The sequence below is a fragment of the Raphanus sativus genome, chromosome 4 (assembly GCF_000801105.2).
Source record: "Raphanus sativus cultivar WK10039 chromosome 4, ASM80110v3, whole genome shotgun sequence".
In the NCBI taxonomy this organism is placed as follows: Eukaryota; Viridiplantae; Streptophyta; class Magnoliopsida; order Brassicales; family Brassicaceae; genus Raphanus; species Raphanus sativus.
In genome coordinates this window covers 9,321,396-9,588,645 of record NC_079514.1, presented here as the reverse complement: position 1 = coordinate 9,588,645, position 267,250 = coordinate 9,321,396, and the positions used below count along the sequence as shown (strand labels likewise).

At 37.3% G+C, this 267,250-nt stretch overlaps 54 protein-coding genes and 5 long non-coding RNA genes across 95 annotated transcripts; 32 read left to right on the top strand and 27 right to left on the bottom strand.

Moving 5' to 3' along the window:
- Nucleotides 1-8,256: 8,256 nt before the first annotated feature.
- On the bottom strand, nt 8,257-11,311 carry LOC108850218 (uncharacterized). The gene is made up of 4 exons (XM_018623785.1): nt 10,304-11,311; nt 9,994-10,221; nt 9,784-9,888; nt 8,257-9,573 (listed from the first exon to the last, which is right to left on the bottom strand). The coding sequence occupies exons 1-4, from the start codon at nt 11,309-11,311 to the stop codon at nt 8,257-8,259; spliced, it is 2,658 nt and encodes an 885-aa protein (XP_018479287.1).
- A 5,680-nt stretch (nt 11,312-16,991) lies between these two features.
- Nucleotides 16,992-18,480, top strand: LOC108853104 (bidirectional sugar transporter SWEET12-like). The gene is made up of 4 exons (XM_018626562.2): nt 16,992-17,180; nt 17,265-17,426; nt 17,499-17,618; nt 17,988-18,480. The coding sequence occupies exons 1-4, from the start codon at nt 17,052-17,054 to the stop codon at nt 18,267-18,269; spliced, it is 693 nt and encodes a 230-aa protein (XP_018482064.2). The 5' UTR covers nt 16,992-17,051; the 3' UTR covers nt 18,270-18,480.
- A 1,126-nt stretch (nt 18,481-19,606) lies between these two features.
- Nucleotides 19,607-20,768, top strand: LOC108850212 (transcription factor SRM1-like). Its single transcript, XM_018623780.1, has 2 exons — nt 19,607-19,977; nt 20,156-20,768. The coding sequence occupies exons 1-2, from the start codon at nt 19,607-19,609 to the stop codon at nt 20,766-20,768; spliced, it is 984 nt and encodes a 327-aa protein (XP_018479282.1).
- Nucleotides 20,769-23,640: 2,872 nt separating this feature from the next.
- LOC130494394 (protein AMEIOTIC 1 homolog) lies at nt 23,641-26,925 on the top strand. Of its 2 annotated transcripts, XM_057009360.1 has the most exons (9): nt 23,641-23,808; nt 24,062-24,476; nt 24,547-24,948; nt 25,040-25,201; nt 25,289-25,346; nt 25,462-25,545; nt 25,641-25,987; nt 26,063-26,180; nt 26,422-26,925. In XM_057009360.1, exons 2-9 carry the CDS (start codon nt 24,100-24,102, stop codon nt 26,509-26,511), a joined length of 1,638 nt encoding a protein of 545 aa, XP_056865340.1. In that variant the 5' UTR covers nt 23,641-23,808; nt 24,062-24,099; the 3' UTR covers nt 26,512-26,925. The 2 variants fall into 2 exon arrangements, with proteins under 2 accessions (XP_056865340.1, XP_018482693.1); XM_018627191.2 differs by having other exon boundaries at nt 23,641-24,476.
- Nucleotides 26,926-27,103: 178 nt separating this feature from the next.
- LOC108853758 (uncharacterized) lies at nt 27,104-29,048 on the top strand. Its single transcript, XM_018627194.2, has 4 exons — nt 27,104-27,258; nt 27,662-28,392; nt 28,489-28,671; nt 28,762-29,048. The coding sequence occupies exons 2-4, from the start codon at nt 27,697-27,699 to the stop codon at nt 28,780-28,782; spliced, it is 900 nt and encodes a 299-aa protein (XP_018482696.1). The 5' UTR covers nt 27,104-27,258; nt 27,662-27,696; the 3' UTR covers nt 28,783-29,048.
- Nucleotides 29,049-31,509: 2,461 nt separating this feature from the next.
- LOC130511776 (calcium-dependent protein kinase 12-like) lies at nt 31,510-33,670 on the top strand. Its single transcript, XM_057009361.1, has 6 exons — nt 31,510-32,164; nt 32,281-32,424; nt 32,502-32,654; nt 32,767-33,050; nt 33,137-33,364; nt 33,455-33,670. Exons 1-6 carry the CDS (start codon nt 31,633-31,635, stop codon nt 33,587-33,589), a joined length of 1,476 nt encoding a protein of 491 aa, XP_056865341.1. The 5' UTR covers nt 31,510-31,632; the 3' UTR covers nt 33,590-33,670.
- On the bottom strand, nt 33,646-37,107 carry LOC108853756 (uncharacterized). Its single transcript, XM_018627192.2, has 12 exons — nt 36,745-37,107; nt 36,486-36,632; nt 36,275-36,389; nt 36,075-36,169; nt 35,875-35,978; nt 35,526-35,563; nt 35,161-35,396; nt 34,948-35,041; nt 34,676-34,866; nt 34,333-34,552; nt 34,075-34,242; nt 33,646-33,931 (listed from the first exon to the last, which is right to left on the bottom strand). The coding sequence occupies exons 1-12, from the start codon at nt 36,970-36,972 to the stop codon at nt 33,780-33,782; spliced, it is 1,788 nt and encodes a 595-aa protein (XP_018482694.1). The 5' UTR covers nt 36,973-37,107; the 3' UTR covers nt 33,646-33,779.
- Nucleotides 37,108-37,334: 227 nt separating this feature from the next.
- LOC108837442 (uncharacterized) lies at nt 37,335-39,790 on the top strand. Of its 4 annotated transcripts, none has more exons than XR_001947331.2 (7): nt 37,335-37,657; nt 37,769-37,840; nt 38,011-38,108; nt 38,329-38,491; nt 38,613-38,688; nt 38,775-39,012; nt 39,421-39,790. It is a non-coding gene; the product is annotated as an uncharacterized LOC108837442 (long non-coding RNA). The 4 variants fall into 4 exon arrangements; XR_008945288.1 differs by having other exon boundaries at nt 38,563-38,688; XR_008945289.1 differs by having other exon boundaries at nt 38,329-38,516.
- A 4,813-nt stretch (nt 39,791-44,603) lies between these two features.
- LOC130511722 (protein SUPPRESSOR OF GENE SILENCING 3-like) lies at nt 44,604-47,591 on the bottom strand. The gene is made up of 6 exons (XM_057009181.1): nt 47,436-47,591; nt 46,113-47,093; nt 45,723-46,014; nt 45,388-45,632; nt 45,164-45,291; nt 44,604-45,070 (listed from the first exon to the last, which is right to left on the bottom strand). Exons 2-6 carry the CDS (start codon nt 47,079-47,081, stop codon nt 44,848-44,850), a joined length of 1,857 nt encoding a protein of 618 aa, XP_056865161.1. The 5' UTR covers nt 47,082-47,093; nt 47,436-47,591; the 3' UTR covers nt 44,604-44,847.
- A 477-nt stretch (nt 47,592-48,068) lies between these two features.
- On the top strand, nt 48,069-49,339 carry LOC130510661 (uncharacterized). The gene is made up of 3 exons (XR_008944373.1): nt 48,069-48,135; nt 48,244-48,718; nt 48,869-49,339. It is a non-coding gene; the product is annotated as an uncharacterized LOC130510661 (long non-coding RNA).
- Nucleotides 49,340-49,852: 513 nt separating this feature from the next.
- LOC108850217 (uncharacterized) lies at nt 49,853-51,739 on the top strand. Its single transcript, XM_057009754.1, has 6 exons — nt 49,853-50,162; nt 50,538-50,591; nt 50,727-50,800; nt 50,937-51,054; nt 51,192-51,250; nt 51,430-51,739. The coding sequence occupies exons 1-6, from the start codon at nt 50,019-50,021 to the stop codon at nt 51,506-51,508; spliced, it is 528 nt and encodes a 175-aa protein (XP_056865734.1). The 5' UTR covers nt 49,853-50,018; the 3' UTR covers nt 51,509-51,739.
- Nucleotides 51,740-51,916: 177 nt separating this feature from the next.
- On the bottom strand, nt 51,917-53,797 carry LOC108848489 (26S proteasome non-ATPase regulatory subunit 14 homolog). The gene is made up of 6 exons (XM_018621873.2): nt 53,603-53,797; nt 53,250-53,427; nt 53,040-53,121; nt 52,666-52,842; nt 52,408-52,575; nt 51,917-52,312 (listed from the first exon to the last, which is right to left on the bottom strand). Exons 1-6 carry the CDS (start codon nt 53,730-53,732, stop codon nt 52,121-52,123), a joined length of 927 nt encoding a protein of 308 aa, XP_018477375.1. The 5' UTR covers nt 53,733-53,797; the 3' UTR covers nt 51,917-52,120.
- A 263-nt stretch (nt 53,798-54,060) lies between these two features.
- LOC130510556 (uncharacterized) lies at nt 54,061-55,827 on the bottom strand. Its single transcript, XM_057006977.1, has 6 exons — nt 55,670-55,827; nt 55,295-55,395; nt 55,118-55,213; nt 54,787-54,890; nt 54,565-54,701; nt 54,061-54,348 (listed from the first exon to the last, which is right to left on the bottom strand). The coding sequence occupies exons 2-6, from the start codon at nt 55,352-55,354 to the stop codon at nt 54,266-54,268; spliced, it is 480 nt and encodes a 159-aa protein (XP_056862957.1). The 5' UTR covers nt 55,355-55,395; nt 55,670-55,827; the 3' UTR covers nt 54,061-54,265.
- A 1,922-nt stretch (nt 55,828-57,749) lies between these two features.
- On the top strand, nt 57,750-58,870 carry LOC108816217 (probable carboxylesterase 18). The gene has a single exon (XM_018588786.2). It carries the CDS (start codon nt 57,777-57,779, stop codon nt 58,776-58,778), a length of 1,002 nt encoding a protein of 333 aa, XP_018444288.2. The 5' UTR covers nt 57,750-57,776; the 3' UTR covers nt 58,779-58,870.
- A 2,370-nt stretch (nt 58,871-61,240) lies between these two features.
- LOC130511830 (uncharacterized) lies at nt 61,241-63,784 on the top strand. Of its 4 annotated transcripts, none has more exons than XM_057009547.1 (5): nt 61,241-61,445; nt 61,830-62,686; nt 62,868-63,267; nt 63,351-63,420; nt 63,503-63,784. In XM_057009547.1, exons 2-4 carry the CDS (start codon nt 61,935-61,937, stop codon nt 63,390-63,392), a joined length of 1,194 nt encoding a protein of 397 aa, XP_056865527.1. In that variant the 5' UTR covers nt 61,241-61,445; nt 61,830-61,934; the 3' UTR covers nt 63,393-63,420; nt 63,503-63,784. The 4 variants fall into 4 exon arrangements, with proteins under 4 accessions (XP_056865527.1, XP_056865526.1, XP_056865524.1 ...); XM_057009546.1 differs by having other exon boundaries at nt 63,497-63,784; XM_057009544.1 differs by having other exon boundaries at nt 61,243-61,445; nt 62,868-63,277.
- On the bottom strand, nt 63,732-70,211 carry LOC130511829 (uncharacterized). 2 transcript variants are annotated; one of them, XM_057009541.1, is made up of 21 exons: nt 69,755-70,211; nt 69,415-69,477; nt 69,016-69,287; nt 68,841-68,940; nt 68,682-68,759; nt 68,146-68,205; nt 67,928-68,032; nt 67,679-67,789; nt 67,143-67,184; nt 66,923-67,003; nt 66,706-66,845; nt 65,680-65,933; nt 65,473-65,597; nt 65,335-65,377; nt 65,131-65,222; nt 64,938-64,986; nt 64,746-64,816; nt 64,543-64,659; nt 64,306-64,409; nt 64,030-64,075; nt 63,732-63,948 (listed from the first exon to the last, which is right to left on the bottom strand). In XM_057009541.1, exons 1-21 carry the CDS (start codon nt 69,890-69,892, stop codon nt 63,898-63,900), a joined length of 2,142 nt encoding a protein of 713 aa, XP_056865521.1. In that variant the 5' UTR covers nt 69,893-70,211; the 3' UTR covers nt 63,732-63,897. The 2 variants fall into 2 exon arrangements, with proteins under 2 accessions (XP_056865521.1, XP_056865522.1); XM_057009542.1 differs by having other exon boundaries at nt 69,016-69,280.
- A 6,031-nt stretch (nt 70,212-76,242) lies between these two features.
- Nucleotides 76,243-77,984, bottom strand: LOC108854224 (uncharacterized). Of its 2 annotated transcripts, none has more exons than XR_001949869.2 (4): nt 77,517-77,984; nt 77,274-77,438; nt 77,123-77,179; nt 76,243-76,978 (listed from the first exon to the last, which is right to left on the bottom strand). It is a non-coding gene; the product is annotated as an uncharacterized LOC108854224 (long non-coding RNA). The 2 variants fall into 2 exon arrangements; XR_001949868.2 differs by having other exon boundaries at nt 77,309-77,438.
- Nucleotides 77,985-81,961: 3,977 nt separating this feature from the next.
- On the top strand, nt 81,962-87,824 carry LOC108855049 (katanin p80 WD40 repeat-containing subunit B1 homolog KTN80.4). Of its 3 annotated transcripts, none has more exons than XM_018628748.2 (19): nt 81,962-82,332; nt 82,500-82,624; nt 82,890-83,020; nt 83,159-83,276; nt 83,383-83,609; nt 83,821-83,923; nt 84,093-84,163; nt 84,254-84,328; nt 84,481-84,624; nt 84,714-85,059; nt 85,153-85,677; nt 85,771-85,830; nt 85,909-86,030; nt 86,236-86,370; nt 86,453-86,527; nt 86,615-86,727; nt 86,907-87,023; nt 87,123-87,191; nt 87,290-87,824. In XM_018628748.2, exons 2-19 carry the CDS (start codon nt 82,594-82,596, stop codon nt 87,354-87,356), a joined length of 2,529 nt encoding a protein of 842 aa, XP_018484250.1. In that variant the 5' UTR covers nt 81,962-82,332; nt 82,500-82,593; the 3' UTR covers nt 87,357-87,824. The 3 variants fall into 3 exon arrangements, with proteins under 3 accessions (XP_018484250.1, XP_018484248.1, XP_018484249.1); XM_018628746.2 differs by having other exon boundaries at nt 81,962-82,402; XM_018628747.2 differs by having other exon boundaries at nt 81,962-82,402; nt 82,492-82,624.
- Nucleotides 87,825-91,221: 3,397 nt separating this feature from the next.
- LOC108853097 (high mobility group B protein 7) lies at nt 91,222-92,657 on the top strand. The gene is made up of 8 exons (XM_018626556.2): nt 91,222-91,465; nt 91,570-91,655; nt 91,754-91,790; nt 91,886-91,918; nt 92,011-92,065; nt 92,145-92,189; nt 92,292-92,375; nt 92,476-92,657. The coding sequence occupies exons 1-8, from the start codon at nt 91,407-91,409 to the stop codon at nt 92,485-92,487; spliced, it is 411 nt and encodes a 136-aa protein (XP_018482058.1). The 5' UTR covers nt 91,222-91,406; the 3' UTR covers nt 92,488-92,657.
- A 1,066-nt stretch (nt 92,658-93,723) lies between these two features.
- Nucleotides 93,724-95,501, top strand: LOC130511848 (high mobility group B protein 7-like). Its single transcript, XM_057009587.1, has 7 exons — nt 93,724-94,027; nt 94,133-94,203; nt 94,308-94,344; nt 94,442-94,480; nt 94,589-94,643; nt 94,748-94,792; nt 94,912-95,501. The coding sequence occupies exons 1-7, from the start codon at nt 93,930-93,932 to the stop codon at nt 95,086-95,088; spliced, it is 522 nt and encodes a 173-aa protein (XP_056865567.1). The 5' UTR covers nt 93,724-93,929; the 3' UTR covers nt 95,089-95,501.
- Nucleotides 95,502-95,520: 19 nt separating this feature from the next.
- On the bottom strand, nt 95,521-97,754 carry LOC108855691 (probable leucine-rich repeat receptor-like protein kinase At1g35710). The gene has a single exon (XM_018629566.2). It carries the CDS (start codon nt 97,473-97,475, stop codon nt 95,712-95,714), a length of 1,764 nt encoding a protein of 587 aa, XP_018485068.1. The 5' UTR covers nt 97,476-97,754; the 3' UTR covers nt 95,521-95,711.
- A 2,867-nt stretch (nt 97,755-100,621) lies between these two features.
- LOC108854882 (mitochondrial intermembrane space import and assembly protein 40 homolog) lies at nt 100,622-101,832 on the top strand. The gene is made up of 4 exons (XM_018628557.2): nt 100,622-100,808; nt 101,120-101,157; nt 101,238-101,363; nt 101,478-101,832. Exons 1-4 carry the CDS (start codon nt 100,688-100,690, stop codon nt 101,679-101,681), a joined length of 489 nt encoding a protein of 162 aa, XP_018484059.1. The 5' UTR covers nt 100,622-100,687; the 3' UTR covers nt 101,682-101,832.
- A 146-nt stretch (nt 101,833-101,978) lies between these two features.
- Nucleotides 101,979-105,747, top strand: LOC108854881 (uncharacterized). The gene is made up of 10 exons (XM_018628556.2): nt 101,979-102,344; nt 102,431-102,665; nt 102,757-102,843; nt 102,924-103,093; nt 103,524-103,663; nt 103,817-103,988; nt 104,100-104,691; nt 104,772-104,884; nt 105,021-105,264; nt 105,357-105,747. The coding sequence occupies exons 1-10, from the start codon at nt 102,136-102,138 to the stop codon at nt 105,582-105,584; spliced, it is 2,190 nt and encodes a 729-aa protein (XP_018484058.1). The 5' UTR covers nt 101,979-102,135; the 3' UTR covers nt 105,585-105,747.
- Nucleotides 105,748-107,084: 1,337 nt separating this feature from the next.
- Nucleotides 107,085-107,721, top strand: LOC108853148 (uncharacterized). Its single transcript, XR_001949687.2, has 2 exons — nt 107,085-107,254; nt 107,454-107,721. It is a non-coding gene; the product is annotated as an uncharacterized LOC108853148 (long non-coding RNA).
- Nucleotides 107,722-108,947: 1,226 nt separating this feature from the next.
- LOC108852214 (putative GEM-like protein 8) lies at nt 108,948-109,996 on the top strand. The gene has a single exon (XM_018625719.2). The coding sequence runs from the start codon at nt 109,200-109,202 to the stop codon at nt 109,845-109,847; it is 648 nt and encodes a 215-aa protein (XP_018481221.1). The 5' UTR covers nt 108,948-109,199; the 3' UTR covers nt 109,848-109,996.
- A 4,244-nt stretch (nt 109,997-114,240) lies between these two features.
- Nucleotides 114,241-115,198, top strand: LOC108851714 (GEM-like protein 7). Its single transcript, XM_018625173.2, has one exon. The coding sequence runs from the start codon at nt 114,371-114,373 to the stop codon at nt 115,013-115,015; it is 645 nt and encodes a 214-aa protein (XP_018480675.1). The 5' UTR covers nt 114,241-114,370; the 3' UTR covers nt 115,016-115,198.
- A 2,932-nt stretch (nt 115,199-118,130) lies between these two features.
- Nucleotides 118,131-118,898, top strand: LOC108855396 (GEM-like protein 6). Its single transcript, XM_018629205.2, has one exon. The coding sequence runs from the start codon at nt 118,171-118,173 to the stop codon at nt 118,813-118,815; it is 645 nt and encodes a 214-aa protein (XP_018484707.1). The 5' UTR covers nt 118,131-118,170; the 3' UTR covers nt 118,816-118,898.
- A 76-nt stretch (nt 118,899-118,974) lies between these two features.
- LOC108855421 (uncharacterized) lies at nt 118,975-121,279 on the bottom strand. Its single transcript, XM_018629237.2, has 2 exons — nt 120,689-121,279; nt 118,975-120,150 (listed from the first exon to the last, which is right to left on the bottom strand). The coding sequence occupies exons 1-2, from the start codon at nt 121,017-121,019 to the stop codon at nt 119,261-119,263; spliced, it is 1,221 nt and encodes a 406-aa protein (XP_018484739.1). The 5' UTR covers nt 121,020-121,279; the 3' UTR covers nt 118,975-119,260.
- A 799-nt stretch (nt 121,280-122,078) lies between these two features.
- Nucleotides 122,079-123,998, bottom strand: LOC108854949 (superoxide dismutase [Fe] 3, chloroplastic). Of its 2 annotated transcripts, none has more exons than XM_057009516.1 (8): nt 123,837-123,998; nt 123,637-123,736; nt 123,224-123,415; nt 122,959-123,130; nt 122,784-122,857; nt 122,677-122,703; nt 122,554-122,577; nt 122,079-122,447 (listed from the first exon to the last, which is right to left on the bottom strand). In XM_057009516.1, exons 1-8 carry the CDS (start codon nt 123,923-123,925, stop codon nt 122,322-122,324), a joined length of 804 nt encoding a protein of 267 aa, XP_056865496.1. In that variant the 5' UTR covers nt 123,926-123,998; the 3' UTR covers nt 122,079-122,321. The 2 variants fall into 2 exon arrangements, with proteins under 2 accessions (XP_056865496.1, XP_018484127.1); XM_018628625.2 differs by having other exon boundaries at nt 123,637-123,726; nt 123,833-123,997.
- A 188-nt stretch (nt 123,999-124,186) lies between these two features.
- LOC108854947 (dihydroorotate dehydrogenase (quinone), mitochondrial) lies at nt 124,187-126,929 on the top strand. Its single transcript, XM_018628624.2, has 10 exons — nt 124,187-124,489; nt 124,671-124,753; nt 124,860-125,183; nt 125,269-125,524; nt 125,615-125,803; nt 125,899-125,928; nt 126,041-126,178; nt 126,285-126,322; nt 126,406-126,505; nt 126,688-126,929. Exons 1-10 carry the CDS (start codon nt 124,331-124,333, stop codon nt 126,760-126,762), a joined length of 1,392 nt encoding a protein of 463 aa, XP_018484126.1. The 5' UTR covers nt 124,187-124,330; the 3' UTR covers nt 126,763-126,929.
- On the bottom strand, nt 126,909-128,183 carry LOC108854950 (prefoldin subunit 5-like). The gene is made up of 3 exons (XM_018628626.2): nt 127,811-128,183; nt 127,652-127,729; nt 126,909-127,170 (listed from the first exon to the last, which is right to left on the bottom strand). Exons 1-3 carry the CDS (start codon nt 128,099-128,101, stop codon nt 127,081-127,083), a joined length of 459 nt encoding a protein of 152 aa, XP_018484128.1. The 5' UTR covers nt 128,102-128,183; the 3' UTR covers nt 126,909-127,080.
- A 1,744-nt stretch (nt 128,184-129,927) lies between these two features.
- On the bottom strand, nt 129,928-131,776 carry LOC108855848 (transcription factor TCP7). Of its 2 annotated transcripts, none has more exons than XM_018629763.2 (2): nt 130,821-131,776; nt 129,928-130,186 (listed from the first exon to the last, which is right to left on the bottom strand). In XM_018629763.2, the coding sequence occupies exon 1, from the start codon at nt 131,629-131,631 to the stop codon at nt 130,825-130,827; it is 807 nt and encodes a 268-aa protein (XP_018485265.1). In that variant the 5' UTR covers nt 131,632-131,776; the 3' UTR covers nt 129,928-130,186; nt 130,821-130,824. The 2 variants fall into 2 exon arrangements, with proteins under 2 accessions (XP_018485265.1, XP_018485264.1); XM_018629762.2 differs by having other exon boundaries at nt 130,800-131,775.
- Nucleotides 131,777-133,138: 1,362 nt separating this feature from the next.
- LOC108852463 (sugar transport protein 11) lies at nt 133,139-135,315 on the bottom strand. The gene is made up of 3 exons (XM_018625966.2): nt 134,883-135,315; nt 133,845-134,800; nt 133,139-133,724 (listed from the first exon to the last, which is right to left on the bottom strand). Exons 1-3 carry the CDS (start codon nt 135,022-135,024, stop codon nt 133,239-133,241), a joined length of 1,584 nt encoding a protein of 527 aa, XP_018481468.1. The 5' UTR covers nt 135,025-135,315; the 3' UTR covers nt 133,139-133,238.
- A 271-nt stretch (nt 135,316-135,586) lies between these two features.
- On the bottom strand, nt 135,587-138,080 carry LOC108852980 (protein TRANSPARENT TESTA 16). Of its 3 annotated transcripts, none has more exons than XM_018626447.2 (7): nt 137,987-138,080; nt 137,464-137,690; nt 136,647-136,716; nt 136,371-136,535; nt 136,210-136,251; nt 136,066-136,107; nt 135,587-135,979 (listed from the first exon to the last, which is right to left on the bottom strand). In XM_018626447.2, exons 2-7 carry the CDS (start codon nt 137,649-137,651, stop codon nt 135,761-135,763), a joined length of 726 nt encoding a protein of 241 aa, XP_018481949.1. In that variant the 5' UTR covers nt 137,652-137,690; nt 137,987-138,080; the 3' UTR covers nt 135,587-135,760. The 3 variants fall into 3 exon arrangements, with proteins under 3 accessions (XP_018481949.1, XP_056863094.1, XP_056863095.1); XM_057007114.1 differs by lacking the exon at nt 137,987-138,080 and adding an exon at nt 137,823-137,926; XM_057007115.1 differs by lacking the exon at nt 137,987-138,080 and adding an exon at nt 137,823-137,926 and having other exon boundaries at nt 136,210-136,236.
- A 2,003-nt stretch (nt 138,081-140,083) lies between these two features.
- On the bottom strand, nt 140,084-142,470 carry LOC108848932 (succinate--CoA ligase [ADP-forming] subunit alpha-2, mitochondrial). Its single transcript, XM_018622399.2, has 7 exons — nt 142,116-142,470; nt 141,586-141,795; nt 141,337-141,507; nt 141,094-141,217; nt 140,703-140,764; nt 140,510-140,591; nt 140,084-140,402 (listed from the first exon to the last, which is right to left on the bottom strand). The coding sequence occupies exons 1-7, from the start codon at nt 142,353-142,355 to the stop codon at nt 140,263-140,265; spliced, it is 1,029 nt and encodes a 342-aa protein (XP_018477901.1). The 5' UTR covers nt 142,356-142,470; the 3' UTR covers nt 140,084-140,262.
- Nucleotides 142,471-143,630: 1,160 nt separating this feature from the next.
- On the top strand, nt 143,631-145,731 carry LOC108855913 (chaperone protein dnaJ C76, chloroplastic). The gene is made up of 4 exons (XM_018629841.2): nt 143,631-144,085; nt 144,389-144,645; nt 144,723-144,906; nt 144,991-145,731. Exons 1-4 carry the CDS (start codon nt 143,753-143,755, stop codon nt 145,627-145,629), a joined length of 1,413 nt encoding a protein of 470 aa, XP_018485343.1. The 5' UTR covers nt 143,631-143,752; the 3' UTR covers nt 145,630-145,731.
- LOC108855914 (uncharacterized) lies at nt 145,707-147,727 on the bottom strand. Its single transcript, XM_018629842.2, has 4 exons — nt 147,573-147,727; nt 147,094-147,188; nt 146,736-147,010; nt 145,707-146,656 (listed from the first exon to the last, which is right to left on the bottom strand). The coding sequence occupies exons 1-4, from the start codon at nt 147,600-147,602 to the stop codon at nt 145,851-145,853; spliced, it is 1,206 nt and encodes a 401-aa protein (XP_018485344.1). The 5' UTR covers nt 147,603-147,727; the 3' UTR covers nt 145,707-145,850.
- A 1,294-nt stretch (nt 147,728-149,021) lies between these two features.
- On the top strand, nt 149,022-152,333 carry LOC108851462 (cytochrome P450 86B1). The gene is made up of 2 exons (XM_018624897.2): nt 149,022-150,602; nt 151,641-152,333. The coding sequence occupies exons 1-2, from the start codon at nt 149,343-149,345 to the stop codon at nt 152,061-152,063; spliced, it is 1,683 nt and encodes a 560-aa protein (XP_018480399.1). The 5' UTR covers nt 149,022-149,342; the 3' UTR covers nt 152,064-152,333.
- Nucleotides 152,334-153,049: 716 nt separating this feature from the next.
- Nucleotides 153,050-154,529, top strand: LOC108853887 (serine/threonine-protein kinase-like protein At5g23170). Its single transcript, XM_018627356.2, has one exon. The coding sequence runs from the start codon at nt 153,223-153,225 to the stop codon at nt 154,249-154,251; it is 1,029 nt and encodes a 342-aa protein (XP_018482858.1). The 5' UTR covers nt 153,050-153,222; the 3' UTR covers nt 154,252-154,529.
- Nucleotides 154,530-154,545: 16 nt separating this feature from the next.
- Nucleotides 154,546-162,638, bottom strand: LOC108854901 (ENHANCER OF AG-4 protein 2). 18 transcript variants are annotated; one of them, XR_008945039.1, is made up of 15 exons: nt 162,232-162,638; nt 161,875-161,951; nt 160,027-161,658; nt 159,441-159,954; nt 159,101-159,209; nt 158,828-158,940; nt 158,558-158,745; nt 157,781-158,477; nt 157,320-157,692; nt 157,058-157,153; nt 156,589-156,960; nt 156,255-156,409; nt 156,087-156,186; nt 155,006-155,121; nt 154,546-154,814 (listed from the first exon to the last, which is right to left on the bottom strand). XR_008945039.1 is itself a non-coding variant. In XM_057008672.1 (12 exons), exons 1-11 carry the CDS (start codon nt 162,340-162,342, stop codon nt 156,890-156,892), a joined length of 3,981 nt encoding a protein of 1,326 aa, XP_056864652.1. In that variant the 5' UTR covers nt 162,343-162,638; the 3' UTR covers nt 156,474-156,757; nt 156,883-156,889. The 18 variants fall into 18 exon arrangements, 3 of the variants coding, with proteins under 3 accessions (XP_056864652.1, XP_056864653.1, XP_056864651.1); XR_008945040.1 differs by having other exon boundaries at nt 156,255-156,400; XR_008945042.1 differs by having other exon boundaries at nt 156,285-156,400.
- Nucleotides 162,639-163,136: 498 nt separating this feature from the next.
- Nucleotides 163,137-165,960, bottom strand: LOC108808141 (uncharacterized). Its single transcript, XM_057008674.1, has one exon. It carries the CDS (start codon nt 165,332-165,334, stop codon nt 163,235-163,237), a length of 2,100 nt encoding a protein of 699 aa, XP_056864654.1. The 5' UTR covers nt 165,335-165,960; the 3' UTR covers nt 163,137-163,234.
- A 16-nt stretch (nt 165,961-165,976) lies between these two features.
- On the bottom strand, nt 165,977-167,870 carry LOC130511543 (ATP-dependent Clp protease proteolytic subunit 2, mitochondrial-like). Of its 3 annotated transcripts, none has more exons than XM_057008676.1 (3): nt 167,490-167,870; nt 166,673-167,116; nt 165,977-166,366 (listed from the first exon to the last, which is right to left on the bottom strand). In XM_057008676.1, the coding sequence occupies exons 1-2, from the start codon at nt 167,782-167,784 to the stop codon at nt 166,692-166,694; spliced, it is 720 nt and encodes a 239-aa protein (XP_056864656.1). In that variant the 5' UTR covers nt 167,785-167,870; the 3' UTR covers nt 165,977-166,366; nt 166,673-166,691. The 3 variants fall into 3 exon arrangements, with proteins under 3 accessions (XP_056864656.1, XP_056864657.1, XP_056864655.1); XM_057008677.1 differs by having other exon boundaries at nt 165,977-166,360; XM_057008675.1 differs by lacking the exon at nt 165,977-166,366 and having other exon boundaries at nt 166,456-167,116.
- Nucleotides 167,871-168,724: 854 nt separating this feature from the next.
- Nucleotides 168,725-170,966, bottom strand: LOC108854661 (uncharacterized). Its single transcript, XM_018628274.2, has 3 exons — nt 170,194-170,966; nt 169,892-170,022; nt 168,725-169,710 (listed from the first exon to the last, which is right to left on the bottom strand). Exons 1-3 carry the CDS (start codon nt 170,503-170,505, stop codon nt 168,957-168,959), a joined length of 1,197 nt encoding a protein of 398 aa, XP_018483776.1. The 5' UTR covers nt 170,506-170,966; the 3' UTR covers nt 168,725-168,956.
- A 147-nt stretch (nt 170,967-171,113) lies between these two features.
- Nucleotides 171,114-173,760, bottom strand: LOC108854660 (photosystem II stability/assembly factor HCF136, chloroplastic). Its single transcript, XM_018628273.2, has 8 exons — nt 173,388-173,760; nt 173,070-173,305; nt 172,842-172,972; nt 172,566-172,698; nt 172,052-172,174; nt 171,726-171,800; nt 171,503-171,618; nt 171,114-171,348 (listed from the first exon to the last, which is right to left on the bottom strand). The coding sequence occupies exons 1-8, from the start codon at nt 173,707-173,709 to the stop codon at nt 171,282-171,284; spliced, it is 1,203 nt and encodes a 400-aa protein (XP_018483775.1). The 5' UTR covers nt 173,710-173,760; the 3' UTR covers nt 171,114-171,281.
- A 290-nt stretch (nt 173,761-174,050) lies between these two features.
- Nucleotides 174,051-191,240, bottom strand: LOC108851487 (uncharacterized). The gene is made up of 13 exons (XM_057009141.1): nt 190,775-191,240; nt 189,858-190,584; nt 183,606-189,571; nt 181,969-183,443; nt 181,491-181,754; nt 181,110-181,330; nt 180,329-180,600; nt 177,001-179,932; nt 176,782-176,914; nt 175,865-176,388; nt 174,874-175,770; nt 174,499-174,675; nt 174,051-174,400 (listed from the first exon to the last, which is right to left on the bottom strand). The coding sequence occupies exons 1-13, from the start codon at nt 191,101-191,103 to the stop codon at nt 174,203-174,205; spliced, it is 14,115 nt and encodes a 4,704-aa protein (XP_056865121.1). The 5' UTR covers nt 191,104-191,240; the 3' UTR covers nt 174,051-174,202.
- Nucleotides 191,241-192,768: 1,528 nt separating this feature from the next.
- LOC108855543 (uncharacterized) lies at nt 192,769-194,233 on the top strand. The gene is made up of 4 exons (XR_001950085.2): nt 192,769-193,178; nt 193,339-193,448; nt 193,527-193,701; nt 193,960-194,233. It is a non-coding gene; the product is annotated as an uncharacterized LOC108855543 (long non-coding RNA).
- A 1,824-nt stretch (nt 194,234-196,057) lies between these two features.
- Nucleotides 196,058-197,460, bottom strand: LOC108855542 (protein MIZU-KUSSEI 1). Its single transcript, XM_018629390.2, has one exon. It carries the CDS (start codon nt 197,237-197,239, stop codon nt 196,397-196,399), a length of 843 nt encoding a protein of 280 aa, XP_018484892.1. The 5' UTR covers nt 197,240-197,460; the 3' UTR covers nt 196,058-196,396.
- A 2,555-nt stretch (nt 197,461-200,015) lies between these two features.
- On the top strand, nt 200,016-205,756 carry LOC108855011 (G patch domain-containing protein TGH). The gene is made up of 16 exons (XM_018628699.2): nt 200,016-200,187; nt 200,486-200,576; nt 200,656-200,750; nt 200,934-201,037; nt 201,365-201,426; nt 201,549-201,617; nt 201,821-201,972; nt 202,207-202,282; nt 202,362-202,448; nt 202,587-202,661; nt 202,756-202,903; nt 203,054-203,540; nt 203,668-203,949; nt 204,037-204,165; nt 204,552-204,728; nt 204,820-205,756. Exons 1-16 carry the CDS (start codon nt 200,053-200,055, stop codon nt 205,474-205,476), a joined length of 2,826 nt encoding a protein of 941 aa, XP_018484201.1. The 5' UTR covers nt 200,016-200,052; the 3' UTR covers nt 205,477-205,756.
- A 30-nt stretch (nt 205,757-205,786) lies between these two features.
- LOC108855012 (thymidine kinase b) lies at nt 205,787-206,973 on the bottom strand. The gene has a single exon (XM_018628700.2). It carries the CDS (start codon nt 206,825-206,827, stop codon nt 205,946-205,948), a length of 882 nt encoding a protein of 293 aa, XP_018484202.1. The 5' UTR covers nt 206,828-206,973; the 3' UTR covers nt 205,787-205,945.
- Nucleotides 206,974-210,350: 3,377 nt separating this feature from the next.
- Nucleotides 210,351-212,340, top strand: LOC108849664 (calcium sensing receptor, chloroplastic). The gene is given in 7 exon segments (XM_057006946.1): nt 210,351-210,693; nt 210,785-211,030; nt 211,135-211,327; nt 211,537-211,629; nt 211,632-211,677; nt 211,780-211,911; nt 211,996-212,340. Coding segments are annotated over 7 exon segments (1,164 nt in total). The 5' UTR covers nt 210,351-210,471; the 3' UTR covers nt 212,228-212,340.
- Nucleotides 212,341-221,355: 9,015 nt separating this feature from the next.
- LOC130511100 (uncharacterized) lies at nt 221,356-224,646 on the top strand. The gene has a single exon (XM_057007941.1). It carries the CDS (start codon nt 221,356-221,358, stop codon nt 224,644-224,646), a length of 3,291 nt encoding a protein of 1,096 aa, XP_056863921.1.
- Nucleotides 224,647-231,318: 6,672 nt separating this feature from the next.
- Nucleotides 231,319-235,545, top strand: LOC108855698 (probable acyl-activating enzyme 17, peroxisomal). The gene is made up of 14 exons (XM_057009962.1): nt 231,319-231,693; nt 231,779-231,908; nt 232,119-232,378; nt 232,476-232,680; nt 232,996-233,036; nt 233,118-233,243; nt 233,421-233,494; nt 233,575-233,795; nt 233,916-234,010; nt 234,199-234,415; nt 234,515-234,640; nt 234,716-234,814; nt 234,909-235,121; nt 235,230-235,545. The coding sequence occupies exons 1-14, from the start codon at nt 231,437-231,439 to the stop codon at nt 235,338-235,340; spliced, it is 2,175 nt and encodes a 724-aa protein (XP_056865942.1). The 5' UTR covers nt 231,319-231,436; the 3' UTR covers nt 235,341-235,545.
- Nucleotides 235,454-237,898, bottom strand: LOC108850213 (uncharacterized). Its single transcript, XM_057009963.1, has 6 exons — nt 237,396-237,898; nt 236,937-237,298; nt 236,493-236,793; nt 236,152-236,385; nt 235,886-236,064; nt 235,454-235,812 (listed from the first exon to the last, which is right to left on the bottom strand). Exons 1-6 carry the CDS (start codon nt 237,640-237,642, stop codon nt 235,735-235,737), a joined length of 1,401 nt encoding a protein of 466 aa, XP_056865943.1. The 5' UTR covers nt 237,643-237,898; the 3' UTR covers nt 235,454-235,734.
- A 221-nt stretch (nt 237,899-238,119) lies between these two features.
- On the top strand, nt 238,120-240,579 carry LOC108855699 (probable acyl-activating enzyme 17, peroxisomal). The gene is made up of 9 exons (XM_057007940.1): nt 238,120-238,169; nt 238,360-238,433; nt 238,524-238,744; nt 238,877-238,971; nt 239,205-239,421; nt 239,535-239,660; nt 239,741-239,839; nt 239,922-240,134; nt 240,242-240,579. The coding sequence occupies exons 1-9, from the start codon at nt 238,120-238,122 to the stop codon at nt 240,350-240,352; spliced, it is 1,206 nt and encodes a 401-aa protein (XP_056863920.1). The 3' UTR covers nt 240,353-240,579.
- Nucleotides 240,580-240,691: 112 nt separating this feature from the next.
- LOC108855697 (protein CHAPERONE-LIKE PROTEIN OF POR1, chloroplastic) lies at nt 240,692-242,481 on the top strand. Its single transcript, XM_018629574.2, has 5 exons — nt 240,692-240,850; nt 240,993-241,096; nt 241,355-241,737; nt 242,040-242,116; nt 242,210-242,481. The coding sequence occupies exons 1-5, from the start codon at nt 240,774-240,776 to the stop codon at nt 242,358-242,360; spliced, it is 792 nt and encodes a 263-aa protein (XP_018485076.1). The 5' UTR covers nt 240,692-240,773; the 3' UTR covers nt 242,361-242,481.
- A 2,050-nt stretch (nt 242,482-244,531) lies between these two features.
- LOC108848454 (methylthioalkylmalate synthase 2, chloroplastic) lies at nt 244,532-247,782 on the bottom strand. Its single transcript, XM_018621821.2, has 10 exons — nt 247,228-247,782; nt 246,505-246,764; nt 246,027-246,240; nt 245,858-245,938; nt 245,620-245,712; nt 245,414-245,500; nt 245,221-245,321; nt 245,103-245,136; nt 244,907-244,981; nt 244,532-244,756 (listed from the first exon to the last, which is right to left on the bottom strand). Exons 1-10 carry the CDS (start codon nt 247,669-247,671, stop codon nt 244,634-244,636), a joined length of 1,512 nt encoding a protein of 503 aa, XP_018477323.1. The 5' UTR covers nt 247,672-247,782; the 3' UTR covers nt 244,532-244,633.
- Nucleotides 247,783-249,610: 1,828 nt separating this feature from the next.
- LOC108849625 (uncharacterized) lies at nt 249,611-251,075 on the top strand. The gene has a single exon (XM_018623207.2). It carries the CDS (start codon nt 249,675-249,677, stop codon nt 250,929-250,931), a length of 1,257 nt encoding a protein of 418 aa, XP_018478709.1. The 5' UTR covers nt 249,611-249,674; the 3' UTR covers nt 250,932-251,075.
- A 1,152-nt stretch (nt 251,076-252,227) lies between these two features.
- Nucleotides 252,228-253,051, top strand: LOC130512014 (basic leucine zipper 43-like). Its single transcript, XM_057010065.1, has one exon. It carries the CDS (start codon nt 252,372-252,374, stop codon nt 252,930-252,932), a length of 561 nt encoding a protein of 186 aa, XP_056866045.1. The 5' UTR covers nt 252,228-252,371; the 3' UTR covers nt 252,933-253,051.
- Nucleotides 253,009-254,819, bottom strand: LOC130512015 (uncharacterized). 3 transcript variants are annotated; one of them, XM_057010067.1, is made up of 5 exons: nt 253,804-254,819; nt 253,672-253,733; nt 253,492-253,574; nt 253,364-253,418; nt 253,009-253,264 (listed from the first exon to the last, which is right to left on the bottom strand). In XM_057010067.1, exons 1-5 carry the CDS (start codon nt 253,903-253,905, stop codon nt 253,138-253,140), a joined length of 429 nt encoding a protein of 142 aa, XP_056866047.1. In that variant the 5' UTR covers nt 253,906-254,819; the 3' UTR covers nt 253,009-253,137. The 3 variants fall into 3 exon arrangements, with proteins under 3 accessions (XP_056866047.1, XP_056866048.1, XP_056866046.1); XM_057010068.1 differs by having other exon boundaries at nt 253,492-253,571; XM_057010066.1 differs by having other exon boundaries at nt 253,492-253,586; nt 253,804-254,112.
- Nucleotides 254,820-267,250: the final 12,431 nt, after the last annotated feature.

Below are 267,250 nucleotides of genomic sequence, written 5' to 3'. Positions count from 1 at the left end.
TTTTATAAAACTGTACATTAATTGACAAACTATGATTAGTTGGTAATTCACCCAAGAAAAATTCATGATAAAATATTAAACTAGGAAACATTCCCATATAAAACAAAATTGTGGTAGTTAAAAGATAATCGATGAACTAAAAGAATGTTTACATTTTTATATTTCTAAAAAAAAGGGTTTACGATGAGGGGGATACCGAGAGAGAGAGAGAGAGAGAGAGAGAGAGAGAGATAATAATTTAAACCTCAAAGTATATTGAATTAAGTAATGTCTAAAATGTTTATAGTTTTGAACCACAAAGACCGAATGGAGAACAAATTTAGTTTTAGTAGTACATAAAACATATGAATCGTATTTGAATAATACATATTTATATTAATAACACATAAAACATCTGAAGAACAAATTTAGTTTTAATAATACATCAAACATTTGATTAGACATTAATAATATTTATACATAAAACATAAGAATCGTATTAATGCCCGTGTGGGGGCATTAATACGATTCATATGTTTAAAATAAAAATATGTTAAAATCTTAATCTTATTTTTTAAATACTCATCAATACTGATAAAATCTGAAAGAGAGAGAGAGAGAGAGAGAGAGAGAGAGAGAGAAAGAGAGAGAGAGAGAGCCATAGAGAGAGAGAGAGCCATAGAGAGAGCCATAGAGAGAGAGAGAGAGAGAGAGAGAGAGAGAGAGAGAGCCATAGAGAGAGAGAGCCATAGAGAGATAAACAAAATGAGTTCGAAAGTAAGATGCAAAGAAAGAAATATAGAACACGTTTGATTACACAAAAATTTACATACATAATAATTTGATTATATATTAATAATATTTATACATAAAACCTATGCAAAGAGTGTGATTACACAAATATTTACGTACATATAATTTGATTAGATATTAATAATATTTATCTTACTCGAATTAGATATTATACACAAAATCAGTTCTTCTTACATGGTTCAAAGAATACAGCCAAGTTGTGTGGAATCCTTACATGTTTGAAGTCAATGACCTACGAGGAAGGTATGTTATTATACAAAAATCATGCATATGAAAATCAAATTGTATAATAATAATTATATCTTTATATGCAAGTTCTTGCAAATGAATCAGAGTAAGATAAATCACACCGGTAATATGTATAAACTATTGAGACTATGGAAAAAGAGGTTTATGGACAAGCTTTTCAAACCTCAACAGTTAAGGATTTGTATAGACATCTAGCCATTCTCACTCCCACAAATGATGAAGTGGATAAAATAAATGATTACATGCTTTCGCAGTTGCCAGGTAACATGTTTTGTGTTTACTCTTATGTTCCAGTAAATTTTTACATGTCACTCAAGTAAAGGATTTATATATATTTCTATCTCAGTGACGTCTATACCGTAAAATCAGCACCACTGAGATTAAACACAAAAAAACACACAAAATCCAAATTCCAAACTATATATATATATACTTTATAATATTTTCGAAAAATTGCTGATCTAACCATCTCATCCCGCGCAAGGCGCGGGTTACTACCTAGTAATGAAGTAAAAGTGTGAAAATTTGTATTGTTATAGTTGACACCTCAATGAACATAATAAATCTAAGGTTCTAAGTACATTTTTATTATAATTTTGATTTTTTGAAATATTGATTTGTTTCTATTATAAACTATCGCAAAAGAAAAAAAAAATCGAAGCTGATATATTTTACCATCTATAAGATGAAGTTGATACAATGTATTATGCACCACATATGATTAGGAATAGAAACAGGGATCAAACAAAAAAAAGGAAAACAAAATATAACAAATACTGAAGTTTTTAATATAAAAGCTATAGCTTATCATGAAAATTGATTTGTTTTTATATATCTGTTAATGTTTATCTCTAGAATAAACAAACTTTCGCTTTTATTAATTATAGTTTGTGTGGTTATAAAAACATAATCTACGACTTCAAGTTAATAGTATATCATTCTAGTTTTTGTCTAGCTTTTATATAATTGTAACAGATTTGCTTAGAAGATGAGTATAAGAGAGAAAACTAGTGGTAGTTAATCGTGGAGCAGGGATGATGATATTGTTTTTGAGAGAGCTCTATCAATTCATACCGAAGTGTAACTAGTGGTAGTTCATCGTGGAGCAGGGATGATGATATTGTCTTTGAGAGAGCTCTATCATCAATTTATATCGGAGCAGGAATGATGATATTATTTTTGTTCTATAACTTGCTCTAATGTTTTTCCGTTGAGCTGGAGAGATGTTCCCGGAAAAACATTAGAGCAAGTTATAGAACACTACGAGAGTTTACTTAAAGATGTAATGATAATTTAATCTGGCTGTCTTTCTCTTCCTGATTACGATTCTTCAGAACGAAAACATGCCAAAGGGTTTTTACTTAAATAGTACACAGAACTTGCAAAGAGAGTTTTGCACAATGGAACAGACGGATGCTATGAGTATATCTGTAAACTTAGGAGCTTATGTTCTGAATACACTTTCTTATTGAACAAGTTAACCTTTACAATGTATATATACAAACTCAAGAGGAGATATTCCCGAAACAAGAATGGAAAATGTCTTTATCGTAAAGGAAGTTATCCTTATCTATGACACTGAGAATATACGATCCTTGGCACACAAGGATCCCTAATACTCCCCCTCAAGTTGGAGAGTGAAGATTCTGAACTCCCAACTTGGACAACAAAGACTCAAACTGAGGTCGACCAAGGGCTTTAGTGAGAATGTCCGCCAGTTGATATTTCGTACGAACATGACGCATTGTGATGAGGCCTGCTTTGGCTGCATCACGAACACTATGACAGTCCCGTTCAATATGTTTAGTTCTCTCGTGAAACACCGGATTAGAAGCAATGTGTATTGCAGCCTGACTGTCACAATAAAATGGCACCGGCGTAGATGGTGAGATGCCGAGGTCTTTAACTAGAGGAACAATCCACTTCATCTCGCGAACTGCTGCTGCCATTGCACGATATTCAGCTTCGGCTGAGGAGTGAGAGACGGTATCCTGTTTCTTAGTCTTCCAGTCAATAGGAGAGCCACCAAGAAGAACCACAAAGGAACTGAGAAAGCGACGCGTTAAAGGACAAGACTGCCAATCTGCATCGCAGTAAATAGATAGATCAAGATTACTATCAGATCGTAAGAGAATCCCTTGACCAGGAGACCCTTTAAGAAAACGCATAACGCGCAAGGCTGCATCCCAATGAGCTTGACGAGGAGTTTGCATGAACTGAGACAGTAAGTGAATCGAGTATGACAGCTCAGGACGAGAGATCGCAAGATATACTAGTCTGCCTATCAATCTACGGTATTGACCCGGGTCAGGAAACAAAGGACCATCATCAGCCGCGAGTTGGTGATTTTGCTCCATAGGCGTACCAGCTGGCTTGGATCCGAGCAAGCCTGTTTCAGCGACTATATCAAGGACATACTTCCGTTGAGAGAGGAAGATGCCTTCGTCAGATCGAGCTACTTCAATCCCTAAAAAATATTTTAATCTTCCCAAATCTTTCATATGAAAGCAAGTACTCAAGTAGGCCTTGAACTTTTCCAGTCGAACCAAGTTGTTGCTCGCGATCACCAAGTCATCAACATACACGAGAACACGAATCTCGTCGCTACCTTTGATGAAAGTAAATAATGAGTAATCTTCGTAGGATTGCTGGAAACCAAATTTAATAAGCGCTTGCGAGAGCTTGGCAAACCAACAACGAGGTGCTTGCCGTAAACCATATAAAGATTTCCGGAGCCGACAAACTTTAGTAGGATCCGAATGAGAGAACCCTGGAGGAAATTTCATGTATACCTCTTCTTCAAGATATCCATGAAGAAAGGCATTATGGACATCCATCTGATGAATCTCCCACTTCTTAGCTGCAGCAATACGAAGAAGAGCACGAACAGTGGTCATTTTAACCACGGGTGCAAACGTCTCGTTGAAATCCTCACCTTCTATTTGATTGTTTCCCCGAACTACAAGTCTCGCTTTGTATCTCCTGATTGTCCCATCGGAATCTAAACTATTAAAGGGGAAGTACAAATAGTATCAATACTATTAAAGTTGAAGTATGCCCTATTGATATATGTTGTGTCCAACTTAAAATATAACTGCATAAAGTAAACTATAACTGCATCTAAAATACTCTTTTTAGCGATCAACATCTTCGACTCTCCGCAACCTTCGCGAATTATGATGTTTTGGTTCACTTAATTTTCGGTTTGGGTTACAGGCTTTCTTTTACTTTTGCTTAATTAAGTACTGGCCAATGGGCCCTAAACTTCCTTTGGTGGGTCTGTGTTACTTTCATATGTCTAACTAAACAATTTGTTTCCTCTTTCACTTAATACTTTAATAGTAAACCATATTTGAAAAAAAAGTCTGCATCTAGAACATAACTGCTTCACATTCGATAACTACTAAAAATTCTATTTTAAAGGGATACGAATATGACAAAAAATATAGATTAATATATTCCATCCACTGAACTAAAATGTTATACGTATGTTGACAAAACCAAACACATATGTACATATACGTATATACATAACATTGGTGTATTTGATTTTGCTAAACTGTTAATAAAGAATTAAAAGTTCATAAATATTTATATGGATAATGTGAATAATAAAAATAAAACTTCAAATCCAAAATAAACCAAAAGTAAAACATATGTTCTATTAATTTAATTAGCAGTATGATCAACTGATAATAGTTGAATTCAATTTAAAAAATACATGGAACCTATAAATATAATTGCAACAACCTATATATAACAGTTTATATGCCGAGATATAACTACAACAACAAAGAAGTTCTATAATGATAACTTCCTATTTTTTAGGAATGTCATATTTTTTGTCTATCGAATTTTTTATCATGGAACTTAAATTCATATTTTAAAGACCTATCTATACCGAACTTCTTATCATACTAATCTCAATTTCGAATTTTGTATATTTTTTGCAACTATATTTATAGGTTCAAAGATGTGAGAGAAAAATTAAATATATCCTGAAGAAAAAAAAATATTCAGGGATATAATTGATTACAGCCTGAATTTTATAAAAATTATATTCTTAAAAAATATAAAATAAAAATATATTCGTCTTTTTAAGGGTGAATAATAAATTTGGTTCAATTGTTTGAAAAAATCGATTTGCGGATGTAGGTTATTTTTTCGGGGTGGATGCGGGTTGGTAGATTTTGGATTGCGGGTACCCGCCTACCCGAAAAATATTTAAAAAATTAAAATAAAAAGAAAAGTAAACACTTTTTAAAAAACATGGTAATTAAAAACAATTTTTAAAATTTTAAAATATATTTTTAATTATAGATATATATATTTTATATGTTTTATAATAATTAATTGAAATAATTATTTTTAAATTTTTTATAACCCGTGGATAACAGCAAAATTAAATGGGATAGGTGCCGGTACAAATTATTTGTTTGCGGATTGTGCGGATCATATTTTTTGACCAAAACAAAATTGAAATCCGCGGATTGGCGGGTTCGACCAGCAACCCAGCCATAACCGAACGTATACCGGATCAATTTTTAAATAGCTATTATTTAATAAAGTATATTTTGATTAAGATTTATACACAAATATGATTATAAAGAAAAATACAAATATAATCACAAATTAAACAAAGAATATGAGAACTAAATTAAAACAGAAAAATATACCCGCCCTTTAAAGGGCGGGTTAGAATCTAGTTTACCCCTTAAAATTGCACAAATATTACAATGGAATGCCACTACCATTAAAACACTATCGTTTTATACATTTACTAAACCATTACGCCTTTTTTATACCTACCATATCTTCGAACCATGAATCACGCTTTTTTTTACCTACCATATCTTCAAATTCAATAAAAGAGAAATTTATGTAAACAATTCTTAAATGATATATGTGAAAGATCTTAAAAATATTCGAATATCCTGCTCTGCGACGATTAAGATGCAAAACTATCTCAAGTCTAACAGCGATGAAGATTCGAGGGGTTACTGGATTTTTTTTATGGGTTTTCAGTCATATTAGTCTGTATTAAATGGAGGAAAGAGCCGCATGTTACAGCAACGAAGACCGGAGGGGTTTTGTGGATCTCAAAGAATATGCAATTCTTAGCTCGAAGGTTTCAGGTCTTACTTATCTTCGATGAGATGAGGTAAAGGTTTTGGTAGAATTTTCATTGTATAGATTAGATTGTATGTCGTTTCAAATGAAATAAAGTTTGTATACGGTTGTATACTCTGTTCTGATTTTTCTTTAGAAGAGGCAGTTTCTGCTCCTTTGTTTTTCACTTTTATAATTCAGTGGAACATGCTTTCAATGGGTTGGTCAGGTGATAATCTGGGAAGCAAATTTTAGGCTTTTTTTTCATTGATCTGAAGATAGATATTGGCAGAGAAAAATTGTGAATCTTCAGAGAGAAGATGAAAGAAGTCATATATTTTGACTTTGTGTACAACAGAAAAAAAACAAAAAAAAAACAAATAATTAGTTATGTTGAAAACAGTACGTGTACATTCATATTTCCCAGATTCTTTTGTGGTCTTTCTCCATTAATATCATAATAAAGCATATTTTTTTGTAATGTATTATGGCCAATATTAATAACCAAACTACAGTATAACCTCTTTAAATTAATAATCAATAGATTAATATCTCTATAAATTAATATAATTTTATAGTCCCAAATTGAGTTTTTGGTTCAATTAATATCTCGATAAATTAATAATCTCTATAAATTAATAAAAAAATATAGTTTTGGGGTAGTCCCAACATTATTAATAAAAAAATATAGTTTTGGGGTAGTCCCAACATTATTAATTTATAGAGGTTTGACTGTATGTCATTTCAAAAAAAAAAACCAAACTATGTTTCGAGGTTATGTAATCCCAAAATGTAGATTAGCCTTGGACACTTTATTAGAACTAAAAAATGGAATCGAACAAAAAAAAAGATTCGGTTAGGGTTTAGATCTTATCAATTATATTAGTGAATCTTATATCCCTAGAATCATAAAATGGAATCAAATCGAATAATAAAATGGAATCGAATCGGAGTAGAACCAAAAACTAAATGAATATTAGAATATCTATAATATAATTTATATTTTATGAATATTAAGTATATTTAGTTTTAAAATCATAAAGTAAGTTTAGAATTATATTTACAAGTAAATACCCAAAAAAACAAATTACTAAATAAGTTTATCCAAAATACTTAAAATTATTTAAATTATCCAAACTTTTATCAGAAAACTTCAAAAAAAACCTGATATTTAATCTATTTCTTTTTACTTTTTAACCCAAATTAACCAAAAACCGGAACCAAACCGGAACTGAATGGAATCCGTTATTACTTTGGATAAAGTTGGTTCCTAACTTTGTTACACGAACGGAACCAAAAACCAAAATAACTAAAATGAAACTGAACCAAAAATTTTAAATATCTTAGCAGATCCTAAACTTATGGAAACGAAAAACCAAAATATAAAAAAGCTGAACCGAAACCGAACCGAGAATTAAAGGCCCAATATTAATGTAAATGTTGATTATTAATTTTTGAATATATTTGTACGTGATTTACGTTTTGAGATGAAACTTATTAATATATTGATGCTACAATTTTATCCTACAATAAAACATGTGAGTTAATTTTTTTAAACTCATATAACTAACAGTATATTTAAACATAGATCGAAAATATTTTTTTCTATGGATACATAACCAACACAACATACATCCAATACAAAAATAATAATTAGACCAACAACAGAATATACAGTATCAGAAATTTAATTAAAGAAGTGTGTAGCTAAAAAAAAATTAACTAAAGAAGTGCAAGTGCAAACATTAAATTGTTGTATTTGACATAATATATTTATACGCCTCAGAAACCTAAAATTTTAATTTTATAAAATCCTAATGCTAATAGTTTAATTTCATAAAACCACAAGTATACTTAAAACTCTAATATTTTATACTTTAATGTTTACTATACTAATTAGAATGAATAAAAACATAATAAATGTAAGATACAATCTCGAAGTTTATAAATGAATTTTAAACCGTTGAATAAGACACAAATATGTCAAAACTCAATAAAATTTGAATCTATAACAAAAACATACACAATTATGTTTATGTAAATCATTAAAAGTAAAAAATGTATATTACGAAGAATAAACATCCGCGCGGGTGCGCGGGTCAAAAGCTAGTTATATTTAATCGTGAAGATCCAATGGGAACCAAGTGCGACTTTGCCTGGCGGGAGATCAGTAACATCCCATGTTCCTTGATCCTCAAGTGCCCCAACTTCATCTTTAACGGCAACACGCCAGACTTTTTGTTTTACAGCTTCTTTATAGCTTTTCGGAATCACACCTGCATTCACTGCTGCAAGAAACGCTCGATGCGAAGGTGAGAATGGCAAATCAGAGAGATATTCAACCAAGGGATACGGTGTCTTACCAGAGACCGAATTAGACGACACTGATGGATCTGTAGGAGTAGGAGCGAGATGGGTATGTATGCAGGCTGTGTTGTAAGCCACATAATCTCGAAACTTAACAGGAGGGGCACGAACCCGTTGACCCCGTCCTAACACTTCTTCCGGAGGCTGCTGAGTAGTAGTCGAGACAGCAGGGAATACTGGTAGTGGTGGAAGAGATCCTGTCGTATGCTCTGTTTCGGTAAGATCACGCGAAGACAGAGCATCGTCTGTAACTGGTTCCGGCGCATGAGAGAGATCAATATTAATACTCCCCCTTTCGTCTAACATCTGCTCCGACTCTGCTTGTAACAGCCAATCATCATCAGAGTACGCAGTCGGAGAAGAGAGAGATGGCTGAGGTGAAACAAGAGCCGAAGCCATCGGGAACTCAGTTTCATAAAAAACAACATCTAGACTTATGATAAACTCCTTCTTCTCCAAGTCATATACTTTCCAGCCTTTCTGTCCAAATGGATACCCAACAAAGATGCATCTCCGGCTTCTTGGTCCAAATTTATCTCTATCACGAGAACGATGATGCGTATAGCACAAGCTCCCAAAAACTCGAAGATGCTCATACTGCGGCTTAGTACCATACAATATCTCATACGGAGATCGCCCTTGGAGAACCTTAGTAGGCGTTCTATTGATCACATGAGCTGCTGTCATGACCGCTTCGCCCCAAAATTTAACCGGTAACTTACTTTGGAACAACAATGCTCGAGAAACATTCAAGATGTGTCTATGTTTTCTTTCAACACGCCCATTCTGCTGAGGCGTTGCAACACATGATGTTTGATGTACTACACCATGTTGCCGAAAATAACTACCAAGACAAGTAAACTCAGTGCCATTGTCCGATCGCACAATCTTGACCGGTTTTCCGAACTGTTGGTGCGTCATTGTGCAGAAGTTTTGAAGTACAGTTTTGACTTCAGATTTTTCGAGAAGCAGATATGTCCACACAGCTCTAGAGTAATCATCTACAATAGTCAAGAAATAAACTGCACCACTTGAGGAACGAGTTCGATATGGTCCCTATACGTCACAATGAATCATATCAAAACACTCTTTAGTTTTATTAGAACTATTAAAGAAAACTTCTCGAGTCTGCTTTGCCCTAAAACAAGTGTCACATGGACCAGGGTCAGCAGTTTTATTTGTAGAAAACATAGGTAAAGACGACATAATAGAAAACAACGGATGTCCTAGCCGTTGGTGCCACATAAACTGATCGGCTGAACTGACAACTGAACCAGTCATACGATGAACCCTTGCAGCCATGACATCTTGAAAGTAATATACCCCATCTCGCTCTCTACCGGCTCCAATCAGGGTCCTCGTAAAACGGTCCTGCAAAACACACACTGTATCAGTAAGAAGAGCAAAGCAGTTTGTCTGTTTCAAAAATTTTGAAACCGAGATCAAAGAGCAATTCAAATTAGGCACAAATAAGACTTTCTCCAGTGTGACACGATCTGTCAACGGGAGATTCCCGATATGAGTAGCAAACGTTTTGTTGCCATCTGCGAACCCTACTGGACAAGGTGGTATCGCAGATGTATTTACTAACAAAGCAAAGTCTCCAGTCATATGGTGAGACGCTCCAGTATCTAGTATAAGATCACCATGTCTAGTCTTACCGGAGAGCTTGTCAGAAGATGGGCGTGCTCTTTCATTAATCATCTGAGAGAGAGCTGCCCATTGTTCATCAGTAAAACCAGGGAAGGAAGAAGAATTTAGAAGTAGTCGCATGTGCATTATTCACCCGAGTTCCAGTGTTGCGCGAGCGATCAAAACCAGGAGACCCACGACCACGACCTCCTCTACTACCACCTCTACTTGCTCCACCGCTTCCTCTATTCGACGGAGCTCGTTCTTCCCACCAGTCGGGGTACCCGATGAGTTGCCAACAGGTAGTCTTGTCATGACCAGTTCTCCCGCAGTGAGCACACGGAGATCGTCTTCCCGAACTAACACCAGAGCTAACAGAACCTGGACGTGATGTGGCTTGCTCTGTTTCAGCCTTGGTAGCAAACCCAACCGTGTTTTGCTGCGTCTCTCTATCCTTGGCCGAGTTAAGACGCTGTTCTTCTCGGACAACTTTTGCATATATCTCTCCAATGTCCATCTCAGAATCTGACGAGATGATAGATTGACATATTCCTCCGAACCGCGTCTCATCAAGACCCATTACAAACTGATGCATCTTCTCTGCCTCTCTCGCTTTCTCTATCTCCAAAGCCGCTGAACAAGTACAGCTTGGAAGTGGCGAGTACATATCCAGCTCTTCCCATAACTTGGACAAACGCCCAAAGAACTCAATGACAGGTTGTCCATCCTGTCGACATGATGCGAGCTGCTCTTTGAGATGATGAACTCGCACCTTGTTACCAACTGAGAACCGTTTGCGCAGATTCTCCCAAAGCTTATGAGAGTCTTGTACAAGCGTAACAGTAGACCGTACTCGAGGTTCAATAGATGTACGAATCCATCCCACAATCATCGAATTAACCGAGAGCCAAAGCTCCAAGTTAGTGTCGTCTGCGAGAGGCTTCGGTATCGAGCCATCAACGAACCCTAGTTTCCGTTTTGCACGGAGAGCATTGGTCATCTCACTTGACCATTCACTGTAATTTTCTCCCGTCAACGTCACCAACGTGATCATGGCTCCAGGATTATCGGAGGCATGCAAGGAGTACGGCGTCGCATTGGCAACGCTTCTGCTGTCCGTTGTGCCACTTTTGGTCACGGACGATTGATCCCCTTCACCCATACTTGCTGAATCTCACAGAGAAACAACGACAAGATCTTCGAACTTCGAAGCTCTTAACACCTTAACACAAAACTCTTCTAGGTCTCAGAATTTTTCCGCTCTGATACCATGTAAACTTAGGAGCTTATGTTCTGAATACACTTTCTTATTGAACAAGTTAACCTTTACAATGTATATATACAAACTCAAGAAGAGATATTCCCGAAACAAGAATGGAAAATGTCTTTATCGTAAAGGAAGTTATCCTTATCTATGACACTGAGAATATACAATCCTTGGCACACAAGGATTTCTAATAGTATCCTCACTTATGGCGTTTTAGTTGGGTGCTTTTACTCAAGACGGACATATGCTAATGAATCGTGAAAAAAAGAAAGTCAACCAGTTCCAATCACGCTTCCCCCCTCTATCAGTAGAGGGAACAAATCATATAGAGAAACATGTCCGTATTTCCCCTTCACGTACACCTTGTGTATATGTATGAAATCTCTCATTTGTGTTGATCGAGGTTGACTTTTTTTTTGGGATTGACTTATTGGCCGCAGAACGTGTAAAAATAGTCTTTGCAATTTGCTTTAATTACTCGGTGAAAGTTTGTTTGTTACCATGAAACGCGAAATATATACCTTAATTGTGTCTAAATTAGTCTTTGTATGTTGCATTAGCGATAACAAATTTTTTGTTATTAAACGTGAAATTCATGTCTTACGTAAAACTGTAGTGTTTGTTTTAACTTTGAAGCCACCACTGAGTAGTTGTCAGTTGACTAGAACCGGGAAACATAAAAAACAATAAAAATGTGGAATAAATTGTTGGATTTTTGAACAAATACAAACACATGCATCGATCTCTCTATTCCTATTAATCCAGATGGAAAGGTAAGAAAACATTTGCATCCATATTGTGGATTTCAAAAGTTAACAGATTTTGAAAAAAATGAAAAATTTTCATAGACTTTAACAAACATGTGCATCCATATTTGTAGATTCCTACAACTTATATACAATGTTTTCAGAGAATCATATCTATATTATTAAAACTGAAATATACATTAAGGTTGTTTGGTAATTTGAATAGTAGTCTTAATGAAATTTATTTGAAAATATGAATCCCCTAGACTATATTTGAGAAGTAATTTTACCACATGTCTTCTCTACCATCATTCTCACAAAAATAATATGACATGGCTACTAAAATTGATGACATGTCTTATAGAGTAATATGACATGGACAATTATATTTAATATTAATTTATATTTTGGTAAACTTTTAAAAATGTGGTAATAACTCATATATTACATTTATTGTCGATTTTTATTTTTGGACTGTTTAAAAATATGGTAATAACTCATAAATAATCATTAAAATAAATATATTCAATTATGGCTTTTTAAATTTCGAAATATCATTTAATTAAAAATATTTTTAAAATATATACATATTTTTAGAAAATTACAAAAATTAAATCATAAAAACAAATTCAATAGTAAAATCATTAGTTTATTATATATATCTACATATTTTATAAATATTGTTTAATTTTAATTTTTGACACTTATGCAATTTTACATATTTATTTAATATATTTAATTAAAATAAATAGATAGAAAATCTACCTAAGATTATAATTTTAAATATATACATGCACATTCTTAAATATAATCAAAATAAACAAAATTGTTTTTATCTTAATTTTAATGTTTAGTTAAATCAAATTTATATTAAAATATTGACAAGAAAAAAGAAAATTCATAATATTAATAAAAAAATAAATATAATTTATATTTATCTGTTAAAAATATTTTAAAATTTTTTTACTGCACATGGTGCAGGAAAACACCTAGTAACATTTTAAAAAAAGAAGTTAGTTTGGAAACATAAATAGTAATATAAAAAAATATAATATTATTTGAAAACAAGGATAAAAGTTAAAAAAAAAGTAATGGACTTACCTTAATAAAAATTGGAAGTCCATTATATTATAAAAAACTATCTATTTGGGTCAACTTTAAAATATACGAAAATTGACTAATTTAATTACTTAAAAACATTTTTAACTAAAATAATCATAAAACAAAATTTAAACTTTATATAAATATTTCAAATCAAAATAGTAATTTAAAGTTGATTTATATCGAAAATTGATTTAAAATATATACATATATTCAAAAGAATTTTTTACCATAATATTTTCCAATAACCATTATTTAAATAATATTTTCAATATATATAAGAAAAAACAATAAAAAGCCCAATTTCATATACCAACTTAAATTATGATTTTTATATTTCACATTAATTTTAAAATATTATATATTATTATTTATATGATGATACATATAAAATACTATTAATTATGTGATTACTTATATGATGGTACGTATAAAATACGATTAATTATACGATGACATATATATGATATATAATAGTTACTGGGTGTGGGCTTTTGGGTATCCATTCGGGTTCGATTTAGATTTGTTTGGGTTTCGGGTTTTCAGGATCAAAAATTTCAACCCCATTTAGATATTTTTAAATTTCGATTCGAAATTCTATTTGGATATTTGCGGGTTAGAGTCGGGTTCGGATAATCTATCTAAATTATTTAAAAAAAAATTTAATTTATTATATACTTTAAATTTCTCAAACTCTATAAATAAAATAATATATTACATATAAATTCAAATAAATATGTTAGAATACCTAAACTTAACATATAATTGATTTGGTTTAAATATTTGGATTGAAAATCAATAATTATTATAAGTATTTTTGGTGTTTTGAGTATATTATAACTATTCTAGATATTTATTTTTGATTATTTGTATATAATTTCAAGTATTTAAACCAGCTTAAAAGTATCATATGTATTTGGGATCGATTCGGTTCTTCAGATTTAGATTTTTTTCCCGCTCTAATATTGACATGAAAAACAAATAGTAACATATTTTTGAAAAATATACCCGCGCGGAAACCTAAAAATAACCAAATAAACAAAAGTAACTATATTATCCTCTTTGATTCGGGTTCGATTCTGATGTATTGAAACCTAAAATATTCAAATATTTATACAATTAATTATATTATAACACATATAAAATATAATACTAATCATGAAAAATAAAATATCAATTTATAAAAAAATAAAATTTAAAACCCGCACAGATGTACATGTCAATCTCTAATTAATTTTATTATTGTTCACGTAAAGTAAAAATATTCTTCTAGAAAGTTTTCATATAACTAGTATGTGAAAGAAGTGTTGGAGCGTATATGCGAACGTAACAATGAGATATGTCAACAAAACAATTTCAGTCGTGTTAGCTTTTGAAAGACATGTTATATGTATAGGACAGAATCTGGATTTGTCATTTTAATGGTCAAAGTGTGCTATAACATCATTGTTCGATCTCTTTCTGTATATAGCTATATTATGTTAAAAAAAAAAGCTATACTATGTTACATTCGAACCGGTTGACTTTGGCTTCTTTTCAAACCAACAACAGTGTAATATATTTCTGAAAGAAATTGAAAAATAAACGTAAGACATGTCTATTTGACAAAGATTTTTAATACAATTTTGTTGTCCAAACTTTGAAAATACACAGTGTAGCTCTAGTATTTTTAAAATAATGACTTAAGAGTTTAAGGTGGATTAGTGGGAACTAAATTTACGATGAATATAACTTGTTAAAATATTAAAAGTCTGTAGTTATTTGATTAATAAAATCTAACATTCTTACAAAATCAAGTGTTATTGATTTGATGATTATTTAATGATATATAAAATCTATTGTTATTCAAAAAATTTGGATTTTAAAAAATTTTAATTCTATTAAAATCATGTATTAATGGAACTTGAATTCTTAATATTTTAACTCATAGAACAAGACTTTCAAAATATTTATCGTTGTAGTATAATAGTTTTATAGATTTGTAAATATTAAACAATAAATATAATTTTTCATAAATTTAACAAATCTTTTGATTCTTAAAATCAATCAAATATACATAAATTCATCTCCCACAATCACCCCCCCCCCCTCCCAAAATGTACAAAATCATTGTTTCAATAACATAAAAATTAATAGAACTGAAAAATCTAAAAATACTTAATATTTTGAATAACAAAAATTCTAAAGTGATTTACAAAACCATTGCACCAATAACTAAGAAATTAAGAAGAAATATAAAATCATCACCTGAATAATAAAAGATTTGATTAAGAAAATCATCAAACCAATAACAATATAATTTATAAATTCTTCTAATCCTTAAAAATCACTCTGCCACTAACCCCCCCCCCCCAATTTTAAGTATGTATATATATATATATATATATATTTTTGGACAACCAATGTATGTATATATATATATATAGATGTTTAATATATATATATCTATATATATATATATATATATATATATATATATATATATATATGCGTGTGTGTGTATGTATTATGAATTCACACAACAATATTATTCCATGTTCGTTCTTAAGACTTCTCCCACTATATATACTTGAACTCCCCAAATGCTTAGGTCGTGCCAATTGCTTTTGATTCAAGAGAAACAATAACCTAGAAGAGTTCATCTCCTCCTTCCTATACAAAGAAAGACCTAACTTATTCTTATTACAAAAAAAAAACACAACAAAAGATCATATACATGGCTATCTTCAACACTCATAACACATGGGCTTTTGCCTTAGGCTTGCTCGGTATGAATTTATCTCCTTTTATTTCAAATTTGATATCATCATATTGCGAAGCCGTATGTCTACTAATATTACACTTCCATCATAATCGTGTATATTTTCAGGAAACCTCATTTCCTTTGCTGTTTTCCTCTCTCCCGTGTAAGTAGTCACATCGTTACCTCCAGAGCGGTGACAAGAGTTTTGTATGCCATACGCCAAAGATATAAATAATTTTAACTTTTACTAAATTGTTTTGCAATGACTAATACAAAAAAAATATTTTGTAGAATAAAATTTTCATACTCAAAATACTTCTTACAATTTATGTTAACTTGTAAAACATATAATACATCAAGATATTATCTTTATTAGAAGTTATATTTATCAAAAATTTCAATCACAAAAATTATTTTACAATTTTAAAATAAATAATAATATATATATAACTATCTAAAGATATTAATAGTAGTTTCAATTAAAAAAGAATATGTTTTAATCAAATGTTTCATAACATATAAAAATAACATATTCAGAAAAAATAAAATAAATATCTTTGTAAATGTTGACATAATCGCACTTAATCAGTTTTTAGAATCAAATTGTGATTGTAGAAATATCTTAAAAATATTAGTTGTAATTTTGATTGAAGTTGAAAAAAACTTAACAAACAATTTGCAAGAGACCATACAAAATAAAAGTTCTAAAATATGCCCTACATATATATATATGTAAATTTTGCATAAAATGATGCCCTAAGCCAATGCTTTAAATTTCTTTAACAAGCACGGCTCTTTACCTCACTAAAACATGAGTATCTAAATATCTCAGTACATACGTTATATATAACCATCTAGCTAGCTAGAGCTAAGATAACTATGATCATATAGTAAAATTAAACCAAACCATTTAAAAATCAAAATTTAATAGTCAAGTTGATTCGATATATAATATGGATGCAGGCCAACGTTCTATAGGATATGGAAGAAGAAAACCACAGAAGATTTCCAGTCTCTTCCCTACGTGGTGGCGCTCTTTAGCTCGATGCTTTGGCTCTACTACGCTACTCAGAAGAAAGATGTCTTCCTTCTCGTCACCATCAACTCCTTTGGTTGCTTCATCGAAACCATCTACATCGCCATATTCGTTGCCTTCGCTACCAAGAAAGCGCGAGTACGTTCATTGATTAGTCATTGCCAATAGTGTTAGATTTTATTATATGTAATGATGTGATATTTAATGATAACTTTGGCGCAGATGCTAACGGTGAAGCTCTTGTTACTAATGAACTTTGGAGGGTTCTGTTTGATTCTCCTCCTCTGCCAATTCCTAGCAAAAGGTTCCACACGTGCGAAGATCATCGGAGGAATATGTGTCGGATTCTCTGTCTGCGTTTTCGCTGCGCCGCTTAGCATTATCGTAAGTATTGTCTTGCTAGCTAATGGTACGTGAAAGCATGATTGGATTTAATTCATGATGTATTAAAAACAGAGAACGGTGATAAAGACAAAAAGTGTGGAGTACATGCCGTTTAGCTTATCCTTGACACTTACTATCAGTGCCGTGGTCTGGCTTCTTTATGGTCTTGCTCTTAAGGATATCTACATTGCTGTAAGTCATCATATATAATCATATCATAATCATCATTATATTGCGTGAAAGTGTTTGCTTTTGTTCTGTATACCTGAGCCTGAACACAAAAGCTATTATCATAGATCATGGATTCACAAAGAAAAAACAACCCTTTTGTTAATTATTGTCGTGTTACATTTAATATATCCCACACCAACGCTAACGGTACTCCTTTTGTCTTTAAAGAAACATCTTTTACAAAAGAGTTCTATCTATAACTCTGTTATAAAGTAATATAGAAAAACAATTGCACGTAATCATACTACAAATTGTTATGGATATATAAAGCAAAAAGTTCATATATTAAAATAAAAAGTAGTTAATCCTTTTCATCTGTCGATATTGCAGTTCCCGAACGTGATTGGGTTTGTTCTTGGTGCACTTCAAATGATACTTTACGTGGTTTTCAAATACTGCAAAAAGCGGTCGGATTCGTTGGAGAAAGAACTCGAAGCAGCTAACTTGCCAGAGGTGAGTATTGATATGCTGAATGTAGGCGCACTGGCATCTCCTGAACCAGCTGAGGTCACAGTCGTTCCAACGGCTAGCAAGTGTACATGTAGTGCTCTGAAGGCTGAAACTGAAAATGGACATGGAGTTAAAAACGGCACGCACTGCACTGCAGCCTAATAAAAACGGAAAAATATGTTTGACTATATTTTGCATTGTTTACTTTGTATTCTATCTTGATATCATCATCGCCATCTGCGCGTGCCAAGTCGAGGATTAATTATCTCGGGAATTACATTATCCTAGATGATATTTTTCTTCTTCCTTTAATTATTACCGTAATCATGTTATATGTTGGATATGAATATTGCAAGAATATTTTATATTTTATATGGCCTATATATCTATTGGTTTAATATAAATTTTAAATCCATACTAATGTTTTCAGATTCTAATATAATAATTAAAAATAATATTATGATGGATCGTTAATAAGTTGGATTCAAAGTGTATTGATAACTTTTCCGTTTTACCTTGATTTATATATATCTTTGCACATGTACAATTTTCTCGTCTCTTGAAATTAAATTATTTTCAAGAAAAAAAAACTGATATGATTGTAAAGGTTGTGTACAGTTGTACTTTCGTAAATAAAATACCAATAAAATATACTTACAACAATTAGAACAAAATCTAATAAGTATCCATAGAATAATTATATTTTGGAGCTAATATGAGTAGTGATATCAATGAGGGGTTGGTCTAGTGGTCTTGTAGAAGTTTGGCTCCCTAAACTCAATTTCCGTTAGAACAGGGATTAAACAACTGGTTTTTGTCTTTGGTTTTAGGATTAGTCGGTCTTTACAGTCTGAATGACTCGGTTTAAGAAAAAAAGAGTGGTCACTGATTTTTATAAGATATTGTGCTTATATATATTCTTTATCAGTTAAGAAAATCATGATGTCATCTATCTTATATAGTTAAAATGCGTTAGTAAATTTGAGTAAATTAAATTAATTTTACCTCATAATGAAATAAAAGTGTCAAAATTTGTATATTGTTATAGTTGACACCTCAATGAACATAATAAATCTAAGGTTCTAAGTACATTTTTATTTATTACGAAATATGACTTTTTAAAAAGTATAGATTTATTTCCATTATACAATATTGCAAAAGGAAAAACTAAGTCAAAGTCCATACAGTTTACCATCTGTGACATGATAATTGATACAATGTATTGTGCACTATATATGATTAGGAATAGAAACAAGGACCAAACAGAAAAGGGAAACTAAAAACAACAAACAAAATTTTCAGTATAAAATGCTATTGCTTATCATGAAAATTTATTTGTTTTTAAATCTGCTAAGGATTATCTCTAGAATAAACAAACTTTCGTTTTTATCAATGTTAGTCTGTGGTTAAAAAACATAATCTACGACTTCAAGTTAATAGTATATCATTCTAGTTTTGGTCTAACTTTTTTATATATATGTAACAGAATTGCTTAGAAGATGAGCATAGGAGAGAAAACCAATGGTTCTTCATCGTGGAGCAGGGATGATGATATTGCTTTTGAGAAAGCTCTATCAATTTATACCGACGAAACTGAGAATCGTTGGGAAAAGATTGCTGGAGTTCTTCCTGGAAAAACATTAGAGCAAGTTATTAAACATTACGAGATTTTACTTCGAGATGTTATGATGATTGAATCTGGATGTGTCTCTCTTCCTGAGTATGATTCTTCAGAAGGAACACATGCCAAAGATACAAACATTTCGAAGTCTTGCATCATCAATCGCAAATGTGAGTATACGCAAGACTGTATACCAATACTAAAGCAAAAACGACGTAAGGGGATTGCCTGGACACCGGATGAACACAGGTTATTACTACTACATACTATTCACTTATTTGTTAAAATGATAATTTGTTATGATATAAAAAGCATTGATGTTTTCTTGTATATGGTATGTTTTTTGGGTAATACTTGTATGGTATGTTTTTACAGTGTTAATATATTTATAAGATGTTGGATCTTGTGATGTTTTTTTCGTGAACAGCAAGTTTCTTATTGGTCTAGAAAAGTACGGGAAAGGTGATTGGCGTAGCATTTCTCGTAACTTGGTATTGACAAGAACACCAACTCAAGTTGCAAGTCATGCTCAGAAATACTTTGCACGTCTTAACTCTAAGAATAAAAACAAAATGAGACAAAGAATTCTTGACGTTGACGCTGGAGAAAGCAATAACACCTCAACGATGCAAAGACCAAACACATCGCAAAACGCTCGAGCCATTCAAGCCACTTCACAAGATCATCATCCTACATATAACACACCAACCATATGGAATACACAAACTACTTTACAACAACCACTAGAGCGTCCTATGTATGGTACACCCACCACATGGAACATACAAGCCGCTTCGCAACCATCGGTGGATATACCTATCTATGACACCCACATCGTAGACCAATCATTAGTTGGTCATATGCTATCACCTTTCGGAAGTAACATGAACCGCTTGGCTCCATCTCACGTGGCTTACGGAGTTCAACATCACTCTGCACCTTACTCCTCGTTTTCTAGCGCACCTTACTCCTCGGTTCTTAGTGCGCCATTTAACATGGCAGCTTCATACAACATGACATATGCACCTACATCTCATTAGATAGGTCTGAGACCTCTGTTTTCTATGCTTGTTTAAAGGTGTAAAATGGTATATGGTATAAAGAAACTTAATATATAGTTTAACTTGTAAATCAACATCAGATTGTGTTTACGCGTTTTAAATATTGTATGAAAATATATATTATTCATAGAATGTCGTAAAGTTTCTATAAATTTAATGTAAAAACAATTGATGGATACTAAGTAGTGACAAATATTTGTCAAACACATATTATGCATCTTCTTCGATTTCTTCTTATTTTTCTTGTATCATTTTGTTCTTTTTATTAAATTTTTACGAAAGAATTCCTCATTTTTTACATATTTTTGCCAAATGTTTATTTCTCCCTCTAAATAGTAAGACAAACCATGCAACCAACTAGCCAAAAATCCATCTTAGAATTTTTCCAATCATAACACTACCTAATTCACTATACTATTTGACATAATGCAAATATTTTTAAATCTAAGTTCTCACATGTTCCGTTAAATATAATTCATCTAATCTTCAAAGCCTATGAGATTATAAGATATTTTTAATTATTATAGATATAAATGTATTTTATATGAATATGAAATCATTATATCGATTTCTATAAATTATTTTCTATTAGTTATTTTATATAGTATATAAATATAAAAAAGAGCTGATCAAATTTTATTACACTCTATAATTTTAAAATTATCAACAATAAATTATTATGTATAATATAATTTAGGTTATTTGGCAAGTGATAATAATTAGTTTTAGATTTATCTTTTATTTTGGATCTAGCCAAAATAATTAAAAATTATAAAAAGTTTTGTGCATTATATTAGGTATTTTATAAATCTAAAAATAATTGATCAAACATTATTATTATTATTCATATAATATCAACAATTATTTACAATAAATCAATATTTTAATATAATTTAGAATTTTTGTAAAATTATATTAGTTGTTTCTAAATTTATTTTTATTTTAAATCTAAACTAAATAAAATAAAATTAAAAACTATCGACCAAGCAAATTATAATAATTTTATTAAGACTTCACAAATGATCAACATGTAAGTAAAAGTCAATTAAGTGACTTCTAGTTTAATATATAAAAGGATTTATATTTTTAAATGTTTTATACACTTATAAATAGATTAAAATTATGATAAAATAATTTTGTAAGCAGTGATAGATAATTTTATAAATATTTAATTTTTATTAATGACTTATAATATATATATGGACACTATAAGACACTAATAGTTATTCTAATACTTTATATATGAAAATATTTTTTTTAAGTTAGTTTGGTTCGGTTTGTGTTTGGTTCGGTTTACATTCGGTTTGGTTTGTATTCAATTCAGTTTATTTCTTGAATCTGTTTAATTTGGTTTTTCTTCGTTTAAAAGCATGAAAGTATATAACTATTTTTATATTTCACAAAAATTATCACCTTTATATAGGAAATCTTCTACGTACGTAGTGATATAGCTAGTCTATTTTTAGAACTTGGTATTAAAAATTTTACCAAAAATTGTTTAGATTGACACCACGAAAAAACGGAATGCAAGAAAAATATGTAGGAGATGTAAAAAAAAATGTTATTTCTATATAAAATCGTATAACTAATGAGGAATATTTTTTATAACAGCAAGACTTGGAAACTAAAACACACAAAACAACAATTATATTACCTATTACTAAATCACATAATTAGTTTCCCGATCATTCATTCCTCTTGACTTGCGGATCAATTTTAAAATTTTGAAAATTGAATGTATAAAATCTATTCATAATTGACACCTTTCATACGAAAATTTTGATCATAAATATTTACTATCAAACTGTTTCCTATATTCTAATCAATATTACCTACCTTAAACACAAACTTAAGTCTATTTATAATTTTTTATCTGTTGCATCAAGTTTATATTTCCATTTTATTTTCTTACAGATTTAAATCTTAATTTTGTATGTTCCAAATTTGATAGAATTTTAACAATCATTTTATTTTCTTACAAATGGTATGACTAATGTGCCATTTAAAAATAGCATACTAACTCATAATTATCTATTTCATATTTTTCATTTTAAAAATTATTCACTATATATCTTAGACATGGATCTAATTATATATTATGTTGGAATTGTTTATATACGTTAGACAGGCAAAATAAAAATTACTCAATGTTATACAACTACATTTACAAATATAATATTATGTATAAACAAAAATAAAATGTAAAATTAAATATCCATCTGGTCGCACGGGTCAAAATCTAGTGTATCTTAATATTTGCTAAATCTGAAAATCAAAATAATATACAACATTTAAAACTGAAGAAAAATGAATAAATTTAACAACAAAAATTGGTTCAGTTTGATATTTAGATGGATAACCGATAGATGTTTCATATGTTCTGAGTATTTTATGGTTATTTTAAAAATATTTTTTTATATTTTTAGTTATCTTATATGGTTCTGATATTGTTATGTGTTTTGAATATTTTTCGGATATCAAATATAAAAATACTTTTATACATATAATGATGATTCAAATATTTTTGAGTATCCAAAATATTTTGATTCATATCAGATTTGACTGTTTAGATACAAAAGTTTTAGACCAATTGCAATATTTTATAATCTATTAGCTTCGCTTCGGATTTGGTACCATTTTTCCGATCATGGTTAGGTTTCTTCGATCCAGATAATCTCATACACACTCACTGTCAAAAAGAATCTTAAGAGGTTTAAATCAGTGCCACGCGTCTCTGTGTGATTGGTTGATATAATACACGACGACGAGCGAGACGAATCTCTTTAATTCCTTACAGAAATGAAATAAAAACTAAAAAAAAAAGAATTAAATAAACAAAGGGGGAAGAATAGAATTTTAGGGATTTTTTTTTTGGCGGTGGTTTTTTTTAGGGCTCGAACCTCGACGCGACGCGACGCGACTCACTCTCTCACACCTTTTGACGGCGTTTTATCATTTTCATCACCTCTCCTCCTCTTCCTCTGGTCTTCCGTCTCTCACTCTGCATCGAGATCTTACGGTGCCTCCCCTGATCTCGATTATAGCTTTATGTATCTTCAATTTCGCAAATCGCGATTTAAAATCCACGCCGTTGATTTCAATGCTGAGACATACTCCGCCGTCTCCCGCTGTTGAAAATCGCCAGTCCCGGAGAGGAATAACAAAACCCTAGCTTCTCACATCATTATCTATCTCTCTCTCTCTCTCTTTCGCATCATTTCGTACCCTCATCTCTCTCTCTCTCTCTCTATCTCTGCCTCGAAATTTTATAGGAATCGCGAGGGAGGTGGGGGCTCTCTATCCACATGTGATGTCTGGAAATGAGATTCGTCCGATCAAGCTGAAGGCTAGCTTGGCGATGAAGAAGCATCATGAAGAAGAGGACAACAACAGCAAAGCTTTGGTGAAAGTCAAGTTAGAGAAGGACAAGCACGTCTCCTCTTCAGATGACGGCTCCTCCGGGAAAGCCATGGTTACTGTGAAGTTAGAGAAGGAAGAAGAATCTTCCGGTGGGGTTCTTGTAGCGAGTAGTGGTGGGGCACTCAAGAGGAAACGAATCTCTCGATTAGTTGAAAAATCTCGAAGATTCTCAGCCAAGAGCAGCGAGAGCAGCAGCAGCTTGTTGGATAAACAGAAACAGAAGACATGTCTTCGCAGAGGGATGACTACTCGTTGGAACACCGATAGGTATCCAGAAATCAATCCTTTTAAAAAAAAAAAATCATTCTTTTATTCTGATCTTTGTGTTGTGTGACAGGATTGATAATGCGGAGCTAGCGTTATTCGAGATACTCAAGGAGAAAGGCGCTTCCTTTGAGAGGCCTGTTCCGCGGGCAGAGCTGCGAGTTTCGGCTCGTAGGAGGATCGGGGATACTGGGCTGTTGGACCATTTGTTGAAGCACATTGACGGGAATGTGACCCCCGGTGGTGCGGAGAGGTTTAGGAGGTGTCATAACACCGAAGGGACGATGCAGTATTGGCTAGAGAGTGCTGATTTGATCAAGATCAAGCTTGAGTCTGGGGTATGTGATTCTAATTGGGCTCCCCCTTCTTGGTGGAAGCTTCAGGGTGCGAACAGCATTATTAAACTTGAACCTGGGGTTCTTGAACCATCTGAGTCCCCTGCTAAACTTAAGGAAGAGATGGATAAGATGAGGAGGTAAAAAGATTCTGAGTTTTCAGTATTTGGTTAGTCTGAAGTTGAGAGATATGCTTGAAAAAAGTTCTTGTTGTTTGTGGTAACTATGCAGTGAGATCAAAGAACTTGTATCTGATTTGGCACTAATTAAACGTGAATCTGGAATTCGTGATCTGGACTCGATTCCTCTAGCTCAGTGGAAGATTCAGAGTTCATCAAAAGAATCACCTGCTGTCTCCTCAAAGCTTAGGGAAGAAATTGATAAAATGAAGAGGTAATAATAATATGCTTGCAATATTCTGAGCTTTCAACATTTTTTTAGGTACACTTGTAATCTTGTTTTTTTCTTTGCGGTATGCAGTGATTTAAAAAAACATATATCCAAGCCAGAATTACCAAATAATGCTGATGCAAATGAGGTGACCTTTTTGAGATCATTGTTTGTTTGTTTGTTTGTTTGTTCAAGGAATGTGTGAAGATGAGAGCATTAGTTTGAGAGTTTCAAAACTTTTCTCTGTTTGCATTTCTTTCCAGAAATTAATCAAGGATTTTATGAGTTGGAGAGTAAAGACTGATAAGCAAATTGCGGAGATCTCAAATTCTTTGGCATCAACACAGGTCTACAGACCAAATTTGTTCGAAACGTGTTGCATAGGAATGATTATAACCTGATAAAGCTTTGTGTCTCTCGCCCCTTGTTGTTGTTACTGCAGTGCATGGTTAAGGAATTAGTTTCGTGGAAAGATAAAGTAGAACAGCAGCTGGTGGGAATTTCAAACTCGCACAACAGTCGGCAGGCAAATGGGAGCAATTCCTTCAGTCCAGATCCTCAGAACTGGGAACATTTATTGCATAGTACCAACTTGGATGATTTCACTGGGGACGGTTTTGAACCATGGGATGTTGATACTGACCTTATCGATGCTCTACCAGAGGCAGAGGCTGTCAGGCCCGATACCTACTTGCTTCCACCAAATGCTCGCAAAAGCTCTTTCCAGGACCATATGTGGTTTGAGGAGCAGTCAGTGCTCAACTCCGAAATGCAGAGGACGACAGAGAGGTTAGAGCGTCTTCTAGGTTCCAAGTGTAGGCTTTATGGTTTGTCTAATATTTTTTTTTGCTTTTCCCTATTTAGCTGCATGACCAGAGGAGATTCCAGAAGCTCAAATCAGGATAAAGCTGAGTTGACTCCAGGTTCTTCGATTACTGCAGGTCCAATATCAGATATTGAGGACCCAAATATTAATTCTCAGGTAACGTCTTCAAACATGTTAGAAGCATTGGTCAGGTTGAATTGGATGATCATCTTTTGTAAAACATTGTAGCCTCAAAAAACCCTTAAGCGTTCTCTTTAAGTAGATGTCACTTTACAACCCTCCCATCATCTCATCATAGCTTTTGTTTCATTCACTGCCACACATTGCATCTCTTAATAGTTTCTACATGCAATTTTGCTAGTGCTTCATGATTTTAAGGCGTCCATTTTTAATTCAGGAAACGTTGAAAGAGTTGGTGAGTTGGAAAGCCAAAGCAGAGCAGCAGCTAATGGAAATATCAGACGCTGTGCGAGCTCTTCAGGGATGATAAGAATCAAACCGTAACAGGCTTTTACCATACACAACAAGGCACCGTTTGTTTCATCAAAAATGATCTCGTATCACCTTACATAGAAGAATCCCTTTGGAGACTTGTACAGGGTTTCTGGTTAAAAGATTTGAACAAAAAAAGAGAGGGAAAACAAAGGAGGCAGTAGGCATCTGGAAAGTTTATTTAGGAAGAGGATCATCATCTACATGAAAATGATACCCCAAAGGTAGAGAGAGAGAGAGAGAGAGAGACGCTTTTAATAGTAGTGGTTTGCTGTATATTTTCTCTGACCACTCTCTTATTTAACAATCAACTTCTTTGAGTAATCTTTTCTTTCTCCTTTTCTCTATCTGATAAATTTAAGTTGGGATTATTATACTTTGTTAAATAAAATAAAATCAAAGTAAATCATATTCCTTTGTATCAGCTGATGCCACCATATATATGAAATAATAAGCAGCTTAAATCCTCGAGCCGTCAATAAGAAACGTACCGGTTGGTTTGGTCTGGTTTAAATGACAATGGGACCCAAAGCCCCCTCTAAACGGTGCACGAATCCAATATTTTCTTCTTCGGTCCCTCATGTTTCGGAGATTTGTTAAATTATCCTTTTATTTGTTTGAACTACAGATTTTCTTTTAAAAAACTGGGCTTGGCAAAATCTTCAATCCTCGACGAATCACGCGATCGACTGATTCATCTTCCTCCTCCTCCTCCTCCTCCTTGGCATCAATTCGCTCAAAGGTAACTCGATTTATGAAGCGTTAACTTTATCTTTTCGTCCGATAGTACTTGCTTCAATAGTTCTTAAGAGAAGGAAACTTCAAGTTCTAGGGTTACCGATTTGATTCGTATGGATTTCACTTTAATTCGAGATTAACTGTGATGTGTTTCATGCTGATAGAATATGAGGGTGTGTGTGTATGTTAGTCTCTAAATCTCTTTGTTGAGGTTTGTGATTTTGAGTGTATAATTGATTCGGTAGTAAACCCTAAATTGCGTTTTATTTAAGTTATACAAGTTTATAACTTTGATTGATGGGTAGTGTAAGAAAGACCCTGAATTGCGTCTTTTTATTGGTTTATATTGCTTGTACATTCTATCATGTTCTAAAGCCTAAAACTATATTTGCATGTCACTTGGCCAGGGTGTTCTGTCATATTAGACGAAAGGAGGAAGAAAATGGAGGAGTTTGTGGACCATTACTTAGTTCTAGGGCTACCCTCTGGAGAAGAAGCTCAGAATCTTAGCGAGAAGGATATTTCAAAAGCATACAGGGTGAAAGCTCTGGACTTGCATCCGGACAAACGCCCAGACGATCCCGATGCTCACGAGAAATTCCAGAGGCTCAAGACATCTTACGAGGTTCTCAAAGACGACAAAGCTAAGAAGCTGTTTGACGATCTTCTTAGGATCCAGCGCGAGAAACAGCACAAGAAATCGCAGGTGGATTCCAAGAGGCGCAAGATGATGTCTGATCTGGAGGAAAGGGAGCGTTCCGGTTTTGCGCCTAGTCGTGCGTCGTCTAGACCTTATGACGAAGAGGAGAGAATCGCAAGGAAGCTTAAGGAGGAGGTGGATAGGATACGTGCGCAACATGCAAAGAAGAGAGGCGGTTTTGAAACTCCTCCTGAGAGTGGTGGTGGTGGTGGAGATGGAAAGAGAAGAGAAAAAGATAGAAGTGGAGGTGGAGCTAGCGTTCAGCTAGATAAAGAGAGAGTGTTGAAGGTTTCTTGGGAAACGATTGGTGAAGGGTATGGTGCGGGAAGGCTCAGAGAAGTGTTTTCAGAGTTTGGTGAGGTTGAAGATGTTGTTATCAGGAGTACCAAGAAGAAAGGCTCCTCCGCTCTCATTGTAATGGCTACTAAAGATGGAGCTGTGAGTGTTATTATGGTTAACTTAGTCTCTCTCTCTCTCATTTCATTTATATAACAACAATGAAGCTAATCATGGATTTGTTTTCTTTTCTTATAGGTAGCAGCGACGAGAACATTGTGTGGGGATCTTTCTAACCCATTGCTAGTTGTACCTCTTCAAAAAGCAGCACAAACCGATTTTCCGACCGCTAAGAAATCTGCAGAAGCAGAACCGCAGAGTAACATAGTTGGTGCTGGTTACCAAGCTTATGAAGACCAGGTCATGGAAAGACTGAAAAAGGTTACTATTTTCTACTTCAAACATTATATCTTGAAACAATGCCACAACTTTCTCATATTTTTTTTTCTAATTTTTTTTCATCTTGAATAGGCGGCTATGAACCAGAAATGATAGGAGTATAATGAAGCCTAGGCGTAATGAAGCCACATGATGTCAAGAACTAAGCTTACTTCAAGACCAAAGTGGACGTCTCCATTTTAATATCACAGACTCGTGGTCCTTGCATGTTCTTTTTTTCTTGTAATGATATATAGAGTTCTTCAACAAGTATTTGTGGACATCCATTGTCATATGACTCATATCAATGATTGTTAGAGAAACTATGATTCTACAAACTCTATCCTGAATAAAAGTCTTGCAAATATTTTCTTTGTGGATATTAATGTCTGAGACTGAGAGTTCACGTGTTTGTTTTGGAAAAAAAGTTGTCTTTTTGTCATCTTTTTCTCAAAACAAAAGATGATTCCCTTGATATTTCTACAGAAAATTCAAAACGTGTTGAAAAAAATATATTCATAGATAGATAAAAACGAGGCAGGTTTGGGTAAAACAGGGAATGGTATTCAGTATTCACTGACCTAATAAGCAATAAGCACGTTGATAAGATACCTATCCTGACAAAAAAAGTTGAAAACTTTGCATAGAAATATATAGAAAAATTTACTTTGAGAGACACGTTATGAGTTTACAATTACACTTGGACACACATTCCACTTGCCACACACATTTTGTGTGTCTAAAGACTCCAATACCTTCAGACTAGATCAAACTTTACTTTTTCATTCTTCCTCTTTTCTTACTCGTTAAAGTACATTATCTCTCCTTACCTAATTATATTTTTTCCAGATGCTCAAATTCTGAGAGTTCCCAACAAAATCAACATAGATGGGTGTGATGAGACCAAAACTTGTAATGAAATCGATCGTGATGAGCTTGGGATCCGTCACGGATAATCTTAAGGAAGCTACGGTGGAGTTTCAGATAGTGGATGAACTCGGGATTCGCCGTGGGTGAGCTCGAGGTAGCTGCAATGGAGTCATGGATGCAGCCATGGAGTCGGCCAAATCTCGTTCGTCGAATCAAATTGTGAGTTTCCAAAGTCACTGAACTCATCTCCGTCAAAATATCTGAGCTCCGCCGCGGGAATTGAAGCCAAACCCAGTGAGTTTTTAGCTGACTCAATGGACCCCATTTGTTAATCGATGATAGCTCTGATACAAAATCTCCAGATTCTTATTCTTCTTCTTCTTCAGACATAAAACCCAAAACAAAATGGGTTTGTGGTTTTGTTTTGTGATTCTGTTACAGACTTAAAAAAAAACCCAGATACTTTTTCTTTTTTTTTTTCACACAATGAGTTTGTGATTCAGTTTATGATGTAAGCTCTAATTATGCTGGAGTTGTATCCACATATTAAAGATATTGTTTTTTGATCAAAAAAAAAAATATTGTGTTTGCTTTGTTCTAATTATGTATATTACAGATTAGTTTCTGTCTCAAATTATCTTAGCAACTTTAACACAAAGCTCTAATTATGCTCGAGTTGTATCCACATATTAAAGAAATTGTTTTGCTTTGTGTTCCTTCTGATACAGATACTAAGGCTGTTAACGGTATATTAGCCACTCCTTTGTGTTCAAGTTGCTTGAGTTGCTTGAGACAGAAGATCCTAGAGAAAGGGAACTTGAAAACTATTCTTCATAGAATTTATGGGAAGTGTATGGTCCATAGGCCCTTTATTAGGAAAGGCTTAACAATATATTACATAGGTTTTGTTTACGAGACAAGAGATATAGCGGGATTGAGAAGCTTTTGGTTATTTGTGGAGTATCGCCAATGGATTTGCTTTGCGATGTAGGAGGACTAGAATCTCTTTTTGATCAGGACATTGATACCTCTGCATAAGCCTAAACCTCTTGCTATGTATCATCAACAATGATCTTATTGTATTGTTTAGTTTGTGGAGAAAGATTATAGGCTTGTGGATACGAGTAGGAGAAGAAGATCAACTGTCCACAGTCCTTGTGTCCACATTTATCTTATCCACATGTTCTATGTCCAAGCTTCTCCAATTTCCATGATTTTTTCTGATAGAAAAGTCATGAGTGTTCTAACGTTCAATGATGGAGATTACGAGTTAACAAGAATGAAGTTCGAATCGTTTCTTAATTTGAGCCTGAAACTATGAGTCTTTCCACTTTATCTTTCTCGCTTTAGGTTATAGTATTGGTTTCGAACTGTGAAGGAAGATTTTTCAGAGTGTTATGTTTGTTGGTAATGTGGTTGTTGGATCTGATCATAATTGGAAACTTCTCAAGATCGTTACTTTTTAGTGGATGTGTTCGTTAAACATCAATACAAGACATTTTTTTTATGTCCACAACTAATTGTCTACAATTCATACCCATCCACCAATTAAATATCTCTCTATTTTGCCGTACACACAAGTCCATCCACGAACAATTAGAAAACAATATTTCATAAACCTATAACTAATAAATTCACGAACTGAACTATCTAAAAACAAGTTACCATCTAATTATTGCTTTAACAAAAGAAACGAAAGCCATTTACGTCAGTCAGTCACGCAGGGGTATAAACGTCCAAAACAGTTTTCAAACACAACAATTATGTCTCTCATGCAGAAAGTGTCTTAAAGAGTAAAAGAAAAGTAAAAAGTGTCTTATAATATATCTCACTCAAATATATAAACTCTATATTTAAATTAATGTTTTCATTTCCATTTACTTTCCTAAATTTTCCTTTGATTTTAGCAAAAAAGACAAAACTCTAAAAGGAAAGCTAATTAATGGTAATAAATTAATCATCCAAGTGGTCAAGAAATGGTTCATCTCTTCACTTCCCTCTCTTCTCAGTTTCTCTGTTCAATTCTTCTTCCTCTTCCTCTTCTGCTTTAAACTAAACCACAAGAAGAAGAGAAAAGGATCAGACTCTGAAACTATGGCTAACAAGTCAAGAACCACCAGATGGGTTCTTCCTTACAAGACCAAGAACGTGGAAGACGATTACTCCCTCGGCAAAATACTCGGACAAGGACAATTCGGAACCACTTACCTCTGCACACACAACCAAACAGGCCAAAACCTCGCCTGCAAAACCATACCCAAAAGGAAGCTCCTCTGCCAAGAAGACTACGACGACGTTTTGAGGGAGATACAGATAATGCATCACCTCTCTGAATACCCCAGCGTCGTCCGGATACAAGACACCTACGAGGATTCCAGCAGCGTGCACCTCGTGATGGAGCTCTGCGAAGGAGGCGAGCTGTTCGATAGGATCGTTAAGAAAGGTCATTACAGCGAGAGAGAAGCTGCTAAGCTCATGAAGACCGTTGTTGGAGTCGTGGAGACTTGCCACTCTCTCGGGGTGTTGCATAGAGATCTCAAGCCTGAGAACTTCTTGTTCGCGTCTTGTGATGAAGATGCTTCTCTTAAATCTACCGACTTTGGCCTCTCTGTTTTCTGCAAACCAGGTCTTCTTGACTTCAATGTGATTATTGTATTGTGTGATGTTGCCTCTCTGTTGTGTTAGTTCTTATGTATTCTTGAATATGTTGTTTTGTTGGTTTTTTTTATTTTATTTTCTCAGGTGAAACGTTTGCAGAACTAGTTGGGAGTGCATACTATGTGGCACCTGAGGTTTTACATAAGCATTACAGCCGTGAATGTGATGTATGGAGCGCTGGGGTTATACTCTACATTCTTTTATGTGGTTTCCCTCCTTTCTGGGCTGGTTAGACCTTTCTTTCTTTCTCTTTTATAAGGGCAGAGCGTTACACTCTCTCTCATGTGTACTGTTTTTGTATACAGAAAGTGAGATTGGCATCTTCAGAAAGATTTTACAGGGAAAGCTCAACTTTGAAACCAATCCTTGGCCTAGTGTTTCAGAGAGTGCCAAGGATCTTATCAAGAAAATGCTTGAGAGCGATCCTAAGAAACGCCTCACTGCTCATCAAGTCTTGTGTAACCTCTCTCTCTCTCTCTCTCTCTCTCTCTCTCTATCTCTCTCTCTGTGGCATGTTGAGCTTAGCCTTTTTTAAATGGTGATTTCGATTTTTTTCTTTCTTTTGCACAGGTCATCCGTGGATTGTGGATGACACAGTTGCTCCAGATAAACCACTGGACTGTGCGGTAGTGTCACGCCTGAAGAAGTTCTCTGCAATGAACAAACTCAAGAAGATGGCATTACGTGTAATAGCGGAGAGGCTATCTGAGGAAGAGATCGGTGGGCTCAAGGAACTGTTCAAGATGATAGACACGGATAACAGTGGGACCATCACATTTGAAGAGTTGAAAGACAGTGTGAAACGTGTTGGGTCAGAGCTTATGGAATCAGAGATACAAGAACTCTTGCACGCAGTAACTAACTAACTAACAACTGTCTTTAGTTTTCACTATTCTTATCATCTATCTCATTGTGTGTGCTTGTGTGTTGTGTGCATCAGGCTGATGTTGATGAAAGTGGAACAATTGACTATGGAGAGTTCTTAGCTGCAACAATCCACTTGAACAAGCTGGAGAGAGAAGAGAATCTAGTGGCTGCCTTCTCCTTCTTTGACAAAGATTCAAGTGGTTACATCACTTTAGACGAGCTTCAACAGGCTTGGAAAGAGTTTGGTATAAACGATTCACAACATCTTGATGAAATGATCAAAGACATTGATCAAGACGATGTGAGTAGTAGTAGTAGCTTTGTAAAGATCTTCTTTAACTGTTTCTTCTTGATGAAAAGAATATTTATGGTTATTTTGTTTTCTTTATAGGATGGACAAATAGACTATGGAGAGTTTGTGGCAATGATGAGGAAAGGAAATGGTAATGGAGGTATTGGCAGGAGGACTATGAGGAACACTCTCAACTTTGAGTGTCCTCTTCCTGATGAGTCAACCAATCGCTAAACTTACTTGTTTTACTGAAATTTATTAGTTTGACATTAATAACTTTAAGAAAACAATCATAAAGATGAGTTTTTCTTTTAATGTTTTTCTGAAAGTTAACATTAACGTAAACAAAGCGAAAGCAAAAACAAAACAAAAAATTTAAGAAACTGTAACACTATCACATAAATAAAAGGAAGAAGAAAGAAGCTTAGTTTGTTTTCTTGTTCTCTTCTTCTTCTTTCTCAGTGATCAACTTCTTCTCTGCAGTTTCATCCTCACCTCCAAAACCAAACTCGTTAACACGTGTCTTGTCCACAGGGTAGACCCACCTTTGGTATAAGTATATCAAGAATATCACATCTGAAACACACACACAGACAAACAGGGCATTATATAAATAAGCCACTTTCTGGATACTTAAATCAACTAGAGAGAGTATTCTGCAAGCCACTTTCTGGATACTTAAATCAACTAGAGAGAGTATTCTGCAAGATTTTACTTACCATCTCGGAATACAGAAAGCCGATGCAAAAGCGGCATTTTGATGACGAAGGCAAAGAGATCATCGATAATGGTGTTGAGGAACTTGTAAGTCATCTGTCTCCATGGTAAATGTGCCACTGATTTTAGCTTATAGTTGATGAATAGCTGAGGACACATCATGATGAAACCTGCAAATCACACAAATCCATCCCAAGATCAGAACGGTTTTCACACTGAGAGAATCTCAACAGTTTTTTGAGGATGGTGAAGGTGTTTACCGAACATGTAGACACAGCTTGTTAGTGAAGACAAGATCCACGAATACCAGCTCTTGTGGCGTTCGTAAGCGAGAGAATATATGGATAACCCCACGACAAGGAGGAGGAGCACATAGGATAAGAATTTGATGGCAATGTCATCATACTCCTTGGTTTTATTGCTTGCATAGGACTCACGATCGTGGAACCTCAACCTTGGAATCATTCCACTTCGATCAACCTGTTAAGGTTTAAATGTTTGACAAGGTTTTTATATGTGTAGTAACCACATCAGAGATGATCGTAGTAAATTCTTGCTGAATCTGAAATATGTCTGAAGCAATTATGTGAATGGTATGCGTACCTCTATGCGCATGGCTTTCCCTATTTTCCAGAATTCAATGCAGACACCAACACCTGAACTGGCCAGTATCATCCATGAAGTGTCGTTGTCAAGCAGGTAGAGGAAGATGACAAACTGACAGATAAAGTTCAGTACAACAGACTTTGCAGACAGTCCTTCCATAGATTTGTTTTTGTTCCAGAACTGGATATCTACAGGGTAAGCAACAAGATAAGTCAAGATCAACAAACGTTATAAAATAGGCTGTCATTTTGTTGGGACTTTAAATTTACCATTTTTGAATGCCAAGAAGTCGAACACAGAATGAAGCATCGAAACAAACATCGTTATGCCCAACAGATAGGGATTTCCTTCCAAAAACACCCTCTGGAAACACACAAAAACGTATTTACAATCATATCCAGGAAGAAAAACAGCATCTATTAAAAAATATAACACCACATCATAGTCATAGGTTCATGTGAAACATAAAGGACCAGAATTACCTTTAGTTCGTCAGATTCACCATCAAGCATGCTTCCATAGCTACGCTGCATCTGGAAAGACTGATCAACTTGCTGAAAGAGTTGCCACTTCATCATGCTAATGGGGCTTATTTCAAGTTCAAGTGGTACTTCTGAGACTGTCTCATTCATTGGAATCATCTTGTCCCTTAGCAGCCAAAACTCATTGAAGTAAATTGTAGGATAGTAATTCCCCGTGCTAGGTTCTACCAGCAAGTCTGTAAATCTAAAGTTAAGTAGAGCATATTATAACATATTGAGCGAGTAAACATATGCCAAGAGAGTTGGGTAAAACCAAAATAATTATTAAGTATATCATCCAGCTTCTAAAAATAACTGAAGGATACGGGGAGCAATGTTTGGTGGTACACCATTCTGTGAATAGCTGTCACAAAATTGAAAGCAGATATTAGTCAACCATATGGAATCCTAAATATTGACACATAGACAGAAAAAGAAAACCAAGCATGCCATCAACTGTCAAATATATTTCTTATGTAGGACTAGAGTCATTCCCCTTAGATTGCTTAAGGTTATATCCATAGTTGATAAGTTTAACTACGCTGTAAAATAAGCAGAACTATATGTACATATCAAGATGGATAGTGAATTCATCATTACTATTTCATTTCAGTCTGCAATGGGAGTCGCAGCTTTTTTATAGTACTAGAAAAAATACAAGAACCAACAACTTACTGAGTAAAATCATCGACCAGGTTAATGGTGACATTGGGTTTCCAGAGGGATACCCACTCCACAGGGACTTCTTCCTTGACTTCCGAGTTCTTATCAACAACTTTCTGCGAAGTAAGCTTCAAGTTAGTTCATTATTACACATCCTATTAAATTCATCAGACTACAAAAGACAATAACATATAAATTCCACACATACATACCTCAACCTCTGGCTGGGATTCATCAGAGTCTTTAGCATTACCTAAGAGGCTCTTCTTCTTATTTGCTTTTCGCTTTGGAAAGTAAGTCGCAACAGCTGAAATATATATATATCAGACAAGTCACATTCAGCTAATACAGAAACCTAAGTTTTTTTTGGTAAAAAAAGAAAAAGAAAGAGCTTTTGAGAGAGAGGTCATACGGTGAGTCCTGCTAAAGCTATTAAGAGGTTGGTATTCAGGATCAGTGGGGTCTATAGGGAATCCAGATCGAGCAAAGAAGACATGAGCATACAGACTTCCGTTATTCTGTAGCGTCTGGAACAACACAGCATCAGCAAAGTTAGTAAACTCAATCCAGCTTCGTAATAAAGTCCAAGCATGTGAATTTTTGTTTTTTTTTCTTTATATTACCTCAGAAGGATAATACTTGAGTGATTTTGTCCTGATACTCTCTGGTGTCCATACAGCATAAGGTATATTAGTCTCATGCCAATAGAGCGCACCTTCATTGCTGAAGTCACTGAACTTGTCTTGCTCTGATAGATAAAACCACATATCCTACCAAAGAGACCATTCAACGAAGGTTGCTCATTCATGAATAAAAAAAAAATCAAAACTTTAAAAAACCACTAATTCTAGAAGAGAGGGGCAGTTAAATTAATTAAATTACCAAAGATTCACCCTTGTGGAAGAGATTGGTCATGAGGTGATGAGTCTGAGAAGGATCCATCGGTTTCTGCTTAGGCGAAAAGAACTTCGAAGCAAAGTACCAGAACACTGCGATCCTTATGATTCCGGATACCGTTGAACCAAACCCTCTCTGCTGCTGCTGCGGCTGAGCATCGCCGCCGCCAGCAGCTTCTGCTACCGCCGCCGTTTGTCCTACCGGCGGGGCCATATTATCGGATCGAGAGGTTTGGAGGTTGGACGCTTTCCGTTACGTATACGGCGGATTCAGCTGAGATCGTGAACTCGTCGAGGAGATTGTTGGATTCAGTGGAGAGAGAGATATTTAACGGAGATTTTAAAATGTTTTATATTTTTATTTATTTTTTGATGTAATAAATCAGAATCTTTATATATAAAAGACAGTTTCCTTCTCTCCTGGGGTGTCCACGTCGCCATCCACGTCACTAATTCAGTCCCTGAGCAGCTGCCATGTGTCCCGTTTCTAAAACTCACCGTTTCAATTATTTTGTTAAGTGATGTATATGGGCTTTAGTTGTAGTTAGGCTGTGTTTTAGCTTCTTAGAGTTTTCTTTTAGGGTTAGACATGTCTTTCGTCTCATCACTTACACGCCATTCCTGTTCTTCTTTGATGTCCGATACATGAAAAATTGTATTCTGCTTTCTCTCACACCGTCAATGGCTTCTCGAGAGATTGGACGACTGAAATCGAGATGAAATTTTGTATGTCTCCACTTGAGTCGTTTAGGCTTCTACTCTGCTCAACAGAAACCGTCCGAGTTACAGATCCAGCGCCATTATTGCCTTCTTAACTACATATACCGATTTGAACCACGATCTGACATTGATTGTGAGTTATCCCTCTACAAGGCGGTTTATTCTACATCTATAAAAAGGTTAGCTTTATTCACTTGAACATCATCTTCTCGATCTGTGAAAATACTAACTTTTATACATTCTATGTGCAACGGCTAACTCAGCAATCCTGCTTTCTGATTTGATGTCAGATTCTGAGAAACCAGGAATGTCAAGCGTGGTGAGGAACTGATGTCTCTTGTATGCTCTTTCTGGATTCAAAGGTAAATATGTTCATAAATTCATGTTCAGAGTGCTTTTATGTTCATAAACTCATCTTCAAAGTGTTTCAGAAACCATGTCAAATTTGTTCTTAAGCTTATGTTCATAGTCTTCTTATGTTATTAAACTCATGTTCATATTGTTTCTTAATGTTGCCTATCCATCTCTTTAGGTGACAAGAAGCCAACGAAGTGAGCATGACGTAGCAAAGCGTCTGCAAATGATCCAAACTAAACAAAAAGGCCAAACAAGTGCCTTCTTATTTTTCATGTAATCATTGCCTATTGGTTACTGATTCTTCAGTTTAATATGTTCAGTAGTCTACAAGGATTAAATATTTTTTCTGTCCATAACTTTTTCATATGCCTACTGTAAATTTACTGAAGGTTAAAAGAGTAGATTTTTTCCAGTAATTGTTTTTTTCATTAAAGTTTATACCTTAACTCTTTTGTGTTATTAACGCTGTCTGTATTTTTTTTGTGATCCCAAGGTAATGTTCCGTGAGACTTTCAAGATGGAGCATCCAAAGGAACAAATATACTGCTGTTTTGCATGCTGGCTGTGAGTGGCTCCTTCTCACCGTGAAGGTTCTTTTGTAACTTAGCCTCTTGATCTTAAAGGCACACTGACGTTGGATTTGATTCCAAAACCAGGTTAGAATGTTTACTGGAGACAATGGTATACTTCCTCTCAACACATACTCATAATTGTGTTATTATCTCAGTTGACATGTTCCTAAACTAAGTGTAATACTTGCATTTCACAATAATTCAGAAGGCACCTTATGTTGCTAAAAATGAAAAGTGCAAGGTTGACTACGAGAAGAACATGAAAAACTACAACAATTAGGGTAAAACAAGTGCCAATCGAGTATCGTTTTATATATTGACTGTTATTTGAGTCGCTGACCAGTCATTGATTGTTGCATTTTTTAAGGAGGAAGGTCGGAATGAAATTAAGTTGTGGTGAAGTCTGACAGGACTGATGAGCTTCTCATGAGGCAGTTGCTCAGATTCAATGGCATCGAGGCAGAGAGAGAAGCTAGAGTACATCGAAAGGCATGTGGTTCTGAATTTTAGCAATGGTGGTGGATCAGTCGACGCCATTAACAACAAACCCAGATTGAATTATCTGAAGAAAGTGAGGAAAGAGGAGAAGAAGCTAGGGTTAAGAGGTCAGTGGTTGAATTTTTTTTTAGTTACTACGCATCATGGCATATTAGAAATATTTTCAGATATGTTCAGTTTTGTATAATCAAAGGCATGGAAAAGCCGAAGACTAAGAATTTGAAGTTTGTAGCATGAGTATAGATAGCTGCAAAATCACTCTGTTTTTTTTTAAAAAAGTTTTCTCAAAATGTTTATGAAACTGATTAGAATGTCTTTCTTTATCTTTTTTCCTGCTTCGGTACTTCCACAATACGTATTTTGAAACTGTAAGTTTGTTAGTTCTCTCATCAAATCTCTTCCGTGTTATGTCTATTTGGTAACTGAAATTTTCCATTGTTTTTATGAGTTTCTTCAAGAGTTTTGATCAATAATTATTTGGCAACTGAAATTTTCATTGTTTTTATCTGAAGTAGATCTCAAAAGACCCAAGCATTTCAGACTATTAGAGACAAGTTCATGGAGCTTTGTTGTGTTACCGGAGAATCAAGAAGTCAACAAGATGATGCTCTTTATTGGTGTAATGTAGGATGCGTTCTTCCTAGCTAAGTCAAACCCCAAGATGCTGTGAAAGAAATTCTCAAGTTCATGGAAACTATTTGATTGAGCCTGTTGAAAACCCTAAGATGCTGTTGAATAGATAACTATTTAGTATGTATCAGAGGGAGAAGAAGCCAAGGATGGAACTTTCAGACATGAAAAAACATTGATTACTATGTACCCACAAAAGCTGCTAAAAAGTGTGTTGCAAATTGGGAAGTGCAAAGTAAACTGGAAAACAAATCAAAGTTATAATTGGTGTTCACATACAAGAGTTGAGTAAAGAACAAGAGAAAGGGTAGCTAAAGGTATCTGGCACGGGAAATAAACTTTCAAGTGCTTGCATCTATGTTCATCATAATAGCTATAGAAAACTTAGATGGACGATGGCCTTAATGAGAAAACACCTTCGCTACAAGAACAGAAACACTTAAAATTCCAAATGACAGAGTATCAAACCATATGACAGAGTAGCAGACCATAAGATAGTGACAAGAATTTTAGCATAAGAAAAGTAGATAAATACAAAGGTTTTCAAATTTCAAAACAGTGCAAAGTCTTTTTTAGGACCAGATGAGCAAGACTGAAAATCCATTAATCCAAAAATGACTTAAAGGCAGTCTCTAGCATTCACCTGAATGTCATGGAATTGGCTTATGGAAAATAGAAGATAGCGCACTTAACAACAAAGGAGAAAAAAGAAAAGCCAGGGAAGAAACGAGTTAATTAAGAAATAAAACTAGATTTTGGACCCGCGCGCCCGCGCGGATGTATGTTTGGAATGATTAAATGTTAAACATAAATTTGATGGCTTTCATATTTGTTGATTTTTGATATTGGTGTATTTCGTTCGGTTTGTTGAGTATCTGATTATAAAATTTTAAAATATATAAATATCAATTTTATTAGTATCAATATATTATTTTGGGTTTTTTAACTCAATTTTATTATAAGTTAGTTATGTAAGTTTAAATATTTTAAATTTTTAATTACAGGATTTTAAAAAATTAAAAATTAATGGAAATGTACAAAAAAAAGTTGTTATGAAAATTGTTTTACGAAACTCCATCCATACAAATAGGCCCGATTTGTTAAAGTTTGAAAGGAAAAGTATATGCGAAGCCAGTAGAAAAAATTTGTCCGCGAAAGAAACAGAAAAAAATTGTTAATTGTCTAAATTTTCTTAACGTATATATTTTACCACTTACCAGTATTTAATATGAATTTATAGTTTATAAGCTTCAACTGCATTATTTGTTTTAAATTTTCATTTGTTTTAGTTGTTCATTTGTGTATATATATATATATATATATATATATATATATATATAAATTAAGGTGAATTATCGTTAACTTAAAAATGGGTAATACAACAATATAAATAGAAATATAATAATATTTTACCATTTTTAAAGTATTATTTAATTTTATTTTGGAATATATAGGTTTAACTCGTAAATCATCATTATAACAATAAATAATATAATATAATAGTAGAAATAAAACTATAATAATATTTTAAATTTTATAAAATGTTATTTTATTTTATTTATAATTATATAATTTTTAGTTATACGACAATGTTTCAAAATTTTATGTAGTTTTCAATTTAATGATTTTAAAAATTTTATGTAATTTTTCAAAATTAAAATGTTATCATGCAAATATATTGAAGGAAAAAAGTTTAATTAGGTACAATTTTATATGCAAAATCTAAAATAATACGATATTTAAGGAGCATATTATACGCATACAAAAATATAACAAATTGACAAACAATAATAAATATTTGATATTGCGAACCAAAATCTAAACCATAAAAATATCAAACTGTACATTTATAAAATTATTATACAAAATGTTGGTCAACATAGTCATAAAGAATATTATACTCTGTTTATATCATGCATATGTAATACAAAACGTGTATAATGGTGTAGAAACTTTTTGATACGAAGAATATTTTGTAATTGTATTTGAATGGATTGGTTTGCAAAGGGGTCAGTAGATTTTGAAACAACACGTTTTGATTTTCTGTGTTGGGTTTGGTAAAATTCAAAATTTAACATTAATAATCTGGGCCATTAACAATTCGTAAGCCCAATTTAGAGCAACAAAAGTTTAAAAGAAATAAATAAAACTACGTCGTTTTGATGATAGTGGTATGATTATGTAATTTTTGTGCAACTCTAAGGGGTAAATACTATTTATACTTCGACATTAATAGTTTAGATTAGTTGTTTTCCTCTACCATGACAAAAAAGGTGTTTTTCTAAACAAAATTTTAAATTTTAAAATATTTTAAATATAAAACTAAGATAAAATAAAAATTATTTATTTTAAATTATACTTAAAAATAGATATGTATATATTTAAAACATAATGTTAAATATTTTTATCTATTTATTTTGGTTAAAATATATTAAATTAGTTTGTATAAAATTAATAAAATTTGATATAAAACTGTATAATTATCAAAAAGTACAAATGAACATTATTTTTAAAATATTTATATATATAAAAGAAGTATCATTTATAAAATATTTATATATATTTAAATTAATCATTCAAAAATTAATCTTCTACTTTCACATTAGAAGATTTTTAATCATTTATAAAAGAAATATAAATGATTTTGTTTTATTGATACATATAAATATCGTGAAATGAAGTGAACATAGATGAGGTTGTGGCTTATGATTAAAAATCTTCTTTGTACTGATTACTCAATGGATTGGTGCATTGCAGAAAAGTCATGTAATTATATACGTTGTGTCAATTTTGGAATGATGAAAGTTTTATAAATATGAAATGAGTTGGTGTGGCAGGTGGAGATTTATGAATGCAATGACAACTTATTGAGTGATGAAAGTAGTCACAATATGACCAGAATTGGTGTAGCAGTCAAAATATGAACTGAGTTGGTGGGAAATGCAGAACGTGGAAACTGGCAAGAGAAGCAAATTATATAGTTGATTTAGTATAAGGTATGTAACTTGATTGTGATATTTTAAATGATTGGATGATAGGTTTATCAGAGTTTAGAGAATGTCCAAAAAGTGGAAATAATACAAATGATCGTAATATTGAAAGTGTTTGGATGATAGGATTATTAGATTCTAGAGTAAAGAATCTCATCTAAACATAATACAAAAATCGAGTATAATATAGTAGATGTAATACAAATAATCGAAATATTTTAGGTGTTTGGTTGTTAGGATTATCTAATTCTAAAAAGGTCCAAAAGTGTCTAACAACCTTAATCGGTAGATAAAAAAACAGACCCTAAATTAATATAGTAGATGAGTATAGATAATGAAAGACCGTGCCATTCTAATGAGCAGCATTGGTGGTAGGAAATAGCAAAACCCAAAAATGGAATGGGTAAGAAGAAAAGAGAGCAGAGAAAAGTAAGAGGTGTTCTTATGGCTCGAAAATGAGAGTTGTTCTTTTATACCATTTCTATTAGGATCTTATTATTGTCAATATTTAAATATGTGTGTTCTTAAATATCATCAAATATGTACTCTTTTACTATGTCTTTCTTTAAGACTTTTTAACACTTTTTAACAGCCATTACTTTTTAGGTTGCTTACAAAACCTATTTTCTCATATGTGTAACATATCAGCAATCTTTCTATATTTTCCTGAATTATTTTTTTGCTAATTTTGTATTCTTTGAAAAATAGAAAATAACGAAGGTTACTGTCAATTTAGTTCAAAACAATATGTTTATTAAAAATAATAAAATAATATGATCTCATAATTCTGTTTATAATATTTTTTCAATCTAAAATATTTTTTAGAAATGCTTCATAAAATTAATATAAATTCAGATAAAATAGTTTTTAGTATAACTTCCCGCCCGTAGGGCGGGTCGATCCTAGTAAATTAATACTCCCTCCGTTCCTGAAAGTAAGATTTTCTAGAGTTTTCACGTTTATTAAGACTACAATAAATATTTGCCAACTTTAGTTTACTATTTATGTTTTATACAATTTCCAATAACTATCAACCAATAAAATTTAATCAATTCAAATATTCATAATTAATGATCCTCAAAAGTATACAAAAGTACCTTAAAAATATAGAAAATCTTTCTTTGTGGAACAAAAATAAAATCCAGAAAATCCTATTTTTAGGAACGGAGGGAGTACAAGAGATTGAAGTCGTGTGACGATGCTCTTCCAATGTAATGCAAGTAAACACTATGACACACCATTGTCTTTGTCACCCATCAATACTATAATTGCACCCAAGGCCCCTATATTTTAGATAACTTTATTATTGTCACCCCTCAACATGTTAATTGCACGAAAGGCGCCTATAATTTGGATAACTTTACTATTATCCCCATTGCTATTATAACACCCCAACTTGTAATTTATAAAACCCCTAAACTTTTATACTTATCAAGCATTGAAACTTAAAGGGATGTATTCAATCTAATATTTGAGGTGATTTGATTTCTGATGGAGTTTCATATGATTTCAATAAGTTGCAGAGATTCAGATGATTTTTGTTAAACCACTCTAAAATATTACCTAAAATCATGGGATTTGAGTTTTTATTTTTTTAACTAAGAAACACCACCCAAACACCCTAGAATCACTTGAAAACTTTAAGGAGGGTGTATTGAATATGAAATTTGAAGTGATTTGATTTTTAATGAGTTTTTAGATGATTGCAAGAGAATTAGAGGGTTTGGTGTGATTTTTGTTAAAACACTCTGAAATCTCATCTAAAACAGTGAGATTTGTATTTTTATTTTTATAATTAAAGAACTCCTCTCAAACACTCTAGAAACACTTAAAGCACTCTAAAATCACTAACTTAAATTTTGTTCAATAACAGTGGATTTCAGAGTGTTTTATAAAATGTCAAGTTCTATAACACTGGATTTTAAAGTGTTTTTTAAAATTCATATTTGGATAACAGTGAATTTGTCATTTTAATACAAATCACTTCAAACTCTTAGTTGAATACACCCCCTTAAAACTCCACAACTTAAAATATTTTCAATAACAGTAGATTTCAGAGTACTTTATGAAATGTCAAGTTCAATAACAGTGGATTTTAAATAAAATTTTAAAATCTATGTTTCAATAACAGTGGATTTGTCATTTTAATACAAATCACCTAAAACTCTCAGTTGAATACAGCCCCCTTAGTTTTGGTCACAAAATACTTCTTCCTTAGCCGACTTACTGAAAATGGAGAATAATAATAGTGTCTTAAAATCTCCTTAGATTATTATTATCCCTACTGAGAATGAGAATAGTCTTTGCTCCAATCTCGCCAAGCTAGTAGTCTTCTGTGTCATCTGCATCGTGGAGGCCGTGCTTGCTCATGAGCTGCTCCAACGCCTTGTCAAACTCCCTCTCTAGATCAAGCATCCCCTCGAAGTACTTCTTCTTCCAGTCTGCCATCTTCTTCTCCTGCTCTTCTATCAGCTTCTCCCTCTCCTCCACAAACTCTTTCATCTCCTTCTCTTGACATTCTATGAAGCTGGACACTTCTTCAGCTCTGCATAAGAAGAATGAATGTGTGTTTCGTTTACTCTAGTGTTTCACCAGAAAGGCAGATAGATGATTTCTGTAAAAGTTTGTATACATATACCTCTTTCGCAAATCAACCACTTTAGCACGCTCCTGCTGCTGCAGCATCTCGAAGTTCTCTTCCTTTGCATCTCTTTTCTCATGTATCTGCTTGATGGACTCTTTGAAAAACTTGTCTTGTGAATCCATCTTCAACCCACCGGATCAAGTTAACCAAAAAGTGTATCAGTAGGTACTAATTCAAACATCAAGTTTGTGTGTGTTTCCCGGGATTAAAAAACGTACCTCTTCTCTGTTCTGCTCATGCTGCATCTTTGTTCTCTGTCTCACGATACGGTTATCTTCTGCAGTCTTACGCAGCTTCTCGCTCAATATTCCCAGAGACTCCTCAAGCACCTTGGCGTGCTTGTTCTGTTTTGTCAGCTTGTTCTTGAACCAGTTTAGCTGCTGATTGTCTTCAGCGATCTGCCTCAGCTCTTTCACAACATACTCCTGGTACGATTTCATCTCGTACTTCAGCCTTGTTTTACCTACAAAAAAAAAATACACGAACTTTAAACAAGGAAGAACAAAACTCTTAATCAAGACTTCAATATATTTGTAAGGGAGAGAGAGAGAACCTTGGCAGTGTTGATTGAATGCATCCAAATCCTGCTTGGTCGCAAGGAAGCCATACAGTTGGCGAACACCTCCAGAAAACCAACTCCGGCGACGGTCCCAGGCGTCTCTATCTAACCCTTTCTGAGCTAAGTCCCTGTGTAGACGGTCAGCCTCAAAGTAGCCAGTGGCTGTACTCTCAAAGATCAGAACACTCATCCCACGATGGCCCTGTGGACCATAGGAATGGCGTGCTCTAATTGCAGGATACTCGTTGAAGTACTCCAGCAGCTCCGGGTTGCCCATGCCAAGCCACTGAGATGTACAACATAGTTAGTTTTCACACCTATGACCAGCAGAAAGCAAGAGAAATTGAGTTATAAACAGGTAAAAAGACAGGAGAAGAAGTTAACCTTATCATTCTCGTCCTTGTCGAGTCTAGTATTCATGATGACAACCATTGGCGGCCAGACAATCTCATGATCCTTCTCCTCCTCACCCAAACCCTTCCACTGCCCGTAAATCTCACCGCAGGGAATGACAGATGCTCCCCTCATCTGCAGATCCTTGTCTAGAACCTCAGCAAGTTCCCTGTGGAGCTTAACACGTCTAGCACCTTTTGTCCTCGCATGAGCTAGAAGAGGCTGAAGGTTGTACCAGTCAATAGCACCAGGCCCGTTCTGGCAAGCTGGACAATGCCACTGCCTCTGCGGCTCGTTGATCTGCTCAATAGACAAGCTGTCCAAGCTGTCGAAAAACTTCTTGAACCACTTATTCTGCTTCCTCGTCCCATGGCTTTGTTGACTCACATCGGAGTCATAGTCATCACTCGCAAGGTCTTCGTCAGAATCATCCAAACCATCACAATCATCCTCCTCCCCTTCAGAAACATCATCCGCCTCTGGAACCTCCTCCTCAGCAACAGCCTGCTGAGCAGCACCCGGTCTAGACTGCCAGTTCCATCCTCCTTCCAGAGGAGGTCGAGTCACAGGCGTCGGGTTGTTACCACCATACCCTCTGTTCACCGCTTGTCCACGACCAGCTCCCCGCCCAGCAGAGACTTGCGTTCCCCAAGTCTTGGCATTTCCTCTTCCGTAGCCATTGTTACCACCCCTCCCTTGCTGCTGCTGCTGTTGCTGACCACCCCACGCTCTAGGAGGGTTCTGGTTAGGAGTCGCAGCCCATGATTTCCCACCACCGTTCCCAGGCTTGTTCTTGTTCCGTTTGGAGATGACCTCCCACTCTCCACCACCGTCTTGTGAAGGACCACCACCCAGCTTCGTCTCTGAAAAGCCTTTCACCAGCTGTTCAACCTCCGCGTTAGAGCCGTCACCACCACCCGAAGAAGAGACGCTCTTTCCCTTATCACCCCTTGAACCCATAACGAACCAAACCTGAAGGCATCAACGAAAGCAAACAGTCACCACTCATAGATCAAGCCAAAAAACATGCGGTTGAAACTCAAAAAGTAGAGATTTTTTTTAAAGTAATGAACTTTTTTCTTCGCTGTGAAAGACTCCGATCAACAACTAAGCAGCACTTAAACACAAGAAACCTAGTAATAACAGAAAAGTATGAAGCCGGACCTTGTTACGGACACGAAACGAAAAAAAAAAAAACCTTTAAAGTAGGGAACTTTAGGGCAACGTTCCAACGAAGAGAGAGAACAAAAAAAAACAAATCGAGCATGTAATGTGTACGGAGGGAGCGATGAACGACTCCGGTGAAGGACTTACAGAGTAAAACGACGGAGAATCGGAAGAAGAAGCGCCGGAGACTGTTGAGTACTAGTGAGAGCAAAGGAGAGGAGACTGAAGGAAACGGACAAAATGAGAATGGTGAGTGGGATCGGTCTTTAAAACTGCAGACTCCTCCGGACTCCAAATTTTTATTCAATTGGACTTTTTTTATTTTATTTTTCTGCCCGGGCTTTAATTTGGCCCATTATTGCATACGAACATGCGTTTGTTTCTTTGTGCCTACTCACACTGCAAAAGGTATATTTTCTACTTGCTTTTAGATATTTTTCCTAGACTTTTAAATTATTCAATGGATAATAGGTACCAGCTACACTAATCATATATATAATGCCACTCTTTTCTCTCTTCTCAAGGTGTCCACGTCAGCATCTTTTAAATGTTTGTGGACCCCACGAGACTGGTTTGATTTTACTTCTTGATTTAGCTTGAATTATGGTCTGGTTAATTATTTTGCAGCGTCCAAGCATTTTTGAAAGCCCGATAAGCATTTAGCAAATGGCCCAGTTAAAATATGGTTTGGCGTTTATGTGAAACTGGAAAACATGCTTGACGTTTTATGTAATCTGGAGAACATGCTCTATTGTTTTACTTTTCATTTGTTAGCCAATCAAACTCCGTTTTAGATAAGGGCAACATTGTTCTTCTTCTCGAAGATTCATCCTCTCTGGATCTTCACGTAACTTCCTCGACTCTTTACCTCCCAAATCTTTCATGATTCATATATTAATTTTTTGTTTGTTTTAATTCCTCATAAATTTGCCAATAAATGTTTTTTCCATTAAAGCCTTAAAGAATTTTCGAGCTTTCCGTCTCCCTTCCCGTGTAAAGTAAACTGGCAATTCACCTCCAACCCTATAAATTAGAGAGCGATAAGAGGAGGAAGGATCTTCTCACAGGCAATCTTCAATCTAAAAAACCCTTCGTAAGTGTCTGTGTCCTGCTGTCGTTTCCCAAATAACCAGTCCGCGATTCCACTGTTGAAAAGTAGATCTTTCTAATTCATTGTTGCTCGGCTCCTCCACTTTTGGGATTCTGGAAACATCAACAAGAATGGTAAATCCATTGGAATCACTCTACATTCTTTGATGAGAAGGTAGTGTCCTCGAGAACTTCAATTGCAGATCCGAGTCTCCGATGAATGGTCTGAGGAAGACGAAGCTCAAATCAGTTAATTGTACGACATAGCCCAATAACAGAAACAAACCGGGTAATCATATCGCTGATATGTCAAATTGAACTTCTTCTACGTCTGTTAAAAGGTTTGACCCTAAGGCCCAATCTACTTTATAAAATTGTAAATTTTGACCACCTTTTAATACGAAATAGATTACATTTTCACAAACTGAAAGTTTCAAGAAATTTGTTTTTATTTTTTCTGTGGTTATCGACAAATTGGTTTCATTTTTCAGGAGAGTTTGAGGAATTGTTTGGTGCAGTGCAACGACCAGAAGCCTGGCCCTCTTTCCTATTCCATGAAACAAAGCTGAAAAGAGAATTGATGGGAGTGCAGGAGTTTATGTTGAAAGCAGTGACCAAAAAGCACATGGGCATTTTTCATTGCTCAAAGAGTGAATTTGTTCGTCGCCCTCCTGCTTATTTGAGTTCTTTGTTAATGAAATTTTGTAACCTGCAATTTTTGGGTTGATGGGTGATAGGGTCTTGGCTTCAAGGCTAGCTGGGGGTGTTTTGTGGTTGTCTCTGTTTCTGAACTTGCAGCAGAGTCTCTGTATTGATGTAATTGCTTGGTGGCAATTTATGAAATTGAAAGAATCTTTGACAAAAAAAGGCCTTATCAAGTCAAGCAAGGAACTGGACTCTATAATGAAATGCATTATATGTGTAATATTCTGAGAAAGAACATGATGTACCAAGTACAGAGAAAAAAACAAGGATTGTAATAAATAAGACAAGTACAAACAAACCTCTTATTCTCAAACAACTCCTTACATTTTTCCAACCTTTACATCTCTATTCTAACTCTACACACCACCACCATCGACCATTTGAAATCCCACAAACTACAGTTTTGCTAACATCCCCGCGCTTGCGCGGGGCTCCGCCTCTAGTTAAGATATATCAGTCAGTGTATAGTTAACATATTATTTCTTAACATGTATACAAATAATTCAGTGAAAACATATTGACTATTTTATACTGAAGAAAACAAGAACAAAACCTTATACACTCATAAGACCATAAATGTCTTTTACAGTAGGTAACAAAATCCATTTTTATAGGAATTAAATTGAAAAATATATAATGGAGAAAGCTAATAAATGCAGCCTTTAATGAATCCAAAAGTTTAGCCCACTCAAATTTTGAGGTGAAAAGCCCAATGGGTCTTTCTCCATCTCCCCCAACGAGTCACGGACTAAAGCAAAGGAAAAGCGTCCGTCCCCTTCGTTTTCTACTATTCTCTATACATGGCGTAATTGTGCAGAGAGATCCAATCAAACTTAACAGTTCTGCTGTCACAACTCGAGAGACCAAGAAGCAATAGATCTAACACAGCAACTAGTAATTTAGAGCTAAGAATTCAGGGAGAGAGAGAGAGAGAGGATGGATAAGATGAATCAGGCTTTTGAGAAGATGAAGATGTTGGTGGGTATGGAGGTTGAAGACGAGGAACGAGCTGCCGAAGAAGAAAGCTCTCTCTCTTTCATGGAAGATCTTAATCGCAATTGCGCTTTGACTACCAAACAGGTTTACTAACTAACTAATTGTGTTTTTACTTGGTTGGATCAAGTCATCTGCATTTGGCTGTTTCTTGTATTATTATATCTCATAATGAAGTTGAGTACGTTTATTCCTTTAGAGATAATGTGCTCGAATTTCGATTTAAGTCCCACAATGTATAGTTTGATATACTAGGGAGTAGAAGGATGATCGTATTTTCTGGAATAACAAATGAAGTGGCTAGATAAAAAGTTTAATTAGTTGGAAAGATATATATACTTTGGTTAGTTTTCTAAAGTACGATCTCGTTTACATGAATCTGTTCTTTGAGTGTCTTGAATTGGGTTTTTATCTTAAGCTAATATGCTCTATGTTCTTCTCCGTCTGTTTCCACGAGAGCAGAGATTCTATGGATTTGCGATTTGCTTGTCAGCTGGCTTGGCATGTACTCTTTTGGTTAGTACAATTACAACTCTCATCCATGAACTATCCTACTTTGAAAGGAATCATTTACTTATAAATCATGTATGAACTTTATAACTCTCGTCTCCTAACTCTTTTATCTTTTTTTTACATGTTTGACAATTCAAGTCAATGCTTGTTTTCTTCAATCCGATCAAGTTTGGCTTCACATTCACTCTTGGAAATTTGATGGCACTTGGGAGGTCCGTATTGGATTTTTTTTTTTTTAAATTTAGCTTGTAACATTACAAGTCTCTGTGAACAAGTATTTTATCCATTTCAACTGTTTTACTCTCTCTACCCATAGATTTTAAGTTCCATGTCGTTTTTGTATGGCAGCACAGCATTCCTTATAGGCCCACAGAGGCAGGTGACGATGATGCTTGACCCAGCTCGCATCTACGCTACTGCTTTGTATCTTGCCAGCATTATCATTGCCTTGTTTTGCGCTCTCTATGTAAGTTGTGTATCTTAGTTTAATCTACTGCATAGAAAATAAAAATGAACATTGCAAAAGGTTTACTATGATAAAAAGTCAAAACTAGGGAGTGAAAATGCCTTGTTATACATATCTGCCATTTTCTTTCTGTACAGGTTCGTAACAAGCTGCTGACGCTACTTGCTATCATTCTTGAGTTCTCTGGTCTAATATGGTATGCCAACTTCTACGAGTTTCCCGTTATTTATGCATGCAGTCATAATGCAGATACATGATTTACTCATCGAAACATATGTTAGATCCAACTAGGAATGCATTGATGAACGGAATGCTACTTATATGGTTTTTGAGTTTGTGACACTGACAAAAGCCGGCATTCATCTTGTACTGCAGGTATAGCTTGAGCTACATCCCTTTTGCAAGGACCATGGTCTCAAAGGTGTTCATGACTTGTTTCGACACCGAGTTTTGAGCACAGCCCCTATACTCATCAAGGATTTGTCGTCCCAAAACCAGTGTGTTCTGTTTTAATGATTGGTCTGGTGTTCAAAGCTGGACTTGTTTGATCCACGAAGAATGCTGAAAGCTCTAATAGTCTTTGGTTTTTACTTTGCTTCTTAACATGAACTTCATGTCTTCACAACTCGTAGCACAGTTTGTTGTATATTTTGCTGTGGAATATAACGTAGATTTTGTGCGGGTCCTTTCCTTTTTCACTCACTTTACACGTTTTGATACCTCACATTTTGAAACTTTGAGCACCACAGTTTAGTTCTTAAACCAACCAATTTTAACCCATTTACGAGTTTATCTAAGTGCAAACACTCAAGAGTTGCAGTTTAAACTCTAAAAATGAGAAAAAAAATTGAATAACTGCAAGAACAGAAATCAATCCATAGCCTTAATGAAAAGAACGATCAACGAAGTCACATAGTACAATAAAATCTTATCAGATGCTTGCTAGGAGATAAGTCATAAAGAGTTGATTCAACAGAAACAAAAGAAATGCAGAAGAACGAAGCTCAACTTTCCAGCCAAAATGACTGAAGCAGAGTACTCCTGGCTGGTAAAGTGAACAAGTTCTCTAGAAGACAACAGTGTCGAGCATGGTGCCTAGTGTCTGAACAATGTTGGATGACATCAAGTTGGAAACATGTTCTTCCAGATGCTTCTTTGCGTCTTGTCTTCCCACATTCACAATCGCCAGTTTTTCCGGTGACAACTCGTCCTCCTCTTGTACCGCCTTGTTATATTTAGCAGCCAAGCTCAACATTTCCTGTTAAACACAAGAGAGATACAATGTCAATGAACATGTGATGTTACATGTTTGAACAAATGAAAATAATTCAAAATAACCCGTTTTTTTATTACCTGAACAGTCTGTTCGTTTGTCTTAGAGTGGGTGTCAAAGCGTCTTAGCGTAAGACCATCTGTCCATTTCTTCTTGTGGAGGTTTAGTAACATCTTCTCCTCCAGCTCGTTCTTCCTATAGTTGATGGCTATAGAATAGTAGTGTCTGTTCAATCCATGAATCAAGGCCTGCACAATAGTATCCAACAGTACGAATCAGAGTCAACCTTTTGCTTTGTTCCATCTTAAAAAACACGTTTCACTATTGTGATCCCTTACCTGGATCGATGGTTTGTTCAGATGCCCAAGATTCGACGTCGTTTGACGAGGTTCCTGCCCAAGCATAATGGTCTGCGGGTTTATCGAGCGGAACGCATCAATGACCACTTTCCCCTTCACACTTTGAATCGGATCAACCACCACTGCCACGGCTCGCTGGTTCAAAGCTTCAAAACTCTAAAAAAAGCACACAAGATGTTCAACGATGAGCATACACCAAACGAATCTAAACTCTATAGACACCTAACTCTCCGATGGAAACCCTAAACCACAACAAGGTACAGGACACAAAGGGAAACACATTCTACAGCGTAGGAGCAGTGCATTTGCATTGGACCAAGTATGAACTGAGCAAAAAAAAAACAATACATTACCTGCTGAGTATTAATATCAACACCAGAAAGCCAGCATCCAAATCCAGGATGTGAATGATACCAACCCACCACCATCTCAGGTCTGAAAAGCACAAAAATGATAATTAAATATCAAAAAACAAATTTTCGATGTAGAAAGACTCATTAAAAGTGTACAATAGATTCTGTAAAAGTACAAAACTGTGTAGAGAAGAAGCATGAGAGCTTTACCTTCCAGTCTGTTTAAGCATGTCGAGCATATTAGTCTGGAAGACATGATCAACAGCTTCGACGCTAACACCAGTACCACTCTGAGGCATAGCGAAAACATCAACAACCCTAACAGTGTACTCATCCACGAACTCTCCAAGCATCAGTCCCATCACTTCCATAGGAACTCCAGCTCTTCCTGTAGCCCCACCCAACCATCACAACAATCAATAATCTTCTTCAAATTAACTTAATTTGGAGAGAGATAACAAACAGATCGATAATCTTATAAACCCTAGCTAGATCTCACTCGATTGGAAACCCTAAGAACAAGGAAAGTAAAAATTGGAGATGAGGATGGATGATTTTGTTACCGTGCTTGAGCATCTTGAGGAGGGCGAGAGAAGAGATGTAAACTTGCTCCGACGTGTCGAGTGTCGGAGAATCAGGCGATGCGTGACCCAGACCGCCACCGGCGCCGAAGATTCGCTGTAATCTCTCCATAATCTCAGGTAAAATCAGTCAGTCGGCTTCTTCTTCTGAGCTGCTTTTGGATCTTATAAAACCTCGAGAGAGAGAGAGAGTCTTTTCTTTATTAACTAGACAAGACGGATCTATTTATTTACAAATCAGTCCTCTATTTTTTCCTTTTCATTTATTGGAGACCCAGAGAAAATCAAATTGTCTTTTCCTTTCCAATTGGGCTAAATTTATTCAATTTCATCGCCTACACAGGTTTGTAGTGATTATGGTTAGAATTAAGCGACTTATAGAGTTTTATATTTCGTTAATGTTGTTGAACAACACGATTTGTAGACTTATTATAGCTTTTGTTTTTGTGTTTTAAGACTTTTGTGTACTGCAAATCTTTATCCCCATATGGTTTTTATTTGACACCTTGAAAACATTCATAGGAGTAACGAAAAAGAAAGAATCAAAAGCTTTGTTCAACAGCATCTCATTTCTCAGATCTTTGAACCAAATCAAACTGTAAAGGATCTTCTGGGAGCATCAACATTCTAGGAAGAAGGTTTTACTCAAAGATCAGGCATGCCCTTTCCAGTTTTAGCATCATATGTCTGCTTCCAAACAAACTCCATTGGGGTGTCCTTAGGGCCAGCTGCAAACAAAAACAAGAAATGAAAGATCCTCTGTAAGAAAAGCAAACTATTACCAAATCCTATAGAGAGCTGGAATGCGCATAGTGAGATGTTATTTGAACATGTAACACATAGGTTTCAAATATATATAGCAAACGAACACTGTTGACTCCAGCCATGGCATTCTACAGGTGAGAAAAATGCAATGTGTAGAGAAGTGGAGAGATTCTACGTACCGGTAGTGGGTCTTGGTGTTGTCCTTATCTTCAGGATCTCAGGGCGAGGAATAATGGAACCAGATGTGCCTGTGCCTCTGGCCACTCTTACTTTTGTACCATCCTCTAGGTACTTCACACCAACCTTACAAGGCCTCCTGAGGTAGAAAAGATAAATCATAATTAGAAATATAAGAAATCTCTCGCGTAATTGGTGAGAGAGTGATGTCATGTCATACATACCCGGTGACTGGATCAACAACTTGGACATTTGAGGCGTGAAGGGGAGCCTCTACCGTGAAAATCCCACCTTCGTGATCAGGACCTCCCTTTATATGCTTCTTGATCTGAGAATACAGAAGAAAGTCATCAGAGAAAAAACATACACAAGCTGTAGAAAACACAGTCTCACGGTGAGTTTAGCTAGAGGACTCAAAACTAAAACTTTAACAATTCAAAACATCAAGGCAGCTAAATCCACAGGATTAGACCCGCTTTGTGGCGTTTTTGTAACCAACCAATCGATGGTTCAAGTTAAAGAGAAGAATCAAATGAAGATTGATAAGTAACTCACCAGATTCTTGCCTTCAACAATGACACGATTCTGGGATCTGATGACACGCTTAATTGTTCCCGTCTCGCCCTTATCTTTCCCGCGGATAATCATTACCTTAAACAAAAAAAAGAAAACATCAAACAAACCAACGTAAGCAAAGCAACAGAAGCGAAACAGAGAGTGAGTCACTCTCACATTATCACCGCGAAGTATCTTCCAGTGTCTGATGAGTTTCTCAGCAGCTTTCCAACCCATTGCTCCTAGCTAGTCTCTCTCTCTCTCTCAGATGAGAATCCCTAACATCACACACACACACACACACAAAACAAGATTGTTGCTTTCACATTTCTATTACGGAACTCATCACGAAATGGAAAATCATCACGAACCCAAATCACAAAATATTGAAAGACTTAGGGGGGGTTTTCACAATCACAGAGATGCAACAAAAGATCATCTATTTCAGGATCGATCAAAAAAATTCGAAAAACTGATGCTTATTATTAACGAAATCGCTGGAGAGATGCGAAAGCGAGTTTGGAACTAAGAGGAAGTTCGAAAGGAGCTTGCCTGTGGGGAAGAGCAAACCAACGGCGTTTGAAGGTTAATGTGATGCCGACGGTACAGGCGGCGTTAGCGACGGAGCTGAATATGTCGGGACTGTTTTGATTGTGAATTAGAGTATGAAGCTTAAAGCCCTAGACTTCTTCACTGATGAGTGACGTCATTAATTGTGAAGATGACCGCGCCTTTTGATATCTTTTTTATTTTATTTTTTGTGGAATTATCAGAACTCTAAGGTACAAATTCAATTATATTTAATCCTAATCTTTGTGTTAAATTGCATAGGACAAAAAATTGGCTTGTTTTATCAACACACTTTCCTTCACCAACCAATAGAAAATTGTTATTTTAAATCTAATATTTTTTAATTAAGGAAACAAAAATAACTTGCCAAATTATATTATGCTTTTAAAATAAATAAAAAGATTAAATAAATAAAAATAACAATAGTTCTCAATAAAGATTATTTTAAAAAAATATTTATTTATAAGATTTAGAGTTTAATGTTTAAGATTTATAGTTTAGAATTTATGCAAATGTTTAGTGTTTTTCCAAGGGTTAGGGTTTACCCAAAAGTTTAGAGTTTACCCAAAGGTTTAGGGTTTATGATTAGAGTTTAGGGTTTAGTGTTTTGTTGACAACATGTTTAGTGTTTTTTCCAAAGGTTTATGGTTTACCCAAGGGTTTAGGGTTTATGATTAGAGTTTAGGGTTTAGTATTAGAGTTTAGGGTTTAGTGTTTTGTTGAAAACATTAATTTTTTAATTCATTTTTATATACTATTTTTGTTTATTTTTAAATTTTATTTTGAAAAAATAATATAATTTGACAAATTATTTGTTTCCTTAATTAAAAGATATTGAATCTAAAATGACAAGTTTCTATTGGTTGGTGAACCTAAAGACTAAAACTAATGACATTATGGTAACTAATGACACTATGGTAACTAATGACACTATGTTTTGTATGTATTCCAACCAAAGCCCAGGCCCAAAATACTCAGAAGACAATCATCCAAAAAATAACAAGAGAAAAACTGTAGAGCTTCAAATTTCACATGGAAGACCGCTTTTTCATTCCGATATGCCACTTCATGCATGAAACTGCTTTAGGGCAACAAAAAAAAAAACTGCTTTAGGGCACGATGCTCGGAGAAAGAGTCGCCTCGTTCGGACTCTAATTTTCACATTTTTAGTTTTTTTCATGCCTGCAAAATCAGTAAATTTTATATGTTTGACATGCATGTACGTATCAAACACATCTTTCTTTGCATCCAGACCTTGAACATGTAACAATGCATGTTTTAAAACGTATAGCAGACGGACTATGTTGATTTCACCGAAAAAAAAGTCACAGGTAGAATGCCATGCTTTTGCAATTGTTTCCCCGAGATAAGTGCTCTCATATTCCAACTTCCCAAAGCATGTGTTAGCGCAGCTGGAGTGACAGAACATCTCTAGTTTCCGGATACTTATCATCACTTTAAAGAACAACAAACGGATCATGAGGGGAAGTGCAGGATTGGATAGTTTTTGCTGCATGAATTCTAAAGAGTTGGTTTGTTCTTTCTATGTATTTAGTATTTACATTAATAGATGGTAGCTCATTGAGTTGAAACTTCAATTCGTTGTGCCATTATTATGGGTATCAAAGTATAAATTCGTCCTTGTTTTCCTTCACCGTGACACCATTATTGCTATTGACATATAAATCAACGAAATTGAATTAGTTGATTCACCCTCTGACATAAAATTGCGTGTCTCCTGCAAGATGTACATTGACTAATATATCAGAATTCAATGCTCTCTGAGACTCCATAACGCTGGCCATATGTTGATGTAGATATGAGTCAGATGACTGCAACAACACTCTACAAGAAAACAGTGTTTACTTGAGCCATTTACCATAATGTAGTTTTTAAAATATTTTCTACTATCTTTTTGATGATATCTTTCACACGTTACCATAATTTCCATGGGGGGTTGTAACTTGTAACCATTTCCTTTATACGTCGATAAAAAAACGTAAATTCACAGCTGGCAATATCTATTTGGTAGCATATATACAAGTAGTCCAAGTACAAGTTCGAATCACACTTAACCTCATTGAAAAAAATGACGACAGAGGATAAGCAAAAGAAGCTAAGGATACCATTCAAAACGAGAATCGCTATCGCCTTTCTCAACACCTTCACCGATAACGCTCAACGCTCCGACGGTTCCATCAACCGCCGTCTCCTCCGCCTCTTCGATTTCCGCGCACCTCCCAACCCCAAGCCTATAAACTCCGTCTCCACCTCCGACTTCGTCGTGGACCCTTCTCGCGACCTCTGGTTCCGTCTCTTCACTCCACACGTCGTCTCCGGAGACCGCGTCCCCGTCGTGGTGTTCTTCCACGGCGGAGGCTTCGCTTTCCTCAGCCCCAACGCTCACCCTTACGACGGCGTGTGCCGGCGTTTCGCCAGGAAACTACCGGCCTACGTCGTCTCCGTCAACTACCGTCTCGCTCCGGAGCACCGTTACCCCGCTCAGTACGACGACGGTTACGACGTCGTGAGGTTCCTCGAGGAGAATCGCGGCGAGGTTCTCCCGGCGAATGCCGATCTGTCGAGGTGCTTATTCGCCGGAGACAGCGCCGGCGGGAACATCGCGCACAACGTGGCGATCCGAGTCTGCCGCGAGCGCTGTTTCGCCGCCGTGAGGCTCGTCGGAATGATCTCGATCCAGCCGTTCTTCGGCGGAGAAGAGAGGACGGAGGCGGAGAAGAGCCTCGTCGGAATGCCTCTGGTTTCGCCGGAGAGGACTGACTGGTGCTGGAGGGCGATGCTGCCGGAGGGAGCGAACCGGGACCACGAGGCGGCGAAACCGAGCGCTGTGGACATATCGGGTCTGGATTATCCGGATACGATGGTGGTGGTGGCCGGGTTCGACCCGTTGAAGGATTGGCAGAGAAGTTACTTCGAGTGGTTAAAGTTATCCGGGAAGAGAGCAACACTAGTCGAGTATCCAAACATGTTCCATGCGTTTTATATCTTTCCTGAGTTGCCGGAGGCTGGTCAGTTAATCCAGCAGATTAAGGATTTTGTTGAGGAGCGCGTGGCTTCAATCTCCTCTTAGTATTTTTATCTTTTGTTTACATCAAAAGATCATTCTGTCTTCTTTTAGTACTTCATGTTGTCCTAAATCCTTAATGAAATTGTTATTAGTAAGTTAAATCGATTAATAATGTATTTCCAAGGTATGCTTTTAAATCTACGTTGGTGTTAGAAAATGATTTGTGAGATTTGTCTATTTTCACTATAATCCAGTGTTCCCAACAACTTCGTGTTTGTGTTAAGAGCTTAAAACGTGGAAAGATAAGTTGTGTCACTAAGTTTAAGTGCCAAATACAAAATAGTTATTTCATACTACTAAATTTATGTTTGCTATTTCCTAGGAAAGATAAGTTGTTGAGTAAGTTCGGTGGAAAGTGAAGCACGCATTAGTTCATTTCTACAGAAGACATTAATGCCGATACGAAAGCCTATTTACTCTATCCAACTACCACCCTTGTTCAGCTTTGTAATCTACTTATGTTGTTTCCATCGATTTACATTTTTCCTAGCGTTGAGTAAAGATGCATTTACAATTTTACATAGTGACATGTCCAATATGTCTAGTTTGTATATCTCACCATTCTATTTTCTCGATTTACATGTAAAGTGAAAACCACATCACAGTTGCGACCACCATAAATGTAAAACATAAATGCAAAAAACTGGTGTGTTGATATAATCGAGAGCTTAATACTAGTGCTTTCTTTTGTTCATATTAGGACAATGATTGAACATTATATCTTATAAAATTGTAGTAAAATAATCATGATTTAAATGTTAATCAACATTATTGACCGCTGAAAACAAACTAGCTCATGTAATTCTGTCACCATCTTTGTTGATTTGTTGTTTATAAATACTATTAAAATGAACTCTCTTAGGTCAGAAGAAATGGTTAAGTGATTCATTGGATTGTCGGTCAATTTTTCGACCATGCCCCATCCGTAAGTTTTGGAAGAGAAATGGGTGCGAGATGACTTTTATGCCAAACCCATACCATTTGATTGATTTAGGTGAACTGTCTATCTGCTTAGAGATTCTGTCAATTACTTCCAAAAGTCGAAAATAAATAGAGAATAAATCATACTCACGTGTTTATTATATTATATCACCATTTATCCATTGTGACAAACAGACAAAGAAGGGAGGTTATAGAAGATATGGGTTTATTTTATATATTTTTATAAATTCTTGATATGGACTCTTTTAGTTTTAGATATCAGTACTAATATCTTATTTAGGCACCGTGAGGACTTTAAACTGTATGAAAAAGCCTTGTTCTTCTCGTTAACGCCCAACTAGTGGCAACGACAAAGAAAATACACTGTGACGGAAACAAATTCCAAAGAATGATTAAAATAGTCAGCTAGTGAATTGTCCGAAGTACAAAATATGAGTAATAATTGGAATATTCAGCGTTTTTTTTACTCCTCTCAGTCAACCGCATCGTTAAGAATACAGGCTGGTGTTGTTTGATCAGTGTTGAATTTTGCTGTGTGTTTGCCATGGTTTTCGGCCGTTGCCGCTGGTCGCGGCGTTCACATAAAGAACATGGTTAATGTTGTCGGAGTTGTTAGGATATAATATCAGTTGTATAACCCATAAAGAACATGATTAATGTTGTTGGAGTTGTTAGGATATAATGATACATCAGTTGTATATCTTTTAACATTGCAAATCGCTGTTTCCCTAATTCTAGAAATCATGAGACGTATACAGAGCAATGGTTTCTATAGTATATACTAAGCTCTTTGGTTTGTTTTCTTCTGGTGATTCTAATTTATACTCTACGATGTTACAAAACATTTTATTCAACCACCAAAGACGTGGTAAACAAGTTGGTTTAATCGTAAGCATTGGTAGTGTTGTGCTCATGAGTCATGATTCAAAACCTGGTCGAACGAGTGTTTTATGCTATATATAAATGATATCAGTAAAAGTTGGCTCCCCCGGCTATAAGAGAGAGTATGCTCAAATGCCCAATCTCCTTCTATATTTTTTTAGACAAAAAAAAACATTTTATTCGTCTGCTAAAATTTATATAGTCGCAGTTGGATGTGAAACTGTTATTAGTCCAGATACATGGTACACTTCCAACTACACATAGCAATAAAATAAATTCACATACATAAAACATAAAATTGTCCACATGAAAATCAGTCAAAAACTACTAAAAAAACATAACAAATATAAAAAAAAAAATCAATCGTTGAGCACTAGTAATATCCTAAGCAACGAAGAGTAAAGGTGATCAACTTGCCACTTTGAGGGTGTTTTGCAATTATAAAAAGCTCCGGAAGGTGTGCATGCATGCATGCATGCATTATCAGTAGAATCGACCCAAGTAGGTTTTCGAGTTCGGACTGATATGGGCCGTAGAGGCTCAACCATAGCCCATTTATGTAGTCTTTCCGATGAGTGAACCCATATTGGCCAATGGAAACAAGTCTAATAATTAGGGGGTAGGTGACCAATCATCGAGGCGAAAATAACTAATAAAAAAATCCCCAACGACGAAGGTCAGTTTCGTAATTAAATGCACAACTTGCAGCCTTTCTTTCTCTCTCCTCGCCGACAAAAAAGTTCTCTATTGCTTTCCTTCCTTCCTCCGTCAATCTTATTACCGGCCGTCTTTTATCCCTCCGATCACATTCAAACCGTGGACTACTCTCGATTTCATTGGCCATAGGTTAGTCCACCTTCTCCGTCCGCTTTTAGGTTTTCGTTATTAATTTTTCTCCGTTGACGTGTTAGCTTTTAGTTTGTGTTTTACTCGTGTCGTGATTGCAGTTAATAATATTTTGCCTTTTCCATCATCACGTGTGTTTTTGTTGTTTTTCTCTCACTTTTTTTTTATGTTTTGTCTAAATCTATTTCTACAGAACAATACTAAAAGGATTTGACTTTTTTTGCCTTACCCATAAAGGCACTACTTTTTTTAATGGATGCAGAAAATGAGTGGGGTTTAAGTTGAATGTTAGATTCAAACTTTCTAGGAAACTGTCTGGTGTGTTAGATTAGGTTTTCATCTTGTATGGTTTTGAGTTTTTTTTGGTTTTTTTTTTTTTTGCAGTTTATTTGACCTCAGGGAAAGGCTTTTGAAGTATCAATGTAATGGAAAGTGAGAGAGATTGATCAGCTGCTGTGGGAGATAATAATAATAATACAAACACAAAACATGTCATGGATGAAAGGTAAATCATCTGGTTGGACTGCCTTTGATCTCAAGCAGAGACAAAGACAAGGTCACCAAAGCGAGATTAAGGATGATCCATTCCCGCCTGTTTCAACTAGTGTTAATAATCCACCGCCCTTAGATGTAATAAGAGGAAACATGGTCAGAAGAAATCACGAACCTTCTGAAAAGTCTTTCTCTTCCGTGCTCTTACCTCCTCCGAAGTTTCCAGCACTGACAGAGAATAAGGATTGCAGAAGCAAACCTAGCCCTTCGTTGGCTCCAACGAGTCATCATGATTCGGCCTTCATGAAGCTGAAGGAGATGAACATGTGGGCTGATGATAGCTTGATAAAGGATATATTGTTATCCACAGAAGATAACTTTGAGATGGCCTTAGCTTTTATGCAAGGAATGGCTTCTACTGATCACTCAGCAGTCAAAAGTAACAACGAGGAAGCTGAGGTTCCAACTAATAGACAATCCGAACATAGAATATCTGGGAGGACTGTCACAAGTTCGGTGAATATGGCTGCAAGCTCTACTACATGTGAGAATGCTGGCAAGTATGATCTGCAAGAGAATGGTGGAAGTTCGTTTCTGGTGAATGCATATGAGAGTGAAAAGCTACCTGATGATGATGTTTCTGACCTAGGTAGTATCATTCAGCGGCTTCAGTCCATTCCTACAGCACCTGAATGGGAAGAAGACGACCTCTACTTGACTCATCGAAAGGATGCTTTGAAAATGATGAGGTACTTACTACACAGAGGCCTTTCTATCCTCTTTATGCTGAGGGTATATCATTTACGTTTGATAGTTAATCCAAAGGTCATGTTTTGAATTTAGTTTCCAAACTTAACTGCTTTTATCGAAGATGAGGCTGTATCATCATCATCACCTATTTTGAGAAGCTCTCCTTTTCTTTTTAAACAGATCCGCCTCAAACCATTCTAGAGCTGCCCAAAATGCTTTTATGAGAAATGACCATGTGTCTGCGAAGCAGCATTCAGAGAAAGCAAGAGAGGATTGGTCAACAGCTGAGAAACTGAATGCTGAGGCAGCCAATAAGATCTTAGGCATAACAAACAGGAATAACGACATATGGAAGTTGGACCTGCATGGTCTCCACGCAGCAGAAGCTGTTCTAGTGTTACAAGAACGTTTGCAAAGGATCGAACGTCAGTTCACAGTGAACCGTTCGGTATCACCAAATAGAGGTAGGTCAAAGAACGCAGCTCTGCGATCTCCGTCACAAGAGCCTTGTGGTAGATTAGATGTGGAAGGCCTGGACCGTCAAAGAGCTTCTTCTAGAGAGCTAAGGAACTCATTGCAGGTTGTAACAGGTATGCCGATTTTATGCTGATGAAGTGATCAGGGGAACTGATATTTGACAGCGAAGTTCTGTGTCCTTTGTAGGTATTGGTAAACACAGTCGCGGTCATGCTTCACTTCCTCTAGCTGTGAAGACTTTCTTTGAAGATAACAGGTGAAAAACAAAATCTCTTTTGACTTTCTTTAGTAGTATAAACAACTAGCTGAGTGATGGAATGTTGCTTTATCAGGTACAGGTTTGATGAGACAAGACCAGGTGTTATCACTGTGCGGCCTAAATTCAGACACAGCTGAATATATGTTTACTTATATGTAACTTCATTGTTGTTGTATCATATCACCTTAAAACTTTACTATTCATCTTCGTAACAAAGCCGCTGTGGCTAATTGTTTAGTGTGATCAAACAGGTGGACAAAATAGAATGTAATGTGCCTGCAGAGCAGTGATATTTGGAGGTGATCAAATGTAATATTAGTTGGATTTTCATTATATAAACAAGGGACAAATATTGTTTTCTCTCATGAACAAATTGATTGACAAGGCTACAAAACAAAGGGGTGCAATCTTTTTGCTCAATATATAAAGCTGTTAAAAGCCAGAGCTCAAAATAATAATTATATACAAAAAATCTCATTTGTTAAATAAAAATCCTCTCCTCTTTCCCTTCTTTCTCTGTAGAGCCTGCAAAATTAGCAAACTCAGAATATAAGTGACCTTTGCATTGTTGAGAACATAGTGAAAGGGAGAGAGTGAATTTATTACCCTCATGCTAAATAATCTCAGGGTGAGTACTATTGTATCTCTTGAGCTGCCAAAGAAAACAGAACATCAATAGCTTCTAATGGGATATGAAACAAACATATGCTGATTAATCCAGATCAAGATTACATATAAGCTCACTACCCAATGGACCAACCAAACTGAGATGCATGTGCTGATTGTACGAATAAGCTTTTGAACTACTTACTATTTTGAACCTAACTAAGCATTTTCAGGCTCAGAGTTTTCTCTTTGTAAGAAGGTTAAGTTCCTACTTACCAGCTAAGGTCTGCTGATCCGTTATCTGCTCGCAAGGAACATTCACTACTACCATCAGAAGCAACTATAACAAATTCTTCAGGCTGCCCAAACGGAATTGTTACCTAGAGAGGTATCAGAAGAGGATTTTAATATTTCTTTATGTAAAACCGACCAAAGAAAACGTCATTAACATTAACTGCACTTATTTTAATGAGAAGAAAGGACAAAAAAACAGATAACCGCATAAAGTCTTACAGCAGTAGAAGAAGATGAGAACTTCTCAGTAACTATGATATCGTTATTACACTTGATAGTGTAACCTTCTCTCTTTATAGACAGCGTAGCGTCTTCCCATATATCTAGGAAACCAGTCTGTTCAAAGCCACATGCATGTGATGTACTAATCCAAAAAGATACATTAGCCCAAACATAAAAGTTCAAAAAGGAAAATGTTATACCGAAACAGAAACTTTGTATGAAGCATGACCACTATGAAGATTCTTCTCTATATGCCTCTGCATCTCTGGATCTGTGAACATAAAAAGAAGATTACTGTTAACCTATATTATCATTCAATTCTCCAAGGAATATTATCATTATTCTCCAAGGAATACTTCAGATTTAAGGGAACCACAGATAGATAAACTTACGGCAAGTTATCTTCCGATTTTCATTGGCAAAGACCTTGACAAGCTCCCCCTGAAATCAGAAAGTAAAGCAAATGACTACTGGAAAACCACATTAAAGAACTACAGTCTGGACCAAGATTCTAGAAGTATCACAATGCTTTCACAGAACACAGTTACTCCAAAAATAATCCTATTCATATACAAAGATATTAACCTTGCGGTTCCTGTCATCCAAAGGCTGAACTTCAATAGCAAGATATAAATCAACATCATCAGCTGTGACAAGATAATTTGGCTGCTTTGCTCCTGCATTTGAAAAAGTTTGTATTTCCATATCAAGTTAAAAGAAACAAAAAGGGAGAGAGAGGGAAACTTCAAGAATAGAAAAATATCGTCAGCAGGGGAGGTAGATGTATACCTTCAATGTAATTCACAGATCCATCTTCAAGATGACACACCCACTGTTTGATGTAGAGAGAGAAAGGTATATATTAGGTGCAACTCAACAAAAAAAAAGTAAGAAAAGCGCTTCCGTCTTCTTCTCTTCAGTACGTACCTCAAAGTTACAACTTGTTGTTCCATTAACGGAGTAACCACAAGCCTGAAGCTCATGTCCAGGATAAGGTTCTCCTGAAATTTGAAGATCCTCTATACCTGGTAACGGGTCATCATCATCTTCACCTGTTCAAAATAAAGAAACAAGTCAAAGGCCGTAACGTAATGGCATTAATAATAATACGCCATTATGATTTTAAATCATTACTCTCCGAAGATGACGATGGTTCTTCACGGACGGGGGGCAAAATAGGAGAATTTGAGGTGCTAGGATCATCAAACGCAGGGACATATGGTGGATTTTTGGTATCTGACTGTCCTTCTGCTTCGTCCATAACTATCTTGCTGGGAGGCTCACGAAATTTAACATGCTTTGTTGGAGCTTCGTCTACTTGCTTCCAACCACTAGATTCATCTCCACTAGTAACCGTTTGCCGAGGCGTCTCAAAGGCAGCCGACTGACTGGTACACATGAAACACAATTTATCATCTAACTATTCAACATCATCCCAAATGATTACAGTGCATACAACCAAGAGAGCACTAAAAAAGGTTGATCATACTCATATAGCCCTATTCAAAAAGGATACAGTCAATTGATCTATAAAATGTCACCTCGGATCAAGTCAAAAACGATACAGAGAAAAGAACAACACCTGATCTGCCTAATGAGTAATCTGATTCTTTTGAGAATTGAGATTATCATATCGCCCAGAGAAAACAGAAAACTAGAAAAACTAAGCCTACAAAAGAAAATCTTATTTCAACGTGTAGGAAGAGAGATAGCAAGAATAGGCTTATAACAAAGGAATTTTCAAGGCCAACAGGAAAGACTCAAGCGTCAACAGTCAAGTCAAAATCAGCGTGTTTTATGCGTCAAGACCCAACAAAGAGGACTTGTAAGACAACTTTAAGAGTCAAGGATCAATGACAAACAAAAGAGGCAAGATGTCACAGACTTGTTCCTTCCTAACGATACATGTGGCAGTAACTCCTTTTTCTCCCCTGGCGGGTAGCTAAGTCATCCCTCCGGATTAGGCCCGGCCCTAAGAAAGAGGAAAGAAGCTAAATGTTTTGCTTGTAGTTATTTGGATGATTTACAAGTGAAGGAACCCAACCTATTATAGCAATTAGGTAATCCATATATTCAATACTCTACCAACTACATGTAAAGGCTTCATGTTCGCAGTTTGCATACAGTTTGGAACAAGAATCTTTGCAGTGACAAACTCACCCGTTCACCGGAGATGAAAACCTATTAGGATCATCAAGATGGTAACTCCCCAAAGTTGAGCTACTTGGCTCATCTTGATTCCAGCGCTTTGAACCCCCGTCTGTGGCTGCTTGATCATTGGAATATAGGGAATCCTTCGCCTGGTGGAAACACAAGAAGTAATTTAAGACTCAGTTCATTCAAGCTTGTGATCTAACACTGTGAAATATGAACATACTGAGTGGGTTAACGCTACACCAGCTGCGCGAGATGGGGCCTGCCAAGGTGCTAATTGATATTCTGACTCTTTTAACTTTGTCTAGAGCATTAATAAAAAATCAGAAAGAATCATCTATCAAATGTCAGTAGGAAATACAGTATATTCTACACTAGGAATAAACTGTAACTGCAAATGAGGCAGAAACAGAGATTTAAATGCCCATGCCTGCATAACATACCTCAGTAAGAAGGAGCTTCTCTTGTAGATGCTTAAATAAAACCTGAAGACAAATAACCATAGCTATAAATGTCATTCACTAATCACTACTTTTATACAAAATGCAAGAAAAACTTCACTATAAACTTTTTTGAAAAAAGGAATATTATCAGTCATTTGACTTCCTATCCAAATTTTCTATGTTCTCTGCCTCTCCAAAACTCCTCATATGGACAGCAAGTGGTTATGCTTCTTTATCCTCTAAGCTCGAAACTTTGTTAACCGCTCTGTTAATCAATGATAGGATACCCCATAAATGAACTCAAATGGCCATTTGCATTACTAAAAACGATGCATTGTTTCTAAATAAGCCACTGAGAGGAAACAGAAGGCCATCAATAGTGTACTCATGAGGCTGTTTAATACTAAAGATTGTCTGCATTTTATTTTGGTTCTATGACTATCAACGGGTGTGAACTGGTTCTAGATTCCGACAAAAGTACTGATAAAACCATAAAAGATAACAAGAAACAGCACTTTAGAGAGACTGGAACTGACCTTCACATTGCTAACAATAGACTGTGCATCAGAAACCTGTGGTTGTAGAGAATACTCCGATAGAAGAGGCAACAAGTATGATACAAATGTAGATCGCTCTTGCTGTGTAGCCTGGAGAAACAGAAAGGCTTAGTTTTGCAAATTCAATAATTTTGAAATCTGGTAAAAACTGTATGGAAATTGAAGATATTTCATGGTGCGTGCCCACCCAAAAAGGGTTACAATAGATACAATACAAGAGGAAAGTACCTGTAAGGCATATGTTAGGCGTATATTTTCCTCAATTATCTCTTGTCTGTAAGAGAGAGCTTTTGATGCAGCGTCAACAAGATCTTCTTGCTGTTGATCAAATGCCTGGTTTACAACAACAAAAATATTTGAGCGCCTAAACACCTTCCAAATTTTTAAAAGATTTAGTATGAGATGAAATAAACAGATAAGTAAATAAAAAAGAAGGAAAGGCCAACCAGACGCATGTAGGCAATTCGCTTTTCCAGAACATATTTTTCATTGCGGATTTGAGCTTCCTAACAAAATATCTAAAATGTTAGTCAGCTGATTTAGCATAAAACCAACAAATAAGATGCAAAGGATGAACCAAAGGCAAACATAAAAGGCTATAGATTTGATTACGTCATTTACTCTTTGAGTTTGTTTTGCCCTCTATCGAAGCATACATAAAAAAAAAATTGTTTGCATGAAATCGGAGTTTGCCATTTCTCCAGTGAAACAGAGTAAGATATTTTCATGTCTCTAAGTAGCAGGAAGCCAATCTTTCCCCTACTCTGTTTATTGCAAACTCATATTGGTCCGTTTTTTTCATTTACTGTTATGTTCACTTACAGAGAGACAAAAACTAGACAGGAACCCATAATCATCTATATACTTCCAACTTATCTACCGATAAATCCCCAGGAACTACAAAAGTAAGTAACATAAAGAGCCATAAGGAACCATAATCTAAGCGACATTCGATCTCTCTCTCGTGTCTATCAGGACTCACCTTAACAGAACAGTCAGTAAGATATCTCCGCAACTGCAAAATTTCTTGTTCGTTTTCCTGAATCTTGTGAATGAGGTCCTGAATAGGAACATAGTCAGGCAAATAAATTTTCTCATTCGCACAAAGAAAAATCAAGATGTAGTAAAGTGTGATGGAGACCTGCTTCCCAGCACTGCCAGAATCATTTACTTCACCAACTGTCATTAATCGATGAGTAGATGAATTGATATGTGTGTCATTTTCTCCTTCCAACTGCGTTCTATCAGGAATTAAACTTCGGTTGAGCAATCAGATTAACAGACATGGCAGAGTGGAAGTTTTTGAATTTCAGTACCTCATAGGAGATGATAATACTGTAGCCGGTGAATAAAACTGAGAAGGACCAGCACCACCTGTAGCTCCTCTATCAATGCCATTAACCATATTCTCCACAGAGCGCCTTTCAAAACGATTGCTCATAGTAGCTTCTTGGCCGTTAGCATTCGCGTGGGAGTGAACAACCATCATGCCTGATGAATCACCATCTGAAGCTTTGATCACACTTTGCTTACAGTCAACTGAATGATCTCCGAGATTAGATGTTTGGGGCAAGGATTCATCTGATTTCTAGGCAAGATAGCAAAACTAGCATGTCAATCACAAATAACTTAAAAGAAAAATATCCTCAAGATATCGCCAAATACTCAGTCCATTAACCAGAAAAGAAAAGAAAATTAATAAGCAATATACTTACATATTTAGCGAGTTCCAGAATACTTCTCTCAAGTTCAGCCTTTAAGCGGCTATTCTCCTCCACCTGCTTAGAGAAAGAACACTATCTTAGATGACAAACAACAACAAAAGAAAAACCATCAGTACAGGTTGTCTCATCTTCTAGTGGCAAATGATTCCTTAATAAATTAACCAATCACACTGGAATCGAACCATCAACGTACAAATAGTAAGAGACAAGATGATACAATTCAGTTCAAATTTTCTCTCCCAAAGCTAATAAATCAGACAAGCCATTCCATGAATTACACAGAGTTCCAGTACTAACTGAATCAAATTCCAAATAGAGAGAGACATCAGACCTGCTGCTTGATGGTGGTTTCAGCTGCTTCAACAGCTTTGATGACCTGCAACAAGTTATCGTTTTTGAACTCATTCTCCGAAGAATCTTCAATACCCACTTGGGAAAATGTGTCCTCATGGCCGTTCTCCATCCTCATATCCCTCCTTTTACTCGGAACCTGACTAAATCCCAAAATCAAACTTGACCAAAGGACTCTACTTTCCTCTCTCTCTCATGCTCCTCTTCACTCACAGAGCCAAATCTCACACGAATGAATCTCAAAGCGTGTAGATTTGGAAGAAATGGTATGAATGCGACGAGCAAATGATAAGGACGAATCTCTCTCGCAATCACGCGATAAAGAAATGGATTGGAACGAAAAAAAAAAAAACGAAACTTTCCTCCCTCCTGTCGTGGTCTTCTTCTTCAAGCAACCAATCTCTCTCTCTCTCTCTCTCTCTCTCTCTCTCTGTGTCGCTGTCAGTTTTTTTTTAATGCGAGAACTGGTGAGTGTGCTGACCTTGTCTTTTAAATTAATTGTATATATTAACAATCATTGTTATTATTCCCACGTATTATCTGTAATAGCGAATTGAGATTTTAATTTTTTGAATAAACAAAAAAAAAGTTGGAATCTTTATCAGCTACAACTGCTTCTCAACAGCTTTTCAAGTTACTTTCAGTTAAGTTTTGATATATAAGATAGAAGTTTGGTTAGTGACACTGCAGATTCTGAGCTCTCTCCTCTTATCCACACTTTGAAGTCTGGGATCTCGGCGAAGTACTCATCGTCGCTCCACCTTTTGAGATCTGTGATGGAGAATGGTCCATGTGTTTGTCTTTTAGAGAGTTCATAGAACCACAACACCTTCGTTGGATTGAAATGCTGATCATCCTGGTTGTTGTTCTTGTCCTCATTAGCATAAGATAGAAGTTTGGTTAGTGACACTGCAGACTCTGCGCTCTCTCCTCTCATCCACACTTTGAAGTCTGGGATCTCAGCGAAGTATTCATTGTCGTTCCACCTTTTGAGATCTGTGATGGAGAATGGTCCATGTGTTTGCCCTTTAGGGAGTTCATAGAACCACAACACCTTCGTTGGATCGCAGTGCTGATCGTCTCGGTTGTTCTTCTTGTCCTCGTTAGCATCATCATCACCATCATCATCATCATCGTCGATCAGATGGATGATCTCTATAGGGTTTGGTTGAGCTTGAGGTTTGTTATCGAGAACAATCATCTCTACTTCTTCACTGATGGAGTCCTTGTTATGTGTGATGCCATTTGCTGGCGACTCGAAGGCTTCTCCATAGAGATCTCTGTCACCTGCAGTTCACACAAACGGATAACATGATTCATTGATTCCTATGAACTAGATACAAAGGATGGGAACACACCTGCAGAACCAGTCAATGTTGGCTGGTTTTCTCCATCTTCTTGGATGGTAGAAACTGGTGAATCACTTGGTTGTTGTTCTTTGTCACTTTGATGAGCCTCAGAGGAAGCCTCAGAGTTAGGTTCGATGAAGCCACTTTCTAGTTTCGCATCATCATTTACACACTCAGGATCAAGTTCTTCACCAACAACTTCATGCAATAGCCTAGACTGTTGTTATCATGGTATCATGCGATACCAATAAAAAATTCACATTATGATGCAGCTTCGTACACAATAACAAACAACCAGGAATTTGATTGATCATCTTAAAGATGGTAGTCACTTCCAAATGTGAGATAAAAAAAAGAGATGCAAATGAATTTGAGGTATTGTATTTGATATCATGTCAAACAGAGAGCAAGCTAGCAGCAACATACATGTTTTGTCACATCTCCATACAAACTTGGAACCTTTTCTTCCATATCCACCTGTCAACGGATATTTAGAGGAAACTAAAATAAATCAGAAGCACTAGAATAAACACAGCACCAGTGTAAGTAAAGTTGCAGGACTCACCTGTTTAGCCATCTCATCTGATTCTTCTTGATTCTCACCGTAATGCTTGGCTACCAGATCAGGGAGCTTGACTAAGTTTATCTCCTGTCTCTCGAACAGCAAACGCAGCCTCTCGTCGCAACCTACCACCGTCTTTATCTTCCTCTTCTTCTCCGCCGTTGAATGATTCTCGCGGATATAGTTCGTTATAATCGTTGCCACGTCATTCTCAGAGATCATGCTTGTGATATCTCTACCGAGTGAGTCGAGAAACTCGATGAGGTTTCTCGAACACCACCACGACCTCTTTCTGCTCGAAGCTTTCACATTTTGATTGTAATCATCCATCTAAGTTCGGAACTTTTCAATCCCCAAATCGACGAATGTGGCAATGAGAATCTTCTACATTTCGCTCTTAAACCGTTTCCGGTTATGTAATTTGGGGTTGTTCTGGTTCAGTGGGGAAGCTTGACCGAATTGAGATTGTCAAGCCCAGTATTAAGGCCTGGACAAAGAGTAAGGCCCAACTAGTTTTGATTTAAAGTTTATTCTATTCTGTACAAGATGAAATTCAAATGATCGTACGGTCCATATTTAGTTAAGATTTTGGAATATAGATCTTTTTTTTTCAAAACAACACGATCTAAACATGTTCAGGAATCAAACACCCTTTTACTATTTAATCAAAAGTATTGGCTACATTCTCAAATCGCAACTAACCAAATATATAGTTCATGATTGCTTAGTAATCAATCCTTAACAAAACAATACTAATTTTTCAGGTCTGAAGAAATTTTCAGGTCTGAAGCAATCGGGCCAAAGAGGACATCAGGGCATGAGTCCCAAACAAAACTGATTTTTATGTCAACAGACATTTTTTGCTGGAATGTACGCGGTCTAAATAAATATTCCCACCGCAGTGGATTACGTAAATGGTTTAGGAAGTTTTCTCCTCTTTTTGGCGGCATTCTTGAGACTCATGTGAAGCATCTCAAGATGAATAAATTTGTGTCACAACTCTTCCTGGATTGGTCTGTTGAAGATAACTACGGCTTCTCTCCTCTTGAGAAAATTTGGCTTGTCTGGCACCCTTCTCTACTAGTTACTACTATTTCCAAGTCTCTTCAACTGATCACGGTTGAGGTCACTTGGCCTTCTTTATCTCAATCATCTGCTACACAGGCTACTACGGTCATTATCTCCGCTGTTTACGCTTCAAATGATCCTGCTGAACGCAAGCTGATCTGGTCCGAGATCTCATCACTGGCCACTGCAACTGGGATGTCTTCCAAACCATGGTTGATCTTGGGAGACATTAATCAAATATGAGCCCCCTCCGAGCATTCTTTGGTCCCTACTCTGAACAGCGACAAGAGGATAAGAGATTTCAATCAATGTCTCTTAGATGCTAACATTGATGATTTAAATTTCAGGGGAATCACTTTCACATAGTGGAACAAGCGTAAAAGTGCTCCCTTGGCAAAAAAGCTCGACAGGAGTCTCGTAAATGACGAGTGGTACTCAGCCTTTCCTTCATCTGTTGTGTTTGTTGGCGGACCAGACTTCTCGGATCATGCCGTCATTACTGTTACACTTGACCCCGACAGAGCCAGACTCAAAAAGCCCTTTCGTTTCTATAATTTTCTCTTTAAAAATATTGAATCTGTGTCAACTGGTTTTCTTTCAATATTACTGGCTCTGCTATGTTTAGGTTGTCTCGGAAGCTCAATCTGTTGAAGAAAGTGATCAGGGACTTTAACAAGAATAATTATTCAGGAATAGAAAAGAAGATTGCCCTGGCGCATGAGAAGCTTCTTCAGGCGCCAGTCAACAATGCTATCCCTTCCATCAACGTCTAATGCTTCGATAGAGTTGCAGGCTCTTCACGACTGGGAAGAGCTATCAGCCGCTGAAACTTTTTTTTCTATCAGAGATCGCACATCAACTGGCTTTCTTGTGGTGATGGAAACTCGAGTCTCTTTCATAGATATGCTGCTACGCGTCAAGCCATGAACCACATTCATTTTCTGATTTCTGGGACCGGGGATAGGATCATCTCTCAGGCTGGTATACAGGAGCTATGCGTCAACTACTTCTCTGATCTTCTTGGCAGTTATGTGACTCCTCCCTTGTTTATCCAGAGCGACCTCAACCTGTTGTTTGATTTTAAATGCTCAGTTGATCAGGCTGCAAGTTTTGAGAAAGAGTTTACACCTGTTGACATCAATAAAGATTTCTTCTCTCTGCCTAAAAATAAAACAGGTGGTCCGGACAGGTACTCCGCAGAATTTTTCACGGCTATGTGGCCTATTATAGGACCAGAAGTTGTTAATGCTGTCTTGGAATTTTTCCGCTCCGGTAAATTATTAAAGCAGTGAAACTCCGCAAATCTTGTCCTAATTCCAAAAAGCTGAATGCTTCTTTGACAACAGACTTCAGACCGATCTCATACCTCAACACGTTGTATAAGGTTATCTCAAAGCATACTTGGAGCCGCACGTTCGTTTTTTTTTGTCGTCAGATTTGATTGCCACGTCTGACTTCAGATCATCTCAAATAGCATCCAATTAAAGGCATGTATTAGCAGCTTCACACTATAACATAACAAACCTCGAACTAGTATCCGAAACTATAAGATTGTATTCAATAAAATAGCGAAAACGATTTAGGTGTTCTATAATTATGTACCAAAAACATCAATAGACCTTTTGATTTTGTAATTTTTTTTTTTAAGGTTTCAGCATGTAAGAGCAGCTCCATTGGTTTGAAACCATGAGAGTTTCTAAAAGAAGAAAAAAATATCAGTATATATTAATTATTTGATTATGTTTTAATTTTTCTAAACTAATAAAAATGCTACTATTGATTCTTCCATTGCCTTAATCTGGTTACTGAGTTCGTAAAGTTAGTTACATACTCACGTACATACATTTATAGAGTCTTTTAGATTGGAGGAAAACGAAAAGGTTTGGATCTTGACACAGATGCTTGGCTGGAGTTGGCTGTGTTTGTGTCAAAAATATTCCATGTCAAGATCAATTTTCCAGCTCTGAGAGTTTATTAGTTTTGGCGTTTGCAATTGAGACTAACTAGCGTCATTGAAATATTGAAAAAGGTTGGATCTTGATCACCTGATGGTAAGTGGGATTCATGATTTGGAGAGGATTACAATGATTGTTATATATTTGAGTTAGGACTTGAACTAACATTGTTGAGAAAAGTAGCATGTTCTGAAAAGGTCTCATCCAGTGGGTATAGTATGTAGTGGAAACATTTTATTAGGTACTAGGATCGGCCCGCCCTTCGGGCGGGATGCTACTTAAGAAATAATTAAAGTAATTAAAAATATTTAATATAATTTATTATTATTTAAATATATATATATGTATATATATTAGTTAAATTTTGTTCATGTTATTGTATTTGAATACTAAATAAAACATGTTATATGAAATATTATTATGATTTTTTTTTTTGAAAAAATATTATTATGATTTTTTAAAATAAAATACTTGTTAGTTTTAAACATAAATTTTTTTTTAAGAGTGTTCGGGTGAGAAGGGATTATATCTGATAAGATTTATTTTTATTTGATTACCATGTTTGTTTCTATATTAAAATGTTTGGCATGTAACATAGAAGATGTTGTTTGAGGTTTACATGGTATTTAGTTTGTTTGAATAAAAAAAGAAAATTTGAACCCATAATTCCTGACTTGTTTGTGTGTGTGTTATATTTTGGCCTCAGAAAGATGGGTTTGGTGAGTTTTACGGTCAACGTTTCTATGAATAGCATGGCCTATAGAGGTTTGCTGCAGTTTATGACTTGCTGAACATGATACTAAAGAGAGGAGAAGAATGATAGTTCTAACGTAAGTTAATTTTGTGGTATTGAAGTTAATGAAGAGTTTCCTATATGATATGAAACCTTACCAAGTTTTTTGTGTTAGAACTAAAGTGTAAGAATAATGTTAAGTATGAATTAAAATATTATTTGTTAAATTCAGAAAATTCTCTACCCATAATAAGTAGATTATTGTCCAAGTTGAAGAAAACGACCAACATTAACGTTTAGTCTGTCACTGTCCGAGTAGTGTATATAGGATTATTGCGTTAGTTTTTTGGTTATATTTTTTACTATACCGTTCAAGTTTATATGTTTATAGAATCATAGTTTTATAGTTAATTAATAAAAAGTAAGGAAATATCAAACAATATATAGATATGGGCAGTTTTTTACAAACAAATCTACTTATTTTAATAAATAATGCTAAAAAACTTTATATTTTAGGAAATCATCATCAATTTTACACTTTCTACTTTACAATTATTGGCAATCTATATTTCTAATTGTTAGGAAAAAAGATTGAAATATCGTGCAGAAACTAATGTATTTTCACTATATTATTATTTGTTAACAATAAACATTACTAAAATTGTTGTTTGGATTGAAGTTGGAATTGGAATGCTGTAGTAAGCAATCTCGGTTTATATTATACAGACAAAAAAAAATATTAGTTTGACTTATAATATTAAATTTTATTTTTTCATACCAAACTGAACCATTTTTACTGAATTAAATAGAAAGTAAATTTAATCAAAATTGACCAAAAGGACAAAGTGGTGTTGTCCACCAAACCAACTTATGGGAAATCATTTACACATGGAGAACAAACTAAATGACAAACTTTTTAAACAAACTACCACAGAAAGTTTTACAACTAAAACAAATAAAATCAGGCCATGGCTGCAAAATTTAAACACGGCCTCGTGACGAAGACTGAACTGTTTTCTTCATTTCTAAGCTTTTTTGTCGGAAAAGAATGTTCCTCATTGCTTTTTAGACTACTCTTCTGATGAAAACTGAAAACATAGCAGGTATTAAATTAAACACATTCGTGAATTTCTTATCTCTTCCTCTTATCACTCTTGGCTTCTCTTCATCTGCCATTTCCATCTATTTTCTCACATCTAACCTTTTTTATCAGTATTCAATCGACCTTGTTACGTTTTAAATATAAATATACACACATACATATACATATATATGTGGCATGAGTCCAATATGTATGTAGATATCATATTAGATAAATAGTTGAGTGTCAAGATACAAAAACAGCAAGTACGCGATAAGAGAAAAAGATCTTATCCAATTGACTGTGAAAAGGTTAGCATAAGTGAGAGATCAGAGAAATGATATAACTACAGTCTAGAAAGCTACAATAACTAATTGGTATGAAAGATTAACTACTAAAAGATAAACCTGTTGGTTAGAATGTGCTTCGAACTTGGTAGTTTTGATCTCGATTTCTCTGCTTGGTCATCAAGGTTGTATTGCGAAGCAAGAGATTCAGAAGTGTTCATGCATTCACAAAATGACACATTGAATATATAACCAGAAAAAAAAAGCTAAACAGAGAGTTTTGAGGTTTTATAACATTTTTCACAAAACGAACCTGACCAAACCGCATCATAACAAAGTGTTGCAGAATGGTGCAAGGATAGCTTGAATACTGCACGTAGAAGTAAAAGCGATCGGTTAATTACACGTTGAGTCAATATAATAGACTGAAAACAAATCGTCAGTGAGAATATAAGTAAGATCACCAGTCATCTCATATCTCAAAGAATAGTAAACATACAAACTTAAAGCGATCACATCACGGGATCTCTTGTTTAAGCTGTTGAGGCGAGTAATGCTGAAGTTCCTAGCTTTCCTATTCTGAGCAACCTCACCTCCACGTTGGAAGAAACAATGGCCGGATTTCTAATCTGAAAATAAAACAGAGGAGTTAGCCATGATATTGAGAAAATTGTGAGGATGTAGATTCTCAAGGGATGAGGCCTTACCTTTTATAGGTTGAGATCCCCCAATCGGAAGAGGGATATGAATCATTGAATGAATGATCGTGGTTGCGGATGGTGGGAAGAGTTAATATCTCGTTAATGACGTTGAATCAATGCAAGTTGTAACTCATGTGAGGAGAAGAATAGATAACGAAACGACGCGAAACGACATAGACGCAACGATTACTGACGAAGGCGATGAACCTCCATTAATGGCTCATGACCTCCATTGATGGAAAACTTAATTGGGTTTTGCAGTAGGCGATGAATCCTAGACATGAGTTTCAGCTTCACAACTACTAAGAGGAGACACTTTACGGGCCAATAACTCAACAGAAGCCCATCTTCTTTTTGTTTAATGAAACTATGAGTTTTAATATAGCGGACAGGTGTCGGCTTCTGGAGACTCGAGTTTGTGACATGGAATCTGATGTGGCATCACCAGGAGAGAGTAGGGGTCTTCTTTATATATAAAGATTCAGGTGTCTGTTTGATTTAGGTGTCTTTAGCATATGAATGTTTTGTTTGAAATTCTCATTCCTCGGTTCATTTTAACTTTTTTTCTTCTTCTAATGTTTTGTTTGTAAAGATATATTTGTAGTTTGTAACTGTGGGCTGTAATGATCTTTATCATGTGCTGTGTATTGTGGAGGTTGCATTTGTTCTTCAAGTGAAATCTGAGGTGAATGCAATCTTGATTCATGGTTCTCGAGTAAATCCCAATCATAACCAGTAACATGTGTATCGAAGTATAGGAGGAGAAACTATTTCACAAAACATATAGTGTCAGTATCATGTGTGATCGGAACGTAGGAGTAGAGTACTGCACCTACACTAACGCTAACATCCCGACTGTTTTTTGGTTCGTGAGTCCCACTCTTGGTTAGCTTTTCCTAGAAACTTGAAACACCTGTCCGAAAACAATATACTTAATTTAGGTAGAGAGGCATCGATCGCTCACATGTCGTTAGGTAGACAAAGTTCATCATCGAATTTTCTAATAATTATATCATGACTTTGTCGTTAATTATTATCCAATGGAGAAAAAAGAACTTTGTATCTAATGCATTACGTTGAATTTGCCAGAAATGCTATTGTTGCTATCGACTCTAACGTACTACCACATCCATGTAACACGTCTTCCAACCTCCTAACACATTCAACGTTTATTTAAAATTTCAGAGTGGATGGGAGATTCGAGCTTCAAAACATTATAACCATATTAAAATATGAAAAGAATTATTGGATTGCAAAACTCAGATTTAGTGACAGCACATCTAGGCCATGCCAGGGTATACCATGGTGGCAATGATTGATTTTACCTTTTTAATGATCAAGGGTGCACTTTGAAAAGCAGGCATAATTATATAAGCAGGGACATGTAATTTAAAGTCAAAACGCTTATATCCGTAATTGTAGGATTATGTTTCAAATTTTGGGTAATCATTCTATATTTTCAGTGGTTGTGTGATATTGAATCGATCGAAAGTGATTTGAACTGCTGGTGGTATAATTACGTGAAGTTGCTATAGAAACGACATATAATGAGAAGTTATATTATACTAAAAAGGGTTATATTATACTACAATGAATATATATAGCTTAATAGTTTGTGAAGCTAGTGCTCTGTGCTCAATATTCGTTTTCACCTGAGTTCATTACTTGCGTGACATATTGTGAGAACAGAGTTATATCACTTGGGAATAACACTTGTTAGATCTATCAATATTCATTTTTTTTATCAACATGGAAGTTCCAGTCTTTGTACTTATAGTCTTTCACAAATCATAAGTTAGCTTTTATATATATTGACTTTAAGAAAACTTTCGGATAATTTTCATTTTTATTTTCTGCATAAAAAGTTGAGACTATTTTTTTATTTGTGCATACCATTCTTGAGCAGGAACCATGCTAATCCAAATTTAAAACGGGGACACAAAAACCAATCTTCTTATATTACCACTAAGTTACCAATATTTAAATATATCAATTCATTTTTTTTTAAGGTTTTCAAAAATATATCAATTCATTTATCAGTCAATATTCCTTTTTTTGAATATAGTTTTAGCAAATATCTGAAGAATTGTTTGCAAAATTGCATTGTTTATCTTAACATGTTTTAAAAAGAAATTTAGCTTGGTTAATGTTATTTGGAAGGCTGAGCTTAGAAAACGTGTTACATTCATCTTTTTTTTCTTTCTTTTTTTGCTTGAAGTGAGTGCTACAATCATTTTCCACATCAAAAACAGTTCTTATACAAAATGTTAGTATTATCTCTAACATGTATGCAGAAATATATTTCCTTTATCTTAACATAGTTGGTTTTTATTTTACCAACTTGTGATTTTCTTCTTAAATTTTCTATTCAAAATTGATACAGTATGATTAACAATGTTATAAAAACAAATATATTATTTTGTGTACCCAAAAGAGATGTTATGAGATCTAGAGTCGGTGTACTTTGTGTGTCATGTGTGTGATGATGGGAATTGTCATGGGCCCCATGAAATTAGTTCGTCCGTTATTATCAAAAGCCAAAACCTTCTTACCATTATTATTGTCGATTCAATCCAACGTTGGTGTATATCTAATGTCACTGTTACTTCTATTTTCCTATTGGATCTCTTATTTATCCTCACACTTTATTATCAGTATCTCTTTTAGACACTTAGTAAACACAAAACCCCTGTTCTAAACTACGCTAGGCGCTAGTCGGGCGGCGAGTCCGGACCTAGCGAGTTACCGAAAAATCGGGGAGTACTCGGAGATTACGCGGGGCCTAGTTTTAAATACAATTTAATATATTTATAATATGTTTAGTTAATTTTAAATATGATGACACAAGTTCTTATACATAATTATAACTTTTTTAGATAATTTTTTGAAACGATCTCCTTTCAATTTATCGAACATTTAGATTTGGGCGTGTTTGATACGAGAAAATCCCTAATGTAGTATATATGTGTTTGTTTTGGGTTAGATAACTAATTGTAACTATTTAGTAATCAATAATTATACAAATCTGTTAATAATGAATAAAAATAATCAATCGTATTTCAGCTTTAAAAAAAAAAAAAAAAAAAAAAACTTAGGCGGTCAACGCGGGAATTAGGCGGTCAAACGCGGGTCAACGCTTGGATTCACCGATTTGGCCCAACTCGCCGCGGCCACCCACCGAATAGCGCCCAGGCGGCTGCCTAGGCGGCCGCGTTTTTGAACAGGGCACAAAACTAGCCCTGCGTTTTTAAACCGAACCAATCAAGCCGAACCAAAATTTTATTTTCGGTTTTTGATTCAAAACAGTTTTGAAAATTAATTCGATTTCTGGTTTGGTTTAGTTTATTTTTAAATATGAAAAACCCAAAATAACCGAAAATAACCAAAAAATCGAACCAAATTACCCGAAATAACTAAAATATCCGGATTTAACCAAAAAATCTGAATTTAACCAAAAAATATACCAAAATCAACCCAAAACAAGTTAATTCGAAAATTAAATTTAAAACCAAAATAACAAAACCAAACCGAAAATACTCAAATCGAACAATCCGAACTCGCAAGGCTGCACAAAACAGTAGATTTATGATCACGTAGACCGAATAGTGGTAATTTTATTTTTGATTTTGAAGAATTTCACTAATTGTTTATTCATGAGGTGAACAAAAAAAATACTACATATTAGTATATCACCGAAACATCATCTTAGCATTTGGACAAAATAAGTACAATCCGAACTCGCAAAACTGCACAAAACAGTAGATTTATGATCACGTAGACCGAATAGTGGTAATTTTATTTTTGATTTTGAAGAATTTCACTAATTGTTTATTCATGAGGTGAACAAAAGAAATACTACATATTAGTATATCACCGAAACATTATCTTAGCATTTGGACAAAATAAGAAAGAAACATTGTATTTTTCCATTATACGCATAAAAACTTATTGACAGGGGTCCATGATAAATAAGATGGATATTTATCATCTAAGCAATAATCACATATTAATGATTACATGTCCATTACCATTATAGCACCGACGGTAGTTTCATAATTCAAAAACAAAGACAATTCCTTAAGAATCTAATTCGCAAACCGGGAAATCAAAATGTGCAACGTAACCCCTTCCCTTTTTTAAAATTTGAAAAGCTATTATTTGATATGAAACAAGATAAAAATTTGTTTCACAGGATCTCAGAATCTAGAGTTGTCTTCAGTGAACATAACTCCACTGATGATAATAATATTTGAATACCAAATGAAATATTCATTGATAGTAAGTTAGTAACATAGAAGAAATAGAATATCCAAGAGAATTAATACATTTGTATTCTTTCTAGTAAGTGTAAATGGTGAATGCAAGTAAAATGAGTATATAGGCCCCAAAAGAAAAATTAAATGAGAACATGTTTAATTGGAATTTGAAATAGAGAGAGGGAGAAATGAAATAAAAAGAAGAGATTGACCAGAAAAATAAGAATAAGAAGAGACTCTCTCTTTCTCTTTGCTGCGCCTCCTTTTTGCTTCTTTCTCTCTTCTTCCTCGTCCTCCTCCCTTGGTGCTGTGCTCTCTGTCACTCTCTCTCTGTCTCTCTCTCCATTGTAGTCTAGAAAGAGAAACCACTTTAAAAGAAAAAAGAAGACTCTTTTCTCTGATTCAACAAGTAGAATACAAACTGACGTTTTTCGATTTACAATATTTTAAACTGTTCCTTTGTTTTTAAAAAGACATCTCCTTTCAGTTTCCAAACTCATTTTCACCACTCACCAACCAACCAACCAATTGGATTCACTCGAGGAGGAGCAGAGGAAGAAAGCAACGTGAGTTAGATTTGGCGTTTTCTCTGGGTTTCATTGGAAGAAGAACTAACAAAGTTTGGCCCTTTTGCTTGTACGGCGTCGTTTTCTCGTGTCTTCCCTCCCCTCACCAGATGATTTCTGGGTTCATTTTTTCTGATCTGTTTTTTTGATTGTTTTGAGATTTTCAGAAAGGAGGTAGAGAGAGAGATCTTGGAGAAAGTTTTGTGCTTTCTTTGGGATTTGAATGTCCTACTACCACATTGCTAGGGTTTCCTTTCCGCCATGACTTCTACCAAGCGAGCCTACAAGCTACGTATCCTTTTCTTTTTCTTCTTATGCCTTCTAGGGTTTCGTTCTGAGAGAGTCCTCCTTGATTAGCTTTAATCTGCTGCTTTCACTCTAAGCTGCACCTCACGAGATCTGTTTTCATATTTTGTCCGTGAAGTCATTTAAGACCCTCCTCTCGAGACTTATGTGTTTGAATTTAAGTCTCTGTCAACTCAAGTTGAGCTTTTGACTATAGTCTCACCTGTGGTAGCATTTGCTTAGCCTTGACTTTTGTGTGTGTGGTTCAAAAGAGGAATTTGTGGCACATTCTGCTGCTGTCAACTGTCTCAAGATCGGAAGGAAGTCATCTAGGGTTCTCGTTACAGGCGGCGAAGATCACAAGGTCAATCTCTGGGCTATTGGCAAACCCAACGCCATTCTGGTTAAGTTCTCCCCCTCCTCTCTGCTTCTATCCTTGTTTGCATTATGTGTTTGGTTTTAAGGAGAAGAGTTTTATAGATGTAGTGGAGTGGTCTCTTCTCTTTCTTAATGTTTATCATATCTATTTTCGGTGCTTCAGAGCTTGTATGGGCACTCGAGTGGAATTGATTCAGTGACGTTTGATGCTTCCGAGGTCTTAGTTGCAGCAGGAGCTGCTAGTGGTACCATCAAACTTTGGGATTTGGAGGAGGCCAAGCGTAAGTTTTCAGCACTTTTATTATACAAACACCTTCTTGTTTTGCTCAGTTTTAACTTCCTATGATTGATTACTTCTGCGTTCTTTCACTTGCTTTGGTTGTCTAGTTGTCAGGACACTCACTGGTCACAGGTCGAATTGCATATCTGTGGATTTTCACCCTTTTGGCGAGTTCTTTGCGTCTGGCTCACTAGACACGAACCTTAAGATATGGGATCTGCGTAAAAAAGGTCCCATCCATACTTACAAGGGTCACACTCGAGGAGTCAATGTACTTAGATTCACCCCAGATGGTCGATGGGTTGTATCTGGAGGAGAGGACAACATTGTGAAGGTTTGTAGCCGCTTTTAAATGTTGGTGGTTGTTTTTCATTTCTAGATATGAGATGTTTTATCTTGTCTACTGCTGAGGGAAACACACAGCTGCTTAGTCAACATCATCTGGAGCAATGAATCTGCATTTTTGGACCACATGATCAATTATTTCGCATGCTTGATCATTTCTTGGTTTCACCTAGAACCTCTGTCTTTTTTATCTTTACCAGGTGTGGGATTTAACAGCTGGAAAACTGTTGACCGAGTTTAAGTGTCATGAAGGACAGATTCAGAGCCTAGATTTTCATCCTCATGAATTTCTGCTGGCAACAGGTTTGTATTTGTCTTGAGATTCTCTAACACCGACGCTCTCTGCTTTTAGGATGATACCAATACATATAGAACTTATAGACTAAAAGTGAATGATCACAAATTGTAACATTGTGGTAACCAGCCCAGCCAAAGCTGCTTATTCATATACCTGATTTGTCTGTGGTAACAGGTTCAGCTGATAGGACTGTAAAATTCTGGGATCTTGAAACATTCGAGCTAATTGGTTCTGGTGGACCTGAGGTACACCTCTTCTTTTATGTTAGACTCAAAATTGGTGGCATTTTATTTATCAGTGTATCTAACCTTTTAATATTCTCATTTTTTCGCCAGACTTCTGGGGTCCGTTGCCTGAGCTTTAATCCAGATGGAAAGACGGTGCTTTGTGGATTGCAAGAAAGCCTCAAGGTAATAAACTCTTTCATACTTTTATACACAGAGCATGTAGCTTACTAATTTTGCGTAAATATTAAATTCAAAATCATCTCTTGAGGAATTCATTCATTAGTCTTTCTCTCCTTACGTTACTTTTAGTGGTCTAATCAACTGCAAAATTGTAGATTTTCTCGTGGGAGCCAATAAGATGTCATGATGGAGTGGATGTTGGATGGTCAAGATTGTCAGATATGAATGTTCACGAAGGAAAGCTGCTTGGTTGCTCATACAATCAAAATTGTGTAGGCGTGTGGGTCGTAGACCTCTCGGTATTTGCTCTCTCCCTACACTATTTTAAAATTCTTTTGTTTAAATTCAGCTTGTTGGTTCCCCACTCATTTTCGGATAACATCGCCAGCGCACTGAGCCAGGCAATACTGGAGATACTGCTCAGTCAAATGGACAAGCAGAGAAAAGGTCTGGATCAGGAAGAGATTCAGTAGTTCTCAATGATAATAACTCAAAGACTATTCCTGGCAAGCTGTCTGTTTCCCTGAACGTAGATCCTCTACTGAAGGAAACAAAGTCTCTCGGACGATTATCTGTCACTCAGAACTCTGATCCTTCGACAAAAGAAACAAAGACCGTTGGAAGGTCATCAACATCCCAAAGTTCGGAGTCTTTGATGAAGGAATCATCAAAGCCTCTTGGAAGGTTGTCAGTTTCTCAAAATTCAGACGTTGCTAAAGAGTCAAGGACATCATGTATGCATGCTTGCTTCTGTTAATATTTTTGGTTACTTTTATATCAGCGCTGGTTAAATGTTATGCCATTTCTTCTTTTTGTCTGTTTTGAAGCCACGGGAAGTGTACCTAGCACTCCTCATAGGGTCAGTTTAACCAGTGTTTCAAAGGCCACTACTGGTGTCTCTAATGCTGCAACGTCAAGGAGGAATTTTACAAAAGCTAACCCAAAGGCGAATCCTGTCAATAAGGCTGCAGATTTTATTCAGGTGTTTGTCCCCAGAGAAGACCCTAGAATAGTCCCCAGAGAAGACCCTAGAATAGAGCAGGCGACTGAATCCAGAGCAGAGCTTGACATTATTGCAAGAACCATGCCTTATTCGTTGCAAGCGGCTGATTCCCGAAGGTCGCCTAACAGCAAAAGTAGCCAAGATCTGCCAAACGCTCCGGTTCTTGAAATGTCAGAGTCTCAGCCAGTTGAACCAAGTAATATACCGGATAAAAATACATTTCACGGTGGCAAGGGTGGCATGCGGGGTGCAGCTGAGCGAAGCATCAACGATTTTAGATACAAGAGATATGGCAGGAGTAATTCAAGGTCACGGGTGGGATCACCTCCAAGAAACCACGATGAAAACTGTAAGTTGATGTGCCTTCGTATCTTTTGCTGTATTGAGTTTGATAGATGATGTTCTCAGTTCTCTGTTCTAAGCTTTTTAGTCTTTGTTTCAGATGACTTGGTAAGCCACAGATCAAGTAGAGAACCAAGTCCCACTGAAAGTCGAAAAGGAGGTAATATTTTCAGATCCAGTTTTCACTTTCTTATTGAAAATGAGTTGGTACTTATGTCAAGTGTCTTTACCATATCAGGAAGATTCCAGTCACTCGTTATAAATAGGGAGAGAAGAGGAAGATTTTCCAACTTCGAGGGTCCTGTTTCTAATTTTCCGGCTGGAAGTGTGGCGGCTCCTAACATCCACCCTTCAAATATGGTAATAAGCCTCAAAACTCTTTCTGGTTTCAGGTTGAGATCTTGATGCTTAATAACACATTGACTGTAAAGTGTAACAAAATAGGGAGACATGAATAAGACTAATGAACAAAGTCGTAACTACTTCTACTACTGATTTATCCAGTCTCATATGTTACTGCCTTCAGAGCAGTAATAATACATATTTGTATTCCCTTCCATTGTAGTTCAAGCAGAGAGGAAACCATATGCCAGTTGAACAAGGGATCGAGTCTCCTTCTGAAGATAATATTGTTGAAGACATAATTGGGAAACACGATCAATTTGTCAGCTCTATGCAGTCTCGTTTGGCTAAGTTACAGGTAACATGAAAGCAGTTAAGTTGTGATATTGGGAAAGACCTATAGTTTGTTTTTTTGCTAAATCCTTTTGACCAATTTGCAGGTAGTTCGTAGATATTGGGAAAGAAATGATGTAAAGAACACGATAGGTTCGATGGAGAAGATGGCTGATAATGCTGTAAGTATCCTCTGTTTTCTACTAATCGAATTATATCTGAGAAAAAGATTAGCAGCCCAAGCAAGTTTTTCTATTCATTTGTTACAGGTTACGGCGGATGTACTGGGTATAATAACGGAGAGAAATGAGATTATGACATTGGATACTTGTACCTCCCTTCTTCCCATTCTAACAGCTCTTCTAGGAAGTGACATGGATCAGTAAGCATTCACTAATTTTCTTAAGAATACAATGGGCAGACTCTTTCGTGCTAAGTTAATCACAAAGGAATATAATACGCTGAACAGACTTGAATCTTTACACAACCATAGATAGATACAATACATTTGCGGTTTGCGTTCCTAATTTTTCTAACACTAAATCTTTTTTTTCTATTTAGGCATTTGAGCGTTTCCCTGGATATGCTGCTTAAGCTGGTTAGAATGTACGGATCACCAATTTACTCATCGCTGTCAGCTCCAGCATCTGTTGGTGTAGATATCGAAGCCGAGCAAAGGTTGGCTTTGGTTTTCAACCTTATCTCTCACGTATCTTAATATTTCGATAGCATACTCTCATTGAACTGAACAACCACATGTTTAACTGCTGTGTGTAGAATCGAGCGCTACAGTCGTTGCTTTGTGGAGCTAGAGAAAGTTAAAGCCTGCCTTCCCTCGCTGTCAAGGTAAAAAAGTGAACAAGATGTTAATAGTTTTCTCATTAATGATTTGTACGAATCTATATATATGGGCTCACATTTATATGTGTTGGGGCTCTGTGTAGAAGAGGAGGTTTGGTGGCCAAGTCTGTGATTGAACTCAACTTAGCATTTCAGGAAGTTTCATCATAATCAATTCCGAATCCTAGAAAAGCACAGAGCAAAGCCCGTCTTCTTAGTGGCATCTTCCCAATCCTGTGCTTGTTTTTTTTTTTTTTTTAAAGTGGATTTGGTTCCAAAGGGAGTCTAACAAAAAGAAGAAAAAAAACTAAAGCTGATGATGATACGCTTACTAAGTTAACCAAAAGAGTTTGGAAGGCTATAATCACTCCCGAGTTAGCTGCATCTGTGACCACTCCATGACTTTTTTATCATCCAGCTACTAATCTTTGTCTTTGCTTTGGGGGGAAGTGTATTGCTCTAACTGCGTTGTGTGTAGAAACAGAGTGAGAGAGAGAGAAAGCCATATGGGCTGTGTATTGCTCTCCTAGCTAATATTACATGAATACTAAGAATTTCAGTGTTCTTTTCTCAACTCTGCTAGAGAGTATTTTCATGTTTTCTTGGATTTGATCTCAATATCATCAATCTTATGTTCTACTCTTTTTTTGTCAAAGCATCAAATCTTATGTTCTATTTTCTTAACTTATGAGCCTACAAGCAGTCTGTGACCAATCAAAGGGATTCAATTCAAATCCTAAATGAATTGACTAAAAACTTTTTTCAATCTTGAAGAGAGTTTTCTTAAACCATAACTACACTATTAACGCAATCTGTTACATTTGATGGTGACACAGTACATTGTAGAAACATAATTTACTGCAATAATTTAAAACTATAAGGTAGGTGATAGAGGCCAAAGGAAATGTACAACATCTATTAGATAAGATGAAGAAGAAAATAATAACTTATGGAAACTTAAAGACATAATAAAACAAAACATGATGAAAAAAGGACAAATCTCTAGAAACTGCAATAAACCAAACAGACTAGAGATAACTTGAGGAAACTAAATTGCCAAAACGATGCAACGGAAATGTCACCAACTACCTAATAAAAACAAAAAAACCTATTCATTTCAACATTTTTTCTGATATAAAGTGGAGAACACGAAAATGACTGTGAAGAGTAGTAGCAAATCCAATGCCTCTGCTCTGTGCTACGTTGGGAGACAACGACCATACAGTCTTTCTTTTTGCTGTACAACTTACTCTTCTTCGCCTTCTAAAGATCTTCCCCTTATTTTCTGAGACCAAAACTGGTCACTTTCTTTTGTCTCTTTTGTAGATTTAGATTCTCTTCTTGGATCTTTATGCTTATACATCGACCAGAATCTAGGCTTGGTTAATTATCTCGTATGTACTTCTTTTGATTGATACATACGATCGATGTGACCAAACTACATCCACTTAGTTAGTCTTTCTTTGGTAATGGATATGGATGTAGTAGATGTGTAATAATAACTCAAGTTTTACATTATGCTGAACAGTATTATATGTCAATAATAAACTCCCCCACCTTTGCTACAGTGTCTGATGAAGGTGTATAGTCTAAGCAATAAAGCATGCATGTGAACAGATTAATCACATGATATGTCGCCGTGAAGTGAATATTGAAGAAAAAAAATTACAACAAAATATCACAAACTAATAACAAACACCATAGAAAGTAATATAACAAAAAATCAAAATTTAAATGCAAAGCAGCATTTTGTATTTTCAGGTTAATGTGAGAGAGAGTTGGTTAAGTAGTATTTTTTTTTTTTTTGGTCAAGAGTTGGTTAAGTAGTATAACTATGTTTTTTAGATATCAAGACTCAAGAGAGTATGTAGTCTAAGATAGTTGTTCAGCTAAATAAAGTTGGCCTGGCCGCATGGAACTATTTAACTACAAGCAAATTTTACCCACTCTTCTATATGATTGCCTACTTCTTATCGCCGATTTTTACTGTTTGGTGGATCACTGTTGGACGGTTAAAAAAATAAATACAAACATCAGAAAAATTATTTTATTTTATAGATAAAAGGTGTACACGTGTAAATGTATAATCATAAAATATATATAAATAAAAAATCGAGAGGTCAACATCCTTGGTACAGCTCTACAAACAAAGACAGAGATACTGCTTTTTATAAGTAGTCTTCCTTCTCCACAATTGACTTTATTCACTTCACACTCTTTTAACTTTGCAGCTCTCTCTCTTTCTATTCTAACTTTCGACCAAAAAAGAGGAAAGCAGAAGAAAAATGGGATGCATAATGGTAATGGAGCTAGGGAAGAAGAAGGAAAAGCTAATGAAAAGCATTATATGGAGAATCAGAAGAGAGATTAAGAAGATGAAGAAGAAAATGAGATCACCAAGAGACCATAACAAGAAGCAGACAAGTTTCAACTACGATCCTCTTAGCTATTCTCTTAACTTTGACTCTCTTTAAACCTAAAATATGTCTTGTTGCTGTTTGTTTATTTTCTATATCAGTTTTTATGGTGAATGTATGTTTCTAATGTCAGGTCGGTTGTTTATGCTATATGTATAAGCCTATTAGGTTAATATTAACAGCTTTTTCAGTTGATTATCTTCCCCAGAGCTAATCTCTAGCGTGAGATATCACTAATATCTATCGTTTTGTTTCTTTAACTGAAAAGAAGATTATAGTTTAGTTTGAGTTGATCAAAAAAAAGTATTGTAGTTTGAATTTAGTTATAGTCTGCGATAATAAAATGTCTTTTTCAGATAGATGCAAAAACTAAAAAGTTAGTCTATAATCTCCCAATGATATCATACACTGTAGAAAACACAGAGAGAGAGAGAGAGAGAGAGAGGAGAGAGAGAGAGAGAGAGAGAGAGAGAGAGAGAGAGAGAGAGAGAGAGAGAGAGAGAGAGAGAGAGAGAGAGAGAGAGAGAGAGAGAGAGAGAGAGAGAGAGAGAGAGAGAGAGAGAGAGAGAGAGAGAGAGAGAGAGAGAGAGAGAGAGAGAGAGAGAGAGAGAGAGAGAGAGAGAGAGAGAGAGAGAGAGAGAGAGAGAGAGAGAGAGAGAGAGAGAGAGAGAGAGAGAGAGAGAGAGAGAGAGAGAGAGAGAGAGAGAGAGAGAGAGAGAGAGAGAGAGAGAGAGAGAGAGCTTCTACAACTAATCACCTATCTAATCATTTTGACGCAAGATTCTTTTAATCAGTAGAGAAAAAATATACTGCGAAAATGAAGAGAGAGTTGTGACGATTAAACCTTTAGATATTCCGCAAACCCCATCATAACTTTATACTATAAAGTTTTACTATAATCGGCTTCCTAGTCTTTAGTATTTAAATGTGTATATATACTGTTTTACTATAAGTCTTAAAACTATACACAAAAAGAAAAGAGAGATTTGATAGTAGAGAGAGAAGGATGAAAGATTCTCTGAGGGAGGGGCACAGTAAGCAAGAAGTGAGTGAGGGTAAATTCACCTTCCCATCATCCTAAAAACCCTAAAAGTCTTATCAGCCCTGCAACACTCCCCACATGCCTATCTATCTCTTCCCTAGCCTTTTCAGATCTCTTCCATTTCTTCAAAAACTTTTACCGTTATGCACCCACTGTCCCCTAATTTTTACTATTATCTTAATCACTCACCAATTTATAACTATTATTATATACATTATACTTCCTTATATAAAAAAAGACTTCTCTGTAGTGTATTTATGGTCTTTCACTTCCTGTATACATGAACATAAAATGAAAATTTATGCTCCTCTCCTCCCTTAATGCTTTATTGTTTGTTAACTTATATACACTCTTTTAAGCAAAAAGGAAAAAAAAAAACTTACACACTCTAAATGTATTGGGCCGTTGTCAGAAAATTAATTTATTGGGCCGGACCATTGATTTGCTTCTTGCTAATTAGTCAAGAGCATTTGAATATCTAGCTAGCCCATACAGCCCAAAATATAGTTCAATCCGTAAAACCCTAGCTAAGAAAAACAAAGAAAAAAGAGACCCACGAAGAAAAACGAACGGTGGATTAGATCGACAGCTAATAGATAGATCCGTGTAAAGAAAAAAAAAAGCAGCGAAAAAAAAAAATATCGCGGGAGTATATAAACCGCCACAACTTAAGCTAGAAAACAAGCTTCTCGTTTCCCTCTCACACAACTTTCCAATCGATTCGAGATTTCATATCTTCCTTCCAATCGAGAAACGAAAGAGATGGCCGGTCGTGGTCATGGTGGTGGTGGATCGCCCAAATCAAACGAATTCGTTATTTGGTACTCAAAATTTTTCTCAAGCTTTTGATCTGATTTTACGTTTACTGAAAACTTCCGATTTTTAGGGGTTCTCACAATTTAGTTTTAATTGAAAACGATTGCAGCGAGGGATGCAACAAGAACGTAGCTGTTGCTTTTATAAGTATGCACAGTTGCAGCCGCCTCGACGCCAAAATTCGATTCAAACTCGGTAAAATCTATCTGTTTCGTTTTTTTTTCCTCAATCTTTGCGTTCTCTCTTAATTCGCTTTTGCCTCTACTGTTGTTTTTTTTTTTTATAATGATCAGAATCCAAAGTTGCTGAGACGCAAACTGAGTCTAAGAAGTAAGACCTCGTTAATTAATTAGCATTATTCTCTTGACTTAAATTATATAATATGTGATCTTGACTTCCTCTTCTTCTTGTTTGGGTTCCGTTAGGAAAAAGCCTCCTACAGCTTTTTATATTTTCATGTAATATATTTCATCCTCCACTTTTTTTTCTTCTCTTTTTTTACTGATAGTGATGATGATGATGATGATGATATTTCTTTTCACTTTTGCAGGAGTGATTTTCGCAAAACTTACCAAAAAGAGAATCCATATGTTAACCTTAAGGATGTAAGACTGTGTAACTGAGCTTGTTTACTTCACTTGGCTAGTGTTTATATATGTTTTTACAACAAGACTATGCTTGTAGGTTCCAAAGCTTGGTGGTGAAAAGTGGAAGTCTTTCACTTCGGACGTGAGTTTGCTCTGTCTCTATTCTTTTTGTTCATTCGCTGAGTTTCTTGATTATCTGCTTACTGTGTGTTCTCCTCTTGTTTTGCCCCTTGATCCTTTTTAGGAGAAGCAAGTTTATTGGGATAGTGCTGCTCAGCTTATGAGAGGATATAACATGTCGCTTGAGAGCAGCGAATCTGATGAGGAAGTATGTTTTTCGTTAGTAGTGGTTCTGTCTTTCCTTTTTTTTTTCTTCTCAATGTTACAATTGCATCTCGAATCCTAAGATGATATGGTGATATTTTTAGGACGAGTATTAGACGAGGATGTGTATGATTGCTGAGGTGAATTACAAAAGAAGATGAAGGTTAATAAGACCAGGAGGAAGAGATTCATGTAGAAGTGGAAGTTATTGTTTGGTTTTACTTATTTACATGTTCTGCTGGTTTGAACCAAAGTGATTAATAATTTATTTTAGATTATAACAGAATCACAGAGGTGTAGAAGTACAGATTAAAACAATAGAGTAGGAAGTGGATAAGTAAAAAAGACAAATAGAAGATACCATCTATGTTTTGAAGAAATGCGATTAAGATCAAGTCAGCGTTGGACTGGCCACTTCAAAATGTGTGTCTGTTCACTTGATAGTCTTCTTGCAAGGTGGTAACGGCTTGCCACACAAGCAAAGGTTATGCAGATAAGCAGCTGCAGGAAAGATGTTGAACGGTCTTCCTTGTGGAATCAGTACGCACAGTCTCTTGGCCCTGAAACTCGCATGTTTCACTGCCTTAAATGTTCAAAACTTTAATCTCAAAACCATCGTTAAAGTAACACAAATCTCCACTACTATAACATTTTCGGTCGAAGCTGCAAAGTTTATTTTTAATTTTTTTGACCGTTATGCACCCACTGCCCCCTAAGTTTTACTGTTTTCTTAATCACAGTTACATTCATAACTCTTTAGATTTGCCTTGCATTGGTTCAGAAAAAAAAAGAGTCCTTGCAGAAAAAAAAACTCCTCTATCTGAAGTGTATTTGGGGTCTTTCACTTGAACAGGTAAGTTCATGCTTATTGCAGGGTTCTTAGACCATGATTATTGGTATGCCTTAAGGCATCCCTTAAGGGGGAAGCACTAGGACCAAGAGAGAAAAAATGAGAAAAACCCCTTAATTAAGGGATGTTTCTTATGGTTTCATGACCAAAAAAAAAAAAAAAAAAAAAAAAAGAAAGATTAGGGACTTTTCATCATTCTACCGATAATGATGCCCTTATGACAAATTCTTAGCGTAATATAAGAACCGTCAACTGAAAAAAATTAATAACGGTCTCTTAGCATACTCTAAGCTATCAAATGAAAATTGTACTGCTCTACATATATAGTTGTTGGTTAAAAGATACTAAAATATTGGAGCCATACTCGAATATCTAGCTGTAAATGGGCCATACGGCCCAAATACTTTAACTGAAAAGTCCTAATTAATAAACGAAATCGAGGCCGCGAAGATATATATCACATCAAATAGCAGCCGAAAGTGAATCTGGACCGTTTATTAGATCGACAGCTAATTCAGATCCGTGTCGAAGGAAAAAGAAAAAAAAGAAGCCGCGGGCGGGAGTATATAAGCACCACAACTTGAGAGCGAAAACAAGCTTCGTTTCCCTCTCATTGCTTCTCTGAAACTTTCTCATCGATTCCATTCGATTCGTAGGATAACAGAAAATTTATTACTGGGATCTCCTTTCGATCGAGAAAAGAAACAGATGGACGGTGGTGGTGGTGGTGGTGGATCTGAAACCACCAACAACAGCAACAGCAACACCTTACTTCGCCCCAAATTCGTCAGCGTTTTCGCTCTATGGTACTCAATTATTCTCAGTCTCTGATCTATTATGATTCAGCTTTTACTGTTTCGATTTAGGGTTACGGTTTCTCACAATTTAGGTTACATTTTTAACGATTTCAGTGAAAGATGCAACGCGAAATTTTGTGTGAAGTATAATAGTCAGCACATTTGCAGCCTCAACGCCAAAACTGGTAAATCTATCTATCTATCTCTCTCTGTTTCGTTTTCCTCCTCTCGCCTTTGCGTTTTCTCTTAATCGCTTGTTGTTTTTTTTTTCTTTTTAAATAATGATCAGAAACTGAGGCTAATAAGAAGAAGAAACCTGGAGAGAAGTAAGACCTTATCTCTGAATTTTATGTACGATTTGTTCTATATGGTGTGATGTTGATTTCTTTCTTTCACTCTTCTTGTTTGGATTGGATTCGTCAGGAAGAAGCTTCCTCCTCCTACTGCCTTTTATATTTTCATGTAATATTCATCATTCTTCTCTCGTGTTTAGTTACTACTAACAGGGATGACCGATGAATGATTGATGCTGATAATTTCTTTTCTCTTTTTTTCTTTTTTCTTTTGCAGGAATTATTTCCGCGAAACTTTTGAATTTGAGAATCCATCTATCAACGTTAAGAATGTAAAGACTGTGTGACCGAGCTTGTTTTACTTTCACATGACTATAGCTAGTGTTTAGTTATATGGTTTTCTACAAAGAGACACTGCTATTTTATATGGTTGTAGGTTGCAAAGCTTGGTGGTGAAATGTGGAAGTCTTTCACTGAGGACGTGAGTTTGTTGTCTCTGTTCTTTTTGTTTCCTTTCCCGAGTTTTCATGTTGCATTAATTTGCTTATTTATCTTCTTACTCTCTCTCTCTCTCTCGGTTTTGTTCCTTGATCCTTCTAGGAGAAGAAAGTTTATAGGGATAAAGCTGCTCAACTTATGGAAGAATATAACTGCGTAACTGAGGATGCTGAGGAGAAACAAGCTGAAAACAAAGAAGATGCACCAAATGGTGGTCAAATAGGTAGAGGTAGAGGTAGAGGAATACTTGGTCGGCGAAAGCAAAGTCCACTTGGCTAAGCACACATTGTTGATCAGGTCTTACCAAATACTGCTTCATCCTCTTTCGGTACTTTTAAATTCGGACTGTTCCTATGTTTTTAATCAGGCTGATTCAATATTCTCGTTTTGTCTCGATGTATGACCATACATGCCACTAAGTAACAGACTTGCATAAATGATAATTTCTAAATATTTTTTTAAAAAAATGGAGGTAAAGAACAAGAATGGGAGATTTTTGATGACTACTAGATGAACTAGATTTAACTGTTTATCCTGATGCTGCATTGTAAATAGTTTTCTTAAGTTGGTTGTGACTTGTGAGTAAGGGAAGTCTTTTTTTGTAGCTCATGGATTGATAATTCCTTTGGTTTATGCTTTTACCAACCATGTAGAACTGGAAGTTATTGTTTGGTTTTACTTAGTTACATGTTCTCCTGGTTTGAATCAAAGTGATTAAAATAATTTATTTAGATTAAAACAGAATCACAGAGGTGTAGAAATACAGAATTAAAACAATAGAATAGGAAGTGAATAAGTAAAAGACAAATAGAAGATATCATCTATCTTTTGAAGAAATGCGTAAAGTGATTGGATTAAGATCAAGTCAGCGTTCGACTGGCCACTTCAAAACGTGTGTTTGTTCATTTCATAGTCTTCCTGCAGGGTGGTAACGGCTTGCCACACAAGCAAAGGTTATGCAGATAAGCAGCTGCGGGAAAGATGTTGAATGGTCTTCCTTGTGGAATCAGTCCGCACAGTCTGTTGGCCCTGAAACTCGCATGTTTCACTGCCTTGATGTTCAACAAGCTATCTGGGATTCTTCCCGTAAGGGCGTTGATCGAGAGGTCGAGCCAGTTCAGCTGGGCGAGCTGTCCTATTGCTTGAGGTATGACTCCCGTAATGTGATTCCTTGAGATGTCTAGTCTCACGAGTTCAACAAGGTTTGATATTGAACTTGGGATTTGTCCGCCGATGTTGTTGCTCCCTATGTTGAGTACTTTCAGGTTCAAGCTCTCTGCGAAGTCAGGGATCCTCCCTGAGATTTGGTTGTTGGTGAGATGGATCTCTTCCAAGAAGCGGCTTGTCTTGTTGTTTAACAGGCTTGAAAGAGACCCTGTCACTAGATTTGAACTCAGATCAACGGAAGACACCCCTTCCGGCAACTTGAGCTTGGAGAGATCGAACCTGAGCTGGTTCTCTGAGAGCTTCAGTTTCTGAAGACTGGTCATGTTGGCGAGAAGAGCTGAAACATCACCTGCGAGAAAGTTGTCAGACAAGTCTAGCGAGAGCAAGTCGTCTGGTCTTGCTAGCTTCGGAAAGGCTCCTCTCAGTTTGCAACCAGCTAAGTTGATCTGTGTGAGTGGCTTGTCTCTGATCCAGCTTGGAACTGATCCAAGATTAAGGTTGTTGTAGGAAAGATCGATGGACAGTAAAGAAGGAAATCCTCTGCCTACAACAACAGGCAGAGGATCAGAGAAATGGTTTCTGGAGAGATTGAGAGACCAGAGATTCTGCAGTCTCTTAATGGATGCTGGTATGTGACCAATGAACTTGTTGCTGCTCAAGTCAAGGGTAGCGAGCGACTTCAAATTGCTGATTCGGTCTGAGAGTTGTCCAGTCAGATCATTTCCCTCCAACGACATGTCTTGAAGCTTCCCCAAGTTATAAACAGAAACTGGTATCTCCCCGGATAGTCTGTTGCTAGAGAGATGAAGAGTGTTTAGATCCCGAAACTGGCCTATGAAACCTGGGATTGGTCCAGATAACAGATTGAAGCTGAGATCAAGAATCTGAAGCTTGAGAAGGTTCTTGAAAGCCACGGGGACTGGACCTGAGAGAGAGTTTCGAGCCAAACTCATCGTGGAAAGGCTTCTTAAGTTCCCCAAACTCGCCGGGACAGTACCTGAGAAGCGGTTTCCAGCCAATGAAATAGATTCCAGCACCGGAAGGTGGCCTAAACCAGAAGGAACGTTGCCGTGGAGAGAATTATCTTCGAGGGCGAGCTGGGTAAGACTGGTTAAGTTAGAGAAGCTGTTTGGAATCGAACCAGCGATGAATTTGTTTCCACTAATGACCAAAACCTGGAGAGATCCGAGACTCCCCAGTGAAGGTGATAATGTGCCTTTCATGTAAAGAGTAGGTTCGGTCAAGGAGCTTTGCAGCACCAGGCTTGTGACTTTTCCGGTGGCTGGGTTGCATAGAACACCTTCCCAGTCTCCACTGCAGCAATCTTTGCCGACCCATGAAGACAGAACTCCAGTTGTGTCTTCGACGATGCTTGATTTGAAAGCCAGAAGTGCTGCTCTGTCTTGGCTTGAGCAGGTGACTTGTGATGAGGAGTGAACAAGATTACGGAGAAGAGAAGAGACAAACAAGAGATTCAAAACCCATCTCAGGTTTTGCATTTTTTAGGAAAATGGGTTTCTGATCAGCTTGACGCAAAAGTGGTTAAAAATAAAGATTTTTGTTCAGACAAAAGAAACTGACAGGAGTTAACTTTGGATAAACAAAAAAAAAGAATTTGGATAAACAAAAAAAAGTCTATGTTTTATTATTGTTCCTTCACTTACACAATAAGGTATAATGATCCAACCATAAAAAATAAAATAAGAAAGAAAAAGAATTAGCTGCAAAAGGGTATTTTCTTTTCACTTTAATCAAACAATTGAAGGATTTAAGTCTGGTTGGATCTTGAACAATGATCCACCTTTACTTATAGCCTTGGTGAAAAAGAATATAATATTTGTTTTTTGAAATTTTACACAAGAAGTCTTTGAAGAGATTCACATGGAGAATTATGACCGTTGGATGATTCACGAGGATCCCAGTTCCATTTTCGAACGTTGGAGCGCAGATCAGTTTAAAAATTGTTTACACTCTGTTTTTTACATTAGAAGTATTCTTCTTCTTTATGTCCAAGCTCTCAAGAGGACATCATTAAATAAATTCATGTGAATTCGTGATATAGGCCACTGTTCTGTCTCATGATAAAGTTAAAATAAATCAACTATAGAGTACAATTTTTCAAATAATGCTGTTAAATCAGGATCAAATACCATGGGTTGAACGTAAAGTTTATGATCTGTATGTTTTGTTCATAACCATGTCTTAATGATATTGATAAAACCCAACACATAAAGATTCTTTTTGTCTGAAAGAGGAAATTAATAGACGATAATCACATGACTATAGTTTAAGTATTTTGTTATATACTTATGTTGGTTGTAACAATCGATTCCTATTCTTATTATAAATTTCGATTGTTAAAAAAAAGAGACTTGATTACCCATTGAACACCAAGCTTTTTAGCACTTGAGGATATAACTCGTTGATCGTTGAATATTCACAGCGATGTTACTTCTGCCAACCTGTTGATTTGTGATAAATGTACTTCATCACATCATAAGACCATTTAAGATGGAAATTAGATATGGGTCGCTGAACTTTCAAGTCAAAATCATTTTGAATAGTTATAGGCTTATAGCAATCTAGTTTTGGCAGCTTGTTGAATTGATATACATCTACTTTTATAAGACAAATTAAGATGGAAATTAAAACATCAGATATGGGTCGTGGAAACTTTAATATCAAAACAATCATTTTTTTTTTCTTTCAAAACCATCATTAAAGCAACACAAATCTCCACTACTATAACATTTTCGGTCGAAGCTACAAAGTTTATTTTTGTAATGACGATAACACAACTCCCAATCCCAACCATTATGTGGTCACCAGAGGCAGCTTTTCTTTCACCAATAGAAATGCTAGAAAGTAATAATTCAACCTAAACAAATTGCTAAATTATTAATAATTTTATGTATTATCATCCGATACATCATTTGATTGCTTTTTGTTGTTTAAAAGTTATTTTATTCTTGCTCAAAAAAAGTTATTTTATTCATTGTTAAGAATTTTAAACTTAACATGTACTAATATCTCTTGATTTCATTTGCTCTTCCATATCATATCATACTTATATATGTTTGGTACAAGATAAATATTTAATTTAAAACATGAAAAGTTACTCTATTCAAATCATGTTAACCATATGATATGAGTATTATCCGTGATCAGACTACTAGGTTAACTTTAACCAAACATATTAATTCTTAATATCATTTGGTGTATATATACTGTTTATATATTATTAAAGAATATTATACAAGCATCATCAATTTCGTCAGTGCGAGAGAAAAATATGATACTGTCATAGCGAATCTAGAGAGCACAAGCAAAATGGAAATATATGAATTTAATATTTTGTGAGAGTTCGATTTTGAACTTTATTTGCTGTTCTTCGCTGAAAGGCTTTCGAGTTCATATTGTTTTTAATTATCTTTCTCTCAAGTGTATTTCAAAAGCGTCAATTGCGGCTTGATGTTAGAACGCGGTTCGTGTAGGACAGGAACCAAGCATTATATAAATATATATACACACAGATTAAAATAATTTGTTGTGATTAATTTGAAAAGGAAACGAATCATAACCTGCCATAGACATCGTTATCAACACCACATGTATATGTATAATGTATGACAGTAGTCTCAAATGTGGTGGACGTCCACTGTTTTACATACTGCATGGACGTAACGAGCAACGGTTCGCTCTGTTTACGAGTTGATAAACCGGTTTAGGAATCCGGTTCCAAGTTCTCTGAATCATTCAATCCCGCATAATGAAATGGTTTAGAGTGGTTTGGCACAAAAAAATAGTTTTGTTGTGCCTCTAATTCAATTTTTGTTAGAAGGAATGGTTTACCTTATATCATAAATTATTAGCAACAATTGGTTTTCGATACAGAAAAAGGTTAAGACATAGGTTTCAAGTGTTTGAAAACCACATCCAACCGTCTTAACAGTAACAAAAATATTAACATATTTATGTTTTGTTACTATTAGAACCGGACCGCATTGTTCAATTGTGATTAATAATTTGAATTTTTCTTAATTAATAAAAATGGTTAAAATTATATTATTCGAATTAAAAAGTATCTCGTCTTACGAGATCCCGAGAGAATGAATAAAACATATCGTACTAACCCTAAATAATTAACGCAGAGAGAAAGGTGTTTAACATTTTGAAATTCAGAGTAATAAAGTGTATGGACTTTGACAGCTAGAATCGACCATAGTGGGAGTCGTTACTGCGTTAATAAGCCGAAAGAGTTGACAACAAAAAAGGAAAAAGAAAAAAGAAAATCAAATTGGTGTGTTTCTGGGTTTTATATTAAAAAGTGATTTTTGACCCTACTTCATGTTCGTTTGACAGCCTAATAAGCAAAGATTAGAATCATGAATCATTGTACTACTTGTTCGCAGTTGTTTCTTGTTTGATGAAATTGAACTTCTCTCTCTTTTTGGGGGGGGGGGGAGGGGCCCTTTAGAAAAGTAAGAAGTGAAGTTGAATCTTTCTTCTGCCCATCAAAGAACCAAAAGTTATATCACACAAGCAAAAAGAGCAGAGCTTTCGAACTCAAGCCCAATAGACAATAAAGCCCATATCGATAACTTGGGCCATGTATCGATTCCTTTTCATTTCTGTGGGATCTGATTCACGTCGTCGGCTAACGAAAAATTATTTGGGAGGTTTTTGGGTCCGACGGAGGAGAAAGGAAGAGATGGGTCAAGCTCAGAGTAACGAGAACTCTGCGTCGACTAGTAATACCCCTCCTCCTTCCACGAATTCGCCGCGGGATTCTGACGATACTTCGTCGTCTCCGATGGGGTCTCTCCTTGCAGGTTCGGCTTTCTAATATCTTCATCGAAAGGATTACTCTATTTTAGCTGAAAAAGTCAATTTCTTTTTTTCTGTGAATTAAGTTTTTCGTTTTAGTCTATATGCTTGACTGTTGAGTATGATTTTGATTACCATTGAAACTGTCTTTGTCTTTGTAGTTTCTGTTCTTGTTTTAGCACTCTTTGAGTACCATTTATAAGCTCCATCTTCTCTGCTCCGGTTTATAGTTAGTTATAAGGTCTTTGTAGTTTATATGTCCTTATCTGAGTGATACTTTTGACATCCTTTTGTACTCTCTCTTTTAATACCACAGAAGCTGCAGCATTTGGTGAGGGTGACAATGAGAATGAGGTTATTCCTTCTACTTTCTCTTACTCTCTGTTTATTCCTAAGCTTCTTGAGTTATCTGACAAATCACCAATTCCCATCAGTCGCTTGAAGCCAAGGCACAGAAGGCCCTGGATTGTCCTTGCATAGCAGATCTGCGTAATGGATCTTGTGGGTCTCAGTTCACAGAGGCTTTCCGTTGCTTTCTCATGAGCTCTGCTGAAGAAAAGGTAACCAACCAACCAACCACCTCTAATTGAAACACACTCTAGATTGTTTAGGATGGTGTACAAAACCTCAAAACGTCACACAGGATATTTATTGCATGTGTATTGTTGTTGCAGGGATCAGACTGTGTTCATCCATTTGTGGCATTGCAAAGCTGTATCAAAGCCAACCCAAACGCATTCTCCAAAGAGGTTCTAGAGGACAAAGAAGAGACCGATAAAAAGGAGGAAGAGCAGCAGCCGCCTGTGCAACAAGACCATAGAATCATCCCACCTCTCTGGGCAAAGGACCCTCCTCGCAGTGGCAAATCCAAGCTTTAGAACCCTCTTATCTACAACAATGGAAAGCTTATTCTTTTCTCTCTTCTTCTCTTACGAACAACAAACTGAAGAAAAAAAAAAGTAAAAGAAGCCATTGTGTAAACACGTTTGGTTCTTATTAGCTTACATTCTCTCGTGTTTTGATCCAAAACGAATCGCTTATTCGAAAGCTTAAACCGTTTGGTTTTAATTCACAGAGCAAAGTTTACCTGGTCCAATAATATAGCCGACCGGTTTAATTCGGTTGGATTCGAGACTTTAATTAGAAGTTTAATTAAATGCTTTTTGTTAAAACTGCAAAAAGCGTGGATAAGGATCTCTCAATCAGTACTCAACAGAGATAGATAGTTGCGTGACTAACGAATCCCCGAAAGCTTGCACTCGAAGGAAGAATAGGAGTAATCTGAGAGGAGGCATTCTAGGGTTACGATTCTGATCCGATTGATTGCGCGCGATGGAAGAAGACGGCGGCGGCGGCGATGCGAAAGTCGGAATGCTGGAGAGCTTCATGAGAAACCAGCAGAACTCTTTGAAATCCCTATTCCACCGCAAGAAATCGTCCTCCGGCCGTGACGGAGATGGTTCTCCGTCTCCCATCGCTTCCCCGAAACCAATCCCTCAGCTCTCACTCCTCGCCAATTCCGTCGTCTCCCGCTGTTCAACGTAACTTTCTCCAACACAATTCATATGGCTTTGTCTCCGGCTAATTGATTAGGGATTCGTTTTTCGTGTGTGTGAGATTGTTTCAGTATCCTCAAGATTCCAACGCAAGATTTGCAGCACCGATTCGATGTAGAGTTGCCTGAGAGTGTTAAGCAGCTCTTGACGTACGCAAGGAACTTTCTTGAGTTCTGCTCGTTTCAGGCTCTCCATCAAGTGATGAAGCAGCCCAATTACCTTAGTGATCAGGAGTTTCGTCAGCTCATGTTTGATATGATGCTTGCTTGGGAGACTCCCAGTGTCACTAGTGAGAATGAGAGCAAAGTGAGAAAGAAACCTCTTATCTTGTTTATTTTTTTTTTAAATTAAAAACAGAGATATTTGGGACGATGATATTATTTTTTCTAATTTTTAGGATGCAGTGTCTCCCTCCACGCAGGACTCTGAGGATGAGGACGGGTGGTCTTTATTCTATTCAAGTCCCACAACTATGGCAATGCAGGTTATTTCCTTCTTAGACTTCTTTTTTCTCTTGCGTTGTAGTCTAATTTGGAAGGACCTAACAGGCCTCTTTTTTAACAGGTTGATGAAAAAAAGTCCGTTGGACAGGAGGCTTTTGCAAGAATTGCTCCGGTTTGTCCTGCCATTGCAGATGCAATCACCGTACATAATCTTTTTGATGCACTGACTAGCTCTTCAGGCCACAGGCTTCATTTTCTCGTATATGATAAATACATCCGCACACTTGACAAGTATGAACTAGCCACTGTCTTTTTTTTTTTGGTCTCTCGATTTGCTTTTCTGCATTTGTTGACTTGTTGCACCATCTGATAGTGGTATCAGACACAGATGATTATGTGTATTTCGTGGTCATTTTTGGTACTTTAATTACTGCGGTTTACTTATCTAGCATCGCTTTTTGCTCTATTCTTACCTAAAACACACCCATGATTCCTTGATTACTCATTGCTGCATTGCTTGCTAACTTGAAGATGATTTAAAATTTCTGTGGTTCAATCAGTGGTATCGGAAGGACTAAATCGTTTTGGATATCACGGCTCTAATTCAGAATAAGAACGATCCACATAGAAACCATGTTTTCTCACATTTTATTGCGGATTTTTATTTCCTCAAAATATCTGGTTTCTCTTTTATTTTTCCTCACCCGTTCTCTATATGCAGAATTTTCAAGGCTGCTAAAAGCACTCTTGGACCTTCAGGTGCCAGTCTTCAGCTTGCCAAGGGAGAAATAGTTCTTGATATGGATGGTGGCAATCCTGTTTTACCAGTTTTCAAACACGTGGGCATATCAGCATGGCCTGGTGAACTTCTGGAGACATCTCTGCATATGTCACATTTATTTATGCTGACCTTACTGCATTGGCAATAATCTAATACCTTAAGCAAAAGGAGGAACATGAAAGTTGGTTGATTTTGTTTCCATGTCAATAATATTCAAGCATTTCCTTTTGTAGGGAAACTGACACTTACCAACTGCGCCCTGTATTTTGATTCAATGGGTGGTGGTGATAAGCCCATGCGATATGATCTCACCGAAGACACAAAACAGGTCATCAAACCTGAGTTGACAGGGCCATTGGGTGCTCGTATCTTTGACAAAGCCATCATGTACAAATCGATTACAGTGTACGTGTGCTAGTGGAATACAATTTATTGCTCTCCTATTTAATGATCAATACACAATATCTGGTACTCATGGATATATTCCTTTTGCGTTATCTTCTTTTGTATGTACAGGCCAGAGCCGGTATATTTTGAATTTACAGAGTTCAAAGGAAATGCTCGTCGAGACTACTGGTTGGGTATATGCCTGGAGATACTTCGTGTGCAATGGTTCATTCGAAAATACAACTTTAAAGGGATTCAAAGATCAGAAATACTTGCAAGGGCAATCCTCGGCATATTCCGCTACCGTGCAATAAAGGAAGCTTTCCAAGTCTTCTCTTCCCAATACAAAACATTGCTTATATTCAACCTAGCAGAAAGCCTTCCTGGTGGAGATATGGTCTTAGAAGCTCTATATAGACGAGTTTCTCGCATAACCACCGATGTTCAGGCTGATGTCAGTTCTGTTCAGTATATGAAATGGCCGTCAAACTTATCTCCAGTCTCACTCATATTGCTTGAGCATTTTGGGTTGAATCTAGAAACTGGGACGAATATGGGTGAAGAAATGATAATCGTAGGAGATTTTTGTGTTGGGGAGACGAGTCCATTGGAGATAGCTCTGAAACAGTCAATCCTAGACACCGACAGAGCTGAAGCTGCTCAGGCGACTGTGGAACAAGTGAAAGTAGAAGGAATTGACACTAATGCTGCAGTGATGAAGGTATCACGAGATACTTCCTCTTCGTATTTTCCTTCTTTTATTGGCTTCATAGTTACTATTAACCAATTATCTCATTGCAGGAACTATTGCTCCCTTTCATCAAACTAGCCTCGCGTATAAACCTCTTAGCATCTTGGCAAGAGCCTTATAAATCGACAGTGTTCGTGATCTTGGTCAGCTATTTGATTATCAGGTAAGATTTTCAGCTTTATAAGACATGAAGGCATAGTATGATAGAGTTCCATCACATGATAACTCATGAAAGTGATAATGCCTATATTTTGACCTGCTGTGTAATGACATCAACGATCTTTTTTTATGTTGTGAAGTGAGTGGATCGGTTTCATACTACCATTGATATTACTCCTGGTGGCTATGGTAATGCTATGGCGTAAGCAATTCAACAAAGGGAAAGAGCCAAAAGCCGTTCGAGTCAAAGCTCCACCAAGTAAAAACGCAGTGGAGCAGCTACTCTTACTACAAGACGCAATCAGCCAATTTGAGTCGCTAATTCAAAACGTTAACGTTGGTCTCCTCAAAATAAGAGCCATTACTCTCGCAATTCTTCCTCAGGTATATATGATAATGCATCAAAACATGATGACGCTTAAGGTAAAACGGTGTCTGCGGTTAATATAACTCTCTCTCTGTCGTATGTTTTACAGGCGACGGATACATCGGCTATATCGCTTGTGATTGTGGCAGTGATCTTGGCGGTCGTTCCGGTGAAGTACTTGATAACGATAGCGTTTGTAGAGTGGTTCACGAGGGAAGTTGGGTGGAGGAAAGCGAGTAGTGACCGGTTGGAGAGGCGGATCAGAGAATGGTGGTTTAGGGTACCAGCAGCTCCGGTTCAGCTCATTAGAGCCGATGAAAGCAAGAAGAAGAAATGATGCTCTTTTTTCTCTCTCACGCGCATTGTCTCTGTTTCTATACGTGCTTTTGATTATCATCATGCTGATACACTTCTGTTTTTTTCAGTAATTGTTCAGGTTTATTCGGCAAATATGAGACACGTAAACTTGTTTCTTCAATGGAACCATTTGAGTTACTGCATTATGAGTATATATAATATGGTACAATAGTAACTATTAGATGAAAGCTAAGTACAATTACTCCACTGAGACGAGTCAATTGTAATGATCAAGAGAAAATATTATTGGATTTAAACAAATATTGATTGATCATATACTTCTCTTTTCTATCAACTGAAAATGCATTAACTGTCATATACTCATTCATTATTTTTTAGTTGTTTCTCACGTTAAGAATTGCACTATCAAGACTACATAAACATTCTTATCTTAATTATGAACTTTTTTTCTTTTTTTTTGAAAAAGGGCTTAATTAATTATGAACTTATGATACCAAAAAGGTAAATATAGTATATAGTTATAGAATTCTTTTTTGTCAACGTATATAGTCATAGACTTATAAATATATAATTTCTGGATTTTGTCAACGTAGTTTTTAGTAATTAAGAAAATCTACGTGGAAATGACTCAATGAGTAATGACAATGCACAAGCGAGAGTGCATGAAGCCTGGAATCGTCCTCCAGTGACCAGATATTTCTTTCAGGCTAAGGCAAAATTGTCTCTCACGTCACATTTCTTACTTTCTTATTTTTCTAATGTATAAACTTTTGTTAATAATGTCAAACTACATCACACACACGTCGGAAATTATTAACAATTACGTATTTGAATGTGACCCGTCACATTCTGTTATGGATCTTCTTTCTCTCTTCACTTTTATGATTTTATCTATTTGTATTTTACTTTGACCAATCAACCATTTCCCCAATCCCCACCAAGTATGTAATTACCTGTCAACATACATATTCGATTGCTCGTATATTATATAGTCAAAATATCTTATCCGACTAAGGACATGGACCCCGAAAATGATGTAACACTATAAAGCTCGAAACCGAATGGTTTGTAAATATATAGTTGAAAATATCCATGCTACAAGATCAATGCGTGATATGCTTAGGTAATGCATAAATATTGACTGTTCTAACCATTCATATATATATATATAGAAGAATGACACCACATATTTTTCATTCATACCATTCAGATATATATATATGTGGTGTTACAAAAAAAGAATATCTTCTTTTTTGAAATAATGTTAAATTCATTCAAAAAACTATTTTACAACGTCTGTAACTCTATCTGAGTGTTTGTAGAAACTGAAACAAGAAAACTATGCAGAAGAATAACACTGCGAATCATTTGATTCCAAATATTGTATACAACGACTCAATAATGAGAAAAATAATATTGAAGTTTAATCTTAGGACAAGACAAGACATCGAATATTATTCAGGGGAAGCCTTTAAAAAAAGAAGTTACTCAGGGTTTGGTATTAATCGACACTACCCACTTCAAATAAATATATATGTTTGCATCTTAGACCATCGTTATCGCAGTGTCTTAGACGCATCCTTAGTAATTAAATGTCAAATAATAAATGAAAAATGCCAAGAAACAAGTGAAACGTTTGTTAATTAAAAACTTTTTGGACGCGTTCCTTAATGCCACACGTCATACATGGTAAGCTGTACTCTCTCTTATCTCTATCTCTCTTCGCTCTTCTTCGTTCTTTTGTTTTCGATTTTAGGTAGAATCATCTTCATCTTCTTCTTTAGCAATCCAGCTTTAATTTTTTTTCAGTCTGATTGCTGTTTCTGGATTTCGCAAATGTTCTTTGAACAAAGCTTTTGATTATGTTTTGCTTTGTGACGACTTGAAGAAGAAGAAGCAAATTACGCTCTTCGTGACGACTTGTCTGACTACCTTCGTACGATTTCATCTGGTACGACTTAAACGGCTCTGATCCGGGTAAAAGCAATCAAAATCGGATCTTGTTGTTGGCTGCTGCTGGTCTTGATGCTGTGGTCTTCATCAGGATGGTCATTTGCAGCATTCGTATCTTCTCAATCGTTGCGGTCGTTTGCATTTCTTTTATCCTTCCTGTAAACTATTACGGACAAAAACTTATAAAAACAGAGCTTAAAGTATTTTAAACACTTCTTCATATGTTTTTACTTATTAACATAAATAATTACTTTACTAAGAACCAACCTAAAATTCCCAACAATAATCTCCTATTTTCTTAATGTTTCTTAACATTGTTCTTTATCTCAAAAATACTAATAAACAAATCTAAGATCTCTCTAGCAATAATGTTGCTCTTAGAAGTTGCTGTGACATATATATATATTCCTTCTTTAAATTTTGAATGTCACAACTACCGAATCATTCATGTCTTAACAACTAACTAATCATCCACCTTTTATACTTTCCGAAATTCATGTATTTATCATCATCTGTAGCTAAATACAATGTCCACTAAATTTCATCTTGCATGTTTAATAATAAAGTAAGTTGTGTATTCATTAACTAAATATGGTACATACACCATGTGGATATCACATATTCACATGGGTGACGAATTGATGAAACATGTATACGGTGGGATCCAATTCAAATGAGGATCTTCCTTTTTTTAAAAACTATTTTCTTGCTTCTTTATTGCATTTTATGTACTAAATAAATAAATTATAACCGATCTTTCTTATCATAGCATGAAAATTAAAGTAATAAAGGAATCAGAAAGTAGCAATGCCAGCGCAGAAAGCTCCAAAGCCACGACGTCCCCGTCCCCCTTCTGCATGGCTCTCCATTTGCTCTCACCTATTTTAGAAGTGTTACGTAATATTAGCTTTTATTTTATCTTGTTTCATGTTCCAGTTAAATAGAAAACATATCTTATCTCCTAGATAAATATATAGATAAATGTAAAAAAAAAAAATCAGATCTAGAAAAAGGAGAATAAAAGTATAAAAGCTTGTTATTTTGCCAACTTGTAGGTAAAAAAGCTTACAGAAGACTAACGTCAGTCCGAGTTATATATCATCTCTTTTCCTTTTAAACTTTTTTCTTTGTAAAAAAACTTTTTACCTTTACTATCAAAACTCTGAAGTCTAAATTGCGATTTATCAATTTGAATGATTTCTTAAACTGAAATAAAAGGTTTCGAGACATTTGAAAGGAATTAATTTGCACCCCTAAGTTGTTTTGTTATTTGGAAATAAAAAACTAAAACCTAAAACACTTCACCAGTTTGTGTCTTTACATAATTTTGGTAGTTTCAAAACCACATTATTAATTTATTTGTTTATGTCTCCTTTAACTATATGATTAACTTTTTTCTCAAAAACAATACAGAAAACAGAGAACATGCGATCTTCTTATTGCCTTTAACCCCAAGAAAGTGGCTTTTATGTGTGTCTTGATGACCCATACTTGACTTATCCTTTACCACAAAAGGTCTCAAGTCTAACGATTCAGAGCTTTGTTTCAACTGCCCTTGTGTATTCTTTAAATAGCCATCCCACTACAAGGTTTCATCATCATCACCATCACTCACAATCTCTCTCTCTCTCTCTCTCTCTCTCTAAAGATCAAGATTCAAGATCATTTCCAATCCTCCAAGATGACATTGAGCAGAGTCCACCAACAATTTCTTGCATTAATCCCAGAAGTCAAGACTGCTCCGGCAGGTTACTTGCCTGACCCAGCAGCTTCCATCAACAAGCTCCAAATCCCATCTCCTTCCAAGAAATCTGAAAAAGTTAAGGGGAAATCGTTTCAACGGACCAATAGCTTCACAAATGGAGCTACGGATCAAAGCAAGTTAGGACCAAAGCTAACTGAAACAGTCAAGAGAAAGCTATCCCTAGGAGCTAAGATCATTCAAATGGGAGGCTTAGAGAAGATCTACAAGCGGCTCTTTAAAGTCTACGATGAAGAGAAACTCTTTAAGGCATACCAATGTTACCTATCAACAACGGCAGGTCCCATCGCAGGCTTACTCTTCATCTCATCGAAGAAGATTGCTTTCTGCAGCGAGAGATCAATCAAAGTGGCTTCTCCTCAAGGAGATCTCACTAGAGTTCACTACAAAGTGTCAATCCCTCTGTGCAAGATCAAGGGAGTGAACCAGAGTCTGAACACAGAGAAACCATCTCAGAAATATATTGAAGTAGTCACGGTCGATGACTTTGATTTCTGGTTCATGGGATTCACGAGCTACCAGAAAGCATTCAACTGTCTCGACCAAGCACTTTCTCTCGAGCAGTAACAAGCTGAAGGTTGAAGAGGAAATATTTCATTTCTAATTTAACCCATTTTCAATCCAAAAATGTTAATTAGGAGAGAGCCTAGATAATTTAAACAATATTGTACAAACTCTTTTGTTTTTAATTAAAGCTTTAATGTTATTGTTATCCATTGTTGACAAGAGCATGAAACTGAATATATTTACTGATATCATCAGTTTTCCTTAATTCACAATCCCATCATTCACCACAAGATGCGTTGAGTTCAGTGTGAAACTAATACTATTTAATAACCAAGGACGTTTCAGAACAAAGCCGAATCCAAAAAACAAAAATTAGTTAAATATATAAAAAAGATTTTAAAATTTATAGTTTCGGGCTTTAAATTTTTATAAAATGTTAAACATATATAGATGAAATTATTAACTACTAAAATTACATTATTAAAATTTTAAAATATACGGTTAATACTTTTTTAAACAAGGTTCTGAAATAATTTGAGAAAACACTGTTAATAACTGAATCAATATCGACATATGTTCTTGAGGCCTATATAAGATTCCAAAAGTTAACCAACAAAGATTGTTACACAAGAAACTTCATGGCAAGAAAGAAAGAAGTCAGAGTGAACGTGCAATAAAATACTCATCGAAATCAAATAGTCTGAACGGTTACGGAAACCAAAAATGGCAATGCATTTTTATTAATTTAGTATGAAATTACAGAAATTAAGGCATCAGAAAGTCACAATGCAAACAGAGAAAGCTTCCTAAGGCCACACGACGACGTCCCCTTCTGCATGACACAATTTCCTCGATAGATTTTATTTTGGAAGAAAGGGTTTGCTCACAGATTCATAAAGCGTCACGTAATGTTTGATTTGGTCTTTTCTTGTTTCATGCATGTTCCGATAAATGAGGAAACATATCATCTCTTCTACTACTTCCCCCAGAAATGACACTTTCCTCTCTCACACGCATTGTCTCTGTTTCTAGACATGCTTTTGATTATCATCATGCTGATATTTTCTCTCTTTTTGTCCCAGTAATTGGTCAGGGTTGTTTCGAAAAATGAGACGCATATGAACTCCTTTTTTCAATGGAACCATTTGAGTTATTTCATTTTGAGTATATAATCTGGTAAAACATAAACTATCAGATGAAAGCTATGTACAATGAGTTCACTCTGTTAATGAGACGAGTCAGTTGTGAATTGTGATGGTCTGGAGCAATGAAGATCAAGTCTCTATATTTTTTTTTGCAACCGATTTGTCAAGTATATATTATTGGTACGTCTATTTATTGATTTTTTTTTTGCTAAATTTATTCTTATTGATCTATAGAGTTGATAAAATTGTGTAACTGGTTTAGTGTGGTGAAGTGTTAACATATAGTCACTTTTTTTTTCTCGTTTCGCATGTTAAGAATCGCACTATGTATCAAATATGTTTAGTTTTTTCTTTTTTCAAATATGTTTAGTTATATGATATATATGACAAAAGGAATATAGTATATAGTTTTTTTTTTCACAGTGTGGTGAAGTGTTAACATATAGTCACTTTTTTTTTCTCGTTTCGCATGTTAAGAATCGCACTATGTATCAAATATGTTTAGTTTTTTCTTTTTTCAAATATGTTTAGTTATATGATATATATGACAAAAGGAATATAGTATATAGTTTTTTTTTGAAAAAACATATAGTATATAGTTATAGTCTCATACAATTTCTTTTTGTCAACGTATATAGTTATACTAGACTTATAAATATATATATATATATATATATATCTATATGCAAATATATTTTTAAAAATATATATATATATATATATATTGTATACGAAATTTCTTTGGTATTTGTTAACGTATATTTTGTTTTTTCTTGTTAGAGGGTTTAAACGTATATTTTGTAATAAAGAAAATCTACGTGGAGATGACAATGCACAGGCGAGAGTGCATGGCACATTTACTTGCCCAAAAAAAAGCCTGAAATCATCCCTCCAATGGCAATGACCAAATATTTCTTTCAGGCTAAGGCAAATTGTCTCTCACGTCACATTTCTTGCTTTTTTGTTTTCTCTAATTTATATACCTTTGTTAATAATGTCAAATTACATCATACATACGTCGGAAAATAATACTCCCTCTGTTTCATTATAAGTGTCGTTTTAGACTTGTGCACACGAATTAAGAAAATATTTAATTTTGCATATTTTCAATATAAAAACATCATTACCGATACAATTCAACCAATAGAAAAATAGAATGGAGAATAAAGTTAATAAATTTTGCATTGAAACTCTAAAATGACACTTCTTTTGCAACAAAAAAAATTCTCTAAAACAACACTTAATATGAAACGGAGGGAGTAACAATTAATAAAATTTTGGTTAATCCGATGGTAAAACATAGGTTGTGCACACCTTAAGAACAACCCCAAGGGAGGTTGTTAAACAGTTTTCTGAAAATTAAAATGGATTTTTTATAAAAAAATGATGTCAGAAACTAATGATTCTTCATTAACATTCTCAAAAAAAAAAAAAAAGATAAAGACACTCTCAACACATGTGTTTTAATTAATTGGTTTATTTTAGTTTTGTGATCTAAAACAGGGATTAAAATATAACTATTAATTAAATTACATAAAAATATTAATATTAAATCTATCAGAAACTTTTGAGAAGATAATCCCTGTTAAATTGTTAATCATACTTAGGTTCGATTCTCACTTATATCTTTAGTTGCAAAAAACAAATATATTAACAATTACATATTTGAGTGCGACCGGTCATGTTCTGTATTCTTTTTCTCTTCCTTTGATCTATTTGTATATTTTCTTTGACCAATCAACCATTTCCCCAGTCCCCACCAAGTTTTACCTGTCGACATACACATTCGATTGCTCGTATATTATATAGTCTAAATATCTTATCCGACTAAGGACATAGATCCCGAAAATGATGAACATTATAAAGCTCGAAACTGAATGGTTTGTAAATATATTGTTTAAAATATACGTAATACATGCTACAAGATCAATGGGTGATGGATAGGCTAATGCATAAATATTGACTGTTTAATCATTCATATATAGAAAAATATAACTATCTATCATATTATCATTTGGTGTCCAAATATTGTACACAACGACTCAATAATGAGAAAAAGAAAATTAAGTTTAATAATATGATAAGACATCAAATATTATTCAGGGTTTGGTAGAATCGACACTACCCACTTCGAATAAAAATATATGTTCGCATCTTAGATGTCGGTGTGACATATATTCCTTCTCTGAATTTAAATGTCCTAATAACAACTACCGAATCATTTTGTTTTAACAACTAACTAATCATTCACCTTTTCGAAATACATGTACCTATTTATAATCATTTATACCTAAATACAATGTCCTTAAAACTATATATGGTATATAAACCATGTGAATATCACATGGGTGACGAATTGATGAAACATGTATAATTATATGGTGGGATCCAATTCAAATGGATCTCCTTTTTATGCTGTTATTAACTATTTTCTTGCTTCTTTATTGCCTTTTATGTACTAAATAAATAAATTATAACCGATTTTTCTTATCATAGCATGAAATTAAAGTAATAAAGGCATTGGAAAGTAGCAACGCCAACGCAGAAAGCTCCAAAGCCACGACGTCCCCCTTCTGCATGGCTCCATTTACTCTCACCTATTTTTAAAGTAATATCAGATTTTATTTTAGCTTGTTTCATGCTCCAATTGAATAGGAAACATATCTTATCTTTTACATATATAAATTTATGTGAAAAACAAAATCAGAGTAGAAAAAGGAGAAAATAAAAGTAAAAAAGTTTGCTATTTTGCCAACTTGTAGGTTACAAAGCTTATAGAAGAAAAATTAACGTCACTCCGAGTTATCATCTTTCTTTTCTTTTAAAACTTTTTTTTCTTTGTCAAAAAAAACTTTTTTTTCTTTTCCATTATTTCTTAAATAAACTTTCCAGGCATCTTTTATATCAAAACTTCAAGTTGAAATTGTGATTTAATTTCATCATCAATTTGAATGAAATCTTAAATTGAAATAAAAGGTTTCGAGACATTTGAAGATGATTAAATTGCACTCCTAAGTTGTTTTGTTATTTGGAAATCAAAAAACAAAAACCTAAACATTTCACATGTTCTTGAGATTTACTTCACCAGTTTGTTTCTTCACATGGATTTGGTAATTACAAAACTTTATTATTTATTTATATGATTATTTTGCCCCTAAAAATAATAAAGAAAAATAGAGCATATGGTTGATCTTCTTATTGCCTTTAACCCCAAGAAAGTGGCTTTATGTGTGTCTTGATGACCCATACATGACTCAGACTTTACGACATAGGTCTCAAGACTCAACGATTCAAAGCTTTGTTTCAACTGCCTCTTGTCTCTTTGTCTTTCCCTTTAAATAACCATCTCACCACACAGTTTCATCCTCACCAATCACTCACAATCTCGCTCTCTCTCTCTTTTTTTCTCTCAAGATCACTACTAAATATTCCTCCAAGATGACATTGAGCAGAGTCCACCAACAAATTCTTACATTTCCAGCAGTCAAGACTGCTCCGGCAGGTTACTTGCCTGACCCAGCAGCTTCCATCAACAAGCTCCAAATCCCATCTCATTCCAAGAAATCTGAACAAAGCAAGAAAAAATCGATTCAGCGAACCAATAGCTTCACGAACGGAGATAAAGACCAAAGCAAGTTAGGACCAAAGCTAACTGAAACAGTCAAGAGAAAGCTATCCCTGGGAGCTAAGATCCTTCAAATGGGAGGCTTAGAGAAGATTTATAAACGCCTCTTTAGAGTCTACGACGAAGAGAAACTCTTCAAGGCCTACCAATGTTACCTATCTACAACCGAAGGTCCCATCGCAGGCTTACTTTTCATCTCATCAAAGAAGATTGCTTTCTGCAGTGAGAGATCTATCAAAGTGGCTTCTCCTCAAGGAGATCTCACTAGGGTTCACTACAAAGTGTCAATCCCTCTGTGCAAGATCAAGGGAGTGAACCAGAGTATGAACATGAAGAAGCCATCTCAGAAGTACCTTGAAGTAGTCACGGTCGATGGCTTTGACTTCTGGTTCATGGGCTTCATGAGCTACCAAAAAGCATTCAACTGTCTCGAGCAAGCACTTTCTCTCGAGCAGTAACAAGCCGAAGGTTGAAGAGGAAATATTTCATTTCTAATTTAACCCTATCTTTCAATCGAAGAATGTTAGAATAGAGCCTAGAAAATTCAGACAATATTGTAAAAACTCTTTTTAAGCTTTAATCCTTTTGTTATCCATTGTCAACAAGATCAGCAAGAGATTGAATATATTTACTTGAATCAACTGTTTTCTTTAATTCATGCACCACATGCGTTGAGTCTCACTGTGAAATTAATATTTAACAGCCATTCCGTTCCTAATAACCATGGACATTTTTTAGTATAGTATGTGTAATTGGAGTGGTCGAAAATGTCTAAATCTAAAATTAAAAAGATATTAATTAAAAATTAAATCTGTAAATTAGGATCTTAAAATTTAAAATTTTTGATATATTTCTAAACTTCTAAGTTTTAATTATAATTTTGATAGAAGCCTTAAACATACATGATTCATATAACTCCATCATTATTTTTTTTAAAGATACTAGTCAGTTAATATTCTTTTGGAAATGATCTATAAAATTTTTGAGTTGGTATAATTAACTGGATCAAAATCGACATAAGTTCTTGAAGCCTATATAAGATTCCAAAAAGTTAATGATCAAGATTGTTCCATAAAAACTCAAAGCTGATCTCAAGCTTGTATAGCTTCATGACAATAAAGTTTGATCCTCCGAAAAAAGATAGAAGCCAGAGTGAACATGCAAGAAAAGATTCAACAAAAGTTATACTTGTTCGTTAATTAATTCGGCTAGAATCTGAATGTTTACTAGAAACCAAAAATGGTAACAAATCTTAATAAAGAAATAAAGGCATCAGAAAGACACAATGCCAACGCAAAAAGCTTCCAAAGCCACACAACGTCCCCTTCTTGCATGACTCAGTTTGCTCCACAGATTTATAAAGCGTTACACACACTATTTGATTTGATATTTTCTTGTTTCATGCATGTTCCGATCAATCAGGAAACATATCGCATCTTCTATACATATTTAGATATCTTTTCAAAAAAATGAAAACTTAGGGTAAGAAAATGAGAGAATGATAAAATAAAAAGCTTGATGTTTGGCAACTTGTAGGTTAAAAAACAAAAAAGCTTGTCGGAGTCTAACGTCATACCGTGCGGTTATGTTTCTTTCTTTCTAACTTTATTTGTCTTTTTAACTTCCTTTGGATCTATAATTCTAACTAGGTTTTGACCCGCGCTTCGAAAGCGCGGGTATTATTTTTCACTTTTATAAAATATATTATTTGTTTGTAATTATTGAATGTGTTTATTTTAGTAAAAAAATTATAATAAATTTGACACATATAGTGTCTCTGGTAAACTATGTGTTTCTCTGGTTTTGTTTTATTATCTCTTCAATTAACATATTTATCCGGCTTGTTGTTAAAATAAATGATTTTAGAACGCAACTGTACAAAACTTTTACATTGATATTTTGTTTAAACAATGTGACATATTATATATTAATTAATATAGAAATACCTGAACGAATTTAACAAAACCTAAACAGATTCGAAACGAACCCAAATAGATACATGAACGCCCAGCCCTAGTTATAATTCGAACTGAAATTTAGAAATATATGAATGAAGCTGAAATATTTGACCTCGGAAACCCAAAACCCATAAAAAATCTGAAACGAACCGGAATGAATACCTGAACGCCCAGCCCTAGTCACTATTATAGTATTATGTATCATATATATGTCATCATATAATTAATTGTATTAGTTCATCATATAAATAATCATATAATTAATAGTATTTTATATGTATCATCTTATAAATAATCACATATATTATATTCTTAAAGTTTAATGTGAAATATAAAAACCACAATTTAAGTTGGTATATGAAATTAATCTTTTTGTTGTACTTTTCTTATATTTATTGAAAATATTTTTAATAATGGTTATTGGAAAATATTTTAGTAAAAATAAATTTTTGAATATATGCATATTTTAAATCAATTTTTGATATAAATCAACTTTAAATTATTTTTCTGATTTGAAATATGTATATAAAATTTAAATTTTATTTTATGATTATTTTAGACAAAACAATGTTTTTAGGTAATTAGATTAGTCCATTTTGTATATTTTAAAACTGATATACTTTTATCCATGTTTCAAAATTTTAATTTTTTGCATTAGGTTTCTATGAATTATTATTAATTTTATGTTTTTTTTTTTTGACAATTGAACTCTTGAAATTTTTATATTTGACTAAACTAAATAAGGTAATAAAACTGTTTTTAAAAATTGTTTTATATAATATACTATTTATATTTCAGTTTGTGTTTTTATTTTTACCATAAAGAATTGTAAATTTAGTGACAGAATTATAAATAAAAAGAAATATAGAAAGAAGATTGTTTAGTTTATTTTAAAAACAATGGCTAAATTTTTAAATAAAAAGTATTAAATATTTTATTCATGTTTCTAAACAATTCTCATTTGTTATTAATTTATTGAAAATACAATGACTAAATCTGTAAATAAAAGAAAATACACATCTCTACTATCCATGTTTCCAAACATATCTCATTTATTCTACTATCCATGTTTCCAAGTATATCTCATTTATTCTACTATCTTTGTTTCCAAACATCTTCAATTTGTACTTCAACTTTAATAATATAGATATTATATTTACTAATAGTATAACTTTAACATTTGATTTTGATATATAAACGATCAATCAATTTGTAAATAACATCTACTAAATTTCAAGAGAGATGACTGAGATTACTTTACAAACTGTTTCAAGAAGATTCTGAAGTTTGGAAAGCAAAAAAAAACATTTTTTAAAAATTAAACATTTCATCAGTTATATTGTAAAACCTTGATTTACATATATATGTCTTGCAATAAAGCAAAAAACAGAGCATATGCTGGATCTTCTTCATTCATTGCTTTTTAACACCAAAGAAAGTAGTTTTATCTGTGCGACTTGATGACCCCATCCATGACTCACCCATTACCACAAAGCTCCTCAAGCCTCAACGATTCAGAGCTTCTCTTTTAACTGCCACTTGTTCTCTTTGTCCTTCCCTTTAAATAACCTTCCCACCAAACAGGTTTCATCAGCCACCATCACTCACAATATCTCTCAAGATTAAGATTCAAGATCACTACTCAACCCTCCAAGATGACACTGAGCAGAGTTAACCAACACCTTAGTGCATTTCCGGCAGCCAAGACTACTCTGGCAGGTTACTTGCCTGATCCAGCTTCCATCAACAAGCTCCAAATCCAATCTCCTTCCAAGAAATCTGAAAAAGTTAAGGGAAAATCGTTTCTCCGAAGCAATAGCTTCACAAATGGAGCTAAGGATCAAAGCAAGTTAGGACCAAAGCTAACTGAAACAGTCAAGAGAAAGCTATCCCTAGGAGCTAAGATCATTCAAATGGGAGGCTTAGAGAAGATCTACAAGCGGCTCTTTAAAGTCTACGATGAAGAGAAACTCTTTAAGGCATACCAATGTTACCTATCAACAACGGCAGGTCCCATCGCAGGCTTACTCTTCATCTCATCGAAGAAGATTGCTTTCTGCAGCGAGAGATCAATCAAAGTGGCTTCTCCTCAAGGAGATCTCACTAGAGTTCACTACAAAGTGTCAATCCCTCTGTGCAAGATCAAGGGAGTGAACCAGAGTCTGAACACAGAGAAACCATCTCAGAAGTACCTTGAAGTAGTCACTGTCGATGATTTTGACTTCTGGTTCATGGGATTCACTAGCTACCAGAAAGCTTTCAACTGTCTCGAGCAGGCGCTAAACAATCATGAGCAATAATTAGGATAGAACCTAGAAAGAGACAAGACATTACATTGTACAAACACATTGTGTTCAATTCAGTGGTGAATGTATATTTAGCTGATCCTATGAACATACAATGTAGACATCCTCATATCATTTCAACAAAATGCACATCAAATTGATCACAACAAAAGCTTTAGGACAAACACACTTTGCTCCATTGTATTAAATAGAGAATCAGTCTTCAAATATCAGATCCAACGAGAAATACACACACTTTGCAAAGCAACTGAATAACAACAATAAAGGAGCGGTCACAACCAATTATACAATGCACAATAATGTACAAAAGCTTCAGAGAAGGACTCACTAATGGGCCATAAGCCATGAGTGCACTCATACACGAGACAGAGATAGATAGAGAGAGAGAGATCACAGAGGGTTTAGGGCACACCACAGACAATCTTCCCAACAGCAACAATCAAAGCAGAACATCTGGCTCGGTTAAACTTCCAGAATAGTTAACTTTACAACATGAGGGGAACTCAAGACCAGCTTCGCTGCATCTTACTTCAGTCACATGTGGAAGAGACCTTACATCTAAATACTCCAAAGAGCTGCAATTCTCCAACAGCTTGCCTATCCCTGCAACTGTGATCTTCGGACAGTTGCTCACCTTCAAAACCTTCAACCCCAAAACATCTCCGCTCCCTAACTCCCGGAAAGCACTGTCTGTAACCTCTTCGCAGCAGCCGATATCAAGAGCCTCCAAGTTCTTGCACTTCCTCAGAACGCAGGTGAGGGAAGAGTCAGATACATTCAAGCACCAATCCATCCTCAGGTTCTTGAGACTGTCTTTGCAAGAATCCGCCAGCAATACGATAGACTCATCAGAGATGTCTCTGCATCCACCGATGATCAGAGTTTCCAGATTCTTGCAGAACCGAGCCAGGGACGATACAGACTCGTCCCCAACTTTGTAACAGTCCAGCAACTTGAGCGTCTTGAGCGAAGACCCACAGGCTTTCGCCACGGTGGAAACTCCAGAGTCTCCCACGTTGCTGCATTTATTGATATCCAAAGCTTTGATCTTTCTGCATCCTTTCACAAGATCAGCGAGTCCTGAATCAGTTATATTGGTGCAGCCTTGGAGTCCCAGAGCTTCCAGGTCACGGCATCTCTCGGAGAGCGATTTCAGAGATTCGTCGGTGATGAAGCGACAGCCAGCTAGATGCAATGCTCTTAGATCACGGCAGCCTTCTGCAACTGCTGATAAGCCTTTGTCCGAGAGCTTTCTGCAGTATGATACATCAAGAAACTGCAGAAGAGAAAGACACCGACCGATTGAGGCTAAACCAGTATCTGTAATACCTGTTCACAGAAAAGCAAACAAACAAACACCATCATGACACCACATAAAGCAATCCACTTTGTCAAAGAAAACAGGCTTATACAGACTCTAGGAAGTTCAGACAGAACCAATACAAAGAGGCAAGCAATCATAGAGATGTTAATCAAACAAGTTCATAGTTTCCTTTGAAGAGGGTCTTAGACTAATCATGAGGAGATGAAGTCACAATCCTAGAATCACTTCTGTGATGAATTGCAGCTGAAATCATCAGAGAACAAATCTAACTAACACCTATGCTGTCTTAAAGATTCTTCCTTTAAAGTTCAATCAGACATGAAACTTAAAGAAGGAGACTTTAATTGTTCAAAGACAGTACCTTTACTGTCTTAAAAATTCTTCCTTTAAAGTTTAATCAGACAAGAAACTCAAAAGAAGAAGACTTTAATTGTTCAAAGACAGTACCTTTATTGTCTTAAAGATTCTTCCTTTTCAAGTTTAATCAGACATGAAACTCTCAAAAGAAAGAAGACTTTAATTGTTTCAAAGACAGTAACTTACCTTTACAGTTATGGAGATTAAGAACTCTGAGGCACTTGAACCCCTCGGCGATGACGGTGAGATCAGAGTCAGTGACACCTGGATAAAACGACCTCGAGACTGACTGAGACAAGTCCAGCTCCACGATTCGAGTGAACCTGGAGGCGAGGCGACCAAGCATGTGGGGACCAGCACGCGCCGCCAGCTTCTTCCGGTCGGTGCTCTGCAGATACAGCCACCGCTTGCAGACGAGACCGAACACTTCCTTGTCCTTGTCTGCGTCTAGCCTCGACAGTATCCATCTCAGCTCGTCGTCGGTTAGAGCATCGTTAACGCAGACCGAAGAAGCCATGATGACCAGAGAGAGAGAGAGAGATAAAAGATCAATTGAATTAGGGCTTACTATCAAATGAAAACCCTCTCTCTCTATCTCTAACCTCAGCTGCTATGTTATTAGAGTAGATGAGAGTTAGGGATCGTGTGGTACAAGGAAAGGCAACACAGATTTTGTGAAGATGACGCAAAGATGCTCCTCATCTCATCTCATCTCATCTCATCTTCCATGTTCGGTGGATGGGCAGGGCAATTCAGACATTTTAAAGTTTCTTTTTTTTTGTTTTCTGTCTTATCATTGAGCAGCACTTACAATGGCGGTTTGTTTTGTTTGGTCTGTAACAGCAGACACTTAACCAATGAAAAGTCAACGAATGAAAAGAGAGAGAGAGACATGTGTTGCTGTCTTTCTTCCTTTACTTTAGTTGCTTGTTTTGTTCCACCTTCTTACAATCATATTAAAGAATCAGTAATAAAATTTCCAAGTTTGCGTCAAAGCTAAGATCTTTGTCTGAAAAGAACACAACTTTTTGTAACCGTTATTGAATCTGTTCTGTTACACAATCTTAAAAATGGAGAAAAAACCTGAATGTTTTTAATTGTCATTTTGTGTGAAATCAACCCAACTCAGTCCCTAAGAGTAGAATCTCTGAAGTGTGGTCCTCCTTTCTTTGCTTATAAGCAACACTCTCTTCTGCATACTCTTCTCTGAGCAAAATGTTGTGGCATCAGGAAGGATATGATCTTGATCCAAATGTTGAAACTTCCCCAAATAAATATATGATCTTGATCAAAACCAATCTCTTAAACCTATTAGTTCTCTAAGTATCAGTTTGAACACATTTAGCAAACATTCAAACGTAATATGAGGAGATGAAGACTCAAAAATTGTGCCAAATAGCCAAATCGTATTTCTGAGGAGATGAAGACCCAAGAAAGAAGAAGAAACCTACTAGTATGTATGTATACTCTCAGTCATGTGCAGGGTCACACGGACCAGCCCTGAAGCCTAAATTACTTGACATAATGTATTCAAATCATATACTATATGGAAGGCTGCGAGTAATAAGAGATCGTGTTGTGTAGCAATTTTAAGTTTTAACACTAGCAAAATCGTTTTGGTATATAACAAACAAACAAGTCTATGTCATATGACTCATATTAGACCTCTCAACTACACATGACAAAAAGATGGGTCACATGATGGAGGAAGCAGCAACTGTTTCTTGTTTGGGACCCCTGTTGCAAAAATGAGACTGCTCAAACTGTCAAGGATACGCTTTCACATGGACTCTCGAGAAAGAGTTCTTCTTTTATTAGCTTAGGCAACTGGGATGTTGGGTTCACCAAGGTTCACAAACGCCTCAGCACGGGCCATCCTACTCATTGCAGCGTTCCACGACACCAAATGGTTCAGAAACGTGTTTATGTACCTAGCCCTCTCGTTCTACCACCACCACCACCCGGGAAAAAAACAAAACACACTCATCAGCCTTTTTTGAACGAACATTAAGAAGACTAGATGGTTCAGAAACTGAAGCTAGTTTTTTTACCTTGTAGTCCAGATAATAAGAGTGCTGCAAAGTACAGAGATGAAAAAAGAAAAGAGATTAGAAGATTCATTTCTTAAGTGTTTCTTGGGAGTATGAGTGAGCAGAGAGGAGATAGTATTATACCTCCCACACATCCAAGCAGATGATTGGCTGTAAACAACAGCAAAAAAGATATGAGATCAATTCAAGAGGAAACATCACAAGAAAACAAATGAGACACTCTCACATACAATATCGTCCCACACTAGTGGGTTAATGGCGTTTGAGGTTTTAACCACTTCAAGTCTTCTCTCTTCCCTCTTCACTGCAAAAAAGGAGAATCAAGATTCCCAATCTTCAGAGTCATTCTTTTAGTTTCAAGTTAATCTTATGACAAGTGAAAAAAGCTTTGTAGAGTTATCTCACAAACAAGCCAGACCCAGCCAGAACCAAACTGAGTAAGAGCTGCGTTAGTGAACTTCTCTCTGAAATTCGTAAACGACCCAAAATCTTTCTCAATCTGCTCAAGAACACCCTTTTGAGGCATGTCTCCACCACCAGGTTGCATCGACTCCCAGAAGAAATCATGGTTATAGACCTTAAAACAACAACAATGCCAACATCAGCCTCTTGCCTTGGATTGTGATGTGACTGATGTACATACAACAAGAAGCAGCTAAGTAAAGTAAACCTGCGCAGCGTTGTTGAACTCAGGTAAAGGATTGCCGTTGTTGTATGTGGCCTTGATAAGCTCTTCCATGGTGTATCCATAGAGTCTATCGTCTTTCCCTAACTGTTTATTAAGATTGTCCACATAGCCTCGGTGGTGTTTACCCCAATGCAATTCTAGTGTTCTCTGACTCATATACGGTTCCAAAGCATCCTATTTTTCACATGTTCTTTTAGTATATCAACATAAACATGTTTCTTTTGACATACCCTAAGAACACCCAATTAACAAACTTTCCACCATGTCTGTGCTTATTACAGAACATCAAATGGATTACAGAGGCAAGCAAGAGACACTTACTATGCAACACAAAAATAAAAGCATCTCACTTGACAAGTACAAAACTAAGCGCATCTGTTTCATTTTAGACTTACAAGAGGATAAGGAGGGGTCTTCAGACCATAGTAAGCTTCAACCTTTAAACCACCTCCTGACCGAAGAGAACGTCTTCTCTGCTGATTACTCTTTAACAGAAACGAAAAAAAACGAAAATTCAAAAGCTTTAGTGATTGAAAGATACAGATTCATAAGAAGCAAAACCACAAGGGGAATTTCAACAAGGAACCGAACCAGAGGGACAAGCTTGGAGGACTTCAAACGAATACTAGAAGAATCTGAAAGAGTACAGAAACTGCTTGTCGTCGTCACAACACAAGAAGCCATTGTTAGAGAAAACAGAGAGTTGCTTCTTCACACTCCTGCTTTTTTACACAAGACAGAGAGACCTTATCAATCTCTTGGTTCGATCTGGTTGATATTATAAAAACCTAGGAGGTTTCCCCTCCGGTTAAGCGAACCGGAAGGAATCTGTGCAAAAGTCATTAGTGATAGAAGGTTTCCTCTCCGGTTAATTAAACTAAACCGGTGAATCGAACCGGAAAGAATCTGTCAACAAAGCAAAAGGGTTTTAGCAAATTCTCTGAAACCGACCCCATCGCATTTAGCGTAGCCTCCTCCTCTTCCTGTCATCAAAAGCCGTGAGCTCAAAGCCTAAAACCCTCTTCTTGTATCTATACGGGCTGTCTGAAAAAAAAAAGCAAATCCTTTTATTCTTAATTCTGTTAATTAATGGCTGGAAGGGCAGCGACGTCGTCGGCTAAATGGGCGAGAGAGTTTTTGTTCAGAAGGGTCTCCTCTAATCCTCTTGGTGGAGCGATTCGTAACTCTTCTTCTTCGGCTCCTGGAGCTTCCTCCTCTACACCTAAAGTCCCTCACTTTTCCAAAAAAGTAAGCACCTTTTTGTTAAATTAAATCTCTTTTAGCTTGTCTACGAGTATTTGTATGATCAAATGCTTATATTAGTATAGAAGTAGATTTAGATCATTTTTGCTCTTACAAGAAGCAAAACAGTTTTTTCTCCTCATGTCTCAAAGTATGTAGCTTTTGTCTTGTCTTGGAATCTCTTTAGGGAAGAATATTGACAGGAGCTACCATTGGTCTTGCCATAGCTGGAGGAGCTTATGTCAGTACTGCTGATGAAGCTACCTTCTGGTACTTCAAACTTAATACCTTACATTATCTTTGTCTTTTACTCTCTTTGTTACTTTTGTGATCACTTTTTTTAACCTTCCGCTCCATCTTTGTGTTGGTTGGACAGTGGGTGGCTGTTCTCAGCAACAAAAGTTGTGAACCCTCTCTTTGCCCTTCTGGATGCTGAGTTTGCCCACAAGCTGGCTGTTACCGCTGCTGCTCGCGGGTGGGTGCCTAGAGAGAAGAGGCCTGATCCACAGATCTTGGGACTCCAAGTTTGGGGAAGGAAGTTCTCAAACCCAATCGGACTTGCTGCTGGGTTTGACAAAAACGCTGAAGCTACAGAGGGATTGCTAGGACTTGGGTTTGGCTTTGTTGAGGTTGGCTCTGTAACTCCAGTTCCACAAGAAGGCAACCCTAAACCACGCATCTTCAGATTACGTGAAGATGGGTGAGAGAATCTCAAATCCCCTGACCGACCTTTTTAATTTTTCAGATATTCATATTTTTCGGATTTGTTTCTTTGTCTATTCCAGAGCCATTATCAATAGGTGTGGATTTAACAGTGAAGGGATTGTTGTGGTTGCGAAGCGGTTAGGTGCTCAACATGGTAAAAGAATGTTAGCGGAAACATCAGGCACTTCGTCATCTCCAAGCGATGAAGGAAAACCAGGGGGCAAATCCGGACCTGGTATTCTTGGAGTCAACCTTGGTAAGAACAAGACAAGTGAAGATGCAGCTGCTGACTATGTCCAGGGAGTTCATAACTTGTCTCAATATGCTGATTACTTGGTAAAAAAACCTTCTTATAATGTCATTTGATCTTATCATCTACCATAAAATTATTTGCTCCTAATATTCATTTTTTTTTCCTATCTACAGGTGATCAATGTTTCATCACCCAACACGGCAGGGCTGAGAATGCTTCAGGGAAGGAAACAGTTGAAGGACCTTGTAAAGAAGGTACAAGCTGCTAGGGATGAGATGCAATGGGGTGATGATGGTCCTCCTCCTCTTCTTGTGAAGATTGCTCCTGATCTATCCAGAGGAGAGCTTGAAGATATTGCAGCGGTGAGTTGTAATTAGGAAAAAAAAACAAAAGTCTATACTTTCCACCAAGTAAAATGGCTCTTACAACATTGTATGATTTGTATTGGTTTGTGTAGGTTGCTCTTGCTCTCCACTTGGATGGGCTGGTAAGTTATCTTTATACACGTACTAACCTATTGTTTCATCAATGTCTTTGGTATCTGCTGTATAAGTCATGGTTATGTTGATGATGATACTGTCTTTATTATTGTCCTATAGATCATATCAAATACAACTGTCTCGAGGCCAGATCCTGTAAGCAACAACCCTGTGTCAACAGAAACAGGTGGTTTGAGTGGGAAACCGCTCTTTCCTCTCTCCACCAACATGTTAAGAGAGATGTACACTCTGACACGAGTAAGTTTTTTTTTTCAATCTAAAAAGAGATGATTAACTATTGTTACCAAGGAACTAAAACATTTCTGATTCGGGTTATTGGCTATTTTCATGACATCTTACTTAGGGAAAGATTCCATTGATAGGCTGCGGCGGTGTTAGCAGGTAAACGTGTCGACATGTTTTTTTAGTTTGCGAGGAGAAACAAAAGACGAAATTTCTGATTCAGATGGATTTTTTTTTTTCAGTGGTGAGGATGCTTACAAGAAGATAAGAGCAGGAGCTACTCTTGTTCAGCTGTACACTGGGTTTGCATATGGTGGACCTGCTCTCATCCCTCAAATAAAGGTATCCCCTTTACTTTCCCATTTAAGTACTGGACTTCTCTTGGATCATGGAAGCTTAGTAGTGCATGAGAAGTCTGAAAGCTACATTTGGTGGAGCTGAGATAGTCGTTGTTGTAATAAACTCTGCATATCGATTTCAGATAGTGTATTATACTAATATTCATGACATTTTGGTGCAAATAGGAAGAACTTGTGAGTTGCTTAGAGAGGGACGGCTTCAAGTCGATTCAAGAAGCAATTGGTGCAGATCACAGATGATGATCAAACACGTAACAGAGAGTCCTTTTTTTGCAACAACAAAAACAAGAGTTGTATTTAAAATTTTCATTTGATTCAGTTTGTTTCTTTCTGCCTAAACAATAACATGATGGCTTTTGTCTCTTTACTCTTTGCTTTATGGGGAATAACCAAGCAACATTTGTTCACTTTGATATTACAGCACAAAGTTCTCATAGCGCAGAAAAACACTACCTGATTGAGATCATAAGAGTGTGTAACAAAAACTGATCAGACAAAACAATGTGCAAATCTCAAAACACCAAAATAGTAAAAGCCACAAGAAAATGAAGGATTTTTTCACGACGTGGTTGCAGCTTGTAACTGTCTAACTTTACCCTGCAAGACCATCCCGGCTTCATCCGCCACACTTTTCTTCTTGGCCAACACCTTGCATTAGACAACAAACATTCTTAAACCTCAAAACAAACTTATCAGGTCTTGAAACAAAAAGGGTACTGGAACAACTTGGCAATGATGCAAGATTAACGTTAATAAATATACTCATTGAAGCTGTGAAGGACAAAAAAAAAACGGAAGGAGAGAGCATCCCTTGATAGACGGAAACAGTAGTCAGAAAAAGTTACTTGAACATCAAATCAAATGTGGAGTGCACTACTAAAATGTATGCTGCATCTATGGCTCTAAGGAGTGAAAAAACCAACCAAAGGCTATCTCTGATTACATTTCTTAGCAGCTATTAAACTATCATCAAATCCCTCAACCCTTTTTTTAACGTTTACACTGGATCAGTCCCTAAAAAGAGCCTTTAGTTTTGAGATAAAAGAAAAAAATTAGTAGTTATAGAATCCGATTCCAATCGTTCCACTTACTAATTACACAGCATCAGGATCTATCTAAAAGCAAATACCTCAAAGAGTTGTTCATAGTTTGATTTCAACAAGTTGATCTTCCTCTGACAATAGTCTTTTCCATCCTCCATTGTTTTCTACACACAAACACACACATATTCAACTTCTTCACAAACGACTCCTAATCACAGTTCTCTATCTATATTGTATCGTTGTACCTCGATGAAGTAACCAGTGCCGATATCAACAAGAACCTTATCAGCTTCGTCAAGCGTCCCAGGCACGTACAGAGACGCGGTGAGTGGTACAAGCATCTTCTTGCCTTGTGGTCTAAGCGATAGATCGTTGAGAGCTCCCGCGGCGGATTCGAGGCGTGCGTTGGCTGTGCGGATGTTGTTGAGACTGTCCTGGAGGAGATTCACTTCCAGATCCGCTTGCTCCTTCAGCGCTTTCAGCTGATCGATCCCCATCTTCTCCAGCTCTCCTCTCGCCGATGATGACGACGCCATTCTCTCTCTCTCTCTCTCTCTCTCTCTCAGTCGCGTCCTCCCGAGTCAGCTGAAACTCTGCGGCGAAAAATGCACTTCTCCGCTCCGAGTCGACGAGGTCTGGCCCATTAAGTTTAGTTAGCGTCAGAAACGAAGTCCGGCCCATTAATTCCCGTACTAAGGCCCATCTAAGTCCATCTAGTTTTACGATTTAAAAAAAAAAACATTTTCAACCTTACGTGTTGTATGTATGTTTTGACAATTGACACACTGCTCCTTTACTATTTTACTACTCCCTCCCTCCCACTTTATATGATGTTTTAGGCTATTGCATATAGATTAAGAAAATACATATTTTTATGTAGTTTATTTTGGTAACATAAAAATACATTAAATAAAACTAGTTTAACCAATAATAAAAAAGTACAGTATTTTATAATTGGTCATAAAATTCAAATCATATTAAATTTTACCTAGATTAGTGAGAACATCACTTAAAATGAGATAAAATAAAAATTCTAAAACATCACTTAAATAAGACGGAGGGAGTACTATTTTACCTCGAAGGATAAGTGTCGATATTTATTTGAGGTTCATCTCTTTTAATGTACGGTTGAATTATATTCGTAGAATTTAAAAGTCTGAGTGTCTCTATAATGATTTTTAGTAATCAATTCCTTGTTGCTCAAAAAAAAGTAATCAATTCCTTCTGTTTTTCTTTGGTAAGATTTAAAGAGAAACTATTTGACAGTACATTTAATACGGCATAGAGCTGGTAAATTGAAGCTATTTACTTACGTGTGTCGGTCCAAAACGCCATATAGACAAAAATAATTTTATTAACATATCGTATGCCAACCTATACAAATTATTTTTGGTAGACAGGAATGGGACCATGTCCATTATTGGAGCTGGGGTCATTTTTAGATGATTCGACAATAAAAGGTGCGGGATGTTTTGATACGAGTTGATTACTTTATATCCCCACCTATAATTATTTGCATTATATTAGACAGCTGAGTGTTAATTACTCTAGTACTAATTAAGAAATAAAAACACCAACTTTTATGTTAAGATCTTTCCATTAATGGAATTCTTATTTTATGGCAAATTGTTTAATTCTTTGATTGGTTAGTGTCACCTAAATTATCTAAAAATCTTTTTTTGGTCAGCAGCAGCAACCCATCTAATCACTTTGATAGTATTCATCAAAATAGAATAGTGATAAATGAATTATTAATTTTAATACAACATTCAATTAATATTAGCTATGATTGAAAAAAAATGAAACTACAATTAACATTATCTATGCACTAGGCATTAGTTGTAAATATAGCATACTTTAACTTTAACTATTCTAACGTTATATGCGTTGCGTGAAAGTTTTTTACTATTTCAAGCTTTGAATATACTATCACGGGGATTAAAACTACACTTTTAGTAACTAACTTTATTTTTCGTACCTGTCCTTCACCGAGGTTTGAATGAATTATAGTAGTGAATTTACTTTCGCCAAAATCAAAACAAGCATTAAATTATGGCTGGCTCCGCCGTACGGCGCTACGTGATTATGGATCCGCCACATATTTGAGTAGTTTACTTTCACACAAGAGACTCTTTTTTTGTCATATGAGGATTATCTTTAACAACTAAAGCACACATACAATGATACAAGAAGTTCAAAGCCGACTGATACATAGCATCACTGGACCGGGACAAAACACCGGAGCCAGAGCCCGGAATCATTGTGCACAAACAAAGACTTCAGCACAAACAAAGAGACATTATAACTCTTATTTGTTCAGTTTTGTTAGAGCTTGTGCTTCTTGAAAAAAAATATAGAGAACTTGATTCGAAATGTCATGTCGCCTTTTGGTATTAACTTTTCAGCAGTAAGAAAAAAGAGATACGAGTCAATCTTTTATCTGACTAACGTGACAAACCAATCTTCCAAACACATGACATAAATTCTTACGAGATGAGAAATAAATAAAAGTCTGAAGAAGAGATTTCAGTCAGATGACACATCTGCTTTTTGTCTTTTTCTACTGAATCCTCTGTTCCTGCATTCAAAATCTTGACGCGAAACCCCAAGAAAATAACCTTCTGAAACCAACAATCCATATACTCATCCAGTTAGATTTCAGCGAGACAATCACACTCAGATAAAAGCTTTCGTCTGTCAATAAATGAAAAGAAAAAGCAAACAAACAAACAAACAAACAAGTTCTGGAAACATTTATTAAAATAATAATGTGGTTAACAGCTTGCGCAATTTGCTCGCCACAGTTGTTGTAACACATTACACAATTAGCAACAACAACAAAAAAAAAAATATAATATAGTATCTGGAATTTTAGACGAAGGCTTTGTTTCGCCGGAAAAACCAGACAAGAAGGGGGGGCCAAAAAAAAAACCTCCGCGGTTTCTTCATTACCCTACATGAGGTACTTAAGGTAAAATCTTGGTTCCGATGAGATATCGATCTTCCACAAAAAAAAAAAAAAACTCTCTGACACAATTTTTAATTAAGACCAGGTTCTTAAACCCTAACCCTAATCTTAACTTAAAAAACACTAAATCACTCCTGGAATCATTCAACCAATCTCTAAAAAGAAAAGAAAAAACACACCCATAGAGAGACCACTAGAGTAAAACAATGCAAGAGATTGATCGATGACAATAGAGAAACAGAGTTTAATATTTTATATATATATACCAAACTAAATAAGAGCTCAACTTCATCAACGCTGGTCATCCTCTCTCCGACCCGACCCGGGAGCTCCACCAGATAAAGAAGCAAGCAAATTAAGATGACCCGGAAGATAGTTCCCGACTCTAGCTGCCGAAGCTTCACCCATCGCTGCCTGTTGCTGTTGCTGCTGGTGAACGAATAGCGCAGCAGCTGCTGGTTGCTGCTGCTGTTGTTGCAAGAACATCTCTTGATGAGCGGCAAAGCTCCAGACCTGTCCGAAATCCTGCCTCGCCGGAACCGCCCAGAACCCAGCCGGAGTAGCAAAAGACCCCATTGTCTCCTCTTTACCGGAATCCTCGTCGCCCCTCAGGCGTTTCCCGAGTATAAACGGCGAGGAGCCCAGCAGAGGAGGAGGCTTGTGGTCCAAGGAAGACGAGGACAGAGCGCAGTTCGCGGAAGCGGAGATAACGGTGGAGTTTCCCCGGACCGAGACCGACGCGGTGGAGAAACTCGCCGGAGTCGTGCCGGTTCCCGTCGCGGCGATGATCGACGGCTCGGCTTGGCGGAGAAGCCACTCGATCGTCTGGCCGTCGGATTTGTGGCCGAGCTCTCTCGTCAGCTGGAACACGCGAGCCGCGCAGATGATCGGCATCCGGATCCTCCTCCCTCTCCCGTCGACTTTGCTGTGTCTGTCTTTCGCCGGAGGTTTCTTCACGGCGAGAGCTCCTCCGTCTGAAGATTGTTTCTGATTCAGCTGCTGCTGCTGCTGTTGTTGTTGTTGTTGTTGATGTTGTCTCTGGTGTTCGATGAGAGATCCATTAGAGATCATAACTCCCTCGTTGTTGTTATTAGACATGGTTGTTTTTTTTGGAAGAGAGAAAAAATGGTGTTTGTATCAGTCTCTTAATATTATTATAATTTACTCTCTATCTGAAACACATTCAGAGAAGGAGGGAGAGGAGGAGAAGCTAATGATTGAGAGGCAGGAGCTGGTGGAGACAGGAAGAAGAGCACATGGGTGGTGGGTCCTTTTCACAGCTCACTCCCTCTGTGTCTTTTTTTTTTCTCTCTCTTTGCTTTTTTAGAGGGGACTTTTTTGTCACCAAGCGGTGAGCTTCACGCTCCTTACCCACGGTTAAGACCTCGCGTGTGTGACACGCTCCGGCAAGGGAATTTAAGCCAGGTGGGTCAACTCGGTGGGACCCGGTCCTTGCTGCGGTTGTTGCAGGCTGCTACGTGCATTTAATAGACTTTTATCCATGCTAGACCCAGCCACGTCACCGACGCTACAAGAGTTTAATCACTAACCTTTTACTGTTTACTGCGTAAAGTAAACTGTATCTCAGGTTTGAATCTGGATACTAGTGCACAGCCTGGTCCTATGTATTTGGACGCTTAAACACACACACAAAAATTTTGCATGTAAATAAATTATTGGTTATTAGTATTACCTATAATTATTTGCATTACAAGAGTTTAATCACTAACCTTTTACTATTTACTGCGTAAAGTAAACTGTAACTCAGGTTTGAATCTGGATACTAGTGCACAGCCTGGTCCTATGTATTTGGACGCTTAAACACACACACAAAAAATTTGCACGTAAATAAATTATTGGTTATTACTTAATTTTTTTTTATGTTCTAAAACTTTTATATAATCTCTTTTGCAAAATTTAAGGCTTAAAACAGGGTGCTTTATAACTTTTACCTCTGTGCCATCCCTTTACCATAACTCTTAGCCACTGGATAAAAAGGTATTATGATTAAGTAAACACTTACCAAAGCCACAAAACCTGTTTAGTTCGGTGGAATCTGATCTTTGGGATAAAAGTTATTTGCATCTTAACTATAGAAAAGATTAAAAAAGGAGTCCAATCAATGAGTGAGGTAATGGATTGGTAAGTAGATTTTGACATCAAAACTTATTAAAGTTTTTTTTAATTTAAAATTATAATTGGCTATTTTCTTTGCCACTCAATTTAAATACTTGCAGTATCACGTGTTTTACGTGAGATGGCAAATGTCGAAAACTCTATAATTCAAATTCCTTTGTCGACAGTTGGCGGATACGCAAGATTTTGTTATACTTAATTGTCTCATCGATATTTTCATATTTTCTTTGCATTATATCGTGACAATAATTTATTTATGACCTATGCACCAAAGTATTTGCTAATATCTTTCTTTTAATTATTGTCGCACCTTAACAAAAAGTATTTCATTAGACGGGTTTATTTAATTGTTAAGTTATATGACACGATACTCCACTTATCAGAGCGGTAATGTGCAATTCTAGTATTTAATAACGATCAGTTTGGGGGAAGATCATGGCTTTGAATGTACGTAACAAGCTTCTTTATTTCTAAGAAAAGACGATAAGATTTTGTCATACTGTCGAAGTAATCTGTAAGACTTAGACAAACGTTTTCCTGAACAAAATTAATCAAATCCTAATACACTTTTACTCTTTTGAAGCTTTTACACTAAATATATAAACTTCATCATCTTCTTCGTCATTATCACCACCATCAACAACACGAGTATACTTGCTCCAAAACCTATGGTCCTTCCACACTCTCGCCATCTCCTCAATAGGAACTCCTTTCGTCTCTGGCAACAAGAAGTGAATGAAGATCGTCATGATCAAGACCAAGACGGCGAAGAAGTAGAACAGACCAAACTTCATGTGGCAAAGCATCGTCACGAAGAACTGTCCAATGAGGAAAGTGAAGAACATGTTCACGGACACGTTCAACGATTGTCCTGCCGATCTTATTTCCAATGGACATATCTCGCTCGGCACTAACCATCCCAGCGGTCCCCACGACCACGCGAAACCCGCCACGTAGAGACATATCAACCCCAAGAGTATCTGCGTATCGAGGGAGGACAATAATCCTTCCCCGTTTAGTCCTATTTTCCAACCAATTATCGAACCAACTGCCACCTGAAACCCAAAAAAAAAAAACAAATCGTCAAGTTTCGTGGACTACCAACTTAAAACTAACTCGCAGTTAGTTAATAGATTACTCATTACTCATGTCAAAGTTTATATTCTGATATATACCTGAGTCAGTATCATTTGGATACCACCAGCAAGAAACAGAGCTCTGCGACCGAATTTATCGACCGAGTAGATGGAGACGAGGGTGGATAAGACATTCACAAGACCGGTGATGACTGCGGAGACAAGAGAGGCGTCCTTCCCAAAACCAATGGTCCTAAACAAGACCGGCGCGTAGAACATGATGACGTTGATCCCGGTTAGCTGCTGGAAGAACGGGATGAAGGTGCAGAACACGAGCTGCGGTCTATACTTAGCTTGCGCGATATTCGTCCAGGGATGCTGAACACTCTTGGCCGACTCACACGCCGCACAGATATCCGTAAACTCATGCTCGACCTCCACGGTTCCTCTGATCTTCTGAAGCATCTTCTTAGCCTCTTCTTTGTTCCCACGTTCGAGGATCGAGCTCGGCGTCTCCGGCAAGAACAACGACCCCACGAGCAAAACAGAGGCCGGAACCGCGGCTAAGCCGAGAGATAATCTCCATCCCACGCCGTTCTCGAGGCTCGGGGTCACGTAGTTGACGATGTTGGCGGATAAGATCCCCAAGGTGATTGCTAGCTGGAAAGCCATGTTGAGAGCTCCTCTGATCTTAGCAGGAGCCATCTCGGAGAGGTAGAGAGGAACAGATTGGTTAACGAAACCGACGCCTACGCCGAGAAGCAGCCTCCCGATGATGAGCATCTCGAGGCTGACGGCGAAACCGTTGAGAAGAGCTCCTGAGAGAAAAGCGAGACCTCCGAAGGTCATCGAGACTTTCCGACCGAAGAGTCTTGTTACGGTTGAAGCGAGGAAAGAAGCGAATAGAGCAGCGAGGTAGAGGGAGGAGGTGAAGAGAGTGAGAAGCTCGTTGTCGTATTTGCAGTACTCTGTCTCGTGCCCTGTTTCGTTTTGCATTTGACGTAGCATGTCCGGGAAGAATCTCGTTAGAAACTCCTCCATTGATGTCACTCCTCCTACAAACAAACAAACATTGAGAACATAATAAAGTAGAGGACGTGACGAATCTGGTTTTCTTGGTTGGCAAGAAAAACAAACCTGAGATACCGATATCGTAACCGAAGAGGAGACCGCCCATTGCAGCAACAATGCAGGCAACCACGACAAAAGTTGTTACACGGCCTTCTTCGTATTCTCCTCCATGGCCGCCACTATCGGCTACAAAAAATCCTCCTCCCATGGACGTAGACGATTAAGCCAGCAGCGGTTTAGGGGCTCTAGATGATGATGATGATGATTATGGTTGTTCGAGCGATCAAGAAGTCAAGAACTCAGAGTTTTCTCGTCTTTATAATGCAAACTTATTGAAGAGAAAAAGAGGAAAGGAAGATTGTTCTTCCGAAACTCCTTTCTTGCTTCTTGATCGTTCTTGCATTCGTTTGTAAAAGGTTATGTGTGTATTTACTTTTTTTTTTTCAATCTTGGCTGAGTTTATATTAAAAGCTATTTCTGGAAACTGTAATCTATTATGTCTGAATCCATTAAAAACTATTTTTAGTTAGAATCCTTTATAAATCCATCATGTATTACAAAGATACTGAGTTGGATACTTTATTTTTGAGCTGGGTTAACCTAAAAGAATGGTTTGACGTAGGTGTTTTTCACTCTTTCTTTAGCCGACCATCTAAAAATCACTGTTAATTAATGAACTTTTATTTCCAGAGAAAAAATGATATGGAACACATCTGCTTTTACGTAAAACAGTTGATCCCTAGTTGGCAAATGTCTGATGATTGGTGAATGATATTATATGGTTAATTATGTAATCAAATACCATTATGCTATTGTATTTCAAAAGGTTCCATAACCACACCAAAACAGACACAAAATAAGACACTGTCCAAGTAAGATAGGTAATAAACGACATAAATGGAGTACTTCTTCATTCAGAGAGAAAGAGTAAATATGGCTGAGGACTAATTATCGTTTTGAAGATTAGGCTGAGCAAGCTGGAGATGGTAATTAGGATCAATCTCCGAAGGAAGCGTAGCTAGCTGAAGAACACTGTTTGGTTGTTGCTGCTGATGATGATGATCATTATAGTACTGAACCTGCTCAAGAAACTGTTGATACTCCCCTGGTTTGGTCTCTATCCCAGCTTGCTGAAACTCCATCGCGGTACGATGCTCATGAAGCTGCAATACATTATACATAGTAAGAATATGTCACTCAAACGTGCAAACAAAATTAACATTATCTAGCTAATAATAACCAAACCTACCCAACGGTACATATTGTTGTTATCGTCTTCCAGCATCCGCCTCTAAACACATGCATAAAACATGATATTGATCGTTAAACCCCCAGTATAAAGATCATTTTTAGAAGAAATAGTGGAAATAAAATGAATGATTAAAGAAGAGACCTTTCTGCTTAGATTCTCCAACTGTTGCTGCAGCAACTCATTCTTCGATATATTTATATTAGATAGAAAAGGAGAGAAATCAGACAAACATACAAAAATGTAATGAAATATAGTTCTAAGAGAATATATATTAATGATATGAGCATACATTGTTACGTTACCTTACGCTCACGGACTTTAAGGACAGAATGCTCGAGCTGTTGCTCTAGTCGATCGAGCTCGTGTGGAGGGATAGAGGCTAAGCCATGTCCCTGGTATGGACGCAGACGGAGCTCAAGCTTACATGTCTCTCTTCGTAGTACTTCAATCTCTTGGCATAGTTCCTCCTATATATACACACAAACTCCAAACTAAATTTCATTCTTGTGAAACTTTTTTTTTAAATTGTTGTTTTAAATTGGTAAAGACCAATGAATAAGTGTGCGTATATATTATACCTGGCCGTCATTAGGGTCAGGAAGTCGCAAGCCGTTGGTCTGCAAGTATCGGTCAATGAGCTGAGGCATCCTATTCAATATTGGTAATTATTAATGTGATCAAATTAGTATTTCAATCTCACAAAAGGTGTTTCCCCCTCTTTGTTTTGTGAAAGAAAACTTAAAACTATAAGCATACCCTTCTTCTCACATTAATGTAGGGCTTATATGTGAATAAGTTTGTCTTCTGGTTTATAACTTAGATCTAAATCTTCTAATTAGTACAGATTTTCATATAATTAATTGTACTTAAATCGAATTATTAAACTAGACTTATATATAGGTATGTATGTATGTGTTGTAAATATTACTCAAGTGTTATATAAACACAAATTGAGATCTTTTTATGAAAAAAGGTTGTTCAAGAAATGTCAAATCTTTGCAGATCTCTTTGCTCGGCAGGTGTAGAAAATATAAAATTTGACCCAAATATACCATTAATGACTGACTATATACATGCATGTACGCATATATACAAATAAATTACTGCAAGAATAAATATATACAGTAGCTAGTATCTGCAGAGAGATTCTTAACGTTTGGGCCAAATTAAAATCTTAAAACCATTTTCATGGTACCTGCTACTTCAGAAACTAATGATGAAAACTGTCTGTTCAACACAAGCACGAGGAGATATATATCTCTCATATCCTCATTTAATTAGATCAATACAATTGACCAAACAAAAAAAAGTAGATATCAATACATACACATGTATGTATAGATCTCAGAAACCCTAATTTGAGAGAGAATGAAAGAGAGAGGAGAAGAAGCTAACTTGGAAGGTTCGGAGCAGTACTCGGTGAGCTTTCCGGTTGCGGAGAAGACGATGAGACCGATGTGAGCATCGCAGAGAACAGAGAGCTCATGAGTCTTCTTGATAAGACCACTTCGCCTCTTGGAGAAGGTCACTTGCCTTGATGTCCGATTCTCTATCCTCTTTATCTCGATCTTCCCTCTTCCCATCTCTCCTCTCTTCCTCTTATTCGCTCCTTCCTCTTCCTCCTGATTCAAATTTACATGTGAGGTGGGTACACAAAAGGCAAAAAGTTTGATCAACTAAAAAGAAATCTCTCATTAAGTGACTAGAAAACGAAAAAAAAAAAAACAAGAATCTAAAACCCTAGATTTAATTACAGGATTCATTTCAATGATAGTCTGATTCTTGAATCTTGAGGTGTGAACTAGAGAGAAGCGAGAGAATGTGTATGCCTAGTTATATAGTGTGATTGTGTGAAATATATATATATATAGAGAAATAAAGAAAGAAAATAAAAGGAAAAGAGAGTCTTTTAAAGTACTTTTATGTTGAGTTGTGTTCTTCTAAGGATCTGGAAATGGAGATCAGTAGTCTATCATGAGATTGGATGACACTAAGAGGAGAGAGGTTAATGGTGGTGCTGAAGAATATGATTAATTACTCTTTTTATTTTCTGTATAATACCGTGTGTATAGCGTGTGTGATTTCATCTTACTGTTTCATATAATTCTATTTTCTCTATAATTCTATTGTCTCCATATGCCTAATTTCATTTTTCTTTCTTCTCCTTCCTTATTACTTTTATACATTTATAAGTTTTTCACTTTTTCTCTATATATTGGAGAGTGCAAATAATATCTATATAAGGCTTACCTATTTCAACAATTTCTTAGGGTTAGTTAATTTACATTGTTACTGCTAATATGTCGTAACATTATATATCTCCCTTTTAAATTTACCTGTAAAGTGAATTAATCAAGATATATACGAAACACTTAGACTACAAAGTAAAAAAAAAGGTGGGCTATCAAAAAACTAAAGCAATAAGTTACATATTAAGTTTTAATTAGAAATGTAATGGCAGTTTGGTAATTTCTTTTGCAGAGAAGTCCCTTTTCAGTCAAATTTAAACCATTAATTTCTTTGATCTGCCATGCATGACGCAATTCTATAAAGATTACAAAAATGGAAATTTCATGAAAAATGTTATAAGGAAAGGAAGTTACCATAAAAAAGCAAAAGGCAAATAGAGAAAGTAGCCAAATGGGAAAGGACAAAGTGTAACAATATTTGAAAGTGACTTTTTAAAAAAAATTCTTACCCACCTCCTAAGCGCCCTTGATTCTCTTATTTCAATAGTAAAATCAATATATGTGTAGTTAAGCCTGTGAAGTTTATATCATCATCTTCTTATTCTTTATCCTGTCAATTTCAATCAAATACTCACTAACGAAAATCAAATTCAAACCTGAGATGGCAAAACAAAATATATGTCCTCGTTTCATCAGAAACAATGGTTAATCTTTTTGTATGATTTGAGTTCTATAATATTTTGGTTACAAAATGAGAGGAAAACAAGAGAGGAACATGTGTCTTTTAATTAGACATCAACATCACCACACAAAGCACAGAAAAAATGTTGTGGCAAGTTATACATTTTAAGTGAGTCTGAATATTGTGTATATTATACAGAGTTTCTGAAAAATGTATACCTTAATAGTAATATATATCAGCAGCTACATCAGATCAGATTACTTTTTTTTAATTAAAGAAAAATTGGATAATATGAGCTGATGAACTACTATTTTAATGGCATGCTTGTAACAGATATGCCAAAATATCGATTTAGTAACGAACGAATTTATATAGTGAAAATAATACGTAGACAATTTACATTTATGTGACGTGAGCAATACAATAATAACAATTGGAGTTCAAATGAAAAGTCTTTTCCTTTGAATTTTGGGTCACAAGAATTTTTTAAGGAAGTAGCGCTTATGTTCTGTCAGAGGACTCGCAGGAAACATGTTATTGTTTCTAAATAAGGAAACTAATAATTAGAGAGGAAAAGTTGGGTCCAAGGCTTTTCTCGTCATTATAGCTACCTCACTCTTCTGGATCCCAGGCTCGTCTACATACGCATACGTATATATTGCGTAGATGTAAGTTTTTTTAATTTATTTAGTAGCATGCCTAACTAAATGATAAATGTTCTGATTCTTTTTTTTTTTTTTCATTTTGAGGCTTACGTAAACTCTAGACAGAGAAAAGAGTAAGACGAATGACATGGAAGCATATATGACGTCAGTGATTCAGTGATTAGTGATAGTATTAAAGAGAACCGCGTGATTACCACCATTGATTTAACTAGGAAGACCCAGTAGGTCTCTTCTCTTTTGTATTGTCATTCTTTATTGACTAAAAGCCGCTCACATGTCAATTAGTTTCCCATATGAAACAACTTTATGAATCATTAATTTATTAAAACATATTTACAATTATTTATAACTTACAAAAAGTTTTTTGTTAGCATCCGTTCAAATCAAGAGTTAGTTATCAGTATGATACTAGTAGACTAGTAGTCAAAGAGCTTCTAAATTTACCCCATAATGTAATATTGACTTTTCAAGCTCAAAAGAACAAGAAACTCGTGAACTGATTTAATTCCCATTTCTAGTAATGATATTATGAAAACAAAGGCCAAAGAAAGAGAACCTCTTCCTCTCTGCAAAATATCTTTTAGTCTGAATATTTTTTTTTTTGGTTATAATAGAGGTACACCAGATTGATCAGATTATGGAATATTAAAATTCACTTCTAATTCAAAAGACCTCTTTCTTGGAAAAGCTCAAACATAGCCGCACCAATCTTAGCTGGTGACTCAACCACCTTAACTCCAGCGTCTCTTAGGCTCTTAATCTTGTCCTGAGCCGTGCCTTTACCACCGGAGACAATGGCTTCACCGGATCAAAAAAGAAGAAGAGAAATTACAAGATTTAACCCCGGGAGTGAGAAGAAGACTGTGTATGAATGAATGACAGAGTCGAGTTAACAGTTCTTTTACCTCCGGCATGACCCATTCGACGCCCGGGTGGTGCAGTGAGTCCAGCAATGAAAGCAACTACAGGCTTGTCTGTACCACTTTCCTGTTTGATTGACAAACATTTATGTTTTTTTTTTTAATTTTGACTATCCATCATCTAGAAATGGAAACGCGTGTTTCTTTTTTTTTAAAAGAGATGCATTGAGTTCGTTACCTTTATCAAAGCAGCGGCATCTTCTTCTGCAGTACCACCGATTTCTCCAATGAGAACGATACCTGAAAGTAACACAATCCTTTATTAGTTACAAAAAAAAATTAAAGCTGGAGTCTTTCTCTAATCTACAAAACAAAGCTTAGATTGGTGAATCACCAAAGTGAAAACATCAATATTCACAACACTTTTGAGTCTATCACTGCAAATGAATGAATCACTTTTTTTCTACAAACTAAAGAACAAGTATTCTTGGGATATAAGGTAAGTATTGGTTTATTTATTTTTTGGTCAAACGGTAAGTACTGGTTATCTACTGAATATTAACGGTAAATGACTCAAATAAAAAGAAATAAAAAAGGATCAATTGTGGTGGCCAGAAACAGAGAGAGACCTTCTGTTTGAGGGTCAACAAAGAACTTCTCCAAGCAGTCAACAAAATTTGTGCCGTTAAAAGGATCCCCTCCAATTCCTACACACGTTGATTGTCCCAGACCTACTGCAGTAGTTTGGAAAACCTGCAATGAAAAGATAAAAACCAAAATCAAGCACTTCTTCCAGCAAAAATCATCATACAGACTTAAGGAAAGTGACAGAGACAAAAGAGAGCCAAACATGACAAAAAAAAGAACCTTACAGCTTCATATGTCAATGTACCAGACCGAGAAACAATCCCTATCTTCCCCGGCTTGTGGATGTACCCCGGCATAATCCCAATCTTACATTCACCAGGTTTGATAATCCCAGGGCAGTTAGGGCCGATCAGCCTAGTTTTGGACTGACTGTTAAGAGCAGCCTTTACACGAACCTACATTACAAAAAAAAATCAAATAGAATCAGTAAACCCCCACTAATGTACAAAACCTATCGAATCTGTTATTATTACCATGTCATGTTGAGGAATCCCTTCAGTGATACAGACAACAAGATCCAACTCAGCAGCCACACCTTCCATGATGGCAGCAGCAGCAAAAGGCGCAGGGACATAGATCACAGAGGCATTGGCTTTTGTCTCAGCCTTGGCTTCAGCGACTGTATTGAAAACAGGAAGACCTAAATGCTCTGTTCCACCCTTCTTCGGTGTCACTCCCGCTACCTATATATATATATATATATCGAAGCAACAAAAACTTTTTAAAAAAAATCATCTCATCACAGACTGAAGCAATTAGTCAGATTACAATCAATTCGGGAGGTACAGAACAGTAAAGTCTCGAACTTTATGGTGTATCCAGAGGAAACGAGACTAGCTGCGATCAAAGTAAGCTCCAAGAAGCAAACCCTCATCACAGAATGACGTAATCGATCAGATTCACAAGTCAATTCGGGGGGTGATGAAACAGTAAAGAGTCGTGCTTTCTTTATGCTCTGTAGAGTTCACAATTTGGCAATTTTCTATCAAAAATGCGAAATTACCATTTTGGTGCCGTACTCAATGGCTTGTTCAGTGTGGAAAGTACCGTTCTTTCCGGTGATGCCCTGGCAGATGACGCGGGTGTTTTTGTCGACGAAGACGGCAGCGGGAGGCGGAGGTGTTGTTCCGAAGGAGCGAGACTTTGTGAGAGACGAAGGGTACAGCTCTGATGATGAGCTGGCGACGGAAGAGCGGAGTTTGGAAGGAAGAGATCCGAGAAGTTTTGTGACTTGTCTAGACATGGCTTTTTCCGAGAATCTCGTCGTACTGATGAAGAACCCTATGAAATCGAACCAAGCTGGAAAAGACGTTGTTGAATCATCAGAATCGGCAGTCGAGAAATGACGAAAGTTTGTGGGCTTGATTGAATGGGTTCATTCATAAAAGCCCATTTATATTTGAGAATTTCTTTTTAAAAGCCCTTATAAATAATATACCCCTCCGTCTCAAATTAATCTAAAACTGATTTTCACACTTATTAGAAAAACACATTAAAATTTAGCTATTAATGTATAAATTTTTGTAATTTTATATTTTTATATTTTCAAACCAATAAAATTTCAGAAAATGCAATTAATATTTTTGAAACATACAATTTTTCATTATTAATCATTTTCTATGTTTTGAAATACATCTTTTTGAAACATTTTTTTTCCTAAAACATGCATCTTTTGAAGCGGAGAGAGTATGGATTAGACAAAAACATTACTATAATAAAGTGTTTTTGTCTAATCTATATATTATTTGTTACTGGATTTTGATTAATTTGGAAAAATGATATCCTAATACATTTTTTCTGAAAAGAACATAAAATATTAATGTCAAAGAAATCCAGTAAACTGCTAGGAATTTAAAAAGAAGATTGTGAAAGAAATAGAAATGTAAATTGCATTAGTGATAAAAAAACATCAGATAAATGTGTTAGAAAAACAATAGCCAGATATAATATATTTATTTATGACAAGACGTTGTAGCCCAATGGTTAGGACGGGTCCCCGCCTGCACCCAGGTAGGGGGTTCGATCCACGCCGGAGGGAACTACCTTGCAACGCTCTTGTCACCCACACGGATATGGGCCATGCTTTCGGCCCATTTGAAAAACTGGGAGGGGCGTCTATCCGTGGGCATTCCTTCCCCTTGGGGATTAGTCTGGGCCTTCTGGGCCTGGGATACCCCCAGGTTAAACAAAAAAAAAAAAAAATATATTTATTTATAATAAGTCTTGTGATTCAACATAGTTATATTCAATTGATTTTGAGTTAGAAAACTCATAACAAAAATATTGTTATCTTCTAAAGTTTATAGTATTAACCGTGTCAATTAGATTATCTAAATATGTAATTGACATAATAGAAGCCACGCCAATTTTCATGGATTGATGATCCTCAGCCTTAAACTTTTATTCCTATGAATGGATAACATCACAAAAAGTTCAAACTCTTTTTATTCCCCACCAAACAAAATTTTTGTCCCCTTTTATTCAATTTCCATTAGATATTTTCAACTCAAATTGGAACTTTCTTTTTGCGTCTCAAAATAAATATCTTCCAAGAGAGAGATAGAAAAATAGTTCACCCATAAGATATTTTATACAACCTTCCTCCACCGTCCGGAGCAGAACAAAGAGAAGAGGATCAAAATGACGCCGACTATCTTTACTCCCACGACTCTTCCTCCCTCGACTACTACATGGCCATGTACCACCACACCTCAGAAGCTCACTACCATTAGAACACCTTTCAAGCTCAAGTGTAGAGCTACTTCATCATCTTCCATCACAGACTTCGATCTTTACGACCTCTTAGGTATCGACCGGGGATCCGACAAGTCTCAGATCAAAGCAGCTTATCGTAACTTGCAAAAACGTTGTCATCCAGATATCGCAGGAGTTCCAGGCCACGACATGGCCATCATACTTAACGAGGCTTACAAGCTTCTGTCTGATCCTATCTCACGCCAAGCCTATGATAAGGTTATATAATTAATACTCCCTCCTTTTTTTAAATTGAAGTATAGTTGTTAAGTAACCTTATTGTTAAAAATAAATGTTTTATGATTTCAATGTAATTTTAGACTAATTCCTGTTTTACCTTAAATTTAAAGACAATAAATACTATAGAATTTTAATAATAAAATATAAATAAAAACTTTGTATTTAATTGTGTTTTTTTGTGAAAAACATCTAATTTGAAACGATGGTATATATTGCTTCTTTGATTTTTTGTAGTTTTCTTGAAGGGCACGCTAAGTAAAACAGTACGGTTGCTTGTTGCAGGAGCAAGCGAAACTGGAAGAGCTTAGAGGCTACACAGGGAAACCTATCTACTCGGTTTGGTGCGGACCAGAGACAGAGCAACGAGCTGTGTTTGTAGATGAGGTCAAGTGCGTTGGTTGCTTGAAGTGTGCTTTGTGTGCAGAGAGAACGTTTGCTATCGAAACAGCTCACGGGAGAGCTAGGGTTGTCGCTCAGTGGGCTGATCCTGAGTCTAAAATCAAAGAAGCTATCGAAGCTTGCCCCATAGACTGCATCTCGTAAGCACATAACGATGGTAGATCTAGATTTTTCCATCTCTTTATATGATTTTGATTCTTTTATGCGATCTGTGCAGAATGGTGGAGAGATCTGATCTAGCGCCATTGGAGTTTCTTATGTCAAAGCAGCCTCGAGGAAACGTGAGGATAGGGGTTGGGAACACGGTTGGTGAGCGTGTCTCCAACGTGTTTGTTGATGTCAAGAAGTTCCAGCAAAGATACGCTGAATCTGTGAGCAGAACCACAAGAGAGAGCTCACATGTGAGAGTGTCTTTTACATTTGTCTTAAGCAGCAACTAGAACTGTCGGATATTGAGTAGCTGTGTGTGTGTGTCTTTTGAGCAGGAGAGTGACTTGCAGAGAGAAGTAAGAATGAGTGCAGTGGAAGCAATCAGGTCTATCTCCAATTGGCTATACTGGAGATCATCACCCTACTCAAAACCATTGAGTCCTGATTCAAACATGAGTCTCACTTTCACCAAAAGGAAGAAAGCACCAGAACCAAACATCAGAAAGCTTCAAGACGCTGTTGCAGCAATGAAACAAGCAGAACAGAGCGGGGAAACCAAAGAAAGACGACGACCAGCTTCCATGGTTGGAGAAGATTACTGGATTCCATCAAACCTAGCTCTTCCCTCATCCGGAAACACCAGTACCAAGACTACTTCGGTGCCTCATAAGAACACTCCATCTGAAGAGAAGGCTACTACTAGTAGTAGAAGAGAATATACAAGGCAGAACTTCAAGATACAGAAGTTCCCAATCGGAACAGCCACAGTAGCAGTGTTCCTGGTTCAGTTCCAAGCCAGCTACAGAGCCCCAGAGCTCAGTGACCATATAGGTGGCTCGTTGGCTCTGTCTATAGTTAACAGCCCATGGCAGCAGATTTTGTTAGCCGGAGTTACCTGGTACTTCATCGGTGCAATGTTACTCCAGCTTGTGGAAGCTATCCAATCCAAGCAAGAAGAAGATAAAGAAGCATAGACCTAATAGATATAATATGTACAGCATATCCGTTTTAATATGTAACAGCGAAGATATTAATTACTACAGTATATATATACAACAAGAAAAGTGCTTATTGAATTTATTCCTGACAAAACAATTTAAAAATTGTACTTAAGAGTCAATAAGCATTTGCCATAATCAAAACCCAAAACTCAATTCCAAAAAAGAACATAACAAGAGAGAAGTGGGGACAAGTTTTAGCTCCATCTTCTCCGGTCCTCCTCTTCGTTAACCGGAGTATACCAATCCGGTCGTCTCTTAGAGTTGCTCAACCTGTAATTCAGAAGAAGCTCCTCATCGCGCAACGCCCTCGTTGCCACCAAAACCAATGTCTTCAGAACCGGAGCGTCCAAGCCGTTGTTACCACCTGTCTTAAACCAAAAGCTTCCAAATCTCTTCATCTTCACCTCTCCAGAATCTCCAAAAGATACATTGGGAATGTAAGGCCGCAGATCTTTCAACGCCAAGGGGAAGTCATAGGGACATATCATAACGTTTGGGTTGGTTTCATTCGTAGGGTGGTTAGCTAAGTGACCAAAAGCCAAAGGGTTTCTCCTCTCGAGAACCTCTTTTGCTTTACCCGAAGAGCCTTGGAGTGGCTTGCTCAACGCTTTCCATAACCTGTCTGAACCGTTTTCTGCTGTTTTAGCGTCTGTTTTGACCGCAGCAGGTGTGTAGGAGCCAGTCCATGCTTCTCTACATTCTCCTCCAAGACCCCAGGGCTGAGCGTTTATCACGGTCCCGTCGTACCTGGTGATGAGATACGAGTTCTGTGAGTCAACCTTAGGGTACCCTGGGATGTACCTGTAGAAGGCAGGGGAGTAGATGACTCCAGGGTAAAAGGCTAAGACTGTTCCAGCATCTGCTTCGCCTTTGATGAAACAACCTTGACCAGCGTCTTTGTGAGGTACTACCGAAGGTTTGATCTCAAGGGTATAGCCGAGCTGATCCATTAGTCTCTGTGAGACCTCAGCGAGTTTCAAAGGCTTTGTCTCCGGAACAACTGTGCTGAAGAAGAATCAGTGAGTCTAAAAATGAAATAAAGTTCACAAAGTGACTCTAAGTAAAACGAAAACACTTACGAGGCTTATCTGCAGCTAAAACAGCATTACTCCCACCAACGGCGAAAGTAAGACCGCTTTGACGACGAGGAGGGGTTGCTGGTTGTGATCCCGGCTCGTTCTTGCTAACATCAGGAGGACAGAGGATTCCATCCATCAAAGAGCAGAAGTTTTCAACTTGGTAGTGAATGTTGTCTTGAACTTGTTTCTGCTGCTCAGACAAAGAGGTTTTACCAGCCATCTCAATGATCTCTTCTGCGTCCGTCTCCACAGCTTCTCTTCCCAGCCGGTTAAAGCTAGTACACAATTCGTTTTTTCATGAGCTTAAAAAGTGGATGCACTCACAAACTTACAAGAACAACAACAAAGACAAACCAACCTTGTATACATAAACAGTTTGTTAATGTCTGCTTCAAATTGCAGTTGCCTTGGGTTCTTAGCAAACGTGGTACTCTTGGCAAGAACTCCAACAGCCTGGAGATACGCAAAAATGTAATGCAAACAAAACTATAAGAGAAAATCTCAATCAACACTGCCTAAGACTCTTACTAAAACCCTGCAAATCCCTAAGATCCATTCATCCTCAGTGCGAATAAATTGATCAAAGGCTAAAACTTCACGAGACATATAACAGCAGAAAACGAAAACGGTTAGATTCCTCTTCAACCTAACTTCGTATGTTCTAATTTATTTCTTGGCAATGCCACACCAAAATAGAATGAGGACATTTCAAACATATTGGTTCAAACCGAAACCCTAAAGGCACAAACTTTCTTCGCTCCCAGTATTATAAATCGTACCAGAGAGGGTAAAAGTTCGACGAAGATCAAAACAGACAGAAGCAAGAGATTCATTAACCTTTTGAAATTTGTTGAAAAGAGACGCCATTTTCTCTTTTCTGATAACAAGCGATTCTCTAACCTCGTCTGTTGTAACGATTGCTAGAAAGGGTTGATGAGCATCAGGAGCTTGGGTCAAAAACCTCTGTTGAGGAAGAAGATGACTGCATCTAGTAGTAGTACTTGGAAGCACACCGCTCGCTCCACATGGCTTCATCACCATGTATGGGCCTTTTTCTTATTAATGGGCCGAACACTGTGTCTTTTGGGCTTTCTTATATCTTTCTCTAATTTTTTATATAAGTTACATTTTAAACATTATATATTATCTCTTATCATAAATCTATTCTATTAAATTTTAAATAATCCAAAAAACTTAATCAACTTATATGATTAATCATTATATTATTTTCTTATTTTAGGTTGATTGATTGTTTTGATAAGTTTTTGTTTTTGATATAATTGAATCACACGTGTAATACGTATTCTGTTTTGAATTAATTTGGGCATTAATACCAAATTTTTAACCACCTGATTTGTAATATACATTTTTTAAATACACCGGGCAAATTTAAACAAATGAAAATATAAACAAAATTATTTATATTTATGACGACGAGTGTGCTAAGAGCTAGACCTGAAGAAATTATATATAAGCCAATGATGAGAGACCAGAGTTAATAGCGGAGGTTCGAATTAAAATCAGACATAATGTTAGGTGTGTAACAGTTTAACATTCATATATGTACAGAATTGTTTTGTGTGTCAGACTGTTATCTTACAATTTATTTATTTATTGACCTCAGCGTACAAATTCCTTATAACAATCCATATACACGTTTTAATACAAAAAAATAACAACATGCGACCGCGTACAAATTCCTTGTAACAAGATCCATTTACACGTTTTAATACAAAAAGATAACAACATGCGACCGCGTACAAATTCCTTATTACAATCTATATACACGTTTTAATACAAAAAAATTAACAACATGCGACCTTTATTTATTTATTTATGTAATGTTATAATCTTTCCTGTAGGCACTACACAAATAAATAGTCATATAGGTATTGCAAGTAACAATAGCTTAAGAGTTTTGTAGAGTTAGTTTCGTCAGTTTTGAACAACCATTTGATTATTTTGTAAATAGGTATTCCAATTATCACTACCTATCTAATTAAAACGTGATTAGATGGCCTAACTAAAACGAAGAGTTATCATTTTGGTGTAGATGATGCCCCCATTTAATTCGGCTTATTGAGAATATAAAACTCATTAAACTTCCTCATAAAAAAAAAAATCAAACGTGGCGATGTAACGGAGATAAAGTGCTAGGCTATTAGCTTAGGTTACCCATAGCCAACTACCTCTCATCTGATCCTTCCCCAAACTAGTTCACAATTCTGGTCAATAACACAATCCAAAACCCTTAAATAATTTTTCTATTTAAGCCTCTAAAAAGATTCGACCATTGAAATTCTCAAAAACACAAAGCCCCCATAAACCCAAAAGAAACCCTTCATTAAGTGTAAGAAAAGAAAAGTAACGGACACACACGAGAATCAAAGAGCCGCAGGAATATTAAGACACAAAAATTTGTCTGCTCACCAAACCAAACCCATCTTCTCTTGAGAGCCTAAGTTTTTTTTTTTTGTCACCCAACACAAGAAATTCATGCAATATTCTCCACCCACTTGCTAACTAACGACCTCTATTTCTATTAACCTCTCTTCATTCTTCATTTCAAAGATTATCATTCTCTTCTTTTGTTTTTTTTTTGTCACAATGAATACCAATTCTTCTTATAATTTCACCTTCAATAATGTTTTATTCTCTTCTTCTTCCTCCACCGGTGACCCTCTGGTTACACGGAGGCTGTTTCTCTTGAGAAATGTTCAAGTTCTTGAGCTTTTTATAGCTCTTTCCGCCTTTATCGCCATACATTCCTTGCGTCAGAAGAAACACTACGGACTTCCCGTGTGGCCGTTTCTAGGGATGCTTCCCTCTCTAGCTGTTGGCATCAGAGGAAACATATACGAGTGGCTATCCGATGTTCTCTGTCGTCAAAACGGGACGTTTCGTTTCAGAGGCCCCTGGTTTAGCAGCCTCAACAGTACTATAACTTGTGACCCAAGAAACATCGAGCATCTCCTCAAGAACCGTTTCTCTGTCTTCCCTAAAGGCTCTTATTTCCGAGACAACCTTCGAGACCTCCTAGGAGACGGAATCTTCAACGCTGATGACGAGACTTGGCAGAGGCAGAGGAAAACCGCAAGCATCGAGTTTCATTCGGCTAAGTTCAGACAGCTAACGACTCATTCGCTGTATGAGCTCGTGCACAAGAGGCTCTTACCAGTTCTCGAAACTTCGGTTAAAAGCTCTTCTCCTATTGATCTACAAGACGTCTTGTTGAGGCTAACGTTTGATAACGTATGCATGATTGCTTTTGGAGTTGATCCAGGGTGTCTCGGTCCTGATCAACCAGTTATACCTTTTGCAAAAGCCTTTGAGGACGCAACAGAAGCTGCGGTTTGTAGATTCGTCATGCCTACTTGCGTGTGGAAGATCATGAGGTATTTTAATTTAGGAACGGAGAAGATGCTAAAGGAGTCTATAAAAGGTGTTGATGATTTCGCTGATGAAGTTATCAGGACGAGGAAGAAAGAGCTGTCTCTCGAGGGTGAAACCACAAAGAGATCGGATCTGTTAACTGTGTTTATGGGTCTAAGAGATGAGAAGGGAGAGTGTTTTTCAGACAAGTTTCTTCGTGATATATGTGTGAACTTCATACTTGCTGGGAGAGATACTTCTTCTGTTGCTCTGAGCTGGTTCTTCTGGTTGCTTGAGAAGAATCCAGAGGTGGAAGAGAAGATCATGGTGGAGATATGTAAGATTCTGAGGCAGAGAGATGACAGTGGAAATGCAAAGAAGATAGATTACGAGCCTGTTTTCAGACCAGAAGAGATCAAGAAGATGGATTATCTACAAGCTGCTTTGTCTGAAGCACTCAGACTATACCCTTCAGTTCCTGTTGATCACAAAGAGGTAACATTTTGACTAATTTTTATATGTTTTTCTTGCCAATTTTCAATTAATTGCTTAGTAAGAAAGCCAGATTTTAAGATAAAATTTTGAAAACAGTAAAACTAACTGCATGTTTAATTAATTTTCCTTTTTACCCAGTAAACCAAAAAAAAAAAACTTAAAAAGCATATTCCTGTTTGGTTTCTTATAGGTTACCTAATCAGTAACGAGATAGAGTTATGAATATTCTTGGGAAGAAAGCTAATTAATACGTAGGTATCTTAAAAGTCGTTTTCAAAGAAGAAATAAATAAACTACATGTTTGACTTCCTGGTAACAAATAAGAATGTTATGTTCTGCTCTTTCACCCATTAAACCTAACCACAAAATCATTCATATTCCATTCGTTTCAAATTGCATGTTTTTTAGGATTTTTGATACATTAAAATATCTAGTTTTTTATTTAATTATTATAAATTATAGCACTTGTTAGTTAAATTAATTTGAAAATTGCATTAAGAGTATAAAAAGATACTCCCTCCGTTTCAATTTATTTGTCGTTTTAGACTTCGGCACACAGATTAATAAAACATTTAATTTTATATATTTAGTAGATAAAAACATCATTACCAATACATCTAATTAGATTTCAACCAATAAAAAATAGATTAGATTAAAAAGTCAATAAATTTTGCATTGAAATCATAAAACAACACTTATTTTGAAACGAAAATTTTGCTCCAAAACGACATATAATTCGAAACGGAGGGAGTATTTGTTAATAGTATTTGAGGAGAAAACTCAATACAGTAATATGTAGTTCAATTCCCGTTGGTCATCAAGGATTAAAAGATATCGGCATCACTAGAATACAGAGAATAATTTCGGTCGGTTTCGGTCGCCGAACACTATAATTTATTCAGAAAAAACATTTGTTTTGTAATGAAAAATTTATTCAACAACAAGACATTTAGATCAAAACGGAGTGAGTACTTATTACGTTTCTATGATTTTAAACCTATCAGTCTATCACCTTGTTGCTAACCTGTTATTATTCAGGTCCAAGAAGATGATGTATTCCCGGATGGAACAGTATTGAAGAGAGGAGAGAAAGTTATATACGCCATCTACGCAATGGGCCGTATGGAAGCAATTTGGGGAAAAGACTGTCGTGAGTTTAGGCCAGAGAGGTGGCTAAGAGACGGACGGTTTATGAGTGAGTCTGCCTATAAATTCACTGCCTTCAATGGCGGTCCACGTCTTTGTTTAGGCAAAGATTTTGCTTATTATCAGATGAAATCTACCGCGGCTGCAATAGTTTACCGATACAAGGTGAAGGTGGTGGAGGGTCACAAAGTGGAACCGAAGCTAGCTCTTACGATGTACATGAAACATGGCTTGATGGTGAATTTGATCAACAGGAGTGACTCCGAGGTTGATCGATACTATGCCAAATCTATTGATGAAGGGAGTTTTAATTAGTGTTTGTTAGTTGAATAAGTGATAGTTTACTTATTTTTGGATCATTTGAATTTTTTAAATTTATGTCTTTTTTATAATTTGGTTATTCGATCGATGATTGCGTTTGTGGAGAAAGAAGGTTGATATGGTTATATAAAACCTTCCTATTGTTAGGAACTTAGGATAGTAGTTTGTGCTTGGGGCTTGTAATATCATAATAAATTTGTTTTCTTTTGTATGCGTACAAAAAATATTGCTTCAGATATAATGACATTATAATTCATTTGTAAATCAGCACTTGTAGGGTACTTAATTTTGAAACTTTCATTTAAAGAAAAAAAGAAAAACAAGATCCTAAGAACTAAACACTTTTGGATGAAAATAAACATACTTTATTCTGAAAAATAAAATGATATATGATGAGTATAGCTTTAACGTGCCAGGACGTTCATACCAAGTCAAAATATGTCTCAAATGACTTTGAATCATCACGTTGCAACAAAGTTTGCATGTATCTTTATCACCGCATCTACGATTTTTAGAAGAATCATCCAGTCATGAACAGCTCAAAAGTGCCACTTCATGAAATAAAATAAAACAGTGATTGAATCAAAGAAAACATACAAGAGATGCATGTTATAGAATGCAACATACTCTAAAACAATGTTAGTGTCATGATGGCATATCTACTATGTAAACTGAATGACTTTTCTCTGTTTCAAACACTTGTTTGTTTTTGTTAAGTATTGTTTTACTTGATCTCTGCGAGTCAGTACTGTCTCTCGGGTTAGCTAGCTAAACGTACCGGTTAAGGTATTGTCTAAAGGTTAGGCCAACAACATATGGCGCAGAGAAAAGAAAAGAGGTGTTTTGATGAGTTGTTTAACATAGTGTGTGACTCAGCTTTTAAGCCATAAACGTTGAAGTTTGAACCCCAACTGTCTCAAAAGCATGAAAAATGTCCGAAGGAATATGGCAAAACTAGTTTTCATCATTACTTTTATAAAATCAAATTATAAAAAAAGATTTGTATCCCTTTATTCCTTTTGCTTTTCCCTCGGTATCATTCTTTTTGTTTTCTCAATAATTTTCACATTATTATTTACGCAACTTTATTCTTCACATTAGTGATCTGATTTACATTACCACACTACGCAAACACACGCCTATCTTTATTATCATGGAGTTTGATTACGAGAAGCTAGTTTCCGCCACGGATGGATTCTCTCCTTCACGTCTCATCGGCAAAGGAAGCCATGGCTACGTCTACGAAGGCCTCCTTCACGAAGAACATAACAGAGTCGTTGCCATCAAGACACCATCCTTGTCCTTATCTCGATCATCACAACCATCCTCTCCTCTTATCACAAAAACAGAACAGATGAAGAAACTAGAAGACGAGATCAAGATCATGTCCTCTCTCCCTTATAACCCACACGTCTTGACCTTCCTAGGCCACGCCGAGAAACGACTCATGGTCGTTGAGTACATGCCAAACGGATCTCTACACCAGCTACTCCACGTGTCCTCCTCCGCTACTCCTCCTCGTCCCACGTGGCTTAAACGCATCGAGATCGCGCTAAAGATCGCACGTGCGGTTCACTTCCTTCACGAGCAAGGCATCCTCCACCGTGACATCAAATCCGATAACATCTTATTCGACTCCAGCTGGGAGCCGAAGCTCGCCGACTTCGGACTCGCCGTGGACTTGGTAGCTGAGAAGAAGGCACCGACGGCGCCGGCGGGAACCATCGGGTACCTTGATCCGAGTTACACGTCGCCGGAGAAGCTGAGCGCCAAGACCGACGTTTACAGCTACGGCGTCGTTTTGCTGGAGATCGTTAGCTGCAGGAAAGCGATCGATGTCTCTCGCTCTCCGGCTTCGATAGTGGACTGGGCGGTTCCGTTGATCGAAGAGGGGAAGATCGGAGAAATCTGCGGCGGCGGAGGAGGAGGAGGATCGGGTGTTTTCGTGGAAACGAATCTTCGGTTGTTGAGGATGGCTGCGCGGTGCGTGTCCTCCGACGTGGAGTCGCGTCCGTCTTCCGGGGAGATCGCGGCGGAGATGGTGGCGTGTTTGACTGAACCTGTGAGGAGGAGTTTGCCGTTGTGGATCAGCTTCTTTCGCGGGGTTGTTAAGCTGAAACGCAGGAAAAAACGGTTGAGAGAGAGGATGACGTGGCCGGGTCAAACTTGTCGCGTTAGGTGAACTGGTCAAATATCGGGCCGGGTCTGGGCTTAAGAGGATGATTACAAAAAGCAATCATCCAAACAGAAGAAGGTTTTGATGGTGAAGCACAAAATATAACAAAGCATATTATTTGGCCTTTTGCGTTTTAACTAGCATTCAAATCCTCGTAAAGAAGATTAAATATTATATCACTTGCCTATATCATATGTTATCTGCAATGAAATAACCAATTTTTTTATTGGGGATTCTTGTAGTTTTGAATTAACTTTCATAATTGAGTAAAATCTTGTGCAATAGTATAACAAGGCTTAATCTCTCTGCTACAAGATCAGATGATTGATAATGAACTCTGTCGACATACATATTGATTAAGTTTGTTTAAGCAAACATTTTCTGGTATAATATACAAACATTTAGTTTCTGGAGAATGATTTGGGCTTATCTTACTTTCTCAATGCTCAAGAGTCTCAACAAGGTAGACTCCTCATTGATGATTATCAGTGACGAAGAGGAGATTACAATCGTCTTAAGCCTGAAGATCTTCTCAGCTCTCGAACCAATCTCAGAACTTGAAAAAACACCTGAAAAACCACCCACCAAATAAGCCAGAGGTTTGCTTGTAGACTACCATGCAGTAGCACTTTGTCTATGTTTACAGAGAGAGAGAGAGAGAGAAAACTCCCTAGCTAGTCCATGTCCATTATATGTATTCTTTGTAGTTCCATGTTTACAGAGAAGATAAAGAGTATAAAGCACAAGAGAAGATTCTTACCATCAAGCTTTTGCACATTCTCATCAGAGCCGCCTTGTATCTTCCAACACGGACGACGGTTGGATTCGATTTTGTATCAAAAGTCTGTCGCGCCACAAGAAGATATTTTCTCGCAACTGAAAGTACGCACAAACAGTTCAAATACCAAGAAGCAAACCGTACATGAGTAAAACTCAACCATCTGCTGATGCAAATATGTAAATTTCTCTTTGCAGTGTGAATGCTCTTAGAAACGAGATTTCTATGTACTGCTATTACGAAATACCCTCAAAAGAACCGACTCTGTCAAGAACCAATGATTAAAACATGAAATACAGAAAGCATAATTCTTGCTGTTCATCGAGAAACATGTGATGATATAAGCCCTTGACTCTCAATCTATTTCTTAATTTAAGAAGGGTCCAGAGAGTCATCACACATTGAGCAAAATAAGCACTGAATCATGGATTGCTAAAGAAGACGCTATCTGCATATGTATATGCTTATGTTTATCTTTTGACCATATCTAGTGCCAGAAAAAAAGTGCCAAAGGGTTTTTCAGAGAACAAACAAGACGCATCAGCGCCACAAACCCATACACACCACTTTTGTTCAAAACATTAAACTTATGACTTATCGAGCAAAGCTTAAAAAAAACAGCACATATATTTGAAACCGTAAAACAAGCTTGTTCATGACAATTAAACACGACAGGCGTGTCAGGCAGCTGCAAGCACATGCTTAGTAAAAGTAAAACAAGCTAAGAAGGCTATTGTTTTTTAACATACTGACATAGGATTAGCTGGCTGTTTTAAGTCTAGCCAGGAATCACATAAGCTCACATCCAGGTAACTCAAAACCCTTGCCCAAGTTGCCAACATAATTTGATACAGTGTAAAGGTCAAAAGATAACCCTCTTTCTTTCAATCTTCTAAAATCTCGAATATGTACTTGCATAAAAATGAAAAACAAATAAGAAATCAACTGGTAAAAAAATACTTCAAGTGCTAAACACAATATGCAGCAAAACCTAGTTATGTTACTAACACAGTTGAGTGGAGAACATATATTCAGACAAACAAATAAAAATAAAAACTAGTACCTCACAAGTCTTCGACATACTTCTTCAGATCAGCAGTGCAAAAATAATAGCATTATTGAGATTCTTGTAACTGTTTAGAAATGCATGCCTCTCGTTCCTGCTATAAATACGAGACAGGGAGACATGGGCTTATCTCCAGAAGAGAAAGGCATGAGAACAAAAACTTACAAGAAAGAATACGGAAATTTTGAAGGGAACCTCTCCAAGGTGGAGAAGTAGTTATAGGGACATCTACAACAAAATAGCTGCTGCCACATGCATGGACTAAGCAACAGGTCTCTCTAGTCCGGGAACCAACAAGGTACAGACTTGCACTGAAAATCCTTTAATGTGATTTATCGGAGACCAGCAAAGTTAATTACGAAAGACTAACTACAGAGCTTGGAAAATGAAACATAAAAACTATATTTGACTATGTTCAAAAATTCATTTAAACCAGTAAAAGCTTTGTGCAAATCATGATTTGTATAATTACAGGGAACTGAGAAGCGGAGGTACTAACCAATTAAAAAAAACTTTACTGTGAAGAATTTGACCCCCCAGATACATCTGTCAGGAAAAATACAATATACAGAATCCTGACAAAAGTCTGCAGTAGTTTTGATGCCTCTGGAAGTGGATATATCCGAAAAAGTCCTCCATGGAAGAGAAAGCGGTATAATTGTAACTGTCTGATGACAACACTGACTTAACTTTAGAATTTAGAAACTCAAACCTAGAGGATTAGCCTTGTTAATGAGACATTAGCAGCTTCTTTATCCTTGATACTAACAGGAGTAGACTAACGAAATTCTACCTTCACTTCAAGCTGGCCGCCAACAATTCCCGGCAGGCAGGTCTGGCCGAGATGGTAGCATCTGGGAAGCAGCATGACCTTAAAAAGGTAATTTAAAATGGTAAGGCAAGCATATAACTTTCCGACTGTGTCTTTAAGAGTCCACAATCAGAAGTATTGGCTGAGATAGTCTCACCTGGAATTGCCGGGACAGCTTGTAAGTTACTAGTAGAAGAAGGTTGATAGCTCATTGTCACTGAAGGTGGACGTTCTGGTGGTGGCCGAAAGAAATCTGTTGAATTGCAAATAAGGCAATCAATCACAAGGATAGCCATGACACAAACATATAAGCTGGATATTCATTATCAACAAATGCATCACAATGCTCACAAGCAATCATGTAAGTTAATAAACTTCAACAATTAAGAGGGTCTGTAAGGACTGAAGTATCTACATACTGTCTGTGACTCTAGGAAGGCCTGGATGTGAATGTCTTCCACGTATCCAGGCACCACTCTGGTTTTCTGCACCACGCCCACTTGAAGACATCCGCCATGGTTCCTCATCTCTATATCGCCGTCCATCATCACGTTGAGGTGGGAACGAGTAAGGATGAGTGTAGGTATGCGGGGATTGAGATTGAACATGGCTTGGATACGGAAAATGACTGGACGGTGCTAAAGGCAGATTCCTAACCATAGGTCTTTGGGAGAGAGTGGGGTTCGGCTGAAACCGTTGGTTCTGTGAAGAAGCTTCAGGATTAAAATTATATGACTGCTGCACATTACTTCCACGTGAAGAACTTCCCGGCCCTTGGACAATTTGATCACCCTGCATATAATGCCCAGGAATTTAAGCATAAAAGAAGAAACATTGGGAACTATGAGTAACATCAAACTGAATAAATCAACTAACTTACAGTGAAAATGTTACGGCGGTCTTGCTGCATAGATCCTGGGTATGTTTGATGCGATAATGGATATGCTGGAGGAGGAAATCCTAATTGAGGTGGTAATTGATGATGGCTCGCTATGGATGGTTGAGTTGGTAAAGCTATAGATTGTGCAGGCGGTGGAGGTGGCGGTGAAGGTGGAGGTGTAAGAGGCGGTGGTGGTGGAGGCTGAGACGGGGGTGAAGGAAGAGGTGGGAACTGCGCTGTGGGAGGTGGTGGTGGCAGTAACGGAGGCGGAGATGAAGGCGGAGGAGGTGGAGACGGAGGTGGTGGAGAAGGAGGTAGAGGAGGGGGAGATGGAGGTGATTCGTGAGGTAACGGAGGAGAATCCTCTGAAAGAGGAGGCACCGCAGTTGACTTGTCCGTAACTGGTTCACTAACATCCAGTGACTGCTCCTTTGTCTCATTCTCACAGAAAGCGGAAGGTGGTACATCTTTTCCCTCACCAGATACATCTTCCATTTCAAGATCACGATCTACATCCTCCAAAACTCGCTGGTGTCTATCACTTGGACTATCACGTATTTCCAAGTCATCTAAAGCATTGAAAGGTTCCCCAGAAGATGTGTTTTTTGCTTTTTGTGATGTTGGAAGATCGTCATCTTCTTCATCATCTTCAAAGGAATGAGAAGAGAAAAACCCAGGAAGCTGAATAGTTGCATTGCTGCAAGAAAAACAATGGCAAATAATTTATAAGTACAGCGGGTCAACTACTATGCGCAGCAAGACAAGCGTTTAGCATACCTTCCATACTCATCAACATGCATCCCTTCCATTTCTCTAATAGGATCATCTACAGAACGCTCAGATCTAGAAGGACGCCGTAAGGAAATCTCAACGGTTCCATCATCACCAGAAGCTCCAATTTCATCAATATAACGACGCAGAAGAGATTCAGGGAAAATTTTCCTATCAAGCCACAACTTCAGAACCTAAAAAAAAGGCGAGGAGGTCACTAAATCCAGCCAATGAAAAATACAAGGTTGACTTCGAACGAGTAAATAGAAAAAGTACCTTCAGACATTTACGGCGATTATCACGAGCATCGATCCCTGGAGGAGCAGCAGCACTTAAAAGACGTGGCAAAGCAGCTTGCACAGTAGGAACGTATGAAGCACCAGCAATACCTACAAATAGATTTCACAAGCCTCAGAAATTATTTAACGTTTTTAGGTAGAGACAGCCCAAAACAATAAACAATAAACAATAAAATCCAAATACTACAAGCATTTCAGGGAACTGAAAATTTGAGAACAGGTGTTGTATCCATTCATGAGAAAAGTTAACCTTTTTGGTTGTGCGAACACTGGGTGATAGAGTCAACGAGAAAGAACAAGTCCACTTTACGATGGAAGTGAGGTTCAATTTCCAACTTTCGTATGAGAAGTTCCACCACCTAAAAAAAACACGAGCAAATTTTCTCATTATAGCAACTATTGTCTGAATAAAGGTACAAAGCAAATGCTGTAAATAATTTTGTTAAAGCAGTTTACGTAGCAAGCCAAACACCCAATAAGTTAAGCCGAGAAAAGTGCAACTATAAATTAATTTTCTATGTGCAGCCTCACACTAAGTTTGTTGACAACCTTAAGACACAACATAAAGGAAAACAAACTGACCGTCTTACCTCACTAGCAATCCCGTACTTGGCACAATCAATTGCTAGGCGTGTTGCACGTCCAATACTTTCCTTTGTTCTTGATAAGGTCTCTATCATGCCCTCAAAAGCATCTCGGGAAACAGCCGCCTCAGTACCACCACTAAGTGAACCTCCAACTGACTTATGCCCTGAACTAAGTATTCTCTCTTCACTATCATCAACCTCATTTTGATTTCTTGATGAGGACTGATGCCCATGATTTGACGGAGAAGATTCTTGTTGATGTCCTTGAACAACTAAAGGCATTGCGATGGCAGCAGAAGCTGAAGCATTCTGAACCATAAACGGGCTCTGACTCCTCATTTGTGCATCACTGATGCTTAAGAAACTAGGGTTCAAATTCCCAAAAACTGAATTTTGTGAATGTGCTAGTTTTCTTTTGGCCTGTGCTGCTGCAATTAGATCCTTCATAGATGCAGCTGCATCTGGGGTCTTCGCACTGATAAATGGAGCACTCCAATTTTCTCGGTTGTCATCAAGCCTGTATAAGAAAAAAAATTATAAGTAACAGACGACATGAACACAAAAAGATTGCAGAGAGAATGTGACATACATCACAGCAGACAAGTCTTCAGAAGTGTCTCTTGAAATACCAGCTTCCTTCAGATTTAAAGCAGCTTTTGAAGCCACTGTTGGCCTATCTTCAGCTGGTTTGTGTCTCTGATCAGTTTGAGACAGAGAAGAGCTTACTTTATCAGATTTCACAACTGCCTCCTTACAAGAATCATTCTGAAGCTTCTTTGCCATCACAACACCAGAAACTTTTACAGATGATTTTGCAGATTTTTGCTGTACTGTAACGTGCTTGTTAGAAGAACCCAGCTGAGGAGACGGCATAGGAGATCCAACGATCTGCTTGACATCCTTTGGCGGCAACTCATTGATGGGTTTTACTATGGGTAAGATATTAGCAGAATTCTCCACATTTTTCGTTAATACACGTGAAGCATCCTCACAATGTTTACGCAGAGGTGCTTTCCTTACTCGAGTACTCTCGGTAGGTCCAGCAGATACCTTAGCTTTAGTAGAGGCATTGCCACTTTTCAGACTATCAGTCAATTCTGATGTTTTGGGAACAGCAGCTCGACTTCCATGCAATGGGGTTTTTGGATCTTCATCATCATCTTCGTCATAGATGCAGACGGCCCTTCGTTTTTTTAGAGACTGTGAAACTGGAACCTTAACGTCACCAACAGAAGAGGAACGGTCTTTCTGTTCCAGATGACCTTTCTCGGATCTACCACGAGCCCCGGAAAAAGGAGGAGAGGTATCATGCTCCACTGTTTGTCTGCTAGCAACTACTTCTTTGTCATATTGTAAGTTTCCTCCGCGAGCGCTTACTCCTAAAACAAATTCATGCTTAATATCTGATCCAGTCCCAGTAGGATCAGATTCATCATCAATTTCGCACTTTACGCTGCCATTCTTACCTTCAGTTCGCGGTTTTTTAGCAGCAGGTGAGCTTTCATCTAGTCTTGGTGCAGGCTTCCCTAGTTCACTTTCAAGCCTTCTTTTCTTGCCTGAAACCCCACTCTTAACGCCAGGTGAAGTTTCGTGCTTACCTCCAGAAAATTTGGTACTAGATTTCTCTGTCAACAGACCTTTTGACATTTTGGAATCAGATTTAACACTAGCAGCTCGACCATCAGGCACATCTGAGTTACTGCCTTTGTCTCTGTGAATTGTATCACCTTTTTTGTCGGAGCCACCTGCTACCTTCTTTGTTCTCGCTAGATTCTTTTGACCATTAACATCACCGCCAGCTCCTTTATCAAAATCTTCAGCCTTTATTTTATGGTGGTGTGAACCATGCGTCAATGACTCGCTACCCGGGGATGAATCCTTCTTCACGGTCTCAGCATTTGTCTCTTCACCATTATTCTTATCTAATTTGGGGAAGCAAGGATCCGCCATAGAATAAAAATTTTCGGTTCCATCAGTATCAGTGACTATATGACATGTTCCATCCGCAATCTCAGACTTTGTCAAATCAGGCTCTGCAGCATCCAGAGGATCCCCAATGCCCGAAACGTCTGAACTGCGGTTCTGCAAGTCCTCAAAAGCGGTGCATATTTCCTTTACAGCTTGGGCAAAATACTTGAGTGTTTTACCTTGACATCTTGCTATTAGTTTGTTCTTCGCCTCATTAGTGAAGGCTTGGATATCAGGCGGTGCAACAAAAGCTCTGCAGTAAAGGAACATAAGTTAGGTCGACGAACTAACTAACTACACAAAGGATAAAATCATGTCCAAGGAAACAAAACCTAAATAGAACAACACCTAATAACCAAGATCTAGTGCCTAATTCTAGCAACATGAGAAGGTACGCGAATTCTCCAGTATAGCAAGAATCAAGAATCTGTCTACACATAAAAGAAGAGAGAGAGATAGAGATGGTTACATTTCCTGAGTTCCAAAGAACTTAACAAAGTACTTCTTTGGATCTGGCGCACGATCCCACTCTTCAGGCCGGCTGATCTGGAAAATCAAAAACCAAATTTAGAGTCGAGATGTTTCTCATAATACAAACGCAGAATGTGACCGGGTAACTAGAGAGATAGAGAAGAATTACGGCTCATAAACCAACAAATTCTACAGAGCTAATGAGTCCAATCGTGTAACCATAAAAAAAGAAAGAAGAAGCAAAATTAAGGAAACTAAGACAGGTTATATCGATAATGGAGGATAAGGACTATGCAGGAAGCAATTAGAGACAAGAATAATAAAAAAAAAAGCGAAAGCATGGAGGTGGGTTTACCTTAGCAGGCCAAGCAGGGAAGCCTTTGACTTTGGCAAGAACGAGATCACCGAGGATCAACTGCCCCTTGGCGTTACCCTTGCTCGCTCCTCTTTTACGCCCCGGAGCCATTAGGCGGTTATTTTTCCTTTCCTCTTTAAACCCTAATTTTGAGAGCAACGAACAGAAATTGGGCGAATCCCAATCCAATTCGATCCTGTCTGAGAAAGACTCCAATTCCAACACGGAAAACTATTCCACCGGTGAGGAAGGAACCTTCGCTTGTTCAGCCGTCAACCGAGACAGCGACAGAGCAAAGGGCTTTGATCCAGAGACAGAGATTGAGGCGGTCGGGGGACGATGGGGGCTTAGGGAAGAATGAAACAAAACTTTGCAATGGATTTTTTTCTGAGAAGTTTATTGGTTTACTCCTAGTCGGCGTTTTATTCCTTTTTTATTTTATTTTACATATAAAAAGACAGAACCAATCCAAATCCAACACAATTCTCTTTTATTTTCCTTTTTTTTTTTTAATTAATGTATGCCTTTGAATCATCATATATATAAGGCCGTTCCTCAAGTAATGTACACTTAGAGATCATCATCATCATCATCATCTCTTCCTCAAGTAAATCTCACTTTTCACTGGAAACACGAGCTAAGTCTACACATTATTGCTAGAGCAGACACACTAAGAAATCCAAGCATTGTGTTAACCAAAGACTTACCCTCTCTCAAGGCTCTTCCTATACCTCAAGAATAAGAAGAGCAAGCAATCCGAACTGAAACATACTCTTGGCTGAGTCAATGGAGGAGACTAGTCTCTCCAAAGTATGTTTACAAGGTAAGGAGAATGGTCCTCATCTTTTATTTCATCCTCATTTTTCTCTTCAGTTCATTTCGACACGTTTGAGAGAACTCTTCAATACGTATACATGCACTTGTATTGATTAAAATTATAATTATAACTTCCGCAAGAACAATGATACAAAAAAGTTATTAGTGAAAATATATATATGCCTTATCACTTTCCAATGTGGTAACGACATTTTAAAGAGCAAAAGCATACAACAACTCCGTCTTTGGAAACCTTAAGAACGGAAGGGAGCTTGCATCGAGAGTTGCACGCAGCGCAAAATGGTCTACAAATAGAGGTGTTGGACACCACTTCTTCATCGGAGCTTGTCATGGAACCTTCACTGATATATACATATCCAGGAGTAGTGAAGTCAACGGAAACGAATGAACCAGGCATGATGTATGAGAAGTCTCCCAAAACGCATGAAATATGCAATACCACTCCGCAGTCGTTGCATGCATAGAAACCTTCCTTTGGATCCACTTTTGTTTCACAGGACTCGCACCAATATTTTTCATCATCCACATCCATGTCTCCATATGACAAGAGGAGAGGATGATCATCATATCTATTTTTCATTACCTTTTCAGGTAAAATAGCACACTTTCCGTCCAAATCATACTCACACTCATCACAACTAAATAAACGGTCATTACTCCTTTTGCATCTACTACAAGGCTTACTATCTTCGTAACTAGAGCAGTAGTATAAAGGATGTGGATGGCTTTCGTGCTCAACTAAATCTGAAGTCGAAGCACATCCTACATCTATAGTCACAAAAGGTCCAGATTCGTACCTGAAACCTGAGGAGTGTTGATAACAAAGCCAACACTGAAACTTGTAGTGAGAGTCTGTGTGAAGCGTGAATGGCAGGTTGTTGCACACATGGCGTTTTTTCCGTGGTAGGTTTGCGCATTTTTCATGGAGAATGAAACCGCAGTGATGCTGCTTGCAAATGTAGAAGGGTTCTGAACTAATCTGGAAGATGCATGCCTTGCATAGTGTGTTTTCAGATAGAATCACCCCATCCTTGTTGAGTTGTAAGTTATGATCATGGCTGAAATGTTTTACCGTGTTATCATCAATCACTTGGTAAGGCGGAATTTCTTCTTCTTCTTCTTCTTCTGGTGTCCCCTCCCGTTCAACCATGTCCCATACATCTTCTCTCGTTGCGCATCTTGCATGAACAGAAAAAGTAGGACATTTTGAGCAAGTATAAGCCCCGTAGAATCCAACTACTTCTTTACGGCAAACTCTGCATTTCCACTCTCCATGTCCAAGGCGAGGGGTGTATGAGATGCGGTGATCGTGGCGGTTGATGTTTATGACACGAGGTAGATCAATACACTCCCGGTGGATCATGAAATTGCATGGAAGACAGAAATAAGGGCTTCGGTTGCCTTGGGTACCACAAGCATTGCAAGTGAAGTCAATGAGTCTTGGAACAAGATGAAGTTGATGTTCATGTGTCTTCATGCATTCAACCTCAACCGGTGGTGGGTCTATCATGCATAAACTGCATATGCTTACATTACAAACATCACAGTGGTGAAGTTGGTGATGTGGTACTTGATCGAACTCCTTCTCGCAAAGAAGACAATTCTTGTCGGCGTAATCAGGAACTTGATGACCTCTAAGTGACTTGAGTGGGTGTTGGGGATGGGAAGTCATGTGGTATGCTTCTGGAAACAATTCAAGACAATCTATATGGATGGCAAATTCTTCGCACTCTTGACATCTGTAATGATGATCTGTCTGGTCTAAATATTTAACACATGCTTTGCAGAGTTCTGGACTCCGCCTATTGTAAGGATCACATACGATTTTGAGTGGATGCTCGTGTCCTCCGTATGAATTTTCAGGAAGAACAAGTGGTTCTTGTCTCCTCGCGCACACCAAACACAACTTGAAATCACATATTGCACAACAATAACCATCTTTGAAACTTCTTCCACAGAAACATGTATGTGATTGGGAATCTTGTAAGGGAAGGGTAGCGATGATGAGTTTGAGAGGATGGTCGGGATGGAAAGAGTGGTTGATCTCTTTTAAAGGATTGGCGCAATCTTTATGGAACACAGCCCATCCACACCCCAGTTCATTGCAACGGTACCCTCCATAGATGTAAACCTCAAACAACCTAGAGAAATGGCTGCACACCTTGCACCGACTAGAAACAAAGGGACTGAAAGGTACCAAAGGATGCTCGTGAAGTTGTGGTAACTCTACTCTTTCCATGCTGATCTGCTTACCTCCAGAATCCATTCCTCTTCTCTTTTGAGCTCATTTGAAACTTGCTAACTTTTCTTTTTCTTTTTCTTTTTCTTTTTTTTCCAGAACTTTCAAGTGGTTATGCTTTTACAGTCTATGACCGAAAGAAAAAGAACCATATACCATTGGCAAATTGTCTCGGGGAATACACTCTGTCGGTGAGTGAGTAAAAAAAAGAGCATGTGTGATGTGATGTGTTGATGTTGAACTGGGCCTTTATTCTCTGAAAATATCAAGTGGGCTTCCTTGGGTCCAAATCGATGTGTGCTTTGGACAGGAAGCTCTCGTTGACCTCAAGTGATTTTGATGACGGAGACCCAGGCTACCTGACTACACACTTTAACGCTATATGGTTGACCCCCACCCCCACTACATGCAGGGAAGCCTTTGACTCTGGCAAGAACGAGATCACCAAGGATCAACTTCCCCTTGGTGTTACCCTTGCTCTCTCCTCTTTTACGCCCCGGAGCTATAGGCGTTTTTTGTTTCCTCTATAAAACCCCTAATTTCTTTTAAGGAGAACTAGCCAATCCACAATCCAATTCGATCGTATCCGAGAAGCAATAAGAGACTCCTACTCCTATTTCCTTCACACTTCCATTTACAAATTATAGATTTACCACTGGATTGACAAAAAATAATATATAGAGATTTTACCATTAGATTAACCACAAGCAAACAAAAATAAATAAATACTACAAACATGAATAATAATTCTGCTCGACTTTGAAAAACGAGTTAACATCAAGTGGAAAACACACAAATACTATATTAAGCAAGAATAACAATCCTGCTTCTGTCATGGAGATCTTAAAAAGTAACTCTCCCTAATTTCTCAGAGTATAGTCAAAGTCCAATAATTACCATAAGAATCTCATGGTGTTCTATAATACAAAAGCGCACAATTTTTTTTTTAATGAAAGCGAATATTACTATTGATAAAAAAAAATAGTAATAACCAGCGGCAGACGGCAGCATCAATTTCTTCACATAAAGCATATCATCTAAGATTTGTGATTCCTGAAACTAAACAACAATCTCACAGTTCTGAACTTTCTAGTTAGTTCAAATGAACGTGTAATAATCAAACAGAACAAGTGTGTACTGGATCAGAATCACCATGAAACTTAATCCTATTATTCATTTAACTCAAATCAGATATGAAACTGTGTAAAAACACCCAAAGGAAAAAAGAGTACTGAAACAACATGAACGATTTATTAAAAGAAGTTTTTAAGAGATCACGCCCCTGCAGTGCATCAATATTCATCCATAGAAGAAAAGTGTGATCTAACTGAAGCAAAGCAAAAAAAGAAGATACTTTTGATTTACCAGAGCATTACTTCTTCCTTTAACTCGAACTCTTCTTATCATCTTTGCTTCCACTCCCAACTGCATCTTTCACCAACTCCAACGGCCTCTCATCAATCACCTCATCGATTATCCCAAACGCCTTAGCCTCCTCAGGAGTCATGAAGTTATCCCTATCCATGTTCTCCGCGATCAAATCAATAGGCTGACCCGTGTGTTTGGCATACAGACCATTCAACGCATCCCACACACGAACAATCTGCTTCGTATGAATCGTTATATCCTTGGCCTGACCGCTATACCCACCCGAAGGCTGATGAATCATAACCGTCGCGTTAGGCAGCGACCGCCTCTGTCCCTTGGCGCCAGCTGCCAAGAGGAGAGAGGCCATCGATGCAGCCTGGCCTAAACAGATTGTGCTTATCGGAGAACGAATGTACTGCATAGTATCATAAATTGCTAGACCTGCATCAAAAAAAAAGATATAATTAACAAAAAAAAAGAAGATATAATTAAAAAAAATGGATCTCCAAATTAGAGATTTCGTCACAAACTAGACACTGAGTTAACCAGCAACAAAAGAGTTGATTCAGTAGAGATTTGTGTAACAATAATCAAGATTCAACCTCTCATTGCATGAATCAAGAGATTACTTTGATTGCAGAGACCTCAAAAAGTTAGGTAAAATACACCAAATCCACAAAGGAACAACGAACAATAGTCTCTCTATCTCTATCGTGGCCGTTTTTGAGCAAAATCCGATTCCTAATCACACTATTATTCCAGAATCTTGACGGAACGCTAAACAATAAGAAGTTAACGGAAAGTAAAACTGTACCGGCGGTGACGTGGCCTCCGGGTGAATTGAGATACATATGGATCGGCTTGGAAGGGTTCTCGGATTCGAGGAAGAGGAGCTGAGCTACGACGACGTGGGAGGTGTCGTCGTTGATTGGGCCGTTGATGCAGATGATACGCTCCTTGAGCAAGCGAGAGAAGATGTCGTAGGCTCTCTCTCCTCGCGACGAGTGCTCGATTACCATCGGAATGAGGCTGTAGCTTCTTGTGGTCGTCGAGATTAGTGACGGAGTTGATAGCCGCTTGGCGCCGGAAAAGAGACTTCTCATCATCATCGTCTGAACTCTAGGGTTTGTTTGTTTCTGCTCGAGAGGAGGAGGAGAACTGCTCTCGAGAATTGGAACTCGCTTCCTCAATGTAAGAGCGGGGTGGGCATTTACCCGGATATCCAAAACCAACCAGTACAGAATCCGACCCGAACACAAAAAATCAAACCGAAATCTTAATTGAAGTAGCAAAATACTTGCATGGATATAAAATTAGAACAAATTGGATATTTTAATCTGAGTGCCGAATGAATATCCGAAAACATTCGAATATATATATTTAATTCTATATTGCTAATTTATTTGTTTCATTTTATTTAAAATATTTATATTGATAATTTACAAAAAAATTAAGATAAAATCATATATGAAATAGTAAAAAAAGTGATTTGCTATTCGTCTAATTTTTTTATTTTATGTATAGTTTCATCCAAAATCTCAAAACAAAAATTTGACTGATATCTTTTCTTTTAACATATTAAGTTATCTGACAAAAAATAATTAATGGATTCGGAACATTATAACTCCAAGATATTGGTCAAAAACAGAGACCAAACAAACATAACACAACACAAAATCACAAACACAAAAACTAGTATAAAAGAAGAATATTCAAGCGAGGGAGATTGATATTTTTTTATTTTCGAAGTTTATCTTCAAATTGTTAATTGTTTAATCTATTAAAATTTATAAAATCAGTTTTAGTTAATAGAAAAATTTTAAATATAAGAAATTTGAGCAATAAAAAATTGAATTTTTACTTTTCAAATTTTGAATATCCGAATTTCATCCAAACCAAAAATATCAAATTCAATCCGATATACAAAATACATAAAAGGACACTAGATTTCAATACTGAAATATCCAAAAATTCGATCAACACCTGAACGCCTAGTAAGAGATTTCAGATTTGTTCTTTTATTTTTCTTTTTCTTTTGTTCATTGAAAAAATATCAAAATGATTTTTCATTGCAACTTTTTTATTTCAAACATACACAAAAATACATTTAGTGCCCGATCTAACATAACACTCACTCACAAGTCACAACACAAGTTGCATTATTGTTTTTAAATTAAATGCAATGCAGTGCAATGTACACTCTACTTGTAATTTTACCTACTAGCTTCTCTTGCTTTTTGGGACACAGTCGTCAGTCAATAAAGTTTAAGAGATGAAGAAGCTACATAGCCTTTTTGTTTCTCCGACCAGTTAGAGGCTTAGGCAATCCGTCAAAGATAGACCTTGCCATGGCTGCTTGTTGGAGCAAATCTGCTTTCAGTGTCCACTTGGAGCTTGTCCATAGCGATGATGATGACGAACCACCCTTGTTGACCGGTTCTTGCAGAATAGAGGCGCTAAACGATTTCCTCACGCTTGAGAAGCTGTCTCCCAAAGGAGCATCCATCAGATTGATTGGTACTGGATTGGTATTACCATTAGTATCTGCTGGCGAGTTAGTTCTGCTCGCTGCTGCTTTGGGTCTAAGTGCTAAACCTTTCCCGGCTATTGCAGAAAACACGCCACTGCTGCTGCTTCTGCTCTCCTTCTTCAGAAGCGGTTCTGGTGTTCTCGAAATGAAATCAGCTTCAGATTTTTGGCGTCTTCTGATTGGCTTATCAGCGGAATCCACTTCCTTGTTGTACCCGTTGGATGATGATTGGTTGACCTCGGCGATAACTGCATCAACCAAGCTTCTGGATTTTCTGTGCTGGTTTAAAGGAGTACTGGTGGCTGGGAACGGTTTGAGGTACTGATCATTGTCTTGGAGATGAGAAGCTTCGGAAGCTCTCCTGTTCGTTGGTTTCAGACCGTAGTAACCTTGCAGGGAGTCCATGGCTGGAGAGATCTTCTTCGTCTCCCGCAATGACTGGAAGGGGTCAAACACATCTTGGAGGTTGCCGTTGCATGATGAAACTTGCTCAGAGCAATCCTCTCTGCAAGTATCAACCATGGAGATAAGGATTACTTTGACTTCTGGAGTGCCCTTTTATGCAAAACCAAATAAATTCAAGGCTAATCTATGCAGGGTCCGGACATGTTTATTTTATTCGGTTATTAAACTGCTAAGCCATAGAAATTAAACGAGGACCCGAACAAGATGGTTAAAAAAAGTACCCGTGGCTGAAGGAGGAGTTAGATAAGCAGGGAGAAGGAGGATGCCTCCCAGGTAATGGAATCCGGAGAGACTTGAGAGCAAACATCTGAAGGTCAGTTACAAGTCCATTTAGCTTCGTAATATCTGCTACCTGAATTATAGCCAAAAAAAAATCTTTTAGGATATTTTAAGATACAAATAAAAGGCGATTTGAAGATGAATTGTTTCTAAAGATGAATTTTTTTTTATTTAAGTAATAACATTCCCCAATAGAATCAAAAATTTCTGGAAACATAATAATCAGGAGCACAAAGCTGTTTACCTCGACACCGTACTTGATGGCAATGCCGGCTAGAGTATCGAACTTGGAGACACGATGCTCGATATAGCCGCCAGCGGAGCCGTTGTTAGAGTAGGAGCAATTCAGGGAGACGGGAGAAGTCGCCGACGGTGGAGACGTGGTGGGAGAGGAGATACGGAGAATTCTCGAAGCTGATGAAGGACTCCATTCGCGGCATCTCTCCGACGATCGGTCAACGAAACCGCCGTAACAACCGTTACCACGGAATTTTCGGTGGCCATAGTCAAGAGTCCCAATACAGATAGAAACTCGCCTCCCTCGATCCGTTAGCATTTGATTGCCGCTCTATATCAATCTATCTATCTTACCACCACCACACACACCCTATTCTAAGATGTGTTGAGATTTTTTCGAGGAGAGAAAAAAAGAAGAGAGAAAACGAGGAAGAGACGCTGAGAGGTTACGAAAGAGAGAGGTGGAAACTCGTGGAGTGAAAGGAAACGATTTTTCTCCTTAGGTTCGTTGTTGTTGTTGTTGTTAGCTTTTCCTTGCCGGATTTTCCGGGAAAACAGTAAAAAAAACGAACCAGAGATCTCTGCTCCTCCCCTCTCGTCGCCACCGGAGCGTCACAAATTTTATATTTTTTCCTTTTGAATTTCAAACGACCAACCAAATTTATTATTTTGTTATTATTATAAATTATAAACATGACAAAAACAAAACCGCGTTAACAACTTGGAAACAGTATGCTTCTCTCTCTCCATAGACCGTGTTCTGTCGGCGAGGGAAAAAAGTTTATTCTTTGCCTACAAGAGAATTTATGAGAATATCCTCATGAGATTGTTAAATGGATATATATATAAAAAGTTTAATTAATTTACTATATTAGATTAGGATTCAACCCAAATCCGACTAACAGTCAAACAAAGGATTCCCACAAGAAACATAAACGGGCTAGTAGATTTTATAAGAACTTTAAATATACATACCTCATGCATGGTGGGAATGTATACAATACTTTGTAATGCAGTATCAAGACGCAGTAAGCGCTTTACAAAGAAAGACTGAAACAAAACAAAAAAAAACGAATCTCTCAATTCACCTTCTCTTCATCCTACATATCGAAGCAACACTCCATCGTTTCCAAGCACAAACCCTTTCTTGTCATCCACAAATCTGCAAACACGCATAGATATGATTTAGAGAGCTGATTAGTTTGTGTGAAAAGTTGATTGAGATTTGAGATGAGATGGGATGGGTGAGGAGGAGCAATGAGAAGTGGTGTCACCAAAGGATTGCGTTTTGATGTTTGATTATATTAAATACTTACTTGACCGCGTACAGATTAGCTGCGATATTGTCAGCAGCTTTGTCACGGTTCCATGACTTGCCTCCGTTTCTTGTTCTCAGTAGAATCCCACTGCCTCCTGCTGCCCATGCTTCTTCCTGCAACACACAACAACAGCAACAAACAAAAAAAATGTTGGGGGTAAGGATCTGAGCGGCATTCAAAACATTTGAATGATTGATCATTGCGTAAACTCATCATGTACCTCTGAGCGATAACCAACATCTAGAATGCCAAACCCACGGCTTTGTACTGGAACTTCGTCAAAGTCCTCTGAAATCTAGAGCAATTAAAAACATTGGAGTACAAAATTCAGATGCAGAAACTGATTGGACCGTTAGAATAGAATTCAAATCACAAGAAAACAATGTTTTTCCCCCTTTATTTGTAGTCCAGTGAGTAGCAGATAACAAACCAAAACTGTGTTTAGTCTTAGTTCGTGGCACCCTTTTAGTCGCATAAATCCATAAGCTTGCAAGGAAATACAAGTGAAAAAAAAAAGAGTTAGGAGAGTCTCGTTGCAGTACTTACACCAGTGCCTTTGCTAAGATAAAGTCCTCCTCCTCGAACAAGAAGCCAAAGACCACCATCAGCTCTCCATCCCATGTTCTGAATTCTTCTGGCAACTGCTCTATTGTGTGGTTGCCAGTAAGGCTGCAATGTTCCAATACTATGGTCAATGACGGTTTGAAGACCAACCATACTATACACACACAAAACAAGAGAGATATTTGCTAATCGGTTGTAACACGCATGATACCGATTACCTATTCACCGTAGTTCACTCTTATCACTAGTTACTTGGATAAAATTCTAGCGGATTGTTATACATGCTAATAATACTCTTATTTACATTTAACCTAATTGGTGCTAAATAATCAGCCATGAGCAAACTGACAGAGCTTGAAATAAGCTTCTTAAAGGGACCAAAAGTTCATTTTGATAAGTGCACTACAACTTCACCTAGCTATGCCATTAAAGGACCACAAGTTCAACAGCAAACAGCATTAGTAAATATTGGCATGTATCCTTAAGTGAGGCTCACCTGCCCAGGCTCCCACGTCAAAAAGAAGTTACCACGGCTGGAAACAGCAACATATCTTCCATCTGGTGAACGATTAACAGCACTGAAGGTTCCCGTGTAGTAACTAGCACCACTGATTCCACTGGAGACTGTCCTGTAAAATCATGGGAAAATATACAGAATCAGGAACTCTACTTTGCTAATTTCCAAACAAATACAATTTTTTTTTGTTTTCAACATTATTTGCTCTTAAAATGCCATCAATAGAAAACCAAAGGCAAGAGTAATGAAGAGAACCTATTCAAAGTAGCTGAGACGGTTTCCTGAATAGCAGCTTTCCAGTTATATCCCTTGTTAGAAGTAACATAGATAGCACCTTCATCTGTAACCATCTCTGCACTCTTTTCTCCAGTCGCCTCTATAAACACCTACACACACACCATTGCAACAACAACAAGCTCAAACATTCACCATAAGCTCTGAAAACCACAGGAAGGAAACAGGCTTTTTAGCAAGATATAATACCATATCACCGGGAAGCTGAGAGCTAAGGGGGATTCGATCCCAATTCTCTCCGGCATCGGCAGTGTATAGCAAGATAGCAGGCTTGCCGATGATCCACCCTTCTTTGCCTTTGAAGCTGATCGAATTGAACCTGTAATTGAAATCCTCTTCTTCAGCTGAAGGGATTGATCGTGGGGCCCACGTGTTTCCACCGTCTTTGGTCTCTAACAGAGTCTGCCTCGTCCCCAGTAGAAACCCTAATTGATTTTTCATTATCATGATTAGTAAGTGACAATCTTAAGAACCTTTAAGGTTCGTAACAGAAGAAAAGGAGTTTACCGCGGCTAGGTTCGTCGGGGACGAAAGCAATGTCGAGAAGAACGACGCCGGGATCGATTGGGAGGAAGACTCTTTCCCATTCGGATAACTGTTCATCAGCTTTAGCTGGTCCGACGATGGAGGAAAGGGAGAGTGATACTGCCGCCGATTGGTAGAGAAGATCCCGCCGAGTGAGAGAGAGTGAAGAAGATGAAGATGGTGGAGGAGGAGAAGCGGAGGCTTTGGGGATGAGGCGGTGAGTGATTCGTTGAGGGAGACGGAAGCGTGGAGATACAGAGGGCTTAGAGAGAAGATAACCGTCGCAGAGTTGGAGAGACGCCATTGAAGTGTGACCTCTCTCTTCTCCCGCCACATATCCTTTTTTGCTTTTCTCTCTCCTTCTTATCTGAGTGGTGGTTATCTAACGTCTACGTAGTCCACCACGTGTCTCTTTCTGGTTGACTAGTTACTTCCCTTTCTTTTGGGTTCAACGTTACAAACATTTTAAGGCTAACCTGGACCAATAAGGCCCATCGAATAATAATAGCCCAAAGACTCCACATTCTCGTGATCTTAGAGGTAACAAGTAAGCTTTTAATTTTTGCTAAGAATTAAAATAAAATTAAAATTGGAGAGCCAACATGATTATCATTTTTTGCTAAGAAGAGACGGAAAGATGATAGCTGCTTGAAATAATATTTTCATTACTTAAAAGACTGAACACATAACTAAACGTATATACAAAGCTGCCAATAAATCAGCAGAAATTGTTTGTATGGAGAGGACAAAACCTTTTTGATAAATAGCGACCCATATATAATATTTAGGTGCTTTGTTTATGGTCGGAAAATTCGGATGGTTCTTGTGACTTGAAGACGACAAAAGGGACATCTAGCGACTGAAGCTGAACATTCCCGACACAAGACATGTCCGCATGGTACAATGGTTATGTCCACTTCTTTGATCAGACATATCTTGCAAACCCACTGTGATTTTGCCGTCTCTGCTTCTTTCAGGGAAGCCTCTGCTCTCTCCTGCAAGAAAATCAGACGCAAAGACATGTTTTGCTATCAACATCATTGTGATTATAATGTGTGTTTTTTGAGTAAGGAGGATTTTCTTGTGACCGAACCTGTTCAAGTATAAATGCTGCTTGAGAGTCCTTGAGTTCTTCTTGAAGGGTTATGGTTCTCTGTAGTAAAGATTGATTCTCCAGTTCCATGTTGATTCCAGCTGCAGAGAGCATCTCGTTGACCGCCTCAACTAATTCTTTAGCTGTGACTCGACCATATTGCGTTTCATTTACAGGCTGCAGGCGACAAAGAACAAACAACTCAATCAAACTTCCACATATCGTTTTAACTTTGAGCATGAATATGATAAAAGATCAAACTATCACAAGTTGTATAAAACGGTAGGCATTTTGTCTCCTAGTATCGCAAAGCTTATATAAATAATACAAACATGAAGCAAGAAGCAAGTATAGTACACGAGATATGTAACAAACCTGGCTAGAAGAACTTGCATTGTTAGTTCTGGAACTTTCTGAGTTCCCTTGAGATTTGTTATCAGATACTGCAGGGAGCACCTCGGGCAACAACGAGGGACCTTCATTTTCGATTGACGTGCCACGGAAGGAGAAAACTTGAGATGAAAGTAATAAACCAGTCTCTCCAGGTGTCATTTCAACCTTAAATCTGTAAAGGGCTTGGCCTGCAGAAGGTCGAACATTCTCTGGGACTCTTCCGTATCTCAGTTTGTCTCCTTGTTGGATTTTCCAAGCAACAATCTCCCCTTTATAGAATGGTCTCAAAGGGTGAAGCTGTACTTGTACAGCATCCTGCGGCATTATCTCTTGGCCAACAGTGCTATCAACAGCTGTGCCGATGTTGGTGAGAGCATGAGAGCATAGTCTTAGGCAAGCGGAAATTTCAGTTTCAGATCCCTCAGGACATGAAAATAAAGATGCTATAGGCAAGGAAGTTGGAAAGCCTAGAACCTCGCTCACCACTGTTGCCATGACATCCAGTAAAGAAATGTATCCAGGGGGTTCGGCAACTAGGATAGATGTTCTGTGACGATTGATGTAATACATTGTTCGATGACGGGATTCATTCTCCCATTCGGGAATCATGGACTCCTTAGACACGAGGGTAACGTCAACAGAGTTTGGCAGGAGAAGAAATCGAGTATAAATATTTCTGACGAATTCAATTTTCTCTGCAGCAGATTGAAGAGAATGGTGGACATCTTGAAAAGACAAGTTATCAACGGTGGTGATCTGACGGCTCACAGTCCATAAAGCAGCTTGAAACGATTCGCTCTGTAACTTCCTTCTCATAGCCTTCACTGATATGGACCCAATGTTATCTAAGGTTTGGATAGGTTCCATGCTTTCAAGTTCCTACGTAAAGACGAAAGTATTTTGAGATCGTTTCACATACAGAAAATATAACAAAAAAAAAAGCTTGAGAAAAAGCAACTGTTGCCACGCATACCTCAATAACCACATCGGACAGCTTTCTCACACCCAAATCTAGACAGATCCTCTCCGGAAGACCTGGATGAATAAGTCTTAACCTTGCAGTGTCAATGTATTTCGCATAGCGTGACCCAAAGGAATCGACGTAAACACAAGATCGTGCATGGACAAGTCTGCCGCCATCATCTGGGACTATCACATCAGAATTAATAGTGGAATCATTGGGTGCCTTTGTCGCATTTGTGTCATCGCAGAGAAAATGAAGAATTTCCATGACAGCTCGAAGCTCATTCGGGTTCAAACGCCGATAACCACATAGTTTTTGTAATTTGGAGAGGATATCCTTTGCAGCTCCAACTGAAAGCACATCGTTAAGTCCCAAATCTTTAAGGATCTTCAGAAAGGGTAGATAGAGACTAGGAAGTTCAAATGCAAAAGGCGATAGGTTGATTGGTAAGCGAACAAAAAGGGAGCTTGCGCCAACCAAGCGTGTTCCGTTTGCAGCCGGTAGAAAGGCCACCTTTTGCAATTCCAAAATATCTGGATGACAGACATTACAAAACGGGACAAAAATATCATTAGAGGTTTTTCAACATGCTAATAGAAAACTCATACAGCAGTCCTATCAAAGTACTGCATGCAGCTGCAACACACAAATCCAACTTTTCCTGTTTTTCGTTGTTGTCAGCTTGCAAGGCTGGAAAAAAAAAACACAATGGACAACTAGTTTTTTTCCTGTTACTACTTCATTTATTCTCACCACCTATTGAGTAAAATGATCATTCCAGAAATTTCATGGATACTTCACACCTCTTTATTTTGTTACTAAAACGAAATTCCTCTGCCAGTTTGTGTTATCACAGCTGCAATAGCTTGAATATATATTGAATATTTGTATCCAATGTTGAGTGTTATATTAAGTAGTATACGCACCTGAAGAAGTGAGGGAGCCCCAAACCTTTTCCAGGTACTTCAAAACTTCACAAGAAGCAACATCAACTGTCATCACGTCTGGATCATTGGGCCAATGAGCAAGAGTGTCTTCACCACCATTCCGTCCGATAACCTGGACATATTTGATCAGGCCTCTTTTATCCATGCACGTGACAAGAGTACACAAATAAAGCAAAAAGAGAAGAAGAGTGTTCTTACCTGCAAGTGTTTAAGAACAGTCGAGAAAATCGGAGGACTTCTTAGTCGAAATGCTGTCCATGAAAACTCAGGTGGAATGAATCTCTGACTTGAAAGAATAGGAACAGAGCTCCAAGCCAGGGGCCAGTCCCGTAAAAGAACAGCTTCATTATAACTTGTAAGGACTCTTTTGCCACCTTTTCTGCCACCAATACTTGGGAATCCTGATTCAGCAGGTACGCATGCAATTTGACCAAGAGTGTTGCAGAACGCAGTGCTATAAAAACCAGCAAAGTTTAAAAATATAGCTTCAAGTACAGATCCTGCTAGTGTAGATAACTCGACTGAAATATCCTTCTCAGAGTGCACAAGATCCGTTTCAAAAGAATCTTCTTCAGAGGGTCTATCACGCTCTCTGCCCAGAAATTCCACTCTTTTGGCACATTCAAGTATGACATCGGCTTCCGCTGCGGTTCGAAGGCCAACTTTCCTTAGAATGCGAAGCCAACCTTCTGATGAGAATCTTTCTCCAGGAAATCGTTTTCTTTCACCAAAAAAGACTGACACTAGTAATGTATCAGAAGGGTCAAACAAGTCCTTCGGTTTTGACAGCTCAGAGGAGAATTCATCAGAACTTCTCACAAATTTAGCCTCCCTAAGAGCTTCAATCACAGTAGAGTCGGCCTCTAAATCTCGCCAATTTCCATATAGATAAATTAGTATATCTTCTTGTTCAGATTGAGATCTGCTTTCAAACCCAGTTAACCCAAACCTTACTAAAGTCTGATGATTATGCAACACAGCGACCCCAAGGGCTTGGAGAAAGTGACATTCGACTGAATCTGGAAAATAGCAAAAGCAACATTCATCATGTGGTTTGAGGAAGGAATTTCCAGCGATTATACACAAATTCTGCCTTTGCAAATGTGTATAAGACCCCGTGACAGTCTTAAATATAGGAAGTGAACTTAGTACTTCAAGTTCATATGCTTGATATCTTGAGCCACTTGAAGAGAAATCATTAGCCAAAAGTGTGAAAAGCTCATCACGGCCAGACGTTGGGAAGGAAGATATATCAGTAATGTAGCCAGCTCGTTTGCCTTCAGCAAGCTTGGAGGCAATAGCTTGGCCAAGCGACATGCTTGGTGAAGGCAAACACTTGCATCTCTCGGCACAATCAATATATGCAGTATCACAGACAGGTATATTGCACTGGTTCAGCAGTAAAATCAGCCAAGGATGCTTTCTCTGTGCTAGGTCGAACCCTGAAGCATAGTGCTGTATTAAGTCAGATAAAGAACCATCACTTACTGATGTTGTGGGCATATCACTCATTTCATTAACACTTCCAGAGATTGGCTGCGAAGGTGGTGGTGGAAAAAAGATTAAATGTCTCTCCCTTACACGGCATAAAATCGGCCTGCCAAGGAAAGCAGGAATCAAAGGCCAGTCCGAAAAGAGTGAGAGCTCATCTGCTGATCCATTGAAATTCTTCCAAAAGAGCCTTATCCATTCAGGCGAGGGGCCACTATCATCGCTAGAACTTGATGTACTTTCCCATGAAAACCATGGCACAGCATTTGACTGCGTGATATAATTTACCCAATGATCATGAAAAAGATATTTCATATGACTAGCCAGTAAAGGAAGAGACCAGCTCCTTAACTTTAAAAATGCTTGAACTGAAGACTTCAAAAATATATCAGACAAGCTCGATCTGTCAAACACTTTTGGATGGATAAATCTTGCAGACACAGGTAACATCAATGTCTGCTGCTCCTTGTTGCCCAACCATAGCTCAGAAGTACCTAAACGAGTTAACTGGTTTGTTGCAGTCGGGCATGGTAATCCTTTAAGTTCATTAACCGCAGATAGAAACCTCGGGTCAACATTACTATATCTGCTATTACTATTTCCAGCACGACCAATATCTTCAACAACAACTCTACCAAAATCAAACAAAGCCTTCCCTAGGCTTGTCATCATTTCAAAAGCGTCACTTGAGCCAGCCTGAGCTTGAGTAGGCATCGACATCGAACCAGAAGTACTGCTTGTTTCATCCATATTAGTCCCTTCGGGGTTAAGTGCTTCAATGAATTGAATATCTGAGAGACAATATTCAAGCACATCAATATAAGTATCAACAGATCGGAGATCGATAGATGCAGATGACTTCCTTAGAAGATCGCGAACCATCTTTGGTTTAACTTCTCGAACAGGAATCCCTACTGCCTGGACTTCAGCCAACAATTCCCAAGGCACGGAAAAAACAGGGTGATGCTCCTTCACAAAGCTGCAAACTGTAACGGGAAGCAAATTAACAGCAACCTCACTACCAGGCTGTGTTAGAAACATACCCTCTTCAGCCTTAACCAAATTTCCTGAGTAAAGCTGCCACAGAGGAAGGTCAGCAACACGAGCATAAAACGGCCTTATAACTTGTTCAACCAAGCATTCCCACTCCGGCTTGGGCATTTCTGTTACTAGAGCACCGTCATGTTGGGTAAGCAAAGCATGTTGATTAGATCGTGGCCAGAAAGAATACAATTGATGACCATAGGCTTTAAGGGAAAGGGCCAGCTGACGTGCTATACTTGACTCAATTGAAGAGCTCGAATGCTCTCGCCTTAGCCTTTCCATTTCCACCACAATTTCTATGTAAGAATCACGAACACATGACATTAACTCTTTGTTCCATGCATCAATCAATCTATCTCCAGTATCAAGCTGTGGTTCTAACATATCTCTCCCATTCTGATTTTTGAAGAGAAAACGGCCACAATTGTTCCGAATAAGGAAGCATCCAAGGATGGTGACAGGTAGATTCACACTACCAGACAAAGGTAAAGGAGACATTATGGGGCTTGCTGGATGAACATCAACAGGACGACCATTTCGAGATACATGTGCAGCAACACCAGCAACAGGTGTCAAATTGTACGCTAGATACCTCCTGCAGATAAGTAATATTTTAACGAATAGAAATATGATAACCTCTATAGTACACTCATCACATATACTAATTTTGAGAAAACACATGAGTAAATGGAATTCGTTTCATTTTCACTAATAAAATAAAAAGTTCAATTTCCATTCAACGTCCAGACAAATTATGGTGTTATCAAGTACGACAAGTAACAACTTGCACAGTGAACTGAATGTGTTTGCTGCCATGATTTTGATATTAACTTGTGACGTTTCAAATTTCAAAAGATAGTTTAAACATTTTATAGAGATTATGTATATCAGTTTCTTTTTGACATGGCTTTTTCAGATGGTATAAACATCAAAGCATATAAGGCCAGAAGATTTAATGTCGATAATAGTTAGTGATGACAGAACTACATACCTGTCAAGAGCCATGTTTCGTGATTGTCCAGAGCCCATGCTGAGAACAACAAGCCATCGATCCAGAATTTTGTTTTCCCCTATATGTAGGTTAACCTCTATTATTTGTGATTTAACAGCAGAGTTTGAGCTACTAAACAACCTCGAAAGTTGAAATTTTCTCCATTTTTTCTCCGAGAAGGGATTCCTCATGATAGCTGATGCTGAATCAATATACAGAGCGAAATCTTGATGTGGTTCTGCATTTCCTTGATCCCATGTGGAATATGAAACCTGAAATTAGAAAACATTCTCCACATTATTTAGGTTTGGTACATAACACAGACATCAAATGATTAAAACGAAATGCAGGATGACAAAACATGAATCATTTCACAACAATCTTGAAGTGATTTAACATTACACATGCAGAGATCCGTACAATCAAGGACAAAATTCAGACCTCACTCATTCCTCAGATTTGAATTTCAACTTACTTATATCTATATCTAACAGTCAAATTACAGCTAAAAGTAAAATCCAACGGATGGAAGAAAGCAAAACACATTTAGCTTCTACAAAACTCAAAATCTCCAGACGAACCTAAACAGAAAATATAACTACTTAAGAAATTTTTACTTTGTGTTATTTAACAACAGCATGGTAGCCCGTGTTCAAGCCCAAATTCCACCAGTTTCTACGCTCCATCTTTTTACTGAAGTATTGAATTTAATAGCATTCTATTCCCATGAGAAAAAAGAATTCAATGACGTCCACAGCAGTGTAGAAATAAATTATAATACCTGTGAAACTGACTTCAAGAAAATGAGGATTCTGGAGGCATTCTCCAAAAACTGGTCAGATATTTGCTTCACTCTATTTAACCCCGCCTCAAGTCCATCTTTCAAGATTTCTGATGATAAAGGCATCCGAATAATGGTGGAATCTGTCAACGACCATGCCTTATCTTGACCAATCAGCATGGGATTAAATTGATCACTGAATCGCTCAACCAAATTTGTACCTAAAATAACAGTAGAAATTAATAAAAGGTGAACTTCAATAAGACAACTGAATAGTATAAAACTGACTTATCAAAACCGGAGCTGAAACATAAAACCATGGATGAACGAAGCATAAGCAGGATGGTTCTACATGGAGCAAAGCCAACTAGACGTTCATACCTATCAGCGAGAACATTTTTGCAGCAGGAGCCTGAGTCGTGGAGGCAGAGAGGGTCGCCCCTTGGGGATCAAACATGTAAAAGTTGCCACCAGAAACAATAGACAGAAGATCACACATGAAGAAACAACTAAGAAGACCCAGCCCATAGTTGAGAGTTTCACCCTTAACTCTCCCCTGTGAAAGAAGCTGAAGACTACAAACCTCCTCTCTGGTCAATGTAGCTCCTTCTAAAATGGCAACTAGAGCAGGTCCTTGGAATTCACCTGAAAGAAGGGAGAGCGAACACATTAATAAGACGATCAAGGTAGATAACCCTAGAAATCTACCAAACAATTACTCAGCAAATATTTGAAACCAAGCAACAAAGAAACATGCATCCCGTATAAGCTCAAAAGATCGTTTCTGGTATCGAAAATGATATCCACCTTAAATAAATCCGCCTCCAGAATTGAAAGAGTAAACGACAAATAATATTACCTAAATTATGCTGCAGTAAGGACTTGCGAGAGTGCTCTCTCTTGTCAAAGATGATGTGCAGCTTTTTAACCCTGCAGCAATCGGCTAACTCAAGAAGATCGAACAACAAGAAATCTTTGCTGCCATATAGTGATAAAAGCTCATTCAACTTTGTGAACTCCATACAAGGAAGATCTTGGGTAATATCATTATCCACTAAGGAGATACAACGAAGAGATTGTATCCCCAACCTATTAGCCATGTCACTGGTGATGCTAGGATGCACAAATCTTTTCCCAGAAAGAGAACTGCTGTCTACCCATGGTGCATCATTATAAACAAGATCATCCAAGGGGACCAAAAGTCCAGCGGAATCAGGAACTAGCACTAAATTTCTATCACAATCTTGTGACGCCTCGGAGAAACAGTCCGCAATGGCTTCAAGAACACAAAGGACAAAATATATCTGTTCTTCTGTTAACGGTGATCCTTTTAGATCATTCTGCAAGTGTTGCAGAGTGTTCATATAATCTGCCGCATCAAAACTAAGCCTTACACCCAATTCCAGAAGCAGTTCTTTAAAGTCTGATAATTCTGAAGGGACAACATATAGATAAGGGGTAAACTTCACGGGAGAATCAAAAGCAAGAACATCTGCAGAGATAAAATCATCTCCAAGCCATACCCAAGGAACACCGTTCAGTGCTGATGTAAGAGCAAGAAAGTCATTGTCCCTAGCATGTCCTTGCAGTCTCGTATAGAGTAGAGGAATTTGACTCTGTAACATGCTCTCAAAATCAGGATTTACTGTTGAACGAGACTTCTGTTCTTTATAAGACTTTGATATCTCAATTAATTGTCTGCAAAGGACATCAATACTTAAAGAGTCCATCCACCCAAGTTTCTGAAGTAGATATGGCGAATGGCACTCGCCGTCCAGTAAGTGCATTGTGGCAGACACCAGAAACATCTGAGACTTGGGTCTTACTCTATTTGGAGATGCCACCAAGTTACTAGATTCAAGCCATGGAATTCCTTTTATTGGTGGATCAAGACAAATAGGACACCATGCGATAGACCTCATTTGATCCCAAAACTCATCCTCCGATTTCTCAGTGGGCAAGCTCTCAAGATATATACTATCGGCTTCATATTCAGGAAAGGTTTCTCCATCAGGCGAGTCTTCACTTGTCTTGGACATAAGATCTTGTGATTCATCATCATTCGCTTCACCTGTCTTGGATGATAGTTTGACAGAGAGATTTTTGATATGGAAGAACAGTCTTCTTCCATATCTCGATGCTTCTAGATCTCCCGAGTCATGTAGTATTGACACACTTCTAGCAGCATCCACATAAGTAGAACAATCCAGAGTTGTCCGAAGTCCAAGACCAACCAATGCATCCAGGATCTTACAATCTAAGAATTTCTCAGAAGGAAAGTAGACTTCTTTGTGAAGAAGCTCTTGTAGCCCAGGAACACGAGGATCGTAAAGCCTGAAAAGAGGACAAAAAGATGAAGACAACTGTAGAAATATCCATTTGCCATATGGAGTGTGAATGCCAACAAATACAGCTAATATCAAGTTGCTGCGGTAATCTGTGATTGTAACATATCTAACGTATAAGAATAGAAAACGGGAATAAGATTAGACAAACCTGGAAGGTTGTTGCCATAATCCATTTGCTGCGAGAACAAAAGGAGTTGTAGATAATGCACGCTGAAGGGCAACATCATCGGCGACCAGATCATTTAAATCATGCAAAATGGCCAACAACGCTTCTTGCTGAGAAAGGAACTCAGACATACGATTGAGTACACAAGCTTTGTAAAACTCCATTTTCGAGGGTTCTTCTATTTGTAAGTATCTTTTGAAGATAGCTCTCTCCCTCTCTGAGTCTAAGCGTACAAAATCATCATCCAACAGATCCTCCCTGATGCCATCAGGTTTTAGCCACTTAACTGGACAATTCAAACTCACAAGCTTTCTATTTCTGTATGACTCGAATATGGGAAGGTGTTTGATGGTCTCAAAGTGGACCTCATTCATTTGTCCGCCAGAAAACCACTTTGACTGAAGAATAAAATTCCTAAGCTCATGCAGTTCTCCTTCTGAAACATTAAGGAAAATTCCTTTTATGTTTTCTTGCCCGCCAGAAACTCCAAGAAGTGCATTTAGTATGCCTGCTGCAGTTGGCGGCTGAACAAATCTTTCCAACTGAGGGTGCTCTACTGGAAGCTCACGATTTAAGAACCGGCATCCACATTTCAGCAATAATGAAGACATGTTCTCACTCCAGCCGTCATCTTGGATAACGTTTGAATTTACAGTTAGTTGCATGAGACAGCGATCTTCAACTGGCAATATGGGCCACTTAGAAAATACTGAGAGGTCATCACAAGATAACTTAAGATAGCTCCACAGTACCCGTATCCACTCTACTGTCGGATGTCCGTGCTGGCCAGGTGTCCAGACTATCTTTTCAGCAAGATGCCAGTCTGCTGGTAGTAGCTTAAAAAAGAGTTTCTCAAGCAAGCTGCAAGAGAGAAGACATATGCATGATTCTTCGCTTTGTGCTACAGACAACAGCTTACTATAAACTCCTTCCGGCACTTCACGGTCCACGAGCTGGTGAGGAAGTGTATCCTTCAGAAGTTCATACCCATTCTCTTCTGCGAAAAAGATTCTCTCAGCAGTCCCACTCTTGCTAAAAGTTGTAAATGAACCATCAGCAAGAGGTAGCAGGGGTAGACCATAAAGAAGATCAGCCGTAAAAGGAACTTCTAAGTCAAGAATACAGTATTCTAGTGCCAAGACCAAGCCACTTCTATCCTTAAACTCACGTTTTCGCCGGGTCAACAAGGTCCTTAACAATTGGGGTGTCAGAAAATGCAAAGATGAACAAGCCTCTCTGAATCTTTCCGCAACTGACTTCGAGATGTTAATGACAGGGAGACCAGCGTCCGCAAGGACATCAACTAGCTCATCTGCCTTAGGAAAGCTGAAATCAGGGTAAATTGCTTGCTTAGTTGAAATCCATTGGCCCCCTCTTGCTTTAGTATGTAACACACGAAGACCATTGTTCGCAATAAAACCGTAGAGTTTCCGAACCAAGGATGCCCACGGTTCTGCTCCTAGCGTTACTGGCCAGACAGAGAAGAACAAATCACATGGACCAAGTTCAGATGCAATTTTTTCAAGCAAATGACCATAGGCTGGTACAACAACTTCCTCGATCAAGTAAAGATTCCAATCCGACCGTACTTTTCCACCCCCTGCCATGTCATTACCAAACCAAAGATCCCTCCTGTTGGATGACAACTCAAAATATGCATTAATATGCGCAGGGAGGCCAGTAGTTATAGGTAGAGGCAGAAAGCAAAAAGCACGCCCCCCAAAATTTCTTCTATTCTGAGCTGAGATTGTGGATGGCCCAAATATATCAGAATTGCTAGCAGCCGCGTTCTCTGTTTCATCAGTCTTGACAGAATTTATAAGGACGGCAACACTAGCCCACGGTATTAACTTATGGGACATTTCTGGAAGATTTAAGTGCTTTTTACTTACCCCGGCATTCAGATATTCACCTGTTATCCATCCATGTGAAGTACAGCCCGACGAATCTTGCTCAGTCACCACAACCTTCTGACATTTATAGGGAAGATCTTTAACTACAGTGCTGCTTAGTTTTTTTAGTAACTGATCTTTGTTCATTCCAGCAGAAAGATTTTCATCAAGAAGACTAAACACTTGATTTGATGGCTTTGGTTCCGTATCTTTCCCAACACTGTAATCTTTGCAAACACGATGCAGTAACTGCATTTCATGACCAGCTCCTTCCTTAACAAAAATGGATACTGATTTTACATTCCTCAGGAAAATTAAGGCCTCCGAAACAACACCAGAAAAGGAAGTGAAGAGGGATAACACATCTTCAGGAGTATATGTTTCTTTCTTTATATGACTTCTAGGAGCAACATTTGCGTTTCTGAGAGGAAACCGAAAGAGTGTTCCAGGAAATGTATGCTCTAAGTCGCAACCAAAATGCAAGAATGGTGCAAACTGATCAGGAAACTGGTCCAATATATTTCTTCCAGCAAATTTAATCCGCAAGCCTGGGTGAGTTGGAGAGATGCCAGGCAAATGATTGGCATGGGGATCAAACATAACAATGTTTTCTCCAGAAACGAAACCCGGGATATCTGTGAAATGATAAACACAGTTAAATCCCAGCCCAAATCTTCCAATCGCAAGAGGCTTTTCAAGTTTGCTTGCTTGACCAATGCGTGAGATTGCATACATATCTTGTTGGGTAAAAACCGAGTTGTTGAAACAATACAGAGCAGGGCCTTGCCAATCTGCCATTTCAGGAGAGAGGAGTGAAGAAGTCCCATAATGAGTCCTATCCAAAAGGAATGTCACCTCAGAAGCTCCTGCATCTTCCGCGTTCTGAACCAGCTCAAAAAGAATCCCAGGCCCATCAGCATACATTTCTAGTATGTGTTTAAGTCTGGTGGTCAATGCCTCATGCTGTCCAAAAGCCTCAGCAGCCCCAGATAAACTAAAATTCATTGAATCAGCACTTTCCGCTAGCAAGACTCTACGGAGAGAGCGAGCACCAAGTTTCTCTGCTACCTCATTCGAAAGATTGCCGTGAATAAACTTTTGCATTGTTCTTTTCGCATTCAATAGCATTGTAGACTCTGCACTAAATGAGCTACTATGATTGTCTGATGCAGTCAACCATGGAGCGTCATTGTAGACCAAGTCACTTGAAGGAAACAGACGACCAGCAACATCAGGTAAATAGATTGTGACTTTGTCAAGAAATTGCGCTTCAGCCAACTGCTGCGCAATTAGCACAGCTGCCCTGATTTCTTGTGGATCAAGAGGTGAATTACCTTTCCTTTCAGCTATTCTACATAAAACATCAGCATAATCAGATGGAGTTAAAAATTCTCGAACCCCAAGCTCCACGAACAGTTTCCTAAAAACAGCCAAGTCGGTAGGGATAACACGAATGTAGGGAACAAGATGAAGAGGGCCATCAAGAACAACCTCACTCAAAGTAGCAAATCCATCCCCCACCCAGATCCAGCGACTACCTTCAAGTACAGCCTTAACAATGTCCATCTCATCTGAACCAAGTAATCCTGCAAGAATTGAATATATCTTCGGCATCGCCAAAGCTAGTTCCTGCCGAAGAACCTGATCAATCATAATTTCATTGTTCTTTCCAAGTTCAAGCAACTGAGCCGCAATTGCACTTCCTCCTGGATGTGATAACCACCCCAAGTTATATGCAAGAGGTGTAGAAGAACATTCACCATCCAGTATCCGCATGGATGCAGACACAAGCCACATATCTGTCTTCGGACGTACAAGCTTCGGAGGCGCAACAGTAGATGTGACAACTGGCCATGGTAAAGTTTGAAATGGAGCAGAGACTAAAACAGGGCACCAGCAAATCATTTTAAGTTCGCTCCAGAACTTAACAAGGTTACATGTCAGATTTCGTGGTCTGAAAGCCGTTGCAGCTCTTGAGAATATTCTGTTAATAGCCCCATCATCTTCACTCGACTGATTAGGCAGCCACTTCATAGCATTGACCTCTAGAAATGAAAAAAGCACTTTACCTCGTGAATGAGCCTTTTCCAGATCCATGCTCATCAGTCGCTCCACCAATCGTGCACTCTCTAAAATCGTCTCAGGAGAAATAGTTGTTCTAAGGCCCAAACCTTGAAGCATGTCCAGAATCGCAGATTTCTGGTATCCACTGCCAGGGAAACAAACTGAATCTTCCAACAAAGCATATAACTCTTCATTACGAGGATCGTATAAAACAGATGGGCGTTTAAGAGGACCAGTTACGGTTGGAACAAACTCTAGGTTCTGCAATTCTTCCCTTAAGGATCTATCTTCCATACACAGTTGTGGAAGATTCTGCAAAATAGAAATCATCACCTGATCACGAATCTCAGGTTGCAGAATTTCAATTCTGTTGAAAACATGCTGTCTGTAGAAATTACTCTTCCTCATTCTCTCAATGCCATAGTACCTGGACAAAACATCTTCTTCGCTACTTTTGCTGCTTAGAATAAACTCACATCCTAGAAGACAGGCAGGCACATCTGATGGAGGTAAGTACTTAGGAGGATTAACAAGATCAGAATAATCGGATTCTTGAGTACATGTTTCTCCATATACACGATAAATGGGTAAAATCTTGCAGATTCTGAGATATAGATCGCCAACCTGATTCCCCATGTGCCATTTTGGAGCCAAAAGAAAACTACGAAGTTCATCCTTCTCTTCAACATTCAAATTATAAATTAAATTTTGTACCCCATCCATATCTGAAGAGGCAGCATCAAAAACGGATTCTAAGACGCCTGTGTAAGTAGCATCTGAAACGAAGGAGGACAAGTCTGAATGTTCAACTTTGAAATTGTTGCTTAATATTTTGCTACCGATCTTCTCCAAGACGTTTCTGACAGCATCGGGAAGCTTCTCCGCATTGATCAATTTTGACTGTGCAGAGAGTATATACAAATAGCCAGATGTGGATGGCAAGATTGGCCAATCACGAAACAGTAAAAGGCTCTGACACTGTTTCTCGAGATACTGCCAGAAGAGAACAAACCATGAAGACGAAGGATGGTCTGGGTTGGAATCTGGATGCCAGGAAATCTTGGTTCTGTATTTCCATTCAGCAGGTACAAGCCTCGGAAATAACTGAAGCAAATTTTGGATACTGAAAATTGCAAGATTTGCTGTTTGCGACTCTGCAATGGCAAAAAGTCTACTATATAAACCTGGAGGTGTGTTCCTATCAATTACTCTGTCATGGGCTTTCTGTAAAAGCATATGATCCAATTCGTCACAAATAAAATAGGCGACAGCTTCGGCACTTCCAGAAAAAGAACCAAAGTCACCATTTGCTAACGGAAGCAGTTTCAGGTTGCTGGCTTGTGTGCAAACATCATCATCAGTCAGATCATCCAGGCAATACTCCAATAATACTAGCTTCAACGATTTCTTCAAAGTTGAGAGCGTTTTGCATCCTTTGAGAAAGTTGCGCACCCTATCTGGAGTAACCACTTTTGGAATAAAAAAGGAAGGGTACTTCAAAAGCATATCAAAAACTGGTCTCGGGAGGCAAACGATAGGCATCTCGAGCTGCAGCAAGGCATCACCAAGTTCTTTACTCCTTGAGAATTCCTCATCATGAAGGTAAGCATCGGCAGGGGACACCCATTTCCCCCCATCAAGATCCGAAAACAGCACAGGAGCATTGCACACATTTTTGTAAATTTGCTCAACTAAAATGTTCCATGGTGCTTCAAAAGATCCACTTGGCCATAAGGAGAAGTACGAATCCCTGGGATCAAGCACTTCTCTCAAACAAAGAAGCAATCGTGCAAAAGAGGGTGCTACCACATCTTCCAGGAGAAGCCTATTCCAGGCTGAACGAACTTTACCACTCCTGTCCATGTCTTCTCCATACCAAATTCCGCGGCGATTTGATGACACCTCAAAGTATCCGTTGACTTGTACCGTCAATCCAGTTCGTACAGGCAATGGAAGAAAGCAAAAAGCATGCCCAAGCTTTAAGAAATTATTCTGCCAAAACCATACGAAGACAGAGTGAATGCAACGTCTCCAGCAAATGTTAGGATGAAGGAATATTACTATAAACAGATAAATAAACGCAGTTGCATGTTCAGTACTGCCAGAATATACACGAAGTTGCAACATGGGAAAATTATAACTAAATTTTAACAGGCTAAAGCAAGTTATCTGGATGATAGGCAGCAAAGACACACAAAGAAGAAGGTGAAACATGAGCAAAAATACTTATAAGCTACAGATAGCAAACAAAAAAAGCACATATAAACTGACACAGTACCTCTGCTGAATCATCTGATACGCAAGCTGCAACTGAAGCCCATGGTAGCAAGTGAATATCATATTCTTTGGATGCAGTAGCAGCAAAAGAACCAATTCTGCTAGACGCTGATGCCATTGTCTGAACTATGTAAAACTTGTCTGTTCTCCGTTTACTTTGGCTCCCCTTCTCAGACTCACTCACGAACTCGAGAGTAAACGCATCCATCTCCCTATCTCCAGAAATCGATGTCTTCGACAGTCTAAGAACCGCCTGCCGATGCAGCACAGTATCATCCTTCGGAGAGCTGACCGACACCGAATAAAGCTTTTTAGGCTCTGGATCTCCAGCCTCCCATGTGTACATCTCGATAGACAAAACACACTTAAGAAAAAGCAACGAGAAAACCCCTTCCTCGAAGAGCTGATCGAACATCAAAGAAACGTCATCTTCAAAATACGCCTGCCTCGAAAGCCTACTAGAAGCAGCCTGCTCGGGACTCCTCAAAGGGAAACGAAACAAAGTGCCACGAAAACTCCTTTTCATGTCACATCCAAAGACGCAGTAAGGAAGAAACTGATCCTTGTACTGAGACAGAGCCGAAGAGCCAACGAAATCGATTCTCTTCCCCGGGTTAGCTGCAGAGACATTAGGAAGATAAGCACCCTGAGGATCAAACAACACCACGTACTTGCCGCTCACAAAGGAAGGTATATCAGTCAAATGGTACACCGAGTTGAACCCAACCCTATACACAAATCAAAAGCCACAAACACTCATCAGAAACACTCATCATCAAAGTGAGTGATGTTTTAGTTACTGCATAAAACACTATTAATAATATAATTTTAAAATCATTCAGCCAATTATAAAATTAGGGATTTGGAACCTCTTATTAATCAAAAAATAAATTAATTAAAAAAAGACAAGAACGGTACCCAAAACGACCAGTCTTCCAAGCCTGACCATGCTTCCCACTCCCACCAATCCTCGAGATACTAACGAAATCCTCCTCAGTGAACACAGCGTCATTGTAAGCCAAGAGAGAAGGACCTTGCCACTGAGCCAGAGAGTCAGACAACAGAGAGCCCGTCCCGTGAGCCCTGCGATCGAGGCAGAGACGGACACGTGTGGCTCCGGCGTCATCGGCGTTCTGTATGAGCTCCTTGAGCACGGTGGTTCCTTCCGGGTAGTTCAACAAAACCTCCCGAATCCGTCGCGTCAAATCCACCTTCTGGCCAAAATCTTCGAGGAGAAGCGAATCCATCTTCGATTAGATTGTTCCGATTGTTTGCAGAAAGATCATACTAGTAAGAGTAGACTCATGGGATGGATTATAAAGAAGAACGAGATTGCTACCGACTCTTAGGAGAGTCGTCGAGGTTGAAGATCGAAGCTAATAAATAAAAAGTAAATTCCAGATTTATGACTAGTTGATGTTCATTTTCATTATTGTTCTCCCGGAAAGAAAAAAAAAAGGAAAATGACAGAAACTGGTGCTTTAATGGGCTTTTAGTTTAAGGCCTGTTAAGAATATGGATAAGAACAGAGAGCAATATAGTTAGAATGTTTTTTTTTTTTTTTGAAAGAAGGCTTACAATAGTTAGAATGTTTTGATATGTTACTTATTGTTATATGCATTTTTTGATATATTACCAAGTTTGTGATTTATTACAACTACTATGAACCAATCCAAATGATTTTAGGTAATTATAGCTACATTGGGACATGTATCATAATAGTTATTTAAAACAAAAACAAAAATCATGTTAAAACAAAACAGTAAAAGATTATAGATTTGATAGAAATAAAAGCAGTAATGAGTAAAACTTTTTAAAATACATTTGTTTATTACCTAACAGATATTTATCTAAATAAATAGATTTTTGAAAATGTGTTGATTGTGTTTTGATTATTTTCTCCTATTTGCAGTGCGTTTGTCTATGTATTGCGTATATCTATTATTTTTATCTAATATTTTCCTGTTGTTGTTTTTTTTAAGTTATAATAGTCACAATATATATGGAAGAAAAAAATTAACAGCACTTGAGGCAAAATGCTTATTTTTAGGGGCTTTATGCTATAATTTTACGTTTAAAAGGGGTAATATACAATACAAAAAGCACCAAAATCAATATTCGTCGCGTACACAAGCAAAACATGCAGAATATCGAGGATTGGAACATGACTGTTGGGAGATGTCTAGCTTAGTATGCGCTTTCTTTGCGGTTAAGTTTTTGTTTGGCAAGGCTACGTACTCTTGTATTGTGCATCATGACACCGTTTAAATCTGTTTTTTATTCGAAGCCTATAGTTCTTATTTATAATATTAATATGATTTTAGTGGTGACAAAAATATTGGGATTTTATAAAAAAGCTAAAAATAGCTAAAGCCGGTTCTTTATCTAAAGCAAAGGTATAAATTACCCATTACTTCATTAGATGCCCTCCATTTTATATCTTATAGCCGTTAATGGTAGGGTGGAATAAAACAAGAAATAGACAAAAACATTACAATTGGAGAAGACAATAGTATTTTCAGGTTTAAAACCATTTTACTTATTCCATCGCAAGTTATAAATCAGTTTGAACATGAATTATACTGATGTTTTGAATATGTGAACATGTAGAGAGTGCTAGAAAATAACAAATTTCCCAAAACGTTCCTTTATAATTTTGTTTTCTATCCAACAAAAAAATTGTGATGTATGCGAATGGAGGTTTGCGATCTTCATGATGCTCCAAACATGCCATTCTATAGCCTGACAACGTAAGCCGAAGCTAAGACCACCTGCTATGGAGGATGTTAGCAAATCCTTAGCACTAATTCCTAAGCTAAATGAATTAAAAAATATTAAAATTATTACTGTAGCTAAGAAAGACGTGGCAAGGTATTTAAGGATCAAGTCCTTAAAGACGTGGCAAGGCGTGAGTGGCAAGGCGTGAGGGTTGTGTCTCAAAAAAAAAAAATTCAGTCTCTTTCTCCGTGACGAAAAAAAAAATCTCTCTCGACTTCTCTCGAAGGCGATGGCGTCTGAGAAAAACCAGAGGAGAATTTGCCGAGGGTCGAAGCAGTAAACGGGCAAAAGGGAGAGGGACTCGTTGTTGGCGGAGTTGAGACACTCGTTGTCGTGGACGCGGAGGTCTGATCGAGTCCGTCTCTGAGCTCCGGAAGAATCTTGAGGCGAGAGGGTCCAATCTCGTTGTCAGGGTGGGGAGACCAGAATCTGTTCTGGTGGAATTGGCTAAGGAGATCGGAGCAGACGCGATTTACGCACACAGGGAAGTGTCTCACGACGGAGCGTTCAAGGAGGGTGATTCAATCTTTTTTTGTTCAAGGAGGTAAAAAATAAATTGTTTTTTGTTCGTTTGTTTTGTAGAACGATTTGTTCTAAGTTCTTGATGTTCTTATAGGTAACGGGTGATTCAATCTTTAATCTTCTAAGACTAGGAGAAATTGTTTTTTGTTCGTTTGTTAACTCTCTCTGTTAATTGTTGCAAGGTTGAGAAATGTGGTGGGAAAGTCTCGAGCTCTGTTAAAGGGGTAACGTGTTTGGTGGTTTCACCGGCTGAAAGAGAGAGAGGTGGTTCCTCAAAACTGGTGGAAGCCATGTAAGGGTCGAGAAACTTATTTGGTTTCTGTTTTTCTCAAGTCTTTTTAATTTGGTGTTGTTACTTTTCCCCTTGTAGGGAACAAGGTCTACCGGTTGTGAGCGAGGCGTGGTTGATTGATAGCATTGAAAAACAAGAAGCTCAGCCACTTGAAGCATATGACGTGGTCAGTGATCTCTCAGTGGAAGGGAAAGAAATCCCATGGGACAAGCAAGATCCAAGCGAGGAAGCAATTGAGTCCTTATCAGCTGAGGTATTCATTAGCACATCTTGTTGATATACTAGTTTCAAATGAGATGTAGTGTGGTATAATCTGATTAGGGTTGTAGTGTTACGTTCTTTGATTTGACAATGTTGATGTCCTTTTATTGAGGATGTTCTTTTATGATACAATTGAGTTTGTCAGCCTCGTGATTTTTCTTGTTTTTATGGCGTTAGGTTTTTTGCTTGTAGTGTTACGTTCTTTGCTTGTATAATATAATTTGAGTTCAAGTGGTTTTCTCATCTGCAGTGGAGACTGAAGTCATGAGTTCTACAAGAAGACAAGTGTTCATTGTTCTCACTGTTTTAGCTTTGGCAATGCCGTTCAACTGCTTGATTCCTCCTTCTCCAGGTTTTAATGTCCCTGTTTTTTTTTGTGCTTGCCTTCTTTGGTTTTTATGTATTGCTATAAGCTATCAACACTTGTTTTCTCAGATCAGTGAATGTAGCGAATTAGCAATATTGTTGGGTGAACTTATTTTCTGATGAACTTAGTATTGAATGCAGTTCTGGTCAGATTTTCATGAGCTTAGTATTAAACTTAGTAGATCAGTATAATGCATTTGAGATGTGAATTTTAACAAAAAAAAACTTTTTTCTCCTAAGGATTCCTAAAAGGAATCCACCATTAAACTGTTTATTTTATTAAGAATCTTTAACTATTCAAAAAAAAAAAAAACTAAAATAGTCCCTAAAGACTTCACAATGGAATCCACCATTGTGGATGTTTTAAAAGGTATTCAAACATGGGACAAAGGTCAAAACCAATAATTGAGAATATCAGTCAAGTTGTAATTCCAACAAGTTAAGAACTTTAAGTACTACTAATTAACCAAGTACAGCTGTAACAAATAATGAAAAAAAAATCTTAAGACACTCGAATATGCTAAGTTTCCTGGAAACATATAGATTACGAGCCATCATATTCCTTTTACCCATGTTCTATAAAGTATATCTGACCACGAACCTACTTGTTATCCCTACAAAAGACAAATAGTATTTCAGTTTTGATTTTAGTTATATACTTACCTGGTTTTCTACACATCTCTAATTTATAGTAGGTTTCAATATTACAAAAATTTGGATATACAATCCTATTTATTCAAACTGATTCTATAGATCAACATTGCATCAAAAATATAACAAAAAGGAAAACAAAACAAAGATACTAAATGCATACGGTATAAAAAGTTATACATCCCTAAGTGCTATGTTCAAATATTTCAATCGCATAACACTATTAACTAACAAAAATTTCTACATATATTTATACATTTATATGTTTTTGTTATTATTAGAAGCTCATCTCAATTGATAGTTACATATTACCATTCAAACCCTATATTAATAACATTGCTAAGCACTAGACTTTCTTAAATGATCACGATAAGAAAGAAATGTAGATTTGAGTTGTAGTCAAAATTAAATTAGTACATGCACAAGCATATAAAACAATCAACTACAACGTGTCTTTTTTTGGTTCCTTCATGTTTTTTCCTTTCTTTAAAACCTTATTGTTGTAGCCGTAGGCATCAGCTTTTGTCTCTTTTGCAAATTGTCATGAAGAACATTTTAAACTTTCTTAATACTAGACATGTTCTTAAACGTTGATAAAAAAGGAAAAGAAGAAAACACGTTCCTTGAGTATCGTGCAGTGTAATCTTAATCGGATATGCTTTCTGAATGTACAAACGGCTGCTTTTTCTGGGGAAAGAAAGAGTTTGGCATGGAAACAATTATAGGAGTATTTTGTTTTTGTGTATTGCATGTAATACTCCAAATTATTACAAGTTTTACTTTTCAATTATGAGTTTTTAACTTTACAATGATATGTCTGAAAATACCATGAAAATAAAACAAAGCAGAAGCTCCCTGGCATTTTTTAAAAAGTAAAGCCTTGAATCTAGGGAAAAGACTTACAATAGCAGTAAGGCACCATGACAGTAGTCTTGTATGTCGCCTGGTTCTGTAATTGACGATGATGCACTAAAGATTTGAAAATTTAATTTGATTGTACTACCTAAAAGCTAAATGCATAATAATTACACTGATCATTATCTCTCAGTGTGTGGAAGCTAGTAATCTCCTAATATAGGTGCAATGTTACAAAAATTAATAGATTGAATACGATGCCTCGTTATATTCAATACACGTACACTTCATAAATGTATGGTCCAAATGGTCCATACAATTCAGTTTATTACTGTATTATTATTGTTCTTGGATCAGAGAATATCAATGATGATTTTACACTTTAAAGCATAATTTAGTGACAAAGATACTAATGGAAATGTGAAACAAATCAAGACTTTAATCATTATGATTCTACAGGCTGGGCGCCCCCATGATAACATAAACATTTTTAAAACAACAAAGAGATTACACATTTTTTAAAAGCGAATTTTATACATTTACAAGTCCTCCAGCTCCATATACCAAAGTTTAAAACCTTCTAATCCCACCTCCCCAAAAAAAAAAAATAATAACTTGCTCTAACCCATGATCAATCGATCGATCACGTTCACATCGACGAGAATACGGTTCTCGAGTATTAGACATAGCTAATTTAATTTCCCGAAAGAACCACTTAACCGACTATTTAAAGTAACTAAACCGAAGTTATCTTACTTAACCGTAAAACCTTCCTCTCAGGTAGAGGCTTCGGTAAGATCATCTTCTCGTCTTCATCAGATTCTGAGTAGATAGATACTAAGCTCAGGAGCTCCATTGCTATCAGGATTCATCATATAGAAGGCCTCCGAATCACGAGACCCCACGACCCGCTCGAACTTCGCCCTCATGTACATTATATCACCACCGCCACCGCCGCCGCCGGATGTCTCCTCCGTCTCCGGCAAAACTCCGGCGCCCATGGAAACCATCTCGAGCGCCTTGAGAACTTTCTTCTCCTTCTCACCGCACTCCCTCCTCGTCGCGAACCCGCACTTTTTCCCGTTGCAGTAAGTCCTCCACATCGGCTCCTCCACCAACCGCCGCGGAATCGTCTTATCTCCTCCGCCGCCGCGACGGCGGCGAGTCTCGCTTTCTCCTCCTCCTCCTCCTTCCTCCTTGGCCTTGTCGCATTCCAGAGCGATCCTCACGAGACCCGAAGCCATCTCCTTGACCAGTCCGCTGATCGGAGTAGCGAGCTCGATGAGAAACGCCGGAGGGGAAGTCGGATCTTTCTGGACAGAGAAATGCACGTGCCCGCGGCGGGACCCGAAGAGCGTGCCCACGACCCGTGACCCGAGTCCGGAGTTGTTGCCGGGTCGGGCTCTGCTGCTGAGGGAAGCGATGACCGAACGGAGACGAGAGACGGCGAAAGATTGGAGTTTTCTTTTGGGAGTGATGACAGTGGAGGAAGATGATGAAGAGGAAGGATTGTGTTTGGGTTCGGAAAGTGGTTTGGTGCTGTCGGGAAGAGGGTTATGGGAAGAAACGTCGTCGTTTTCGTCTGATCCGACTTTTCGTGTCCAGTGGAAGCTGTTGTGTCTCTTGGAGGTGAAGTCATCTGAGTTTGGTTTCGCCATTGAAAGAAGCTGAAGCTTAAGGAAAGAGAGAGAGAGGTGAGTATGTGGTTATGGATGAGCTGATGATCAAAGTAGCTGGTGTGAATTTAACTTCAGGGTTTGGTCTATTTGGTGACTCTCTCTCTATCTCTGTCTTTGGTCTTTTATCTCTCTCTTGTCGCTGTGGATGTATTTGTGTGAGAGAGAAGATATTGATAATACATCGACAGAGAACGAGGACCTACCAACTCATTTTGTATAAGATTTTCTAGAAAATAAAGGAGAAAATAATAGTTTCGTTTTGTGTGTAGATTTGTCTTTTGCTTTTTCTAGTTCAATATAGGTGTCAAGTGATTCAACTTGGGATTAATTTTAGCCCCAAAAAGAAAAATATATAAATCAAAAGAACAATTCATCCACTGAAGAAGAAAAGAATAAAATGAATTTTGTTTCTCTAATGATCTACTTTGTCTTTATTGTTTCCATTAGTCCCACTAATACCTACTACTACCGCGTTAATCTTACTGCTTAATACTCCAGATAAAAATGTACGGTGGTGAATGTAGTAGTAGTCTTTAATAAGGAATGTGTATATTTGTTTGTTTTTGTTTTATTATTTGGCTTTTGAGATATTTGTTTATTGCTAACAGAGAATAACTAGGATTGTGTTTTTGTTGAATACTTTGGGAGAAACACGAGAAGATGACAAAGGAAAGGAATCTGGGAGACAAAGTGTGTTTGTTGTTTCATTTTCGATGTGGGGTTATCACAAAGAGCCTCATTTTGTTTGACTCCTCAGTCCTCCTCTCTTTTTGACCTCAATCTTTTTACACAGTAAAAAAGTGTTTAGTACATTATCTATCCTTCTTTATATCAAATCTTCATTCTACATACAGTCTCTCTAATCATATTTAAAAATGTTTTCAAACAGATTTTCAAATGAATCGATTTGGAAGAAAAAAACGTTAAGAGAAACAGAAATAATTTAATGTTAGTTAACATAGGATAGATTCCAATTCAAACCAGCTTTATGTGATTATTGAAGATGTGCTTTTGTATCTTTCCAGAACTTTTAAAAGCTAAGTAACAAACTATTCGGGTAACTCTTTTCAAAGTATTTAGCAGCAGAATAAATTTTATTTATATCTAGTAGTAAGGAAAGTAAAAAGAAAAACAGTTGTTGTCTTGTTGACACAAAGAAGAAGAGTAAAGAACACTCGAGAACTCAAATAATTTGACACAGACGGATCGAAGTTTTATCTTAATTAGTTCTTCTGTGGCGGTTTACAAGATTTTCATTAGAAAAATATTCTAATTGCAAACAAGTAACTACAAACTGCTTGTATAAATTTTCATGGACCAAAGTTCAATCCCATCACTAAATCACATAAATTTACAAGAAGACTCAATATAGTTGGAAGATATGTGCTTTGGTTGTTTCTCAAGTTCATATAGAACAACCTTTCATCCTAAATTTTTTTATTCTTCAAGAACTTCGAGTCTTTGTCTCAAAGCAAATGGATTTCATCAATTATTTTGGTTCAAGTCATTATGTCTAGTATTATTGTGTATGGTGTAAGTACTTTACTGGAAAGTCTAATGTATTCAACTATTCATGAATGATGGGTGACATTTTTCATCTACTAATGTTTTTGAATAGTTTCGATTCAGTACGAAATATTCTCAAACAAAGACTGGTGCGACGTGCCATTGAGGGGCATACAACATTCGACAGGCTTTGTCTTATATCGATGAATAAACGATATTCCTAGAAATAAACAATGTGCAAAAATGTATGAAGTTGTATAGTTTGGTTTATTGACGTCATAAAAAGAGAGAGAATGAAATAGGTCCGTTGTGATGCTAGTTGTTGTCGGGTGCAGAGTAAACAGAGATCTGCGAACTAACACGTCACTCCCGGTGATGGTCCTAGTGACCAAGTACCTTGCCCTTCTCCGAACCACACACTCCATATGATATGCTTCATGTGCTTCGATGATATCACTCGTCAGTTTTTATTACTCAATTATAGTAAGAAAGTCGTAACATGTCTATACAGTGACTGTAAGAAGACAAAAACATACGAACAAATAATTGAGCAATACTTTTTTTTATATTTATACAACAAGATACCACATGACTTTCTTTTTGACCAACATGCGATACTTTCATTAATAAGACTTGAACAAGTCCATGGTCAAAACCAATGTTGAGCAACATGTAATACTTTCACTAATAAGACTTAAACATGTCCATGGTCAAAAGTCAAAACCTAAATGAGATGATGATATACATGCGCTAGAGTTTCATAAGACTTGAGCATTGTGTTCCATTTTCCACAAGAATCATTTAAGTTTCAGTTCTTGTTGGTATTATTCAAAAGTGTGATTGTTGATTGAGCTTTGGCTGCTTGAATAAAGAAGTAGCCTAATTTTATCGTGTAAATACCCAAAATTTTGGAGAGGCCACATATATGAATCTTGTGATCCAAGAAGACTAGTGCATAGGGTCATGACATGTGAAAACAAGGTCTTGTAGTAGTTCATCAATACGAGCTTTGTTTCATCCTCGAGTTTCCCTAGTTAGAATGTCGGAGACGATGGGGTCTTTGTCTTCAGAGGAATAGAGAGGTTTGGGAATAGTTTCAGGGCAAATCCAGGAGTCGGACCAAAATAATTAATTAGTCTTTTTAGTATAAAAACAAAACAAAACTATAATGGGCCAACTAATTGGGCCAAGCCAGGCCCATATTTATCCCCCTTGATCATGATTCTCGACACTCTGATTCAGAATTGTTTTTTCTTTCTCTCGGTGGCGAACGAGAGAGAAAGAGAATGGGGTTAGACGAGGATGATTTCGTATTCCTTGGGACGCCGATAGAGCGCGAGGACGAAATCGCTAGCCGGAAGAAGAAAGCAGTGGCGGGGGCTTCAGGAACCCTAAAAACTCTCCCTGCTTGGAAGCAAGAGGTGAGATAATTTTGATTCTTCTTCTAGTCATCGTCTCTTTAGTTACTGCTAATGAATAGATGAATCAAGGCATAGTGAGAACCGCTTTGTCCATGTTGAATGTCTCTACTCCAGCTGGTTTAGTAACCGAGAATCATGTTTATTCGAAATCGATATGTTATCTGAGATTTTGTTATTTGTTGTCAGATTATGTTAATGTATGTATGAATAGTTATTAGATTGATTATCTGCACCTTTCCAATATATTTGATTATATTCTATGGAAAGCTGCTAATATTTTGAAGTTTTACATGCTCAGGTGACTGATGAAGAAGGGCGGAGAAGGTTCCATGGAGCATTTACTGGTGGATATTCTGCTGGTTATTACAATACAGTTGGGTCAAAAGAGGGTAAAATTTGAAAATTAGTTGGGTGGTTTTTAGTTTTTCATCTGTAATTTGCTGTTTACAATCTGAGTTTGAACTTCAGGGTGGGCTCCACAGTCGTTTACGTCGTCAAGGAAGAACAGAGCTGGAGCGAGACAGCAAAGTATTTCAGACTTTTTAGATGAAGATGAAAAGGCGGTATGTTTTCATATGCTTCTCCTTGTTAGATTCGTTAAAGCTTTATTTCAACTCATTAATATGTTTTAAGCTCGTCAAAGTTTTATTACCGTGTATTGGGTAACACTTCTTCTGTGGAAGACGTCAAAGCTCGTCAAAGTTTTATCACGATGTTAAGCCACTTTAATTGCCCTTATGTTTCAGGAGTTTGAGGGCCAGTCACTGTCTGCAAGCTCACAATTTGACACGTTTGGATTTACAGCAGCCGAACATTCTCGCAAGCAAGCTGAGAAGGAACAGCATGAAAGGTCTCTCTATACTCTGTGTTTTTCATGCATTGTTAAAGGCTTATAGCCTGATCAGAATTCAAATTTGGATCAGATTTTCCTCTCTTTCTTATTTATCTTTCTACTACACGGTGTAATCATCTGGATTCTGGAAGTTTCCTAGGACCTATGTTTAGGGTTTTTTTTCCAGGGTTGCTTCTTTTTTATTTGGCTGAGTAGTCAATTTTAGAGATTGTGTGATAGTCTAATAACGATAAGTTAGGAAGTTGCTATAACTTAAGGTTCCTTTTCTTCAATTAAGTTGGCTATGAAGTTAATATCTGTAACAACTTCTTAACTGTATCACAGGCCATCAGCGATTCCTGGCCCAGTTCATGACGAACTTATTGCTCCAGCTCCGGAATCAATTGGTTAGTTTCGAAAGCCTCTTTTAGATTTGCAAGACCTCCCCTTTATCTGTTCTCTTTATATTCTCCAGTGCATTAGTTAAAGAATCCTGATCTCACACATTTTCTTCTTTCATTTATTTCAGGGGTCAAACTTTTGTTAAAGATGGGATGGCGACGTGGTCATTCAATAAAGGATGTGCGTGCTAGTTCAGGTTTGAACTTGTTTAACCTGTATTAATCCATAACTTTCGTTTGTGCACCCATTGGTTTTGCGTGCCCAGTACCTTTTCATCTTGGAAATTCACAGATTGGACTCTGATTTTTTTTTCTTTCTTTTGATTGATTTTACTCCTAAGTCTGCGTTTTCAGTTTGTTAATCCATGTACTTTACATGTTTCTCTTTGATACGGTGCAGATGCTCGTAGAGAAGCTAGAAAAGCATTCTTAGCCTTCTCCGCTGATGAGAATACTAAGGAATCTTCGGACTCACTGGTTTTGGAGACTGAAGCGGAAACTTCTCTGGGTCCACAGTTCAGTGAAGATATTAAATTTTCTGAAACCACACCTGTGAGTCAACTTTCTAGTTTCTCTTTGAAAATGAGCTGTATGCTGTTGATTGTAATTGCTATTGGGGTCATACATCTTTTATTCATATTTTTTCTTGAACTTTCCAATCTAAATTTCGTATCAGAAGAAATTTTGGGACTGTTAATACAGCTTCGTATCTGTTGCACAAGTTCTTTAGACCCTCAGATACTTTAATTTATGATGATTCTCTTTGTGCCTTCATTTTTATTGCAGGTATATGTTCTCAATCCAAAGCAGGACCTGCATGGTTTAGGATATGATCCTTTTAAGCATGCTCCTGAGTTTAGAGGTATGTAGTTTGGACCTTTATGATGTTTTTGCTGTCAGAGCATTCTTTTCATTAATTTGCATTTTTTTCTAAATTGTAGAAAACAAAAGATCTCGCTTGTCCGCCAGTAAGGAGACTGGCAACAGAAAACCTTTGTCAATGAAGGAAAGTCTTTTCGGACCAAAATGTGAGATCTTGACTTACCATTTGTCATTATTTCCTCTTCTTTGCTTAAAGACACGTAAATGCTGTATTGCATATCTGTATTGCCAGATTTTGGTTGCCATTATTGTGAGGGTGTTGCTAATATGAGTTTAACAATCAGCAGGAAAGCTTGCTCCTGGTTTTGGCATTGGCGCACTTGAAGAGCTTGATATCGAGGATGAAGATGTCTATACTGGTAAGGACAGATTTGGTATTTCGCTAATCATGGTTGTTTTAGTTATAAGCGCATACGTATCTCTTTGGGTTTTAATGTATTCCATTTCTTTCAGGATATGACTTTGATCAGACTTATGTCATAGAAGATGAACAGCCAGCAAGACCGAGCAATGACAACAATACACTTAGGTTAACCTCAAAGGAGCATAACGTTCTGCCTGGTTTTGGAGCTGCTTCGAATTCCGACTACAGTGTAGAAAGGTATAACGAATTATTATTCTTTAACACAATTTCATCTCACTTTTGCACGTGTAGTGGAGATGTTTCTCTCAGACTTTTCTGATTACAACGATTTACTTTCATCTGCATATTACTAATTATCACATCATCTTGTTTTTATATATTTACTAGATTTGCTCCTCCAAAAATCCCAAAGGACTTTGTGGCCCGCCATAAATTTTCTGGTCCCCGGGAGGCTGAAACTAAGCCAACTGCGTCTGCTCCTCCAGATGTTCCTCCCCCTGAAGATAAGAATCTGAAACTTCTGATCGATGGCTTTGCAACATTTGTTTCCCGCTGCGGGAAACTGTACGAGGATCTTTCTAGAGAGAAGAACGAATCAAATCAGCTGTTTGATTTTCTTCGGGGAGGTAGCGGTCATGAATACTATGCAAGAAGGCTGTGGGAGGAGCAACAAAAGCGCAGTGGTCAAAGTAATCTACAATTAGATGTTAAAGTCCTCCCAAGCGTGCAAAAGATGACTGCAGAAACGCGTGGTAGCTTATTAGGGGAAAGGCCTTTACAAAAAAGTAAGAAAGAACCTGAAACTTCTTCTTCTGGAGGATCATTCCAATTCCCGACCAATCTCTCTGACACATTCACCAAATCAGCTTCCTCTGTAAGTAAACTGCTTTACGCCTTGTAAGAAATTAGCCTGACTACACTTTGTAGATGTGTTTCAAGGAAGTCATCTGCCTTTCTTTTCCTTTCACTAACATTTTAGGCTTGTTTTACTCTTGAAATAGCAAGAGGCAGCAGATGCTGTCAAGCCTTTCAAAGATGACCCGGTAAAACAAGAAAGATTTGAGCAGTTTCTCAAGGAGAAATACAAAGGAGGTTTACGTACAACAGACTCCAACAGATTCAACAGCATGTCGGAATCAGCTCGTGCTCAAGAGAGGCTGGACTTTGAGGCTGCAGCTGAGGCAATTGAGAAAGGGAAAGCTTACAAGGAGGTCAGACGGGCTACCGAACGGCCTATCGACTTTCTTGCCGGAGGGCTGCAGTTTACTTCTGGTGGAACAGAGGTATGTCTACAGAATCTTCATTGCGTTTGTTCTGTGCATTGGGGGTTCTATGCTCATATGTAAAAATTGGTTTTTTTTTTGTAACAGCAAGTTAAAGACACTGGAGTAGTAGACATGAAATCAAGTAAAACATACCCTAAAAGGGAGGAGTTCCAATGGCGTCCTGCACCTCTCCTTTGCAAACGTTTTGATCTTCCTGATCCGTTCATGGGAAAGGTAAATAAGTGGTTCCTGGCTTTCTCCTTCTGGAATGTCATTTAGACTAGAAAATTAATTTTCCTATAATGTCTTGTTGTGGAAGCCAGATTTTTTGGTGAAATTTTGCATAAACATGAACACAGTAGTCACACTAAATGCAATTTGATGTGATAAAATATACTAAACAATGAATGATGTGCGTGTTGATATAAATGACAGAAAGATAGTAAGAAACTCTGCTTTCAACTTGATCTCTGTTTGGTTAATTTTGTCACAATAAAAAGGCTCATTGTATTTTTTACTTATAGGATCCCTTCAAGGGGTACATTATGCGATTTTCAGTGTCATGTTTTTGCTCATTGATGTTTTATTTAATCTTATACGTTTTCCCTTCAATTTTACAGCCGGCAGCTGCTCCGAGAGCAAGAAACAAAATGGATTCTCTCCTATTCTTGCCGGATACAGTGAAAGCTGCACCTGGATCGGGAGCAGGCCAAGTCTCTGATTTAGAAGAACCTAAGAAAGAGCCTGAAGTCGAGGTAGAAGTGGAGAATGTGGAGAGACCTGTTGATCTTTACAAGGTAAAACGGGTGTCTTACTGTCTTGTCTGGGAAAGTTTACGCCAACCCAATTTTGATCAGTCGATTAATATCCGGTTACGTTCACTTGTAGGCTATTTTCTCTGATGATTCTGAAGATGACGAAGAACAACAACAACCTATGAATGGAAAGACAGGAGATGGTCAAGAAAAGAAGAATGAAGCGGCTGCAACAACATTAAACCGACTGATAGCTGGTGATTTTCTAGAATCTCTAGGGAAAGAACTAGGTTTCGAAGTACCTTCTGATACCCCTTCGGAAGGAACCAGGCCAATGGTAGCAGATATTAAGTCCAAAGGCAGATCAGATGCATCTTCCGAGACAAGACCTGGATTGAATGAGAAATCGGAGGAGAAGAGGAGCAGCGTCAAACTCGTGTCTGAAGAAGAAAAGAGTACACAGAAGGGAGAGATATCGCCAAGAAACTGGAGTGGTAGAAACGATCTATCTTCGAGCGAATCCTCAGGAGATGAACGGAGGAGAAAACGTTCCAAGAAGGATAGGCATAGAAACTATGATTCAGAGAGCGACTCGTCCAGTGACTACCACAAACGGGATAAGCATGGCTCAAGATCAAGAAGAAAGCGGAGAGAATCTTCTAGAGAGAAGAGAAGTAGCCACAAGAAGCATTCAAAGCATTACAAGACCAAGGATTCTTCTTCCTCACGGTACAGCGCGGACGAAGAACGGAAAGAGTCAAAGCGGGAGAAGCGGAGGCGAAGAGACTGAAACCAAATAAGAGCCATTGGCTGGCTTAACACAGGAAAGAAGATCAGAACACTTGCATACATCAATATTGTGAACAATGAAACACCATGGAATCCGAGTTATGCAATGAAAGATCATCTGCACTGTCTTGATGGTCAAGGTGGTATATCAAATGATAACCTTAGTAGCAGTCCCGGAGATTAGTTTACATATGATACGGTTGTTTTTTATTACTTATGATTGATAAACAATTGTTAAATCTTGTTTAGCCTTTTATTTGACTTATATTGTTGATCAACCATTCAACCTTCAGTTAAATACGTGTAAGGAATGTCTGTAGGAACAAAAGTTTTATAATTAAAATCACTGATTAAGCTAATAAGTGGTACATCACATTTTCAAGGAAGCTAAACATTTGGTTCTTCTCTAAAAGCCTCTAACGCTATCAGGAAGGCTTTTGAATCAAACTCTACACAACGCAATACGCGGATTAAAACAAAGGGGAGAGACTACTCGTTGCTTCTAAACCGCGTTGCGTTGCATCTCGTTGGGAAGAAGAAGCATCCAAAACGGCACGAGCGGTCTCCAAAACGCCTTGACCGCTCACATAATGACTCCGACACACAGGCATATAAACCTCCGCTCCACCAATCAACTCCGTCTCCCTCTCCTCGGTCTTCCTCAGCGTAAACGAAGCCCTCTTCCCACACACCTCACACCTCGACGCCAGCTTCGTAACCGTATCCGCAATCGGAACCAAATCCAGCACCGAACCGAAACTCCTCCTCAGATAATCACCGTCCAACCCCGCCACAATAACCGTTTTACCCTCCACGTCAGCGGCCTCGCGGCAAAACTCCACGAGGTCCCCGAAGAACTGCGCCTCGTCGATCCCGATCACGTCCAACCGATTCCTATACGCGTCGAGACCGAATCTCTCCTTGAAGGAGGACAGATCCGGAAGCGCCCAGCAAGGGAACTTCTCTCCGTCGTGAGTGACGATCGACTCGGCGCAGTACCTGTCGTCTTTATCCGATTTGATCACGGCTACCCTCCTCCCGCTCTCCCTCTCCGAGAGGATCCGACGGAGGAGGGTCGTGGTTTTCCCGGAGAACATCGGACCGACGACGACGTGTATCTCCCCGGGAGGAGGAGGAGCGGAGAAGGGCTTGGATGCCGCCGTATGTAGCTCCCGGCGTTGTGAAACCGAGGAGCGATGATGCGAGTTGGTGTTGTTGAGCGCGGCGGCGGCGGGAGATGTGAGAGGAGGATAACGGGAGGCGCGGAGAGCTGTAGAGAAGAGGGAAGGTTTGGTAGGGAGATGAAGAGAGAAGAAGAAGGGAGGAAGAGATGGAGAGATTAATGTTCTCATTTGAAGTAGTAGCAAGTACAGAGCAGCCGCAGGGACTTTACGCGCAACTCCTAGGGTTTAAGCAGAGATACTGAAGCGAGCGAGAGTGAGATTTTGTATGATTCAGTCACAAATGTGTGATTGACCCTCTATCTCACTATGTGATGAGACAGTGACTGGGTCTCGAGTCCATGGGCCAAATCTTTGGTTCAAAGACGTTCTTGACTTTTGGGTTTGGATTTATATTACTAGTTTTTTTTCTCAAATAGCATATGCAATTTTTTATTACTAATGTACAATTCAAAATCATAAGTACTGAATATAGTGAGTTGACCAAGGCAAAAATATGAAAATTCTGGATTAGTTTAGAGAATATGAAAAATGGCAAAACTTTAGAGTCAAGCTTGATGCCAAAATAGACTGATTTTTTTTTGTATCTATATATTTAAATTAAGTTATGATTGATAGAAATATTATTTTGAAGAGCAACTCTATCTTACTATTGATTTTATATTTAATCATTACATAATTGACTAGAAAATAAAAGTAACACAAAAGATGGATTTTAATAGAAATCATTTGATTTTGCTTTTTATATATAATGTAGAATCATTCATCCATCTCCTAAATATTAATATTTCTTTTCATTTTAATCTATATTATAAAACAGAAGAAAAAAAACTGAAAAAGGTTTGACAGTAAAAAAAGAAGTTTTGAAGAAAGAAAACATGGGAATATTTGTCTTTCCAGTCAAAATTTAAATGACCAAAAGGACAAAAGACGAGGAAGAGAAAAGTGAGCAAAATGTACGGCAAAAAGGATAAAACGGTGAGTCATCAGATTCCCTTTCCTCCTTTCAAATTCGGTGGTTGTTGGTCTCTTTGTGTTGTGTTACTCTCTACTCTCTCACATGCATGTATGTAATGTAACTACGCCTCTCCCTCTCTATATATAATAATACTAGAGGCTCGTGGATATATACATAACTACAATATCTACCTCTCTCTCTCATTTTTTCTACTTTCCAATCAATGATTAGTGTTCATCACTTATTATCTCAGATCTGTGAATTTTTATTATAATCTGCTTGATTTACGATTCTTTTTTTCTTGTTGTTATCTTGGATTCTGGTTTGGCGAATATGATGAAAGCTGAAGTCGCTGGAGGCAGCGGTTCATCGATCAATTCCTGTGAATAGTGATGTTGGAAACAATTTTACTTGGAAAGCATGAATCGATCGATAAACCTCTGCATCCAGTGCTTCTCCTTCCTGATTTGTCTTATATTTAATCTACTTTTAATCTAACTATGAACATGAGCATGAGATAAAGATACTCAATTCAAAAAGAAAAAAAAACTCTCAGCTGATATCTAAAATTTATGTCAAAAAGTATTATTATTACTTGTGGATCTTAGCTTCTGAGAACGTCTCGGAAAACTAAACCAAGACAAATTTTTTTTTTTTTTATATATATACAAAAAATGTGAATTTTTTTTTTTGGAGGACTTTTTGCTTATGATTCTTGTCTCTTTAAAAGTTTTGTTTTTAGGTAAAAAAAAAAGGAAATCAATCTTGTTGTTTTGTTTGTAGATGTACTTGCTGTGTCCACCATGAGTTCATACTTTTTTGCTAAATTGTAAATGTCATTACCATGAGTTCATACGAGTGACATCTAACCATGTACTTATTATGTTTGATGACAACTTCCTTGTTTTAAAATTTTTCCCCCGCATGTTTTAATGATAATGTTAGTAGCTTGTTTTCTTCATCTGTTTTTGAACCAAGGTCCTGAATCTGCTGCTGATGGTGATGAATTGATGATGGTAGTTAGTTTTTTTTTTTGTTTCCTAAGAACTCTGTAGACTCTCGCCTCTGGTTTTGCTCCTGCTTTTTTTGTACATGAAGATGACTGTGATGTAATGTGTTCCCTGTTGAGGTTTTGATGCAATGTGTGACTTTTTTATTTCCCACTCTGGTTCTTTAATCCGACATGTTACCTGAATGTTGCCTTACTTGAGCACCCTTGCTTTTTTAATTTATTTCTTGTCTAATGACAAAAGAACCACACAGAACACTAATGTTACACATGGAACAGTTAACACAAAACGTTGGTAAATCGTGTAATTTAGAGAACGTAATAATCCTTTTTAGTTAGGATCGTAGTGGGTGGCATTCAGTGATTAAAAACAGTCTAGAGAGACGTGCTACTTCTAGTTCCTTTTGCACTAGCTTCTGTTTTGAAACATTAAAGTGGGAATATAGTTCGCTTCCTAAACTTTTGTGACATACATCTGTTGGAAAAGACACTTTTGTTTGTTTGTCATTGGTGTTCCTTGTGTCCATTTTTCTCTGCCCTTCTTTGGCAGCACAGGAAAAAGATGATGGAATCTGGTGAAATGGATGGATTCCTGAGCTCGTGGTTTGAAAATTCCTTGGAGCAAACTTCAAATGGTAACAAAATTCCATTCTCAAATTAGGTAAGAAAAGGAGAATCTTGTTCTTTAGGATCAACACTTGTGATCTTTTCTTAGATGGCCGCCCCCCCCCCCCCCCCACCCCCCCACCCACACCCCACCCACTGGAAGGACATGTGAAATAGTGTTATTTCTCCTGGTGGTGGTGCTAAATAGAATTATGTAATATCACTTCCTAGGCTTGTTTATCTAAAAGTTCGTCTGGGGAAACATTTGATAAGAGTTTGATTCTAATATGTGAGCTTGTGTCTTAAGGTCTACTTATGGTGATACTATACACCTTATGGAAAACAATATCTATAAATGCTATGGGAGCTTGTTATCTGGTGTGTTTTTGCTCATCTTCCTTCAATCATGGGCAAGTTATTATGAATAGGAAATATATGATTTTTTTTTTAAATAAACCAAAGTAAGTTTTGATTTGATTTGATTTTATCACTAGTATTGAACAAGTGTGGTTACTTGTCTAGCATGCTAACCAAAGCAGGAGAAAGAAACCTAAAACGAAATCAGTTAATCATTGAGATATTTGGTGTTTGTGTGGGATGAAGTTCAACTTTTTAATTGTTTGTTATACCACACCGCTTTGATTGTAACACATTTGACGGTTGGAGAGTGAACCAAAACCGTCAAATTGCAGTGTACATATTGTTTTCGTCCGGTTTAATTGTGGATGATAGTCCAATCGATTAACTAAAAATTCATTAATGTTTTTTCACCACGCAGAAATGTCTAGTTTCTAGCCATAATATGAATTTTTTTTTAACTGGAGAAAAGGAAAAAATAATCGTCTGGTTTAATTCGTTTGTTCCAAATCATAACCATTTTAAACCGGCTATATTTAAACCGGTTCAACTTGACCGGTTTCTTTTACAGTACTACACTACTACTGTTCTGTACTAGCATAATCAAAAAGCAACGATTCTGATTCGGATCGGTAATGACTGGCTCAGCTTGCACAACCAACTGCCACGTAGGACTAGTCTGACCAATCAAACACCATCATTCAAATCCTCTATCGTTTTTCTTCAAGAAACGCTCATAACCATTAACTCAGTCTCCACTGTTTTCTTAAATGTATTTATAATCTTCCGTAGCTGAAGAAACAGTTTGCAGACAACATAAAGTCTTTGTCTTCTTCTCTCTGTCACATTGATTTGTGAAAAAGAAGAGTGGCAGAGAAGAAACCCATGGCTATGGCGGAGATGGCAATGAAGTCTTCAGTAACTGCAAACCTCACTATTCCTCCTTCTTCCTCTTCTTCGTCTTGTAAGAAGCGAGTGAGGCAAATCTCTGTCGCACTTCCAACAACAACCTCAATCTCTCTTCTATCCGTCTTCTCATCTCCTCCTCCTGAAGCCAAAGCTGCCGTTTCCATTTCCAAGGACCAGATCGTCTCCTCTCTCACTGAAGTAATTATTATTCAATGATCAAATCTCAATTTAGTTTTGAAAACTCTTTTTTTTTTTTCTGAAGAACTCTTTATTTGTCTTAAAAAAACAGGTGGAGAAAACAATCAACCAAGTTCAAGAAACAGGTTCGAGTGTTTTCGACGCAACGCAGCGTGTTTTCCAAGTAGTAGGAGACGCACTCAAACCAGCCTTGGACACTGCTTTGCCCATCGCGAAGCAAGCCGGAGAAGAGGCTTTGAAGCTTGCCACTCCCGCTTTCTCAGAGGCTTCCAAGAAAGCTCAAGAAGCAATGCAAAGCTCTGGTATCGATGCGGAGCCCGTCTTTAATGCTGCAAAGGTCAGATTCTTTTTTTATCATTTAGAAAACTCAGCAACTCTTTACGTTTTCGGTGGGAACATGAATTATAAGTTTTTGTGGGGGTTTTCGTTGGTGTGTACTAGACAGTAACAGATGTGGCCCAACAGACAACAAAAGCTATCGAAGTTGCTAAGCCCATTGCTTCATCGACCATGGAGACGATATCTTCAGCTGATCCTAGTGTCATTGTTGTTGCTGCTGGCGCTGCGTTCATTGCTTACCTTCTCCTTCCTCCTGTTTGGTCTGCTATATCTTTTAACTTCCGCGGTTACAAAGGTAAAAAAAAGTCTTAAATAACTTTATACATTTCATCTTGAGAATAACATAACAAGTGTTTTTTAATGAAATATAATGATTTTAGTGAAATATAATGAGTTTTTTTTTTTAATTGGTTATTGGTGATCTGTTCTTAGCTAAGAGTCTAATTCAAGTTAGCAAAAAGTTGAGTTTTTAACTCTTGTGTGATGTGGTTTGTGGTTTTTAAGGTGACCTCACACCGGCACAAACACTTGATCTTCTCTGTTCCAAGAACTACATAATGGTGGATATAAGATCAGAGAAAGAGAAGGAAAAAGCTGGGATCCTCGTCTCCCTTCAAATGCTAAGAACAGTATGATCGCTATTCCGTAAGTCTTTTTGTCTTAACTTATGTTCTTAAATATGTTTTTCATTACAAGAACCAACCAAAACAAAAACAAGAAAACTCTGTTTCTTCTTCTGGTTATCAGAATAGAAGAGCTGCCGAACAAAGTAAAAGGAATTGTGAGGAACTCGAAACGTGTTGAAGCAGAAATAGCAGCGTTAAAGATATCTTACCTCAAGAGAATCAACAAAGGCTCCAACATCATCATCATGGACTCGTGAGTGTATTTTGTATTTCCTTGTTTTTTTACAAGACTTTTGTGGAATCTTTCTGGTTCATGTGATCTTTATTGGTTTCGTAGGTACTCGGACTCTGCTAAAATTGTGGCGAAAACCTTAAAGGTTCTCGGGTATAAGAACTGCTGGATCGTGACAGATGGATTCTCTGGTGGCAGAGGATGGTTGCAGAGCCGGTTAGGCACTGATTCTTACAACTTCTCGTTCGCACAGGTCTTGTCTCCATCGAGGATTATCCCGGCAGCTTCTAGGTTCGGTACTAGATCAGGAACCAAGTTCCTTCCTAGCTCGGACTGAAAACAAAGAAAAACAAGAGAATGTGTATCATTAGCTAAAGTGTTGTTTTTATATTCCTTTTTATTGTAAGATTAACTTTAATGATTTCAATAATAAAATCTATCCCAAGTTCATATCTAGATTTAGATTAATTCAACCCTAATATTTTCTAGAGTAGAAGAAAGATACTACTAACCTTGATCCATGCTTTCCTTTGTTTATTTGAATCAATTCATCAAATTGATTTTCTCCCCTTTAACCTTCTCTTTAGTGATTTCCTTGATGGATAAGAAATCCCAAACCTTCCTTAATCTCTCTTTAATAATCACTATTGTTATGGTGTGTCTAGAGACACTTTTTCTTACGTGAGTAAAAACTGATGTGCAAGTCAACTTTTATATTAATCAAAGGGATGCGTATTAATCAATGCAACTCTCCAACGCAACACTTCAATTAAAATAACTGCGCTAGTGCACCATAACGTAAAATCATATATTAAATCTTATGGTAATATATATTCCATTATTATTACCTTTGCATATATGTATATGATCATGAGATTAAAGACATTGACAAATACAAGGTAAAGTAGGAGGGTTATCAATACACCCGGATTCTAACTCATTAATCGAAACCGATCCATCACGGTATCGTCTTTTATATTAGAATCTGAAACATTAATATGAACTTGAACTTTATATTAAACCAATAAACACATAGGTCACATAGAATATAAAATATTCTTACATTCTCCCACTTGACCTTTGTGTTGCTTTAAGGGTTTAATAACTTTAATGTGCACTTTTACATCAAGTTCACTTTATCTTTACTAAAACTAGAACTGATCGAATCATGGCGGTTGTATGTCATTTAACCGACATAGTCCCTTCCATGTATCACAAACCAATTCTAACTTTATCTTATCCTTACATGAGATAAAACTTTATTCTCAAAATCTTTACAATATGTTATCTTTGAACCTTAAGTGTATACACATTCTTTAATGATAACATATTTACTAAATCAGAAACTTAACTTTAAGTGAATTCCTAGGTGTCCAATACTGAATGAGCATTCCATAAATATAATAGCAAGGCTTTATCTATAATATCCATACGCTCTAAACGGCCGTTGAACGCCTTGGATAGTAAACCTTTAGTTTGCAGATCCGCTATCATTATATCCTTTCTTATGTGCTCAAATGACACTCTATGTTTCTGAACTTCTTCTTTAACAGACAAGTACTCTCATTTAATGTGCTTAGCACCTTTCCAATACTTGTCATCATTTTCAAAAGAAGACAACTGCGAAATTATCACCATATCGTCTCAGCGGCTTGACTATAATTAATGTCGACAATCCAAAACCCTGAGATAAATTTCCGCAACCACTATTCATGAATTGTGACCTCAAAGCATACCACAATTCAACCTTAATAGTGGAAGTAGCAATGACAGACTACTTTCCACTTCCCTTTATATTGTTCCCTTGATTAATAGGAACAATAGCCAAACGTTGATTTTACCATCAACACATCTGGCATAATGTGAATCTGAATATCCAATAATCTTTAACCGATTGGATCTCTTTTATGTAAGCATGTTCTCGTTGGTGCCTTGCAAGTACCAGAAGACCTTTCTTTGCAGTGTTCCAGTGGTTCATTCCGGGAATACTTTCATATCGGCACAACTCTCCAGTATCAAAACTGATATCAAGTTGAATACATGTCCGATATAGTTCAAACTCCCAACCACTAATGTCTAAGGAAATCTATCTATTTCTTTACCCTCCAATTCATACTAAACTTATCCCCCTTCTGAATTGGAGCTATTCCTACGGAGCATTTTTTTTTATAAATAATATTATATCTCTCTAAAATTTTATTGATATATCGTTTCCGAGACAAACTCAACCATCATTGTGATCTAATGAAAGATTTATATTCTGATCACATAAGTTGTCTCCACATATCTTTCATTTCAAAGTTCTTAGAGAGATATTACTTTATATCACGTAACATGCCTATGTTATTTGCAGCAAGCAAAAATTACATCAACACATAAGACTAATACCACAAATCTACTCCCATTGACATTAATGTAGATACATTGATCAACGATCATCTCTACAAAACCATATGACGTGATGGTATCATTAACCTTCAAATACCATTGTCTGGAAGCTAGTTTTAGTCCATATATTGACTTTCTCAGCTTACACACCATATTTTCTTTTCATGCGGCCATGAAAACTTTATGCTGGTCATATATACTACTTCCTCAAGCTCTATATTCAGAAAAACGGTCAGACATCTATCCAGTGAAACTCAAGATCATAATGAGCCACCTAAGCCAAACAATTCTAAGAAATCCTTCTTTTAGACTAGAGAGAGGGTCTCTTTATAGTTAATGTCATCTTTTCTGGGTGAAACCTTTAACAACAAAGCGAGCCTTATATCTTTCAATATTACCTTTCGAGTTATGTTTAGTCTTAAAAACCCATTTACAATCAACGGTTTTGAAACCATTAGGAACTCTACTAAGTACCAAACTTTGCTATCACCCTTAGATCTATCTCCTTGCGGCATCAAAACTTTTCCAGAATTGTCACTTTCCATGGCTCTTTGGAATAAGATAGAATCTTCATATATGCTCAAGTCACATTCGTTTTCAATAGCAACTACATAATCATTAAATATGATAGATCTTCTTCCCTTTTCAGATCGCTTTAAAGTTACTTGTGGTTGACTATTCTTTACTTGAATTGTGACAGGTTCATTGACTATATATTTTAGCTAGAGAGATTGGTGGATCCTCATATTGTTCTAGTGTTTAGAAACAATTATCTCAGGTGCAACTTCAGGTGAAGGAACTTCAACCCCTATTTCATTAATGTCCACCCTTCTTAGTTCACCACTCCCACTAGTTTCACCATTTTCAATGAACCCAACTTTACCCGATTCAACTATTATTGTACTTTGGTTAGAACAATGAGAATTTTTACTCATTTGATTCTTTCAGGAGAGCCAATAAAATCCATTGACAGTCTTATAATCAAGTTACTTTTCATGTGGTTTATATAACCTTCTATTTGCTGTGCAACTCTTTACACGTAAATGCTTCTAACATGGTTTCCTTTCCGTCCACCGCTCATAAGAGATCTTATGAACTGTCTTTCTAGGACCCCGATTCAGCACATACACAACAGTTCTTAATGCAAATACCCACAATGAAAGGAGTGAAGAGTAATTACTTAACATGCTCATAACCATCTCTATTATAGTACGATTTCACCTCTCATCTACACTTTTCTGCTAAGGAGTATTAAGCATACTATGCACACTCTACTTTTAAGTAACTTTCCATAGAGCTCACCACCTCTATTAGATCTCACTACTTTTACTTTTCTATCTAGCTTCCTTTCCATCTTATCAGTGGACACCTTTAGGACATCCACAAACTTAGACATTTCATGCAGTAGATAAGTATATACATACTGTGAGTAATCATCAATAAAGGTGATAAGTTTCTTTTCACCGCTTCATGAAGTAGCATTGGAAGGGCCACATATATTGGTGTCTATTAACCTAAGAAGCTGAGTGCTTCTTGTGGCTGGTTTCTTTACAGTATGTTTCGTCTGCTTTCCTTTAATCCAGCCTATACATACATATAGGTCACTAAAATCCAATTGAGGATGAATTTCACTCTTCACCAACCTCATTATTTCTTTGGAAATGTGACCTATCTTTGATGCCACAAGAAACAAAACTTTCATTAGATGTGTTACAATTAATGCCTCTAACTTCAAACACCAAGTATTACTAGAAGTTTCAACAAGATTCCTTGCATAGCAAACAAAAACTTTAATGTTTACTTTCTTGTCGAAACAATCTTCTTTTTTCTTAGGATAATCATACTTGATGTGTCTTATTTTTATCGTAAAATAAACATTTTATTTCCTTTAGGATCTGACTGAGTCTTCTCAAGTAAAGATTGTTCTTTTTACTTGGGATTAGTTTGCTGCTGCTAGCTTTCCTAAGACCTATAAGGTTAGCAACTTGGTCTTTCATCTTTCTTAATATCCCTTCTTCTTGAATCAACATAGCATTTTTCCTAATGTTCCATTATCTTTACTGGTGTTGTAATACACCTGAAACTTACTAAACTCAAGAGGTATAGAGTTCATGATGAATTGGACCAGAAACTGTTCATGCACCTTTCCCAAGGTCTTTAACTTTACAGCCAGGTTAGATATGTGAATCACATGATCATGAACTTGGCTGGGACCAGTCAAACTTTTTCATGGTTAGCTCGTTTATGAGACTTCCTACATTTGACTTACAACCAAATCCCCTATAATCACTCCTTAAATCTATTCTATAAATTCCTTTTCATCTCTGTCTTAGGCATCAATGACTTAACCCTTTTTACCGTCATCAGCTTCATTAAGTTCAAACTCAGCCTATTAGATTTCTCTCATCTCTTATATACCGAGACTTTTCACATGCTGAGCTATCTACCATAATGGCTAAGGGCTCCCATCAATTACTATGGTGAAGTCTAATGTCATTACGCCCAGTGTAAACTGGATATTTTTAGACCACTCACCATTATTGAGTCCATCGAACTTTACGACAGAGTTATCAAATGCAAACATATTTGATGAAGCTGCAAGCTTTAATACATGCTTACTCTTTAATGCTTTGAAACTTTACTTCAGATTCTAGACTTAACATAAACTTTTAAGTTTGTATTTAAGCAACCTTTGGGCAATACTTAAACACAAACACTTTCAATGATGCTAAAAAAAAATACTTTAATAACTAATCATTTCAAACTCAAGTCAAATGGTATATTACCTTTGGGCATATATACTACCAACTTTAAATAAAAAAAAGACTAGTTCTTTTCATATTATTAACTATACTAAATGATCCACCTTTGAGTGATCTCCCAGAATATAGAAAATAAAATAATTAATCACTAAAACTTTAATGTCATTAGCACCTTTTTTATCATGATCAATCATATTATTATTAATTTTAATATTTATAAGTAAATAACAAGATCACTTTGGTGACTAACATGTTATAAACTATATAAACATTAAAATATTAATAGGTAAATACATCCTAATATTATGTTGATATTTCATAACATAATTTTCTATATTGTGTTAATATTTCATAACACAAATACCTATTAATAAAATGCAGCGGAAGCATTTTAACTAAATACCTTATATATAATATTTTAAATTAATAAAATAGTATTTAACCAAATGTGTTTCTAATACGGAACACTAAACCATATCAGTACATTAACTATTTGAATACTTCCATAAACTGTAACAGTTTATCAAATAATTAAAGAAAACAATTATATAACCATTCTATTATTCGTCACCTTTCGGCCAGTTCAATAGTGACCGTTCACACTATAATCTGCATTAACTGTCAACTTCACAAATTTTTTTTTGTTGGTGACTTTTTAGAGAAAAAAAACAGTATAACCGTTCACGTAAGTTCCAGAATCATGCATGCAATCAATTCCGTTTTCAGATTAAAGACCACAATGATTATTCTTTTCTGTATCTTAAATACTTAACCATTTTTGTCTTTTATGCTCTTTGATTTCACCGATTCTTTTTGATAATGAAACGGTTATGACTGTTGACATTGTTGACTGATTATTCAATTTACAAATCAACAACAATCCATTTATTCAACGATTGACACCTAAACCTTTTATGGCATCGTAAGATTCTAATGTTTCATACAATTATCATTTGTCTTTTCTTTTCTTCTTTACCGAAGAGAATCGGCAGAAAAGAACAAACCATAGACCATAATTTGATAATCATTGACTATTTATCTAAAGCAATCGTTCATGCATTGATTGAGTGTGTCATATCGTTATGTTCATTTACGATGCCGTACTTATATGCTTGATCATGAACGCACACTTTAACAAGTACCATACGTTTAAGTGTCATACGTTTAAGTGCGACGGATTATGCTAATCTCATGAACACTCTTTAAAATGGATGAAACCATATATATTCACAAGTACATGCGCCTAATGGGTAAATTAACTAAATCTAGAATGGCTCTGATACCACATGTAAGATTAACTTTAATGATTTCAATAATAAAATCTATCCCAAGTTCATATCTAGATTTAGATTAATTCAACCCTAATATTTTCTAGAGTAGAAGAAAGATACTACTAACCTTGATCCATGCTTTCCTTTGTTTATTTGAATCAATTCATCAAATTGATTTTCTCCCCTTTAACCTTCTCTTTAGTGATTTCCTTGATGGATAAGAAATCCCAAACCTTCCTTAATCTCTCTTTAATAATCACTATTGTTATGGTGTGTCTAGAGACACTTTTTCTTACGTGAGTAAAAACTGATGTGCAAGTCAACTTTTATATTAATCAAAGGGATGCGTATTAATCAATGCAACTCTCCAACGCAACACTTCAATTAAAATAACTGCGCTAGTGCACCATAACGTAAAATCATATATTAAATCTTATGGTAATATATATTCCATTATTATTACCTTTGCATATATGTATATGATCATGAGATTAAAGACATTGACAAATACAAGGTAAAGTAGGAGGGTTATCAATACACCCGGATTCTAACTCATTAATCGAAACCGATCCATCACGGTATCGTCTTTTATATTAGAATCTGAAACATTAATATGAACTTGAACTTTATATTAAACCAATAAACACATAGGTCACATAGAATATAAAATATTCTTACATTTATATCTCAACTTTGAGAGATCTTTCGATAAGATTTTCGAATTATTGTTTTGTCTTTTACATTGATGATCAGAAGTGGAACTAGCAAATTAAACAATGTTCAAAATCAAGCTGAATATCGCCTTTGAAAGAAATCAAATAAACAGAGATGACTGGGGCCTATAGTGAAGGTAGGAATAATTTGGGGTAAAATTGTAAATATAGGATAACTCAGGACTGTAGTTGTAGTTATACATAGACGCAACTAATCAGTTATCTCTTATCTGGCAGGGCTGTGTGGGGCTCAGCTTTATTATCTAAGAGGTTGGTTTTTGCCAGTTGCCACCATCTTTGTTCCGAATATCCATTTTTTTTTAAAAAAGTGGTAAGAGTATTTTAGTTTAGAATATGTAGCCTGGTAGGTAGGTCTGTCACTTTTTTAGTGCTTACAATATTGTGAAAATTGATTAATCAGTCTGCAGATTATATAAAACTTGTATACAGAATATTGATGTCCAAGCAAAAAGATAAGACAGTCAAAATATGTTAATAGGCTAAGACCAACATTAGCGGGTCCAAATGCAGGGTCCTTAGCATTTTTGGGCTCAAAAATAAATCAAAAAGGCTTGTAATGTTTTGGGACGGATCTTAATTAAGGTTTTTTTTTGCTCGTCCTTCTTGCTACCTGTCGGCTTGTGATGAAGCGTCACTATTCTCCTATTTATTTCTTCCTTTATCCTCTCATCATCTTTTCTCTTCTTAGAAGTCTAACCAATAATCTATAGATTTGTGATTGTCCTTAATTTTTTCCTTAACATAAAAAAACTAATATAATAACATAAGGACTCAACATCATGGACAACCAATAATGATGCCCTAATTGTAGGGGATGGATTTGCACCTTCCTACAAGGCCCACTGAATAGAAGAACTCGGCCCGCTATGGCACAGGACTTGGCGAAGAGAGACGCGTGTCGGCCAACGACGTGTTTAGTCGCCCGATAGGCGCTTTACATCTACCGCTTAAGCCCAACAGCACAGAAGGCCCATACGGTCGAGTAAAGCCCACGAGCTAAACTCCTAAGTAGGGCGAACCACCGAGAGCCTTATAAAAAGGAGAGGGAGGGGAAACGAGAAGGGATCCACACTTTTACATACTCACAAGGCGGCTAGATCTAGGGTTTGATTCCTCTCTATCCGCTATCTTGTATCGTTTCCCGGCTAGCTCTTCGAGCTCCGCTTTGTCTTCCTCTTTACACTCATTCTGTAACCAGCTCCTTATATCCTCATCTATAAAACGTCTTTGTTAGACCCACAGACGAGTTCTTCGTCTTCTCTTTACTAGTTTCGACCGAACTCGGTTCTAACAGTTGGCGCCCACCGTGGGACTAGCAAAGTAACGTTAGCAAAGATGAGTCAGAACCCCGAAGGTTCCACTTCCGGCGACGAGCACGACGCGCCGGGCCCAACCCCAGTCACGGCTATCCCGATAGCCCCCGCCTTTGTTGATACCATCATGGAGCGTTTTGCCCGACAAGACGCCGCCCAGAAAGCAGCTACCGAGCAAATCGCCGCAATCGCAGCACTACTCGCTCCTCTCGCCGGTGCTCCAGACGCAGCCACCGACACCATCCGCAGGCAACTGTTCGTAAGTGACATAGCTGCTAACCCGACGAGCCACGGCGCTCCTCCCAGTACTCTCAACCCGGACGCAGCGCCTTTCACCCCTGCGAACCCAGATCTACAGATGGTTCGCGAGGTAGCCGCACTCAAACAGTCGCTCCTAGACATCAACTCCAAGATACACTGCGTCACCACCTCCGCACCGCAAATAGAACGCGTTCTGGCGAACACCCTCCGAACACCATTCTCCCCGGCGATAATCGGCGTCAGACTGCGACACGTCGAGAAGCTCCGACTACCGACGTACGAAGGCCTCACCGACCCGACGACTCACATCACGTCTTTCAACATCGCAGTACGCCGTGCAAACTTCTCCGACGAAGAACGCGACGCCGGCTACTGTCAACTTTTCGTTGAAAGCTTGAAAGGACCGGCCCTTACTTGGTTCACGGGCCTCGCTGAGAACTCTATTAAAGATTTCCACGACCTGTCGTCCGCCTTCCTGAAGAACTACATCATGTTCACTCAAGAAGACGCAACGGTGTCTGATCTTTTCAACCTCGCCCAAGGAAAGGATCAAAGCTTGCGCAACTTCATGGAGAAGTTCAAAGCCATAGTCTCGAAGGTCGTCTTACCCGACAGCGTCGCGGTCGCCGCGCTTAAAAACACGTTGTAAGTCCACTCGGTCTTCCGTGATGACCTCTACAGGAACCCCACGTCGTCTCTTTCTGATGCCATCGCGCGTTCCCATAACTTTATACGCATGGAAGAGGATACAAAGGCTCTGCTAGGCAAGTTAAACGCGTCTAAAGCTGCAACAGCCGACAAAACCGGCGCGAAGAACGCGGATAGTCGACACGAGCCACGACAGCACTCATCAGGCGACCGAGCCGCCCAAAAGAAGAACTTCGTGTACGCTGTTGACGAAGAGAGCTCCCCGGCGTCAACGACTGTCGTGCGCGAGAAAGGATGGAACGTTTACAACCGCGAAACCGACGGAAAACCGCCGGATTCCTCCGCCGCAGTGAGTTCTCGGCCCCCGGGAGCCGAGAAGTGGTGCGATTACCACAACGCTAAGTCGCATAACACCAGGGAATGCAAGACGCTCTTCGAGCAATTTCTCTCCTCTGTCGAGAACGGAAAACTCGAAATCGAGCCTCCGAAACCTAGAGCCCGAGGAACGGCGAGCTGGAGTAAAAACAAAGACAGGAAAACCAGCAAGTCGCAAGGTAAAGCCCCTCAGCAAGAGAGACGAGCAACTCCCGAAGAAGCAGCTCCAGCATCCCCGGAAAAGGGTAACTCGTCTAGCGACGAGGAATCACCGAGAAACCGGCGACGCGTCGAGACTGTCTTCACAAGACCCGCCAAGGGCACCGGCGATCATGAACTTCCGCGAGCGAGAAGACGCATCAACGTCGTCCTGACGCAACTGGAACCTCCAAGCGACGAACCTGAACAAGTTTCTCCTCCAGACCTGCGCGCTCGGCTGAGCAGCCCAGCCCTTGGCGACCTACGGAATATCCTCAAGCGGAAGGAGAAACCAGCGGCAGATGCAGTCAGTCATGTCCCCGATCTCCGCGAGAAGATCAACTCCTCTAAGACTCGCCGGTTGAATAACCCAAGTCCCATGAAGCCCCGCCCGGTGGATCTGCGAGAAAAGCTCAACTCCAGGAAACCAGATTTGCGAAGCCAGCTCGATCGCCCCCTGTACTCCGATCTTCGACAAAAGCTCGACGTCTCTAGATCTCAGCATCCCAACCAAGACAAAGACACTGTAATCAACGTTATTATGGGAGGATCCCCGCCCTGCGGTGACTCCGTCAGGTCCATTAAAGACTACCGTCGTCAGGCAACTTCCTCGCGTAAGTGGCCGACAAAACCCGAGAACGATCATCAAATCACTTTCTCGCCTGACGACGCCCTTGGCATCCACATGCCGCACAACGACCCCCTCCTCGTTGAACTCGGAATCGGCGACTGTCAGGTCACCAAAATTCTCATCGACACTGGCAGCTCTGTCGATCTGATCTTTCGAGACACACTCGACAAGATGGGCGTCGATACGGGAAGTATGAAACCGTCATCCCGCTCCCTCACAGGTTTCAACGGTTCCTCCGAGGCCATGATCGGCACAATCCGCCTTCCAGTGTACGCATGTGGCACGACACGAACCGTGAAGTTCTCAGTCGTCGACTCTAAAGCCCCCTATAACGCGATCCTAGGCACCCCTTGGCTGCATTCGATGCGAGCAATCCCATCGACTTACCACCAATGCGTCAAGTTCCCGGGACCAGACGGCAAAATCCGAACGCTACGGGGCGATCAGCAGGCTGCCCGAGACATGCTAATCGCCACCATCAAGCTTCAGCGACAAACCTCGCATGTTAACACCGTCTCAAACCCCTTACAGAAAGCGTTTCCCCAGCAAGAGGAGGTCATCGATATATCCCTTGACGTTTCTGACCCTAGTAAGGTGATCCGCATCGGAGCATCCCTACCGGACAATATGCAGCAGCAACTCACCGAGTTTCTCCGTCAGAACGTCTCCACCTTCGCCTGGACCACATCCGACATGAAAGGGATCGATCCAGCAATCACCTCTCATGAGTTAAACGTTGACCCCACCTTTAAGCCTATCCGTCAAAAGCGCCGAAAACTAGGACCCGAACGATCCAAGGCAGTCAACGACGAGGTGGACCGACTGCTCGCCGCCGACTCAATCATGGAAGTCAAGTACCCCGACTGGCTCGCTAACCCTGTCGTCGTCAAAAAGAAAAACGGAAAGTGGCGCGTCTGCGTCGACTTCACGGATCTGAACAAGGCGTGCCCAAAAGATAGCTTCCCCCTCCCACACATCGACCGTCTCGTCGAGGCGACTGCCGGAAACGCCCTCTTGACATTCATGGAGGCATTCTCTGGCTACAACCAGATAATGATGCATCCTGACGACCGCGAGAAGACGGCGTTCATAACAGATCGAGGAACCTACTGCTACAAAGTAATGCCCTTCGGCCTTAAAAACGCGGGAGCCACCTACCAGCGCCTTGTCAACCGCATGTTCGCCGATAAGCTAGGTTCGACGATGGAAGTATACATCGATGACATGCTGGTCAAGTCGCTCCGAGCTGAGGATCATCTCACGCACCTCAAAGACTGCTTCACAACACTCAACGAGTACGGCATGAAACTGAACCCGGCTAAATGCACGTTCGGTGTTATGTCCGGCGAATTTCTCGGATATATCGTCACTCAGAGGGGTATTGAAGCTAATCCCAAACAGATATCGGCGATCCTCGATCTTCCAAGCCCCAAGAACAGCCGCGAAGTACAACGCCTCACTGGCCGAATAGCAGCGCTCAACAGGTTCATCTCGCGATCTACTGATAAGTGCCTTCCTTTCTTTGAATTGTTGCGAGGAAACAAACGATTCATTTGGGACGAGAAATGCGAGGAGGCCTTTGGCCAACTTAAGCAATATCTGACTACTCCTCCAGTACTCTCGAAACCAGAAGCGGGTGACATTCTCACCCTCTATATTGCCGTCACGCCTATCGCCGTCAGCAGCGTGCTCATACGCGAAGATCGGGGGGAGCAAAAACCGATCTTCTACACGAGCAAACGCATGACAGAAGCCGAAACCCGCTATCCCACCCTCGAGAAAATGGCGCTTGCAGTGGTTCACTCGGCGAGGAAACTCCGCCCGTACTTTCAGTCTCACACGGTTGAAGTCCTCTCCAATCAGCCCCTCCGAACAATCATGCAGAACGCTAACCACTCTCGGCGGCTAACGAAATGGGCGATGGAGCTCAGCGAGCATGACATCGTATACAAGAACCGAACAGCAGCCAAGTCTCAGGTCCTCGCTGACTTCCTGATCGAACTCACACCCGAACTCGAGCAGGATCTGGCCGTGTCATCTCGTAATAGGATTCTACACGTCGACGGCTCCTCGACCAATAAAGGATCCGGCGCCGGCGTTCAGCTCCAATCCCCAACCGGCGACGCAGTCCCCCGAGCATGGAACTCCATGCATCTTAAGCGTTATTCCGCCTAGCTTCGTTGCGATCCAGCAGGCGACGAGCACGCTTCATTTACCACCCAATCGGGCAAGTGCGCTTCACGAGCCACTCTTGCCCTATTGTAAAAAAAAAAAAAAAAAAAAAAAAAAAAAAAAATGATCCGAGTAAGTGCACCCTCCGCGTCACTCTTACTCGACCCAAACGAACTACGAATGGCTTGATCCTCTTCAGAGGTACGTAGGCAGCCTTAACCGGTGCAGCTATAACCAAACCACACAAATCAAGTCGAGATCACCGGCAAGATCAGTGAGTTAAATCACGACTCGAGCAGGCCTGCCTTGGCGAATAAAATTGCCTCTGGAGAGGCTCAGCTTCGGCGAGTAAATTCGCCGTCACATCGAGTAAGCTTGACAGTTAAAATCGCGATCCAAGGGCCCCTTACCTTCAGCGAGTAGAATTGTCCCGAGGGAGGGGAGAGAAGGCGCGAAACGTGGCGACCGAACTCTTCTACTTCTTCCCACCTTCAGCGAGCAGACTTGCCCAAAGGAACCGCGAAACGGTGTCAGTTGGATTCACAAAAGGAAACGACTACCCGTCTCAAAGTCATCCCTACTTGGAAGGGAACTAATCAATAAAACAAGAATGAAATCCAAAGTCCCAAACCGGGGAAATGCGGCAAAAGCTTCGCAGTTAGTTCAGAAGAAGTACGGGCAACAACATCCGAATGGAAAAAGGATTCAAACTACAATACAACACTAAGATCCTTAAAGGGAAAAAGTAAATAATATTACAACACACAGAAGAAATCAAAGGCCACGACCCTCGGAATGAGTCTCCGAATCAGCCCCTTCGATGTCTTCGATAGCAGTTTCAGCCTCCTTTGCCGTCTCCTCTACCCCTTCTTCGCAATTGACAAGGAGAGGAGAAGGCGAATCGCCGATCTCACCTTCCTCCTCACTTGAAGATCCGTCAGAAATCACAACTTTAGGAGGAGACGCCGCCTTGGCAGGAGGTTCAGTAATCGAAGCAAGTTGTCCATCTTCCGAGCGCTGAAGGAGAGCCACAGCATCGGGATTCATCACGCTTACATTTGAGCCGAATAGGTCCAACGATGCTAAGGCATTTTCGTCGACATACGGAGACGGGAGAACGAGAGGCGACAACGAGAGATCGGATTCCGAGATAGGCATTACCGTAAGCCGAGCAACCTCCTCCGCATACTGCTTTTCCTGCGCAGCAAACATGTCGACATGCTCCTGTGTCAAAGGAGCCCCGCTGTTCAAGATCAGCTCAAGACAGTTTTTCGTTCCCATCGCCTGACCGTAAAGGTTGCGAGCCAGATCGAATTCGCCACGCCGAGACTCGCGGTCCCGAATGTTGTTGAAGCGGACATTAGCTTTGGCGATCATCGCGCTCAGAACCCTCACTCTCTCCTGAGTGACTTCGTAAACCCGGGAATCCCTAAGTCGCTTCCCCTCTGAAGCTAACTCTGCAGCAATAGACGCGTTCTGCTCCTCCAGATCCGCCACCCTCTTCCTCAGAACTGCGTTCTCCTCGCTCAGCCTATTCCTCGAGAATTGAGAGGACTTCAGTTTGTCCTCCAACTTCTCGAACTGCCCTCGAAGGATCTCCTTGTCCTCTATGGCCTTGTCCTTCACCTCCTTGAGCTCCCCTTTAACGCGATCAATCGCGAGCTGCCGCACTCGAGCAAGCTTTTCGGCCGCCGCCAACTGAACCACAGTGTGCCTCAGCTCGCCTTCATACGCCGCAACGAGCATGTTCATATTTGCCTCATTCTGCAAAAATCCAAATTTTGCCTTAGAAAAATATAAAGTAAAAGGGGAGAAAGAAGATTGAAGAGAAAGATTGGAACCAGATAATTACCCGCTTACTCGAGCACGCGACTTCGGTATACAGCTCTTTGAACGCAAGCTCTTCGACCGGAGGAAGCCCAGCGGGAGCGCCCCGAATCTGACGAGTCAACTCAGCACATCGCGGGGGATTCAAAATCAACGGCGTCCTCTCATCGTAAGAAAAGTTGACTTTATCCCTGAAGTTTGGAGGCAACCCTCTTGCAGAAAAGTTCCCACCGCCGGATCCGCCGAGTTGAGGCGCGCTCTGAGCGCTGCTCGGAGGTCCCACTGCGTTTTTCTTCTTCGCAGGACATCCTCCGTCTTCAGCGGCTCCCTTCTGGAGAGAGACCGTGTCGTGACCAGGAGAAGCGGTAGGAGGAGAAGAATCCCTCGGGTTTTCTTCGGACTGAATCCCGAGAGATGGATCGACGGCAGCATCTTGCGCTACGTGAGGATCTTCGGCACTCCTCTTCTTCTTCCTCCTCTTCTTCTTTTCAAGGGACCCCGAAAGAGCAGGTTCCTCAGAGGGGTCAGAGACGCTTCGGTTCTCCACATCAGCTGCTACATCCGCTTCATTACTCGCAGACTCATCGCGAGCTCTCTTCTTTCCGGTCTTCTTCTTTTTCTTTTTCTTCTCGGCGGGATCAACTGCAGATCCCGGTTCGGAAACTACCACTTCAGGGGTTTGTTCCAGGACCGATGGATCGGCCGGGAGAGAAGTTTTAGCAGAGGCGGGATCAGCTCCAGTGCCGGAAGAAGGAGCCTTATCCTTAGTCGCCAAAAGCCTCAGTTGTCCCTTCAAGAGAGCACTCAAGTCATGAACTCCCTCCATCTTCCTAGCCCGATTGAGTAGTCCTTGCTGTTTCCTGGTAAAGAGGGACAACCGCTTCCTCTTAGGGACGACGATGGGAACTTGGTTAGATAACCAATAAGTCTCTGCGAAGGAGGAGAAGGGAAACCCGGATTAGAACCAGCAACTACGGCAGGAAGACCAAGTGAATAATAAACCATCGTGAGAATGTTACCTCTCAGGGCGCGATCCTGCGCACGACGTGTCCACTCCCTGCTAAGATCAGGCCAGCGACGGTGACTCGTCGCAGCAAGAGCTTGAGCGTCTTCAAAGAAGTCCTCCGGGTACGCGATCGTATTCGGGTGACTAACTGCAAACCAAGAAAAAACGAAACAACGGTTAACAACCAGCAAGGCAAAAAGAAAAAACCGAGTACAGCAGCACACTAACTACCAAGTCTAAGATTCCACAAAACGCGGTAATCTTCCTTTGGAGGCTCTGCAAAGGCGTACTCGTCTGACTTAACAAAAAAATAGGATCGCTGCCAATGCTTCGTTTTGTTCGGGTGACCGCTCAAGATGTTATAGCTTGGACGCATCCTCAACGAGAACAATCCGGGCCTCAGAGCCCTTACCGTTGTCAACTCTTCAAACGTTCTCACACTCAAAGAGATGTTGATCTCGGCGGCGACCATCATCAGTGCAACGGCGATCCGATACGATCCGTTGACAAACTGACTAATGGCGACGTCTCGCCGAAAGGCGTAGGAGGTCACCAAGCGCGGAACTGGGAACCAAAGCTTCGTGTCCTCCTGGAAGTAAGACTCATACATGCACTGATAGCCAACCGGAGGAGACCAGGGTCTCTGCTGACTGTTAGGAATCAAGTAAGTCACTCCGACCCCTCCGCCAACTCGTAACACTTCCCTCACGCTGCTATGGGTAGAGCGCGTCCCGGCGATTTTATCCCACTCCTGTCCCTCCGCGTAAGGATTGCGAAGAGATTCGGGAGGAAGCACAGGAAGCTCCTCAAACGATCCCCCGGATGGAAGCGTGTAGGCCTGCACTGCTGTAACTCTGGAATCCACGAGCGAGGAATCGTCGATTGAACAAGTCGCTTCCTTTTCCTTCTCGGAGCAGCCTCTTTGGGAGCCGCCTGTTCGCCGGGAACCTCAAGCCCCGGATCCACCCGAAGTGGGCTCCCTCCCTCTCTGGCGATTACGGGGACGCTCCTCTCCTCTCGAAAAAGCCTGTGCGCGTCAGCAACTAGAAGTCTTTGATCAAGGGTCATACCGTCCGTATCTCTCACGGCATCGCGATGCAACAAACTGAATTCTTCCAGAGGACTCTCATCACCGGAATCACCTCCAGTCGGCGTCGGATCAGTGGATATCGATTTACCCTTCTCTTCTCGCGAAAGCCGTCTACCGGATATCATCATCTCGACCCAAACGCACGAAAAGAACAGATCTACCTCCGCAAACGGACTTAGAGAGAGAAACTATAAAAGAAAAAGAGAGAGAAAGAGAGAGAAAGAAGTACCTGAAACAATGCAGAAGAATGAATCTCTCACCGGAGAAAGACTCCCATTTATAGCAAAGACTAGGCACGCACCTCGAAGCGTCATTATTACGCCTAGAAGGGCCTAAAGTGGGCCTACGTGGGCCTACGTGGGCCTAGAGGCCCGAAGATTTGAATCGCAAAACCCTAGTTCTTTGACAAACCGGAAGGCCGGTCCAATCCAACCAAACCGGTCAGAGCTAACCGAACCGAAATCGGAGTTATCCGGTTCACTTTTGGATACCAAGTCGTTAGCCCTCCCAAGATGTCTTCGCCTTAAGCGAGTAGATTTCCCCTCACAAGCGCATCGCTTGTAGCGAGCAAGTTCCTCTTCACGGGCACGTCATCTTCAGCGAACAAAGTTGCAGCGACCTCCCAACCATAAGCCCTAAAGGGCGACCATCAGGTCCACCTAAGAAAGTAGGTCCTCGCGGCGAGTAGAATCGCACGAAACCCACCTGCTTCAGCAAGAAAAAAAATGCCTAACTCAGGAGACACTATTTTGGCGATTAGAGCTGCCTCCAGAGCTTCACGAAAGAACGGACAGGCTCAGTCATCACCTTCGCGAGTAGAAGTGACCGCACCGGTGCAGAAAAGCCTCCCGCATCGGCGAGCAAAGTCGCCCCCAGGAAAGTCTCCTGCTTCAGCGAGTAAAAAGTCTAGTCGGGAGGAACTGTTTTGGCGATCAAAATCGCCTCGAGAGCTCCCCATAAGAACGAAGTGACTCGGTCGCCACCCCCCTTTGGCGAGTAAAATTCCCAGTCGGGGCACTGCTTTGGCGAGCAAAAACGCCATTCCAGCGAGTAAACTCGCAGTCAAGACCCCTTCTTGATCGTGGAGAGAAGCGAGCAGACTCCCTTCAGCGAGCAAATAGTCTAGTCGGGAGGAACTGTTTTGGCGATCAAAATCGCCTCGAGAGCTCCCCATAAGAACGAAGTGACTCGGTCGCCACCCCCCTTTGGCGAGTAAAATTCCCAGTCGGGGCACTGCTTTGGCGAGCAAAAACGCCATTCCAGCGAGTAAACTCGCAGTCAAGACCCCTTCTTGATCGTGGAGAGAAGCGAGCAGACTCCCTTCAGCGAGCAAATTCCTTCGAGCCATTCCCCTATGGCGAGTAAAATTCCCAGTCGGGGGCACTGCTTTGGCGAGTAACATACCCAACACGATGAGTGGAAACGACAGCACCACCTTGGCGAGCCAAAACGCCATTCCAGCGAGTAAACTCACAGTCGAGACCCCTCCTTGATCATGGAGAGGAGCGAGCAGACTCCCTTCAGCGAGCAAATTCCTTCGAGCCATTCCCCTTTGGCGAGTAACACACCAACACGAGGAGTGGAAACGACAGCGTCAGCTCAGCGAGCAAAACGCCCTTCGAGTGAGTAAACTCGCAGTCAGGACCCCGTCTTGATCCAGTAGATCTCCTTCAGCGAGTAAATCCCCTCGGGCCACTCCCCTTTGGCGAGTAGGGTCATGGCCCTGCTGGATGATGCGGCGATCGGATCCGCCTGATCAGACGCCCCCCCCGATAAGAAACCTTCACGACGCGAATCCTCTATTTCATTGAGCCTACTTACCTTGCAGTCCATTGACTAACGAGATCCCAGTCGTCAATGGACTGGGGGGGGACTTACTGTAGGGGATGGATTTGCACCTTCCTACAAGGCCCACTGAATAGAAGAACTCGGCCCGCTATGGCACAGGACTTGGCGAAGAGAGACGCGTGTCGGCCAACGACGTGTTTAGTCGCCCGATAGGCGCTTTACATCTACCGCTTAAGCCCAACAGCACAGAAGGCCCATACGGTCGAGTAAAGCCCACGAGCTAAACTCCTAAGTAGGGCGAACCACCGAGAGTCTTATAAAAAGGAGAGGGAGGGGAAACGAGAAGGGATCCACACTTTTACATACTCACAAGGCGGCTAGATCTAGGGTTTGATTCCTCTCTATCCGCTATCTTGTATCGTTTCCCGGCTAGCTCTTCGAGCTCCGCTTTGTCTTCCTCTTTACACTCATTCTGTAACCAGCTCCTTATATCCTCATCTATAAAACGTCTTTGTTAGACCCACAGACGAGTTCTTCGTCTTCTCTTTACTAGTTTCGACCGAACTCGGTTCTAACACTAATCAAACTGTTGCATATCATTCCAAATCTTCGAAATCAAAACTCTACCGGTTCACAAATATACAAGGAAGTTGATAATGTGTTTTGACTGAAATCACTAGATATGTAATAAGATGATGATCAAAAGTGGAAAAGGAGTAAAAAAAAGTTGTCAAGAGAATTCAGATACAGCAATGTACAAAGACCGAAACCAATACAAAGATACATCAAATCATTGTAATCTTTACCAAATGTCAAAAGTGTTTTGTTTTGTTTTACTCTTCCTTTATGGTATGATCAAACTTTATGAAAGAGCGATCAAAAATAGAAGTAAGAGATATCAGGAATAGATCAACACGTGGCAGTGCGCGCTTTTTTCATTCTTTTTATATTACGTGGAGAACTATCCTACCTATACTCCAACGGGCACTCTCTTCAAAATTCATTTTCAATCAAAATCATTCACTTAGCTTTTATATTAGCTTCTTCTTCTCTCCAACTTCAGAGGAAATTATATAAAAAAAATGGTGTACAAATCCCTAGATTCCATCACGAGGTCTGATATCAAAGCTCTAGGGATCTCCGACGATGTATCCAACAAGCTTCTCAGAGATCTCGAAGACATCATCCGTAACCACCACGGCTCGCCACCGCCGGAGAGGTGGATTGAGATTTCGCGGCGGATCCTTCACCCTAATCTCCCTTTCTCTTTTCACCAGATGATGTATTACGGCTGCTACAAGGATTTCGGACCCGACCCGCCCGCTTGGTTACCCGACCCGTATGTCCTCAAATATGTTTTTATGTTTATGTTTTTCTCATTTTATTATTAATTTTTTTGCTACTCTTTCTGTGTTATAATATAGGAAGGTTGCTTCTCTGAGTAACGTTGGCGGTTTGCTAGAAAGGCGTGGCAGAGAGTTTTTAGGTGATGACTACGAGAACCCGGTTTCGAGCTTCTCCAAGTTTCAAGAATTCTCAGTATCCAATCCTGAGGTAACAAATCAATAGTGTACTCTTCACGAAGAATCAGCTGTTTGTTTTTTCATTCCTTTGTTTGTTTGAAACAATAGCTACTTGTGAACAGTTTCACAACAGTAAAACCAACAATAAGTTAAGCTTGACATGTCACTAGTCGCAGGGCCTATATGTTTTTTTTTTTTCTTTTTTTTTTTGTAATTGTGGTTTTCCGTACTGTTTGAACAGGTGTACTGGAGGACTATTCTGGATGAGTTGAACATAGAGTTTTCTGTACCTCCCAAGTGTGTTTTAGAGAAGGACACATCCGGAGACAATCCGGGTGGTAATTGGCTTCCTGGAGCATACCTGAACCCTGCGAGGAACTGTTTGAGTAACAATGGTTCAAAGAGAAGCTCGGACGAGGTTGTGATCCGATGGCGTAACGAAGGAAGCGATGATCTTCCGGTTAACGCCATGACGCTTCTTGAGTTACGGTCACAGGTTTGGTATGAAACTATTCTCATCCTTTTTGTCGAAAATGAGAAGTTTTTTCTATGAGAGAACTGATAATCAAGCAAAAAACTATTGTTATCTGATGTGTAGGTTAACTGCACATGCTCTTAATACCTTGGGTTTGCAAGAAGAGTCAGCGATCGCGATTGATATGCCGATGAACGTTGAGTCCGTGATCATATACCTTGCCATTGTTTTAGCAGGCCACGTTGTTGTTTCTATAGCTGATAGCTTCTCTCCCCGTGAAATATCAACACGGCTTAAAATTTCAAAAGCAAAAGCCATATTTACTCAGGTACACTCTCTCATGATTCTTTGATAACCTGTACCAATCAAGGTGTGATTATTTTATTTTTTTTTGTTTAGTGGTGAACTGTTTAGCCTTTTTCGTATTTGATTTAGTGAAAGTTGTGGCGACAATCTTAACGGTTGTAAGGTGTCAGTTGCCTGTTTGGAGAATCCACTCTGGTTGAATTTAGTATAAAGTATTTTGGCATATAATGGTTACTGTATTAAAAAAACAATCATATCTACTCATGTAAATTATTGGAAAAGCAGATGTGACATTTTTTTCTTCAGTTTCTTTATTTTTTTTTTATCTTGTTTCCAGGATGAGATCATTCGTGGTGATAAAAGTATTCCCCTTTACAGGTGAAGTTTTTGCAATCCAGCAGGCCTGAATTTATTGGTTAGCTATAAAATTGTTCTCACGTTATCTATTGGTCTCTGCAGAAGAGTCGTTGATGCAGAAGCACCCTTGGCAATTGTTATACCTGCGAGAGGCTCATTCGTCAGAATGAACCTCCGTGAGAATGATTTGTCTTGGAACGAGTTTTTGGGAAAGGCAGGAAATATGAGGTATACAATACTGTCCAGCTTCCAGTTATAAACTGAACACAACAGCAACGTTTTCTTGAAAGGGGTGGAATTTTAGATAGTCATTCACCTGATAATAATAGCCAATAGATAAATTCAGATACTTGTTTAGGTGTCATAAAATCGAATACACACATATTTTTTATACTCTTCTTTCAGAGGCGTGGAATATATTGCTGTAGAGAAACCAGCAGGAGCTTGCACGAACATCCTTTTCTCATCAGGAACCACCGGTAAGCCAATGAGAAAAAAAAACGCAACATGGTATGAAGATGAGGATGTTGAAATACTATGTTTTGCGTTTGTGATGTAGGTGAGCCAAAGGCTATCCCATGGACGAACATTTCTCCTCTGAAATCTGCTGCTGATGCTTGGTGCCATATGGATGTTCATCAAGGAGATGTTGTTGCTTGGCCGACCAACCTTGGGTGGATGATGGGTCCGTGGCTCGTTTATGCTTCCTTGATAAATGGGGCTTGCATGGCATTGTACAACGGTTCACCTCTTGGTCCTGCCTTTGCCAAATTTGTGCAGGTAAGCAATGTAACTATGCATTCCCATCTCATTGGCTAGCCCTTGAATTACCATGTATTTCATAGCATGGTTAACTCTGGGATTTGGTATTCACCATATGTTTATTATATATGGGGTTAGGATGCTGAGGTAACAATGCTAGGTGTGATACCAAGCATTGTTCGGACATGGCAAAACTCAAACTCGACTTCTGGCTATGATTGGTCACGAATCCGGTAATTCCCAAAAGTTATAGTAGCTAGGATTTTAAATGTTTGTAAATGTCCTCATGCCACTACTATAAAATTTTCCAGATATAAATAAATTTATGGAGGTTAGACTAACGTGGTGAAAAAGTGTTCGAAGAACATCTATAATTTTTAAACAGTAACATTGAAGTCTTATCTTTATACCTTTTCGATAGCTGTTTTGGTTCGACTGGTGAAGCTTCGAATGTAGACGAGTATCTATGGCTGATGAGCAGAGCTCATTACAAACCTGTAATCGAGTATTGTGGCGGAACTGAGATTGGAGGTAGTTTTATCACTGGTTCTTTGCTCCAGCCTCAATCTCTGGCTGCTTTTAGCACCGCTGCCATGGGTTGCAAGCTTTTCATTCTCGGTGAAGATGGCAATCCTCTCGTAAGCAAGTTTATGCTATCATAGGTGTTGATTCTGAAAGATATTGAACTGAAGATAGCATGGTCGTTTTTTTTTTCCTTTCCCTTTTCCTCATTTCAGCCTCCAGACGCAGAAGGAGTAGGAGAATTGGCTCTATGTCCTCACATGCTTGGAGCTTCTAGCACTCTCCTGAATGGGAATCACTACAAAGTTTACTTCCAAGGAATGCCCACCTTCCAAGGACATGTAATCCATCTCTTGCCACATTTATTAGGAGTTTATCATCGGTTCTGAGTGTATGGTGTACCTGCTTTTCTATAGGTTTTACGAAGACATGGAGATTTATTTGAACGGACTTCAAAAGGATACTACCGTGCTCACGGACGCGCTGATGACACAATGAATCTTGGTGGTATAAAGGTAAACCTTACTTACTCTACAATACTTTATTATATAGTATTGGTAACAGGAAGTGCACCGTCATAATCATACTCTGCCGGTTGTTCTTGCCCAGGTTGGTTCTATTGAGATCGAACGAGTCTGTAACTCCGTTGATGACAGCGTCCTGGAGACAGCAGCGATCGGTGTTCCACCTCCCACTGGAGGTCCTGAGCAGCTAGTAATTGCTGTTGTGCTCAAAAACCCAGAGTTACGGAACCATAACTTGAACCTCCTGAAGAAGTCCTTCAACTCTGAGATACAAAAGAAACTTAACCCATTGTTCAAGGTAATATAACTAACAACAAGAAAAACACAACGGCGTTTATTAAGTTGTTGTGTTGTTCCAAATTTTATACAACAAATAGGCTAATGTGAAAATGTATATATAATGCAGGTATCATCTGTTGTGACTCTGCCTTCGTTACCTAGGACGGCCACAAATAAGGTTATGAGAAGAGTTCTAAGGCAACGGCTTACTCAGACTGGTCTAAGCTCCAAGCTATGAGAGACTATTGTTTGCCATCAACACACCACGTTTGATCTTTTGTTGCATCAATCCACATCTATGTCTACATCAATAAATGATTTCTCAATTCACATATAGCCTGTGTATCAAGAGATCCATAAATGTAGAGTCCGATCCTTAATGTGAATATGTACTTGTAATGTACAACGTAACAGTTTATCAATTATTGGTGATGTGGTGTACACTCACGACTGACTAGAACAAGAAAAATAAAGATAGGTCGATAGTATTAGACTCTGATATCACTTCTTCAGTCACAACCTCTCCTAGGCAGATTTCTTCAACCGCTTGCTCTCTGGGAAATGTTCTTTCTACAAAATGAAAAAAAACATAGTGTTGTGTCACTGTTGTAAAATCTGTTAGAAACTTATCATTAAGAAAAAAAACTTGCCTCTAGCCAGAACAGTCCCAGGTTCTTGTTATGTTGACGACAATCAGTAATAAACTCTTCCTGATTTATCCTAAAATGGTTAGAAAAATGTATTGACAACAAAAAGAGAGAGAGAGAGAGGGAGGGTGCTTACTTTAGAGAGATGTTTTCTACTCGAGAGGTGTTTGATGAATTTATCCAACAGTTTGCGCTTATAGAAGCAGAGTCTGCGCTCCGAGACGCACAGTCTGCAATAAAACATTCCGGTAGATTCAACCACGCTTTCACTACTTCCACTGCACTTGCGAAGAACATGTCTTTTTGTCTCTGAAACTGATAGCTTTAAGAGATTAGTTTGGTGGTTATATATATATATATATATATGGAAGTGGATAGAAGAGAGGTAAAAAAACAAAACACCTGCAAGTAAGCTATCCCAGAGCCACTCGGCAGAAGTGACCATGACTGACATTTCCCGAGGCCTAAAAGAATAAGCCCAAAACAGGTTGTACTTATTAACTTCTTGTTGAGCCTGGGCAAGAGAAGTTCCAAAGACATATTTAGCCTCATCCGAAATGATCATCATTGTAGCCGGAGTAGGATTATCGTTTCGCCATTTAAAAATGTCATCACGCATGCGAGAGTATATGATTTCTGTTTTTGTATCAACAAAACAAAAGGGTGTATAAGCAAGCCTGCAAGCAAGGGATAGTTGCTAAAACAAAAGGGTATGCACGCGTGAGTGAGTAAAATGTACTAACCCGGAATGACATGTACAACATCGATTCCAGTGGAAGAGAGGGCATGAAGGTGGCGTTTAGGGGTTTTTTTATAGTCACCAAAGGCAGTGATGGAGACAGGACCAGAGTAGCCTAGTTCCTTGAAAGCTCCTTCCAAACTGGGACGGACTCGATGAGCGTCATAACCGTCGGGAATAGGACAATCAAACATGTCCCACCAGACATGGATTTTAGCTGTCGCATATTCAGGCGTAGCAGCGTAGTTCTTCCCCCACTTGCTCGTTACAGAATTGAGTTGTTTAGGCTGAGGGTGTAAAACCTCCTGTTAAAAAAAAAAGGATTTGTAGGTTAAACACTTTTAGGAGGATGATAAACATTTCATCTTAATAAAAACTTTTTTTTTGGCAGTTTGAAGACCCATTCGACTGCATAATATATTGAATATTTTATCGCAAGGATGGTTACTTGTTTTGCATGCTTTTCAGTGGAGAGATGCTTTTTGAAACTCTTCAGGCTTAGGCATTCCAAAGAGCACGATTTGCAATAAAACACGATGGCATCGCTGCTGCTGCTGCTTGTCACGGACGCAGTCGTCCCAAGTAATAATTTTTTCCAGAGCCACGTTTCGAGTGTGTACACGAACAATTGGGCGCGAGGTTCGACTGAATAAGCCAGAAAAAGGTCGTAACTCGTGCGTTGTTGAAGCCGGGCCAGATCCCAATGGAAGACATCTAGCATCTGATTGGTTATGATCATCATTGTAGCCGGAGGAGGATTATCCTCTCGCCATTTCACCATATCCTTGTACATGACTGCGCACGTGCTTTCTGTTTCATTACAAAGGAAAAGCATATTCACTATACATACATACCCCCAAGATCTAACTATAAAACTCTTTATATATATAATAATTGGACTACTAACCAGATCTGATATGTACCACCGCGACTCCAGTGGAAGAGAGAGCTCGTAGCAGGCAGTCAGGGGTTTGTTTTTGGTCTCCATAGGCTGTGATGGAGACAGGACCAGAGTAGCCTTGTTCCTTTAAGGCACCTTCTATACTCGGACGGACACGATGAGCATCAATACCCTCTGGAACCGGACAGTCCTTCATGTCCCACCACACCGCTATATTTTTGCCTGTCTTCGCCGCCGAATCGTACCAACTCATCCTCTCTCTCTCAACCTTTTAACAAAATCTCAGACACAGATCTCCTCTTTCCAGTTACCACCACACCTTGTCCTAGGGTTTTCTCTTTTTCTTAATACATACATGCGTGCTATATATTGGGCCTAACCTAAAGCCGTTTAAGTGCCGTGGGCACCTAACCTTGCCATTGTTTTAGTAGTTGTTTCTTTAGCTGATAGTTTCTCTCCCCGTGAAATATCAACGCGGCTTAAAATTTCAAAAGCAAAAGCCATATTTACTCAGCTACACTTCTTATGGTCTCTATATATTTGTTTATTTTTTTAAGTGATTGCGTGAGACTGAAGAAAAGTTTTTGTGCCTTTTTACTATACAAGGTAACCTACAAATTGCTCTTTCTCTCTATTCTTTACCCTCTACTTCTTCCCTTTCTTATTCTCTGCTTTATATATATAATAATAAATAACAAAGAGTTGTCTCCATCTCGAGGTGCAGAAAAAAATGGCGGAAGAAGAGAATTCACTTGAATATACACCCACATGGGTCGTAGCGTTTATCTGTTTCATCATCGTTCTCTTATCTCTTCTTCCTGAACGTTTTCTTGAAAGGGGAGGAATTTTAGATAGTCATCTGGGTAAAATCTTACATTTCACCTGATAATAATAGCCAATAGATAAGTTCTGATACTTGTTTAGTGTCATAAAACGAATACACACATAACGTTTTTTACTGTTCTTTCAGAGGCGTGGAATATATTGCTGTAGAGAAACCCGCAGGAGCTTGCACGAACATCCTTTTCTCATCAGGAACCACCGGTAAGCTAATGAAAAAAAAAAAAAACTGCAACATGGTATGAAGATGAGGATGTGGATGTTGAAATACTATATTTTGCGTTTCTGGTGTAGGTGAGCCAAAGGCTATCCCATGGACGAACATTTCTCCTCTGAAATCTGCTGCCGATGCTTGGTGCCATATGGATGTTCATCAAGGAGATGTTGTTGCTTGGCCGACCAACCTTGGGTGGATGATGGGTCCGTGGCTCGTTTATGCTTCCTTGATAAATGGGGCTTGCATAGCATTGTACAACAGTTCACCTCTTGGTCCTGCCTTTGCCAAATTTGTGCAGGTAAGCAATGTAACTATGCATTCCCATCTCATTGGCTTAACTGAGAAAAAACTTTGGCTAGCCCTTGAATTACCATAGCATGGTTAGCTCTGGGATTTGGTATTCACCATATGGTTTATTATATGGGGTTAGGATGCTGAGGTAACAATGCTAGGTGTGATACCAAGCATTGTTCGGACATGGCAACACTCAAACTCGACTTCTGGCTATGATTGGTCACGAATCCGGTAATTCCCCCAAGTTCATTCTCAGAGTGTTGTTAAGCCTGAAAGTTTTAGTAGCTAGGATTTTAAATGTTTGTAAATGTCCTCATGCCGCCACTATAGTTTTTTCAAGAAATAAATAAATTTATGCAGGTTAGACTAACGTGGCTACTTCTTGTGAAAAAAGTGCTTGATGAACATCTATAATTTTAAACAGTTAACATTGATGTTTTTTTAATCTTACTACTTTTCGATAGCTGTTTTGGTTCCACTGGTGAAGCTTCGAATGTAGACGAGTATCTATGGCTGATGAGCAGGGCTCATTACAAACCTGTGATCGAGTATTGTGGCGGAACTGAGATTGGAGGTAGTTTTGTCACTGGTTCTTTGCTCCAGCCTCAGTCTCTGGCTGCTTTTAGCACTCGTGCCATGGGTTGCAAGCTTTTCATTCTCGGTGAAGATGGCAATCCTCTTGTAAGCAAAATTTATGGTACAGTGTTAATTGATTCTGAAAAAATTTAGGGTGTCAAGGATTGAACTGAAGTTAGCATGGTCGTTTTTTTTCTTTTTCCCTTTCCTCGTTTCAGCCTCCAGACGCAGAAGGAGTAGGAGAATTGGCTCTTTCTCCTCACGTGTTTGGAGCTTCGAGCAGTCTCCTGAATGGAAATCACTACAACGTTTACTTCAAAGGAATGCCCACCTTCCAAGGACAGGTAAATCCAACTCTCTTGCCACATTTTCACGTAAGTTTCTTTATCGGTTCTGAGTCTGTGGCGTACCTGCTTTCGGTTAGGTTTTAAGAAGACACGGAGATTTATTTGAACGGACTTCAAAAGGATACTACCGTGCTCACGGACGTGCTGATGACACGATGAATCTTGGTGGTATAAAGGTAAATCTTACTTACTTTATATAGTATTGATAACAGGAAGTGCACCATCATAATAATACTCTGCCTGTTGTTCTTGTTTCAGGTCGGTTCTATTGAGATCGAACGAGTGTGTAACTCCGTTGATGAGAGCGTCCTGGAAACAGCAGCGATCGGTGTTCCACCTCCCACTGGAGGTCCTGAGCAGCTAGTAATTGCTGTTGTGTTCAAGGACCCAGAGTCACGGAACCATAACTTGAACCTCATGAAGAAGTCCTTCAACTCTGAGATACAAAAGAAACTTAATCCATTGTTCAAGGTAATATAACTACTAACAACAACAAAAACACAACGGCGTTTATAAGTTGTGTTGTTTTAAATTTTATACAAGAAATAGGCTAATGTGGAAATGTATATATAATGCAGGTGTCATCTGTTGTGACTCTGCCTTCCTTACCTAGGACGGCCACAAATAAGGTTATGAGAAGAGTTCTAAGACAACGGCTTACTCAGACTGGTCTAAACTCCAAGCTATGAGAGACTATTGTTTGCCATTAACACACAAAACATTTGGTCTTTTGTTGTATCAATCTACATCCATGTCTACATCAATAAATGATTTCTCAATTCACATACAGCATGTGGAATTGGTCTTCTGTGAGTGTATCAAGAGATCCATAAATGTAGAGCCATCCTTGATGTGAATAATGTACTTGTCCTGTAATGTAACGTAATTTGTCAATTATTGGTGTTCTGGTGACCAATCACGAATTAGGGGTGATTTTCACAAATATTACTAAATACATGGACAAAGAAGTAATAAATAAAAGAATAGGGGGCATTCTGTAAATTACGTGAACATAATTTGGGATAATATAGTTCAAGCTTCTTCACCAAACCTCAGGAGGATAACTTGAAACAAGAAAACGGCGTCGGTTAGACCGACGGAAGAGGAACCATGTCGTCGTCTCTTCTTCTCTCTGGCTTTACAGTTTCTTCTCCCCTCATCGCTCCATCAAAGCTCTCATCAAAGCTGTAATCTCTCTCTCTCTCCCTCTCCTCTTCCTTCATTTCACCTTCTTCCGGAGGTGGAGTTCGGGTTTGACCCGTTATCCGATTTCAAATTCTAGGGTTTCGTATCTTCCCAATCGATTTAGTTCTTGTTTCTGATTAACAGTTCTCTCTTACGGAATCAAAATCAATCACTGTCACTACCTCGGAGAACCTTCAAAGCCCCTAGGTGCTCCTCCTCCTCCTCCTCCGCTGATTCTCCCTACGGAGGTATATTCATCTTCCCCTTTATTGGATTATACCGGTTATGTATTATAAACCGGTTTAGTAGATGGTTTAGTAGAGCTACTATATAAAGTTCTAATGAGTGTAACAAATGTTGGTTAAGATGAAATGAAATATCTGTAACAAACTTTATCTTCTTCTATGAGCTCAAGCTCTGTTTTCTCTGTTTTCTTCTTGCTAAAGTCTCGAGCTTTACACTGTTTTAATTATTCATGTATAAATCGAACGAATTTTTTTGAGTAGGCAACGTCCCCACGTTCCCTCGGACCAGAGTCTGGGACCCGTACAAGCGCCTAGGGATCAGCCCCTACGCTTCCGAGGAAGAGATCTGGGCCTCTCGCAACTTCCTCTTAGAGCAGTACGCCGACCACGAGAGGAGCCGGGAGTCTATAGAGGGCGCCTTCGAGAAGCTTCTCATGTCTAGTTTCGTGGCGAGGAAGAAGACTAAGATCAACCTCAAGACGAGGTTGAAGAAGAGAGTCGAGGAGTCTCCTCCGTGGCTCAAGGCTCTTTTTGATTTCGTCGAGATGCCTCCGATGGATACTGTGTTCAGAAGGCTGTTTCTTTTTGCCTTCATGGGTGGTTGGAGTATCATGAACTCAGCTGAAGGCGGTCCTGCTTTTCAGGTTTTGCTTTTGCTTCTGTAGTGTTTTATCTTAGCTTAGCTTATCCATACTAGAAGTCTTGGTATAAGATCAACCTGTATATACATAGATAAAGTGGACTAATATCATGAACTCAACAGAAGCGTAGATAGTGTTTTGGGTTTGCTTGCTTCTTAATCTACAGTGGCGTTCTTCTAGTGTTTTATAGACAATCTAGGTTAGCTTAGATTACTTATTATAAGATCATCAACCTGTAGATGCATAGATAAAGTGGACTAGTCTTGCTTCTGATTCTCTTAAGATATTGGATTTTGTACTTGTAGGTGGCGGTGTCTTTGGCTGCTTGCGTATATTTCCTGAATGAGAAGACAAAGAGCTTGGGGAGAGCTTTCTTAATCGGGTAAACTCCTGGTGCCTATTCGATTTAACTGAAACAGAAAATTTTAAAAGACCGTCATTGAGGGAGGGGGTTTTTTGGTTGTTATGATTGCAGGTTTGGTGCATTAGCGGCTGGATGGTTCTGCGGTTCGCTAGTCATTCCCATGATTCCGACTGTTTTGATTAACCCGGCATGGACACTGGAGCTCCTAACGTCACTGGTTGCTTATGTGTTTTTGTTTCTTTCTTGTACTTTCCTCAAGTAGAGTTGCTTTTTTTGTTTCTTTCTTGTACCTGATCTCGCCGGAAAATTGAACTTAAGTTCCATAACATTGGCTGGCTCTGTTAAAGTGTGGAATCAAGTTGATGAGAATCTTTTGCCTTCAAGTGGATGCTAGATGATAAATTTATCTGAATAAAATGCTAGATAATAATAAATATTTATGTAGATACATTTATAGTTCTGATTCGAATATCTGAATTTAGTTTTCAATACCATGAAACCAATTATAATGTGTTCCAAATTATGGGAATTATATATCAAAATTGATCATTTTAATTGGGTTTGAGGATCTTCCAAATCTCGTCTTGTATAAACACGTGTAAATCTCTTTCGCTGAAAAAGACATGTGATCAATACAATCTAAGAACAAAAACATACAAGTTTGTCTATTTTGCAAAGTTTCATATATTTCTCAAGGTAAAATGTTAGTTTTTAGATCATCGTACAATTTATTTCCATCAGTGCATGCGCCAATATATCAAACAGATCGTACGTGTTTCAAAAGAGAAAATAAAATAAGAGTTTCATCGAAAATCGGCGCTTTCATGGAACTCGATTGTTATTCCTAAGTCCTAATGCAGCAGCCACATGAGTAAAGCAAGACGACACGAAGGATAACGATACAGACATACAGTAAAAACACAAGTCAACAGTGATGTTGTAATACTTAAGATTCAAATCCAGATAAATAGTCTATACTTTGTTTTTATGAGTTCTCAATTTAGTTATAACAATGATGGGTTTTAAAATAGAATTGAAATGTAGAGAGCAAGTAACAAGTAATTCAAAGGTTTTAAAATGATAATAAATGAGTTAGCCTAGAGTTATCAACATTTTAACAAAGGTGTGAGCCGCAAAACTATTCAAGTTCCTTCAGATCAAGTCTTGACCTCGGGTAGCAAGGAAGATCAGAAGCCCACTGTCGTGGAACTTTTCCTTGATCGATAAAACTCAGCACCTAAACTCTCGTTTGGAAGAGTGTGCGATGATAAACTTTAAGAACTGATCTGATATGTTCACAAGGCACCTTAATATCTACTTTCGCTGATTAGTGATGTCATGCTCATTCAAAACGTGTCAAACAATCTAATGCACAGTAATAATTAGATCTACCTAAATTCATGCATCAAATGATCAGTTTAATGCAATCGATAAGATCAGTTATGAATGAAGACAATTAATGATTCTTATTTGTGTTTGGCTCGCGATTTTGGAAACCCTAACATTCAAGGCTAACAAAGACGACCACTCAATCATAGCATAAACAAACACTGAAAGCAAATCTGAATAATACATGATACAATTGAATTTAGTAAAAATTAAGATTCAGGATAGTCTCCTCTCTGATAAGAAAGATGGAGCTGTCTCCCTTACAAAGCAAATCCAAAGATAAAATTTGTCTCCTGCAAAACTAGCAAATTTGTCTCCTGGCAAAACTAGCTTAAGTCTCAAAATAAAGATAGGAGACACTTTTATATGAAGGTACCGATAGGTTAGAAGAAATGATAAAATGGTTAGGATAAATTTTGGAATATCTTGGAAGTCTCCTTAAATATCGGGAGCAATCAAGCGGCTGCTCCTTGTAGGATCAACCGTCAAACTTCTCCGCCTGACTATTCCCCGGGAAACACTCCAATTATGACCCCTTTTTCTTAGACCCTTAAAAACTCCAATCTTGCACGATCACACGCATTATAACACAACTGGTTCTACGTGGTGCTCCATATCTTACAGTTCCATGTGATCATAGTGACGGCTAAAAAAATATGTTGTAATATTTTAGGATTAATATATAGGGGATAGTGTTCAAAAGTAGGAACACGCTCATGATCATTTTATCAAGATAATAGTTGATATCTATATATTGTTGGTATTGATCAGTAAGAAAGGACATACGAATCACGTGTTATGAATCTCTAGGTAGGTGACATAATCACATATGCAAATCTCTGTGAAGAAGCTCTTAATATTCTTTTCATTTTTTAATCTTATTGTATGTTCATTGCCAGTGACGCTATGAGATTTTGGTATAAAAAGTTTGGGTGGATCGTGAAGCAGTAGAGTAAAATAGGTGATGTGCATCAAGTTTAATCTCTGAAACGATACCACAAAATGCGCGGAATTTGGCAGTTTTGCAGGTTGACTTGGGCATAATATTTCAACTTCATACTGTTTTCATTCATTAATACAACGCATGTATATCAAACGGAACCTTGATAACAAGTGGTACAGAAACAAAAAACGTGTTCACATATTTTATACCACAGAGGAAATCTGTGGGCTTGTTACATAGCCGTTGGTCTCTTTACCGTTAGCCCCGTTTAGTGAATTCTCATCACCACACGTTACTAATGCCTTCAGATCATCATCCGTGATTCTCTGAAAAGATAAACAAATTGAAACCAAATAAGTGTGAGATTTTATTAAAAAATCGTGTTTTAGACTCTTATATGACATGTCTAAGTTAAATTGTAACGCATATATGTGCATGAGAAGATACAAACTCCCTGAAAATGGAAAAAAAAAAACCTTTTTATGCTTGGTTAACTCCCTGAACTTTGAGAAGATATCGTTCAATTTCTCATCATCGAGCTCATATCCCATCTGAGAAAAGAAAATAAACACATATATACTTAACTCAAATACTTATCTGTGAAAAGTGTAATCTTGTAAATGCATGTATGATCGTTATATAACTAACGCTTAAGGAAATCAAAAGAAATACCTCTTTCAGCCGATCTTTCACAGCATGACGTCCGCTGCATGTTTCCATTGGATGGATAAATAAATAAATATTACCAAATAAAACAATGTGTAAAACTAAGAAGTATATAGAACATTACCTTAGCTTTCCAAGAACAATGCTGGAACTTTGAGAATTTACAACTCCAACATCTTCTGGCGATAAGATCTGATATGTACTCCGATTTTTCAAGATTCCATCCTGCAATATGTTTGAACAAATCATTATCAAAAACTAATCATTTCACATATCAACTTTCTTATGTCACATTTAGATAATTTTATATATGGAACCTGATGAATGCCGCTTTCATGAACAAAACAGTTGGCTCCAACTATGGGTTTATGTGGTTGAACATACAAGCCGGTATATTCTTGAACCTACTCCATATATAGTTTACATATATTAATTATTCAGCTAATTATAAAGGCCAAAAAACAATATAGCATGTTCCTCTTTTTCTCTTTTGAGTATATATATACACAGTTTTAACAGTTACCAGTTGGCTAGTAGCCATAATTTGACGTGTGTTTATTCTTGTGTAGACACCATCCATCAGGTACTCTCCTCTACACTTCAAAGCCATCACGACCTATACATAACAAACAGTTATTAATTTTGATAATGAATTGATGATGACGACTACTACTACAACAGTGTTATACATCCATTAAATATTTTTATCAAAAGTATTATCTTGTTTTTCATTTCAATGTGGAACTCCTAGTATGTCTTACCTCTTCAAGTGGTGCATTCCCACTTCTTTCGCCTATTCCGTTAACTGTTACTTCGATTTGTCGTGCTCCCGCACATACACCCTAATATATGATGTAATTACTAATTGTTTGATATGTGTTTTATATAGGTATTTGCACTTAAATGAAAAAGGGAGAATTAAAATAGTACGGCAATTGTGTTGGCGGTAGCAAAACCAAGATCGTTGTGACAATGAACACTGAAGATAACATCATCAATTCCAGGAGTGTTTGCTTTGAGGTAGCTTACAAGTTCTCCGTATTCTTCTGGCATGTTGATTCCTACAGTGTCCGCGACGTTCACCGTGGTTGCACCCGCTTTTATAGATTCTCCTAGAATCTTGCATAGAAACTCCTTCTCTGACCTGCATAATTTTAATCAGACACTAGATTAAAAAAAATATATGTATGATATGGTCAAAAAATAAGTAAAAGTAAGAAAGTTTGGTCTGAAATTACTTTTAAATAACACATATTTTTTTAATTTTAAAACATATATACATCTTCTTGCCAACTATAAATGCTAACGTCAGGTGCAAATGTAGTTAAGATTACTAACATATTTATAACGTAAAAGCCAACTGGCGTAATCAAATATTCGAGATAAATTAGGGGTTTAAGATATGGACCTGCCGCCGTCTTCGCAACCAAATTGGACGTCAACGAAGCCTAAGCTTTTAGCAAGCCTAACACTGCTCGCGGCCATCTCGATGACTTCTTCTTTACTCTTTTTCAACTTATATTTCATGTGAATGTCACTAGTAGAAGTGAATATGAGTATCTTGGGTCTCTTCGCGTATTTCACCGCCTCCCATGCCGCCTTAATGTCTTCTGGTTTGCTTCGTGCGATGGCGCATATCACTGGGACGTAACCTGTTTCCTCATCAACCTAGCAAAACACAGGTTTACGTCGTCAACCATATAGTCTTTTTATTGATAAGTTGTCCCTTTGTGCGTACATTCGTTCCAACGTTATCATGCCCAAAAAACGACGTTACCTATTTTATTTAGGTTGAACTTTGAAGTAAAAATTTGCATAATAAATTGAAGGTTGCAACTGGATTACAATTTTTGGAATAAAACTATATGAAATTACTTTTTCCTGTAAATTCCAAATTTTTTACCATTGGAAAAGAAACAAATATCATTCTAATGATTCCTTTTGGAATTTATGAAAATAAATGGAAGGAAGTTATAAAACATTCATGATTAAGAAGTCTCATAATGGAATGAAATTCTATTTTTTTCAATTTCTCTTATTTCATTCATATTCATTCCATTTTTAGTTCCATTCATTCATAATATTCATAAAATTGATAACCAGTTGCAGAAGGAAATATAGAAATAATTACCTCGTTTCCAACGGTCTTGGCGATGGTTTTGACTGTTTCGAACTCTTCCTCAGACGACACCGGAAAACCAACTTCCATGATGTCTACTCGGAGTTTTGCGAGCTGCCTTGCAATCTCAAGCTTCTGTGGTGGTGTAAGAGCTCCACCGGGAGCTTGTTCACCATCACGGAGCGTCGTGTCGAATACACGCACGTAGTTCTTGTCGGGAAGCTTGTGAGGTATGTACTCAGGCCACCTTTCCACGACGGGTTTGAGGTCACTCGCACTAGCCTCCCCCATTTTAGACACAGGGGAGCAACATGAGATAGACAAAGATGACTTGTTGTACGGACGGTTCAGGTGTAGAGAGAGCAAGGAAGATCTAAAAGGTAAGCCTGATCGGACAGCCACGGTGGAACCGGTGGTGGGGATCATTGTGGGAGATGTCAGAAGTGACGAAGCCATAAACGATAGAGTACGTAAGAGAGAAGAACAGATATCTTTCGAATTTTATTAGATTGAGGATAGATTATGAGAAAATCGTGTTGCAATGAGATGGAGAACATGTTCAACATATTATGTTTTTATAGGTAAAAAATATTGTATGGAACTTTTGAAAGTTATATAATTACTAATTAGAAACATGTAACTTAATGGCGTGTTGGCTTAAGCTTGACATTAGTATCGTAAATTTTATTTCTATCACTATTATGGTTTCCAGCATTTTAGTTAGGAGTGTTCTTTTTCTAGAAAAAGCTAGTTAATAGCCTAATATTATAAGATTGTTCTAAATATAGCGTTTTCGTTTGCTAATCACGAATTGCTTTTTAAAATCTTCTTAAAAGGTAATTGTATTTGTATCCTCTTTTATATAGTTTTCTATGTAGTTATTAATAATACTATAAAATTGTATGTATTAATGTATACTTATATATATAACTTATACTCCATCTGTATAGTTCGAGTAATTAATTATAATAGTTTTGAATCTATTTATAAATACGAGGGCAATAACAATCATAATACTGTTTAAAAGTGGGATTAAGAACATTGTAGTTTTTATTAAAGTGCGAAGGTTTTAAAAATGAAACCAATATTTGTTATACGTGGTTGGAAAAGTAAAAAAATATGATTGATATCTTCATTGTTAATAGTAATCAATAAAAGAGGACATGTAAATCACGTGGTACACCTAAGTAGGTGACATATCACATATGCAAATCTCTGTGAAGCAGCACATTTGTAATTAGTCTAGCAGGATGAGGGTTTCTAGTAATTATTTCATCAGAAATAGTAACATATATTTTTTTTCCTTATTGAGACGATGATGCTCTCTGCCTATAGGTAGAACAAGAAAAGTAGAATTATTTTATTTTACTCTTTTCTCGACAAGTGCAATTCTTATCTAGTATAGCAAAAAATATATCAGTCCAGTCGCCACAGAAAATTGGACGAAATTTGTAATTCTTTCAAAATTCCTTGACCAATCGATATCAAAGAAATGATGTAGAATACCAATCGATATCTAGAATTTTTCAATCGATATATTATGTTCCTGTATCTCTAACTCAAATCCTCCATGAGGATTATATTTCATCACATTAATAAAGAAGCTCAGTTGTTAAAAAAAAAGAAAAAAAATGATCTAGAATATCGCCTTTTGCATCTCAGATTTCATTTTGCATGTCATAGTCTCATGCGTTTTTTTGTATTTTCGGCTTTATTTTTTAGTTAGTATAAGAAAGAGATTACCGTCACGTGTATATGTTGCCTAGGTAGGTGGTGAGGTTTGCATAATTTCAGTCGCACAATTATCCAAATGCTCGAGTGGAGTAGCATAACATAATATTACTTTCAGTGGAAAAACACAAAGGCCTGCAAAGAACTACGAACATCGAAAACTTTACAAATACAACTCCAGAATTCAGTTAACCAAATGCTTTTTGAAATTGGATTTCAATGGTAAAGAGAACAATAAGCTCCAAAGAAACAGTTCTTTGCCCGGCTGGGAGAACCGGCCATAAATAACTTAGAACAGCGACGCCAAGAGCTAAAGCACTTGAGTACCTAGGATATTTATTTTCAATCCTACATTCCTATTAAGACATAACATACAAGCACTAGCTAGAAGTGCTGTATAGTAAAGTAAAATAGAATAAGAAATGTTGAAATGTTGTGTTGTGTTAAGATAACCCATATAAGCAATAGTGCCAAGCTGCTCTTGTGTTGTGTTAATGTTGAAATGGCCAATGCATCCTTTGTTAACGATAGAAATACAGTCAACATCAGTACGACCCAATAATACAATCAAAATCTTTTAGCCTAGCGATAAAAGGCCCATTTATGTACGGCCCAATGTATACTCAAAGTCTCCTCATTAAGCAATTTAAAAAAAACAAATAGCCTTGCTCATTCTAAAACAACGAGAGGAGAAAGCGAGAGAGAGAGAGAGAGACAAGTCGGAAAAAATGGCGGAGATGTCTTACCTTCAGATCCACGACGCAAACGATGCCGTTTTGAACCAATTTAACCGTAACCACCACCACTACCAACCCCGGCGACACCACCAATCGCTCTCTCAGATCCTCGATTCGCTTCCCCACTGGGTCCAATCCGACGACGACGACGACGACGACGATCTCTACGTCTCACAAACCGATTTCCCTCCCGAATTCGACGAAGGTCTTGATCTGCTCGAGAGGCGAAGCTTCGTCATGGATTTGTTCCACCAGCGCGTGGAGCAATCTCAGGTAAGCCCGGTCGATGACGGTTACGAGAGCGCGGGGTCGGGTTCTGGTTTCGGCGTGGTAGATGGAGGGAACCGCGACATGCGCGGGGGTAGTTTGGAACTTGATTTTGGGCTAGGTTTAGAATCCAGTAGAGGTTTTGTTGATTGTGATGATGATGATGATGATGATGATGATGATGAAGACGATTTGTTTGATGGGATTAGGTATTTAGGAATGGATTCTGGTGATGTTATAGTTACATTGGATCATGATGAAGAAGATGATCCAGAGAAAGAGAATTGGGGAATAGAGTTTAATGAGGAAGATGAGTATGTGAATGATGATGATGATGATGATGATGATAGTGTGACAATCCCTCTTTGTTGGGATTCGCTTCACTTGGAAGACGAGTGGGAAGAAGTTGATGATGATGATGGAGCTGATGAGAGGGAGGTTTTAGCTGAAGAAGAAGAAGAAGCTGAAGATAACAACTCTGTTTCAGTCTCCGTCTCTGCTACAATCTCTCTAGAAGATTTAGCAATAGGTGAGAGGAGAGGGTATCTAGGGTGGGAAGTTTTGTTGAATTCTCGTAGTCTCGAGTTTAACCTAGACGACGCAGAAAGCAACATGGAGTTATACATTGATCAACAAGATGATGATGATGAAGATTATCTTCATACAACCGAGTATGAGATGTTGTTTGAGGCTGAGATCTCATCTGGTCTTGGTAAGCCTCCCGCTTCCAAATCATTCATCAAGAATCTCAAAGTCTCTCCTTTGACCAAAGAGGGTGTTACGGAGAAGGATGATGATGGTGATGCCATGTGTTGCGCGGTTTGCAGAGATGAGATGAATGTTGGGAGTGAGGTTGCCGAGTTGCCTTGTAGACACAGGTACCATAGTGACTGTATTGTTCCATGGCTTGGGATTAGGAACACGTGTCCGGTTTGTCGTTTTGAGTTGCCTTCGGATGCGACTGAACAGAGCAGGTTTTGAATGTTAGGGTTTACAATAGAAGAAAAAAGATGATGATGACTTTGTTTGTGATTAATAACACGATAAGTTGAATTGGTTTGTATGGTCTAAGAAACTATCTACATTGCTTATTTTTACAAATTTTTATAAAATATTTGAGAATCTCTTACAAAACTTGCACCTTTTCATATATTAATTTGCATTGCAAACAAAAATTTATATAATAAGAACAACTTAATATCATGAACCTTTTAAGAATAATATTATGGGATATGTCATTTTGGAGATTCGTTTGTTGAAAATTATAACTTATAATCAACGATCTTGACTGCGACATGAGCTTGATAGAGCTTCAATGGGTTCAGACGAAACTTGCAGAAAAGAGTGTCATTGTCCGTTTCTGGAAACAAGACGTTGTCTCTCCGTAACGTTAATGTACATTTTGATACACACTTCGAAAGCTGTTAAGCATCAATATCTCTTTAGTTTCTGCTTTAAGTAGCCTTGAATTTTAGTTTATCCACGTAATCTCGGTCTGGAAACAATGCATTAATTAACATATTTGACTTTATAGTCACATGTGTTTATTATCGGCATTATTTCAACTAATTAACCTTTACAAAGCTCGCATTATTCTTTGTTCAAGTAGGTAGGTCACTTTTATTAGTTTTTTTTTTTTTTTTTTTTTGTAACAACACTTTTATTAGTTTACGCTAATAATACATCAGCTTGAATCTTTTCGCATTTGATCAAAAAAAAAAAAAGAATCGTTTCGCATTTTCTTTTTGTATGCTTTTAAAGAAACTATTCAAGTCCTAGGATTTTCTTAAAAGACGAATAGATATGAAAAAGTAAACTTGTCGTGAAAACAGCTGAGTACCGTGCAAGTTAGTATCCACCGACCAATTTCACCGCGAATTCCTAATGGTACTGATAAACAGATGAAATGAATTGAAACACAGAGAACATTCACATGAAAGCTTCGTCTATGTATTATATATATTCTTTTGAAAGTTATAAAGATTCATTGTTTTATAAAGAATACATATGATCGCATAGGTCACTAAACGACTCATCATAAACGTACCAAAGACATTCTCAAACCCTTGGTAACTAAGGATTAAAGGACATGAAAAGTAATCATATCTAGCTTAAGAAACAAGAACCCATAAAACTATAGCAAAACTTGACAGAGATGTTGACATCAAGTGAGATTTTGTCAAAAAGTATCACTGAAGAGAAGTTTAGTTAGTGGAGGAGAGTTTCAAAATGCTAGAAAAGAAATCCACAAATAATGTAAATACAGTTGACTTCATGCAAGTTAATTTGTGTCATTAAATAACATTCAACACCTTAAGTTTAAGACTACACTAATCTATTATGTAGACTATCTCTCTCTCATTTATTCTCTCTCTATTGGTATTAATTTCTGTTTCCTGCATCAAAGAGAATCCATCTTTGATGATAACACATCCGAAACCATACATGGAGTCTTCTAGTGTCCATCGCTATCACCATTGTTTCGATATATTCAAAGGAATGCCGCCACAGGACGATCATAACTCGACATTCCTACCAAACGCTAAGTTCCACGTCCCATTGCAGTCACCAAACATATCAACACGCAGCAACAACAACCGCGTTCACTTAAACCCAAACGTTTACGAGGGAGCCGTTCCAGACGAGAGAAGGGCGAAAAGAATGGTCTCAAACCGAGAATCTGCAAGAAGGTCGCGTGTGCGGAAGAAGAAGCAGATAGAAGAGCTGCAGCAACAAGTGGAACAGCTGATGATCATGAACCATAACTTGTCCGAGAAAGTCATCAGCTTGTTGGAAAGCAACCACCAGATCCTACGAGAGAACTCGCAGCTAAAGGAGAAAGCCTCTTCTTTTCAATTGCTCATGTCGGAAATGCTGATACCGGTGAGACATGTGGATGGCAGCAGCAGCATCAGTGACCGTAACCCGAATCATCATCTCATAGGAGAAGACTTCGAGCCGGGCCAACACTTTCTTTGGTAGGTAAACAAACAAAAAAAAGTTTCATGTTCTTGGTGTGTGCTAAGTCAGTAAGCAGTAGTACGATTGACCAAACATATATAATGTGACTATTACTTCCACACTAGAAATTGCTTTGCATATAATAGATAACAACAAGGCAATAGCTATTAGTAAAATCTGCTAATGTGTATCACATTCTTGGTCAAATGAAGCAAATCAAACATTGTTACTCAGAGACAATGCTTCCATTGGGAACTAAACCACCTATCTCTGCAGGAGGTGAATCTAAACTCTCTTCTTCTTCTTCTGCAAATGAAATACACGGGTCGGCATAGAAACGAGTGCAAGGCCACCTGAAAGTTTTATAGCCAATTCAACCCCAAAGATAAAAACAGCTTTAATCCATAATTAACAAACACAATTTGTATATTTTTTTTTCTTTTGATGCTTACTTGCTAGAGAGAATGGTTTCACCACCTATTATCGTTCTCCCCTCATACAAATTCACTATACAAAACAAAGATTCTCAGACAGACTTGACATGTTAAAAACTCTGAGGGAAATAGAAACTAAAACGAACCTGCATTGGGATAGATATGCTTGGAGAGGACCCACTGCTTGAACTCAGATTCGTACCTTTTGTACTTATCACCATACTCTCTGCTATCCAGATACCTCAAGACCAAAACGATTTAAGGTTTTTCCAATTAAAAGGTTGAAATACACAAAAAAAAAAAACAATGCAATCGAGAAATTTTACTTGAAACATGACGGTTCTTCGTCAAATGCTACGCCGTTGCTGTTCGCGACGACGACGTTCATCTGCGATAGAATTTGGAGTTTATATACAGATCGTGTGGGATTGCTCAGTGAGAGAGTAGTGAGTACTGACCGTAGCTTGGGGAGGGGAGGGAGCAGAGTTGATTTGATTTGGTGGCTGGTGCTCGGAGTGTTGCGGCGGAATCGCCGGAGATGTCGCTCTCTCGTTACTCATACTTATCACCTTTTTTAAAAAAAAAATTATATTTAGAAAATTTGAAAAAAAAATAAGCTTATTTGTGAACTATCAATCTATCCCTACAAAGAGAAAAGTGAAAATCAAGAGAGAGAAAGCTTGAGAGAGAAATAGAGAGAGAAAGCTGGTTCCGGCCGGCGGAAGGGCTCCTATAGCCACCGCCGGTCCGACCATTCCGTTCTAATCGATTTATTAACTGTGGCTTGGTCTAGAAGAGAGAGATATGTATCTTTTGTTTTGGTAGAATTTTTTCCGGGAGGAGGAGGCTTAGAGAGCTCCGCCGACGCCGGTTCTGGCATCCGGGAGGATGGAGGCTTCGTTTGCTTTGCCTCGCCGGCTTCTGTGGTCTTAGCTTTTGAAGACGTCTTTTGGTTCTTGTGGATCTGTGGGTGTCGGGTTTGTTCGTTTCGGGGTCTCCGGAAAAGGGAGGCGGTGGTTCTTAGGATTGTCGGATGAGATTTCGCGGCGGTTTGATGATGCTCTCCGATGGTTGCGTAGATGGGTTTGTTTGGAGTAGCTTTGGGGTTTCAAAAAAGAGGGATTAGACCTCGATCTATTTGGATCGATTGATGCTATCCTCGGGAAGAAGAAGCTATGATTGTGAAGTGTGAAAGCGGCGTAGGTGTACGCGCGCGGATGACCGGTGAGGCGCTGCCTCTGCAACGGTGCTAGTCTTCCCCGGCGGAGGCTCGCTCATCGGTGGCGAGTTAGATCGGTTTCGGGACTCGGGTCGAAAACGAGTTTCGACTGTCGGTGACCCGAATTGGTTTATTGGGCCGTGGGCCTAGTTCTTTGTCGTAACCCATATGTGTGCGTGGGCTTTTGTGTTTGGTTTTGTTGTAATTGGGCTTGTCCCTGAATTGCCTTTTGGGCTTTTATAAATATTTCAATTTGGGAAAGAAAAAAAAAAGAACTGTCAATCTATCATTGTCATATGTAAATACGTGAGAGACTTCTAATTTGATGCTGAAGCACAAACTATAGATATTTTTTTTTCGAGTTAAAAAGAATATTTTATTTTAAACAACTAAAACTCCATATTTTATTAAGAAACTGCCAAGAGGGGTGACCTCGAGAGCCATCCAGTTTGAAAGCTGAGAGTTTACATGGGAGAAAAAGTGACCTCAAGCACAAATTTCTTTATAAGGCGATCGGTTCAGAAGTTTAGTAAACGAGGAATAAAAGATATAAAATAAAAAGTAAATATAAAACGAATAAGATGAAACTCATCGAATTCAGTCAACAAAGATGACCAGTTGTCTTTTCTGTCTTCTTTGAATAGGTTAAGTCAGTCAGTTTAGAAGATCATAGAGTTATGGTACAGCTGAATAGAAGATTTTATAACCCACATCAACGTTTAAAACTCTGCGTATAGGGAGATTAAGACGAAAGGCCGAAAGTTGGCGCCTTACGCAAATATTGGAAGCCCCTCAAAACGAAGCAGATAGTGTGGCGCCCCTCACCACTCCAAACCGACCGGCTGACCTAGAGTGCTCACTTGACGCATCCTGGCATAAAAATATATACTTTTTACGGTGGGAGAATAGTCCTGAAGACCAAGGATGGGATGACACTTTTACTTTATTTGCAAAAATATTCTTATTTTTTGTTGCTTATCTTCATACCTTAGATAACATTTGTGGAAGTCCGTTTAGTCAAGTAATTTGATTAGAGGTTTTACATTAAAGTTTGAGTTATGAATTCCCCGAAAATACAAATTATACAAAAAAATTATACAAAATGCTTTTCAAAAATCTTTAAATTCTGATAACAAAGTAAAACTTATTATATATAATCATATACATAATATTTTTCATAATAAACCAACATTAAAAACTAATATTTGATGAAAATACAAATTATGTAATATTATTATAGAAAATGCTTATAAAAATCTTTGAATTCTGATAAAAAGTAAATTTTAGATATATAATCTATACGTAATAGTTTTCAAAATGAATCAACGTTGGAAACTAATATTTGATGTGTTAGATTTGTCGTAATTTCTACTAATTATGATTTAATGATTCATATGAGAAAATATATAGATTCAAATTTGCGTCATTTTTTCAATGGTGTAAATATTTAAGTTAGACAAAACCAAAAGTAGATTAAAATCTTCAACCTGTTTTTTTTTTTAAACCTGATTTTTTAAATAACAAATGTGACATGAATGCTGGCTAATCCATTTTTGTTTCCGTCAACACATTCTTTTCATTCATAAAGCTCTTCTAAGAAGAAAAGAACAATACAGTGACCTAAAAAAAAAAAAAAAAGAACAATCCATTAGAATCGTGAATATATGTTGACCAAAAGAATCGTGGGGTAAAGTTCAAAAAAAAAAAAAAGAATCGTGGGGTAAAATTGCCGTCGCTTACGTTGACCAAAAAGCCTCATCATGACGCTTTTAAGAAGAACCAGATTTTCATCCGTCTTTCAAAGAGTGGAAATATATTTTGTTTTACATTTCTTAGAAATTTAATTTCATATTTGTGTTTTTTAATCATATTTGTATTTCTCTCTGAAATTATATTTGTGTAAAATATATTTTTTAAACTATTATTAATTTTTTTTTGATAAATGTATTGAATTATTGATGTTGAATAACTATACACTTATGCCATAACAATTTAACATATTAATTTTTATACCTTATTCATAAATAGTTATTTATTTTTTTAAGAAAATAACAAAGTTAGTTACAATTTTGTTTAGTAATAAAATTGTAACTTAAAAGATAAAATTATATGTTTTCATTTAAGTTTCATGGATTTATTTCATATATAATTATAATAACACTATTATTACACACAATATTACACGTAATGTTACACCAAACAAAAAAATATTACACATTATAATTTGTTATGCAATTAAAATGGGTTTTGTAAATCAAAGTCCATGGTCCAATTTTTTATCATCTCCGTATTGTCAAAATGGGTCATATAATACCAAATATTATGCAGTTAGAAGTGGTGGTTATATTTGATGCAGTTATTGATTTTTAAAGTATAGAGTGTTATTAGTATTTTTTAAGTATAGATTATTGGAAATAATTAATTGGACCAAATTTCTATTAACTTGTCATGATTCTAATTTAATAGTATTGATCATTTTCATATTGGGGTAACATGTCGTACTCTGATCTGGGCCTTGTGAGGCTTTTAAGCAAGGCCTTGTAATATTACGTGACTGAAAAAGTTCAAAGCTCATCTAACTAGTCATCACTATCGGACGGAGATCAATACTCTACGGAAAAGCAGTACTATACAATGCATGATGTTTTTGTGTTAAAAAAAATGCATGATGTTTAGTGTTCGTATTTGTTGAATAAGAGATTATAGACTTTTTTTTTTTTTTTGAAACTAAGCTTCATCTTCTGTTAACTCGCTAGGTTAGTAATAACCATCCCATAGCGTAATATCTAGGTTTGTAAACCTTCTTTCTTAATATCAAACATAAATGATCTTTTTAAATATGTAGAAGAAAAGTTCACATATCAAATAAAATATTAAAAAATTTAGATCAATCAACTTATCGCTAATTAATCTCAAATTAGAAACTCAAGAAATTTAACAAAATACATAAACCATATTAAGTTTTTTTTGGAGAAAAAGTCTTCTATTAAACTATATTAAATTTTGAACAATTAATTACAGTCTGTTTAGATGTAACGAAGCATAGCTATAATGTTTCCATCAAAAACAAATGATTGTAAGAACTTTCATATTTGAAAGCAATTCTATAATATAATTAAATCAAATACATAGAGATGGCAAATAAGTATTCCCGTTTCGCCTTGTACCATAGCGGCTTTGTTTTCAAACGGGTCACGGCAAGTTAGGTTTGTGTAGATCGCGATCTTTGGAATAGCTGACCAATCATGTCCTGCAGAAAATGTAGGTCTTTACTGGTCGGTCCGCGGAACGTCTGATTTTCTACTGCCTCCACAACCAATCGATGAAATAAACATGATCAATACAGTTTGATGTCTAGTCTATTTGATGTAACAAGAGATATATTTTGTTATGGTACTTTGAAGATGAAGAGAACATGATCAATACGGTTTGATACCGCTTTCTTCCCATTTTCTCTCTCATTTATTAGGTGAAACAAGAAATAAAAAAAGAGAGATGCGGGTCCTTCTAATTCCGTATGACCCGCTTCAATGAGTTGATTACAGTAGGAGACACATTATGAGATTGGTTTACACTAAGAGACACATTCAACTTGTGGGACACTTAATCTTGTCTTCTAGTATGTGATATGACATCAATATCCTCTCTTGAGAAAGGTGAGAAAAGCGTTGGTTTGGTGTTGCAAAATGAAACACCGGTTTGATTTGTTTCTTAAGATGCATTTAAATATTTATTTATTGATAAAAAGATGTCTTTACAACCTTTTGATCAAAGTGTGTACTTTCAATCCAAAGGCTTCAATTGAAAGTAAAAGCAAATGGCAAAGACCAACAATTAACAAGACCACGATCCATTACAAGTCTGCCGACATCAAACTTTGGCATATAACTAAAAAAAAAAAAAATCCAAACAATCATCATATCACGTCAATCCTGAGAAAAAATCTTCTCCAGTACACAAATTCCATGCCCACAACTCCTCCTTTCATACTTTATCCATCCACAACTCCTCTTTTCTGCTATATCTCACGTACACAAATCTCATGTCCACAACTCTTCTTTTCATACCCCATCCATCCACAACTCCTCTTTTCACATCTCGTCCATCCATAACTCCCATGTCCACAACCACGACATCATCAGACAATCATCCTTTGAGTCCTCATCCACCCCCAATCAGCTCTTCCTTTCATATTTTATCCATCCACAACTCTTATTTTCTGCTATATTTCACGTACACAAATCTTCTGTCCACAGTTCCTCTTTTCATACTTCATCCATCCACAACTCTTCTTTTCACACCTCGTCCATCCATAACTCCCCTGTCCACAACCACGACATCATCAGACAATCATCCTTCGAGCCCTCATCCATCCCCAATCAGTTCCACCGTAGCCTTTAGCTTCGCCGACAGAAACCCTAAAAAACGTATTCATCTACCATAGTTACTAGCCAAGAATAACTCCAAATTCAAGAGGGGAATAAGACCAGAAGAACCGCGAAGGCTGTCTCGCCCCAGACCTTGTCTCTTCCATCAATTAAGTACAGATCTGGGTTTTAGAATTGGGGAAATATGCTACAAAGCAATAATAAAAACAATACAACCCAGAAAATAATAGGTGACAAAAAATCAGAGAACAAGAAGAAGCAGGAAAAATCATGGATTAAGGGATTTGAGAGAGTGATTTCAAAATCAAAACAGGTGAGAGAAACAAAGAGAGTAATTGGAGTTTCCAATAGTAAAGGCTTGGTTTGGTTAGAAAAAAATGAAGTTTGTCGTTTGTTTAGTAGAAGGGTAGAAGAGACAAATCACAGGAAGAAAGTGTGTCAAAAGCAAAATGTGTCTCAAGTAATTGCAAAATGTGTCTCAAGTAATTGCAATCACAGGAAGAAAATGTGTGTCTAGATGTAAATTTTTCATGAAATATAAGAGCTGTGAGATGGCGACGGGACATGGGCCTTGTGGGCCCAGTATTCACGTGACAGATGTTATGATGGTATAACGAGTTGGGGTCCATGGGCCTTTAGAAGACGTTTCAATCTCAACCGACGACTGGACCTTGAGAATCGAGATCTCGATGGTGACCTAACCCACTCAACTCACTGACACGTCCCGTCGTTTAGCCAACACGTCATATGTATTGGAGTGTACTGTAACAATTCACAAAAATAGTATTTTATTTATATTTCCGTTTTTCATAGTTTTATCAGATTTTTTTCCGCCTTTTAAGGACATTTTCTATAACTTTCAACGCTTAACATATTATCCATAACAAGAAAGCACATCAATCTCAATAGATTCTTCAAACATTCGAGATTGAAAATAATAAATTAGGTGCATGAATGTGTTTGTACTGTGCACATGCATAATCATGCATTATGCGTAACGCATTACGCATATGTATAGTATCCCAAACTAGCGTGAGTATTATGTATTCAATAATAATGTTTATGCTAAGTATAGCCACTTCAATTAAAAAAAAAAGTATAGCCACCTCATGTCAAAATGCATGTGTGATGAACAATTTTCATTCCCAACGTGTATATCCACGATTCTAACGGATATCCGAATGTCCACCCCTAACCGATACAGTGATCTGGTTTTGAAATTGACATTTGATGTATTTTTTTTTCTTCAACGACAAGATATAGTGTCAGTTAAACTTAAACCAGTACTGATTTTTTCAAACCATTATACAATCGCAGACATTGAACGATTTTGGTCAGAGGTGACTAGTCTATATACATCTAGGGCAAGCATTTTACCATAGTTAATTTTCTTTGTTGTTTGTTTTTTTTTCTGTTTCTGCTAACCAAGTGTTCTCTTTGGTTTTGCCGAGAGCAAAATAAACAATTTTTTTTGCTAAACTGTAAATATTATATAATATTTTTTTTTTGATATAACTTGCCAAAAAAAGATGGATCACTAATTTTACTACCTACGAGAATGAATATTATCTCATAGCTGATATTATGTTTTTCAAATCTCTATAACCATAAAAGATTGATGCAGGCGAAATCCAAGTCTGACTATGGCTTCGAATGGGTAAAGCAGATCAAGAAATGCAGATCATACAGATCAAGCAGATCACGCAGAACAAATGCAGAAGATGCAGATCAAACAAAACAAATGCATATCAAGCTAAATTAATAAAAAATATATTTAAAATAAATTTTGAAATTATTTTAATTGAAATTAAATATTTGAACAAAATGCAACTTATTATATTTAATAATAAATATCATCATTTTAATATACATAATGAAACTTAAAATTATATGATTTTTTTTACGAATCCAGATCTCGATATCTAGGAAATTTAGCGTAAACGAATCGGGATCCTGATTCGTCGGATCGGTGAATTTAGTTTTCGGATTCGGATTTCTGGCTTTCAGATATCCATCTAAATATCGTATTATTTGTGATATTCGGATCCGATCGTAAAAATAATTTTTTTTCTATTTAAAAAGTATTAAAATTCTAAAGTTAGAACGTAAATTAAATATTCATACAAGATTTATAAATATTAGATGTATATAATATTAAAAGATTAGAATATACGATTATAAAACTAACTTTATGTATAAATACTAATATATCAAATATAATCATTAATAAAATAGAAAATATTGTATTTTAAAAATACGGATCCAGATATCTAGATTAAAATCAAGAGATCCGGATCCGAGATTCGACTATTTGGATCCGACTCCCTGTATGTTTTATCCTGACATTGATATCCGTATACCGGAGTCCGGATCCAGATAGTAAAATCTCGGATTCGTCAAAACCAAATCCGGATCTAAATATCTTGATATATTAAACTTACATGATTTGCATGCATGTGCATATATAAAACAAAATACTAGTTATACTAGTTTTATAAGATATAAAATCTAACTTAATTAAATTTCTTATAATTCAATGAAAAACTAACTAAAAGCCTTTAATTTTTGAATTGTTTTTAGTTGATGTTGGTATATGAATCAATTAAAAATATAAAAGAACTAACTAAACAGAAGATAAAATATAAAATATGTTTGATATAAGTAATTATAAATAAGCTTTAATATTTATAATAATATACATTTAAAATATGAATTATAAAATATGAAAGTATATGTAAGAAATAACATGAATAACAATAAATAAATTCATCTAACAAAAACATGTATAACAATAATATGAATATAAAAATTAAGTATATATTAGCTTGTATAAATATGATACAGTAGAAAATATATATAAGAAAATATATATTTTACATATTATTCCTATAAATAAATTCATCTAAGAATAAATTGTTACAGAGGTATAAGAAATGAAAATATTAAATCATATTTTTAAATTGAGTTATGTTTTATTTAAAAGTGAATGAATTTAATGATTTAATCTACTACAACTAATAAGGAAAGAAATATAATTGTGTGTAGTGTAATATTTATTTGGAGACAAAAGAAAAAAACAATAAAAAGAAAACTAGCCCATTGGGCATCTGTGTTTGACCCAACGTTTTTTCCTCTTTTTTGCAGTACATATTTTTAAGACATAAAATGGATCTGCAAGCAGATCATTATTTTTTTATTATTTTCTTTTAGTTCTACATATTAAAGTGTGAATGGACAATAAATGCAGATCAAACTGCATTGTTTTTTGTTCTGCTTTTTCTCTACATTTGTACCGGACCCCATTCAAAGCCTATGAATCAAGTTATTCCTTTGTTTTATCAGGATGCAACTAACTATGATTTATATAGGTAAGGCTAATTATAAAATTTTGATTAACTGTAGTTAAATATTGGGAAAATCACATAAAATCATAAAAATAATCTTCTGATACTTTAAACCTTAAAATTTTAAACATTTAAAATGATATTTGTACCACAAAATTTTTTCAATCTGATTTACTTGTTCATCAAGTTTAAAATAACATGTTGTAAAGATGAATATGATGACGAATCAATTTTTCTCAAAAAATAATTATTTAATCAAAAGTAAATTAAATTCAGAAACTAAATATAAGATCAGAAAATAAAAATTTATAAAATAACACAAAATTTAGAAATTTAATTATAATTTCAAAAATAAAGTAGACTTAGTTGCAATACAGAAAATTCAATAAAAATCCAATAAACAAATAATATTTAAATTTAAATACAGAAATTGAATAAAAATCAAAAAATTAAACAAAAATAAAGAACAAATTACAAAATTTAAAAAAATCATAACAGTTTTTTTCTTTAAGTTACAAGATCATCATTTTAAAGAAAACAAACATATCATCGTTGACAATAACAATTCAAACATATTAGTGATGATGATAATGGTTTCTTTCATAACAATAACAGTGACGTTTTTGACATATTTCGCATGATATTTTCCGACATCATTGTTAAAAATGACGGTAGAAATGCTAATAACGTTTTTTCGACAACAATCATTTAAAACCTTAGATATGTAAAGTTTTTCAAAACGGTAGACACCGTTTTAATGATGAATGTCAAAAACATCGTTATTGATATATCTACCATCATTGTAATGATTATGTCAGAAACTATCGTTAGAGATATTTCAAAAATGCATTGTTAATGGCTATTAGAGAAACCATCATCGTCATTAGTGATATGTTTGAAATTGTTATTGTTGATGATAGTATGTTTTTTTCTTTGGAAGACAATCTTGTAATTAAAAAAATGATTTTTATTTTTATTTTGTGATTTTCTTTATTTTTGTTTAATTTCTGCATTTTAATATAATTTTATATATTTTAATTTAATCTTATTTACTTTGAATTTTTATTTAATTTTATGTATTTAAATTAATTCTAATTTATTTTGAAAAATTAATTAATTTCTGATTTTATTTGATTTTCTGATTTTTCTTTAATTTATTAATTTTATTAATTAAATAATTAATTTCTAAAAAAAAACGATACAACATCATAGTTATATTTATAACATGTCAGTTTTTTATTTGATAAACAAGTAAGGCAGATCAAATTTTTTTGTGATATAAATATCTCTTAAAAATTTAAAGTGTTAGTCAAAAAAATTTAAGGTTCAAAATTTAGTAAATGCTATTTTTTAAGTTTCTATGTGATTTTTCTGTTAAATATTAAAGTCAATCCATAGTTACGAGATGAATTATAAGAATAAATGATTTGATTAGACACAAGACACATGAACACAAGTTTTATATTTTGTCGCTATGATTTGATAATTTGGCATATAAGGAGATTAGCTTTGCTTAACTAGTGATGGTTTTACGATTTGATCAGTTGAGAGATTTACTTCATTGACATACGATAGATTTGAATCATTTGATTCTATTTGATTTTAAAAATACGAATTTCTTATTGTTGGATTCACATCATATAATTTCTTAAATTGGCATATGAATTTGCACACGAGGTTTATTTCATATATAAACTATTGAGCGTGAGAGATGAATGTATAAAATTATATTTTTCGATGGATGCATGTATTAACACAATACCAATTACTTTACAAAGATCAAATGGGTTTTAAATATTTTGGATTAAAGATTAAATAGGTTCTGAATATTTTAGATTACAAACATGCACCAGTATAGTTTTGATACGGTTTGAAATGGACTGTTCGAATCTAATAAACATAACTACAAATCGGATGAATTCACTAATATTAGCTACAAAGATCGAGGTGTTTCATAAATTACATGAAGACTTTGAACATATGAGCCTATCTCATATTTTCTATATAGATCAAACTTACAAATAAAATTGTTATTAGGAGAATCAGTTCAAATTGAACAAGAAAAAATGGAGAATCAGTTCGTCTAACCACCATTCAATGGATGAACAGCAGACCAAAATAAATAATAATAATAATAGCAAAAAAAAGCACACAAAATACCAACTAATGTTAGACACTGCCTTTGGGCTATCTTCTTTGATGACTTGTGGGAAACAGACAAACAGTACATATCGGCATATAATAAAATGTTTCTTGTTTCGATACTGTTGTTTTGACGATGTATTACAATGATCGCTGTGGATTCATTGGTTCATTACACATTCCAGCAAAAAGCATACAAAGAGTTTATTAATTTTAATATTATTCCCTCTGTTTTTTAAAGATGTATGTTTTAGAGTTTTCACACATATTAAAAAAACACTTTAATCATGCATTGGTTTTAGAAATTACCAAATTTCAATGCATTTTAACCAATAGTCTTTTAATAAATTCAATTAATTTTATTGAAATTTGCAATTTTTATATAGAAAACATAAAAAATACATCTTTTTGAAACAAATATTTTTTCCAGAACATGCACCTTTTAAAAACAGAGGGAGTACGATATTTGTTGGTTATCAATACTAGTAACTATTGTAAGTTTCAAAAATAAAATAAAATAATAATTGTTGAATGCGAGGTTCGAGTAGTTGGTTTGTGAATATTGTAGATTAGAAACAAAATAGATCAAAAAATTGTTATATAACAAATAAATTGGAATCGAAAAATGTTACAAATTCGGCGATCAAATAGAACTCGCTATACCATAAATATTAAAATTACTTAGCTTATCTCTCTAAAATCTTTTTGTAAGTTTTAAGGAGAAAAAAATTGATTTTTAACTACTAACTGAAATCTCCTTTTATAACCGAAGGATGTTTTGAATGTGACAAAAGGTATCTCATAGTTCTTGTAGATGTGTTCATAAATTCGATCTCGTCAGGTGAAGTCATATAACCCATACGACACAGATGTAACTCGACTCGTCCAAAGATACTAGGTGTTTTCCTGCACCATGTGCAGTAAAAAAATTTTAAAATATTTTCTAACAGATAAATATAAAATTATATTTATTTTTTTATTAATATTATAATTTTTCTTTTTCTTATTAATATTTTAATATAAATTTGATTTAACTGAACATTAAAATTAAGATAAAAACAATTTTGTTTATTTTGAAATATATTTAAGAATATGCATGTATATATTTAAAATTATAATCTTAGGTAGATTTTTCTATCTATTTATTTTAATTAAATATATTAAATAAATATGTAAAATTGCATAATTGTCAAAAATTAAAATTAAACAATATTTATAAAATCTGTAGATATATATATAAGAAACTAAATATTTTACGATTTGATTTTATGATTTAATTTTTATAATTTTCTAAAAATATGTATATATTTTTGAAATATTTTTAATTTAAATAATATTTTCAAAATTTTGAAATGCCGTAATTAAATATATTTATTTTAATGATGATTTATGAGTTATTACCATATTTTTAAAAAGTCCAAAAATATAAATCGACAATAAATGTAATACATGAGTTATTACATATTTAAAAAGTTTATCAAAAATATAAATTAACATTAAATATAATTGTCCATGTCATATTAATCTATAAGACATGTCATCAATTTTAGTAGCCATATCATATTATTTTTGTGAAAATGATTGTAGAAGACATGTGGCAAAATCACTTCTCAAATATAGTCTAGGGGATGAAAATTTCATAATTGTCAAAAATTAAAATTAAAAATATTTATAAAATCTGTAGATAGATATAAGAAACTAATGATTTTACGATTTAATTTGATTTTATGATTTAATTTTTTGTAATTTTCTAAAAATTTTAAATGATATTTTGAAATTTGAAATGCCATAATTGAATATATTTATTTTAATGATGATTCATTAGTTATTACCATATTTTAAAAAAGTCCAAAAATATAAATCGAAAATAAATGTAATATATGAGTTATTACCTTATTTTTAAAAGTTTACCAAAAATATAAATTAACATTAAGTATAATTGTCCATGTCATATTAATCTATAAGACATGTCATCAATTTTATTAGCAATGTTATATTATTTTTGTGAGAATGATTGTAGAGAAGACATGTGGCAAAAATTGTCCATGTCATATTAATTTATAAGACATGTCATCAATTTTAGTAGCCATGTCATATTATTTTTGTGAGAATGATTGTAGAGAAGACGTGTGGCAAAATCACTTCTCAAATATAGTCTAGGGGATTGAATGCTGGTTAGATGACGTCATCCGTACTTGAAGACCAAGACCGGTTAAACTCGATTTCCTTTGTTACATCCCTTTTACTGTCAAATTTTATTTTCTAACGAGTTAGATTCTCACCGGCCTCAGACCTCTAAGATTTTTGAGCAACTAAGTTAAAATGCACATTTTCTAAAACTGCATTGAGAAATTGATAAATGTGCAAAACCCACCACCAAAAAATGATCTAATGACCGACATTTTATTTTAGTTATCACTCAAACAAACAGTATTACTGCTATTGCTCATCACTGTCTTTGACAATAACAAAACAGACACTATAAATCACTAGGTCGTTGCTGTCTATTGCTCATCACTGTATTTGTCTTGCATCGATATCTCCAATAACAAAACTAACATCAGACGTGACATATGAGCGACGACCACTGGATTACATGTCACTATTGTTTTGCAGGTTGCATTTTGCACTCGACATTTGCTTACCCACTTCAGTGGTCCTATTTCCTCTTTCCACTAAACACTGGCCAATTTCCTAAATTTTGAAAATTTTCGTACATCATCCAACTGTGCATATGAAACCAGAGATATGTGTTATACTGTTTCTATTTTTCTTTTAGAAAAAATAGTTAAACCCGGATCTATTAGAGATA

Bases quoted from the DNA above. Each gene is read 5' to 3' on its own strand.
- LOC108850218 (XM_018623785.1), bottom strand. From the start codon at position 11,311: ATGGGTGAAGGGGATCAATCGTCCGTGACCAAAAGTGGCACAACGGAC. The intron at 10,222-10,303 runs GTGAATAATGCA...GCTCTCTCTCAG, and splicing joins CGCGCAACACTGGAACTCGG to ATGATTAATGAAAGAGCACG. The intron at 9,574-9,783 runs GTCAGTTCAGCC...TGTGACGTATAG, and splicing joins ATCGTATGACTGGTTCAGTT to GGACCATATCGAACTCGTTC.
- LOC108853104 (XM_018626562.2), top strand. From the start codon at position 17,052: ATGCTTTGGCTCTACTACGCTACTCAGAAGAAAGATGTCTTCCTTCTC. The intron at 17,181-17,264 runs GTACGTTCATTG...ACTTTGGCGCAG, and splicing joins TCGCTACCAAGAAAGCGCGA to ATGCTAACGGTGAAGCTCTT. The intron at 17,619-17,987 runs GTAAGTCATCAT...TCGATATTGCAG, and splicing joins TTAAGGATATCTACATTGCT to TTCCCGAACGTGATTGGGTT.
- LOC108850212 (XM_018623780.1), top strand. From the start codon at position 19,607: ATGAGCATAGGAGAGAAAACCAATGGTTCTTCATCGTGGAGCAGGGAT. The intron at 19,978-20,155 runs GTTATTACTACT...TTTCGTGAACAG, and splicing joins TGGACACCGGATGAACACAG to CAAGTTTCTTATTGGTCTAG.
- LOC130494394 (XM_057009360.1), top strand. From the start codon at position 24,100: ATGTCTGGAAATGAGATTCGTCCGATCAAGCTGAAGGCTAGCTTGGCG. The intron at 24,477-24,546 runs GTATCCAGAAAT...GTTGTGTGACAG, and splicing joins ACTCGTTGGAACACCGATAG to GATTGATAATGCGGAGCTAG. The intron at 25,202-25,288 runs GTAATAATAATA...TGCGGTATGCAG, and splicing joins GAAATTGATAAAATGAAGAG to TGATTTAAAAAAACATATAT.
- LOC108853758 (XM_018627194.2), top strand. From the start codon at position 27,697: ATGGAGGAGTTTGTGGACCATTACTTAGTTCTAGGGCTACCCTCTGGA. The intron at 28,393-28,488 runs GTGAGTGTTATT...CTTTTCTTATAG, and splicing joins TGGCTACTAAAGATGGAGCT to GTAGCAGCGACGAGAACATT. The intron at 28,672-28,761 runs GTTACTATTTTC...CATCTTGAATAG, and splicing joins TCATGGAAAGACTGAAAAAG to GCGGCTATGAACCAGAAATG.
- LOC130511776 (XM_057009361.1), top strand. From the start codon at position 31,633: ATGGCTAACAAGTCAAGAACCACCAGATGGGTTCTTCCTTACAAGACC. The intron at 33,051-33,136 runs GTAACTAACTAA...TGTGTGCATCAG, and splicing joins TACAAGAACTCTTGCACGCA to GCTGATGTTGATGAAAGTGG. The intron at 33,365-33,454 runs GTGAGTAGTAGT...TTTTCTTTATAG, and splicing joins AAGACATTGATCAAGACGAT to GATGGACAAATAGACTATGG.
- LOC108853756 (XM_018627192.2), bottom strand. From the start codon at position 36,972: ATGGCCCCGCCGGTAGGACAAACGGCGGCGGTAGCAGAAGCTGCTGGC. The intron at 36,390-36,485 runs GTAATATAAAGA...GTGTTGTTCCAG, and splicing joins TCAAGTATTATCCTTCTGAG to ACGCTACAGAATAACGGAAG. The intron at 33,932-34,074 runs GTAAGTAAAATC...TGTGTGTTTCAG, and splicing joins GCTTTCTGTATTCCGAGATG to ATGTGATATTCTTGATATAC.
- LOC130511722 (XM_057009181.1), bottom strand. From the start codon at position 47,081: ATGGGTTCAAGGGGTGATAAGGGAAAGAGCGTCTCTTCTTCGGGTGGT. The intron at 46,015-46,112 runs GTTAACTTCTTC...TGTACATCTCAG, and splicing joins ACAAGGACGAGAATGATAAG to TGGCTTGGCATGGGCAACCC. The intron at 45,071-45,163 runs GTATATGTATAC...CTTCTTATGCAG, and splicing joins GTGGTTGATTTGCGAAAGAG to AGCTGAAGAAGTGTCCAGCT.
- LOC108850217 (XM_057009754.1), top strand. From the start codon at position 50,019: ATGGATAAGATGAATCAGGCTTTTGAGAAGATGAAGATGTTGGTGGGT. The intron at 50,163-50,537 runs GTTTACTAACTA...CCACGAGAGCAG, and splicing joins GCGCTTTGACTACCAAACAG to AGATTCTATGGATTTGCGAT. The intron at 50,592-50,726 runs GTTAGTACAATT...TGACAATTCAAG, and splicing joins GCTTGGCATGTACTCTTTTG to TCAATGCTTGTTTTCTTCAA.
- LOC108848489 (XM_018621873.2), bottom strand. From the start codon at position 53,732: ATGGAGAGATTACAGCGAATCTTCGGCGCCGGTGGCGGTCTGGGTCAC. The intron at 53,122-53,249 runs GTAAAGCTCTCA...TGTGCTTTTCAG, and splicing joins ATGCTTAAACAGACTGGAAG to ACCTGAGATGGTGGTGGGTT. The intron at 52,576-52,665 runs GTAAGGGATCAC...ACTATTGTGCAG, and splicing joins TGAACAAACCATCGATCCAG to GCCTTGATTCATGGATTGAA.
- LOC130510556 (XM_057006977.1), bottom strand. From the start codon at position 55,354: ATGGGTTGGAAAGCTGCTGAGAAACTCATCAGACACTGGAAGATACTT. The intron at 54,702-54,786 runs GTATGTATGACA...TTTCTACCTCAG, and splicing joins GTTGTTGATCCAGTCACCGG to GAGGCCTTGTAAGGTTGGTG. The intron at 54,349-54,564 runs GTACGTAGAATC...TTTTGTTTGCAG, and splicing joins AACACCAAGACCCACTACCG to CTGGCCCTAAGGACACCCCA.
- LOC108816217 (XM_018588786.2), top strand. From the start codon at position 57,777: ATGACGACAGAGGATAAGCAAAAGAAGCTAAGGATACCATTCAAAACG.
- LOC130511830 (XM_057009543.1), top strand. From the start codon at position 61,935: ATGTCATGGATGAAAGGTAAATCATCTGGTTGGACTGCCTTTGATCTC. The intron at 62,687-62,867 runs GTACTTACTACA...CTTTTTAAACAG, and splicing joins GATGCTTTGAAAATGATGAG to ATCCGCCTCAAACCATTCTA. The intron at 63,278-63,350 runs GTATGCCGATTT...TGTCCTTTGTAG, and splicing joins CTCATTGCAGGTTGTAACAG to GTATTGGTAAACACAGTCGC.
- LOC130511829 (XM_057009541.1), bottom strand. From the start codon at position 69,892: ATGAGGATGGAGAACGGCCATGAGGACACATTTTCCCAAGTGGGTATT. The intron at 66,846-66,922 runs GTATGTTCATAT...TGTTTCCACCAG, and splicing joins GTGTAGCGTTAACCCACTCA to GCGAAGGATTCCCTATATTC. The intron at 64,076-64,305 runs GTAAGTAGGAAC...TTTCTTTGGCAG, and splicing joins GGATCAGCAGACCTTAGCTG to CTCAAGAGATACAATAGTAC.
- LOC108855049 (XM_018628748.2), top strand. From the start codon at position 82,594: ATGACTTCTACCAAGCGAGCCTACAAGCTAC. The intron at 84,164-84,253 runs GTACACCTCTTC...TTTTTTCGCCAG, and splicing joins TTGGTTCTGGTGGACCTGAG to ACTTCTGGGGTCCGTTGCCT. The intron at 85,831-85,908 runs GTAATATTTTCA...TTACCATATCAG, and splicing joins CACTGAAAGTCGAAAAGGAG to GAAGATTCCAGTCACTCGTT.
- LOC108853097 (XM_018626556.2), top strand. From the start codon at position 91,407: ATGGCCGGTCGTGGTCATGGTGGTGGTGGATCGCCCAAATCAAACGAA. The intron at 91,919-92,010 runs GTAATATATTTC...TCACTTTTGCAG, and splicing joins ACAGCTTTTTATATTTTCAT to GAGTGATTTTCGCAAAACTT. The intron at 92,190-92,291 runs GTGAGTTTGCTC...GATCCTTTTTAG, and splicing joins GGAAGTCTTTCACTTCGGAC to GAGAAGCAAGTTTATTGGGA.
- LOC130511848 (XM_057009587.1), top strand. From the start codon at position 93,930: ATGGACGGTGGTGGTGGTGGTGGTGGATCTGAAACCACCAACAACAGC. The intron at 94,345-94,441 runs GTAAGACCTTAT...TGGATTCGTCAG, and splicing joins AAGAAGAAACCTGGAGAGAA to GAAGAAGCTTCCTCCTCCTA. The intron at 94,644-94,747 runs GTAAAGACTGTG...ATATGGTTGTAG, and splicing joins CATCTATCAACGTTAAGAAT to GTTGCAAAGCTTGGTGGTGA.
- LOC108855691 (XM_018629566.2), bottom strand. From the start codon at position 97,475: ATGCAAAACCTGAGATGGGTTTTGAATCTCTTGTTTGTCTCTTCTCTT.
- LOC108854882 (XM_018628557.2), top strand. From the start codon at position 100,688: ATGGGTCAAGCTCAGAGTAACGAGAACTCTGCGTCGACTAGTAATACC. The intron at 100,809-101,119 runs GTTCGGCTTTCT...TTAATACCACAG, and splicing joins GATGGGGTCTCTCCTTGCAG to AAGCTGCAGCATTTGGTGAG. The intron at 101,364-101,477 runs GTAACCAACCAA...TTGTTGTTGCAG, and splicing joins TGAGCTCTGCTGAAGAAAAG to GGATCAGACTGTGTTCATCC.
- LOC108854881 (XM_018628556.2), top strand. From the start codon at position 102,136: ATGGAAGAAGACGGCGGCGGCGGCGATGCGAAAGTCGGAATGCTGGAG. The intron at 102,844-102,923 runs GTTATTTCCTTC...CTTTTTTAACAG, and splicing joins CCACAACTATGGCAATGCAG to GTTGATGAAAAAAAGTCCGT. The intron at 103,664-103,816 runs GTGAACTTCTGG...TTCCTTTTGTAG, and splicing joins GGGCATATCAGCATGGCCTG to GGAAACTGACACTTACCAAC.
- LOC108852214 (XM_018625719.2), top strand. From the start codon at position 109,200: ATGACATTGAGCAGAGTCCACCAACAATTTCTTGCATTAATCCCAGAA.
- LOC108851714 (XM_018625173.2), top strand. From the start codon at position 114,371: ATGACATTGAGCAGAGTCCACCAACAAATTCTTACATTTCCAGCAGTC.
- LOC108855396 (XM_018629205.2), top strand. From the start codon at position 118,171: ATGACACTGAGCAGAGTTAACCAACACCTTAGTGCATTTCCGGCAGCC.
- LOC108855421 (XM_018629237.2), bottom strand. From the start codon at position 121,019: ATGGCTTCTTCGGTCTGCGTTAACGATGCTCTAACCGACGACGAGCTG. The intron at 120,151-120,688 runs GTAAGTTACTGT...TTCTGTGAACAG, and splicing joins TAATCTCCATAACTGTAAAG to GTATTACAGATACTGGTTTA.
- LOC108854949 (XM_057009516.1), bottom strand. From the start codon at position 123,925: ATGGCTTCTTGTGTTGTGACGACGACAAGCAGTTTCTGTACTCTTTCA. The intron at 123,737-123,836 runs TCTGGTTCGGTT...TTTTTTTTCGTT, and splicing joins AAGTCCTCCAAGCTTGTCCC to TCTGTTAAAGAGTAATCAGC. The intron at 122,858-122,958 runs GTGAGATAACTC...CCTTTTTTGCAG, and splicing joins TGGCTGGGTCTGGCTTGTTT to TGAAGAGGGAAGAGAGAAGA.
- LOC108854947 (XM_018628624.2), top strand. From the start codon at position 124,331: ATGGCTGGAAGGGCAGCGACGTCGTCGGCTAAATGGGCGAGAGAGTTT. The intron at 125,184-125,268 runs GTGAGAGAATCT...TGTCTATTCCAG, and splicing joins TTCAGATTACGTGAAGATGG to AGCCATTATCAATAGGTGTG. The intron at 126,323-126,405 runs GTAAACGTGTCG...TTTTTTTTTCAG, and splicing joins GGCTGCGGCGGTGTTAGCAG to TGGTGAGGATGCTTACAAGA.
- LOC108854950 (XM_018628626.2), bottom strand. From the start codon at position 128,101: ATGGCGTCGTCATCATCGGCGAGAGGAGAGCTGGAGAAGATGGGGATC. The intron at 127,730-127,810 runs GTACAACGATAC...GTTTGTGTGTAG, and splicing joins GCACTGGTTACTTCATCGAG to AAAACAATGGAGGATGGAAA. The intron at 127,171-127,651 runs GTATTTGCTTTT...GTCTAATGCAAG, and splicing joins ACTATGAACAACTCTTTGAG to GTGTTGGCCAAGAAGAAAAG.
- LOC108855848 (XM_018629763.2), bottom strand. From the start codon at position 131,631: ATGTCTAATAACAACAACGAGGGAGTTATGATCTCTAATGGATCTCTC.
- LOC108852463 (XM_018625966.2), bottom strand. From the start codon at position 135,024: ATGGGAGGAGGATTTTTTGTAGCCGATAGTGGCGGCCATGGAGGAGAA. The intron at 134,801-134,882 runs GTTTGTTTTTCT...GTTTGTTTGTAG, and splicing joins TTACGATATCGGTATCTCAG to GAGGAGTGACATCAATGGAG. The intron at 133,725-133,844 runs GTATATATCAGA...TTTGGGTTTCAG, and splicing joins TCCAAATGATACTGACTCAG to GTGGCAGTTGGTTCGATAAT.
- LOC108852980 (XM_057007114.1), bottom strand. The intron at 136,108-136,209 runs GTCTCTTCTTTA...GCATGTGTTTAG, and splicing joins TGGAGAATCTAAGCAGAAAG to AGGCGGATGCTGGAAGACGA. The intron at 135,980-136,065 runs GTAGGTTTGGTT...AATGTATTGCAG, and splicing joins ACAACAATATGTACCGTTGG to CTTCATGAGCATCGTACCGC.
- LOC108848932 (XM_018622399.2), bottom strand. From the start codon at position 142,355: ATGTCTAGACAAGTCACAAAACTTCTCGGATCTCTTCCTTCCAAACTC. The intron at 141,218-141,336 runs GTAAGGTTCTTT...TTTTCATTGCAG, and splicing joins GTACATTGACATATGAAGCT to GTTTTCCAAACTACTGCAGT. The intron at 140,403-140,509 runs GTAAAAGAACTG...GATCCGGTGAAG, and splicing joins TCGAATGGGTCATGCCGGAG to CCATTGTCTCCGGTGGTAAA.
- LOC108855913 (XM_018629841.2), top strand. From the start codon at position 143,753: ATGACGCCGACTATCTTTACTCCCACGACTCTTCCTCCCTCGACTACT. The intron at 144,086-144,388 runs GTTATATAATTA...TGCTTGTTGCAG, and splicing joins CACGCCAAGCCTATGATAAG to GAGCAAGCGAAACTGGAAGA. The intron at 144,646-144,722 runs GTAAGCACATAA...CGATCTGTGCAG, and splicing joins TGCCCCATAGACTGCATCTC to AATGGTGGAGAGATCTGATC.
- LOC108855914 (XM_018629842.2), bottom strand. From the start codon at position 147,602: ATGGCGTCTCTTTTCAACAAATTTCAAAAG. The intron at 147,011-147,093 runs GTTGGTTTGTCT...ATTGTGTACTAG, and splicing joins AAACTGTTTATGTATACAAG to CTTTAACCGGCTGGGAAGAG. The intron at 146,657-146,735 runs GTAAGTGTTTTC...TCTTCAGCACAG, and splicing joins TTTAGCTGCAGATAAGCCTC to TTGTTCCGGAGACAAAGCCT.
- LOC108851462 (XM_018624897.2), top strand. From the start codon at position 149,343: ATGAATACCAATTCTTCTTATAATTTCACCTTCAATAATGTTTTATTC. The intron at 150,603-151,640 runs GTAACATTTTGA...GTTATTATTCAG, and splicing joins TTCCTGTTGATCACAAAGAG to GTCCAAGAAGATGATGTATT.
- LOC108853887 (XM_018627356.2), top strand. From the start codon at position 153,223: ATGGAGTTTGATTACGAGAAGCTAGTTTCCGCCACGGATGGATTCTCT.
- LOC108854901 (XM_057008671.1), bottom strand. From the start codon at position 162,342: ATGGCTCCGGGGCGTAAAAGAGGAGCGAGCAAGGGTAACGCCAAGGGG. The intron at 159,210-159,440 runs GTAAGACGGTCA...TGTTTTTTTTAG, and splicing joins AGTACGGGATTGCTAGTGAG to GTGGTGGAACTTCTCATACG. The intron at 157,693-157,780 runs GTAAGTTAGTTG...CATTATATGCAG, and splicing joins ACCGCCGTAACATTTTCACT to GGTGATCAAATTGTCCAAGG.
- LOC108808141 (XM_057008674.1), bottom strand. From the start codon at position 165,334: ATGGATTCTGGAGGTAAGCAGATCAGCATGGAAAGAGTAGAGTTACCA.
- LOC130511543 (XM_057008676.1), bottom strand. From the start codon at position 167,784: ATGATGATGAGAAGTCTCTTTTCCGGCGCCAAGCGGCTATCAACTCCG. The intron at 167,117-167,489 runs GTACAGTTTTAC...TTTTTGATGCAG, and splicing joins CGGAGGCCACGTCACCGCCG to GTCTAGCAATTTATGATACT.
- LOC108854661 (XM_018628274.2), bottom strand. From the start codon at position 170,505: ATGCTAACGGATCGAGGGAGGCGAGTTTCTATCTGTATTGGGACTCTT. The intron at 170,023-170,193 runs GTAAACAGCTTT...GCTATAATTCAG, and splicing joins CCATCAAGTACGGTGTCGAG to GTAGCAGATATTACGAAGCT. The intron at 169,711-169,891 runs GTACTTTTTTTA...TGATACTTGCAG, and splicing joins AACTCCTCCTTCAGCCACGG to AGAGGATTGCTCTGAGCAAG.
- LOC108854660 (XM_018628273.2), bottom strand. From the start codon at position 173,709: ATGGCGTCTCTCCAACTCTGCGACGGTTATCTTCTCTCTAAGCCCTCT. The intron at 172,175-172,565 runs GTGAGCCTCACT...GGAACATTGCAG, and splicing joins TGACGTGGGAGCCTGGGCAG to CCTTACTGGCAACCACACAA. The intron at 171,349-171,502 runs GTAAGTATTTAA...GCGTGTTTGCAG, and splicing joins GCTAATCTGTACGCGGTCAA to ATTTGTGGATGACAAGAAAG.
- LOC108851487 (XM_057009141.1), bottom strand. From the start codon at position 191,103: ATGGATTCGCTTCTCCTCGAAGATTTTGGCCAGAAGGTGGATTTGACG. The intron at 181,755-181,968 runs GTAATATTATTT...CCCTTCTTTCAG, and splicing joins CTTACTGCAGCATAATTTAG to GTGAATTCCAAGGACCTGCT. The intron at 175,771-175,864 runs GTATGCGTGGCA...GTCTTTACGTAG, and splicing joins TGTCCGATGTGGTTATTGAG to GAACTTGAAAGCATGGAACC.
- LOC108855542 (XM_018629390.2), bottom strand. From the start codon at position 197,239: ATGGCGAAACCAAACTCAGATGACTTCACCTCCAAGAGACACAACAGC.
- LOC108855011 (XM_018628699.2), top strand. From the start codon at position 200,053: ATGGGGTTAGACGAGGATGATTTCGTATTCCTTGGGACGCCGATAGAG. The intron at 202,904-203,053 runs GTATAACGAATT...TATATTTACTAG, and splicing joins TCCGACTACAGTGTAGAAAG to ATTTGCTCCTCCAAAAATCC. The intron at 204,729-204,819 runs GTAAAACGGGTG...GTTCACTTGTAG, and splicing joins GACCTGTTGATCTTTACAAG to GCTATTTTCTCTGATGATTC.
- LOC108855012 (XM_018628700.2), bottom strand. From the start codon at position 206,827: ATGAGAACATTAATCTCTCCATCTCTTCCTCCCTTCTTCTTCTCTCTT.
- LOC130511100 (XM_057007941.1), top strand. From the start codon at position 221,356: ATGGAAGAGGATACAAAGGCTCTGCTAGGCAAGTTAAACGCGTCTAAA.
- LOC108855698 (XM_057009962.1), top strand. From the start codon at position 231,437: ATGGTGTACAAATCCCTAGATTCCATCACGAGGTCTGATATCAAAGCT. The intron at 232,681-232,995 runs GTACACTCTCTC...TCTTGTTTCCAG, and splicing joins CAAAAGCCATATTTACTCAG to GATGAGATCATTCGTGGTGA. The intron at 234,011-234,198 runs GTAATTCCCAAA...CCTTTTCGATAG, and splicing joins TATGATTGGTCACGAATCCG to CTGTTTTGGTTCGACTGGTG.
- LOC108850213 (XM_057009963.1), bottom strand. From the start codon at position 237,642: ATGAGTTGGTACGATTCGGCGGCGAAGACAGGCAAAAATATAGCGGTG. The intron at 236,794-236,936 runs GTAACCATCCTT...TTTTTTTAACAG, and splicing joins CTGAAAAGCATGCAAAACAA to GAGGTTTTACACCCTCAGCC. The intron at 235,813-235,885 runs GTAAGCACCCTC...AGGATAAATCAG, and splicing joins GTAGAAAACATCTCTCTAAA to GAAGAGTTTATTACTGATTG.
- LOC108855699 (XM_057007940.1), top strand. From the start codon at position 238,120: ATGGCGGAAGAAGAGAATTCACTTGAATATACACCCACATGGGTCGTA. The intron at 238,170-238,359 runs GTTTATCTGTTT...CTGTTCTTTCAG, and splicing joins ACACCCACATGGGTCGTAGC to AGGCGTGGAATATATTGCTG. The intron at 238,434-238,523 runs GTAAGCTAATGA...TTTCTGGTGTAG, and splicing joins TTTCTCATCAGGAACCACCG to GTGAGCCAAAGGCTATCCCA.
- LOC108855697 (XM_018629574.2), top strand. From the start codon at position 240,774: ATGTCGTCGTCTCTTCTTCTCTCTGGCTTTACAGTTTCTTCTCCCCTC. The intron at 241,738-242,039 runs GTTTTGCTTTTG...TTGTACTTGTAG, and splicing joins AAGGCGGTCCTGCTTTTCAG to GTGGCGGTGTCTTTGGCTGC. The intron at 242,117-242,209 runs GTAAACTCCTGG...TTATGATTGCAG, and splicing joins GGGAGAGCTTTCTTAATCGG to GTTTGGTGCATTAGCGGCTG.
- LOC108848454 (XM_018621821.2), bottom strand. From the start codon at position 247,671: ATGGCTTCGTCACTTCTGACATCTCCCACAATGATCCCCACCACCGGT. The intron at 245,137-245,220 runs GTAATGTTCTAT...GGAAACATGCAG, and splicing joins ATTGTTCTTGGAAAGCTAAG to CGGACGTCATGCTGTGAAAG. The intron at 244,982-245,102 runs GTATTTCTTTTG...TTCTTTTCTCAG, and splicing joins TGAAAGATCGGCTGAAAGAG to ATGGGATATGAGCTCGATGA.
- LOC108849625 (XM_018623207.2), top strand. From the start codon at position 249,675: ATGGCGGAGATGTCTTACCTTCAGATCCACGACGCAAACGATGCCGTT.
- LOC130512014 (XM_057010065.1), top strand. From the start codon at position 252,372: ATGATAACACATCCGAAACCATACATGGAGTCTTCTAGTGTCCATCGC.
- LOC130512015 (XM_057010066.1), bottom strand. From the start codon at position 253,905: ATGAGTAACGAGAGAGCGACATCTCCGGCGATTCCGCCGCAACACTCC. The intron at 253,587-253,671 runs GTAAAATTTCTC...TTTGGTCTTGAG, and splicing joins GAAGAACCGTCATGTTTCAA to GTATCTGGATAGCAGAGAGT. The intron at 253,265-253,363 runs GTAAGCATCAAA...TAAAACTTTCAG, and splicing joins GAAACCATTCTCTCTAGCAA to GTGGCCTTGCACTCGTTTCT.